This window comes from Doryrhamphus excisus, chromosome 1, assembly GCF_030265055.1.
Source record: "Doryrhamphus excisus isolate RoL2022-K1 chromosome 1, RoL_Dexc_1.0, whole genome shotgun sequence".
In the NCBI taxonomy this organism is placed as follows: domain Eukaryota; kingdom Metazoa; phylum Chordata; class Actinopteri; order Syngnathiformes; family Syngnathidae; genus Doryrhamphus; species Doryrhamphus excisus.
Window position 1 is genome coordinate 31398774 of NC_080466.1, and position 235955 is coordinate 31634728.

General features: G+C 41.8%; 17 protein-coding genes and 2 long non-coding RNA genes across 40 annotated transcripts; 9 read left to right on the forward strand and 10 right to left on the reverse strand.

The window, feature by feature from the left end:
• Positions 1 to 3938: 3938 nt before the first annotated feature.
• On the forward strand, positions 3939 to 14320 carry map3k7 (mitogen-activated protein kinase kinase kinase 7). 7 transcript variants are annotated; one of them, XM_058076360.1, is made up of 18 exons: positions 3939 to 4182; positions 4582 to 4700; positions 4776 to 4886; positions 5311 to 5376; positions 5543 to 5588; positions 6268 to 6406; positions 7044 to 7172; positions 7330 to 7454; positions 7548 to 7678; positions 7894 to 7975; positions 8248 to 8363; positions 8450 to 8597; positions 8999 to 9079; positions 10466 to 10533; positions 11434 to 11482; positions 11572 to 11633; positions 11707 to 11822; positions 12787 to 14320. In XM_058076360.1, exons 2-18 carry the CDS (start codon positions 4608 to 4610, stop codon positions 12965 to 12967), a joined length of 1743 nt encoding a protein of 580 aa, XP_057932343.1. In that variant the 5' UTR covers positions 3939 to 4182; positions 4582 to 4607; the 3' UTR covers positions 12968 to 14320. The 7 variants fall into 7 exon arrangements, with proteins under 7 accessions (XP_057932343.1, XP_057932334.1, XP_057932352.1 ...); XM_058076351.1 differs by having other exon boundaries at positions 4585 to 4700; XM_058076369.1 differs by having other exon boundaries at positions 3940 to 4200; positions 11437 to 11482.
• A 20-nt stretch (positions 14321 to 14340) lies between these two features.
• Positions 14341 to 22408, reverse strand: dse (dermatan sulfate epimerase). Of its 5 annotated transcripts, XM_058076297.1 has the most exons (7): positions 22169 to 22408; positions 19849 to 20305; positions 19122 to 19170; positions 18917 to 19049; positions 17713 to 17952; positions 17417 to 17624; positions 14341 to 16897 (listed from the first exon to the last, which is right to left on the reverse strand). In XM_058076297.1, exons 2-7 carry the CDS (start codon positions 20259 to 20261, stop codon positions 15157 to 15159), a joined length of 2784 nt encoding a protein of 927 aa, XP_057932280.1. In that variant the 5' UTR covers positions 20262 to 20305; positions 22169 to 22408; the 3' UTR covers positions 14341 to 15156. The 5 variants fall into 5 exon arrangements, with proteins under 5 accessions (XP_057932280.1, XP_057932272.1, XP_057932292.1 ...); XM_058076289.1 differs by having other exon boundaries at positions 14342 to 16897; positions 18917 to 19170; XM_058076309.1 differs by lacking the exon at positions 22169 to 22408 and having other exon boundaries at positions 14342 to 16897; positions 19853 to 19969.
• Positions 22409 to 23640: 1232 nt separating this feature from the next.
• nt5dc1 (5'-nucleotidase domain containing 1) lies at positions 23641 to 31539 on the reverse strand. The gene is made up of 12 exons (XM_058068436.1): positions 31209 to 31539; positions 29847 to 29938; positions 29199 to 29270; positions 28982 to 29091; positions 28813 to 28892; positions 28646 to 28727; positions 28314 to 28488; positions 27931 to 28028; positions 27269 to 27390; positions 26760 to 26933; positions 26244 to 26409; positions 23641 to 24612 (listed from the first exon to the last, which is right to left on the reverse strand). Exons 1-12 carry the CDS (start codon positions 31299 to 31301, stop codon positions 24500 to 24502), a joined length of 1377 nt encoding a protein of 458 aa, XP_057924419.1. The 5' UTR covers positions 31302 to 31539; the 3' UTR covers positions 23641 to 24499.
• Positions 30985 to 60822, forward strand: LOC131126193 (gap junction Cx32.2 protein-like). Of its 4 annotated transcripts, none has more exons than XM_058068477.1 (7): positions 30985 to 33362; positions 36117 to 37732; positions 49355 to 49459; positions 51277 to 51404; positions 54049 to 54173; positions 59019 to 59103; positions 59951 to 60822. In XM_058068477.1, the coding sequence occupies exon 2, from the start codon at positions 36140 to 36142 to the stop codon at positions 36854 to 36856; it is 717 nt and encodes a 238-aa protein (XP_057924460.1). In that variant the 5' UTR covers positions 30985 to 33362; positions 36117 to 36139; the 3' UTR covers positions 36857 to 37732; positions 49355 to 49459; positions 51277 to 51404; positions 54049 to 54173; positions 59019 to 59103; positions 59951 to 60822. The 4 variants fall into 4 exon arrangements, with proteins under 4 accessions (XP_057924460.1, XP_057924451.1, XP_057924445.1 ...); XM_058068468.1 differs by lacking the exons at positions 59019 to 59103; positions 59951 to 60822 and adding an exon at positions 54907 to 55451 and having other exon boundaries at positions 30985 to 33114; positions 33263 to 33362; XM_058068462.1 differs by lacking the exons at positions 59019 to 59103; positions 59951 to 60822 and adding an exon at positions 54907 to 55451.
• LOC131126185 (gap junction Cx32.2 protein-like) lies at positions 31764 to 34553 on the reverse strand. Its single transcript, XM_058068450.1, has 2 exons — positions 34439 to 34553; positions 31764 to 33399 (listed from the first exon to the last, which is right to left on the reverse strand). The coding sequence occupies exon 2, from the start codon at positions 33378 to 33380 to the stop codon at positions 32526 to 32528; it is 855 nt and encodes a 284-aa protein (XP_057924433.1). The 5' UTR covers positions 33381 to 33399; positions 34439 to 34553; the 3' UTR covers positions 31764 to 32525.
• On the reverse strand, positions 38081 to 62096 carry lama4 (laminin, alpha 4). Its single transcript, XM_058068424.1, has 40 exons — positions 61729 to 62096; positions 57846 to 57947; positions 57101 to 57228; positions 56932 to 57012; positions 56656 to 56870; positions 56163 to 56263; positions 54989 to 55169; positions 54232 to 54315; positions 53999 to 54150; positions 51809 to 51919; positions 51579 to 51690; positions 51275 to 51439; positions 50498 to 50691; positions 49662 to 49778; positions 49326 to 49474; positions 49107 to 49248; positions 48950 to 49043; positions 48751 to 48867; positions 48261 to 48446; positions 47999 to 48138; positions 47682 to 47846; positions 46831 to 46976; positions 46581 to 46743; positions 46114 to 46247; positions 45358 to 45529; positions 44692 to 44823; positions 44474 to 44616; positions 43728 to 43857; positions 43507 to 43644; positions 43115 to 43248; positions 42415 to 42579; positions 42167 to 42320; positions 41943 to 42100; positions 41673 to 41862; positions 40732 to 40887; positions 40433 to 40592; positions 40130 to 40254; positions 39306 to 39399; positions 38909 to 39028; positions 38081 to 38821 (listed from the first exon to the last, which is right to left on the reverse strand). Exons 1-40 carry the CDS (start codon positions 61831 to 61833, stop codon positions 38676 to 38678), a joined length of 5601 nt encoding a protein of 1866 aa, XP_057924407.1. The 5' UTR covers positions 61834 to 62096; the 3' UTR covers positions 38081 to 38675.
• A 2017-nt stretch (positions 62097 to 64113) lies between these two features.
• frk (fyn-related Src family tyrosine kinase) lies at positions 64114 to 73769 on the forward strand. The gene is made up of 8 exons (XM_058050825.1): positions 64114 to 64661; positions 68361 to 68482; positions 69288 to 69451; positions 69557 to 69725; positions 70327 to 70485; positions 71420 to 71601; positions 72387 to 72546; positions 72632 to 73769. Exons 1-8 carry the CDS (start codon positions 64270 to 64272, stop codon positions 72838 to 72840), a joined length of 1557 nt encoding a protein of 518 aa, XP_057906808.1. The 5' UTR covers positions 64114 to 64269; the 3' UTR covers positions 72841 to 73769.
• Positions 73770 to 74714: 945 nt separating this feature from the next.
• On the forward strand, positions 74715 to 87534 carry cep85l (centrosomal protein 85, like). 3 transcript variants are annotated; one of them, XM_058081339.1, is made up of 15 exons: positions 74715 to 74992; positions 76064 to 76210; positions 76742 to 77616; positions 78664 to 78749; positions 79166 to 79280; positions 79376 to 79531; positions 79673 to 79825; positions 80095 to 80249; positions 80788 to 80905; positions 80992 to 81042; positions 81306 to 81413; positions 81573 to 81753; positions 82273 to 83347; positions 85000 to 85311; positions 86364 to 87534. In XM_058081339.1, the coding sequence occupies exons 1-13, from the start codon at positions 74944 to 74946 to the stop codon at positions 82437 to 82439; spliced, it is 2361 nt and encodes a 786-aa protein (XP_057937322.1). In that variant the 5' UTR covers positions 74715 to 74943; the 3' UTR covers positions 82440 to 83347; positions 85000 to 85311; positions 86364 to 87534. The 3 variants fall into 3 exon arrangements, with proteins under 3 accessions (XP_057937322.1, XP_057930393.1, XP_057945552.1); XM_058074410.1 differs by having other exon boundaries at positions 82273 to 85311; XM_058089569.1 differs by having other exon boundaries at positions 81576 to 81753; positions 82273 to 85311.
• Positions 84172 to 93230, reverse strand: gopc (golgi-associated PDZ and coiled-coil motif containing). 3 transcript variants are annotated; one of them, XM_058064793.1, is made up of 10 exons: positions 93044 to 93230; positions 90335 to 90597; positions 88757 to 88921; positions 88515 to 88538; positions 87557 to 87732; positions 87319 to 87484; positions 87151 to 87246; positions 86316 to 86480; positions 86073 to 86238; positions 84172 to 85274 (listed from the first exon to the last, which is right to left on the reverse strand). In XM_058064793.1, exons 1-10 carry the CDS (start codon positions 93084 to 93086, stop codon positions 85159 to 85161), a joined length of 1380 nt encoding a protein of 459 aa, XP_057920776.1. In that variant the 5' UTR covers positions 93087 to 93230; the 3' UTR covers positions 84172 to 85158. The 3 variants fall into 3 exon arrangements, with proteins under 3 accessions (XP_057920776.1, XP_057919249.1, XP_057921224.1); XM_058063266.1 differs by having other exon boundaries at positions 84172 to 85277; XM_058065241.1 differs by lacking the exon at positions 88515 to 88538 and having other exon boundaries at positions 84172 to 85277.
• Positions 93231 to 95418: 2188 nt separating this feature from the next.
• Positions 95419 to 96935, forward strand: slirp (SRA stem-loop interacting RNA binding protein). The gene is made up of 4 exons (XM_058065364.1): positions 95419 to 95568; positions 95840 to 95898; positions 95970 to 96077; positions 96374 to 96935. Exons 1-4 carry the CDS (start codon positions 95502 to 95504, stop codon positions 96431 to 96433), a joined length of 294 nt encoding a protein of 97 aa, XP_057921347.1. The 5' UTR covers positions 95419 to 95501; the 3' UTR covers positions 96434 to 96935.
• On the reverse strand, positions 96289 to 98079 carry lyrm2 (LYR motif containing 2). The gene is made up of 3 exons (XM_058065488.1): positions 97963 to 98079; positions 97576 to 97716; positions 96289 to 97435 (listed from the first exon to the last, which is right to left on the reverse strand). The coding sequence occupies exons 1-3, from the start codon at positions 98005 to 98007 to the stop codon at positions 97355 to 97357; spliced, it is 267 nt and encodes an 88-aa protein (XP_057921471.1). The 5' UTR covers positions 98008 to 98079; the 3' UTR covers positions 96289 to 97354.
• Positions 98080 to 98273: 194 nt separating this feature from the next.
• mdn1 (midasin AAA ATPase 1) lies at positions 98274 to 146494 on the reverse strand. Its single transcript, XM_058065282.1, has 102 exons — positions 146258 to 146494; positions 145907 to 146133; positions 145531 to 145755; positions 144750 to 144857; positions 144483 to 144675; positions 143915 to 144124; positions 143713 to 143844; positions 143509 to 143612; positions 143165 to 143279; positions 142798 to 142970; positions 142043 to 142124; positions 141862 to 141957; positions 141299 to 141411; positions 140942 to 141090; positions 140623 to 140683; positions 139685 to 139887; positions 139500 to 139603; positions 139179 to 139323; positions 138690 to 138786; positions 138507 to 138620; positions 137304 to 137451; positions 137125 to 137232; positions 136891 to 137042; positions 136370 to 136548; positions 135871 to 136079; positions 135548 to 135694; positions 134996 to 135137; positions 134783 to 134917; positions 134571 to 134706; positions 133487 to 133619; positions 132922 to 133052; positions 132612 to 132750; positions 132064 to 132178; positions 131353 to 131586; positions 131057 to 131254; positions 130767 to 130975; positions 130578 to 130700; positions 129834 to 130031; positions 129189 to 129296; positions 128593 to 128781; positions 127550 to 127639; positions 127203 to 127466; positions 126853 to 127105; positions 126318 to 126477; positions 126041 to 126157; positions 125762 to 125970; positions 125542 to 125690; positions 125260 to 125456; positions 124845 to 125065; positions 124518 to 124631; positions 124004 to 124130; positions 123384 to 123490; positions 123139 to 123272; positions 122212 to 122378; positions 121999 to 122119; positions 121385 to 121598; positions 120724 to 120967; positions 120526 to 120649; positions 119705 to 119869; positions 119410 to 119624; positions 118949 to 119336; positions 118630 to 118742; positions 117068 to 117728; positions 116823 to 116984; positions 115481 to 115748; positions 115156 to 115394; positions 114655 to 114750; positions 114454 to 114548; positions 114193 to 114317; positions 113970 to 114122; positions 113701 to 113810; positions 113541 to 113614; positions 113287 to 113476; positions 113069 to 113204; positions 112482 to 112628; positions 112280 to 112406; positions 111315 to 111420; positions 111105 to 111220; positions 110583 to 110981; positions 110279 to 110505; positions 110085 to 110210; positions 108683 to 108882; positions 108430 to 108591; positions 107943 to 108077; positions 107338 to 107473; positions 107083 to 107255; positions 106834 to 106962; positions 106561 to 106702; positions 105654 to 105934; positions 105382 to 105543; positions 104746 to 104847; positions 104466 to 104664; positions 104216 to 104389; positions 103190 to 103341; positions 102414 to 102503; positions 101379 to 101494; positions 100582 to 100756; positions 100426 to 100499; positions 100124 to 100238; positions 99494 to 99560; positions 98899 to 99041; positions 98274 to 98741 (listed from the first exon to the last, which is right to left on the reverse strand). The coding sequence occupies exons 1-102, from the start codon at positions 146345 to 146347 to the stop codon at positions 98556 to 98558; spliced, it is 16437 nt and encodes a 5478-aa protein (XP_057921265.1). The 5' UTR covers positions 146348 to 146494; the 3' UTR covers positions 98274 to 98555.
• A 165-nt stretch (positions 146495 to 146659) lies between these two features.
• casp8ap2 (caspase 8 associated protein 2) lies at positions 146660 to 156391 on the forward strand. The gene is made up of 10 exons (XM_058079990.1): positions 146660 to 147057; positions 148013 to 148075; positions 148500 to 148571; positions 148883 to 148983; positions 149365 to 149439; positions 149523 to 149638; positions 149777 to 151887; positions 152491 to 154795; positions 155102 to 155201; positions 156094 to 156391. The coding sequence occupies exons 2-10, from the start codon at positions 148042 to 148044 to the stop codon at positions 156154 to 156156; spliced, it is 4977 nt and encodes a 1658-aa protein (XP_057935973.1). The 5' UTR covers positions 146660 to 147057; positions 148013 to 148041; the 3' UTR covers positions 156157 to 156391.
• A 206-nt stretch (positions 156392 to 156597) lies between these two features.
• Positions 156598 to 162507, forward strand: gja10b (gap junction protein alpha 10 b). The gene is made up of 4 exons (XM_058080235.1): positions 156598 to 156787; positions 156874 to 158235; positions 159057 to 159103; positions 160992 to 162507. The coding sequence occupies exons 2-3, from the start codon at positions 156886 to 156888 to the stop codon at positions 159093 to 159095; spliced, it is 1389 nt and encodes a 462-aa protein (XP_057936218.1). The 5' UTR covers positions 156598 to 156787; positions 156874 to 156885; the 3' UTR covers positions 159096 to 159103; positions 160992 to 162507.
• A 4018-nt stretch (positions 162508 to 166525) lies between these two features.
• On the reverse strand, positions 166526 to 197410 carry bach2b (BTB and CNC homology 1, basic leucine zipper transcription factor 2b). Its single transcript, XM_058080118.1, has 5 exons — positions 197120 to 197410; positions 176172 to 176426; positions 170945 to 172453; positions 168928 to 169134; positions 166526 to 168029 (listed from the first exon to the last, which is right to left on the reverse strand). Exons 2-5 carry the CDS (start codon positions 176412 to 176414, stop codon positions 167559 to 167561), a joined length of 2430 nt encoding a protein of 809 aa, XP_057936101.1. The 5' UTR covers positions 176415 to 176426; positions 197120 to 197410; the 3' UTR covers positions 166526 to 167558.
• A 14285-nt stretch (positions 197411 to 211695) lies between these two features.
• Positions 211696 to 215203, reverse strand: LOC131130183 (gap junction delta-2 protein-like). 2 transcript variants are annotated; one of them, XM_058074450.1, is made up of 3 exons: positions 214946 to 215203; positions 214182 to 214265; positions 211696 to 214106 (listed from the first exon to the last, which is right to left on the reverse strand). In XM_058074450.1, exons 1-3 carry the CDS (start codon positions 215014 to 215016, stop codon positions 213422 to 213424), a joined length of 840 nt encoding a protein of 279 aa, XP_057930433.1. In that variant the 5' UTR covers positions 215017 to 215203; the 3' UTR covers positions 211696 to 213421. The 2 variants fall into 2 exon arrangements, with proteins under 2 accessions (XP_057930433.1, XP_057930426.1); XM_058074443.1 differs by having other exon boundaries at positions 211696 to 214265.
• Positions 215204 to 215886: 683 nt separating this feature from the next.
• LOC131137999 (uncharacterized) lies at positions 215887 to 217321 on the forward strand. Its single transcript, XR_009132019.1, has 4 exons — positions 215887 to 215925; positions 215998 to 216068; positions 216277 to 216404; positions 217183 to 217321. It is a non-coding gene; the product is annotated as an uncharacterized LOC131137999 (long non-coding RNA).
• Positions 217322 to 221875: 4554 nt separating this feature from the next.
• Positions 221876 to 229474, reverse strand: vgll2a (vestigial-like family member 2a). Of its 4 annotated transcripts, none has more exons than XM_058089916.1 (4): positions 227930 to 229474; positions 226209 to 226461; positions 225100 to 225588; positions 221876 to 224058 (listed from the first exon to the last, which is right to left on the reverse strand). In XM_058089916.1, the coding sequence occupies exons 1-4, from the start codon at positions 228017 to 228019 to the stop codon at positions 224015 to 224017; spliced, it is 876 nt and encodes a 291-aa protein (XP_057945899.1). In that variant the 5' UTR covers positions 228020 to 229474; the 3' UTR covers positions 221876 to 224014. The 4 variants fall into 4 exon arrangements, with proteins under 4 accessions (XP_057945899.1, XP_057945909.1, XP_057945918.1 ...); XM_058089926.1 differs by having other exon boundaries at positions 221876 to 223943; positions 225100 to 225591; XM_058089935.1 differs by having other exon boundaries at positions 221876 to 223972; positions 225100 to 225591.
• On the forward strand, positions 228058 to 232122 carry LOC131139970 (uncharacterized). Its single transcript, XR_009132331.1, has 3 exons — positions 228058 to 228913; positions 229943 to 230790; positions 230873 to 232122. It is a non-coding gene; the product is annotated as an uncharacterized LOC131139970 (long non-coding RNA).
• The last annotated feature ends 3833 nt before the right edge of the window (positions 232123 to 235955 follow it).

Consider the following 235955-nt stretch of genomic DNA (forward strand, 5'->3'; position numbering starts at 1 on the left):
GCATGTTTCCTATGAATTTGGAGGTGGACAGGGAATACTGAACCACAGCTCACCGCTGGTGGGTTTTTTTTTTTTTCCCAAATAAATCATCCAGAGAACGGTGCTGGCAAAAATCAACTGGCTTATTGAGAATGCAGCTGCAGGAGTGTGACAAGTACGGGACGAGTGGGAGATGTTCTTGATTTGAAGCATTTTTGGAAGCAGCTGGGTAATGACTGCCGAGCTAGGCACCAGGGGTGGGGTTCAAATCCGAGTCAATTTGAATGACAACATATGTCAATATTTCAATATTGAACAAAGCAAAATTTGTTCTCAATCAGAAATCACTCCACACTTTTTATTGCTCTCTGGTTCTACCATATCTTACTTATTGTGTGGAAATATGGGCTAAAAAAAAAGTAAACTCCCCCAAAGCGGACATGCAAAGCACGCCGCCACTGGACTATAGAGCAGTGGAGACGCCTTCTCTGGACTGATGAGTAACTGGGAAGTGACGTACGTGTGTTAGCTGTCTGCTAGCAGCAGGTTGAGCAGCGTAGAGAGTGGCCTACAGCAGCTCCTGTGTGAATGTTCACTGGATGTGTCTCCTTAACCACAAACAGTGGCAGTGGCTCTAGGTGTCAGTAATGTTACACAGCTACCAGGAAATAGGTGGTCAATGCTAACGTGTGCTAATGCTAATCTTATCTCAGTTATGTCTAAGATGCCTTGTTATGGTTTCATTCATTTTGAACATTCATTCATTCATTTTCTACCGCTTATCCTGATAAGGGTCATGGGGGGTGGGGTACACCCTGGACTGGTGGCCAGCCAATCACAGGGCACATACAGACAAACAACCATTCACACTCACATTCATACCTATGGACAATTTGGAGTTGCATGTATATACGTAAGTTACGCCTGAGTACATCACACACAATACAAGTGTAAAGGTGACTATAGGGATGTTATTTGATGTGTACAGAGCTCTAATAATGGTAAAAAAATCATATTGAAAAGTCATTTATATCAACATTGAATCCTACATCACAGAAATGTACTTTTCAGGTCTGAATCCAAGATAAACGAGAATCGACTGTCTATCTTTTGTGAATCCATATGTCTGCTGGATCATACTGATTAAAATCCAAATCAATAATTCTATTAATTCACGCTTACCCTATTATGATACCATAAGTAGTTTATTCCAGAAATTGGCAAGCATGGATTTGTATCAGTGCCACCATTGATTAGCAATAATAAATAGAGGAAGTATTCCCTGTGCTCAATGACAGGGCAGGAATCTATAAATAAGGCATGGTGGCCCAAGAGAGTGCTGTCCTTCTGCTGCTCCCTGCAAATGTACCCATGGGACCAAATAATTGGACCCAGCTTGCCGTGAGGAAGTACTGCATGGGGAAATATGCTGAATATAGAGTAGGTGGTGATTGATACATATATCATGTACCTTGGGCTTTTGCATAAATTCTGTAGTGATGGCAGTGGCGGTTTTTCATACGCACATGGGCATTTGCCCAGGGCGGCATTCTCTATGAGGAATAAATGATGTACATGATATGTGATATAAGCCACTTCCATTAGTTATGATTGACATCACATTGTGACCACCAAATTCTTCTCTTTACCAGTTCACACTCACTCGGTGTTCTTGTTGTTTTTTCTGTGTGGCAATATAGTTTGACTTGTGAATTTGTCAAATTTAAGAGTTTGAATAAGTAAGTTAATTTGATCTTTGTGTGTTTTATTTATTTTTTTGTGTGATTTTACACGTCAACTTATGATGGGGGTATATAGTATTATTGATCTAAATGCCCTTACATGCTAAACCGATTTGCTTTGGAGTTTTATTTGGCTTTATTTGATGTTTTTTCTTATGCAAATTTGGAGCGGCCGGACCGGAGCAGGAGGGGATAGAAAAGAAGAAGAAAAAAAAACAGAGGGGGGCAGTGCGGGGGGACAATACAAAGGGAGACAAAAATAATAGCAACAATAACAATAACAGAACAACAGAAACAAACAGGACAACATTTTTGTTTCTTTCGGCTTTTTCCTGATTACGGAGTCGAACTCGAGGCATCTGCTCCAAAGTCCAGAATGCTACGTAACCACTACACCCATATGCATATTAGCATATTAGTGGTCATAGTAATAATGAAGATATGAACCTTGATCGTATTGTCAAGTACTGTCAAGTACTGTCAAGATTCCATGTGACTGAATGAAGCCCATTGTATTGGGCCGAGCGGAGGACTTGGAGTGCTGCTAATTAAATGGGATTACAGACAGATGTGAGCGAGCACAAGACAAGAAGAGAAAAGCTGGGAACGCAAGGGGAACAGGGCAGGGCAGAGGATCTGAGGAAAAATTTGGCGTTGTCAGCAGGATACCAGCTACTCTATTTGGAAGGGATACAACCCTGGGTAATACCAGTCCACCAGTAACTGCACAACTTGTAATGCCATGGTTTACGGGGAATGATTGGATTTCAAAATGTGATGGCAAACCCTAACTTTAGAAGAAGAAGAAGAACAAGGGCTGAATCAGCAACAGCGAGAAGCTTACGGCCTACCAAGAGGTAAAAGTACTTGATATTTTGCAAAGCTTGTTTATTGTTTATTAAACCACTCACTAAAGCACAGCTGCACACTATTTTTTTAAATTGTAAACCAAAGCCAGATGAATGTGTAATAATAAAAAGTGTCTCTCAGAAATAGGTCTGCTGATTGGGGTTATTGTGCCAAAGCCTATAGAACCAGAAGAGGTTATTAGGAGTGTGGATGATGGACCTTATGCAATCAGAACTACACTCGGGTGAGCAGTTAATGGAGCAATGAGAGAAAGCAACTGTGAAACAAGTGAAGATGTAACATATGCTCCTTCAAACAGATTAAACCATGGTTGGATGAGCTGTGGAACCAACGGTTCAAATGGGATTTCCCTGAAGGTAGCCAAGAGGAGCAGATGGAAAAGTCTCAAGAAGTCCTCCAATTGGAAAGTGCGTCAGTCTAGACAGTCCCTCAGCATCCAGAGCCTTGAGGAATTCAGGGCGAAACTGAAGCTTTGCCACTGAGGAGCGTTTTGACCACCCCGGATTGCCTCGGATCAGTCCTCTGACTCCGCTTCCTCTTTGGAATGTATGTCAGTGGGACGGAGAAGGGCCTGAAAGTATCGGTCGAGGTCAGCAGGACTGTAAACGGTGTGGACCAGGCACTGCTTCTCGTATTTGAGGTGTCGGACGGTTGCTTCAGGAGTCCCACAAGCCATCTTTAATAAGTTCGGAAGAATCACTTATTTATGTCGGTTATTAGGTTCCAGGCCCAACTGTGATGAGTGAATTTCCGATTTAAAAATTAAATGTTTTCATAGTTGGAGCATGGAAAACCTGTTTACATCCCCCCTAAACGTGTTTTTTTTTTGTTTACATTATTTGAACCATCTGAAATAAGACACCTATTCTCACCTTTATTTTATAGTTTTATAGTAGACTTACTGAGACATAGACCTAATATAGCTTCCAATAGACTCTTGACACATGTTGGTTACTGGGATGAGCGAGTCAGTCCTGATGGTTGGAGGCCTCAGAAGGATTTTTTTCTCTGTAGTAGTGATGAATAAGCCTGAAAAAAAATCAATTTTTGTCATTGTGTCGTCACGTCATGTCATTTGTAAGCGATGTCAAAGCAAAAGTAAACAGGCACTAATCAGTCAAAGCATGAACAGCCAACAGTGCCATCCAGTGGCCAAATGATGGCATTGACAGGACATGCAGGCCTACCTTTTTCCTTTGGATGATTCACAACCACATATGTTTGCAGAAAAAGTTAATTTGTTGTCAACTGGAAAACTAAAGATATTTTTGTTATTATTAATTTGATTATTATATTTTAGATACATTTTAAGAAATAATAATTGATTTATTTGGAATATGTAGCCCTGCTTCCCTTTAAGGTTGGAGTGAAATCGTTGTTGTTCCGTGCGCTGGGGACGAAATAGAAGTGCGCACTCACTTCCTGATGGAGTTCTTGTGAAGAATAAAAATATACATTTACCAATCCTGCTCGACCAGTTATGCCTGATTGTCGACGAGAGAGTGAAATACTATTTTTGTTCCAAGGACGTTATTGATGGAGTTTTTGTTGATGAATTATAGACATCTCCGCGTCCCGAGAGCCGGTGCTGGTGAGCTAAAAAGCCCCGGTATGTGGAGTTAGCATCCAGGCCAGCCAGCTAAAGCTCACTTAATAGCCCGCTAAAGAACCGTGGGCCCCAATTTATTTGTGTTTACTCGCTGTAATCGTATAATGTTTGTAAATGATCGTCATACAAAGTGGGTCGTATGTTGTGAAAGGTACTTTTGTACTGAAATGGCTGTCAGTAGTGTAGCAGCTACAGCTAGCCCTCCTAGTCCTGGTTGATGTTGTCGACCACTAGCATTTTGCTTATTGCCATTTAACACATTATATGTCTCTTTTATGTACTTTCTGAAGATAACGTCGACGTGGTCCCTCGCCGTACAAAAGTTATTATGTGTAGTATCTACTACGAACTTGGCACCTGTTCCATGTATGTTTTCTTTAGCAGTTGGTGGCTGACGTGAGCCAGTAATGTCACTGTCATTACCATCCACCGAGATGCTGGAGACGCCCCCGGGATATCCATTTGAGGAAATTAATTATGAGGACATCAAAGTGGAGGAGGTAGGCTGTGTACCGTATATCTGGACTTTACTGCTCTCACAAGCTAACGCCCTGTTGTTGACACTTTATTTTCAGGTGGTGGGAAGAGGAGCTTTTGGGGTGGTTTGCAAAGCCAAGTGGAAAGGCAAAGATGTTGCAATCAAGACCATTGAAAGCGAATCAGAGAGAAAAGCCTTTATTGTTGAGGTACTCAAACAACAAAACTGTTGTGTCTCTACTTCAATAGGCGCAGACTGACAGCAAATCAATTCAATGGGATTCAATACAGGAGTTATTTAAATCAATATGTTTGATTGACACTGTGAGGAGGAAACCGGAGTACCCGGAGAAAACCCACGCATGCACGAGGAGAACATGCAAACTCCACATAGAGATGGCCGACGGTGGAATCGAACTCTTTGCTGAAACTTTATTATTATTTACCTACTATTTACAAAATGGTGTAACACACAATTTAGAAATACCGACTGTCCGATCTGTACTACCAGTACATGGTACGATATATGTATGATACACAAACTTGAGTTAAAAACTCCACTTAAAACCCAACACATTTACATGACTGTCAGTCTGACTGAATAATAACCCCTCTATCCCTTTTTTTCTCCAGCTCCGCCAGCTTTCACGGGTTAATCACCCTAATATTGTGAAGCTGTACGGCTCGTGCAATAATCCAGTAAGTCAACAAATGTTTTCTATGTAACATAGTTTAAAGTACTATCATTGTGATAAAAAAAATATTGAAAAAGTAGTAAATGATCATTTGTGATGCTGTAACTACCATACAACTCCCATAATAATATGTGGCAGTGTAGTAATGGATTATTTTGACTCCTTTTTAGGTCTGCCTTGTGATGGAATATGCAGAGGGTGGATCACTCTACAATGGTGAGTTTACACTTAATACTGGTTTGGTTTATTTTATTTTAGACAATGGAGCCCTTTTGCATTTATTTCTCAGTCACATGTACAGTTGCACAAGTGAGTAAACTTTGAATTAATTTTTTTTGCCAAGATTATAAACTGGTAGTAGTAGCTATAAAAACAAAAAGAAACGTGAAAAGTGAAATGCCTCAGCACACACATAATGTAATAGTAAATTGGCTATCAGTTGTACATTTGGAAAATAAAATAAATAGGACTGCAAAGGTGACTATAGGGCTGTTATTTGATGTCTAGAAGGCTCTAATAATGTTTAAAAAGTGTATTTTGAAGCTTGTCTATGCTCTACTACGATTAACACATTTTAAGGGGTTAAGTCAAGGGTATCCAAAGTGCAGCACAAGGGCTATTTAATGGGCAGCTAATTTTTGTTTTAATTGTCCCCCTTAATTCATTATTATTATGAAATATTATATATTATTAATTATGTATTATTATAATATTTATAATAAACACGAATCCCATCCTCATGGGGTAGCTTTCATTGTGTATACTCGCGTTGTCCTCCTTGAATGGACCAAAGAACTACTGTAAATTAGATGTTTATTGACAGACCTCTATGCATGTCAATTATTCCTTCACATTTTCGAATGTTGTCATTGTGATTACGTTGTCTTGTCTGTAGTGCTGCATGGTGCTGAACCCCTCCCCTGCTACACTGCTTCCCATGCCATGAGCTGGTGTTTACAGTGTTCCCAGGGTGTGGCCTACCTCCATGGCATGAAACCAAAGGCTCTCATCCACAGGGACCTCAAGCCACCAAAGTATGCCCTTTGTCACATTACCTGTGTAGTACATGTGTACTCTTCCGTTGTTATAGACAAAAAGTAAAGAATCTGAGTGTATATTTACTCTCCCCTATGCAACACAGAGCCATTAAGGTCTAAACCACAGGCAATGAAGGGGAGTACCGTCCTATGTGAAGATGTGCAAATTGGGCCCAATTAGCCTTTTTCTCCTCCACGGTGTCAGTTGGGGAGCAAGTGTGTGCTCATACTGGTATCTAGTGATAAGCTGCTGCTCGCCCCAAAATAGATAAGACGAGACAGGTGCTTTGAAAATAATCACATACAATTTGAAACAACTTCCATGCAAGGAGACAAAACCTGAAAAGATGGCCTGTAAAGTATTCTGACTACTTAGACCTAAAACTTAATTCTTATATTTAAAACTTAGACTACCGGCTAAGTTATGGCTAAATACCTGAGAAATATACAAACATGTACCAATACAAGTTAAAATGTGTGTGGGGGGGACCAACATGTTTTTCCATAATGCATTGCGTCTGAGCAATGTATTCATTCATTCAATGCCCCAAGTTGATTTCACATTTGAACCCAATATTAAGTGTACTAATCTATATTTTTTGTAATTTTCAACATAATTATGCTTCAATTGTAGTTTGCTACTTGTGGCTGGCGGCACTGTGCTTAAGATATGCGACTTTGGAACGGCATGTGACATTCAGACTCATATGACGAACAACAAAGGAAGTGCAGCATGGATGGCCCCAGAGGTATTCGAAGGCAAGTATTTTATATGGGTTTCCCCATACTTTTATGGAGATGGACTAAAACATATACCACCCATCCGCTTGTTCGGGTTGTTGGAGTCCTTTGCTTTTATTTATTTTTATTTTTTAAAATGATATTTCCATGACACTGTATTCCTTTGTACTTCCAGGTAGCAATTACAGTGAGAAGTGTGATGTATTCAGCTGGGGGATCATTCTCTGGGAGGTGATCACACGCAGGAAGCCCTTTGATGAGATTGGAGGGCCGGCTTTTCGTATTATGTGGGCAGTGCACAATGGTGGGTCAGCGGTGGAGGCCCAAGCTTGACCAGTCAACATGTATAGTGCGTGAATATGATAAAGGGAAATGCTGTTGTTTTGTTTTTTTTCAGGCACCAGACCACCTTTAATCACAAATTTACCCAAGCCAATTGAAAGTCTGATGACCCGCTGCTGGTCGAAAGACCCCTCTCAGAGGCCTTCCATGGAGGAGATTGTGAAGATCATGACTCACTTGATGAGGGTAATCAGGACTATTCAATATACATGAATTTACAACTATTTACTGCCATTACTGGTACAGTTTGATTCATATCCATAGCTCAATAATGAAGTATACTGGTAAAGCCACTGCTTTGACCTTTGATGATGAAAAGATGCATATGTCGGACGAAAAGTCAATCAAACATCTATCCATTAGCTCCAGCATGGCTTACCCTTTCCTTATGTCTGTTGCAGTACTTTCCAGGATCTGAAGAGCCCCTGCAATGTCCGTACCAGTATTCAGACGACGGACAGAGCAGCTCTGCAACTAGTACAGGTACTTGAGTCACCTTCATAATGAATTACGCAATTACAGTTTGCTTGTACAGTAGGCCTACCTTTATCAGACCTGACCGTGAAGTGATTTTCTGCACAGCAGGGTTCCTTATTTATTTATAAATGGAATATTTAGTAGTTGGATCATACCAAAAACCTGTGAGGATAAGCGGTAGAAATTGAATGAATGATTTTCAGTGTGTTAGCAAACAAACTGCACAGTTTTGAAAAAAATGTTGAATGTAATGTTAATAATGTCTTTTCATTGGACAGCTTCCTATGTGGACACCAGCAACAAAAGTGATGCAAACATTGAGCACAGTGACTCCCAAGGGAGCAGCGACACTATTAAGATCACACCGCAGTTTGCACATCACTTCAAGCCAAAGGCAAAGCATATTTGGCTTTATCAATAAATATATAATATTTGTGTATTCTAGGTATAGTTGAAGTGACTCTGTATGTGATATTTCAGGTAGACCCGTTGAGAACTCTGCCTCTTTCAAGAGGAGGCAGTTTTGAGAGTCTGTCTGCTCGAACACAAGGGCTGACATCGTCGGACACTAAACGAATGAGTGCTGACCTTTCAGAGCTGGAGCCCAACATGGGATTTACACCAGCAGGTAATGGCAGACATAATGTACCTGTAAAGTATTTATTTAACTGAGGTTAGGCTTGAGTTATTATTATGTTTGGTGTTCACGTACAATGTTTTTTTTAATCTTGTTATGCTTTGGTTTGATCCTCAATGCCAGACCTCATTGAACTGTTATTGTCTGTATTCTGCATGGCTGCTGTAGTACTTCGGGATGTAGTGTAGTGTAGTGCTGGCCAGTCATCTACACGTTACCACTGCATGATCCTGAACGAATGGAACGCATGCTGCCCTGGCACTAAATAACCTCTGCATACTGTACGTGTGTACGGCCCGGCCTGCCTTTCCAGTCCAGCCGTTGGCTTGAAGTCTCATAGTCTGCACGCTCTTTGTGTATGCAGCTGTATGCATGTGTATGTGTTTTTGCAGCACGTCCCCAGTATAAACGAGGCCATCGTAAAACAGCGTCATTTGGCACCATTCTGGATGTTCCCAAGATCGTCTTCACAGGTATCACTGGGCTAACGGGGCAGCCTGCTGACAAGGATGAGTTTGTTTTTGGTCAAGATCTTGGCTTGCCTTGTTCTTCCACGGCCCTCTTCTGCGTATCACTCCATGAGATAGCTCTTTTATGCCAAAGAAGATCTTGGTGAGCTTATCCTGGAGTTACACACGGAAGAGGAGCCTCGTCTTTTTGAAGAAGAACTCTAGTTAGAATCAGAACAATGGAACCTTGCTTCAAAACGCTCACATAGAAACAGTTAAACCACACACAAACATTAACTTAGCTTTCTTTGGGCCTACAAAAAGCGAGGTTCTACTGTTTTCTGGGTAAAGAAGACCTCTCCTTGTTGTAGCATCTAACTCATTCCCTGTCCTTCCCGTCATCTGATCGGCTTGGCTTGAGATGATCATGGGTAGCTGGTGTGCTTTGCATTTGTCCTTTGTTCTTGCTTTTATATGGACTGCCCAAAAATATTGTCCGATAAACCCTCATACCCTTTCCCTTTTTTACGTTCATGATGCTGAATGGAAGTTGTTAGCTCTTAGAAGACAGCGAACGTCCAAGATGACTGCACATGGACTAAAAAGGACCTGGAAGCTATTTAAGTCACCTAGACTGAAGATGGTTTCATCTTAAATATACATTTTTCTACCTCGAAGGTTTCAGTTACAGTTGTCTTACCACTCTATCACGGTTTTTCAAAAATGTATTCATAAATCATTGCTGTTTTATGTTTGAATGTAGCCTATTATTAGTCAAAAAATATATTTTAATAGATTTTATGTATTTTTCAAACATAAAAATGAAATGCAATTCGGTGATGCTATGTAGTATTGTCCTATTGTCACTAGGTGTCAGTATTGTTACATTGATTAACCCAATGCTGACTATGAGGTGTTAATTTCGGAGGTCATACATGGACAACTATTTATTATTTATTAACTATTATTTAACGGCCACAAACACACATTAAGCCACTTTTCACTCTTGGGCTTCAATTTGAATCATACAAAAGTGTTTCCCCACTCTCCATACATGGTGGTGAATGTTTTGTCAACTTTCTTCTGTGACGGGGTGGGGTGTCTCCGTCTGATGGGACTGATGAGCCTCAGGAGCCGCAGACATTTCCTGTCACTGTGAGCTGTTGTAGCTCTGTTTATAAAGCAGGTAAGGCTTGAGCATATTTGGTCGGGGTCTTCTTCCAGACCTCTGCAAAGTGGTGCACGTCCAAATCAATTGTAGTATGATATTTATGTCTGAGATGAGCCCATGACAGGTCAACATTGGTGGGTTAAATAAGCTGCACGGTGACCCACAAACACCACTCCCATATTTTCCGAACTGTTCATTAATTTGTCTCTCCTTCCCTGTTTTTCCACCCTCCTCCATAGCAACCTGCGAGCCTCAGAGACGTCGCTCCGTGCAGGATTTGCCAGGCATTGGCACAGAGTCCACCCAGGTAAGCCAACAGTCGGGAGTCTGTGAAGCTTTGTATGTGGTGAAATTATTTTTTATGTATTTGTATTTCCCCTCCTAAGGAAAAGTAGGGATCTTGTCTGCTTCAGTTGGTAGATTTGGATTGGTTTTCTACTGTTGAACACCAGATGGTTCTATGTACAGGAATTAGTAGCGTGGAACCTTGGTTAGCAAACATTCATTCATTTTCTATCGCTTATCCTCACGAGGGTCGCGGGGCTGCTGGAGCCTAACCCAGCTGTCTTCAGGGGGATAGGCGGGGTACATCCTGGACTGGTGGCCAGCCAAACACATATAGACAAACAACCATTCACACTCACATTCATACCTATGGACAATTTGGAGTGGCTAATTAACCTAGCATGTTTTTGGAATGTGGGAGGAAACCGGAGTACCTGGAGAAAACCCACGCATGCACGGGGAGAACATGGGTCGAGGGTGGGATTGAACTCAGGTCTCCTGCCTGCTTGCTAACCACTCTTCCGCTATGCAGCCGGTTAGCAAACATGCTAGGCTAATTGACGACTCCAAATTGTCCATAGGTATGAATGTGAGTGTGAATGGTTGTTTGTCTATATGTGCCCTGTGATTGGCTGGCCACCAGTCCAGGGTGTACCCTGCCTCTCGCCCGAAGACAGCTGGGATAGGCTCCAGCATGCCCGCGACTCTTATAAGAATAAACAGTACAGAAAATGGATGGACGCATGGAACCTTTGTTAGCATCATTCTCTTTTTAACATTATTAGAGTCATGTAGACATGAAATAACACCCCTATAGTCGCCTCTATGCACTCTATTACCCAATATACGACACTCTTAGCATCTGCCTATATTGCCTAATGGGCCAGGCGGCTCTGACTGTCACTGATATTTTGTGTTCTAGCAGGGATGCAGAAACAGCCGAGGTTACTTCTCTCCTGATGAGCCCAAAGGTATTTCTTTTGCTTTTAAAATGTTTTACACAACACAAGCAATGAGTCATTTCATAATGGTGGAACGGCTCACACGTTCTCTTTCCTAGACACCAACGGCTCAGACAATTCCATTCCCATGGCTTACCTCACTCTCGATCACCAGCTGCAGGTAAACACGCTAACACATACTCCTGCTCATGTCACGTGGTTTTTACATGTCAACACCAGCCTCGTCTTCCCAGCCCCTCGCTCCTTTCCCCAACTCCAAAGAGTCCATGGCCGTGTTTGAGCAGCACTGCAAGATGGCTCAAGAATATCTGAAAGTGCAGACGGAGATCGCCCTGCTGATCCAGAGAAAGTAAGTCAAGTCAGACTTTTAGCACCATACCCGATAAAAGGGTATTTGTTACAGGTGGACCCGTTCACTTTACCATATTTACATGTACATTCATCCTATTACTTCCAAATTTGCAATAGTTGACACTTATCCCTCGCCATTTATGCATCAAGTATTGCAACTTCACTCGATCACAGATTTTTAAAAATAGTATATTACTATAACTCACTTTTTTGCACGCAGGCAGGAAACCTGAGTTCAATTCCACTCTCAGCCATCTCTGTGTGGAGTTTGCATGTTCAAGTATTGTCCATGTTCTATGGACAATTTGGAGTGGCCAATTAACCTAGCATGTTTTTGAAATGGGGCTGCGAGTGGTTAGCGCGCAGACCTCACAGCTAGGACACCTGGGTTCAATTCCATCCTCGGCCATCTCTGTGTGGAGTTTGCATGTTCTCAGTCAGTCAGTCAGTCAGTCAAACCTGGGTTTTTGTACATGGGCCAATAAAACCTAATCATGGGCTACAAATCACCCCCAGACTGCACTTTGGACACACTGGTATTCATTCATTCATTTTCTACCGCTTTTCCTCACAAGGGTCGTGGGTGCTGGAGCCTATCCTAGCTATCTTCGGGCGAGAGGCGGGGTACACCATGGACTGGTGGCCAGCCAATCACAGGGCACATATAGACAAACAACCATTCACACTCACATTCATACCTATGGACAATTTGGAGTCGCTAATTAACCTAGCATGTTTTTGGAATGGGGGAGGAAACCGAAGTATCCGGAGAAAGAACATGCAAACTCCACACAGAGATGGCCGAGGGTGGAATTGAATCCTGGTCTCCTAGCTATGAGGTCTGCACGCTAACCACTTTTCCGCCGTGCAGCCCACACACTGATATTAAAGCTAATATTGAGAATGTGGTAACCAGGTTGGGGGGGGGACTGACTATTCCATCTGATCCCTTGTCTGTCCAGAAAGGAACTGATCGCTGAACTGGACCAAGATGAGAAGGACCAGCAGAACACGTCCCGTTTGGTGCAAGAGCACAAAAAGCTACTGGAAGAAAACAAGAGTCTATCCACATACTACCAAAAGTGCAAAAAACAGCTGGAGCTCATCCGCGTCCAGCAGCAGAAGAGACAGGGGACGTTGTGATGCCACGTGACCCCCCCCCCCCCCCACCCGCCATCCGACATCAACAAGTATACACACAAACTCATCACCCTTTCCGGTCCAACACCCTAAGGTCCCTCCGCCCCTGCCCAGCAGCAAGGCATCTAGTGTACATACAGTATATTGCACATCCTCACAGTGTATTCTGTGATTGTAGACCAAACAATCACTGCATCCTTTCAGAGCGGAGCTTCGCTTCTATGGTGGCCGCGTGAGACGGCAGGCTGGTGTGTATTTCTACATGTTGCTCTCAGGGCCTCTTGGATGACCAGTTGATGTTTTTTGTTTGTTTTCCATTCCTCAGCATCTTCTGGGGGACACGGTAACATTTTAGTTTGTGGCCATCGGCCACAAATATGTGAAAAAAAAGCAAGCGGTTCAGCAACGAATGTGGGGGATGCCCCCCCCGTAATCATAGTATTTCATCTTTCATATTCCCTACCCTTAATTTGACAGACGCCACGTGTAACATCCTCGGTTTGGATGCGTCTTCCTTCTAGAACAGGGGTGTTCTAGATTGCACCTTTTTTTCCTTCTTAATATTTTGACTTTAAGTAAAATTACATTACATTATTGTTTTTTCAACATCATATTGTTGCAAAAAAGACCACTTTTTATTGTTAGGTTCCAACTTTTTTCTCATAGTAAGTTGACTTTATTCTGGTACATTTACTCCTGTTGAAGTATCCTTTAGAATGGCCCCCGGGTCGCACTTTGGATTCCCCTGTTCTGGAAAGACAGACCTAGGATTTCTTCACGGCAAAAAGGTAAAGATCATCACATTTGGACTCCAGTGTTTTGATTTGTAAATGTTTTTTGTCTTTTCTATTCAGTAGTTTTTTTCTGTCTTTAGGACATTTTATGGGGTGTGGAAAATAATTGTCAAGGAAAAGTAATAGCAAGCCTGTACCTGATATACGGTAGTTTTTAGTTCACATGTTGCCTTAGAAGTCGCCTGCATTTTAAGTGCTTGACTTGTTTTATGTGACATATTGAATTCATATTCATGTAAGGAACGTTGATGTCACAGGTTTCATGTCCCGTGCAAAGTAAGAATAATGTACGCTTCCCTCTTGCTCTGCACCCAAAGGGGGCTCGGATGTCACGGCTTTCAGATCCCAGTATTTTTTTACACATTCTTTTACCCGGTGAAGTCATTTTTACTGGAGACTTGCTTCGTTTTCCGTTGCGTAGTTGATGCACGGGTATGAATGATCACAAATCTTTGTCTCCTCCGTTTTCCAATTTCCATGCACAAAGAAAGTAAACAACTCCCGCGTGTGGCTTCAGTTGATAGTGAAGAAGACGTTGTGAATAAACTCGGTTGTCTAAATACTTTTATTGATTTCCTTGTCTGCGACCCCTTAGAATCTCTTTATTCCATCATAAATGACACGTCATGGTCAAGGAAATCTGCACTTTTACAATCTTCATGCGAAACATGACCCCTTGGTTCACTTTTGTTTTTGTTTTTTTTAAACAGTTAGCATGCTAACTGCTAACAACGCACATCATGGGACTCGCCTGTTTCAGTCTTAAGTCCTAAAAGAAGAAAATAAAAATAGAATATATAACAGAAAATAAGATGTTTTCCAGGGGGCGCCATCATGATCCTTCAAAGGAACAATGGAGTTTAAGGTTGTGCAGGGGCGTCAAAACAGCATGCGTCTTTCAAATCTCCGCTACCAATGGACATGTTCGATACCTGCAGTCTGTGGGGTACGTCTGACATGAATTATATTGCGTTCTTGTGCTTGAAAAGATCATTAACAATAATAATAATATGCTTGTTGATTTATTTTGCTGAAGCCAAATCCAAACAAGCAAATGACAAAAACTAATTAATTACGGGTCCAAAAGCATCTCTAGCCACAATAAACCTTGTACATAAGTAGACACGGGCAGATTATATTGAGCGTATTTTTATGACATTTATTCGAAAGTACAGTACAGTGATCCCTCGTTTATCACGGGGATAGGTTCCCAAAAGGTCAGCGATAAGTGAAACCCGAAGTAGTCAACTTCATTTTTTGATGATAGTATATATTTCAAGGCTGTAAATATTCCTATATTTGTTTGTATTCATGTTTTATGCCAATTTTTACACTTTTGAGGCCAAATATGGGTTAAGTGCTAATAATCGCTATCGGTCCGGAATAACTGCGATGACGTCAACACTGTACGTGAGAGCAGGACGAGTAGAGGTACAGTAGGATCAAGCAGTCGATGGTTAGGATGCTGTAGAAACACCTCTGGGTGTGCACGGTTCGACCCCGGTGAAAGCGGGTCAGTAAGACAGCCAGGAGCAAGAAGAAGGTGGCGGTGTTCAAGAGGAGGAATAGTCTGATGGAAGACGCCATGTTGGAAAGCCGCTGGCTTTCGGTCGTCAGCAACACGTTCACCTCTTTAAAGTTCCGCCCTCTGGCCAAGCCGGCCTTCCTGTTTTTGCGGCTGTCTGCGTACTCGATGAAGGCTTGCGGGTCTGCGTCTCCCTCCTCGGGGCTGTCTTCGTAAACCCGCTTAGATGTCCTCAGTCGAGCCTTCTGTTCGCTGACCTCAATCTGGGAAAAGATGTCCGGCAGACTCCCGGAGAGCTTCTCCCCGAGGTTGATTGTCTTCTTCTCCTTCCGCTGCTTCTTGGACATGGCAAAGAGCTTCTCGATGACCCCCTGCGTCTTCTTTTTGTCTGAGAACTGCAGGAGGCGTTCTGCAGTTTTGCGGAATCGACCCGTGTTTAGAACCTTCCCGAGAATGTGTCTCTCCATTTGCTGGAAGACCGGCTTGACGTGCTGGAGGTTGTCCTCCATCACGTTGACGTATTCCTCCACTTCCGAAAGCGAGCCGTCCGCTGCGTCCGGCGTCTTCTCGAATACAATCTTCTTGCCGTCCATGAGCACCATGGCGAAGAGAGGCTTGCTGGTGAGCACTCCGGTCAGCAGGTAGACGGTGTAGGTGTGCTCCGCGGTGGCCAGGTTGATGTCCACTCTTTGGTCGTCGCCGCGAAGGCTGAAGCTGTTGAGCGTGACGCCAGGTCCCAAGAAGACGTACGCCACTCGGGTGTGAGGGTATCTTAGCGGCATTGTGACGTTGACGTAGTTGGATCCATTGTACGGGTACCCTCGGGGGTAATTCCAGTACCCTACCACCCCTCTGGTACCGTGACCCGTGTCATCCATCCAGAACATTTTATACTTGTCGTCATCGTGGGATACAAACGCTCCATGGACGCCGTCCGCTTTCATATCCTGGAACGGAAGCTCCGTGTTGTGGAAGAAGGCACTCATGGCCCTGCAGGGGCTGTCTGGATCCAGATGGATGTGGTCTACCAGCAGTAGGAGCTGTGGGTGAAGAAGGAGCAGGTTTCTCTGAAAGTTCCGGATCTTCAGGTCTGGACTGTAAGCAGAATGCGCTTCCCCGCGAATGAAGACCATCCCTCGTCTCTCCATGGCGGCTTCTACTTTCCCCTGAGCGTCGGCCGCCGGCCCCGCCTTGTACTTCAACCACTTGGAGTCGCAGGATTCCGTCACCTGGCCGGCCCACGGCTTAAAGCAGCTCCCCGAGTGGGCCGGTCCGAACAAGACGGCGTTATTCAACAAGGTGTATTTCGGTCCATACAGTCCCTCGGTGATGAAAGGAACGCCGTTGGGTGCGAAGGTGAAGGTGTTCTGGTCGGGGTGTTCGTGGCCTGCGTTGAAGTTCCTCCACCCTTTGATCCACTCTTTGTACTTGCTCTTGTGAACAATCTCGAAAATGGCACGACCCCCAAGCTTCCCCGACTTGAAGGAAAGAAAGGAGCGATTGGTATCTGCCGGTAAAGCACTGCCGTACGTCACCACGCCCCAATCCTCGAAGTAATGCAGCTGGGATGTTCCAAAGTCGAATGGGGGTTTTGGAACGAGGGTCGGGTCATACCTAAAAAAAAAAATTTTTTATATTTTCATGTTTTGAGCATAAAAGCCTGCATACAACCTTCTAAATACGCTTTTTAACATTATTTAGAGTCCTGCAGACATGAAATAACACCCCTATAGTCACCTTGGTAATCTGATGCATGTTCAAATGAAAAAAAAAAACTTAAACTGTACTATGTGAAGCAGGAAGTGAACAAATGTAACAGTTACTGATTGTGAAAGTACCAGATGGAGGGGTAGGATTTAATAAGCTTTGCTTCTTCCTACTCCTTTTGGACATGTGGAACTGGGAACTGATTATGGGATGCGCTCAATTGTAATCTGATGCATGTTGAAATGAAATAAAACCATTACCATTACCATTACATAAAGGGATGGGTAGCGCTCCCATTTGAACCAAGATGGTATGGTCCTAGCAAATGTCACATTCTTGGCCTAAGTAAGGCATTTTCAAGCATAAAAACTCCAATCATGGAGGCATTCCAGCAGAAACAACTGGCTAGCATTAGCATGAACTCACCAGAGGAATTCTGTGTGGAGAGTACACCATCGCTGGCCCTTCCCGGCCTGTCCCACTCCGTCCGTGACCCTGTTTTGATGAATCAATTCAGCCAGCCAGTTTCCGCTGCCATTCCGCATCACAAAACGGTCCAGGAAGACAAGCTGACTCTCCGGGCCGTAAAACCAGTTGTAGTTGGAATCAGCAATGGCTACCGTTCGTTGAAATCCTGATCATTCAGATTAGAAAAGTTAGTCCAAAAATACGAGTGCTTCTGCTTGGCAAAGGTCAACATGGGGATGACGGTGTCAAATTACCAGGAAGGATGGTCCTGTACAGGAAGTTGAAGTGTTTTAGGAGCCAGGGGTGATCAAAATGGCTGATGGCAAAGTGGCGCTGTACCAAAAACATGTACTGGAACAGAGAGCGAGTTGTGTAGGTCCCGTAGGCCACTCCCTCATACAAAGAACCATCTGTGACATCTTGAAGTAGCACCATGGATTTCTCCATGATGGACAACACTTGCTTGGTCCACAGGTAGGCCTCCTGGAGATAACCTACAACACACCGTGACAAACACGCACAAACGGTTAAATACAATCCCTTGATTATTTCAATTACACTCCACGCTCTCTGAACAGTTGACCCCAAGTAGTCAAACCCTGCTGGTATCCTCCCACTTGTACCCGATACCCTTTCATTGACACCCATGTATGGCCTCCATTCCTCTCCAGTAGTACAGCGTTGTTTCCCTCTGTGCTTGTTGCAAGTCTCCTTGATCCTGTCCATCTGCTTTCACTTACTCCTCATGATGGAGCTTCTCATCTCTGATGTCATTTATGGTAATGGTAATGGTTTTATTTCATTTCAACATGCATCAGATTACAATTGAGTGCATCCCATAATCAGTTCCCAGTTCAACATGTCCAAAAGGAGTAGGAAGAAGCAAAGCTTATTAAATCCTACCCCTCCATCTGGTACTTTTACAATCACTAACTGTTACATTTGTTCACTTCCTGCTTTCCATAATATAATTTAAGTATATATATATATATATCTTTTTTATGGTTATTTTATTTTATATTATATTTTTGTAAACTCCTTGCCTTCCTAATATAGTTTTTAAAAAAATTATTTAAAAAAAATAATTTCCATCTGGTCTCTCGGATACATATACAGTATATATATCCATGTTTCTTCTCTCCGTGATGTCAGCCATCTTCGGTCTTTGCTGTTGACTAACGGTAGCATAGTTTCCACTGGCACCCTGTTGGTTAACAATGCCAGTGGTGGGTGGTGGTTGGTGGTTGTAAACCTGGATCGCAACCGATCTGGTTTGGAAAGCTTTTATGCCAAATTCCCTTCCTATCATAACCTATTCCCATTTATCCAGGCTTGTGATGCCTGGTTTGTGTGATGTAATAACAATAAGGTCAAATTCATTTAAATATTATCCCTGTGAAATGCCATATCATGTGGCTAGGGTAAAATAGACACATATTATAAGACGTTCTTACTGACCTTGTGTCATATAAACCAGGCTTCCTGTGAGCAAAGCTACACAATTAGTGGGCTGATGGTTGTGCAGGTACTGAAATCCCCAGCCTCGGGTATAGGACTTCTCATACATAAGATGAGATGCATTGCCGATCACCTGAAGAAAACGCTCCTGTTGGTCCTTGTTCAAGTACTCAAACAGGAAGTCATAAGCGGTGGCAAACCCAACCAAAGAGTGTGCCAAAGGAACTTCATCCCAAGGTGCATCTTTCACCAACCTGCAGGACAAAACAGGGCGTTTTCATTAGCATAGCTACAATTGTTAAACCTTTTTTGTTGCTTTATCATCAGGTCAAATGTTTTTGCAAATGGCCTGGTTGGGGTTTATAAACCGCTAGTGCATTAAATCAAATCAACTTGATTTGTAGAGCACTTTTCCTGCAAGGACATGCAACACAAAGTGCTTTACAGAATTAAAAACAATTACCACATATAAAAAGAAAACAAGGGCTGCACGGCGGTCAAGTGGTTAGACCTCACAGCAAGGAGACCGGGGTTCAATTCCACCCTCGGCCATCTCTGTGTGGGGTTTGCATGTTCTCCCCGTGCATGCGTGGGTTTTCTCCCACATTCCAAAAACATGCTAGGTTAATTAGCCACTCCAAATTGTCCATAGGTATGAATGTGAGTGTGAATGGTTGTTTGTCTATATGTGCCCTGTGATTGGCTGGCCACCAGTCCAGGGTGGACCCCGCCTCTTGCCTGAAGACCCTCGCGACCCTCGTGAGGATAAGCATTAGAAAATGAATGAATGAATTTAGTCAGTTATTCTTAAAAATGCTTAATTTGGGCAAAAATACATAAAAACTTTGGTTCCACTATTGAGTTTGAAATAGTTCCAGTGAGTTTGCTGTGATGGAAATCAGGAAAGAGATAAATAAAGATAGAAAATGTACCAACTAGGCTGAGCTGCCATTCTTTCCATGTAGTCCTTGGCCAGGTCCACGGCCCCCGCTCTGTGTGGGTACAACAGGCAGAACATGGACAGGACACCCAGGTTGTTGCCGTAGACCTCATTCCATCTGGCACTGAACTCCACGGGGCTCCAGGGGGGCAGGTACTCCTCCGGGTGTTCCAGCATGGTTTCACCCGCCTCGCGGATCCGCCTCGCCATCTCCCTGTGGGTGCTTCCGGCTGCCAGCTGAAGCTCCACGACGTCGGCGCGGTCGAAGTACAACATGGGGTGGCCATTGTAGTTCCCTCCCATGAAGGGGATTCCCCCACTCGGGTCTGCTGCAGCGAGAGGCGGCGGGAGCAGCAACAGACTTATGAGGAACACCGTAGGGGCCCCACGGGTGTGGGTCCTCATGGTCTGATCAGAGGGGGGGCTGCGCCATTGCCAAAGGAGTTCAGCTGAGAAGGCGAACAGGAATGGAAGAAGTCAGCTCCGCATTTTTACAATAATCACCCACAGCTGCTGATTGAAGAGACGTTCCAACTGAGTGGAGCCCAGAACCGAAAAGGTCTGCCCTTTGTATTGGCGCTCAAAAGCCGAGTGTTGATTGTGCTAGCGTATGCCTTTCAAGACAAGCACGTCTGCAGGTCGGAAATGCAACAGCAAACTTTGCAGTGCTTGACACAATTATTAGAGCTGGCCTTCTGTTTCCAGGAAGTAAATTCCACCAGCTTAGCAGAGCTCTTAGCAAAGGCCAGCTGAAAAACTACTTTTTCCAGTGTTTCAGGAAAAAGTAAAAAAAAGTGAACTCCCCCAAAGCGGACAAATTCTGATTCTTTCTTCAAACAATATATTCTTTTTTTCCTGGGACGGATTGTTGATGATGAGCTTCTGAGGCCTCATCCATATAGAAAGGAAAATATGTGACTGGATTTTTTTAAATGTTTGAAAACCTTGGTATCTTGGAACCTTGGTTAGCATACGCCCCATTACATTACCCCTGCCTTACTTTACATACGTTTTTCCAGTTAGCATCTAACATTGTCCACGTCTTTCATGTTATTAATGTAAATAAGGTGGCCAGAAATATTTCAATATTGAACAAAGCAAAATTTGGTAGCACAAAGATGAAACATTAAAGAAAAAGAAAGTCATTTTTTATAGTCAGAAACAAATGCAATGAAGTTGTGGTTTTTAGAAAATTCTGTTGGTTACTTAAAATATTATTTGAATAAACTTGTAATATTATGACAAAAAATAATTCCATTTTGGTAGCACAAAGATGAAACATTAAAGAAAAAGCTATTTTTTATCATCAGAATTTCTGAGAAACAAACTAAATGAAGTTGTGATTTTTACAAAATTGGGTTGGTTACTTAAAATATTATTTGAATAAACTTGTAATATTATGACAAAAAATAATTCCATTTTGGTAGCACAAAGATGTAACATTAAAGAAAAAGCTATTTTTTAATAGTCAGAATTTCTGAGAAACAAACTAAACAAAGTTGTGATTTTTACAAAATTGGGCTGGTTACTTAAAATATTGTGTGAATAAACTTGTAATATTCTGACAAAAAATAATTCCATTTTGGTAGCACAAAGATGAAATATTAAAGAGATATTTTTATAGTCAGAATTTCTCAGAAACAAACTCAATGAAGTTGTGATTTTTAGAAAATTGGGTTGGTTACCTAAAATATTTTGTGAATAAACTATATTATGATAAAAAATAATTCAATTTTGGTGGCACAAAGATGTAACATTAAAGAAAAAGCTATTTTTTATAGTCAGAATTTCTGAGAAACAAACTAAATGAAGTTGTGATTTTTAGAAATTTGGGTTGGTTACTTAAAATATTATGGGAAAGTAGTCATAATATTCTGAAAAAAATGTATGAAGATGAAATATTTGGATTTTTTTTATGTAAATATATCTAACAATAACTTATTAGCGTCATGTATCTCCATGTGTTGCTTTCCAAAAGTGTCATCCTGTCATGTTTGACTAGGTGGACCTGGCTGGAAAAAGATGAATTTGGTAGAAAAAGATGTGACGGTTGGTTGGATGAAAAAGTTCACCTCTCCTCTCCTAAAACGTCATGGCGGAAAAAAGCCAGCCTTTTCTCAGTGTTGAAAGCGTGTACGATGCTAGACACTTCACTTCCATTTCCACGGCCACAGCGAGGAAAGCCCCCCGTCCTCCCCCCCAAGAAAAGTGTACACTTTCAATGAAGCTAGTAATCCCAAAGAGAAAAGCAGCCCTGTTGTTTCCATCGACTATGAAGTGAAAGCGTTTAGGTGGAGGAAGGGAAGTTTTACCTGCCAATGGAAGGTTCTCGAAGCTTCCTATGACATTGCAGATCTTTTCATCCGACGGCAGCGAGGATGTTGCCTTGGAAAAGTGATTTGACGGAGAGGAAGTAGGAGAAGTGCAAAGGAATGTAGGAGCGAGGAGGGAACAACATGCTACTAAATGTGTGGATGTGTTTAAGGGGGCGGGGGGAGACGGATTTTAAAGGGGACCTTCAGCTCCTCCGACGCCCCCCCACCTACCCCGGCCCCCACCTCCACCCCCGAACCCGTCCATCGACCACAGGCTCGTGCTGATTCAAAATGTCTGACGCGTGTCACGTGTGTAAGGGCCGTGTTTAATGCTGCATGACGTCAGTCATATTAGGAACTAATCGTCAATGATTGGTAGTATTCCCTGGAAGCTAAATTATATATATATATATATATATATATATATATATATATATATATATATATATATATATATATATATATATATATATATATATATATATATATATATATATATATATATATATATTATATATATATATATATATATATATATATATATATATATATATATATATATATATATATATATATATATATATATATATATATATATATATATATATATATATATATATATATATATATAATTTAGCTTCCAGGGAATACTACCAATCATTGACGATTAGTTCCTAATATGACTGACGTCATGCAGCATTAAACACGGCCCTTACACATATATATATATATATATATATATATATATATATATATATATATATATATATATATATCAGGACTCGAACAGAACACATACTTTGGTATGTGACAAAAATAAAATTAAAATTAAAAAATTTAAAAACTTGAAACTATATTAGGAAAGCAGGAAGTGAACAAATGTAACAGTTACTGATTGTAACGGTTGTAAGTACTCAAAAGTACCAGATGGAGGGGTAGGATTTAATAAGCTTTGCTTCTTCCTACTCCTTTCGGACATGTGGAACTGGGAACTGATTATGGGATGCACTCCAGAAGACTCCGCCTTGAAAATTAATTTTAAAGATGACCATGTCAATTTCGCCTTCTCCTCTGCTTTGTTTTGCTCGGATCAACCAATCAGAAGACACAAAACTGCGATATGGGCCAGCTAGCTGGCTCTAAAAGGGACAGAACTCCCAATTCTGAAGGCCTTGGGCAGATTAGATTAATATGACACATAAATGTACTAGAGGCAGTGCATGCAAGATATATGCTCATTGTATTTTACTGTAGGTAATAAAATAATACTTTCATGGAACAAATACTACAATTAAGTTGTAAATGTAGGTCAGTGTTTCTGACCACCCACTTACCAAAAAGCAGTGCAATGCAAATGAGCTATTTATGTATAATTTATGTATGTAATAGTACATAAAATTATTTCTTGTCATGCAAGAGGAAAACCTTGTTCATGTTGCAAAAAAATAAGCATCTGGCATGGCTTCTTTTTCAACATTCATCGTCTTTTATTGAAATAGCATTGTGCAAGCTCTTGAACACTTTATGACCTTAAGACAGGGCTCTCCAAGTTCAAAAACAAAAGGTGTTGGCACCATTGAAATTGTACTTTATTTTCACTCACACAGTGTACTCATCGTCTCCGTGCTATTTTATTATCATTTGGCATTAAACGGAGGCATCGTGTCCCAATTGAACACTCGGAAAAATACTAAAGGAGTTGAAGGAAATATTCTTTCACAGGCGTCGAGCTACCTGTCGGAGACCCCTGCCTTAACATGAACATTTTCCACATAACTGCCACAGGCAAAAGACCCTACAAGGTACTAAAATTCAGTGAGAAAACCACGTTTTCTAAGAACACTTCAACATTAACAGAGATGGCACAGATGTTTGTGAAAGAAAAACAGCTGCAATATAACCTGGCTTGTTTGTGGAAGGGAACATCATTGAGGTAAACACATCTGGAGGGGGTTACTTCTTGTTTTTTTTTTAAGTATATGACATCTGAACCTGTCAAATAGTGTGACAAATGAAATAAAAAAGGAGCATAATATAGTATATAATACATGAGAGCACGACATTTTCCACAAGTAATTACTCTGCAGATAGACGAACATACACAGACACGCCCACGCTTGTTTATTCTCATATGTACTGTGTACTAAAACTACAAAACAAAGGCTCAAATACACACAGACTCTTTAGCTGAGGTTACATTCAACACTTTTTTTCAGAATGATTTAGGAACGGGGGGGGGGGGGGGGGGGGGGGTTGGTGCGATTCCTCTAATGAGGCTGTGGAGGAGTGGAGGGAATGAGTCTTTTTTTTAATGATACACTTTCTTTTTTAGGACAAACTTTTGCATATCGTTAGCAAAGAATCCGGGGGCCTGGGGAAGTATCCGGTGGTGCACGGCTTATCAGGCCAAAACCTACGAAACTTGTAATCCAGAGGGAGATCTGGAAAACAGCAGAGGTTGAAAAAGACGTTATTCTTTCTTTCCTTCTTAATTGATTTCAGACATGCATACTGTGTTACATTAATGTTTCTCACATATACACTTACAATATCTATTTATATACTTACATATATGTACACACACACACACACACACACATATATATATATATATATATATATATATACATACATGCAGCATACATACATATATACATACAAATATACTATATATACGTACACGTCTGAAAAGGAGCAGGAAGAAGCAGATAATTATTAAATCCAATTACCAATTCAATAAGTGATTTTTTCCACACGTATAATCACAGAAGGCACGGCGGTCGAGTGGTTAGCACGCAGCTAGGAGACCAGGGTTCAATCCCACCTTCGGCCATCTCTGTATGGAGTTTGCACGTTCTCCCCGTGCATGCGTGGGTTTACTCCGGTTTCCTCCCACATTCCAAAAACATGCTAGGTTAATTGGCCACTCCAAATTGTCCATAGGTATGAATGTGAGTGTGAATGGTTGTTTGTCACACCACCAACCCCGCCAGCCAACCCACCTGTCCCCGCCCCCCCAGGCCCTGAGTGCACCCACCGAGTGCCCAGCACCCCAGCAGTCCCCGCTGCCCTCCAATAAAAAGCCATTTTATTCATGCTATATGAAGGCTACCAATCCAGTAAAACCAACAATAGCGGCCGCCAGAAGCCGCTATTAAAATTCCAAAAGGGGGCAACCGATTGCATATTTTCTACCGCCATGGTGTCCCAATATTTCTGAGCAGGCTCTGGTCGTGCCTACATAAGAACTCCGACTGTGAACCTTTCCTGACAGCAGGACGCACGAGTCTGTTTGTTAACCGTTAGACAGGTATGCGGCACTAACAGGGTACGCCATGTTGCACCTGTGTGACAAGCGGCTACGCAGAACCCAGCCGGAGCGTTGACTGAGATGTTTGGATTGGGATTGACTGAATCTTGGTCAGCTTGGTCATCCAGGAGGATCTCAGAGTTAACACGTTGCTTGAGTCTGGATCCCTTCTGGGGGGGTGAGGCCCTGTGGCAGACTTGGAGGAATTATGTCTCGCAGCAGACCTCAGGTCCCCCACGGGAAGTCTCGAATTCTTTACCGAGGCTGCTACTCTCCGAACCCAGACCATGAGCTCCTCCAGGTGGACCATGGAAGGGTAAGTTCGAGGAAACCAATTTTAGCCCAAATCTCATCAGCGTAGACGAGGGTAGGAACAGTAAATCTAGAGCTCGACGGTCCGTTACGTGACAAACGATCCGCCTGTCAATCTCACACGCCATCGTACCCCGAGATACTTGAACTCCTCCCCCTGGGGCAAGACCTCTGTTCCAACTGGAAGGGTGCAATCCACCCTTTGTGGAGGTGCTAAGTCTCATCCCAGAAGCTTCACACTCAACTGCGAACTGCCCCAGTAAACGCTGAAGGTCACGGCCCGATGATGCCATCAGGACCGCATCGTCTGCAAATAGCAGAGATTAGCCCCAAACATCCAGCCAGTATTTGGGAGGCCATGATTTCTGAAACACGAATATACGGGGATCCATCGTGTATTTCTACCCCACGGCTTGCGGATTTGTTCGGTGTGTGTGAACGCTGACGTACTTGCTATGTGCTCCACACTGGGGATGGCCATGGTGCTGTACTTGTGGATGCAGTGGCAGCACCAGGTCAGTTTGGGACTTTCTTCATCCTCTCCACCGCCTCTGGTTCTGTCGACAAAGTAGGAACCCCACTGGTTGGACACGGCAGAGGGGGACTTCATGCTTTCCTGTTGAGACGGTCAACACACAAAGCATGTTTAACTCGCAAACTAGAGAGCTAGCGACCTAAACGGTAGCCTTCAAGTTATTTCCTCTAAACTTATATAGCCAAAAACTTACCACTTCCACACGGATAGGGAGGATAACTATTAACAGTTATTTAACCTTTAACATGAACATTAATCAAACGTAATTATTTTTTCTGGGTACATGATACCATACAGCATCCATATCAAACTTGCACGGGCCGCACTAACATTAAACTTTCATATCAAGGCGGGGGCCTCAAACTAGTGTCCTGCGGGCCACATTTGGCCCGCGGGCCGCGTGCTTGAGACAGGTAAACAGTTGACCTTACCTCATACTTTCCTTTTTTCTCCAGCGGTTCCACCTGGGCCTCGTTGAATTTTGCTGCGTCACTCTTGGGAACACCCTCCCCCTCCATTTCCTCCACAATCATCACCGTTTCCCATTTGGCAAAACTGCTGGCAGGGAACATGTCCGACCTCATGCTATCTCCAAAGTACACAACCTGCAGGACGAGCGGTGAGAGCTCACGTGAGAGGATGTCATGCTAAGTTCACGGAGCGGTGACGTGGCGCCAACAAGGGGAGTACGGGAGCCACGCTTTGCTTCGCATTCTGCCTGGAAAGAGCGCATGCGAGTTGAAACAAGCCCAGGTACATTCCGTAAAGTGAGCTGCAGGCCTGCAAGCCGTGTTTTATTACTTTCAAGTCGATAAAAAGGATGGTAGATTTTTCAAACTTTAGCTTTGGGGAACAAAAAAGAAAGCACCTTCTTTCAAGTTGCTCTTTTATAACTCTCCCAACTGTAGGGTTCTGAACATAGGTCAGCTTTTCCTCATACCTTGGGTTCGGTTTTTCCTGTCATGGTCTTCAGCAGTTCATGGAGGTGAAGCCAGTTGCCTTGTGAGTACCAGCCGGGTTTTTCCAATGATGGTAGATCCTCCGTTTCCTCCACATTGTTCACTGGGGTAAACAAAACAAGGAACTCATTCAAAGCAATATGAAATAATACAATCCAGTAGTCCAACCTTGGTTAGTGTACGCCCCAGTTAGTGTGAACATAAAAAATGTACACCAAAATTTGCGTAAATTTTCCCGTTAACATCTAATATGGTGTACATTTTTGTTTTATAGTGTTTGTGAGGGAGCTGCCAATATATTAATATATTATAATAATATAAAATAAATATTATTTAAGAATAAAGTTGAAATGTGTGGGAAAAGTTGATATTAAGCTCACAAAGTTTTTTTCTTGAAATACTGTATATATAACTGCTTTATAAAAAATCATTTTCATTTTATATACTATGTGGTCCTCGCTGGTACAGACACAACATTATGACCAATTCTAAGATTGTTTACAGTATTTACCAACGTGCTTATCATTAGACCACAGTTTTATAAAATTGTATTAAATTGAGAAGAGTTAAATTTGATTTAAAAAAAAGTGAAATAATACACATTTGAATATCTCCTAGCATTAAAAGTCATAAAAGTTTGCACCTAGGTTCTTGAAAGATCTCTGGTGTGGTTTTAAGGAGAAGAAACCAGGCTTGAGGGAATTTGTGATGATGATGTTGAAAAGCTCCTCAAAGTCCTTCCTGCAAAAAGAGAAGAGCAGTTCATGCCACCAGGAGATCCTTTACTTCCAGGAAGAATCAGGTTTTCTTCCTGTGATGACTCCACTTCATGTATGGGTATACAGAGGTGTCAAGTTTTAAATACGTAGCATTCATGTCAATGATGAAGATGTTACTGTTGAGGAATGTTTACGAGAGAAAAACACAAACGCTGAGCGGGGAGCTGATCAAAGATGTTGGATGAATGAATTGCAATTGAAACGCGACGTAAAAGAGGTCAGTGAACGTTTCAATCGGAAACCTTACCCCAGGATGTGTTCACAGATGAGCCTGCAGTAGTCGCTGTGGGAGCTGGTTATGAGGAGGAGGACTTTTCCCGCGTTCTTCATGCTCCGCAGCCAAGTCTTGACCGAATCAGAACAGGTCTGCAAGTACCGGCCAGGGTCCCTCTTTACACTGGGAAAATAAGTCCCTGCATCCTCTGAAAAGACAAAAAAAATCCATCAAGTGGTCAACAAGTGTTACTGATTGGAAAAGTACCAGATGGAGGGGTAGGATTTAATAAGCTTTGCTTCTTCCTTCTCCTTTTGGACATGTGGAACTGGGAACTGGGACAGAAGAAAGGCTAAAATGCGTACCTCTGAATGCAGATGTGTTGTAATTGTGGTCGATGGCAGCAACCATGTCTTTCCAAAAGTCTGAATTGACTTCATTTCCCCGCTGTGAACATAACATAAACCACAAAAAGAATGTATTACTGTATTTCAGTACTTACATGCAACTAGGTTTTAATCCTAAATATTACCTTGTGCAACATGTCCACAACTCTTCCGCAGAGGAGCGCACCGGGTAGATCAAAGTAGTTGTCATACATGTAGTATTTGGCTGCATGGGGGAAAAACAAGAAATATATTACATATGTGATAGAGCAAAAATACAACATGAAGTGCAATCGGCGGAGTCATGAAAGATACCAGATTTAGCGAAAGAGGTATTGAGGCTGTTAAAATGCTTCCACTCCCTTGCCGGACCATAATGCTTGATGATCTCCTCCGTGCTAAGCTCAGTAGTTCCATGTGTGGCTCTAAATCAAGGAGAACGTGTATGTTTCCATAGGACTTCCATAGGACCCGACGGTTAAATGACGAGATGTTTCTAGAAGTTAATCAAATGTTGTACCAAAAAGCATACCTCAGTACGGTTCCATCTTCAGCCAGCTTCACTAAGTTTCCATCCTCGAGGTCCACCACCAGGCCCTTAAAACTGGAAACAAAATCATTTAATAAATGGCCTGTTTATTAATTGGTTCCAGATCCGACCGTGAAAAGTGACGTTCCTTTTTTTAAAAACATAATTTGGTAGTTAGAGCATAGAAAACCTGTTTGTGACCTATTAGAGCCCTCTAAACATGAAATAACACCCCTATAGTCACCTTTACACTGTTATTACCCAATATAGTAGACATATTAAGATAAAAATTATCCATCCATCTTCTATGCGGCTTATCCTGATTAGAGGACAAAGGTGTCCAAAGTGTGGCCCAGACGTGATTGATGCCAAAGACAGGATGTAGCAGCAAGATCAACAGACGCCACCTTCCTGTTTTGAGTTACGAGTTATTTCTTGTATTCAATAGTGTTTCTCATCTCACGTCTTTGCTTTACTGTTGATCGCGGCTCCAAAATAAGAAGCAAAGAAAGTTGCAAGTGGCAGCATTTTGATAAAGGAAGGTGAGAGTGAGAAACACGACTGAATTCAAGAAATAACTCCTAGCAAAACACGTCACACACCAAACTAAGTCGTGGTACTTTTATTCCCTTGCGCTTCCGCTTGACTTACCAAAAATCCCACGTCGCAGGTGTTAGGTTCAGCAGGTCCTTATCATAACCTTTATGTTCCACCAGATACCTGGCAAAGCTCTCATAGATGAGCTGTCAAACAGAAAGAATGATCACATGACCCGTGGAGATAAACCACAATGCTAAACCTCTCATTCAGGGTGCACATGTCCCTTGAGATCGAGGATGGTTGTCAGTAAAGTTCATGTTGAAACGCAAATGGTATCAATAAGCGTAAGAAACTACTGTGAAAATAAAAACAGAATCAGTTGAGCCTTGGTTAGCAAACGTTTGTTCGGTTAACACAAAAGAAATGTATGCCAACATTTTGCCTTTCATTTAATCCTTTCGGTCGTCATTTCTATTATTTCATTATTCATCTATTATTGTGTTATGCATGACAAAAAATGTGTTTTGTGAGACTTGTGGCGTGACTGGTAATGGTAATGGTTTTATTTCATTTTAACATGCATCATGTAGAGAAGTATTGGATGACATTTTTAGCTAATTGCCTTATGCATTATTTTAGCTGTTTGAAGATGAACTATATCAGCAAGTTGAAGTATTTGTGATTTTAGAAATAAGAAGTTAGTATGTTCTCTGTTGGCGGCATTATGCATTATCCTTACTGACCTTTTTTTAGTTAGCAAAGAACTACTAGCTTCCTGTTTCCATCTATTAGCAAGTGTCCAAACTTTTTCCACTTTGATATTTTGTCAAGCAACACATGCAAATAAGTTATATACATATTTCAGGTACAAAATACATCTCATGTTTGTGATATAGGTGAAAAAACATATTGGTATGAACGCTCTTTGCTCTTTTTAACCATTTTGTATATTATGACTCTATTCCTATAATATTACAAGATTTTCCCCAAATTAATTTTCCAAAAATTACAATTTTATTCTGCTTGATTCTCACAATATTAACAATATTTTGCCTCTCTCGTAAAAAAATAAAAAAGAAGTAAAAGACATACAAATACATATTTGGAAATGGAGTTCAGGTTTAACTTATAACTTAAAACTTATATAAAATCTTGGGTATTGAAAGAATTAACTTACAACTTATTTCTCTTAATAAATCTTTTTAATTTAATTTAATGCAACAGGCACATAGAAAGGTGATTTTCACAATAGAAAAAAAATGCGATCAATAATAAATCCATGTTTCTATCGATGACTATCAATGTTTAAACGGGCACGTGCGCACACGTTTCCCTCTTCTGTGATATAAAAAGCACCTGTTTATTTCAACATAACATCCATCCAACCTATATACATATACATAAACATACAGCTGAATATGAAGGATTGGAACTAGCATCCTTTATCATCACCAACATCATCATCCCACTCACCTTGGAGGTCTCCTTCAGATGATACCGGCAGAGCGTATGGTCTAAATCGAAGCCGATAACGTCGCAGTCAGACAAGCGGAAATATTCAGACATTGTCGCTGAAGCTCGGGAAGGAGAGGGAAGGGAAGTGTCGCTAAAAACACCTTATCGTGTCAACGGGGCGCTCGGGCGTTACTGGCAGACGGCGACGATGACAATGCGGTGGTTCAACTACTCTTCCCTGCTGTGGTCGTCAGCGCCGACCGATGCCGTGTTATTTCTCTTCCACCACCATTGCAGTCATTTGGACATAGGTAAGGCGCCTGCGTCTTCTTCGTCTTCGGGCTGCATGGTCGCTTGTGTCTATTCCGCCGCATTACCGCCACCCTATGGATTTGCTGGTGAACTGCAGCCATTATCCACAACTGCAAAAGCACCCATTGTCGAGGTGGGCGATACCTGACACTTTTATTCGTATTTGTAAACAAATTTTTGTAAACAACTTTTCTGACTTAAAATACAATATCCAAACATTCAAAAAAAGCCCCGCTTTTAATATGTTCATTCAAATATTATTTGATATTGATGTATATATTTGTGTAAATATCATTTGTGAATATGTTCATTCAAATATGTTCATTCATAATATTTTGGTTTCAATAAGATACATTTTTGGATCGATCCACCCATCAGTAGCACCTAAACCATCAGCAATAATAATAATAATAATAATACATTTTATTTGTATAGCGCTTTTCAGAGTACCCAAAGACACTTTACAGTAAAGAAAAAGAAATAAAAATAGAGTAGAGTAAAAACAGAGTAAAAGATGCATTAAAATACAATATCAAAACATTCATTCAGAGCTAAAACATGGCTAAAAGTGGGGCCCCGCTTTTAATATGTTCATTCAAATATCATTTGATATTGATTTGTGAATATGTTCATTCACAATATTTAGATTTCAATAAGATCAACTTTTGGATCAATCCACCTATCAGTAGCACCTAAACCATCAGCAAAACGCAAAAATTAAATATAAGTATCATTCACATGGTCCTAATGGCTTTATATTACACATCAGAATATAACTCAATCCATCCCATAGTTTGATTCCACATACTGAAATGCTATGGCTTTTTAACGTAGTCCTAACATAGAAGTGTTTCAAATGTACTTCTTCCCAGAGATATATTATTAGATATATATTATATAATATAATAATATATAATATAAACTCATGATTAGAGGTTCTACTGCATGACAATATCTTTCACACAATCAATAGAGAGCACGTTCATATTAGAAACATCCTCCATTGCATGGTCCGTGTGGTCTTCATTCGGCGTGGATATGACTGTCATCGCCGCTGATGTCTGTTTTACCGTGAGCAGGTAGAGGCAACAACGGGTATCCGCCGTACGGGTTGTCCACGACTCTCCATGTGGACTCAGTGGCGCACGCCGTTGCAGTTAGCACTTGAGGCAAAGCCGCCAGTTGTTTCTTCCTGTTCTGCCTTTTGTTGCACAGCAGGTACATAATCTCGACAACGTTGAGGAGTACAGAAATACCAGTAACTACGAGCATGAAGAAAATGAAAACAGTCTTCTCGGTGGGACGAGAAATGAAACACCTGGAACCGATGTCGTGAGCACAGGGTGGCCATTTTTTGCAATGGAAACTGGAGACAATGACAAGAGGGCCGAAGACGTAGAATTGACCAACGGTGAAGGCCACCTCCAGGATGATCTTGAACACCAGCTGGGTCACGTATGTGTAAAACAGGATGCCTTGAATCTTCACCTTCCCTCGGTCATCTGTGTATTTAGCTTTGATCGCTACATTTCCATTGGCTTTGCTCCGCTCCTGCTCCATCCTTTTCTTCTCTCTGTGGATGACGAGGACGGCATGGCCAAGGTAGACCAAGGTGGGCGTCGACACAATGGTGATTTGCAGAACCCAGTAATGCACGTAGGACATAGGGAACATGGAGTTATAGCAGGAGTTCTGACATCCTGGCTCTTTGGAGTCACAGTAAAACTGAGATACTTCATCTGCCCAAACGTTGTCTGCAGCTGCTCCCAGTACGAAGATCCTGAACAGGAAGAGGACGCTCATCCAGATCTTCCCCACCACAGTGGAATGAGCCTGGACCTTGTTCAGCAGTTTGGACAGGTACGACCAGTCACTCATGATGGTGGATGATTGACATCTGAAGTAGAAAGGGAACACACAATATTCATTCATTTTCTACAGCTTGTCCTCAAGAGGGTCGCGAGGGGTGCTGGAGCCTATCCCAGCTGTCCTGGGGCGAGAGGCGGGGTACACCCTCGGGGTACACACAACAACAACAACAAAAATGGAAAAAAGTCAAAATATTTGGCCTGTCGATCGATTAAAATATATGATCATGATTAATCACATTTTGTCCACAGTTAACTCAGAATTAATCACATTTAATCATATATAGAATTAATTTTTATCTCTAATAAGTAGGGGAAATCGGGCTGCATGGTGGAGAGTGGTTAGCACACAGGCCACACAGCTAGAAGAACCGGGTTTGATTCCTTGATCGTCCATCTCTGTGTGGATGAATGAAGTAGAGGAAATCTCTTTGTGGTAAACGATATGATGTGTAACAATAATTACAATTTTATTTAAAAGGATATCAATTTCGGAACTCATTCATTCATTTATTAATTTATTCATTCATTCATTGTGCATTGTTTGATTTCCTGACTCAATCCATTCCATAGTTTGATTCCACATACTGAAACGCTATGGCTTTTTAACGTAGTCCTAAAATCAAATTGTCATTTTTGGAAAATTAGGTTGGAGAAAAAGTTGTAATATTATGAGAATAAAGGAAAACTATAAAGTCATTATATTACAGGAATATTATTTCAGAAGAAAGTTGAAATACTGTTAAAATGTAAAAATAAAAAACATCAAAAATAGTTTAAAAAATGCAAATGGAAAAGTTGCTACTAATAATATGTTTGTTCACGTGACATGACAAAGCTGAGATGCAGTTTTTTTCTTGAAATATATAGAAATCTTTTTATTTTTCACTATGTGGCCCTCGCTTGAAAAAGTTTGGACACCCCGGCTGTAGGCATGTTTTTGATCCTGTAAGTTATACGACAATTATAGGCTGGTAGATATGAACAGTTAAATGAACGTATTCCCGATGTTAGAAGCTCATTCTCTACAAAACATCGGATGGAAATAAAGATGAAAAAAGTACTTGCCTGCCAGACTTCAAGTTATTGGAAAGTCTTTGTCCAAAAGAAAGTCAAAAGCAGACGAGTTTGCCAACTTAAGTAGCATCGTCCAATGCTTTTTGTTGTGATTGAGTCACAAAATGACGACGCCCACAGCTTCTTTATTTCAGTCCGTCAAACTCGTGATGACAATGAAGATGTCAGCAATCTCATTTCCTGGTAGAATCTGACAGACAGCATTAGTATCCTTCATTCCCGCAGTACAACACAACGCAGTACAAGTATCAACTGCAGAGAGCGACACCCACCCCACACGCTGATTAAAGCTACTCCCTTTGATTGGTCAGTTGGAATAACTTGCTCAACACGCTACACACAACAACACACCAGTACAACCAGGATCCACCAGCAATCCACAGGAGGTATGACTACAACCTGTAGGGTTCCCCAGGCGTCAATCCCGGGGCCACTATTGTTCAATCATGCTGTCTGTAGATGCAAAACAACTTTCTCCAGCTAAAACGAATCATCAGGTTTGAAATGTACGGGCAATAATCGACTCAGATCTCAACTTTGACACCACATGAAATCAATAATATCATCAGTTTTTTACCACTTCAAAAAACATTACCAGTATCAAGGGAATAATGTCTAAACCAGGTTTGGAGAGACTTATCCATGCCTTTGTCTGCAGCAGGCTAGACTACTGTAACGACCTTCTCACTGGACTCTCTAAAAGAGCCGTGAAACTGCTGCAGTACATCCGGAATGCTGCTGCTCGAGTCCTGACTAGAAGCAGGAAATAAATCATACGAAAGCTTTAAGTCTCATTAAAATTAAAATTAAAATTAAAATTAAAATTAAAATTAAAATTAAAATTAAAATTAAAATTAAAATTAAAATTAAAATTAAAATTAAAATTAAAATTAAAATTAAAATTAAAATTAAAATTAAAATTAAAATTAAAATTAAAATTAAAATTAAAATTAAAATTAAAATTAAAATTAAAATTAAAATTAAAATTAAAATTAATTAAAAAATTAAAAAAATGTAAAAACTTCAGTAGCGGTCACTTGTTTGTCCACTCAGGATGGCATATGCATATTCATTTCATACCAAATAGAAGGGGAAAGTTAAACAATCATGATAAAGTAGTATTTGTCCATAGATTCTCTTTAACATTGAGCGCTGACAGCGTCTTGTTAAGTATGAGGTGTTCATTATCTGAATGGAATCTTTCCATGGTGTCCCAAATGGAAAAGGACCATAGCTTTTGCTGTTTCTTGTTGCATGAGTGGACGCCTGAAAAGAAACCAATAATATTGCGATTTTGTTCTGAAGGAGTTGAAAGTTCACGGTGTCTTTGAGGTGACCTGGTGTAGTAATCCAAAAGGAGTAGAAGTTATTCAGCTAATACTGGAAGTGGAAGGTGTTGGTTTTTGTGCTATTGAGCAAGAGCGACAGTCACACTGCATGAGGGGAGGGTGTTGGTGTGCAACAAATCTGATGATTCTGCAAAGTGTAGCGAAGTTATAAGAGAGAAGGCAGACACTTTGAGACCGAGGGCAAGAAGAAGAAGAAAAGAGGAATCGTTGCTTAGGTAGGAATGATTTTTAAACATCTGTGCTCTGAACACGACGATACGCTCTGAAATAAAACCTAGAATGAAGATGATTGGTTTCTTTGTGTTTCCTTCCCCATGTAGACCCGTGACAGCCGGCTGCCATCATGGGGGAGTGGTCCCTCCTATCAGAGATGTTGGACAAGGTCCAGTTACATTCCACCCTTCTAGGCAAGGTGTGGATGAGTGTTCTGTTCATCTTCAGAATCTTCATCCTGGCAGCTGGCGTGGACCAGATATGGGGGGATGAACAAGCAAACATGGACTGCAACACCAACAGCCCAGGCTGCAGGAACGACGCCTATGACGCCTCCTTCCCCATCTCTCACACACGCTTCTGGGTTCTCCAGATTCTCATTGTCTCAACACCCACTCTGATCTACTTGGGGCACGTCCTGCTGGTCATTCGCAAGGAGAACAAGCTCAGGAGACGTTTGGAGCAAAAGTGCGAGCTAAATGGAGTGATGAAATCGCCCAAATACTCTGATGAACGTGGAAAGGTGCACCTGAAAGGTGTCCTGCTGGTCAGCTACATGCTGCAGATCTTCTTCAAGATCCTGCTGGAGGTGGCCTTCATTGTGGGCCAGTACTGGATCTACAACTTCATACTCATGCCGGATAAAATCACCTTCCAAGGTGGTAGCTGTCAAACACACACTAACTGTTTCATCAGTCGTCCCACGGAAAAAAGCGTATTTATTGTCTTTATGTTGGCGATGGCCGTCCTCTCTGTCATCCTCAACATCGCTGAGATCTTCCAGCTGATGATATCCAAGATACGAGAGAAGAGGAGAAGGAGGTCTGCTCTAATTCTTACCAAGTAGATTATAAATATGTATGATGAAAACAATCATAAAAAAGTTTGGAAGGTTGGAAATGGAATGGAGTGAGATACCGCAAATTTGTGTATATTTGGTCCAAATATAATTTTGCTATTTTTCAGTTTCTTACTTAATGCCACTCTGCTGCTAGATCACCTACATGATCAATCACCAATCACAGGGCACATATAGACAAACAACCATTCACACCCACATTCATAACTATGGACAATTTGGGTTTCAAATATACAAACATGTGCCAATATGAGTTCAAACCCACAAACGCACGGGAGAACATGCAAACTCCACGCAGAGATGAGTGGAGAATCATACCCAGGTCTTCCCAATCTCCTGACTGTGTTGCCTACATGCTAACCACTGCGGTCCTTTGCTTTTATTATATAAAATATTTAAAAATATTAAAAAAAAAACATGTTTTTCATGCAACATGCGCATGCGGCTCTTTAGCATCGCCCAGTGGAGTTTTTTGAAATATGTTTGAAAATAGAAAAAGATGGGGGAGAGAATTTTTTTTTAATATGGTTTCTGAACAAACATGACACAAATATTCTTAACGTTTTCCAATGCTGTAAAAATGTGTAGAGTAAATATTAAATTTTAACATTTCTGTCAAGGAAGATTTACGTCATAGCCTGCGACACACGTTTCTATCAGCAGGGCGGGATGCCAGGCAGGTGGCTGTTGTAAACAAACCGGCGGCTGTGTGATGGGCCATGGATCCCAAAGGGAAAAAGAGAAAAATAACTGAGGAGAACAGAAGATTAAACGTTTCTTGGACTGAATCATTGCATTCATCTTACATGCCCGATGTTGAGAAGCTGACCAGTCATGTCCGAAAACAGAAGTCACATGAAACGGGTAAGAACACAATCCTGTCATAGGCACATATTTTGTAACAAAGTGGTTGTTTTTATAAAGTGATTTCTGATTTTTGTCACTATATATTTGGAATGACACTTAGGGATATTATTGTGTTTTGTTTCTCGGGTCCGAGTGTTACAGGCATTTGCCTTGGACAGCTATGTAGGGTGGACTTTCATGACCTTTGAACCAGGAAGTTCGTCCGGCGTGAAATGCCTCGGGGCTGGAATGTTTAAATAAAGTTGGTTGGAAGCAACAAGTAGCATTTTCCTTCTCTGCTGAAGTCAAGTCGCTGAATAACACTGACAAGTTAACATGTTGGTTAGGTAGATACTTTATTCATCTATCGATCTACCTACCTACCTGACAAGTTAACACCAGGATAGCTACGTTGGTTAGGTAGATACTTAGATACTTGGGGATATTATCAGGGTGGACAATAGATGAAAATATGAGCTGGAAACCTCATATTACAAATATACAACATAAGGTGGCCAGAAATATTTCAATATTGAACAAAGCAAAATTTGTTCTCAATCAGAAATCACTCCACACTCTTTATTGCTCTCTGTTTCTACCATATCTTACTTATTGCGTGGAAATGTAACAGTTATGCAACAGAACAAATGTAACAGTTACTGATTGAGAAACCAGTAATGAAAGGATGAATCGCCACGCAGGGTAGGTGTGAAATGTTCTGTATTTGTATGACAGACATTTATGTAAAGTTGATGAGTACATTATAACATTATTAACAGTTTTTATTCCCTACAGAGACCTTTTTCCCCATTAGTTGGATTTATTAGTTTTTGGTTGTTTTTTTTCAAATTTGACCTTAGTTATACATTGAGCATGAAACATATACCATACAAAGAGTAAATATATAAGGCTAATGGTAATGGTTGCTGTAGTGGGAATAGTAGTGGGCGTGAGCTGATGATTACACAGCTGGACAGGCCCCTACACCGACTGCCCCGCTGATCAAAGCTGCTTCGCTGAAGCCGACCCTGCTCTTGTTGATCATCATGTTCCTGATGCAGCCGACGTACGGCTCCTTGGTTCCACGTTGGTCTGACAGACGGAGGCCTGAGAGGCGGACAGAGATATAGAAATGCTTAGAAGAATTCCAAACATGTACTTTTACCACGTCAAGAAGCAAAAGTGATGGCCAACCCGGAGCTCCACCGATGAAGATCGGCTTTCCGGCGATTGCGGAGTGAAGATTCAAAAATCTATCCACACGGCTGACCTCATCGTCCACTTTCAACTCCAGAATGTTGGCATCTCTCATCACTGTACACACACAAGACAGAGGTGACCAATGAGGAAAGAGCAGCAAATAATGAGGGTCATGGCTAGCAATACTGCCAAGAACACGCAAGAGTTAAAGCTGTCAGAGCCAGCAAAGCCTTCTCTGCTGGCCTAAACGCTATCAGAAGCACTGGCCAGTCCAGTGTTTGTTCTCTCTTCTTTAATTCTTCTTTAAATGCCCCAAATGTGTACAGCTAATATTCAAGACTACTTCAGTAAAAAGAATGTGCGGTAAAACTGTAAAAAAAAGGATATTCACCAGTGATTCTGTGCCAATTGCCGGCACACAGACCACCTTTTGGAGCAACTCTGGTGAATAACTCACGTGTCCCATCACTTGAAATCACCACCACCTGGAAAACACAACAGTATTCAGTAACATGTTTCCCATCCATATACTAGCAAGTACATGTATTCAGAAATTTACATTTTTTTACATTTTTAACCCAAAAAACAATGATTCAAATACCAAAACAGTTGTGAATGCATAGTTGCAGAGATAATGTACTGTATTGTCAGGTTTAAACCCCAACACTGCCTGCACAAAGGAAGACACAGAGAGGTGAGATTCTTTTTACTTGCAAGGAGAGTGATGGAGACTGCACAGTTACAATACTCCTACCAACTCTGACAGTCCCCATTTCTCCATGCTATTTATTTAGTCAGGAACGCCCTAATTACATGAGATTTCAACTGATAAGGGGATGGGGGGATTTAACTATTCCAGTGGAAACCGGTTCTTTCGTAAAACATGTTATCCATAGTGTGTGGGTATCTCCTCCTTGGCATGTGATCTTCTGGAGACACTCACACACACACACATATACATTCCGGGTCACATGCAGCTATTTCCTCTCCACGAGGGTATGATAGAACTATCTGCTGAGAGAATGTTCTGTCACGTTCTGTTTTCTCTAATCATGATATACACCAAATGTGCAAGCGTCACAGCATTAATCTTACTTTTGCCACGTGAGTGATATGAAATGCTTGTAGGTCATAAGAAAATAGGTCATAAGAATATAGTAAAAATAGAATAACTTTATGTACAATTCTTCCAACATGTATATACTGTAAACTTACTGCTCCTTCATGGATGTACATGGTGAAATAGCCGTCTGCAATGGGCACGTGGAGAAGCACACCGTTTGCGACACGGGGTCGCACCTCCATCGCCAGCTCAAATCGAGGTCCCAGGTCGAATGTATCTGAGGGAGGGAAGGAAAGAATTTGTTTTGAGTAAGCTCGATATTTTGGTGGACTCCTAGCATTATCGACACCGAAAGGCTATGACGCATCACTTGGGCGTTCAGACCTTGTGTTTTTATGAGAAGCAAACATCCTGAAAATTAAGTTAGCCATTTTAAACATCTCAAAGAATGTTACCCAAAAGTATGTAGCCTCCTTCCTCTGCGAAGAATGTTCCCGGTTCAGTGAGTCCTTCAAAACACGGAGTGACCCCAAATGTCTCATCCACTGACGACAACCAGCGTCCGTTAAGCTGGATATTCTTCAGACAACCAGAAAAGCTGTTGAGTGAATTTCTCTAAAAGGGAATAGAAAGAATACCACACGTCAGCCTCAGGAAATCTACGCTCCGGTCCACTTCTCCAGTTTCATGATGGCCGTTTCAATCAGCTTCCCATTTCCGGCTCCTGTTAATTCAACTTTTCTGGACTCCATACCTGAATATTTTTCTGCGCTCGCTCTGGAGGCACCCCTCCAAAATAGAGGGGACTGCTGACATGCAAGGGGACAACGTCGCCTTCCACGCTGTCTTCCAGCGCTGTTTGCCCATGGATGATCAATTTTCCCATATTCCCATCACGGATGAAAATGACCTTCAGGGAGAGAGCAGGAGAACTAGGAGTGACTGCACAGCTGGTTGACATTTCATAACACATAAGTCCAGCATCCATCATCGGGTTCCCGAAAAGATGCCTTTATTACGGGGGGTCCAAACTTTATCCAGCAAATAAAATGAAAGAATTCAACTTTCCCAGTCTGCTATTTTGTTTTTGCTGTTTTTGTTAAAATTTTCAAAATATTTTTTCCCTTATGCCCCCCCCCCCCAATATTTCAAGTTTCTTCCTATATAATCTTTGTAGACTTTGTTTTTTTAAATATATATTATGACTTTATTCTCAGCTGCATGGCGGTTGAGTGTATAGCACACAGGCCTCACAGCTTTAAAAAAACATAATATCATAATATAATAACATAATGTCATAATATTTCAAGTTTATTCTTGTAAAATTGCAATTTTTTTGTCGTTAGAATACGACTTTTTTCACTTTCATGTGTTGACTTTATTCTCATAAAATTAGAGCAAAAGGAGTAGGAAAGCTTATTAAATCCTACCCCTCCATCTGGTACTTTTACAATCAGTAACTGTTACATTTGTTCACTTCCTGCTTTCCATAATACAGTTTAAGGTTTTTTTTTTGTTATTTTTTTTTTTGTACCTCGTACCGAAATACGAGGTGATATGAGCATCCAATGACATTATGCATACCACAGTAAGTGTCAATATAGTGATGTATATAGCACATCATGACTGGTTCAAGACTAAATGATACATGAAAATGGAAAATGACCATTTAAGGTGATTGACAGATGAACTTACATCATGCCAGGCTCCGTTGTTGCAACTGTCCTCGCTCCAGATTTCGACTCGCTCATCTCCTACACTGAAGGTGTACACAAGCTTACCGTCGGCCAGGAACAGAGCCATGAAGTTTTTTTCTTGGTCGTCAGATACATAAAAAATGAGGCCAAATGACGTCCTGGTCTTTAGGGACAAAGAAAAGTTGGCCCTTGGAGGAAAAGATAGCGATGTATCGTGATGATGTAGTGTCATCGTGGCAAGGACTACCTCTAAAGAATAATGACTTACCTCTCAGAAAACAATGGAGGGAGTTGTGTGTAGTGCTGCCGACTGTTGGCGAAGTTGCCGTATTGATAGGCGCGCTGTGCTGCTTTGGGATTTGAGGGAAGTTGGCAGGGAGCGGTGTTCAGGTTCAGGGATTTCTGGCTGGACTCGTCTCTGCTAACCTAAGGCAGCAAGTATTTACCGTCAATATCGGTCACCAATGAAACGAAGACAGCTCATGGCGGTACCTTTTGCGATTGCCTCTGTTTGACTTTGGGTTTGTCATCCCTCAGTCTTGATGACAGAGCGGCGGGAGGCTTTTCCACAGGGCAGTCTTGCAGGAAAGTCTGGACATTGGTCGTGTAGCGCTGAAAGTCCTCCGGCTCGATGTCCCGGTCTTGTCTGCATGAAAAGCCGGGATAAAGCCAAAGTCATGCCGTGAAAATAGACAAAATATTAAGACAAAAAGACGATGACCAAGGTCAAGATGACCTACCTGTTTATGTAGGCATAGCTGATGCAGCCCGTGAAGTTCTTGAAGCTGCTGCTTGGTGACCCCCCATAGTAGAAGCTCTTTGGAGTAGAAGCTGAGGAGGACGTCGTGCTTGATGAAGGGCGTTTCTTCTCCTGCTTGTCTTTATCGTCCACCAACAATAAATACCTTGAGCAAAGAGTCCAGAAATAGATTAGCATCTGTCCAACAACCGGCTTCTATTTATTTTTGTCCTTAGACCAGGACCCTATCTTGGGACTGAGCTACTGTTGCACTAATCAATCCAACAAAACAGCTGAGGTACCAGTGCACTCACCTACTGGATATTATTATATATAAAAGTATAACAGTATAACAATCTCATGGTGTCTTATTGCAAAGAACACTCAACTCATCACACAGCAGCTTAACAGTCAAAAGGTATACCTGAGAAATATAACCACGTAACAGTATGAGTTTAAAATGAAATAAACAACTCTTTTCAAGTTTTCCGGTAATGCATTCATTGGGGCGCTGCAATGACGTCGGCTTCCCTCTGGCAGCATTGCAGCGCCATCCATCCATCCATTTTCTATGCTGCATACACGTGGTGTGTAGTTTGATTGTAACCAAATATCTTTTCTTTTGACTTGGTAACATAGCCGAGTAGCAGAATATTGATTAAAAACCAAGGCATTACGTGGAAGTAACATGAAACGCTCACGTCGTGGGGTTGACCGAGGCCAGTAAGAAGTGAGTCCTTCCGTCATTGTACTGTTTCTTGTGGGATTTAACTCTTGTTCCACGCGTGTTCATCACCACTGCTCCATTTTCAAGGGAAATGCTGAATTCATCCGGCTAAAGTGAGGGGGAAATGTGAGGTTATTTAACAGAAAGCATGATGATAAATGCAGTAATGCAGAAAAGAAGGGTTTTTACTGGGTTGCTATGGTAACACTACAAACGCCTCAGCTAAAAGATGACTTAAACATGACCAAAGTGGCGTTTGCATCTTTTCATCTTTTACTATGTGGCCCAGCAGCATATTTTTATGCACCGGCAGAGTTGATTCAAAAGACAACCGTGTTGATTGAGGACCTTTTTCGGTGTTCCTACCCCTTCCTCGTGGTACAACAGGAGTCCATTGGGTTGTAAAGTTTTAAAGTTGAGCCCTCCTTCAAAATTGTCAAACGGGGAAATCTTTGCAGAAGATCCGAGGTAGCTCTCACCCGTGAAATAGGCTTTGTGTGATGCCTGCAAGACAGTCATGAGGTATGACTACTATGTTATGTCATATCGCTTGTTAATATGGAAAGAGGTTGAAATGTTATACTTACGAAAGACTCCTCAGGGCAGCCGCTGCTGATGCCGATGGTGCCAGGCTCCTCTAACAGGTTGAAGTCTTTCTTTTGGAACAGGAAACCTTTGACGCAACCTTTGAGGTTGACCACCGCGGACAACTCAGGCCTGGAATGACAGATGCATTGTACTTTGAAAATGGATGGATGGACTATAGCCATCCCTCATTTTTCCAGGTTAACTGCTTCCGGACCGGACTGTGATCTGCGAACTTCTGTGATGTAGGATTCCTTCTTGATAAATGGAATATTTTGGTAGTTAGGGGAGCTGCACGGCGGTCGTGTGGTTAACGCGCAGACCTCACAGCTAGGAGACCAGAGTTCGATTCCACCCTCAGCCATCTCTGTGTGGAGTTTGCATGTTCTCCCCGTGCAAGCGTGGGTTTTCTCCGGGTACTCCGGTTTCCTCCCCCATTCCAAAAACATGCTAGGTTAATTGGCCACTCCAAATTGTCCATAGGTATGAATGTGAGTGTGAATGGTTGTTTGTTTATATGTGCCTGGTGACAGCTGGGATAGGCTCCATCACCCCCCGCGATCCTCGTGAGGATAAGTGGTAGAAAATGAATGAATGAATGAATGGTAGTTAGCGCATAGAAAACCTGTTACAATCTTCTAAATACAGTTGTTAACATTATTAGAGCCCTCTAGACATGACATAACACCCCTATAGTCACCTTAGTAGACATAATAAGAGAAAATAAGCCATATGTTCTTGCACTCACCTGGACTGGAGAATGTGTGAGGGAGCGCCACCTATGTAGATATCGGAGAATGGCAAAGTGGTTTTTGGATTTTCCATAGATTTAACATGGCTCTTATCCACCAGAAGGATAACTTTCTTTGATTGATGATAGATGACTGATACCTGTGTCAGGGGCCAATCACAATCAGGGAATTATTAATCAAAGGTTGTTTTACCAATAAAAAGACAAAAGTATACCTCATGATATCTGGCATCGTTTATTTTTAGTTTGGGTATGTTATTCTCCAAGAGCTTTGGCCCATCGCTGAAGCCAAAGTCATACATGAGGCGCAGGAATCCATCTTTTATTTCTAATAGAAAGAATTTATCCTGGAAAGAAAGAAAGGAAAGGGTTGTGACTCACTCATTCATGTTTGTGTGCAGGATTACATCAGAATCAATTTTTTACATGATAATGGACACCAACAAATGCACAGGCCAACTCCACAGCTGTTATTATTACAGTCAAAGCTAGCTTTTCAAATGCACCACTTTTCACATTATTTGGTTTTCCAGATTTTTTTTTTTACTCATATTGGTACTGGTATTATATATTTCTTAGTGACCTTTTGGGTGTTAAGTTGCTGTGTGAGGATTTCTGCCTTCTACCTAAGATGACATGAGTATACAGTTATAGTGAGTACTGACCACCTGCCGTTTCCAATGGGTTGACCACCTCGTCAGCCGGTGTCTTGTTACACTAATGCCGTGACGCCAGTACATAATTGTTTTATATATTTCAGCATGCCATTTGCCGCTTCCAAAATTATGCCAGCAAAAGCTAACACTCTTACATGCTAATATATTTTTGAAATATATTTACGACATATTTTTAAATAACAAATGGTGCTTGCATCAACTTACGCCATTGACCATGATGAAAAGAACACCATTGTTGGCTACCGTTCGCACTGAAATATCAAATCTTGTCACATAACCAAATTTCCCTCTGCGCTCAATATTGTTGATCAGTGCATAGCCTTTTCCATCAAACATGTAACTGGCAATACGACTCTGGGAGAAGGCCAGCTTGTATCTGCAAAAACAAAGAAAATGCACACCATTAGATTATAACAGATGTCCCCAAATTGTCAGTGGCAATGTTTAAAAAAAAAAACATTTAAACAATTACATTTGTTTTTTAGGGATGTTCGATAATTATCGGTACCGATATCAGCAATAAAAATGTGATATCAGTCAACATTGGTATCAGATTTTTTTTCCCAATAATGAAAACAGATATTTTAATTTAAAAAAAAAAATGCTCTATACAACACATACTGTATGTGTTCATTCCACCACAGGAGATACGGTATGTCATGCTACACATATCTGTATCGGCTGATATCGGTTAGCTAATAATGGACATCCCTACAAAAAATATAATTTCACTAGAAAACTAAAAAAAAAAAAAAAAAGCAAGCAACAGCAGCATTAATTTTACAAGACTAAGGTCGAAAAGAGAATAAAGTTATACAATGAAGTTAAGAAGGGACTAAAATTTGCGAGGATAACTATAATATTGTGATAAAAAATAACAGTATATTAACAATATTACGATAACCAACAAAAAGTTATAAACATCACAGTGATGAAGAACACAAAAAGAAATAAAGGTACCTGGAACATGGCGTGGATGCGACCACATCCATTTGGTGAGTTTTTTTGAAATTATACAGACTGATGACATCGTTGTTCAGTGAAGCCAACTCAATGCAACCCACAAAGGGAGCAAGACTCAGTGGGGGAGGGAGCTGGATTGATAGAAAATATCATTACCATTTGGTAGAAATTGAGATACAGTAATAACCTCTTCTTAAAGTTGTACAAATTAGCATTACTTATTAATAAATGTAATATTTTTGCAGTTAGAGCATAGAAAACCTATTTACAACCTTCTTAATATGTTTTTTAACATTAGAGCCCTCTATACGTGAAGTAACAGCCCTATATTTGCCTTTTCACTCCTATTACCCAATCGTAGACATAATATGAAAGAATAAGACTGAAGACTGAAATCTGAAGTGCAAAGGGATTAATAAATACATGTAAATACATATAAATTGACATATTAGAATGAGTCATACCTTAGCATCTGGTGGGACACCCCCAACAAAGAAGACCATATCTTTTGAGTCTATGTCAAACAGTGACTCGGTGCCTGGGGCTTCACCCTTCTGAATGAATTTCTGTTCATCGGTGGTGCTTTGGCTGGGGAGGATGAGGTATATTTTCCCATGTCGACCCAACCTGCCATTGGGGGGGAAAATGTGAAAAAAAGTGAAATCAAATGAATTTGACTTGGCTTTGAATGTAATGTGTGAGTCGCGACAGTACCTCTCCACTTTAACGTAGTTGAAGACGGCAGGCCATTGGCTGACCGGTTTTGAACTGAGAGGGATTTCAACGTATTCGCCACCAAGGTTGTACATGTACACTAAGTTGTCATTCTTGATGGCCAGCCCCATGTAGTCTTTCTGACCCTAAGGCAGCAGCGGTAAACACAATACTGAATGAATGGTAATGGTAATGGTTTTATTTCATTTGAACATGCATCAGATTACAATTGAGTGCATCCCATAGTCAGTTCCCAGTTCCACATGTCCAAAAGGAGTAGGAAGAAGCAAAGCTTATTAAATCCTACCCCTTCATCTGGTACTTTTACAATCAGTAACTGTTACATTTGTTCACTTCCTGCTTTCCGTAATACAGTTTAGGTTTTTTTTGTTTTTTTTTAAATAATGTACCTCGTACCGAAGTAATTAATTAGTAATTGAATTAATTACTAATTAATTAATTAGTAATTAAAGTAGTTAATTTTTAATTTTAAAATCAACATACTCTAATGTTTATAAGTATTCATTCATTCATTTTCTACCGCTTATCCTCACGAGGGTCGCGGGGGTGCTGGAGCCTATCCCAGCTGTCTTTGGGGGCACATATAGACAAACAACCATTCACACTCACATTCATACATATGGACAATTTGGAGTGGCCAATTAACCTAGCATGTTTTTGGAATGTGGGAGGAAACCGGAGTGTTTGTAAGTATTATACTATATATATATATATATATATATATATATATATATATATATATATATATATATATAGTATATACTGTATCAACTATTACATTATTATTGTAGCCATTATTAAGACAGCACAATAATGCATAATGTCCATACCTTCCTGTCTCCCAGATAGAAAATGAAACGGTCCTCTATTGGATCCTTGTCCGGGTCCACTCTTATAAATAAACTGATGGACGTCATTGTCTTCAGGTCTTCCAGGTTGGTGTCAGGATGAACCTCCACTGAAGACTGACCATTGAACTTCATTGACACTTGAACCTAAGTAGGAGAAGACGTCAAATAAAAATAAACTAGCGCTGACTGTGCAGCGGCTTAGGTGCGCTTCTTTTTTGTTAACTGAAAAAGGAGTTGCTGGAAAATGTTCACGGGGACATTTGTGCTGGTTTCCAAATGGGAAACGATGCACTCACCTTCTTTGCCACACTCTTGGCCTGCGCTATCAGCTCCCGGACTCTCATGACGTTTGCTGTTATGTTGTTTACCGGCTTCTTGTCCTCAACCGCCTTCAGCTTTTCCAACAGCTCAGGAAGAAGAACGTTTAGGTTCTCCACTGACAGGAAAAAGATGGGTATTTTCAGGAAATGATGTACACAGTACATTATACCAGGGGTGCCCAAAATCTGTCCCGGGGGCCTTTGGGTCACAAAAATACACTTATATGAGTAAATATACCTGATTCCTTTGCAGAGACAATGGCTTGCTCATATGCAGTGGTAGAGTATTTGTTGTTGTTCAGGTTGTTGGCCCATTCCTCCACTTTGGTACTGATAGGGGTAATGGTCTTCAGAACTTCTGCTGAGTGGTTATACGTTTCCTCTGCCACCTTCAGCGTATACTCCAGTCGCTGTGGTGTTCTGTCTGGAAAGGGTGGAGAAGATGCGTCATTTGTTTCTGTAGGCGGCATTATGAATTATCCTTACTGGCCTTTTTTGCAGTACATTTAGCGAGTGAAGATGACTTTTATAGTTATTAGCCCATATTTCCACACAACAAAGAGTGTGGAGTGAATTCTGATTGAAAAGAAATTTTGCTTTGTTCAATATTGAAATTTTTGACTAAAGCTTTAACCGCACAAACGGAATAAATGACTTAGCGCTGTCATTGCCTTATGATTGACAGCCCTAATAAATACTCAAGCAAACCAACAACGCTCTCTCCTTACCTGTCTGGAATTCATTAATATCCAACACGGTTTCTTGTAGTTTTTTGGTGTTCTTCTCCAAGGTGGCTTTTGTCCCCTCAATGTATTTCAGCTTGTCAATCACCTCGGCTTTTACGTCTGGAATCGGGATGCAGAGAGAACATGAGGGAATCATCTTACAGAATACTTTGGTCGCGAGCAACGTTTGAATGCGGCCAACCTGTTTGCTCAGAATGCAGTGAAACGGATTCCTTGAAAACATTGTCGCTTTTTACCACCAGATCCCGAAGCTGCACGTTGATCCCAGAGATCGACTGAAGTATGAAACACAAGACGGTCAATGCAAGAATAAACTTCTGCGTATTCCGTGTTCTTACGTCATCTGCTATGTGGGATAGATTCAAGGTGGTGAGTGACGTGATGTTGGCGTCGCTGATGTATTTCATGATGTTGGTGTAGACGTTGGCAGCACTTATGGCCCTCTGCACGAAACCATTGGCGTCACTCTCCCTCAGATCGCTGCAGTGGAAAAGATACATTTGCAGATATTTCAGTGTAATTACAATTTTAGGCATCATTACTCAAACGTTTCTTACTCTTCCAGTTTGGTGGCTTGTCGTTCCAGATCCTGAGCATGCTCATCTGCCCTCTGAACCAAGTCTACATCAGCCAATGAGAGTTGCTCCATCTTCTCTATCAGCTTTTGCCCAGCGCCGTCAATTGCAGCATGGTAATGTGAACTATTCTGTCCAAAAAAGAAAAGCCAAGACTGGGTTATATATACACATATGAGCACTCATTGATTTAACAAACCAAAGAAGAAGCTAAGAAGTCACAGTACAGTATTTAAATATACTTGAACCTAAGTAAAAAGTCATTTTATTTGAACATCACATAATATTATTTTGTCCTTTTTGCCTGAGCAGTCATACCTGCACCAACATATCCACTTCAGCCACAGTCTCTTCCGATTTAGAAATCAGCTCTTTGGCGTTTTCTGTCGTGTTACCGATTGCTGTGAGCTCTGTTGTCATTCTCTGCTGCTTGGCCTGAAGGACAATCAACAAAAAAGGCATGGAAAATTGTAAACATTCCAAGAAATAGAACATTTGATGCATTTGAAAATATGGAATATTTTCCTTCAGCTTTGAACAGCCTTCAACATCTTGTTAAGAATGGAATATTTTCCTTCTGCTTTGAACAAGACATGTTGAAGGCTTGTTAATAGCAGAATAAAAATATTCCATCCCTAGCATTCGCGGTAAGAATACAATATGCAATATTTTCCCCAACATTTGTGTTAAGAATGGAATATTTTCCTTGTTAATAGCATTGGCATATAGGCTTGTTAATAGCAGATGAAAAATATTCCATTCCTAAGACATGTTGAAGGCTTGTTAATAGCAGAAAAGAAAAATATTCCATTCCTAACAACAATTTTCTTTTATATGAAACTATGATAGCATAACAAAGTAAGCACTGTTTTTCTTGGAATTAAATATATTTTCTCTGATTTGAGCTAGATATTCCGTATTCCATTCCTATGTTGGGAATGTAAATGAGTAATTGAGTAATTTCGAATATGATGTGTGGAAAGACACTCCGGATACACAAATATGTGTCTGCAAGCCAAGTGTATACGAGAAAAGACCCACTGTGTGCAACATTGGCTGGACAGATCAGTGAATGAAATACGCAGGAGGAAAAGGCCGGGAGAGACGAGAGAATAGAAAGATTCAGTAGTACACTGAAGGTCATGGGAAAGCACCTCATTCCTCTGGAATTTAAGGATGCTGGCTCCGTTCCTTTCCTGTGTCTCCTCAATTGTTCTGGCAGCTTTCTGCAGGAAGGCCTGCGCGTCAGACAGCTTTGTAGTGAAGTTGGACAAAGCTGACTTGAGTGGAGGAAGATGGCCGTGTGTGATCAATGACTTCTTCTCCAGCTGACGAATACGCCTTAGCACTGTAAATAGAACAGGGGTCAGGTACAGTACAGTACAAACGTTGGGTTGGCACAATGTGTGTCAAAGCATTATTTGTTGCAGCCATCTGGTGGGAGATACAACATAGCGAGAGATGGCGAGTGAGGAGGACTCTAGTGAGAAGACGTACAGACACGGTAAAAATGTACATGTCCAATGTACATTATGGGAGAAGTAACTATAACTCATTACTTTTTTAAAGTACAGTAAGATGCTTGTATCTTTATTGATATGATCTGTTTTGATGTTTGTGTTAGGAATGGAATAATTTCCCTCTGCTTTGAACAAGATATGTTGAAGAAAATGTTAATAGGGGAAAGAAAAATATTCCACTCCTAACAAGACATGTTGAATGCTTGTTAATAGCACAAGAAAATATTCCATTCCTAACAAGACATGTTGAATGCTTGTTAATAGCAGAAGAAAATATTCCATTCCTAACAAGACATGTTGAATGCTTGTTAATAGCACAAGAAAATATTCCATTCCTAACAAGACATGTTGAATGCTAGCTGTGTGTGATTTCATTGTGATTACAAAGGTTGGCCATTTTTGTCTCCTTACAGTCGTGGGCTTCTGTTGACTCTTCAATGGTGATGGGTCCTTGTGCAGACAAGTCGAGTTTCCTCATGTCGCTCACAATACTCAAGGCTTCATCTGTGTTTCTTCTGACCACCTCCGGATCCACTTCCTGGTAAACACTATACAGCTCCCATTCATGGATCATGTCTGTAGACCATAACATAAACAAGCAAGGTTTATCCGGTGTCGGCTAGCACAGTAGACTATAATGGGAGGTGATAATGGAGGGAAGGCGTTTGTGTATTATGTGTGGAAAGCCAACCATGGGAGCTGGGTGATATGGTACCTTCAATGCGGGTGTTGAGGTCGGTGAGGTTTTTGCTGAAGTTTTCAGCCAGTGTTAAGGTCTGCATTGTGTTCTTGTCCAGATCGCTTCCCAAATCCTTCACCGTGCCTTCCTACCAAACACAATGAGGGTGAACATTTATTTATATATCATATATATCGTATAATATAGGTGATGCATCAGGTCAGGCACCCTGAATTATGTCAGGGAGTATGAAATCATTCACTAACCGCTTCGCTAAGCTGTTCGATGTATGATACCACGTCCTGGGTGGAATCTTCCACTGCCTCAGCCTCAGCCTTTATTCCAGACAACTTGTTCCTCCAGCTTTGAAACTGGTTCTGGAATACACACAGACATTCAGCACTCTTACAATTCGACATGATGTAATCTAGAATATTCTAATATACAGTGGAACCTTGGTTAGTGTCATGAATCCATTCTAGAAGGTCCGACTCTAACTGAAACATACTCTAAACTGATCGAAATGAAACCAAATCCAATGAATCTGTTACATTTTGATAAAAGAAATCTTAAACGTTCATTTATCCCTTTCTTTTGTCGTTTATATGCTTTTAGAATTAATTTATGCATGTAAAACTGTGAGAATGTGTTATGTGGTAACATACGGCAACAGTTTTAGCATGCTAATAGGCTGCTAACCAGGACGTTTTGTAATAAAAATACATTAAAAACAAAGTTGCCCTCACATGTTGTATTAATAACATGAAAATATACCATACGCTAACCAAAAAGCATACTACCCAGGGAATATAATAATGTTTCTTACTGTAAATATTGTTATACAGTGAAGAAAATAAGTATTTGAACACCCTGCTATTTTGCTATTTCTCCCACTTAGAAATCATGGAGGGGTCTGAAATTTTCATCGTAGGTGCATGTCCACTGTGAGAGAGATAAACTAAAAAGAAAAATCCAGAAATCACAATGCATGATTTTTTAACAATTTATTTGTGTGATACAGCTGCTAATAAGTATTTGAACACCTGTGTATCATCTAGAATTCTGACCCTGAAAGACCTGTTAGTCTGCCCATTAGAAGTCCACCTGCACTCCATGTATCATCCTGAATCAGATGCACCTGTTTGAGGTCGTTAGCTGCATAAAGACACCTGTCCACCCCATACAATCAGTAAGACTTTAACTTGTAACATGGCGAAGACCAAAGAGCTGTCCAAAGACACCAGAGACAAAATTGTACACCTCCACAAGGCTGGAAAGGGCTACGGAGCAATTACCAAGCAGCTTGGTGAAAAAAGGTCCACTGTTGGAGCTATCATTAGAAAATGGAAGAAGCTAAACATGACGGTCAATCTCAATCGGAGTGGAGCCCCATGCAAGATATCACCTCGTGGGGTCTCAATGATTCTAAGAAAGGTGAGGAATCAGCCCAGAACTACACGACAGGACTTGGTCAATGACCTGAAAAGAGCTGGGACCACCGTTTCCAAGGTTACTGTAGGTAATACCCTAAGACGTCATGATGTGAAATCATGCATGGCACGAAAGGTTCCCCTGCTTAAACCAGCACATGTCAAGGCCCGTCTTAAGTTTGCATATGACCATTTGGATGATACAGAGGAGTCATGGGAGAAAGTTTTATGGTCAGATGAGACCAAAATAGAACTTTTTGGTCATAATTCCAATAAGCGTGTTTGGAGGAAGAAGAATGAAGAGTACAATCCGAAGAACACCATCCCTACTGTGAAGCATGGGGGTGGTAGCATCATGCTTTGGGGGTGTTTTTCTGCACATGGGACAGGACGAGTGCACTGCATTAAAGAGAGGATGACTGGGGCCGTGTATTGTGAGATTTTGGGGAACAACCTCCTTCCCTCTGTCAGAGCATTGAAGATGGGTCGTGGCTGGGTCTTCCAACACGACAACGACCCGAAGCACACAGCCAGGAAAACCAAGGAGTGGCTCCGTAAGAAGCATATCAAGGTTCTAGCATGGCCCAGCCAGTCTCCAGACCTGAACCCAATCGAAAATCTTTGGAGGGAGCTCAAACTCCGTGTTTCTCAGCGACAGCCCAGAAACCTGACTGATCTAGAGAAGATCTGTGTGGAGGAGTGGGCCAAGATCCCTCCTGCAGTGTGTGCAAACCTGGTGAAAAACTACAGGAAACGTTTGACCTCTGTAATAGCAAACAAAGGCTACTGTACCAAATATTAACATTCATTTTCTCAGGTGTTCAAATACTTATTAGCAGCTGTATCACACAAATAAATTGTTAAAAAAATCATGCATTGTGATTTCTGGATTTTTCTTTTTAGTTTATCTCTCTCACAGTGGACATGCACCTACGATGAAAATTTCAGACCCCTCCATGATTTCTAAGTGGGAGAAATAGCAAAATAGCAGGGTGTTCAAATACTTATTTTCTTCACTGTATCTACCTGTAGGTGATGAGCAGTATAATTATAGTATTTGACTCTGTCGTTAACAGCAGCCCCGGTTGAGATGTTCAACACTCCAACCCTCAAATGGTCCAGTGTTTTGTTGGACAGCCGCAGGTCTCCGATGACATGCCAGATGCATTCATCACAACCTGAAGACATTTACACCACTTCAGTAAGGATGATTCATTTGCATGATGAGATTTGCTGGTGTGGTCGTGTAATCATCTTACTGATGTTGCACAGGTTAACTGTCGCAGGCTCTGGTAGGCACTCTCCGGTGTGCATATCACAGTGATTGCTCTCACAGTCACACCCTGGAGAAATAATCAACACACATTATAAACATTAGCATGATAAACATTAGCAATAAGTCAGTAAAGTTTTTTGTGTAGGAGAGTGTTTAATCAGAGGTCCACAGCTGCTGTGGATGAGGGAAAAAAATAAAATATTAAAAATATAATATTTAATACTATTATATTTAATATAATATAAAACATATAATATAAACATAATATTAAAAATTTTTGACATTAAACATACTAAAATATATAGTATACAAGTATATATAAATAAATTATATTACCAATTTCACTTGGGTTACAAAATGCTAGCACACTAGTAATATTAGTAATGCTAACATGCTAACGTTAACATGCTAACACCTAGCATGATAGTGGTAAATGTTTTTAAATGTGTCTACCCATGAAAATAGCCAGAAAATGCAAATATATGAGTAATGCTAACATGCTAACGTTAGCACGCTAACGCCTAGCATGATAGTGGTACCTTCCCATGGCAACACAGACCTGATTAGTATAAGATTTTTGAAGATGAGATACTTATTGAATGAATCCATACCATTTTATGGAACAGTACCAGAATTGAAGTTACTGCATTATTCACAGGAAATACATTTTGTATGTGTAATGGACTGGGAGCAAATCCATGAGAACAGTCGGCATTCTGTATGATGACTGGATGACTTACGCCTGCAGCCAGAGGGGTTATAATCCCAAAAGCCCGGGAGACACCTCTCACAGTAACGACCCCCGGCACCCGGGCGGCACAGACAGCTGTGAGTGAGTGGATGGCAGGTGGGACGAAGGGAAGCTGGCCCGCATTCACATCTCTGACAGCCCTGACAGCTGGAGAAACCTGAGTATCCTTCCTATAGCAGACAATGTTAGGGCCCAGTAAGTCACTCGTTTATGTCGTCACGGCAACCGAACAAAAACAGGAAAAGGATATTTGCATTTCGTTCCCACGGACATCACCACGGGAAAAACTGTAAGAAGTAACATTAAGAAACATCACGGAAATACACTTAGATCATCTATCTATCTAGTATCTATCTAGTATCTATCTATCTATCTATCTATCTATCTATCTATCTATCTATCTATCTATCTATCTATCTATCTATCTATCTATCTATCTATCTATCTATCTATCTATCTATCTATCTCTCTATCTAGTATCTATCTATCTATCTATCTAGTTAGTATCTATCTATCTAGTATTTATCTAGTATCTATCTATCAATCTATCTAGTATCTATCTATCAATCTATCTAGTATCTATCTATCTATCTAGTATCTATCTATCTATCTAGTATCTATCTATCTATCTAGTATCTCTCTATCTATCTATCTAGTATATATCTATCTAGTATCTATCTATCTAGTGTTTATCTAGTATCTATCTATCAATCTATCTAGTATCTATCTATCAATCTATCTAGTATCTATCGATCTATCTATCTATCTATCTATCTATCTATCTATCTATCTATCTATCTATCTATCTATCTATCTATCTATCTATCTATCTAGTATCTCTCTATCTATCTATCTAGTATCTAGTATCTATCTATCTAGTATCTATCTATCTAGTATCTATCTATCTGGTATCTATCTATCTAGTATCTATCTAGTATCTATCAATCTATCTAGTATCTATCTAGTATCTAGTATGTATCTATCTAGTATCTATCTATCTAGTATCTATCTATCTAGTATCTATCTAGTATCTATCTATCTAGTATCTATCTATCTGGTATCTATCTAGTATGTATCTATCTGGTATCTATCTGGTATCTATCTATCTAGTATCTATCTAGTATCTATCTAGTATCTATCTAGCTGGTGGAGTATTTCCTTACCTCACAACGGTCACAGAGTGACCCGGTGACGCCCGGTTTGCAGTGACACACTCCCGTCCTGTCATCGCACGAGGATGTACCACATCGATTGCACTCGCACGCTAGGATGGACACAAGACGCATACGGCATTGTGTCAGAGGTCACATGATGTCACAGGCATGTGGTGAAAGAGTTATTTTTAGCGCTGGAAAACCTCACAGATAGTTTCAGTTACATGATAACCTTGGCTTTTTAATTAGAACAATTCATTGATTACACAGGCTTCAAAATCGAATTCACTTAAAGCTATTTCCACTTGTTGTCACCTAATCGTATGTCGGATGTGGCATGGGTGGCATGGGTGGCATGGGTGGGCTAACAAAAGGATATTTCCTTCAAAAGGTGCAAACCCTCTTCATAGGCCTGTAACAACGTAACATAATACCGCCGCTTGTCTTGCGCTAAAATAAAACCAAGTCGCTTTCACATTCATGCACCCCCCAGCCCCCCCACCTCTGCAGTTCTTGGCGCCGATGGCATCACCGTAGAAACCTTGAGCGCATCTCTCACAATTGGGCCCGCCGGTGTTGCCCCAGCAGTGCTGGCAGTGGCCCGTCACATTGTGGCACCAATTGAAGATCAGGTTTGGGTCGGAGTTGTCGTTACAGTTGCATCGCTTGCAGGAACCACCGATTGTCATTGGCATCCCATAATAACCTGGTGCACACCTGGAAGACAAAAATAGTCACTGTCATCACTACGGAATGTTCTGGCCACCTTAGAGCTCACCTCTCACAGGAATGTCCAGCATAGCCCTCCTTGCATTTGCAGCGTTGAATGTCACCTTGTCTGTCGCAATATACTGCAAAACTGGTGAAACGCAGTAGAGTATATTAGATATTGCTTTTCCAAGATGTAACGTTCTTGTCACAGAAAAAGAGCAACAACTTCTCCTTACTTATTGGAGGGCACAGGAAGGGGGCAGGCGCAGGGTTGGCAGCTGTGGCGTCCACCCTGACTAGGTGCCAGCATGTAGCCATCTTCACACATTTCACAGAAATCACCAGTGCTATGATCCTTGCAATTCTGAAGGAGAGAAAGGTCAACAAATTAGAAATATGCTAATTAAAGTACATTTTCAAGCATTGAAATGGCTAAATGAAGTAAAATACAAATACTATGTTGGGTAATAGGAGTTTAAAGGTGACCATAGGGGTGTTATTTCATGGCTGGAGAGCTCTAATAATGTTAAAAAGCGTATTTAGAAGGTACTAAGCGGGTTTTCTGTGCTCTAACTAGAAAATATTATATGTAAAATAGCTAAATGAAGTAAAATACAAATACTATGTTGGGTAATAGGAGTTTAAAGGTGACTATAGGGGTGTTATTTCATGTCTAGAGAGCTCTAATAATGTTAAAAAGCGTATTTAGAAGGTACTAAGCAGGTTTTCTGTGCTCTAACCACAAAATATTATATTTAAAATAGCTAAATGAAGTAAAATACAAATACTATGTCGGGTAATAGGAGTTTAAAGGTGACTATAGGGGTGTTATTTCATGTCTAGTTTTCTATGCTCCAACTAGAAAATATTATACTTATAAATAAGGAAACATACTTTCACTTAGCGCGTCAGAACCAATTAACCCTTAATTAATTAAGGGATTACTGTGCAATATTCAAAGTGATTTTAAGACAAACTTACGCTACAAATGCCCGTGATGTCCTCACAGTGATCTGCATGTCCTTTGCAGTTACATGGCAAGCATTTATTTTGCTCGCTGAGGAAAAATCCCTTAGCGCAAACCTGATGAGAGACCAATCAAATTCAGTCAGATATAAGAATGCATCATGTCAAAATGGCAATGATGTCATAGAGTTTGCAATGGAAATGCATGCATTCTGTTGACAAAGACGGCAACTGAGGGCAACTGAATGATTTTGTGTGCTAATGCTACGTAGTCTGTATACTGTATAGTTCATTGTGAAACAAGACACCAGGTTTATTTATGTTTAATGCATCCTGCATTACAATAATGTTACAGTAATGTTCTGCATCACAAGTGTCCAAATCCACATGGAGAAATAATTCATTATGTGGCAACCAATACAATGTCAACAACTGCCAACTTTGTAAAAAAAAAACAATAAATAATGTTAATGTCAGATGATGTTCTGTTTACCATCCAAGCCTGCTAAAAAGTGTTTTAGGCTGGTCAAGACTTTGGCTGTTTGACAGTTTGACGTGTAGAACAGCTGCAGAGCGTAGACTGTGTAGTATGCATGAAGGGGGTTGAAGCGTTTATGAGAAATGCAGCAGATGGCCAAGACGTAAGGGATGGATATCATCCAACATGATACAACGGCCAAGTATGCTAATCTACTTTGATGGGAAAACTCTGTTAATAGGGTGTGGACATTTTTCATTTGTTTTTTGGACATTTTTTCGTGAGGGATCCATGTTTATGGTTTGGCAGGATACTGTATATTCATGGTAGCATGCTTTACTTTTGTGTACATTTGCATATATATATCATATATATATATCATATATGTATCATAGAGGTCCAAATTGGGGATAAGCATGCCTTTCCATACACACTAAGAACACATACCCTCCATACATATTTCATTATTTTTGCAATGCAAGCGCAAACTTTGGGGCATTTAACCTCCATTCATCCGTTTACTATACCGCTTAGCTATATAGGTTGCGGGTATGCTGGAGCCTATCCCACTTGTCTTGGCCAAGAGGCGGGTTACACCCTAGACTGGTCCTTGGGGGATTTACAATTATTATTATTATTATTATTATTATTATTATACTTATTTTACTATTACTACTACTCATTCATTTTCTACTGCTTATCCTCACGAGGGTCGCGAGGGTGCTGGAGCCTATCCCAGCTGTCTTGGGATGAGAGGTGGGGTCCACACTGGACTGGTGGCCAGCCAATCACAGGGTACATATTATAACTTTGCCCCAACCTAATTGTTGTGTATTGTGTAGTGTATTGTGTAGTGTGTTGATTAGTGTATTGTGTAGTGTATTGTGTAGTGTGTTGTGTAATGTGTAGTGTATTGCGTAGTGTGTTGAGTAGTGTAGTGTGTAGTGTATTGTGCAGTGTGTATTGTATTGTGTAGTGTGTTGTGTAGTATGTTGTGTAGTGTATTGCATAGTGTAGTGCGTTGTGTAGTGTATTGCGTAGTGTGTTGGGTATTGTATTGTGTAGTATGCTGTGTAGTGTATTGTGTAGTGTGTTGTGTTTGTGTATTGTATTGTGCAGTGTATTGCATAGTGTATTGTGTAGTGTATTGTGCAGTGTATTGCATAGTGTGTTGTGTAGTGTATCGTGTAGTGCATTGTTTCGTGTATTGTTTGATCTACGTGTTCCGTATGAAGGTGATTGTTCTGCTGTTTATGTTTATTGTATGTTTTCATTCACTTTTGTGGAGAACGTTATGAGCGTCTATGCTTGCTTGATCCCTTTCCTTTGTGTGTTTCCTCATAACATCCCTAACAAGCCCCCTAAGCTGCTTGCAAGACAATTGAATCCCTAAAAAATTGAAAACTAAGTCTGTGTGTAGTTGTAGACTTTGGTGGACCATGACCCACAGGGAGCACGCCCGTCGTTGCAAGTATTTCTACGTTCCTCCCACCGTAGTGGCCAACAAAGATGGCGTTCAGCAAGTCATATAGTCTTTCAATTGTTCAAGTTCCTTTTGCAGTCTGCATGGTAATTGGGTATTTCCCGACGCTCTCTGTGTGCGATATTTTCAAACACAAAAGCATGACTTGTCTCCTCCAAGGAGTGCTCTTCCAAGTCAACACCCTTGCTGGGCTTTGGCGGCCATGCCCTCTCGCTGCCCCGTCTGATGAAATGTGACGCCTCCGCAACCGACAGCTTCCTCTTGTGTAGAAACAAACCTGAAGACCCCATCTTTCCTCAATTTGTACTGTTCTTTAACTGGAAATCCACAGTTCTAGACTCTCACGGATGAAACCATACCATCTTGATGATTAAATCTCACAACCGAATGGAGAGAACTGACCCCCGTCATCCTTTAAAGCTGGGGTTAGACTCTGAGCTGATTCAGGCTAACTTCCGCTCCGAGTCTTCAAAAGGGAAATATTTGGGGTCACGAGAAGGTCATCTTAACACAGCACATCTGTGGGAGTGAGTCGGAGTAAATAAATCCTCATGGGACACTCTGTGAGGAAGAAATGTTTTCTTATGTCCATCTTTGGAAACAAACTACCTCCGCAAATCTAATGGAGCAACACATGAGCCATCCTTGGATGACCTTTCCACGCTGAAGAATGTATGTTGCCAAAAATGGCGTCTTTCTAGCGGTGCTGAGCACTCTATCAACTACAGCTTCATGTAAATCACAAGATGAACTCTCAACTCTGAAAACCCCGAAGCAACTTCCTGTCTGTCTGTCACGCAGATGTCCCTAGGTGTCCCAAATGTGGCCCGCAGGACACTAGTTTGAGGCCCCCGCCTTGATATGAAAGTTTAATGTTAGTGCGGCCCGCGCAAGTTTGATATGGATGCTGTATGGTATCATGTACCCAGAAAAAATTATTATGTTTGATTAATGTTCATGTTAAAGGTTAAATAACTGTTAATAGTTATCCTCCCTATCTGTGTGGAAGTGGTAAGTTTTTGGCTATTTAAGTTTAAAGGAAATAACTCGAAGGCTACCGTTTAGGTCGCTAGCTCTCTAGTTTGCGAGTTAGCATGTGTCTCAAGACCCTACAGTTGCGCAATATGTTGTAAATAAAAAGAGTATAAATGTGACTATAGTCGTGTTTTGTCATGTCTACAGGGCTCTAATAATGCTTTGTTCATTTTAATCTGAAAAAAATAATTTGTCTACCCGCCAACTATATGTGGTTTCTTAAGTTTTTATTATTTGCCGTATTATTATTATTATTATTATATTTATTTATTACTGGCCCAGCCTTGCCCAGACCCTAGCTCCAGTGGCCCCCAGGTAAATTGAGTGTGAGACCCCTGGTTTAAGGGTTTTTTGGTTTTGTTTTTAATAATGTACCGAGGGTGGCTGAGGGTGGAATTGAACCCTGGTCTCCTAGCTGTGAGGTCTGCGTGCTAACCACTCGACCACCGTGTCGCCCTAGCAATAAACAATAATATGAAATAGTTTCAACCTGACAAGTAATTGGTGTTGAATCCAGGCTTTTGCATGAAAATCATATGTCATATTAATGATATGTCATTAAATAAATCAAATGACATGTTTGGTAAGTGTTTTCCTTCCATCGGGGTGTGGCAAATAGGGCATGGCAATAGTCAATACTAGTTATGGTGCTGATAACGACATACTCATGATCTCAAAATGCAGCCATTAGGAAATTTGACAGCAAGGACAAAAATAAGGTGGGGTTCCACTACTAAACTATGCAACTTCCAAAGCAACAAAACTTGGTTCCATCCCACACGTGTTTATCCTCATCCATCCGGTATCCACTAAATACACAGCATATGCTATTCCATTGATGTTAGAAGTCAAAGAAGTACCGGCAAGGACAGTGTACCGGCCAAAATACTCAAAGCTCTTACCTTCAACAAGGTCTGTTGCTGTTCTCCAAGTCTGGCGGCAGAAGATGAATAGGCAATCCCACAGAGAATGCCAAAAAGGCAGAGGTAACGTGCCGACTTAGCCATGTTCTCTGTTTGCCCAGTTGCGTCCTCCCTATTCGTGTCTGTCCCTGCAGACGGTCCACAGTCTCTGGGCTGTGCTCTGCTGGGCCACTGCTCAGACGTACAGATCTGTCACTGTGCCTCGTCCTGGCCTAGGCCGTCTCGAATAAACATAGTTGTGTGAACTTCCTCCCTTTCTCTCCCGTATTCCCTGCTCTGATTCTTCTCACTTGGTGGAACTGCCCTCCCCCACTCTCCGGGGAGCCAGCGTCTAAATCACATACAGATGGAAAGGCTGGGAAAAGACAGGGCAGGGCAAGAGAAGATAGACGGAAAGGCGTATGAGCGACTCTGAGTCTTTCCAACAACAATCAGCTTTATGGCAACAATGGCAACCATTTTCTTTGTGCTTTTAGCATCTTTTTGGACCATTCACTATTGATATGAAGGTTGAGGATTTGGTCAGTATTAGCGGTAGACATATTTTATATTGGATTCATCCATTGGGTATATGCCAATTTCCCACTTGGTACACAGTAGCCACGTTTACATGAGGAGTTTTTCTTTTTCCGAATGACCTTTCCGAAAGCAATGGTATACATGGAAAGGAATATTCCAATCGCGTGTCTACATGCGCCGCTATAATCAACCAGAATAGTCAATGGGGCATGCCCAGTAAAGCGTAAACACCAACATCACGTGATACCGACTTCCTCCAATTTTTCTTTCACTGTGTGGAGTTTGCATGTTCTCCCCGTGCATGCGTGGGTTTTCTCCGGGTACTCCGGTTTCCGCCCACATTCCAAAAACATGCTAGGTTAATTGGCCACTCCAAATTGTCCATAGGTATGAATGTGAGTGTGAATGGTTGTTTGTCTATATGTGCCCTGTGATTGGCTGGCCACCAGTCAGGGTGTACCCCGCCTCTCCCCCAAAGACAGCTGGGATAGGCTCCAGCACCTCCCACGACCCTCATGAGGATAAGCGGTAGAAAATGAATGAATGAATGAATGTTTCTTTAACTAATCAGATTGACTCATCAGCAGTCACATTGTCCCATCCTCTGATTGGTTGATCTGAGCAAAACAAAGCAGAACTCGACAAGCAGAGCTATTGCTTGGAAGCTACCGCTGTTGCTATTCGATGTTAGTGGCGCATGAAATCATACACAGTGAGGTCTGAGGATCCTGCAGGCCAAACCAAGACAAAAGACCGTCTGACCAACGTTGCTAGAGGAACAGCGTGACTACAGCACCCTGTGGCGGCCATTCAAACTCCTCTTTCAATTGGTCACTGACTCATTCCGTGACCATGTTAGAAAACTGAAGCAATGAGTCATGAAATGATTTCATTCTTTTTGAATAACCCTGTATTATGAGGAAAAAATGAATAATTTGAATGAATAAATGAATCAAATAATAATAAATAAAAACAAATAATTTTTCAAATATTTTTACAGTGATAATATTACTACAAACTTAGAATGAAGGAAAACTTGTAATGTTACTCATGTTCTCATGTTCTCAAAGTCAGCTGGGATAGCTCCCCCTTGACCTCGAGCATGATAAGGCAGAAAGTGAATGACCAAAGGCAATTCCGCCCTCTAGAGGTGACACTGTGTCCTGCACCAAGTTGAGTTAGTTGAGTGCAACTTTATGCTACTAAAATTATTATATTATATTATATTATAATACTTTTTTGTTATATTTTCCCTTAATATTTTAAATTTGTTCTTTTTAAATTAGGATACTTTTTCATTTATGTGTTTTTGTAAAGTTTTTTTTGTTAAATTATGCCACAGGACAATTAAAATAATAATAATAATAATAAATGGGTTAGGCAGGAACAGATTAGGACCAGAAAATAATTATAAAATACAACATATTGTGTATTATTTGTTGCCACTGAGCGCAACAAGCTCCTGAGATGCGCGGCTGCACTGAGGTCGAGTGGTTAGCGAGCAGGGCTCACAGCTAAGAGACCCAAATGCTAACCCTAGACCAAAGAAGAAATCTTCCCACGTTTTAATCTTGTGAGATTTTTTGACAAAAGATCTTGTGACACTCCTAGTAAGTACTGTTTTCATGGACAGTTGCGGATACATAATCTAGTAATCTAGTGAAATCTAGACCCTCGTGAGGGTAGAAAATGAATGAATGAATGAATGAATGAATGAATGAATGAATGAATGAATGAATGTACCTTGCGCCGGTCAACCTAGTTTCCGATTCCCCAACAACACCTGAACGCAGCGCGGCTTCACCTTTGAGCGAGAGCCACGCCCCAGGGCTCATCATCAGCAGGTGTTTGTCATGCTAGCGACATTCACCCGGGGTGTGCTCACCGAGGTAGGGTGCCGATCTTCCGGAAACATTCGGTATTGGTTTATTTAGTCCAATTGTTGTGTTCATGATCACCTGAAGATCGCACCATGACTTGCTGTGATTGACTGAGAAGACCATGGATATCCGAGCGAGGTTTTCGGCGTGCTGGGAGAGATGTCTGGCTTGTTTTAAAAAACCCAATCAAACCGAAAGTGGGAAAAAAGAGCAGAAAAAAGAAAACCCTCACAACCCTGACATCGTCTTGAAAACCCCCAACCCCGCCGAGCGAAAACCCAAAGTGGTGAAACAGCCGGTTAGCGTAGCACATAATCGTTTTGTGGCAGTTTATGACTACTCCGCTCGTACCGGCGAGGACTTGAGCTTCAAAGCCGGCGACATCTTGGACGTTGCGGATACAAGTGCAGAAGACTGGTGGTTCGCCAAAGCCATCACTGGGATTTCTGCATCAAAAGAAGGATACATCCCCGCTAACTACGTGGCCCCAGTTGCGAGTATCGACGCAGAACCGTGAGTACAGTATATGCTCTATTTCCTGGAATGTTTTGCTCTCTGATTCTTCTTCAAAAATACACAAAAACACTTTTTATATTGTCGTTTTGTCACTATGTTTTGAATAAAGATTGTAGATGTGCGTCAATATTGGTATCGATCCCAAGTACCAAGTACTATACAGGGTCAGTATCGCTGATACCGACACATTTTAAATGGGACATTTTTGAATGGTGTTGTGAGTATTGCCTTTAAAGATGGCCGAGGGTGGAATTGATCCCTGGTCTCCTAGCTGTTGAGGTCTGAGCCCTAACCAACTCTGCCCACCGTGCAGCCCTTGGAAATAACAGTTTAAAGTTATGTTGTTTATCGGCTGCACGCTGGTGAGTGGTCAGTGCGCAGGCCACACAGCTAGGAGACTGGAGTTTGATTCCGCTATCGATTCCATCTCTGTGTGGAGTTTGCATGTTCTCCCTGTGCATGCGTGGTGTTTTCTCCGGGTACTCCGGTTTCCTCCCACATTCCAAAAACATGCTAGGTTAATTGGCCACTCCAAATTGTCCATAGGTATGAATGTGAGTGTGAATGGTTGTTTGTCTATATGTGCCCTGTGATTGGCTGGCCACCAGTCCAGGTTGCCCGAAGACAGCTGGGATAGGCTCCAGCACGCCCGTGGTAGAAAATGAATGAATGTTGTTAATTACCCACATAGTAGTAGTTGATTTACGTGATGTGTTAACTTGCTGTGGATGTATTCTAATTTTGTTTCGTTGCACCGTGACAACATTGTCGAAGTATGTTGTCGTTGGGTAGTCGTGGTCGCCGGCATGGTAGCAAGCTCTCAATTCATATTATTCACTTAGCTTTTCACAGCAGAAGGCATAGCGGATGTTAAGCGTACATGCTAAATGTATTAAGTGTCGTTCTCAGGTTGATTTATCGCTGCAGATTTTACAGATTTTGGAACACATATAATGCTAAGAGTCCACTCGGCCGGTGCCAGTTCGCGCCAGTGCCATTTGCTGTGTCGCCAATAAGATGCCTAGTGGCGCGCAGTGTCTCAAACTGCCTCCCAACTGGCTCGTGGTGGCCCGTAATGGCGGCAAATATTGAGTTTGGTGGCAAGAATATTTCAAAATGTTTGAAATTGATTGCATCAACCAAGTGGAAACAAATGTCGCAAACAATCCTCCTATTGGAATCCACTGGAACGTAATGGCGCAAGCCAAGTTGCGCCAATGATGCTAGGAGTCCACTGGGTTGGGGCCAGTTCGCGCCAAAGATTATGTGATTGTCACATAGTGGCTCGCTGTGGTGCGAATCACATAATCTTTGGCACCAACTGGCGCCGGCCCAGGGGCCTCCTAGCATAAGGCGCACCGCATTAAAAGGCGCATTTTTGTTATAGTGTGGCAAATACGGTACTTGTATAGCTTGTCTTCAAAACACTAGTTGTGTGTCTAACTTGTTCAACATTAATATTATTTTGTTGATTTTCATACATTATTATTACATTACATTATACATTATTATATTTACTCAAGGGTGTCCTAAGTGTGGCCCAGGGGCAATTTATGGCCCGCAGCCTGCGGCACATTGTAAAAATATCGAACTGGTTAATAATTGCCGCAGGCCCTGCAATGGTTGGTGGTTAATAATTGTTTTTTAGGACATGTAGCTTGACTATCTGCTGCGATGACTTCTGAGGTAAAGAATTAATAAACACGGCTGATTAATTTTCCCGCTCTTGTTTTGCAAGTTTCTTATTTAAAGGGTGTCTATTTTTTTTGCTGTTTATTGAAAAAGTAGACAATGGTACCGCAGACTGTCTGACCAGTAGTCAATGGAGAATGGAGAATGTTGAATGTTGAATGTTGTGCTTCTTGGATTTGACAGGGTTTTCCTGTCTTATTTAAAAAATGTTGGTCGATATAAAATGTGATTTAATTGCTAATCGTTTCCTCCAAACATGAGGTGAAGTTAGATTAAAAACAAAGCAAAACAAATATTTTTTACTCACTCTTCCCCCTCTAAAACATTGTGCTTGCTTGACGTTGACACAGATTTTGGATCAACCTTTGCAATAAAAGTGACTAATTATTAGATTAGGTTCAGGACTCTCCCTGCCTCTCTTCGATGTGCTTGAGTTCAAATTTCTGTCATCACCTCTTTTTTTTCCCTCTAAATACGTGTTTGGGAGCCAGCGTTCGGGTTAAAAAAAAAAAAAAAAGTATAAATCCATCTTTAGTATTAAGTTAATATTTTTTTCACTGACACAAAAACACACAATCTATGGCAGTGGTTCTCAATTGTTTTCTGTCATACCACCCCCACCCCATCTGTACTTTACACTCCGGAAGTCTGGGTTATCTTTGTCTTATTTTCTCCTTTGTTTCCTGTATTGGGTTCCACGGATTTTCTCTGCTCTATGAATATATTCCATTTATAAATAAGGAATTTTACTTCATGGAAATTCACGCAGGCGTGCTGTAAATGACCCAAAGTTTGTGATGTCATCCAATGTGCATATTACCATGTCACCAGGCTCAAAATTTGTCACTTTTCATTTCATGCATTGTAGAAATGTTATGAATATAAGAAAGAAATATGAGTATATTATTTCCAATACTGAAGGGGAATGTCTCAATTTCCATTATCTGTTTCAAGGGCGTTGTCCATTAGTTTATATTAGGTGCTAAGGTCTTTTTCCAGGTCCTTTTTATTGCAGTCATTCTTATTATGTAAATAGACATGTATGTGCTGAATCACTTTGTGTTATCATTGGCCAGTATATTTTCTACTTGTATAATCACATTTATCTTCAATAATACATTTTATAACATTTTTCACCTCTGGTAAATTGCACAAAAATGACTTTTTTGTTTTTCCTCATTACTTTATTGGGAAATTAGTTCTTTCCTCATTGGATAATATTTTTCTGATTTTTTTTCTAATACAGTAGAAAACTTTATTCTTGTAAAATAACAAATTGTTCCTTTTTGTGTTTTTTTTATCTTTAATTTTTAGTTTTCCTGTGAAATTAAATTTTCAGAATGAGTAACAGGCCAAAAAAAAATGTAATTTAAAATTAAAAAAAAATTAAATGTGGGCTGCCAGTGGCCCCCAGACCACACTTTGGATACTGCCTACCCGAATTAAAGTATTTCTTGTTTTCCTTTGTTTTCCCTAAGCCAGTGCTACTCAATTATTTTCTGTCATGCCAAAATTCTAGAGAATATTTAGTGTATATATATATATATATTTTAGTATATTTATTATTTATATTATATATATTTAGTCATGTTTCTTTACTGTACAGACTGAACTTGAAAGTGAAACCAGGACAATGCGACAAAATGGAGAGCATGCAAGCATATTCAAGAGTCAAATTGCATGTTGCATCCCTCCATCCATTTTCTATACTGCTCATCCTCACGGTCGTGGAAATTGCATGTTCAACAGATATAATGATGGAAAGAAACAGAGGAAGAGGGAATATTCTCTCTCTCTCGCTCTGTCATGAAAGACCGTGATTTCGGTAACCTGCTACCGGCTTGATCATGTCGGGATAAGGTTTGTTGATTGACATTGTCGTCGTTCTGCCAAGCATTTTTATAAGGATGCCAAAAATCCCACACATAGCTGACAGCTGAGTCTGAATGGATAGATTTGACTTTGCGTTGGTTACGAGGTTAAACTTGTTCTTGTTCCCTACAGATGGTATTTCCCGGACACCAAAAGGCTGGATGCAGAGAAGATGCTGTTAAGTGGAAAGAACCGCAACGGGGCCTTCTTAATCCGGAACTGTGAAAGCCAGAAAGGGGAACTCTCCCTCTCACGTAAGAAACAAGACATTCATTTCCATTTTTTTTCGTAAACATCAGCCCTTGCCACATCAGTTCCAATTTTGCGGCTAATAATTAATTATTAGTATTAGTTATTATATTTATGGTCGCTAAGCCAATCACAGGGCACATATAGACAAACAACCATTCACACTCACAATTTGGACAATTTGGAGTGGCCAATTAACTTGGCATGTTTTTGGAATGTGGGAGGAAAACCGGAGTACCCGGAGAAAACCCACGCATGCACGGGGAGAACACGCAAACTCCACACAGAGAGATGGCCGAGTGCCGCCGAGTTAATGTTTAATTATATTTAATAGTCTCATCCCTGTGCAGAGGGGGAGGGGCTTACATGACTTCAGGTCAAAGTGTGTGAGCCACTGGCCTAATTACGGCAAATGATGTGATTGACACATTTCGTAATGGCTGTCAGACTTTGGAGTTTTATTTCAAACATTCCATTGCCGCATTCTTTAGTAATACGATGACGTTGCAGAGCCGCTACACGGGGACTCGACCACATAAACACAGCCGCCTGTTGTTGCTTGTCATTGTCTTGTGTTGCTGAAGAATGTGAGACAGCATGCTTGTTTTTGCTGTGTGGTAGCCATTAAGGGTTATGGCCTACAAAAGATTGGTTGGAGTTTTAACATGTGAGGTAAATAAGGTATTGAAAGAAGCGCGCGTGATCACACTTGCGCCAGTCCTCGTATCCAAAAAGAAGAATGTCTGACGCAATAAACTCATAGTAGTATTGTGTTTTTCTAATGCAGTTCTATGCGGTCTTGTCTTTCAGTGCTGGATGATGGGAGGGTGAAGCATTATAAATTAAGAAGAAATGAAATGGGTGACTACTTTGTCACAAGGGCCAAAGTCTTCGAAACGCTGAAGATGTTAGTGCAACACTACTCCACAAAAGCAGATGGACTCTGTGTATGTCTAGGAGAACCATGCAAAAAGGTACCCATTATACGTTCCTTTATATCCTTTATATGTTCAACAAGCAAATTGCTCTGAATGAAGGCAAATGAGTGACACCTGAAATGACCGCTTCCCTGTGTGTAGATTGAGACTCCACAGACTTATGGCCTGTCCTACAACACCGTGGACCAATGGGAGATTGACCGCCGCTCCATCAAGCTGCTGCATAAGCTGGGAGCAGGTCAGTTTGGAGAAGTTTATGAGGGCCTCTGGAACGAAACCACACCAGTCGCTGTGAAGACACTCAAACCCGGTAAGCTGCATCCAATTGAAAATCTCTTCCAAATATAAGACAAATCTGCCTTTTTGCTGAATATTATTCAAAATTTGGTATACACCGTGTGAGTCCAGCTGTGTTTGTATTTTGTATCACAAAATGTTGGATGTTCATTGTGGTTGCCTGGCAACAGGCCCACACAAAAAGCTAAATGATACAGAATAGTTTTCTGGATATAAATTTATAAAAATGGGTCTTGTTTACATTTTTGGCTTTTGGATTTACATGGTTTGAAATCGATTTGGTTAGAGTACATTTTGGTTAAAGTCGGATGTATTAATGGCTCTAACGATGGTTCCACGATATATAAAAAAACAAATTGATTGTGCCAATCATAGCAAGGGTGTCCTCCTGCATTCCTCATGAAAATATTTTTTCCAGCAGATGCTTGTACTCTGCATCTACTGTATTTGTTTGTATTTGCTGAACTTTATCTGTACATATTAAAATGATTCAAAGACCATGTGTTCACTCCTGTTCATGTTTGTATTGTATGGGTTATTCTAATTTGATCACATGATGCGATATATATGTGTGTGTATATATGTGAATCCAGCCTAATATTTGTCTACCCAAGGTACCATGGCTACGGCAGACTTCCTCAGAGAGGCTCAGATCATGAAGAGACTAAGGCATGCCAAGTTAATCCAACTTTACGCCGTGTGCACCATGGAGGAGCCCATCTATATCATCACAGAGCTGATGAAGAACGGCAGCTTGCTTGAATACCTGCAAAGTAAGATCAACAAGCATTTTTAATGTTTTTAGTTTGTTTCTTTGGGCTTTTTCTTCATTACGGATTCGCCACAGCGCATCTTTTTGATCCGCATATGTACAGCGTATATCTATTGTATGGTGAATCTAAAATGGCATTGGAGTTCTTTACCGCAGCTTCTCAAATTAGGAAAAAGTGTTAGTAATGTATGTCACTTGAGAATCAAGAAATTGAGCAATTGTATGATTTATATAACGTCTTTGTTGTATTCATAAATAACACAGAAATGTAAAAAAAAAGTTGTTAAATTGTTAATAAAAACTAAAGAAAAAAGTAATCTACCAATTTTTTTATTATTTCATAATATTTAATCAAAGTTGCAATTTTTGAAAAATTTGTTTGGAAAAACATGATGGCAAAAACGGCCAGAATTTTCATCGTAATGTGATGAGGAAAATTTTCATTTCAATAGCAAAATAAATAAATAAATAAATATATATATATATATATATATATATATATATATATATATATATATATATATATATATATATATATATATATATTCAAATAAATACAAATATTCTGAAGTACATTAGTCTTTTTAAAGTTGTAATATGAGAAACAAAACAATTTGTCATTTTTGGGAAATTATGTTGGGGTGGGTATATTCTGGGAATAAAGGCATAATATTACAAGAAGAAAATTTGCTATGATTATTTAAGATTTATTTAAGAAAGTTGAAATAATTGGAACATTTACGAAAAAAAAGAGAAAAGTTTACACAAATTTTTTTCACCTTTATCACAAATTGTATTTTTGCCATCTTTTTGCATTTTTTACTATCAATTTTACCATTCTGTACAGATATTAAATACAATTTTTATATGTACAAATATATAAGTTTATTTACATTAGCTGAAAACCAAGAGTGACTGAGTTCCATATTTTTCAGAGGACAAGGGTTCCACACTACAGCTCCCTGACCAGATTGAGATGGCTGCCCAGGTGGCATCAGGCATGGCTTTCCTGGAGTTGCAGAACTACATTCACAGAGACCTTGCAGCCAGGAATGTGCTAGTAGGGGAGAACAACATCTGCAAAGTGGCAGATTTTGGCCTTGCCAGGGTGTTTAAGGTTTGTCATGCACACGTACTCCATACCCTGATTCACACGTCCTTTGTTGCTCAAAGATGTAGCGGGGCCCAGAGGTTTGACTTTGGCACTGGAGGATAGCAAACCAACGCACCATCCGGTTGCAATGGTCACAGGCTCAAGCAAGCATATTCGTAGCTCGAAGGCATGCAACGTCAGACTGGTGACTGGTGGCCAGCCAATCACAGGGCACATATAGACAAACAACCATTCACACTCACATTTATACCTATGGACAATTTGGAGTGGCCAATTAACCTAGCATATTTTTGGAATGTGGGAGGAAACCGGAGTACCCGGAGAAAACCCACGCATGCACAGGGAGAACATGCAAACTCCACACGGAGATGGCCGAGGGTGGAATTGAACCCGGGTCTCCTAGCTGTGACTGTGTCACTCGAGCGCCGTGCCGCCTCCATCGTATTATTATGTCGATTGCAACTTTTTTTCCTCAACATTTTAACTTTTATTTTTGTTAAATTACTACTGTTTTTTGTAAAATTTTGAAAATGTGCTAGTTGCCAATGGGTCATCATCTCACCAGAAACTGGGTCAAGTGGTTCCAACCCAGCAATCCAGACCAGCGACTGCCCAAACACACACACACAAACACAATAAAAGACAAAGAATATGGTAGGTTTGAGATGAGGGAAATAATCAGAAGTATCGGCTAAAAGATATGGAGCATTTCATTTTTTCCTTGAGTTTTTCTTGGTCTTCCACGCATCCACTCTGTCCACATAACGTTTGTCTTGCTTTCAATCCAGAGTGAGAGTGTATATGAGGCAAGAGAAGGTACCAAATTCCCGGTGAAATGGACCTCCCCCGAGTCCATCCACAGCAGCACATTCACCATCAAATCCGACGTCTGGTCGTTTGGTATTTTGCTTTACGAGATTATGACATTTGGCAAAATGCCATACCCGGGTAAGACACTCAAGTTTGCAGAATGGTCATACTGGGTAGCATGTTTGCTCATCTCTGATTATATGTACTTGTTTTTCCCCTCAAGACATGACAAACTACCAAGTCGTCCAAAGAGTTCCCCTGGGCTACAGAATGTCCTGTCCGGCCAACTGCCCCAGAGTCATGTATGATATCATGATGGAATGCTGGAAGGAGAGCGAACACGATCGGCCGACATTTGAGACCTTGCAATGGAAGCTGGAGGAGTTCTTTGAGCTGAACGCGACCTCTTATGACGATGCTTCCCGCGATTAGTACCCACAGAGAACGAGAGACCCAATCTGTATTGGAATGAAGTCAAAATCACTTGAATCCGTAAGTGTACTCGGTATGTATTTCGAAATTCTCCCATCAAATTCAGTGGCACCCTGTGAGCTTCTGCTCCAGTCTACCGTAAAGGACTCCAGTGCTGCCGAAAGACTATCTCGCCATCTCGATAAACCGGTTCTTCTTGCTATTCTTCCTCGTGCACATTCTTTCCACTGTCGACAAAAGACATGAGTGAGTGATTCATGCTAACAACACCTTACCTCAACTAACAGATTGCTTCAGTAGTGAGTAATGTGAGACTATTCCGGGCGTGTAATGTTTTACAGCCTGCGTGCACTTTTAGTATGGAAAGCATGGTCCTTGTTCATGGCAGCTTCGATGGCTTCTATGGCGTTGGTCTGTGTATCAGCACAAGCCTTCTTTCTGTACTTCTCAGCTTCATTATCCAGCATGGCTCTTCCGTCATTGCACTCGCTTGCTTGTTTTGCTGATTTGCAGATACAAGTAAGCTACATCACTTTGACTAATTGTGTATAATTAACCATATAACCGCAAGATGTGGTGATTTTGTACATTTTAATATATTCAAGTCAAATCAGTGTTTAGATAACCTTACTAAATTGTATTTTTTATTGTGTTAAATTAAACAATGAAGTGAACGCATAAAGAATGATGTAGTTTTTTGATGTTTTGGTTCAGGTTCATGGCTGGTGAGGCACTGCCGACTTTGGAGTTTTTCATACAGTACAGGTTGCTTGTTTAGATATTCCATTTATAATACAGTTCAATGGACAAATATTTTTTGTTTCATTTTTTCATCATGACCAGCCTCCCCCGACTGCTGACGATCAAGAAATCTGGTAAAATATTTCACTTTGTATGCACTGAATCTACACAATATAAGAACTTACCATTTTAAACTGCACTATTGAAATAAATGAACATTTAAATATAATTTTACTTCATTTGATGTACATTGGGGTGCCGTGTTGTATTATTGTGCTTTTATTCAGAATGCTTGACCCTTCACGGGGTAATAGGCGGAAGTGGTTTCTGAATTATGCGGCAGTGACGTCACTACACGGCGTCTTGAGTCCACTGCCCTCTCGCGCCTTAGACAGAACTAACGTAACGACCTGTTGACGTTGTAACATCGATGTTATGAAGTCAACCGAGCACTACTGTTGGTAATAAAACATAAAGAGCATCAAACTCGGTGTGACTATTATATAGGTGCTCTTATTTGCAAACTTTTTTGCTCAGACGTGCCTCAATTTGTTGGGGATTTTTTATTATGGCGGACTTTTGGCGCTTCGCCGAGAGGGAAAACCCGGAAATGTAATAAGAAAAGCCGACCAATCACAGCTAGGCAGTAGCCTACGTTGGCACCGTGCATAATCACCGAGCATAATTTAAGTGGTGTAGGAAAAAACCCCATTGATTTGAGGAATACACATTACAGTCTATTTTAAACATTTCTGATCAACCAGTAGTGCAATGTCCCGTCAAAATAACAGCACCGCATGAAAACACATGTTTCGTCTGTACTGATGTCACATGTACTGATGGATCCGCAGGGTTAGACCTGTGAGCTTGGTGATTTACGAGCATTGAAAGCATCACACAAGTGATTGTCAAGGTTACAAGAGGTTTGCAACCTCTTAATTTCTTGTGTTAATTTTGTAATAAGAATTTATAAATAAGTTTGATACCATTTTATTAATTAATTTTTTTATTAGATTAACCCACAACAAAGCCATAATCTTCCTTCAAGAGTATCGGTATCGGATCGATATCATATTTGCCCAGTATCGCTGCCAAGACTGCTGAAGACAGCGTACTGGCAGAGGGAGGAGCTTAATGACGTTCTTGCACGTATCCTCTGACGTCATCCAACGTAATTTATAGGAAGGAGACCGTTACCAGAAAATGTCTTCAGACCAGATACTTGAAGAATGCCTTAAAGAGCTAGTCTACTTTGCTAAAATGCCTCGGCTAGCATTGTAACCGTATATAAATCCCACACTGGCCTCATTCCGACCTTAGAGCTGTTTTTCCACTGTTACATAAAACCTCTGAACACTGCCAATGTGGAACAGAGCTGATCCTGACGATGGATGCCAGTCTTCTAAAACAGGTGAGAGTTATGACGTTTCCGTTCATATTGAGACATGTTGTCCGACATATGTTGAAGGACCGAGAAACATTTGTTCACGAGGCCGAACTGCAGATGCTAAAACGGGCGACTATAGAATGTGACGCCGCTGCATTGGAAACTATTCGAGAGGACGTCGACGTCCATTATATCTATCGAGCTATCATCTCTGTAGCTATAGCTACACCATCACACCTGCAATGGGTGGAGTTTAATTACACACGTGATTCTAATTAGCCTCGTGTTATGGTGTTCTAATACCCCTGTGTGTATATGGATGTGTATATGTATATGTATATGTGTACTCCAGGGGTATCCAAAGTGTGGCCCAAGGGCCATTGTAGGCCGATGGCTGTTTTTCACTCTACAGCTACAATTTAACATGAAAGCAACAGCAAACAGGAAGACATTGTAATTTTATGCCTAATAATGTCGCGACATGATGAAAAATACCTAATCGGTTAATTTTACGAGAATAAAGCAAAATGCCAAGAGGAAAAATGCAATTTTTTGTATAGAATTTAAATATTGAGGAAAAAGTAAGAGTAGAGAAACAAACCAAACAAAATAAAGTTGTAATTTTTAGAAAAATGTGATATTTTTTTGTGAAAAAAACAGCCTACCTTTTGGAGGAAAAAAATATGTACACGTTTTACGGGGTCAGGGATATATATTATAAAATATTCTCTCATTCATTGTGGTTGATTAGTTCCAGATCCGACTGATAAGTGAATTTCCCCAAAGTAGGATTCCTTATTTATAATTTTTTTTCATAGTTTGTGTTAGAGCATAGAGAACCTGTTCACAGTCTTCTAAGTGCACTTTAACATTATTAGAGCAGTCATGACATGAACTAACACCCCTATAGTCACCTATTACCCAATATAGTAGTCATAATAAGACAGATGCTTAATTTAGAATGCATATTTTTGAGTTGTGTTTCTTGTGTGGTCCACATAGATGGGGAAAACATATTTACGATATGTTCCAATATTTTTCCAATGAAAAAAATATATTTGCATTAAACCTCATAGCCAATTTTGTTTGTTTCAGGTTCAAATAGCGGAATCTCTCCAGGATGGGTCGCCAGCCATGAATCAACATGGCACAGCAGGCAGCCCAGCGTCTATCGACGTCGACACAGCAGTGTATCAGACAGTGGCGATACCGGCATTGGTACCTGCTCTGATGGCGTGGAAGGTAGGACTCTACCAATTATCGCAGCAATGTAGGGTTTTAATGCTTTTGGGTGGGGTGGGGGGCTAAATCAATAACATTCATTCATTCATTCATTTTTTTCATTAATAGGATTCCTTATTTATAAGTGGATTTTTTTCATAGTTGGTGCTAGAGCATAGAAAACCTGTTTTCTTCTAAGTACACTTTAACATTATTAGAGCCTTCCAGACATGAAATAACACCCCCTATAGTCACTTTTACACTCCTACCACTCACAATATTAAACATAATAAGACATATATGACTCATGTGCATGTGTGTAGCTATTAATGTGTTCTGGTGGTCGTGGCACTGAATGGGGGGGTTCGGAGTTGAGGTTAAGCTTCAACAATAGCTCTTGTTGGGGATTATTGTGCCTGTTATGAGATCATTCAAACCCACAATCAAAGGCTGTTGTTCCAGTGATCAAGTCTGGTGCTTGTGTGTCTCACCCAAGTCGACATGAACCATACGCTTATTAAAGATTTCTTTCCTTTGTCCACCCTCCATCAGATGATTCCAGCTCGAGCACCACACCGTCATCTCTGCACCCTCTGTCCCGCCGTCACTCCGGTCAAGAGGACTCGTTTGGCAGCAGCATCCCCATCGGCCACGTCAAGCCATCTCCCTGCACGTCGTCCTACAGCGGTCTGAAAAGGATACCCTCACCCAGCAGCTCAGGTCGCTGGAGCAAGTCTTGCCACTTGCTCCCTCCAGCTGGTTCTCCGCTCAGTGCACCAGGTAGTGTGGACTCGAGGGACCAACAGCCCATCCGGAGGTGGTCTTCTCTGACTAAGTTGTCATCTGGGGCTGAAAGGGGCTCCAGCAGGACATCGGTTCACCAACACAACACCGATTCACACGGCTCTCTAGACCGAGGACTGCTGTACGGCTACAGGAAGGAAGCGCGTGGTTTAAACGGAGACCTTTATTTACCTCTATCTTCCTCCTTACTCTGTCACGGCTTGTTACAGCGCTCACCCGGGTCCGGGCCCTGCTACTGGAGCCAACATGGTAGTAAATCCACTGGCTTTGAAACAGACCTGTCCCTGTCCTCAACCCTGTCCTCACCCGTTAAACGGAGCAGTCTGGACGTGAACTATAGTAGTCTAGCAGAGGCTAAGCTGGCTCTGGGAGGCGGTCTGGGTCATTGCTTTAGTTTAGCACAACAAGCGGAGTCACCCCTTAGTCACCGCATGGACCGAGACTCTCCCATTCAGCCGGCTGTCCGTACACAAATGTGGCTGACGGAGCAGATGGAGTACAGCTCCAAAGCTGAGCATGGTGGAGAACTTGGTCAGATCCTTGGTACTGGGGTAAAGGTCTGTGGTGGAAATGGACTCTCACCTTGGCAAGGACCAACACTTGAACCAGGAATGCAGGACCAGGTAAGATCAATTGCGCTCTCGTATGTTGTGATGTTTTTGTGTGCAGGACCGTGTTCGCTTTTTTTTCACCAATTTTTACTGCATTTTTGCTGGTGGTTTTTCATTCATTCATTCATTCATTCATTTTCTACCACTTTTTCCTCACGAGGGTCGCAGGGGATGCTGGAGCCTATCCCAGCTGTCTATGGGCGAGAGGCGGGGTCGCCAGCCAATCACAGGGCACATATAGACAAACAACCCTGGTGGTTTTTCAGTTTTCCAAATATTTTAAAAAAAAATGTGTTACTTTTCTTCTTCTTGTAATATTTGTTTTCACCTTTTTACCCAACCAAATTACCCTAAAATTACAACTTTATTTTGTTTGTTCCTCAATGAGTAAAAAAAATATATATACGTATATTATTATATATGTATCATATATTAAATATTTTAAAACCTATGCTACTAAAATGACAATTTTACATCAGAATATTACAAGTCTGCGACCCCCCTGAGGAAAAAGCGGTAGAAAATGAATGAATGAATATTACAAGTCAAGTTTATTTATATATCCCTTAATCACAAAAGAGAGCTTTACAAGCTGGCGACGACATCCCCTTATCTGACCCCCAAGTTCAGTTTATTCCTGTAAAAATTTTTTTTTTTTGGTAAAAAATTACTTTTCATGTATGGCACTTTTTTTGTCGAAAATTACTTAATAACTTATTCTGGTAATAATGGCACTTTACAAAGTGATTTGTAAAAAGTAACAGGTGACATTGGGAAATTTCAAAAAGAAAAAAAAGGTTTATATATATATATATATATATATATATATATATATATATATATATATATATATATATATATATATATATATATATATATATATATATATATATATATATACTGTATTACTGTACAATATCAATCTTCACAAATTCTGAATAAATTCAAACTGTTTTTTCCACCCTAGCAAAAGAGCAGTTGAAATGAATCATCAAGGTCCCAAAATGGCTACAACATTGATTTCCATGTTGAATCTAACTGTGCTTGTTTACTTTGCAGATGCTGCAGGGGACCTCCCAGATTATGAACACCCTGGTGAAGGTCAAAGAAGGGATGCTGAGACAAAGAGAGTTGGAGATAGACAGGTAAACACCCATCACATACATGCATGTTTAAAAGTACTACTGGCTTATTTTGGGGGTCACCAAGGTTTCTTCTTGTGAGAGCTACTTTTACAAAATGAGAATGGCCAAGAGGTTGTTTGGCTTGTTTTACCAGAACATGAACAATACTCACTTTGTACTCGCTTTGTATTTCACAATGCAATCATTTTCCCCCACATTATTAACTGATAACCTGAATGAAAAGCAGCTTTAAAAAAAGTTTAAAAAAATGTATACCTGAATGTGACCCTCACTGGAAAACATTCCAACACCCCCGGTTTAGGTATCAATGTCAATCAAGCAATCCATCCATGAAGCTTTTATCTTTGCTCCTTGTAAATCACATCTTCTCCTGTAGATGGTCAGTACCTCTGACGGATGCAAGATCTTTCTTTCAGGCAAAATCAGCAGATCCTGCAGCTCCATGCCCGCATTCGAGAGAATGAGCTGAGAGCCCAGCAGGTCCTGCACAGTCAGAGGTGGTTTGAAGACCCTCAGATTTTGCAGCTGAAGGTAACTTTTAACCATCTGCCATCAATCGGAATCCCCAAACCTCAAATAGCCCTTATTGCAACACACATGGTGATGTCATTTGGGTTAACCAATAGGAATCAGTGAAGGAAGTGACATCCGATCGACTGAGCTGCCATGAAGAACTCGGCAGGAAGCTGGCGGTGGCTGAGCTGGAAGTTCTCCATCTTAATGAGCTTTACAAGCAAGCCACTCAGAAATACACAGAAGACCTCAGGAAGCTGGAAGAAAAGGTACAGCTTACCAAACGCCGGGCTTTGTAACATCTGACAGATTATATCATCACATTCTTAACCTTGCGAGATCTCGTGACACCCCGCTGGGTGTCCCATCTGACTTGGGTTCATCAATGTGTTTGTTTTTTCTGTCCACAGATCAAGACAAGGGATCGCTACATCAACAGTTTGAAAAAGAAATGTCAGAGGGAAAGCGAGCAGAACCAGGAAAAACAGCAACGCATAGAAACTCTGGAGAAGTACCTCGCAGACCTGCCAACGCTGGGGGAGGTCCAGGTCCAAAGCCTGCAGGTACGCACTCGCACAGCAGCCACACCAAGTGTACAGGTAGTCGGGGTTATTATTATAATTTTCAATATGGTAATAAATACACATAATTCATCAATAGTTGTGTATATAACCTGAGTATCACTAATATGTCAGTCAAATTAGTTATGTGGCGTTCATTAGGACTGTAGATGGAAGAAATTGTCACATAAAGCAAAAGATGTCACGTTCCCGCTGTTGAAAGATGGGTATATGTTCAATTTTCCTTCCTGTTGTGTTGTTTTTGTGCTCAGCTGGAGGAGGTGCAGAAGAAGGCTGAGGATCTGGAGAAGAAAATGAGTGGCATACAGAAGGACCTGGATGATTGCTGTGGTCTGCTCAAAGACAAAGACGGCAAGATTAAGACCCAAGACAGGAGAGAGAAGGAGCTGATTGCATCTGTACATAGGTATCCTTCTACTGTACCGCACATTCTGGCACAGGGCACCTTCATTCAGGGGCCGCTCGGCCTCCTGTTTTCCCAGGACATGTCCTGTTTTCCCAGGACATGATGAAATTGTCCTAGTTTTCATTGTGTTTCAGTTTCAGCACGCTCCCACATTCCAAAAACATGCTAGGTTAATTGGCCACTCCAAATTGTCCATAGGTATGAATGTGAGTGTGAATGGTTGTTTGTCTATATGTGCCCTGTGATTGGCTGGCCACCAGTCCAGGGTGTAAACCGCCTCTCGCCCCAAGACAGCTGAAAATAGCTCAAATTCATTCATTTTCTACCGCTTATCATGAGGGTCGCAGGGGTGCTGGAGCCTATCCCAGCTGTCTTCGGGCTACTTTAATCATTGTTTTGCTCTAGAGGTGTGCGTTAGCTACAAGGTGCTTGTCACTGCCGTCCTTCCACAAAGAGGAAATGCTGACAATTAATGTGATTTGCGTGACAATGCGAACCCCTGTGCTCATTCCCTCTGTCGCCTTCTTGTCGTCTGTAGCCTGCAGCAGAAGGTGCAGCAGTGCTTGGAGGACGGCGTGAGGTTGCCGATGCAGGATCTGAAGCAGCTGGAGGAAGAAAACGCTGAGCTCCTGGAGAAGCGAGACCACAGCAGCAGGGTACCGTTTGTTTGGAGCGCATCATGGTCAAATGGCGTACACACAGACTACATGCACACTGAGCACTTTCCTTTGTTCCCCACCAGCTCATTGAACATCAGAAAGGACAGATTCATCGACTCAGCTCGCACGTCAAGGTAAGCTCATGAACCGGTGAGGTAAATGTCCTTGGAACTGGTCTAGAGCTGCGGTTTTAACTTTGGATCAGCTGATGCCCTCGCAATACGTTCCTTACTCAATGTTCATGTTCTCCACTGTTTGCTTTTTTGGACTTGACTGCTGAAGATGAATTCATGTTGCATTTCCAGCCAAGCCTCAGATTGTTTTGGTAGCGTTTGCAGCATTTTAAGTCTTTTCCTCCTTTATAAGAACGCAAGCAAACATATCTGTGCTTGGACAGGCAATCAGTGCAAGACTACACAAGGGAAGAAGTCTTCCACACGTTCACCACTTTTGCCCGACTGACAACCAAGAAAGCCCATCCATGGACTCTTCGGCCTCACCACAGGTATCGGTTCACTTCCTGATATGGAACACATGGACCACTGGTTCGTCTCTGTTTGGATCACAGTTTCAGATTCACATCCATGCTTTTTTTTATAAGCTATTCAGATCTCAGCTGATAAATGACTACTTTTAATGTTGTGTCATGTTTGTGTCTACCAAGCAGCCACAGGCGGGTGACGGGCTGTCCGATCATTCTCTGTCCCACGCGGAGATGCCACAAGTGGGACGGCTTCTGAAGGAGATGTCCCTTTGCCTGCTGGACCTCCAGGCTCTCTGCAACATCTTGGCTCAGAGAGCTCAAGGAAAGGAGCTCAACTTGTCTCTGTTGCTGCAAATGACATGTAAGTACATCACAAACATCCATGCACAGTACGCCGCGTGGTCGCCAGTCGGCATTCACATCCCCCGCAAGTTCGGGGGTTCTTGGTCAGAAAAAGAAAAAATTGTGGGGAAATGCTCTTTTTCCCTGTGATTGGCTGGCCACCAGTCCAGGGTGTACCTCGCCTCTCGCCAAAAGACAGCTGGGATAGGCTCCAGCACCCCCCCCCCCCCCCGCGACCCTCGTGCGGAAAAGCGGTAGAAATTGAATGAATGAATATTGCTCTTTTTTCCATTTTCACAGTTTTTTTAAACGCATTGTGCTGAGGGCCCATAAAAAACATCTCCAGTGATGTTTAAAACATAAATTTAGAAACTAGCTATGACCTTTTCTATGCTCTAACTCCAACAATATTCCATAGGTGCAAGCAGAAAACCAGCGTTCAAGTCAAAGCCAATTTTTACTACATGTAGTAGATATTGTACTCACACCAAGTCCATGACGTGTCCTCCATGGTAACACCGACTATGTTTGTGTGCAGCGTTAAACATCCCTGCGGAGGAAAGCAAATGCGGGGATGTGCAGGAAGAAGAAGCCAAGGTGAAACTGATGGAGGTGGGCCAACTGAGGAAAGGCGTGGAGGAGCTGAGGAAGAACATTGCGGACTGCTACGCACACTACGTGGTGGACAGCAGGGCCAAGAAGTGACAGGAAGTTGGTGGTGGAGTTCAACTCTATGCAAAATTCACACGTAATTTTCCTTCGTCCAGGTAAACTCACTCAGACTGTGAATGCATAAACGATGCTGATGAGTCGCACTCGGGATTATGGGGGACAAACCACCTCCGGAATATAGTACACCTAATTTCACATGGAAGCATTTGGTTCATAATGTAACTCCGTAACTCCTCTAGCATTCGTTAGCATGCAATCAGTCAAACCGCCAATATTAGTGGGTGTGTCTACTCCGGTGATGGCTTTTCTTTTCTTACTGGCCTACTGACTAAGTTTTTAGTAACTTTATGGGTGCGCATTTGTATCCATGAAACATGGTAACACAGAGCACCGTAATCCAAGGACCACCTGGATATGACAGCTTTAGAGAATGTGTGTGTGAATGTTGACATTATGAAAAAGTTGTAATATTACAAAAAAATTGTAATGTACTATTTTCGATATTGTGGGGTACATGCTGTTTTGCAAAAGGCAGTTTGGGTTCCCTGTACGTTTTGTAAGCCATAGGCAAGCACTAGGACCAAGCGGAAAACTGTTTTCCTTTAGACCGCCCACAAACGCTCATTAATTGGCTCGAGTGATTTTTTTTGCTGGCGTGTCATTGGCTGTCCCCGCTGTCACATGTGCACGTGGGCTTGCCCGCCGGTGTCTTTGCTTGCTAGCCATTAACACGTTGTTTTGTTCTGCCGAGGTCACGTCAGCTAGACTGTTTTAAATATCATTTAAGCTAAGGTCCGTGTGTTTGGTCGCACCTCGGTCACTATTCATCTACGTAGCGAAATAACGGTGGCTGAGAACGTAGCTACGGCTAAGGAGACGCACCTAGCCTTGGAAATGAGGGAACTGGTGGAGGAGGAGCTGGTAAACGTTACTTATTCTTGGTAAGTGTAGAACTGTGCTTTTCTGTCAACATTAGCGCTCTCGAGAAGTGAGTAGTGAGTACACAATGTACACACTAATACTGGGCAAGCTTTCTTTAGTCACAACTCGCTGTAAAAATCCAGAACATATAGTCTCTTCGGCGAAACACTTCCTGTGGTCTGGTAAAGTCCGGTTTTCAAAATAAAAGCACGTCATCGAACTGTTACGCCATAACGTACTGGAGTACAGCAAAGGGCCATGATCTTCCCAGTACACACTGGTAGTGGGTGTAATTAATACCTTTTGAGTATTTTGTCACCTTTTTTATATATTTTCACCGGTTTTATGAACGGGTGACGTCTTCCAACCTGATAGCATTTGCTATCATTCCCTTAAAGCAATTTAGCATCGAAGTCACAGTTAAGCTTCATTTGACGAATGTAACCATGACATTTTAGTTGCTTCCAACTGGTCTATGTGCTTTACATTGTTTATCTTCTAACGTCATTCATTTAGCAGCATGAACTGTTCAGATGTTGACTCATATTTGAAGGAATTATTTATTCAGCTGTTGCAGCTTTTGACATACTTGTACATTTAGTGGGCATCATGCTAACGTCTTTCAATTCAATGCTTTCTATTAAAGCCATTGAAAACAAAAGGACTGTTAGGTAGTTTATGGTTTTGAAAGCGTATAACTGATATTATTTAGGATCAGTTATTCCAAGTGTATGTTTTGGTTATGATCCGCATGTTGAACAGTTTGGTTTTCCATCCACTCTTACTGTAACAATGTACAGCCCAGGTGAGACTATTTTGTATTGATGGACTTGAAATATGGAACCAGTATTCAGGCTTTTATTTACATTTGCCATAACGGTGAGTGTGAATGGAAAGAAACAAAGGTAACATTTGTTTTAAGATTGATGTTTTGTCTGAAGGATGAAGTCATGGAAACAATACACGTTTCTGTAGTGGGTGGGGTGGGGGGGTTAACCTTACATCAGAATAAAGAAAAATAATTTTGAACAACATGATTGTAATATATTGAAGTGCATGACATCAAATGTAACAATCACTCCCAGTATGACATCAGCTTCTATTCTAAAGTGTCTGCCATATAAATATGAAGGGTAGTGTCGTGACACTGAGGGCGTTAGCAATCTAAGGCATTTGTAGCGGGGGCATGCTTTTGTTTATGGAGGGAATAAAGGAACTCGGGGTGTACTCAAACTTGACCACGATACGCAACTGGCAGCCACTTAACCACTTAAGTCCTGCATGTTTGCATCAAGTAAGCGTTCCCATCCGATGATGGTTTCCCCTCCTTTGGCACTGGGGGTGGGGCAGGGCATGGAATGATGACAGCCGCCACCTTCCACAATAGAAATAATCACAACTCCAAATGTGAGTGGACTACTTTGAGTCTTTGGGCCCATTTCACACCTAAAGCACGCTACGTTTGGCTCCACCCAAGGTACAATTCCATGCATGTGCATTGGCTGGGTGAGGGAGGGGTCCATCACGGTACGTACACATGGTTTAGTGTGAGTACACCCACTTAGCTTCTCTTTGGATCCTTTGTGTCACATGGCTTTTTGCAGTTGTACAAAGCCAACTAAAACCCCTAAACATGCCAGACAACCGGGTCGAACTTGTATTCTGTCGTCAGTTCTCCCTGCTAGGATTGCCACGTGCCATCAAGCCTCCGAACGTCAACACTAAAAACATCCACAGAGGAAAAAAAGGGGACAACAAACCGCTTCTGCGTGCTGAAGATGGGATTCAGTACTTGGAGGGAGGTAAAAACCCTGCGTGTCTTCCTCGTCTTCTAAGAGGAGCTGCGAGCGTCGAGAGGCTTGGAAGGGGTTTCCTCCGATGGCGTCTCACTGGAGAGTCCCACGTCTCCGTTCTCTGCGCTGTTGCTCACTGACATCTTCTCCAGAGCTGCTGAGGGAGGAAACGCATGCAGACGATGCATTAGGTACACACATTTGTACATTTTTTTCCTTTTTTGTGTCTTTGGCAGGAATGAAGGTAAAAGTAGCCTTATACAGTATAGTCATTTATCATTTATGTGCATCTGAAACTATAACAACACTAACACTTTTGGCTTCCTGGCTTATCAGAATAAAGTCAAGTTTTAAGATAAAAAAAATAGTAAGTAATCTAACAAGAAAAAGAATACAAAATATGAGACAAAATGTCATTAGTAACAAATATTAAGAAGTAAGAAAAATACATTTTTTAAGTTGTAATTTGAGAAACAGTCAAAACAGTAGCAATTTTTAGAAAATTCAGTTATTGGAAAAGTTATGAGAATAAAATGAAAATATAGGAATGAAGTTAGAATTATGAGAAGGACATGTAGGGAGGAAGAAAGTTCAACTAGTAGCAGCAAAAATGGAAAAAACAGCAGTAATCTTATGAGAATAAAGTCAAGAGAACAAAGTTATGTGGAAAAAACTAAAAAAAAAAAAAAAACCCGTCATAATATTACCAAATAAGTTTGGTATTTTTCCAAATTGGGAAAAAAGTCATATTAGGAATCAATTTTTAAGGAAGAGTATTTAAAAAAAATGATATGTGACCTATATCACAAGGCTGAGATGCAGTTTTTCCTTCTTGGCATATGTACATGTGGTGCTTTACAAAGCACATTCTAAGTTGCATGGGTTGACTTTTCAGCAGTTGGGTTCGAGTATGTTTGGGTTAGGATGAATGAGGCCGTCCGTCTGTCCATACCTTGTAAAGACGCCGAGCTGCCACCAGGTGGGGCAGTACTGTTCTCCTCCAGCTCATCCAGGTAGAGTCTGTAGCGATGACCGTTGTCGTCTTCATACTCCACGTTCTCGTCATCGCTGTCCACTTCTGGAGCCACGTAAACCACTTCAAACTCTATCTGCCCCGACTGGTACCAAGACATGATGCCAAGAGTTAGGGGAAGCGTGTCACGTGCACACGTGCGCACCAGTGAAGTGGTTTTACCTGTTGGGAGAGGATGGTGACAGCCTCTTTGTGCTTGGCATCCCTCAGATTGATGCTGTTGACGGCCAAGATGGCGTCTCCGACATGCAAACCTCCACATCTGTCCGCAGGCTGGCCTGGATGGATCTCTGAGATGAGGATGGGAACACCATGCTCCTTTCCCCCCTGGGCCCACACACACACACACACACACACACACACACACACACGTAAATAAGGTATGTTCTGCCTTATGGTTTTATGCATATTGCCAAACATACTCACTCATATGCCTTTAAACCTTAAATCTCAACCCATTACCAGTTTGGGGATAATGGTAATGCTTTTATTTCATTTGAATATGCATCAGATTACAATTGAGTGCATCCCATAATCAGTTCCCAGTTCCACATGTCCAAAAGGAGTAGGAAGAAGCAAAGCTTATTAAATCCTACCCCTCCATCTGGTACTTTTACAATCACTAACTGTTACATGTGTTCACTTCCTGCCTTCCATAATACAGTTTAAGGTCTTTTTAATAATGTATTGACTACTAACTAACCCCAACAAAATATGATAGATAAACAAATAAATAACTAAAATATTATCAAGTAATCCAAACAAAACAACAAAGAATAAATCAACAGATATTAGAAACCTAGGAACACGCTACTAAATAGCTCCTACAGGCTCAATGCTTTGCAATCAGCAGTCATTTAACAAGAATTAAGTCAGGCTAAGAAGTAAAAATACCACAGAGAAAAAAAAACACTTCCTGTGTAGTTCCATTAGGACTATGTAAGAAAGATCCTGACCCCGCACGCTAAAGCGTTCCCAGAGCTACGGATTGACTCACCGTGATGGAGATGCCCAGACCCTCGTGGTCCTCTTTGACGAGAGACACCTTCCTGATTGGACCCACTCCCTGGCTTTTCTTCAGCATGTCTGGGTCCTACAGTAGCAAGATCTCAGCTTCAGAATGAGGATTCGGTGCCAGACCAGAATGTGGCACGTTGATACCCACATGCCCAACGGGTGAGGGGAGGGGCTTCTTGGGATCGTTGCGCCCCCTGCACGCTCGGATGACGGTTTTGTGGCGGTGAAGATGGATCTCAGCCTCCAGTTGGTTCCACAGCTTGTCGTGTGCCGGCCCTTTCATGTCACGGCCCAGTAACTGGATCTGCTGCACCCTGGGAAAAGAATGTTGGATAAGCTGTGTGAAATAAAATATGCAAATATAGCACAACTTATTCATTCACTACCTGCCAGCCAGTTCCTTGTCCAAGTACTTGGCGGCAAGTCGAGCGCCGTACACTTCGGCCTGAAGTACAGCCATGTGACGGCGAAGAGCCTCGTTTTCTTTCCTGTACAGTCTAATGTCAGCCTCCATCCTCGCTTCGGCCAATTTCTCCTTCTTGTTGGCCTCCAGCTCCTGTTCCTAGAATATGACAGCAGCAAGCATCAGCAAGCGTTTGCAGCATGGAGGATGAGAACTCACGATGGATGGACTACCCATCCTTTATGGACTTAGATTTGTCCCTTGTGGTCGTTAGCGTTGACATATTCACACCAGGAGGTCATCGTCATCGCACATAGACTATATTAGTGGTTAGCATGTTAGCATGTGTGCGTGGATTCCTCACACATTCCAACAACATGCATGCTAGGTTAATTGGTGACTCCAAATTGTCCATAGGTATGAATGTGAGTGTGAATGGTTGTTTGTCTATATGTGCCCTGTGATTGGCTGGCCACCAGTCCAAAAAGTCAGCGACTTGATGCGACCTTAATGAGATTAAGTGGCATGGACGGATAGAGTGTGTTACCAATGCCATCTTCTGGTGGAAAGTATGAACTGCACACACCGTTTACAACAAATTCGTAGCCTAGCCGACATTCAACCCGTTTGTTTTTTACTCCTGTCATAAAAACATGAAAACATTTTGTAAACCTGTCATCAGAAGACAGAATAAATTGTCATACTATTCATTGCAATGTGATTTTAGAACAGAATAAATTCTCTGGGTTTCAGAGCTTCATTAGACAGCACCTTGGAGCACAACAGGCAGACAGGTTGTATGTTCTCCTCTGGCCCGAGCACAACTTATTCATTCACTACCTGCCACTACCAAGTCTCTATTACACTTCTGAAAAAGTCAACAAAAGCAATCCAAGAACAGAGAAAGACATATTTGATATTTCAGACACACACAGACTTACCATCTGTTCCATTGTACAGGCAGGCTTTAGTGGGAAAGACGCAGCAGAAGAAGAGAGAGAAGGCACAGATTAGAGGAATGACCAAAACCAGCTTCAGTAGTAGTGGGTAGTATTTCAACATAATGCCTTGCCAGTGGGGAGGAGAGCTTTTACAAACCATCATGCCAACACAGCCAAGGGAGGAAGAGAAAGACAAGTCAGAAAAGAAAAAGGCAAACGTAACAACAACACGGTCGTCTTACCAGTCGGTGTTTGATGGAGTCCGAGTCGGGAGCTTGGCCTTGCTTGGCGTGGAGCTGCAGCTGGAGAGAGTGAAGCTGCAGCAGCTGGTCGTGGACCTCTCTCTCCACCACCACCCGCTCCGCCTTGGCCTCCGTCAGCTCAGAGCGGAGGTCTACGAGCTGGGCCTGCAAGGGGGAAGGTGGTCTGATTTTACTCGGATCGGTACTCATCCTTACATGTGACTTGAACACTGCTCTCTCGTGGTTTGGTAGAGAATTGTAAGTCCAGCTCAGCCCTCCTTAGGCTTAATTCCAATTCCACACCCTTACCTTCTTACCCATAGGTTTTGCACGTAAACCAGAATGTGTCCCAATTCTGCTAAAATCATGGCGTACGGGTCACGTGCTAAGGGGTGTACATCCCGAGAATAGAATCTTTGTCATTGTTATGATACAACAAAACCAGTCAGTGCATCATTGTAAGACTATACATAAAAGCTATAAGAGCCTAAAAACATAAATTGGTGTTCGACAAATAGACACTGACCTCCATTCAATATGGCACACATACAAGCCAACCTCATATTACAAATATACAACATAAGGTGGCCAGAAATATTTCAATATTGAACAAAGCTAAATTTGTTCTCAATCAGAAATCACTCCACACTCTTTATTGCTCTCTGGTTCTACCATATCTTACTTATTGTGTGGAAATATGGGCTAATAACTATAAAAGCAATCTTCACTCGCTAAATGTACTGCAAAAAAGGTCAGTAAGGATAATTCAGTAAGGAGCTCCCTTGCTCCCCCAGATGGGACAGAGCAGTATGGAGGGCTGTAGCTATGCCGTCCTCCGTGGATCCATTTTCTCAAAGCATTTCATCACCACTGGGGGGGGGGGGGGGGGGGGGGTGAGTGTGATGGGCCGGTAGCCATCGAGGCAGGAGATATGAGTAACTGTTACGTTTGTTCACTTCCTGCTTTCTATAATACAGTTTAAGGTTTTTTTTTAATGTACCTTGTACCGAAGTACTCGGTGATATGAGCATCCAATGCCATAATGTGTACCATAGTAAGTGTCAATATAGTGATATATATAGCACATCATGACTGGTTCAAGCAAACACCAACTGCTTGTGTTGTTTATTCTTTATACAGATGACTGAACGCAAAAATCCAGCGTGGCAACATTCATGGAAGGCTTGGTGTGTAATGTGCAATGCATTGGTGAGCATGGGGGCCGAAAAAGGAAAAGCCAAAAATACGTCAAATATGTGGAGCGACCTGAAACGTCACCACCTTGAGGCCTACCATGAAGCTGTACATGGAGCTAACCAGAATTTGCAATGTTTTGGCAAAAAAAGGGCAGAAAAAGGACAATGATGTCCCTCAAAATATGACAAATGTAAGCTTGTTGTGTTATACTATGTAAAAAGGCTGCTCATGTTCACGTTTGACAGGATAATTGAGATGAATGATGAGTGATTTGTACCGCTTTCACGTCGCCATTGAGCATCAGTGATAGTTCCAATATATACATATGGTTTCATACAGGGAGAGTGTAAGTCGTCCATAATAAAAAGAAGAGCTACTGACCTCCAGTTTGTGGTTGAGTTGGAAAACAGTCTGGGCTTTGTGACACAGCTGAGCAAAGCAGGAGCTCAGGCTGGTCATCTTCTGCCTCCCTTCGTACGTAATGTCCACTTGGTCTGGGTCGATTTCCCCCAGCAGAAGGTCGACGTCCACAAAGGCCTTGTCAAACTCTTTCTCCAGCACTTCCAACCAGCGGAATACCGACATGCCGGGGCTGAGGGCCGAGTTGTGGCCCGCCGGAGAGCATCCAGCAGAGGCGGACATAGCTAAAACCCAGCAAACGTTGATGTTAGCTCATCCACTAAGCAACGTTTGCGGTCTCGAAGGCGACGGCTGTGTGGCTCTTTGGTTTCTAATGCTAAATAATAGCAAAACCCGATGGCGTTACAGTATGCTACACATATACTGGATTTTACAATAAGTAGCTGCCGACCAGGAAGTCTCGCAGCAGATCGTGTGATGCGGCTATTTAGGTCTGACTCCCAAGGAAAAGCAATAGATAATCGACCGCCGCTGTCATCGCGTGAAAATAAATGCGCGCGTGTGCATGACTTCTTGTTGGTTGTGACGCTCTACGAAAAAGGTGCAATACCGCCACCTGCTGCATTGGCGTGTGAACCAAACCTTCCTAATAAACCCCATAGCTTGACCGGGTGAACGAAAATACTTTTCTAGGTGTTATAATAGACGACAAAATACTATATAACTATATTATATTATTGTGTGGAGACACGGGGAAACCTTCAAACAGCTAAGACTTTCATTGAACATATGATTGTTGACAAATTCACCGTGTGGCGGCGAGATCAACCACCACCACTTTCCTGTTTTGCTATGACTTATTTCTTGAATTCAATTCAATAGCTTCTCGCCTCAAGTTTGCTTTTCTTTTGATTACGCCTGCAAAATAAGGCAAAATCTTGTAAGAACTTGTAAGAAGACGTTTTATTCTCTGGTGAGAAAAAATGTAACCTTGGCGGTCCTGATGGCTTCCAACGTTATTGGCATGACAAGGAGATCCCACCTTAGATGTTTCATACACGGCACAGTGGAGCGGGCGCCATCATGATCATTCAATGGAACAATGGAGCTTCAGGTTGTGCAGGGGCGTCAAACGGCAAATGTCTTTGTGTACTATGTGTGCGTTTTGATGTTCTACCTAGAAGATCCAACAGCCCAAAATGTAAATTCTTACAACTACTCAACTGGTGAGATTTTGGTGAGGACAACATGAGTTGAAATATTTGTACGTATCACGTGTGTTCAGGCGAGTAACCACAACGTCTCCTTTTCCCTTCCGTTTGCTGCCCGTCTGGCAGAGGTGTCCCTGGGAAGCTCTGACCCGGGCCCAAAACCTGTCTGACAGTCACGTTGATCCTGGAGCTGTGGATGTACTTGGAGCACACAGCCCAGTCCTCCGACGACACCTGCTGCTCCACGCCAGCGCCGCCCTGTTGGTCGGAAACCCAGCTGCACGCCACTTCCTGGGGTGCCGGGACGATGCGAGGTACGGCGTGGTAGAGGAGGCGGCTCTGCCCCGACATGACCATCAGGTCCCCGCTGTGCATGTACATGGCGGTGGGGGGGTCGTGTCTTTGTGTGCCGCCCAGGAGGAAGATGGCGGACTGGCCAAAACTAAAATACAAAACACGCAAAGTCCGTGTGATGGCTGGGAAACATCACAAAAACCCACATGAGTGATTTTCCCTGGTCGTCGTGGAACCGCTTGGGAAGACTTTTCTTGTTCAAATACAACTTCCTTCACTTTATTCCCATACAGCTGGTGCTGTTTTTTATTTAATCAATTTCAACTTTTTATGTGTAACTTTTCTTCTGACCAACATTTTAAGACCAGCTAAGCTCCTAAGCTTAAGGAGGTTCCAAGTTGAGCTTCAAAATGTTTGACGCCCCTGCACAACATGAAGCTCCACTGTTCCATTGGAAGGGTCATGATGATGGTGCCCCCTTCACTGTGCCGTGGGATCTCCTTGTCATGCCAGTAACGTTGGAAGCCATCAAGACCACTTAGGTTACATTATTTGTCATCAGAGAATCTGTACCTCTGTTCCTCTGTACTCAGGAACCAACATATTTTGTGTGTGTGTGTGTGTGTGTGTGCATGCGTGTGTGCCTTGTTGTTGTTTTTCTTCTTTAACATGGAAAGTACTTTGTGCTACATTTTATGTATGAAAAGTGCTGTACAAATAAAGTTTGATTTGACAGTGTGAATACCTGACAGAAATTGACACCGAATCCACATTTTTGCCAAGATTTGGGCTTTTAAAGGCCGAGCTCTTAAACGTTTGATGGTTTCACTTCCTTGCAGTAAATTGCTTACTCAAAATGTTTTGTCACACTCCCGTTTCTTCTTTTTGCATTTTGATTCCAGTAGAACCTTCTTACCATCTGACAGTAGAAAATGTAAATTCTAGCCATTTTTCAAGATTTTGATCAGGAGTGTATATTGACGTTATTATCATAATATATGCACTTAAAGTACAATTTCTTTGGTCTTTGCTGCTGGTTTTGTTGTGATGATGATGACAATTTACTGTGGATTTTAAAAAGGCTGCGGTCTCACATAATACGTAAACCATGGCAATCTTGGAGGTATTGTACACATTAGGGTTGAGAAGAATAAAAACATGTGACCAGATATCTGATCGATACGATTCATCAAATCATTCCGTTTAAAAAAACTGAAACACATACCTGAAGGACAGGAGTGGCCGACTGTGATCCAATTCAGATTCATCCACGTGGATCCCTAAAGACGAGTCGGATCTGTAGTAATTGAGGATTCCCGCCTCTGCGCTGAAGCCTGGAAAGCCGCAGGCAGCTGCTATTTGGTAGGACAGGAGGCGGAGCTCAGTCGGGAACGGAGTGTAATGATTGGCAGAGTACGTCTGGGAAAATAAGAAAGCGTTTAGTCATATAGCCTGTGTGCGTCTATTAAAAGCACTTTTTTACACTTCTATATACCATCTTCATACTTATTGAGTCATCTAAGTACAACATGTGCATTGACAAACGTTATTTCTAGTACAATCATCAATCACACTTCCAATGATGGCTATGGAACCAAGTACTGCGATAAGCAAGGTTTACTATTGTACTATTAGATTACCATATGAATGCAAATCATCTGAGGTTACCTTGCTATTCCAGTTGTAATGGTAGCCCAAAGTCACCCAGCGCAGCCTCTCCAGGAGTGTTTTGGGTTCTCTCTTCCCAACAGGACGACTGGAGGAATTCAAACACAGACAACACTTAGGATGCAAAGACGCAGTGCACTTATTCCTTCATTTAAACCAGTAACATGCCATTAACCGTGCAACTCTTACTCTACCTGCTTATGTATTTTTATTAAAAATATGAACATATACTACGTTTACATGAACATGGAAAAATCACAACATCTGCTGCTTGCCTCAGACCGACCCTCCTTTCCCCTTCCTGCCCGAGCTGCACCACGGGTCCTCCATGACGACTCCACTTTCACTCTCTCAGTAGTACTCGACAAAGACTCAACTCAAGTTTCACTGATTCTCAGGGCTTTACAATGACTGCTATTTCACTGACTCATCAGTGCTTGACAAAGATCTTTCACAGACTTTTTGGTGTTCAATAAAGGCTTGAGTTTCACTGACTCACGGGTGCTCGGTTAGAGTTTCACTGACTCAGGGGTGCTCGATGAAGGTTAGAGTTTCACTGACTCACGGGTGCTCCATGAAGGTTAGAGTTTCACTGACTCACGGGTACTCAATGAGTTTCATTTAACCTGAGTTTCACAGATTCACGGGTGTTCGACGAGACTTGAGTTTCGCCGACTCATGATTACTCCACAAAGACTCCAGTTTCACAGACTAATGGATTCTTGACAAATACGCTAGTTTCAGAGATTCAGTCTTCATCTTGATGAAGACTCAAGTTGCACTGACACAGTGGTGCTCAACAAAGACTCAGCTTTCACAGACTTATGGGTAGCAGTGATCACATTGGTGAGGCAGCTAAACTGTGCGTATGCATGTGGAAGCACCTGAGATTGTGTACACTCTTGGCCCAGATATCCTGAGTGTCAGTGGGAGACATGTGCATGTCCAGGTTGCAGACATTTGGCTTTTGGGGGTAAGTCTTCAAACACTGACGAACCCAGAAGGCCTGAGAGCCTCGGAGGAACGGGTTACTGATGAAGATGAAGCCTGAAAGTCACACAATGACGAAAGTGTACTGATGTTTGAGTTGGTTATTATTGCCATGTCAGCGTTACAGTAATACCTGGGTAACCCTGCAGATTAAAGGCTCGCCAGTCTCTGGTGGGCTGTAATCCAACTTTGGCAGCATCACAGTCACTCACTGCATCGGGGGCCATTTTGACTGGGATTACCTGGCACATACATAAGACAAAATTAGTGGAATTCGCTCATTTGTCTTCACCACCAAACGTGTAAAGTCTGGACAAAATAGCCTCTAACTTCTACCTTAAAGTGACACAGAATCTTGCCAAGCGGAACAAGCTATTAGCCATGTGTCATGTACAAATGCTCAGTTTTTCCTGATATTTTGACATTTTCGTCACCTTGTCACTTGTCGTACTTTTGGAAAAATCAACAACATCGCTGAAATCCGGCGGGGGTGTTCTCCGCTTGTAAAACTTGAATATTTTTCTGAAGGCATCCTCGCGACACTCCACTATGGACGCCGCCATCTTGGCCATCTTTTTTGTTTTTCTTGTACGTCACATACCAGTGCAGCACCGCCACCAACTGGTCGGAAGGTAATATGGTTCGAGACCTACCGAGGTCTCTGCCAACCAGTGTCCCGTTTCACCGGTAAACTACCATATTTTGCCCTTTTCCCCGACGCCCTACCGTTTTCAGTCTACAGTATTTTAACTTTAAAATATCATTTCCGGTTCTGCCGGAAGCAGCATTCGGACAACATCGGCGGAACACATCAACACATCCGGTTTACCGGTAAGGTCAGACCTTCTAATAAAATAAATAAAATAACACAGTTGCGCCTGTGAGCTGTACCACATTGGGGTCTTTACACTTTATGAAGAACATAATGTATAATATAATGATTACATTGTACTGTATATTATGATTTGGGAAAAAATATTGGCGGAACTTACGTCATTTGTCAAAGTGTCTTCTGGGAAAGAAAAATGGCAGCACCATCGAGGAAAGTGTTTGAGGTGTTTGTATCAAAAGTACCATGGACTGTTGCTGTCAGTGAGTAGATTTTTAACAAATTTGTTACTTATAGTATATGTCAGTAGCAAGTACATGTGAGTACAAGCTGCTCAATGCGGTTGGCGGGTTTATCAGGCAGCCATGTCTAAGATAGTTAGCTAACATGCTAAGCGTGCTCTGTGTTGTGTTTAAGGTCGTCTGTAAAATTAAATATGGTCACACACAAGTATACATATTTTTTCACCAGCATCATCCTTTTATAAAGAAATGTTCCTTATTTAAACTCCATCTCAATTGACTTGTCTTTCAGAGGAGATGAAGGAATACTTTGGGCAATTTGGACAGGTGAAGAAGTGTCTGCTGCCATTTGTAAGTGTCCTTAGCTATTGATGATGTTTACAATGAATGTCATGTTTCACATGTACATGTTTGTGTGACAGGATAAAGAAACCGGCTTCCACCGAGGCTTCTGCTGGGTGAGCTTCAGCACGGAGGAGGGATTGAACAACACGCTGCAGAAAGAGCTACACGTCCTGGAGGGGTCAAAGGTAAACACTGTGCACTTCATCCAGGATTATTGTGAGTTTGGATCAGTATTGTTTTGTTTTCATTGGGAAGTTAAAGCATTTTTTGAGTAAAATAAGCAAAGAAAAGTAAATTTATTAATTCAAATCCTTTGACTTTTTACCCCCGATGCTCTCGTGTCCAACAACTTCTTTCCTGAGTTTGTAAACAATATAACCAAATGTAAATATGAGCACAACAAAAACACCGAATAACAATGTGAAAATAAACATAAATACAGGTCAGTGATGTGATAACACTGTATTGTTTGTATTTCAAGCTTCAAGTGCAGAAGAACAGACGGCCTTTTGGACGCAAATCCAACAACGGATTTGACTGAAACTGTGTTTGGGAAAGTCTGTGTCTTAGTGTGTTCAGCCATGATTATTTATTGTAACCATTGACATTGGAATGCAATAAAAAATGTTTCATGTCTGTTCTGGTTGTTTTCTTCTCAGGATAATAGGCTTTGATGAAAGGTTGGTTTGTGGTTGTAAATGATGTTAACTGCTGGAGGTGACATTATTTTAAATGGAATATAGCAAAGAAATAGCATAGTTTATGACCTTATTATGGGTTTAAACATTATTAGAGCCCTCTTGACATGAAATAACACCCCTACAGTCACCTTTTCCCACATTATTTGTAAATGGAATATCTTCATAGTTAAGGTAATAGAAAAGCTGTTTACCGTCTTTTTATGGGTTTTAACATTAGAGCCCTCTTGACATGAAATAACACCCCTATAGTCACTTTTTCCACATTATTTATAAATGGAATATCCTCATTAAGAACATAGAAAACCTGTTTATGACCAACCGAGCAATAACTAACTATAATTCCATACAGATCAATGGATAAATTATATTTGAGTTTTCAAATTGGCATGGATGCTTTTGCTGTTGAAATAAATGGATGGATTTGTCACTGCTGTGTGTCGAGGGTGTATTTATTCTTATGTATGACACATTTCTCCCACAAAAAACAGTAGAACGTATGGATGCTTGGCCACATGTTTAACATTTTTAAAAACCATGTCATAAAATGTATTTAGTGCAACAATATGACAAACACCATGTACTACGTCTGGGTCTGAATTTGTGCATACTTAACAGACTGGTCTTACCAACTGTTTAGACGCTGGTGGCTTTGTGTAGAGGCAGTCCAACATGGCGAGCAGCTTCATAAACACCACTGGAATCAACATCATCATCCTCATGAATGAAACGGGGAACAAACATTCTTCGGAATTGTTCTGCCTTCAGTTCCCTGCCAGTGCTAGTGAGCTCTGAAGCTCTTCCAAGTGGTTTCTTGCTTGTGTGATCATCATACGGATGGCGTCCTGGTGGAATCATGAGCAGAGGAGCAATAAAGTCCAACTAGCAAGGCGTGTAACGGTGTATGTGTTTATTATTGTGATTTAGCTGTTGGTCTGGCTAGCAACGTGATCTTTGAGAAGCTCTAAACGCCGGACCGTCTCACCTGGTCTGTGGCATGCACATTCCTCTTGAATTCATCCCTTGCCCAGTCTCTCAGGTACTTCCTGTCGCGCTCATCTGGTACTTGCCGTATGGTCCTCAACATATTCCTGTATATCCCCAACACTTGCTTCCTCTGTAAAAACTGGAGGTTTTGGTTTGGACAAGGAGGTGTTTAATGGTTGTATCTTGACTGACATTTTGTGTTATTTTATATCGTAAAGAGTTTGACTGTCAAAATGAATTCTAGTTCTGGTAAGACCGTCTAACAACAACACGTCGTAAACTTTTACTTTAGGGACTATTGTTATTTACTGTAAACGTTTATCACTCTTTCTTTGCGCAATAAACATATTAAATGACAATCATAAAGGTGTAGGCAACATTTTACCTGTTTTAAAGAAAGAGCAGTCGGTGGTAACCTTGATGCCGCCATCACATGACCGGAACATGAGAGGAATACAAAATGGCTGCCTTGTCTCCCTCTAGTGGCGGGGAGGACAAATATGTAACATTTGCTTAAATATGCGTATTTCAGGACTAATAGGTTTATTTAACCATGAAGCAGCATGATTTAGCAATATACTTCTGAAAAACCATGATAGATGACAACTATCGCTGGTTCATGGGTGAAGAAGGTTATAAAAAAGGGAAAAAAAGTTTAAAAAAAGGAAAACAAAAGGTTGTACTGGATAGTTCTCCTCCAGGTCTGCAGTAAAAAACTGTTGAATAAAAGTCAAGAACTATCTGTGATCATTTATTAAGTCATGATTTCAAGGCCGAGGGATGCAGTCCCGTCATATTTAGTTTTCACATGATAAACGTCAATCGGTCTTTCTTACAGGATGACTGCTACTACTTCCCTGATGAAGATTTTAAAAAATGTACGAGTCATGTGAGCATAACGAGATAATACATGAAGGCACATGTGAGCAGCATGGTCATGTCTTATTGTCTGATTTCCTTCCACGACGAAGGAAGCGGTCACTGATGGTCAGCAGTGACCAGTTCAAACCACTGCCTCAGCGCGTCACTCAGGGTTTCTGGCAAGGCGTTAACGTCTCGCAAGATGACGTAGAAAGGGAAGGGGAACTCGTCCATGTAGGAGCGGATCTCAGGCAGTTCTCCTGGCCCTTTGAATATCGGAACTCTGATGTCCAGGATGGAATCCTACGTTAGAACAAAGGGATTTCTACAATTCGGTATTTTATGTGATACATTAAACATTGCATGCAACAGCCTGCTAATTGTATGCTATTTTATTGTATTGTATATTGTATTGGTTCGGGTCATAGAGTGGTTCGAAAAGCTAAATCCTGTTTCTTACCCGTGAGCTGAGACTGTCAAGAACCACAAAGATGAGGAAGACATTGGCACCGCGTGACGCTCGGATTTGCGCCATCACTCGCTCCTTCCCTTCCAGGAACAAGCCTCGACCATCCGACACGATGAGCAACAGCTGGGCTGTCTCTGCCGAGACAAAATATGCAAACTTCATACAAGAACAGCTTTTTTTTTCCCCTCTGCCATCTTATAACGTCTAAACACCAAAGACCTTCTTCTAAATGTGCTTTTTAACATTATTAGAGCCCTCTTGACATGAAATAGCACCCCTATAGTCATGTTTACACTCCTGTTGCACAATAAGTATTATGGCTACAACAGTAGCCCATGTGAGGGATTATTGTGCCTGTTGCTGCAATACAGACAGCCTGTTGCTCCGCCGATCAAGTCTGGTGCTTGTGTATCTCACCCAACATTACAGTAACATCACCAAGTGACCAGTGTAGAATACTACACATCATTATGGCATTGGATGCTTATATCACCTCTTACTTTGGTACGTGACAAAAATAAAATAAAATAAAATTTTGAATAAAAAATTTTCACGTCAGAAAAAAATATAAATGTGAAGTACTTACCTGCATTTGTAGATCCTGGAAACTGCTGCCGTGCTGCAAGAAACATCTTGGTGGAACTCTCTAGGAACTGCATCACACACATACACAAACTAGAATCATTAGCTAATGAACATGTTATAAATACATAAAAAAACATAAACATGTGTCTTCTTGAAGTATTCTAATCTCTCAGTACCATCCTGATCAGACCCCAGCAGGCTTTTGGGGCAAAAGTTAATAAATAAATATAATGTTACCAAAAAAATTAGAAGCATTAGTCAAGATGAAAGCCTCATTTTTTTTTGAGAAAATATAAAATATGCGTTACAAAATTTTCTTATTTACAGTAATTTCTGTATTTATTCATATTTCTGTAAACAGATTTGCAGACTTCCTATATAAGCCGCACATGTCATCATAAAAAATATTGTGCAGACCGTTTGACAGGAGCCAATCATGAGCTGTGAGAAAACTCTCAACGAGCTCATCAACGGATCATAAAATCACAGAAGGTCAATAGTCAATATAAGTCCGAGTCACGGCGTCATATTAGATAGAATGCTAAGATCATCCCACAACAACTTAACACTAAGAAATATACAAGTACCAGTACGATTCTTTCTAAATCTTTCACACGTCATCGCTTCCCACCTGAGCAATCCTGGTCTTCTTCTGCTGGAATTGACAAAGTCGGAGGATGCGAGCTCCAGACTCATCGCTGAATTGCAGCTGGAAAGGATGGAGAAGCTGCACCTGCTCGCCAAAACTACACAACACCACAAACAAGTTTTACCTTCATATGCAAAACATTCCTTCCTGGTTAGTAAACCATGAAGGGCCCAAAATGAATGAGACTGTCCAGAATATGTAAACTTGTAGCACTACTGCAAGTCACGCAGTTAGCATCCTGCTCCAGCACTGGATGACGAATAAATAAACAACATTTTGTGTACCTGCATACTGACACTTGTCCAACTTCCAACAGCGTGAGCGCATTGACGATCACTGACAGGGATTCAAACGCCAGCTGAAAGACACATGATGACCAATGATCCCCTAGGTATATACAGTATGTGGGTAATTGTCACCCGTGGAGAAGCAGGCCTCACCTGTTTGGAGTGGTTGTCCACCATGCTGGATGAGTCGTCTATTGCCAGGCAGATCTGGTACTGCCTTTTGCTGGGCTTGGTCCTCCTCAACCAGATCTTATCCTTCCGGAACTGACTGGCAATGTAAGGGATGACTTTTCTCATGTTGAGACGCTTTCCTGTGCGGTAATCACCTCTGTGGAGTTGGGTGACACATTTCCAATGATCACAAGAGAGCATAATAATAATGAAAATTAAAAAAAGAAAAATACACGGTGGTCACTGGTTTGCATTTACCAACCCAAGGTATTTGTTTTTAATCGTAATATTGTGAAAAACAAAACAACTAATAAAGTTGTCATTTTTGGAATAAAGTCAAAACATTATGGGAATAAAGTCATAAATACAAGAAGAAATTTGAAATAGTGGCAAAATAAAAATTAAACTGCAAAAATTATTTGAATATAGCCGTGCAGTAATCCCTCCTTTATGGCTGTTAATCGGTTCCAGACCTGACTGGGATAAGTGAATTTCCACTTATTGGCTCATCGTTGTGCATTGTTTGATTTCCTTACTGAGGGACGAATAAAGGCATATCTTATCTTATCTTATCTTATCTTATCAATCCATTCCATAGTTTGATTGTTGATTTTCATCTACATGAGCAAACTTTCCTTGCATTATGGACTTTTTTTCTTTTTTTAAGTGTTTTCTATGAAAATATATGTTAGGCAGAATTCCCGTAGCTAAAATGGAAGGGGGCGTCATGTTAAAGATGTGTGAAAGTAAAGCATGCTGCACGTTGCGGCGGTACTGACTTGAGCTTGGCAGCTTGTGTGGGTTCCAAAATGAGGCGAAGCTGCTCACACAGTTGCTGTGACAGAGACGAGGTCAAAGTCTGGTACTGGCGCCACATGTTCTCCGCTGCCCTCTCCTGGATCAAACATCCAACATTCAAACTTGTTACTTTTTACACCGTTTATGTCGGAGATCCATCTACGTAACTTCCTCATCAAGTCCTGGTCCAAAGTGCCCGCTTAAGTCGCGTTTGTCAACATAAAATACGAGAGCCGGTAGGGGTCATTTCAATAAAAATGTATTGGTAATTTCATTATCATTACGAACCTCATCATCAACATCAACTGAACTACTACTAAAATCAGTAATAATAAAGTCAAAATATGAAATACTTTAATTTCTAATTAATTTCATTTAATTTGAAAATCGTCATTTTATGAGAATAATGTAATATTATTAGAAATATTAAAGAAACACATTATAAAAACAAAAATCGGAATATTATGAAAAACAAACACAACAACAAAGTGGTAAGTTGTGGAAAATTACATTGAGGAAAAAGTGTTTCGAGAATAAAGTCAAAACATTATTGAAAGAAAATTTACAAGCAGAAAGTTGAAATATTTGAAAAAATAACCCAACAAAAAATGGAAAAATCTACAGTAATTTTACTAGAATAAAGTCACAATATTGAGAAAAAAGTATTCTGAGAACCAAAAAGAGCCGTTTTACAAGAACAAATGCATATTATGAGGAAAAATAATGTCATTTTACTCATAGTAGCACATAAACATATGTTACTTTTGTCAATATTATGAGAAACAAAACAAAGTTGTCATTTCTGGAAAATGAATGTGAATAAAGTCATAATACTACAAGAAGTACATTTATGAAGATTACTTAAGAAGAAAGTTGAAATATATAATATGTTGTCCCCACTGGAAAAAGTTTGGACATCCCTGATCTTGTTACACGGCATTGAAACCTGCACATCACTTTCTGTTCAGTGCAAAGTAAGCTTCAAAATGTAGTAAGTGATACAAATATTTGTGTACCTCCTCCTCAGTTCCTGGAGTCAGTTTGTGCCACAGCGCTAACTGCAACTCCATCTCCTTCCTGATCACCTCGGGGTCCTTCTCAACTGTCTGAGCAGATGAACACACACACACACACACACACACACACACACACACACACACACACAGTTCATTGTGTCATTACCATGAGAGTTTTGCACACAGACAGAAATACATACACATACAGTAATGCCTCATTTATGGCGGTTAATTGGTTCTAGACCCGCTTAGAGCAGAGAAAATCTGTTTACAAACATTATTAAAGCCCTTTAGGTATGAAATAACACCCCTATAGTCACCTTTACACTCATATTACCCAATACAGTAGCTATTATACAAGAGAATGAGACATTTTGGACATAAATAAGACAAAAGATCACACATCACACATGTTAGCATTGGTTCAAGTTCCTTCTTGCTCTGTATAGTACTTCCTGTGGTGGCTATTGTCTCATCAATGTAACATTACTGACACCTAGTGACCAATGTAGAGTACTACATACCGTCACGTCTTTGAATGAGCCTTCTGAATGCCTTATATTATTTTATATTTATTAATGTAGACATTTTCTTCTTGAATTGCTATTCAATTAACCATGAACTGTATGAATTAATATATTTAAAAAAGAACATGACACAAAGCAGCAAAATTTGAAGCGACCCTTGTGAGGATAAGCGGTTGAAAATGAATAAATCAATAAATGCATGATCCAATTGTTATTGGTAAAAAAGTGTACATAAGAGGTGGTGTGGACCTGCATGGTGTCCATGAGCAGCTCCGGAATCGTATGAAAGGTGGATTGTGTGTTTTTCTCAGCTTTCTCTCTCGCTGGGGGCTGCCGGGTGTCCGTATGTTCACCCTCTTCATTTTCTGTCGTCTGCACATCCATGTCCCCACTCTCTATACCTGTACATAAACACTTATTTACACTTAAGCCAATGTCACATCATAAACGTAATGCAATTATATAAAGTGAGGATAGCAATAATGTATATGGTGAAGCTTTCATTTGCAGCTGATTTGACCACATTCACCCTTCAAACTTGTAAATCAGCTCATCGCTGATCAGTTTTCTCCTTTGTTTTGTTGAAGTAGAATTCCTAATTCATAAATCCAATATTTTTGTAGCTAGGGCAAAGAAAACCTGTTTACAACCTTCTAAAACACATATTTTTAAAAAATATGATTAGAGTCCTCCAGACACGAAATAACACCCCTACAGTCAGCTTTACACTCCTATTACCCAACATAGTAAAGATAATAAGAGAAAATAAGGCATAAATAAAACCCATGCCTGTGTGTGTTGCTGTAAATGTGTTCCAGTGCAAGGAGAGTTGAATGGAGGGGCGGACAGGAAGTGACGTTGGAGGGTTCAGAGTTGAGTTGTAGCTTGGCATGGGTTACGAATACAACCGTAGTCTGTGTTAGGGATTATTGTGTCTGCAAACCTGCAATAAAAGCCTGTTGTTCCAGCTATCATGTCTGGTGCGTGGTACTACATATAATCACAACGTCTTTGAATGCATCTTCTGAATTGTAAATTGTAAGAATGTCTTCTATGTGTTTCGGCTTTTCCCTTCAGGGGTCGCCAGAGCAAATCTGGCCTCTGTGACTTTATCGCCAAGGCCTCCAACGTGTACTATCCCTCTGATGTACCCCTTCCTGATCCTATCCATCCTGGTCACTCCCAATGAGAACCTCAGCATCCTCATCTCTGCTATCTCCGATTCTGCTTCAACTTCTACATTTTATATACGTATTTTACTATATTTAGCCTCACCTTTCTGCGAGGACTTTGTTGAGTCCAGTCGCTCATGTTTCAGTTCCTGGACCTCAGCAGCTTCAACGTCTTCGTCTTGGTGCTCTGTTTCCATGGCGACATCATCCGCATCCTGATCTTCAGCCTGGTCCTGTTGAGGTCTTCCTGCTTTCTGCTGATCAGCATTAGCAACATCTGGGAGCAGCAGAAGTATCGACTTTCATTTCCTGCCACCTCAGACTAAAAGGTTGATGATGGAGTTGTTCCACACCATATGTTTGCGTATCGTAAGCCTCGTCTCCGTCTTTCACGTGCTCGTACAGGTCAGACTCTTGCCGGCTGTCGGGCTGCCGGCGGTCTTGTGTTTGATTTTTAGCGCTCTCGATGGTACGCAGACGCTTATTGATACGCTCGTTGTAGTCGCCCATTGATCGCTCATTGTCCGCTTGGCCGGGTTTTCGTTTGAAGCTCTGCAACATTTCATTCATAGCCGCTTTGCTCCACAGGAAGGAAGGTTTACGAGTCTTTTAGCTGCGTGGCGGAGACATTACCTGAGTCTTGTTATGCGTTTGTGTCTGCAAAGCCATCCTTGCCGCCAACTTTGACTGGTGACCTGCTGATTCGTTGGCATCGGAAGCGCCGCTCCCGTGCTCCTGAAAATACACGATATTTTGGGGATTAACTACCTAATATACCAGGGGTGTCCAAAGTGCTGCCCGGGAGCCATTTGTTGCCTGTGGCTGTTTTTCTATTGGCCTATTGGACATTCCAATAATATACCTTAACAAGAAATGGCAAAAATTAGAAAATCTGCAGCAATTTAGTCAAAATAATAAAGTCAAAATATTAAGAGAAAAAAAAATAATTTTTGAAAATTGAAAGTGCTGAAGACATAAAAGGCAACAAAACTAACTTGCCTACAGGACCGAGTTTTCACATCGGGGGAAAAAAAAAATACTATGCATGAAGATCGCAGACATCCATCGATTTTCTATGCCGCTTATCCTCACTAGGGTCGCGGATATGCTGGAGCCTATCCCAGCTGACTTCAGGCGAGAGGCACGGTACACGCTGGACTTGTCGCCAGCCAATCGCAGGTATTATTAATTATACATTATTATACGTATATTACCATAATGCATTTGTTGTAGTATGGTTTGGCGCCATTTTGTATTTAAAAAGCACACCTCTTTGGCTTCATCCGTCTGTGACGCTTCTCCCGCCAGCTCCACAGCAGCGTCACTCTGCACGTTCTGCTCCCCCGTTTGCCCGTCAGCGCTGTGCTCCTTCCTCTCTACTGCTTCTGGCTGTTCCTCATCATCATCATCCTTACCTTCAGCGTCAGCATCCTTTGCAAACAAAAGTTCAACAGTTTTGTCAGCATGTGCTTGCTTTGCTTCCGCCTACCCAGCATGTCTTGCAGCGGTGTAATAGTGGTGTAATCATTTAATAACACCACCTTAGTATCGGCTGCTTCCTCTTTGGGAACGCGCTCATCTTTTGCCGCCTCGTGTTCCTCGTTTTCCGCCTCCCCATCTTTCCCTGCTTTTTCTTTATCTTCTTCGTCCTCTTCCGTCTCCATCTTGGGCTCCGCCTCCAGACTGCCATCATCTTCCTGTTGCTCTGACTGGTCCTGTTCCATCTGTTCCAGTCCTTCTTCTTCATCATCTCCATCCTTCTGTCCATCGTCCTCACCTTCTGTGGCCATGGCTTTGTCATCAATATCGAATGGGTTGTCTTCTGAATAGTTGAAATGCAAGCGCTGATCAGTTCAAATTGCACAAATTGCACATTTCCTGACCAAAACAGATTTGAGGCTGCCGCCAGCATCTGATCTCTTCTTAGTGTGCAAGCACTGCCAGCCGTCCGAGTGCACTGACTTGGATCATTTTGGATCATTTTTTGTTAAGTCAAATGCATACTGTAGGCTCTGCTGAATGAATGAATGAAAGAATGCATGAATGAATAAAGGAATGAATGTGACTGCCAAGATGGAGGCTTTACAGTGGTGTGTATGTTCTTCAAGTACGAATACGTTTTTTCCGTCTATAAAAAAAAATGAATAAATGGGACTAAGACAGGGGTCCTTTTTCACAGACATTATGGAACATTTTCACCATACGTCACACGTCCATTTATGCTGCAATTTTTCTTTTTTTATTGGACAACTATTTCAACTTTGTGTTCATAATTTTACCTCTTTTTTTCTCTATTTATTCCCCTATTTCAAAAAGTTTTTTCTTGTCATATTTTAACCTTTTTCCCAAGCAAATTTTTCAAAAACAGTAAAGCCATGATAGAGAGTGACAGTCAGTGAAATTTCACATATGAAAATGCAACGTTGTTTCAACAACAACAGCACTCACCGTCACCTTCATCATCTCCCTTGTCTCCTGTCTCGTCATCTTGGTCCAGGTTCAGACCCTCGGGCAGATCCAAAGCCTCAGGTTCAGGTCTCTTATCCTGCTGGCCATGGTAGGGGTCCACTTCGTTCTCGTCAAACTCCCTCTAAGAGACGTAGTAAACATCACACTCAGTTCAAAATGGCTGCTATTGACATCTTGTGTCATAGATCTATCCAAATCGCTACAGGAGTTTATTCTGCCAAAGAAGAAGAACATCAAGGGTGAAATGATGACCTCATCTCCTTGTTCGTTGATTTTGGCTTTCTCTTCTGCGTCCACACGGTCCTCCTCTTTGCCATCTTTGTCTTTGTCGTGCTCCGCAGCATCCAGGTTGTCATCCTTTGCCACTAATTCAGATTCACCCTGAAAGCATCATTGTTGGATACCATAAGACCAAATCACCTCTCAATACATGAGAATAACACGCTTCATTGTTTTTGTTTTTAAGTTCCCGTATGTTGTGACAGTTGTGGTGTCAAGTACCTGATCCACGCCTTGGCCAGATTCTTCCTCTGTGTCACTCCCTCCGTCTTCATCATCATCCTCGTCATCCCCCCACATTCTCTCATCCAGGGTATCCGTCTGTCCATCACCCAGATCCCCCATCTTTTGGTCCAACTCTTCCTTCTCCTTCTCCTCATCAGATTCATCTCCACCTGCACATCAAACATGGAGGAATCAGTGTTTCTGGGACATAAATAAAGATATTAATAAAGATATTCTCCAGGAGACATTTACCAGCGTCATTCTCATCACCGTCATGCATTTGGCCATCAAAGTCTTCCGACATCTCCACTGCATTGTCTTCAGCTTTTATTTTCTTCTCATCTTGTTGTTCTTCTTTGTCCTTGCCATCGGTAAAGGTGTCCTCCACCTGAATGCGAAGACATTCAACGGCTGATTCAACAACCACAGCAATTTTGCCAATACCCTTCATGGTGTCAATCCCAATCCCAATCCCGATCCCTGAGTGGGAATCTACAATGTACAATGTCAGAATTTTCCCATTAAAAATGAATGGGAAATTTATTGGCAGCCCCTACTGGTGGGTTTTTTATATTTTATATTTTTCATGACACAGGGTGATATGGCTCAGAAAGCAGAGTGGTTGCTGGTTCAATTCCAAATCCCAAGGTTCTGAATGGATTTGGATGGATTTTTCAGGAATTGTTGACGTCCCTTATTGGTGTAAACCCATGTTGTGCTCTGCTTATTCTCTGCATGGAGGAACGGCTCAGGTCATAGAGTGTTCATCTCCCAACTTTGTGGTCGCTTCATCTTCAAAGTTTGAGAACTATATCTATGGAGGAGCGATTGCAAGTTCAAATCTTGTGCTTCATCACCTGGTCTTCGTTCTCAATTTTGTCACTGACATCCTTGGCGCCCTCGCCTTCTCCTATGCCACCACCCTCATAGTCATGGAACTCTGTGGCACCTTCACCATCTCCAGCGGCCATCTCCTGAGGCAAGCAGAAACCCTAAGGAGAACCGTCACATGACGAGAATTAGTCAAATGAAGTAAAATACAAATAAGACATTCAGAAGATGCATTCAAAGACATGATGATATGCAGTAGTCAACTCTGGTCACTGGGTGAAATTCCAAAGTTGCAATTTCGCACAAGCCTGACACACCAACCAACACAGGAAGTTGGTTTTGTCTTTTATCATTGAGATCACCAAGTCTTAGTTTTGTCATATCAAATACAGTTAGTCCTTTCCAGCGCATATTCTCTACAAACCCATGCAGAGCCCCTTTAGGAAGGGCACATTTGAAGAGAAAAAAAGGAAAGGAAAGGAAAGGCACATGGAATTCCATCCATTTGCTGACCTTCTGAGCAAGCTGGGTGAAGATGTTGGCCAGTACGGACAGCAGTTTCCCAGTGGATCTGTGGACTCCCACCAACACAGCCAGGTAGTAGCGAACCAGGTCAGAGTAAATCCCCAGAAGAGGCTCAACACGAACCAGCATCCGACATGACCTTTTGACCTCCTGAGCGAACAGACGCACTCAGTCAAAGCTGCATCCAATATAGTAGAGCCGGAATCTTAGATTTGGGAATTTTAGATGCTGGTCCGTGTACCTGAAGCCTCAGTGTGGGAGAGGCGTTTGTGTGCTTCCTTAAGCAGTCCAGGAGCCTCTCCAGCCTGCTGTTGACACCCCCCACGCTGAGATCCTCCACATCAGATGCCAGATCCTCCTCCAGGTGATGGCTGAGGTGTCCAGGCTTCAGGAGGTCATCTTCACATTCTTCACCGACCTCCTCGTCCGTCATCTCTGGAGCTGATTTGAAAGGACGAGAAAGCGTCATCCCTCCTCATCTCACATGACAGATTTAGCGGATTTACAGTTTTTCAAAAGTTAATGAATGAATAAACCGTGACCTTTGTGGTTGAATACAGCATAGTCTTAAATAATGCATATTTAAGCTCAATTTATGGATTTCTTTTTTTGCAAAATGAAGTACATTCAAGCACAAAAAATGGTTAAATGGAATATGAATAGGCTGCATGGTGTATTAGTGGTTAGCGCGCATGCCTCACAGCTAGGGGACCCGAGTTCAATTCCACCCTCGGCCATCTCTGTGTGGAGTTTGCGTGTTCTCCCCGTGCTTGCGTGGGTTTTGTCTGGGTACTCCGGTTTCCTCCCACATTCCAAAAACATGCTAGGTTAATTGGCCACTCCAAATTGTCCATAGGTATGAATGTGAGTGTGAATGGTTGTTTGTCTATATGTGCCCTGTGATTGGCTGGCCACCAGTCCAGGGTGTACCCCGCCTCTCGCCCAAAGACAGCTGGGATCGGCTCCAGCACCCCCCGTGACCCTTGTGAAGAAAATGCGGTAGAAAATGATTAAATCAAATTAAATTAAATAACAAAAAAATTAATCTATATTAGGAAAGCAGGAAGTGAACAAATGTAAAATTTCTAAAATCACAAATACTTCAACTTGCTGATATAGTTCATCTTCAAACAGCTAAAATAATGCATAAGGCTAAAAATAAGCAATTAGCTAAAAATGTCATCCAATACTTCTCTACAAGAGAGAATATGATCTCAGGGAAGAACTACATTTGAAACACTTCTATGCTAGGTCATATCACCTCCTACTTCGGTACAGGACACAAAATAAAAAAATACAAAAAATAAAAAAAATATATATTTTTTTAAACCTTAAACTATATTAGGAAAGCAGGAAGTGAACAAATGTAACAGTTACTGATTGTAAAAGCACCAGATGGAGGGGTAGGATTTAATAAGCTTTGCTTCTTCCTACTCCTTTTGGACATGTGGAACTGGGAACTGATTATGGGATGCACTCAATTGTTATGTGATGCATGTTGAAATGAAATAAAACCATTACCATTACCATATGATACCATACAACATCCATATCAAACTTGCACGGGCCGCACTAACATTCAACTTTCATATCAAGGCCCGCAGGCCGCGAGTTTGAGACCCTGGTATAAATGTATGACTCACCTGTGTTGTCATCTCCTGGCTCATCACTCTCCCTTCTCTTCACGAGCGTCTGGACAGCACAGAGCACGCTGCTGATGTTTCTTTCCAGCTCAACAGCAAACTCATCAGAGAATGCGGACGTCTCCTCTGGAAACAATCAGGCATCCCATCACGTGACGTGAACGTCTGCATTGTCAAACATTTTGTGCACTCACCAGAGGGAGGGTGTCCAACCGAGAGAAGCTGGCTCTTCCAGGTGGTGAACTCTGTGACATTGGTCAGTAACTCTTCCATGACAAAACGCAGGCTCTGGATGATGGCTGGTTGAAGCATGTTGCTGCAGACGCGTGCGTCCGGCATGAAGAATTGCTGAATATCACGCAGCTGACACATCACAGTGGTCAGGTGATCGAAAGCAGAGCAGCACGATTGGAAATGCTTCCTGTGCACAGAAGTAAGAATAAGGTGGAATTATCTCGATATTGGTTTTTATTACAAGCACACGTGCCTACGCTTTACCGTGTAAGTAGTACTCCGTCTGAGCTCCGCTGTGTCATGTGATGAAGCTCGGTCTTCAAGATTAATGTCTGCTTCAGCGTTGTAGCAATACGCTGGTTGAGCTGACCCCAGGCGGCATCTCCTCTCCGCATCCGGCAGCCAGGGGGCTGGCGATGATCTGCCAGCGGAGATGCAAACCTTAGCGAGCTTCTATTCTCTCCTTCCGGCTGCTGGGGATCTCCAGGGCAGCACTGCAGAAGCCAGGAGAGCTGCTGAAGCAGGATGGAACACCGAGCGGCCAGATCCTGCCCTTTGGTCACCCAAGCATGCAGATGTTCCTGCGGCAGGAGTGGGCAATCTGCGTCCTCACTGCGGCTTTGGAGTTGGACCCTGATGTCCTGCACGGTGCTGATTAAACTCCTGTTGATCGTCACAGAACTCATATCTACATTTGTTGGATGATTTCTTTGAAGCACCGCTGACTATCGTCCTCGGAAATATTCTCTGCATAAATATCCGTAGCGGTCTTGGCCAGTCACTCACCTGAGATGGACCCACTGTTGAGTCAGCATGGCTAAACGCTGCCTCTGACGGAGGAGCAGCTGAAAAAGGTGAGATGAGAAACCTCGACAGCGCTCGATGTTCCCCAGACCCAACTCCTACAACACACACACACATGACAGGTCCTAAAACAGCTCTTGGCCTTCAACCTCTTTCCTTTGGTCATCAGACAACTCCAATAAATTCTCTTACTCTCCCAGCGTGATGGAGGGCAGTCTGCAGAGCATTTCTCCTCGCCCATGAAGAGTAGAAGTAACGTTGACAGCCATCCCACGCACTTAGCAACTCTGACATCAACCTGCAGCACACGCGACAAGAAAGTTAGTACGAGAAGAAAGTACATGAACTAACCTTTACGACTGTGTATAAAAATGAATGAATACATAAATAAACAAGAAAAAAAAGGAAGCAAAAATGGAAAAAAAACAAGAATAAAGTCAAAATATTCGGAGAATAATTTATAATATTAAGACGAAAAAAGTTTTAATCGTACCAGAAAATTAAGTGGTAATTTACAAGAATACAAGAATAAAGGCAAAATATTAGGACAGTAAAGTCATAATATTAAAGTCATAACACTGCATTAAAAGAAATAATCTTACCAAAAAAATTAGGAGAATAACTTAATAATAAGAAAAAAAGTGTGTAATCACACAAGAAAGAAAAACAGCATTTTTTAAATAATAATTGTGAAATATTACAAGACTTAATTCGTAATATTAAAAAAGTTTGAAGAATAAAGTTGACATAATGGAAAAATAATTAAGAGAAAAAAATGCAATCTTACAAGTAAAAAAGTCATAATCTAAGAGAATAAAGTCAAAATATTAAAGGTAAAAAATATATAATATTAAAAGATTCACCATAATGAGACAAAAGTGTTGTAATAAAGTCATAATATCAGGGTAGTAGTAATATGCCAAACACACAAACCAAGTAGCAATTTAGATGATATTGAGCTATACATCTCCACCACCTCCATCAACTCCATCAACATCTACTCCACCCTCACCGACTGCTTAACTGACATCAAATCTTGGATGGAACACAATTTCCTCAAACTTAACATAACAGTGACAAAACAGATATTATCATCATTGGTCCCAAAAACATCACAACACCCATTCTTATTTCCGAGAGGAATATGTGAGGTTTACCGGGTCTCAGTCGGGTCCTGGGGTCCGACAGTGGAAAAAGCGGCGCTCATTTCCAGTGGCGGTATACACAGGGTGTCCACAGGGTCAGCGGTCCTGCTCCATATCAAACCTTTACGGTATGATAGACCTTGGAAAGACATATGGCGGGGTTGTGGACCACTTGAATCTTCTGACATAAGACATGACGCACGGTCAAAGGTACCTATCTCTGCCAGCATCTTAAAGAGGTCGGACAGCGCTCTCTGCTTTTGCTGGAGGATGTGTTTGACCTGAACCTTCTGCTTGTCTTTTTCTGCTGACGGATCCAAGGTGAGGCCTTGCAACTCCTGCAAGGTTCTGATGACCTGACCTGACGGGGGTGACAAAAACCACAAGTGTACAGTCAGTCCTTGTTTATGGTAGTTAACTGGTTCCAGAAGTGAACTTATTTATGATGTTTGTTTGTTTCTTTCTTTCGGCTTTTTCCCTGATTACGGGGTCTGATTTTTGGCCTGCGGATGCCCTTCCTGACGAATCCCGATGATGCTTACTAGTGGAGATTCGAACCCAAAGCGTCCGCTCCAAAGTCCAGAACGTCAACCAATACACCACAGCGTGCTCAAACTTATTTATGAACATAATGTTTTCAAACTTAGACCAAAGAAAGAACAAAAAAGTTGGGTGCTGGTGCATCACGGTAGTGCTTTTATGGTACGCCATTTCCATTTTTACAGGTTATAGACCACCGAATCGTTACCATTAAGTGTAAAGTACTCCCATACAATGCTGATTTGGGATCAAGTAGATTACCTGTGAAACAGTCCAGATCTTCAGTCAGTTCAGGTGCTGAGTGTTTCTTGAGGAGCTGGACACACACTTTCTTCATCTTTCGGGTCAGAAGAGGCAGACGTCCTTGCAGAGATCCCGACTCTACTCCGTCCTCCATCTTTAAAACCACATTCATCTTAGTGGAATCCTGATATTTGTCAATAAGTGATGACATCTTAAAAAGGACACTGGTTAAGAACCTGGACTTGCAGGTCCAGATTCTTTCCTGGCAGGGCTGGCTTGAGTGCCTTGTGCAGCCGGTGAAGGGGTGTGTCCTCTGGGTTTCTATCCACGTTATCTGGAGAAGCGCTGCTTTCCTCTTCAACCAGAGCAGGGAGACTGGGGCTATTCAGAGCCTCCTCAAACTTCTTGACGAACTTGAAGAGCGTGCTGAAGGGAAACCCGAGCGAGTCATGAAGATGCCCGTGGAGAAATGAGCCACTGATAATCTTACCGATGCGTCTTCTCCACAGACTGCTTGAGGGACCAGAAACTGACATCATTCCACTTGGAGATCTTGACAAAATCCTGCAGCGACAAAACGACATGCCAATGAGAAATACACGCGGCAAAACTGCAGTATTTGTATAAGATTAAAGAAGACTGATGCGTACCTTCAGCTCCTTCTCAATGGGCTGTCTGAGCTGGAGGATTTTGGTGTTAATACAGTCGGAAAACTGACTGTAGTATTTGTGCAGGTTCCACAGAAGATGACATAACTGACCTGTGGATTACAAATATGCATTCACTTCATGTCACAGCTTCAGAAATTGAGAGAAAGCATATCTTGTACTGTATATTCATGAATACAAATACATTTTTAGCATGAAAGGTACAAAACAAAGTGAAAAGTATGAGCTTGCAAAGAAAGACGCCAGCTGACCTCGTCCAGGCTCAGTTGGGAGCAGAAGGATGTGGCAGTGGAAAGTGAGCAGCATGGTCAAGCGGGTGTGGAACTCGCCCAGGTTGGCCCCTTCCATGAAAGCTTGGAGAGTGGACGACAACGAGGACAGGGAAAGGTCTCCCATATCTTGGCCTAGATAGAAAATCATGTCTAGTTTTCCACGTGCAAACAGAGCTACAATTGCATACTTTATGTTGTGTACCTGAACGGGCAGGCATTGTCTGGTCGGCCAGATATTTGGCTAATAGCTGGTAAATAGAGAACCAATGCTTGGTCGACTTCTCGGTGTGGCGCTTCACTGCATTGTCCAGACTGCTTGACCAACAACTGCCGCAAAAGATGCATTTACTTTCACAATTGCCACACAAAAATCATCAATAAAATTCCCAGTGAAGTGTACCAACACATACGTACATATGCAGGGTATGGAAGTGTGTGTGTGGCTAAAAACATTTGGTCTTACTTCAGCTCCAGCTTCCGCCATTGGATAATGAGCTGAGTCACCGCTTCCAGTTCTTTCTGCAGTGACACCGCACGGCTGGCGTTATTCTCCCAGTCCTACGAGCAAGAAAACATCAACACGGGACATGGATTCTTTGCCTCAAGTATTTCGGAATTTTCATTCAGTGTGAGGGACGTGGAAGATGTTGCATGGAGAGCTTACTTGTGCTTTGCTCAGCAGTATCTCCAGACCATTGAGGAATGCTGCTAGTGGACTGGACAAACCAAAACCCATGATCCTCTCGATCACCACAGTTAGCTGCAACACACAAATGTCGCTTTAAAAGTGATCCCTCGTTTATGGCGGTTAATTGGCTCCAGGTTAGACCATGAAAAGTCCTACAAAGTAGGATTTCCTATTTAAAAATTGAAGATTTTTGTAGCCAGAGCATAGAAAACCTGCTCAAAATACACATTGTAACATTATTAGAGTCCTCTAGGCAAGACATAGCACCCCTATAGTATCACATCAAAATCAAATCAACTTTATTTGTAGAGCACTTTTCCTGCAAGGACATGCAACGCAAAGTGCTTTACAGAATTAAAAACAATTACCACAATTAAAAGGAAAATATAATTACAAAGAAACCAATTGGAAGTGGACCAACTTTATGGAATGGTGTGTGATCCTGGGATACCTGAAATCCCATTCATGACTACTCACCTGTACAAGGGCTGGGTGTTCTGGCCAGTCCGCGAGTCTCTGCTTGACAGCGATATTCATCTGCTCCAAGACGGCGAGACACAGGCGGGCCTCGCTCAGATTGGGATGTTGATAGAAGTCGTAAGGTCCTTCTGACGTGAGAACCAGAACATCTGACCCTGTCGCCCCGTTCACTGTGTTCTGAAGGAGAGTGGAGAGCAGCAGCTCACTGCCTGAAAGCAGCTGGTTCACGTCTGCATCTGTGGGGTATTAATAATACAATCAATACATGATACAAAATCATAAATTAACAATTTTGCAGCGGAGGTGCAAGAAAGGCACTCACCAATCAGATGATAGAAGTGTGTCATCACGGGGGCGGCGACTTGGTAAGAGGACACCAGGGTGTTAACGTAGTCGCTGACGTGAGCGGCCGGCGCCGTGCTCTGGTACCACAACGCCCGAGCGTACCCCAGACACAGGCGCTGGTGAATCTGCATCACTGTGGTCATTGCGATCGGGGAGAGAACACTACTGTCGTCTTCTCTGGCTTCTTCCTCCTGGCTTGCATCTGCTGGAGCCTCCAAGCTGGGCTCACTCATGTCTGCAAAGTCCTGGATGGGGAATCAAAATGGGAATATTTTCACTAGAGAACTTGTACTTCTGTTGGTCCTCTTCAGCTATTGCTGTAGTCTGTGGGAATGTGAGTGGTAATGCTTGACCTGTGTCATTGACTGGAACCTCAGGAACCTCACACTGCAGTACTTCAACTCTAATGTTTAGGCTATTTAATCTGCAATATCTTGGCTTTCTTGTGGTTTTTCTCCCTGTAGGATTGTATTTTTCTGTTTCTGTTTCTATTAACATTCTGACATTATTTTAATAAAATTACGACTTTTTCCTCGTAAAATTATATTTTTATTTCAATATTATTGTTTATTCTTCTCATATTTTTACTTTATTCTGATTTTTTCCCCCCACATAATAATATGACAACTCTTATTATGTTTTTACTCTACTAATATTTCAACTTGGCTGCATGGCGGTCGTGTGGTTAGCGCGCAGACCTCACAGCTAGGAGACCCGGGTTCAATTCCGCTCTCGGCCATCCCTGTGTGGAGTTTGCATGTTCTCCCCGTGTATGCGTGGGTTTTCTCCGGGTATTCTTTTGGAAAAATAATCAGACTGTGTATAAATATTTCTACTGTATATTTTTGTACTTTGACTTTTAATAGATATGTCTGCACCGACTTCACCAAAACTAATTCCTAGTATGTGTATGACCATACTTGGCAATAAACAATTTCTGATTTTCTTCCTCTGCTTGTCCTCATTAGGGTCGCGGGTATGCTGGAGCCTATCCCAGCTGACTTCAGGTACACACTGGACTGGTTTTCTCTTAATATTATGACTTTATTCTCTAATATTTACAACTATTCTTGTCAAATTACAACTTTTCTTTCTCATAAGATTACATATTATTACTATTTTCTACTTTATTCTTGTAAGATTTGGTCAGCCCTGCTCTAGAACAATAATCATTTTAATAATAACTTCACGGTAGGTGAAGACTGCCTATTGTGTTGTGTATCCAGTGTATGTAGGCCACACAGCAATCGTTATTGGGCTCACAGTGCCAACGCTTGAGGTTGAACAGCTTATAGGAAACAGGAGGTCCGGTTAAATACCTTCTCAAACTGAGGGAACTGCCGTCTGAAGTCCCTCTCTTCCTGCTGGTCCTCGGTCAGTCCTGTGCCATGCAAGCGGCTGCCACTGCGGTACAGAGAAGCCTCCTGCTGTTCACGATCTCGCCGCTTCCTCTCCATCTCGTCCCACTCATTTACAAGGGCCTGAAGGGGAATCATTGCCCAGGTACAGTAAGAAAATAATGATGATTTTCATGAGGATATAAGCATGATCGAGCGTGTCTGACCTGACAGATATGCGTGAAGGTGTTCCACGCTGCAGGACTAAACCGTTCCGCGCTCAGTGTGTGGCACTGTACAAACAGCAGAGCATTGAGGAGCAATGTGGACGGCTGCGCCAGCACATGACTTGTTCCTTGTGGCAGCAGCTTCCCGAGATTATGCAAAACTTCCAGACTTTCATTGGAGCAGAGGAAGTCAGCCTGGGTCAGGTAGGATTGCTGACTGGAGGACAGGGAGGGAAAGGACAAAAGGCAGGACACCAGGTTGGGAAGTCCAGGCACATGACGTAGCGAGGCAGCCACTTGGGAGGCCACCAGCTTCATGCCATAACGGAGTTGGAGTATTCCAGCCGTTATGGGCTCCACCACATCCGGGTACAGAGGGTAGTCCTCTTGGAGCCTCTCAAAGAAGCACTGCTGGGAGTTCTGCCAGACGGCCTCCTCCTTCAGCAGGCCCTGGACAGCTGGCACTGAGGAGGAACCAGACAGGGCGCTTTGCAAGCGAGAGAGCAGATCTTGCACTGCCGATGCCTGGCCAATGCTGCAGAGGTAGTGCTGGAGGTCCTGGAATAACTTTCCGTACTGCTGTTCCTGGGGACGACATGCCTGCTTCCGAGAGAGCTCAGCTATTTGCCCCTTCAGCTGCTGCATGCGGAGCCGCAGATATCTACAGGCACAAACTCAAAGCGATTAGCATGAGGGTCATGTGATTGACGTGGCATCTCCACATCTCTGTGAGTAATATGTCTACCACCCAGCGCTAGTGCGTATGTGCAAGTAAACCTGTTGTAAAAAGGAGTAAATCTTCTAAATGTGCATCCCTTTGAAGGAATCTTTACCACAATGTTTTCACTTAATACTTCTATATTAGGGTATTGTGTATATATGTCATTTACTATGTTTTACGTCTGGTGTAACTTTTTGACTCACAGCCACACAAGGTCAACAATTTTGCTGGGGGGGGGGGGGGGGGGGGGCATCAAAGAGAACGACATACTTAATCATGGTGCAACAAAACCTTGGGCAAATACAATTATCATTGTAATATTATTGTTATTATAATTATTATTATAATCTTTCTCATTATTACCATCATTATAATCATATAATCATATTACCATTTTCATCATTATAGTTGTAACAATTTTTGGATTATTATTATATATATTTTTCCATTATTTTATTTTACAGACTTCATTGCTTCTTGTAGAGTGCTGCATCATTTGTTTTCTGAAATCCGCAGTATTTGTGCTTTTATTGTCAATTTATTAGCCCACTTTCCCCCCCTAAGTGTAACATTTACATATCATTTTCTGGATTGCACATGTCTAATCTTGTGCATTAAAAAACAAGAACTTTCAGTGCTTATTATAGTGTGTACCTGCTCTATAGGAGTCCACCTCAATGGGCTGAAAAATTAGCATAATGGCTCCCCATTATTAGCATAATGCTTGGTGGGCCTGATGTGGCCCACGTGCTGCAGTTTTCCCACCCCTGTGTTAATGTATAATTTATATTGCATGTAGTAAATGTCATTCTCATCTTTCTCATTCATTCCTGGCTCAAACCTGATTCGGGGATGCTGGATGCCATCAGTAGTGCTGCTCTCCTCCAATTCTGCCCCGGTCACCAGCTCAGATGATAAGCTCCGTGTTTTCCACTCCTTATGCAATATTTCCAACTATAAGGATGGAGAAAGACAAACGTCAGTGGACCATCAGTGGATACCCGTTTCTTCCCTGGAGTCTGTACATGTAATGAACCCATATAATACATGCATGATACAAAAATGGGCCAAATAAAATCATAAAAAAAGACATGCATTTTTACCTATGTGTTGTTTTGTTCATTGTTATGAAATAAGTGGATGCTAACAGTTACTTGTACCTCTTGCTGGGCATAGCCCAGTTTGTAGGCCCGCTTCACAGCTGGGTCAAAGATGGTTTGGGGTGTCCACACTTTGATCTGGAGCAAGCCCATGTTGACCCAAAACACACCAGCGCACGCTAAAGAGTTGCTGCCTTCAACTTTGCTTTGAGTGTATTCCTGCAGGCAGGTGATGCAGCCATGTACTATTCCATCCGGGATCCCTTTGGTGGCAAGGAGGTCTCTGAGGATCCCCTGGATCTCCTGAGCGGCCATCAGCTGGTGAGGTTGCTCAAGCAGGCTCTGGCAGGACTCCATGTAAGACTCCTGCAGGCCAGGAGGCAACAGGTCTGTCATGCTGAGTAGCTGTCGACACAGAACCGCACCCCGCAGCCTCCAATCTGTGCATCTGAAGGTGAAAAAGACGTTGAAAAATGCAACGCGGACGGAAGTCATGTTGACAAGCTGTCATTTCTACCAACTTTAAGTCCGCCAGTGCTGGAAAGGTCATATTGTCCCACAAGACTGCTGACAAATCCTGGAGCTGCTGAAGCTTGTCCTGCCACTCTCCCAGCGTCACGTTGGAGATGGAAAGGAGGGCGGTGCCAGATGGTTCCCACTGTCTTCCAGTCTCACTGCTGCCGAGCACTTCCAGTGTGCAATGGGACCACACGGCTTTACTTAGCAAGGCTGGGCCCTGAACCACAATGACATTTCATCATCACGCCAGCAGCCAACGTGTATTGATTAAGCCGCTAAATATAGTGAGAGCAATACCATGTTCTTCACTCCGCCACGTGTCTTTGGTTGCAGCTCTCGGTCAGCGTTGAGGGGGTCCCATTTCTGCCAGCGGTCAGGCTCTGAAGCGGCACCGTTTGTCCACAAGGCAGCCAAAGCCGCTGACAGCAGCTCACACCACACAAACTGCAGCTCCTCCACTGGCTGATGGCAAAATAATCACTTTTACATCACTCGACCCTCTCCATACTCAACTGTACTGTAAACAACTACAGTACCAACTCTAAAACTCAAGTTAATTTAAGTAAGCATTCGTTTTATTAATCTTCACTCGCTAAATGTACTGCAAAAGGTCAGTAAGGATAATTCATAATGCCGCCTATAGAGAACATACTAACTCCTTATTTCTAAAATCACAAATACTTCAATACTGAAATTTAATAAATTAAAATTAAATTTAAAAAATTAAAATTTAAAAAAATTAAATAAAAAAAAATAAATTAAAAACATAAAAATTAAAATTAAAGTAACGTAAACTATATTAGGAAAGCAGGAAGTGAACAAATGTAACAGTTACTGATTGTAAAAGCACCAGATGGAGGGGTAGGATTTAAGATAAGATATGCCTTTATTCGTCCCTCAGTGGGGAAATTTGTAGGATTGTTGAATTTAATAAGCTTTGCTTCTTCCTACTCCTTTTGGACATGTGGAACTGGGAACTGATTATGGGATGCACTCAATTGTAATCTGATGCATGTTCAAATGAAATAAAAACATTACCATTAATTACTTAAGTCAGTTAAATGTACAATCAAATAAAATGAGTAAAATAATAATAAATATATATATTTTTAAATAACCTTTTCACTCTTGAGAAGAAACCAGAGTGGCAGCAGCTGACTGACATTCATCGGTGTGGACTGAAGGCAGTAGTGAAGATGTCTGGAAAGTTCTAGACGGAATTTCTCCTCTGCTTCTCCGTCTCTATGAATCAAATGAAAACAGGTTCATTAAAATGCCAGCGGTGGTTTCTCTTTTGTGGTGGATTTATGCTTTACCCGTGTGTGAAAGACAACTGGATTAAATCTGTGCTGAGTCGCAGCTGATTGAGCGCAGCCACTTCCTCCGTCAGCGGCCATAGTTGAGCCCTGCGGCTCAGGTCCCGCAGGTCTCGCTGAGACAGAGGAACTCCTGTGTCTGTTGATTCGTCCTCTCCGGACATCGCCTGGGTCTCCATGACACCCCTGGAAGTCATTAGGTGCAGCTGCTGATCCACACTTGACACCAACCTCTCCAATATTCCTGATGGAAAACAACAAATGCTTATTATTGGATGGCTGGGTGCTGGGATACAATTTATGATGTACCGTACCGTTTATTTTTGTTTTGTTTCCCATATTACAGTTTTTTCTTATTTTCACTCATTATATCTTCTATATTGGGTAAGAGGAGTGTAAAGGTCATGTGGGGTTGTTATTTCAAGTTGAGAGGGCTCTAATAATGTTTAAGAGTGTGTTTATAATGTGGTAAACAATGCTCTACAAAAACATTCATAAATAAGGAATCCTACTTTGCAGGAATTAACTTAATTAACACATAAATCAGAGATTGCTGTGCATATACTTTTTATATGGACTTTCATAAATCACCAGAACGATTATTTTGCTCGCCTTTACAACTTCAGAGAATAGAACTAATCGTGCTGATGGCAAAGCCTACCAGATTTCTGTGGATCCAGTTGGTTGTTTGCGAGCAGAACCAGACCCCAGGCTTCGAGCAGACTCTCCTTAACGTCCACACAGAGTCCTGCAATCTGAAGACAGACTAACTCCCGCTTCCAGGAGCTGAAGGCGTGATCAAATGTGAGCTGACGCACATCCAGGGTTTTACTGAGGACCCTCAGCTGCGATGCGCAGTCCGCAACACTCTGCAACTAAACAACACAAGGGGATCTTATTAAGATTGTGTCACTGACGTTCAATGTATGAGATGGAAATCCTAAAATATGGCTGGTCAGGTGAGGAGCAAGCAGCATAAAAAAAGGATGGATGGATGGATGGAGGTTCAAAACCAGTTTTTAATGGCCCTGGGAACATTCTAAAAATAATTATTATGAGAAGGAAACAAAAAAAGTTTCATTTTTTAGGTGTTAGGAATAAGGTGACAATATGAGGGGGGAAAACGACAAGAAGAAAAAAACAACAGCAAAAAGGACGGAATTTAACTTTGTCAAAGAACATAAAAAAATAAAGATCACACGATTAATCACAAGTTATCAGAAAATGTGATCAATCCCAAGTTGTAATATTAAATCGATAAAAAAAACATCTAACCTTGAATGGCAGTGATTTCCCCAGTGTTTTCTGGATGCCTTTTAGAAAGGCAGCCACACACGCTGGAGTGGAGAGAAGCTTCTGGATGGCTCCTGAAACTGCTTTCAGCTCCTGGTGGCCGCTGAGGAAAACACATTACGGTGGTTACAAATACAGAATTAGAAAAAAAACAGAAGCAAAATAGCACAAATGCAAATGAATAATCAAGCTTACTGAAATGTGGCGTGAGCGTCTCCAAGCAAGAGCAGCGGCAGACGGAGATGGAGGTGCTTCTGTACCCATTGCCAGTGCAGCGACAGCACGGCAATCCCTTTTGCGTCCGCTGGCATCGTGCTGCAAACATCCCAGAAACGATCACGCCACGACAGGATCTCCAGGACCTGAACACAAAATGGAAAGTAGAACCAGAAAGAACATTTCAACAGGATAAGCCGGCATATTTGCTATTGTTCTGTAATCAGTAATCAGCAGTAGAAGTTTCAGATAAATATCAGTTCTCAGTAACAAAATTGAGAAAAAGACGCATTTCTTATTCTTGTACATTACTATATGGTTCTACCATATCTTACTTATTGTGTGGAAATATGGGCTAATAGCTATAAAATCAATCTTCACTCCCTAAATGTACTGCAAAAAAGGTCAGTAAGGATAATTCATAATGCCGCCTACAGTGAACATACTAACTCCTTATTTCTAAAATCACAAATACTTCAACTTGCTGATATAGTTCATCTTCAAACAGCTAAAATAATGCATAAGGCTAAAAATAACCAATTAGCTAAAAATGTCATCCAATACTTCTCTACAAGTGAGGAGAAATATGATCTCAGGGAAGAAGTACATTTGAAACACTTCTATGCTAGGTCATATCACCGCCTACTTCGGTACAGGACACAAAATAAAAAAATATAAAAAATAAAAAAAATTGAAAACTATATTAGGAAAGCAGGACGTGAACAAATGTAACAGTTAGTGATTGTAAAAGTACCAGATGGAGGGGTAGGATTTAATAAGCTTTGCTTCTTCCTACTCCTTTTGGACATGTGAGACTGGGAACTGATTATGGGATGCACTCAATTGTAATCTGATGCATGTTCAAATGAAATAAAAGCATTACCATATACAATATATATTACTAACCTCAAACATAATGTGGTCTGAGATATAAGCCTGGCCGCTCTGAATAGCATCAAGCGTGAAGGAATCAAACAGGTGAAAGAAAGCGCATAGGTGCATCAGCACTGGATGAGGCAGGTGACCAATATCCACCGTCTCTGTTATGAAAAGGAAATACGATTACTGTCAAGCTTCCACCAGTCAGCTAAGAAGATAGCATGTATGAAAAAACAAAACAAAAGATTCTACTCCATGTTTCCTGTGCATACTTTTGGAGAAGGCTGCGGCAATCCTCAGGGCACAGTTCTGAGCAGACGAGTTCATAGCCGAGGTGCAAATTACAACCCTCTCCTCTCTGTCCATCATGAGAGTCATCCTGCAAAAAAATACACAGGACCGACACCCCAATTATTCCCCAATTGCAGCAGTAGTATACCCATATCACATTAGAAGCGTTACTTTCACTGTCAAATATCGTATTTGTTTGCACGGTAGAAGGTGGTGGAGCAAAAGGATGACTACCACTCCAAAACATAACATAATGTGAACTAGGGGTGCGTATTGGCAAGAATCTGGCCATACGATACGTATCACGATACTAGGATCACCATACGATATATCATGATACTGTTAACAAGGCCATATTTTTTTTGTTTTTCTTGTAATTAAAGATTATTTCCTGGAAAAACTGAATTACACCAGCAATATGCACTAACTAAACACATTCCATTAGAACCTTATGTTATGCTGTATCACAAACTTTCCTCTGTAAAAACTTAAAGTGTAGCATTTGGATAAATAAAGCTTTAACATCCAGCTTTAAATAAAAAAAACAACATAAAAAACAAATTAATTGTGCATGAGTGAGTGAACAGGGTTACTGCCCTACCTGTTGGTAACTGCATCCAGTGACTGGAGATAATCCACGTAGCTTTCCTGGTCTTCAAAACGCTTGGTGGCTAAAATATCCATGTACTGCTTGTTCCAGCGCATGTCTGCCAACATCCTGCACTCGTCTGATAACACACAAAATTGGTTCTGCTTTTACTTCCTGTTTGTACACAGTACTTCCTAACATTACTGACACCTAGTGACCCGTGTAGAATAGTACATATGATCACAAATATGATTACAAATTTCCCCACTGAGGGACGAATAAAGGCATATCTTAATGCCTTATGTTTGTATTTTACGTCATTCATTAGATCATGTATTTTTTGAAAAAGCACAAGATTGAAACCGTGAAATCTGATCTTTTCCTCACCCAGACATTGTTTTCGTTACATTCTCTTATAGCTACATTCATTAACCTACAAAAAATGACTATATAATACTTGAATACAATTAAATACATACAAAAACCCTACACAGGAAATTATTTCAAACGAAAACGAAAATGTTACCTTTGTTGTGTGGCTGGAGAAGAGCAGAAAGTGATTTTCCCTGAGCAGCAAGATTACTGGTGAATGCGGCCTTTAGCGCTCTGCTTCCTGCTTCCACTTGAACCAAAACCACATCTGCAAAACATCATGTTTTCATCTGATCTTCCATGTGGATTTCTATGTCAAATATTCCATGCCAAATAAGTCCTATAACAAGCCATTTGTGCTTGAAGTAAGCATGTGGGTTCAATATTTACATGTATTGTCGTCATGAGTTACTAGGACGGTGTATGGTCATGGTGGCCCCAGTGAGCATCCTACGGTTAGTACTTAGGTGTAGTCACTAACCAGGTAAGTATCGGTAGCTCTTCCTCAAATGGGACAGCCAGCGGCTGCGCATGATCCAGTCTCCATGAGAGGCTCTCTCCGTGATAAGTTTCACCGCCGTGGGCATCAGCTGCAGAACATCTTGGTCTGGATTTTGCCTTCCGTCTGAGAACACCAGACCTTCGTGGACACCACCGCTCTCCAATGCTCTCTGCAGGTCACTCAGACATAGTGGGCGATTCCTGGGAAGACAATATCAACTGTTGCCTTCTTTCTTCCGTTTCATTGTTAAGGTGCTTAGACCTGACATTAACACTTTATTTATGCTTTAACTACAAAAATATTCCATTTATAAATAAGGATTCGCGGAAATGTATATGTTCAAGGTTCGGGTTTTACTGTTTGTCACAAACCAATAATAAAATGTACTTCTCACCGTTGACCCTGCAAACTGAGGGCGTTGAGGCAAAAAGACAAGACCTGTCCATCACGGAGGATAGTAGAGAAACAGGAATCCTCTGTGGCGAGCAATGCCGATGGAAGGCTGTCAGGCCAAACACCAGCACACAGTAAGCCACTTCCCCAGTCCTCGTCCAGGACTGTCAGGTTCTGCTCTATTATCTTCATGGCCAGCTGGAAAAATGGGAGCAAACGCACTTCATGATGGTCCTCCAAGGCTGCTGCGTGCACTTGTGAAATGACGAATGATGGTTGCTACCTTTAGGTTGGCAGGGGTGCGTTGGCAGTGTGCGTACGCCTCTCCGCAGGCGTGCTTCAGTGCGCTGGCTAAATCCACACCTCTCTGCAGCTGGCAGGACAGCAGGGTGGCAGCATGCAGCATGGAAGCCACCGACGAGGCAGGGGAATCTAAAGAAAGCAAGATGTACTCATTGTGCAGAGTAAGCGTACGTTACGGACCTCGTTTTGCAGACGCTCACCCCAGATGGCGCCTTTGATGCTTTTATGTATGTCAATCAGCAAATTGCACACGCAGTCTCCAGTCACTCCTGCACAGCCAAGCAATGTTTTCAAATCCAATGTGTCCCAGGAGATGCCCTCGTTCTCCCCAGGGATGTAGACCTCCACCCCTCTGTTCCTCATGGCTCTCGAGAGCTCCCCGTGCACAGGGTCCATTGTCAGGAACAACCTGCTCAGCACAAAAAGCATCTTTAAGGATTTGGAGCAAATTCATAATCCTAATAATGAAATAATACTACCTGAAATTAGGATGTGGTGTGATTTTAGGGGTGCTCCCATCAATGATCCCGCGTTCATTAATGGTGAGAGATCCACCAGGTTCCAGCAGGGCATTGAGACGATCCAGTACAGAGGCACTAAGCATAACAAACACTTTCAGTTCATCCATTTGATACAATTACTAAGAACATTATTTTTAAATCAGTAATGACAAGCTAAAAGGCATCAGTAGCTCAGTCCACTTGGCTTAGGACCATGGAGTTGAAGGTGTGAATCCCGGTGCAGAGTACTGCCTACCTGCAGAAGTTCACATTGTCCATGAGCAACCAGTCGCCGGCCTGTAGGGCTTGGATCAGCATCCCGTCCAACCACTCGAAGCCTCCAGTGTTGTTGCCATCCTCCTGCTGGGTCAGACGCACTTTCAGCAGCTTCAAGTCCTCTTGCAGCTGGGACACATCTAAGGGTTTAGCACAATCAGTAACTGTTCCTGCTTTCCGTAATACAGTTTACGTTTTTTTTTTGTTTTGTTTTAATTTTTAAATTTTGTAATTTTTGTCCCATACCGAAGTACTGAAATGACTGCAGATTTTTTTTTAATTTTGGCTTTAAAAAGTTTTCTTGTTAAATTCTATTTTTTAATTAATGTATTTTTATTTTTTAAATCAAAAATCAAATTTAAGACTTTTGAAGGCCATGGAAAACCTTTTAAATGTCTCAGTGTCCCCACGGTGGAGCAGGAGAAAAGGAAGTCCGGCCATTCCCTCAACCAGGACCCATATGGAAATGCATGGCGGTGCATATGGTATCACTATTGACAGCATCTGAGTCTTGCCTGTGAACGCTCTGAGCTTGGCGTTGAGCTTTTCCAGGAGGACGACGATGACTTCCAGTTTGTTTACGGCTTCAGAGGTGACGCTTATCAACTCCTCCTCCTTCAGCCAGCGGCAAAACAGGCCCCATTTTTTCAGCAGAAGCTCTGTCTCTTTCAGGCGGTCATCCAGTGACAACAAGCCATGCCTTGTTACCATAGCAACTAAATAGTCCACGCTTTCAAGAACATGTTGCCATGGCCGCATGATATCCACCTGAAAGAAGAGGTACGGCATTGTCATGGGGGTGTGTGACTGAGAATGAAAACCAAAAAGGGGTAAAGGTCTAACATGTTTAGATGATGATGAATACCTGTTCAAAGCCTCCTAGCAACTCCGTCGTGTCCATGGCACTATTCATTGCCATGACTCTGAGGCGCTTTCCTGCCAAGGCGGCCAGTAGTCTCACCAGGCTGGTCTTCCCGCTGCCCGTTGGCCCAACCAGGATGCTCATCCAGCCCATTTCAACACATTTCATCAAAGACTCAAGGGGTCCCAGTGCTTGGTGTGTGATGGACAACGGAGGCTCCGAGGACACATGGGCTCCGCCATGGTGCTGCAGGACAGAAAACCCCACCTAACGGGAGTTTTTCAACAAAGAAATAATGACTATTTTGAAAGTTGCTCCAGCAAAAAAGGTGCTTGGACATTTGGACTTACCTGCACGGTGAGTGGCGTCATATAGAATTGTCTGGAACACATGTAGGGATGAAAGTCCTGCCCGAACACCTTCTTGAACACAGCCAATACCTGTGTTGGACAGCATACAGTATATCGCACCATCAGCATGACAAATATTAAACAGATTCCATATACGTGTACAGTAATGCCTTATAGCACCGACGGTGATAGGTGAATACTCCCACCATGTAGGATTCCTGATTCATAGAGCATAGAAAATCTGTTTGCAACCTTCTAAATATGTTTTTTTAACAGGATTAGAGCCCTCTTGACATGAACTAACACCCCAACAGTGATCTATACACTCCTATTACCGTATATAGTAGACATAATGACAAAATAAGACAAAAACTAAACATAATAAAAACTGACACGTTGTCACTGGGAGAGTTCCTTGTTTTTGTTTTTTTTTTACTTCCTGTTCTGTACAGTACCGATGCAACTTCCTGTACAGTGCTGTAGGGGTTCAACGTTGAGTTTTAGCTTGTAACGCATCTTGTTGTGAGATCATTCAAACCTGCAATAAACGCCTGTTGTTCTGGTGATTAAGTCTGGTGCTTGTTTGGATGCTGGAAAATGCTTCATTTAAGCCAAAAACAACGTGAAAATTTCTGAAATATTTTTTTTTTCTCTTACTAATAATAGACCATATTCAACCACACAAAGTGGTGAACTAGACAAGTACTATAAACAGTTCAGGTTTTTCTTTTTATATTACGCCTTTTAGTTGTCTATTTTGTGCCCATTTAAAAAATGACTCATGATCTGCAAACGGCCCCCCAACACACACTTGTTATTCTTGTTATTATACTTGTTATTCAAGTCATTATTGCTACTCAAAGGCTCGCATCCTTGGTAGGTGTCAACAGAATCGTATCCTAGCTGTACTGTTTTGCACAGGTCCAAATTTGAAAAATCCAGACCTGGCCTTCCCATCAGTAGTCAGGGAGGATGGTGAGGAAGGATGTACTGCATCAATGTTGTGTTGTTTCATCGTGAAAGCGTTAAAAAAAAGGGATTACCTGCGCCTTATCAGCCTCTGTTCTCATCCTCTCTGCATACAGCAAAGCCACATGTTGGCCGGGATGGATGGATCCCGGTGACTGGTCGGCTTGTATTAGCTGACACCAGCGGAATATGTCACGCAGGTTGAACTCCCAGGGGCTTCCTTTCTGACCCCAGCGTCGCTCCACACTCACCTCTTGGACAAGCTACAAGATCATATGGAAAAATAGCACCATTTTGCAAGTCTGCATCAAGCCTTCTTTCAAATGAACATTTGAAACCAACAAGATGTGTTGATGGGCTGCATGGCGGTCGAGTGGTTAGCGCGCAAGATGTGTTGATGCAAAGCTCTTCGGAGGTGCCAACAAGTCACATATGATGTTCTCTAACTCTTTAATGTGAGCTAGGTCAGCTTAGCGTGGGTTCCGGCCCATGTCAGGGATTATTGTGAGATCATTCAAACCTGCAATAGAAACCTGTTGTTCCAGCCATCAGGTCTGGTGCTTGTGTGTCCTAACATTACCGATACCCAGTGACCAATGTACCATACTACGTATCATCACAACATTTTTGAGCCTGCGGTAAAGCTAAAGTAGCCACATGAAAAACTTACCCTGTCGCTGAACTCCACCATTCGAGAAAGGATTTGTTGATCAATGCTGGGAAATATCGAGTTCCCTATGAACTCCATGTCTTTGTTGGTGAGCTGGTCCACAAACACCTGGAAAGAAAGCAGCCATCGGTAACAAACACAAAATGATCAAAACATTAAAAAAGACTACATGGATAATCTTTACACTAGCAAGTGGTAGCATTTTCAACACTATTGAATTCAAGAAATAACTCATAGCAAAACAGGAAGGTGGTGTCCGTGTTGTTGTCACTGCCATTGTAGATAGACAGACTTTCTTTATTGTCATTGAACAATAACACAGCAGTGAAATTGCCAATGAAATGTCGTTGCCTGGCTCCTGTATAATAATAAATAATAATGTGGAGAATAAATAGATGACATCAAATATGAACAATGTACAGCGTAAACTGTAATTTGTACAAATAGTTTAAATAATTTAGAATAAATAATAATAATTAAAAGTTTTGCGTGTGCATGTGGGCAGGTAGAAATTGAGTCTTTGGCAACAAAATTGTTAATTATCCCTTCAATCAGTTTTATGCACGTAAAACTATAACTATAAAACTATCTGCAGCAGATCAGGCGTACAGTATAAGCAATGATTGTACATATGTTTATTGTTACCTGTGTGAATCGGTTCAGGAATGATTTGGGAAGGCCCTTACGGCCCCCACCTTGAGTGTACGGATTCTGACAGCCGAAGATTTTTGTCTTCTCGTGCTGAACTTGGAAGGTGACGCCCAGCTCGGGAATGAAGACCTCCGCTCTGTGGTCAAAACACGCGTTCAGTCCTTCCAACACCGGCTGGGACGCCAGGTTCAGCTGTCAGCACAAAACCAAACAGAAAAAAGTTACATCGAAGAACACCCCTTTCTCAGTCCACAAGGAGTAGGAAGAAATTGTTTTTTATTTTTATATTAAATTTTTTGTTTTTAATTTTTATCTTTAATTTTTTGTTTTAAATTTGTATCTTTAATTTCTAGTTTTAAATTTTTAGTTTTTCATTTTAATGGAATATTTTAGTAGACGACCTTCTACCTTCGACCTTTTTTTTAACATTATTAGAGACCTCTAGACATAAAATAACACCCCTATAGTGGCCGTTACACTCCTATTACCCAATATAGTGGACATAATATGCAATGAAAATGAAATGGCAATATTGAAGCTCATATGTGTTGCTGTAAATGTTGCTGTAAACGCAGACAGGAAGTGACGTCGTGAGTTTGAGCTTTGCATAGGTTGCAGCCGCAACATTAATAAGGCAAGGCAAGTTGATTTACAGAAGCACCATTGGTACACAAGGAAATTCATAGCGCTCTACAGAAAACGAAGGATTACTTAATTATCTTAATGTTTGGTTTGTACCTCGTCTAGGAGAACCCAGTGGCCTGCCTTCAGAGCGGCCAGAAGCGGACCATCACGCCATGCAAACTGTCCTCCCTTCCCTCCCTCTACGGGGAGATCCGTGCCAAACAAGTCAGTGACGTCCTGTCAAGGAACGGTACTTCATTAATGACGCTTATTTGTCTCATTTGTCTTATTTGTCCGACTTACCGTCTGCTCTGACAGGTTGATTCTGACCAGGTGGTTCCCTGAAGCTTTTGCCAGTGCAGACACCAGACTTGTTTTACCTACGCCAGGTGATCCTTCTAACAGAACTGGCCTCTGCAGCTTCAATGCCCGCAAAAGCCTCTGGGCGTTCATTGCAGTGGTGCCTGCTGCAATGGTGTAGTCGGACAGGGCATGGCTCTCGGTGAGAGGACCTACATGGACACACGGGTATTTGTAAGGGGCTGAAGTACTCTTATGTAAGACTTCCTTATGTGGATCGGTCCAAACTATACCTAAGGAGATGTAGAAGGGCTTGATGCCAAAGACGTCTTCACCCCACTGAGGTTCTCGTGGTAGGCTGGTGTCGTACATCCTCAAAACCTCCAGTATCTCCTCATCCACTTTATTCATTCTACTCAATCGCTCCTGCAGGAAGGCCAGGCACATCCTGCGTGCTGTGATGGCGTCGTGGGAACAGGACACGGTGGTTCCTTGAAGAAATACGCAATAGACAATGCAGGACTTCCACCTTTTTTCTGACATTTGCAATTTGGCAGAAGTCCCGGCAGGAGTTGACCAGTGCGCTCACCTGAACCGATGCCATCGATGTAAACCAGACACGCAGCGTGGATGAGAGCTTTAACAGCGTCAAAGTCTGCACGTTCTTCAACATTCAGGGCTCCATCCTGGTCCTGCTCGCACACAGCGTTCATGAAGTTCACCCATGAAAGAATATCTCGGACACTGAGGATGCAGCGTCGACCAAAATCCTGAAGCGTCAACCACTCGATGAAATCCAGAATGAGGTCGGCAATATCGCCACCTGCGTGTGAGAGCAAAAACATCTTGAACAACTCGCGTCTCGATATTTCTTACCTGGGTATAATAATGTGTTCATAGAACTGTATTATATGTATTTTTTCTGTAAAAGTACCGTATTTTCTGGACTATAAGTCACACTTTTTTTTCATAGGTTGGCTGTTTCTGTGACTTATACTCCTTAGCGACTTATAAATAAAAAAATATATATATATATAATTTGACAGACAGCCACAAGAGGGCACTCTAGACTTTTGCACTGATATCTGCTGTTCCTTAACAATTGAATATTTAAACAGTAGACGTTAGCTTACAAAGACAACTGAGAATGACAGAAAAACTGATGGTGACTATATATAAATATGTGACTTATACTCCAGTGTGACTTATGTATGTTTTTTCTAGTTGATCATGCATTTTGGCATTGTGCGACTTATACTCCGGAGCGACCAGAAAATACGGTATAGATATATATATATACCATCGAGTGCTAGACCGGGGCAGAGATTGTGTTGGATGATCTGGCGTAGGTCAGTCCTCCCGTTGCTCTGAGGACACCAGATCTCGGTGAACCGGTTCCTGAGGGCAGGAGAAAGCTGTCCAGAGTAGAAAGTACACATAAACATTGGCGTGACCATAAAAACAAAGCAGCCATCCATCCACATCAAAGTCAGTCACTTTCATATGGTATCTGTACATCACAGTGGGCAGGTAGGAGATACTGTATATAGACATACATGGTAGGGATGGTGTACAAACTAATTTATAACCCTTATTTAACGTTGCTTTCTCTATTCTGGCTCTCCGTTACAAATACTTGCATACCATTGTTGTACTGTTCATGCTATTTGGAGCTGCCACACTTAGACAATCAATGATTAATGGATTAATCAATAATTACAGTGGTATGAAAAAGTATCTGAACCTTTTGGAATTTCTCACATTTCTGCATAAAATCACCATCAAATGTGATCTGGTCTTTGTCAAAATCACACAGATGAAAAAACAGTGTCTGCTTAACATCTTTACCTCCTTCTTGCCAAAATCTCCTCCAGGGTTCATGGTGGCAACCAAACGGAAATCTTCATCTGCTGTGATGAGCTCCACGTGATTATCATCACCGCTGCCTTTCTCTGCCAGCACTAGCGACTTCTCCGTCTCCACAACACTGACCAAGACATTCACCAGGAGATTAGATTTTTTTAAATATTCAGTCAGTTTATATTACATATTTTTTAAATAAAGTTTTCAATATCTTTACCCTTTCTACTTTGCATTCCCAAATGTATTACCCGTGTATAGCTTAAAAAGAAAGCATGTGAGTGTAAAGTTTGCTCACCTGTTCAGTCTTTCCAGCACGGAATCGTCTGCCAAGGAGATCTCGTCCAGAAGGAGCACTCCACCTTCCTTCATGGCTAAAACCAAGGGACCGTCATGCCACTCAAACAACCTGCATTCATCGCCCTCAGCCTGCAACCACACACAGCACAGAAATTCACCTGGAAGAATATGGAGTTAAATCATGCCAATATCTCAGAAACACACACAAAATGACGTAAAACGCTCAATGCATCACAAACAAACTCAGTGTAGTTTACAAACACTAAAAACGATTGATGCTGCGGTTCTCATTGGGAGTGACCAGGATGGATAGGATCAGGGAGGAGTACATCAGAGGGACATTACATGTTAGATAGAGTCAGAGAGGCCAGACTGAGATGGTCCGGACATGTCCAGAGGAAAGACTGGGGGAAGGGAATGAGGATCTAACTGCTGACCATCTGGTTTCTGGACGACCTCCTGAGCCACTGCATCCCTCAACTTCCTTCAGGTAAAATTACTGCTGTTCCATTTTTGCAGTATTTCTTATTTTTATTATTGATTGTTTTTTAACCCCACAGTACCTGGCTGGACTGTCTGACAGGACGCAAGCCTCCCAGGAAGTCGGATGTTTCCATGTGTAAGTGACAGTTGACAGAGAAAAACCTCTGGCCAGCTAATGCTGCAAACATCTGGCAGATTGTAGTTTTTCCACACCTGGCAGGGTAAGGTAAAAAAAAAAAAAGACAAGAGTGAGGATTCTGCACCAGGGATAAAGCAAATTAGTATATAGTAGTCTCTCACCACACACACTTTGAATTTGAATTTTCACGTCTCATTCATTCATTCATTCATTCATTCATTCATTTTCTACCGCTTTTTCCTCACGAGGGTTGCGGGGGTGCTGGAGCCTATCCCAGCTGTCTTCGGGCGAGAGGCGGGGTACACCCTGGACTGGTCGCCAGCGAATCACATGGCACATATAGACAAACAACCATTCACACTCACATTCATACCTATGGACAATTTGGAGTCAACAAATTAACCTAGCATGTTTTTGGAATGTGGGAGGAAACCGGAGAAAACCCACGCATGCACGGGGAGAACATGCAAACTCCACACAGAGATGCCCGAGGGTGGAATTGAACCCTGGTCTCCTAGCTGTGAGGTCTGACGTCTTCAGTTGTCTTCAAAATATATTTAATTCGTTAATAAGCCATTCTGTTTTGTGGCTGACTATGCCATAGTAGTAAAAACGTACGTACATATGTTTAGAATAACAGTGGCTAAATGAAGTAAAATACAATCATAAGGCATTTGGAAGACGCATTCAGAGACGTTGTGACTTGGTGTCAGTAATTGATGGGACAATTGGATGAAAATGGAAAATGGATGGCTGGCTACTCGTAATATTAATTTTTATCATTTTAGTAGCATTGTAATAAGAAAACAGTAGCACAAAAACAACAACCTTTGTTTAAAAAAGTTTTTAAAAAGGTTTTTTTCACCTTTATCACAAAGCTGAATTATTTTGAGATGTTTATTGTTCTCAAAATATACACCTCATTCAGTCTCAGCATATCAACATGTGTTGGTTCACACAGTAAGAAATGAACCAGAATTGCAAAAAGCCCAAAAGATGTCCAAGAAGGACCTTCAGCACCTTACCCGGTGTCGCCCACCAGCAGCACTGACTCCCCAAATCGAAGCGCTCGGCCGACGAGCACGGCGAGCCTCCTCATGCTTTGCGTCCACACCACATGGCCAAACTCCTCCGGCACTCCAACATCGCTATCAACTGGACCTGCCAATCACGTCACGTGTTCAAGGAGCAGGAAGCAGCAGGAAAGACGAATGAAGTCAATTTGGAGTCAACTTACTAAACTGCTTGGCGACCTGTTTCAGAGAGAAGAGCATTTCTGGGTTCACGGTCCTCTTCAGGTTCTTCTCTAGGATGGACAGGATGGTAGCCTCCTCCTCTGGCTTTCTAACACGGCCTGCCAGCAGCATGTAGCCTGACCGAGCGGATGACAGCAGGATTAAAGTTCTGCATGAGCATCAGATCAAGATGAAACATTTGTGGCAATCCTTACCATCATCTGCCAAATGCTGCAACCAGTCCTGAGAGGCTTCCGTCTGTTCTTCCAGCCTGTAGCGATCTGCCCAGCGGAAGAGATCCCTGAGGGTGATGAAGCCATGCTTGCCCGCAAAGACAGAAGACCCTCTGCGCAAGGACTGCCAACATAATGAGCACCAGACTTGGTAGTGGTAATGGTTTTATTTAATTTCAATTGAGTGCATCCCATAATCAGTTCCCAGTTCCACATGTCCAAAAGGAGTAGGAAGAAGCAAAGCTTATTAAATCCTACCCCTCCATCTGGTACTTTTACAGTCAGTAACTGTTACATTTGTTCATTTCCTGCTTTCCATAATACAGTTTAAGTTTGTTTTTTAATAACATACCTCGTACCAAAGTACGAGGTGACGAAGTAGTTCCTTAAAAAGATAATTTCAGCAGAATTCTAGGCTTTAAAGCATGTTGTGCTGCTATGCTTTTAGCTTGTTAGCGTCCTCCATCGTGAGTGAACAATGGCAAATGAAGAAATACATCATTCTTGGATATCATAACAACGACGACGACGTACCTGTAGATCAGTCATGACTTTGACCAGTTTGGTGCAATATGACGGAGGCATTCTGCACCTCTGATGGAGGATAGTCTCCAGCTCCCGGCTCGGTAGCTCATCAAAATGTAGCTCCACAAAGCGGTTCCTGAATGCCCTGGAAAGCACCTTTCGGTAAAGCAGCCCAAAGTTACAATGTTTCATGTGAGTGCTGTGTATCTTTCTATTCCCACACAGATACAATCAACTTTTAGTTTTGCTTCAAATCACACTTTTTCCATTAAAAAAATGTTCGGACTAATAACAACACTGATGAATATTTAGAATATGGTTTGATAGAATACCTTCCTACCCCCGTAGAGACCAGGGGGGTTCTGTGTTGCAAACAACATGAATCTTGGGTGAGCCTTGATCACTTCCTGTGTCTCTGGCACAAAAAGCTCCCTGTTGTCATCCAGCAGCCTGTTGAGGGCCTCCAGAACATCGGTGGGGGCCAAGTTCAACTCATCTAGGATGATCCAGTAACCCTTCCTCATGGCACTGATCAGTATGCCTAAAAGCAAATCAAGAACAGAACACATTTGCAGCAACACAAACAAAAATCTGATTAAATCTTATTTTTTCCTATTATGTCTATTATATTATTATAATAATTAATAAACTTAATTACGAGAAGAAAATTGATAAAGTCGAAATAAGGAAAATTAAGGGAGGAAAAAAAACTGCAAAAAACCAGCTGTAAAAGATGTCATTTTAGTTGAAACACTAAAGACATTTTTTAAAGTTGTAATATGATAAGAAACAAAAGAAAATAAGGTTTTGCAGATCTCAGACGGTTCTTACCCTCTGTGAACACCAGTTTGCCCCGATCATCTGATGAGTAGCATCCTATGTACTCCTGGATGTCGGTGTGCTCATGGTTGTTGATTCTAACGCATTGGTTACCAGTGGCCGTAGCCAACCAGCGGATAAGACTGGTCTTCCCCACGGATGTTTCCCCCTGGATGAGTACTGGGTGAGTTCTGTAAAGACAAAACATGGGTGAGAGAGTAAGAAATGACTCAAATGGAACTATAGGGGTGTTATTTCATGCCTGGAGGTCTCTAATAATGTTAAAAACTGTATTTAGAAGGTGGTAAACATAAGGTTCCAACACTTTGTATTCACTCATATCTGAATAACATTTATGTTTATTCTTAGGTCTTCTTCAGGGGTGTCCTAACTGTGCTTTCTAACTACAAAAATATTCCATGTATGAATGAGGAATCCTACTTCACCATGAACCACAAACGAGGCCTTACTGGACAATAAAGTAGATGATTCCTGATAAATGTACAAAGATGAGACTTTACTGGCTGACCTACCCGGCAGATGCCACTCGAGCCAGGTCCCGTAGGTTGAGTTTGACTGAGGCTGTAAGGATGTAGCTGGGATCCACCACTGGCTCCATCTCTCCCTGAGACACCCAGTAGCCTTCTACCTCAACACATGCTCGACCAACAGGAGCCAAAATGGGCTAAAAGACAATTTTATTAAATACATAGAAATTCTTCAACAGTGAGCGAACAGGTAGACGCCAACTTTTTAGAAGGTCTTACTTGTTTGAGACACATGGTGTTTCCTTTCAGGATGTGCTGACACACCAGTTTCTGGACCAGAGGATGGGACCTCCTGTCCAGCTGAGTCAGAAAGCTCAGGCAGAAGCCCTGCAGATACGATGGACTTTCACTGGTAAAAGCACACAGAAGCCCACAGCCACTGCACATCTCAAGCTTACCTCATAAAGTGAGCGCTGCACAGCATGGCATGGGTTTGCTGCCACATACTTCAGTGCCCGACAGAGTGTACGCAGACTGTAGTGGGGTCTGTGGCCTGTCCCGTCGACGAGGTGCGAGGAGGCCTCCTTTCTTATCACCAAGTAAAAACTATAAGCGCAAAACGGCACAATCAGCATATGTTTCGGGTTTAATATCATTTTCATGACACACTATTTTTCTTTTCACTCATCATTGCACAAAGCTGTGAAAAATATACACAGTATGTCACAAACGTGAGCGCACGCCTCACATTTCAGCAAATATTTCATGATATCCTTTCATGGGACAACACTAAAGCTTCAATAACTCAACACACAACCATTTATGGCTAAAACACCCCTCATGAAAATGCCAAAATTGGGCCCAAAATGTGACTGTTTTGCGTGGCTAGCTTTATTTTCCCATGTTATGTACTCACTTATAAACATTTATAGTTGGGTTTGCACAAATTTACAGCAATTTAATATAAAAATATAAACAATATTTGCAGAAATATGAATTTAATGTGTTACTTTTACATTTTTATACCATTTTGGCCTTGTGAATATGAACAATAACTGTTCCATTGTGACATTCGGTGCAATACTACTTATCGTTATTATGTATCACAAGTACCACATGTACCATACAAAACCAGGGGTGTCCAAAGTGCAGCCCGGAGGCCATTTGCAGCCCACGGCAATTTAATGAGAAAAGTATGAAAAATGAAATACAGTACAGTTGTTTTACAAGAATTAAGTTAAAATATTAAGAAAGAAAAAAATTGTATATTATGAGTAAATCTAATGTAATTTTTGTACCACAGAGTTGAAATATTATGTTGTAATTTTGGAAAATTAGTTTGGGAGAAAAGGTGGAATATTGTGGGAATAAAGTCATAACAGTATGAAAAAAGATTGAAATATTTGGGGGAAAAAAGAGCAAGGTTGATAGAAATACTATTTTTGTTCCACCTGTATCACAAAGCTGAGATGCCGTTTTTCTGAAAATATATCAACCTCTTGTCATATCTACATGTGCTGCTTTACAAAACATCAAATTGGCCCTTGTATCCTTTCATTTTCACTATGTGGCCCTCACTGGAGAACGTTTGGACACCCCTGAACAAGACCTAAGAATAAACATAAACGTTATTCAGATGAGTTAATACAAAGTGTTGGAACCTTATGATGCCATCAATGACATTCCTGTGAGGATTCAGGTTTTTGAGGTAGTCTGAAACCAGGATCCGAAGGTCTGCCTCATTTTCCAGCTCCTCCATGTATAGCTCCGTAAACCTGCATTGGCAACATATGCAAATGTTAGAGTAGTAGTACTGCTATGGTGTAGTGTCTGCACCACAATACCTGTTCCTGAGGCCGAGAGGCAGGTTTCTCTTCCCCACATCGGTTGCTGGGTTCATGCAAGCAAATAGTCTGAAGTCTGGGTGTCGAACCAAAGGATCTAAATAAGAACAAAAGCAACAATTCCACATGATTAAATACAGATGACCGTGTTAATTAATATTCACACCATCGCTCTGCCTGGAGTAGATACAGCCCAGAATACCTCATTAATAACCTGATTTAATGAGCCGCTACTTTTTCCTCACGCTTTCAAACCTGCGGCTTACATGTTCATTCATTCATTCATTTTCTACCGCTTATCCTCACGAGGGTCGCAGGGGTGCTGGAGCCTATCCCAGCTGTCTTGGGGCCAGAGGCGGGGTCCACCCTGGACTGGTGGCCAGCCAATCACAGGGCACATATAGACAAACAACCATTCACACTCACATTCGTGATCGCATGTACCAATACCAATAGCAGCTGAGATATCAGCTCAGTGTACCACCTTACCAAAATCTCCACGGTCCAGCAGCACCAGCGATCCAGCACGGCCCTCCAGGAGTCCACTCAAACACTCCAGCGTCTCTGCTGCTGCCAGATTGATCTCATCTAGCAAGATCCAGTGGCCCCTCTTCACTGCCTTGGCTAAAGTTCCCTATTCAAATAAAATCATTTTAATGTTGATATTCATTTCAAATCCAGTAGATGCAAAGGTTGGGGGCAGCGATGGAGAAGGCCTATGATTTGTTGCGCCGTCATGGCAACAAGATCGGTCAGGACTGAGTGGGAAAGTACTGGTACTGGTGGAAAACTGGATGGGTGAATTTTTACCTCCACAAAGGCGAAGACCATGGCCGTCTCACAGGCTTGTATCTGCTTCTGAGTCTGACACAGTTTGCTTGCCAAAAAGCCCCACTTCTCCTGCAGCAAAGCAGCTGAAATAAACATGAAAAACAATGGATGACGTACATACTAGCATAGCATGAATGAGCAACGGTGACGTGACCTTTCTTTACCATTGGGGTTGTCTTTAGTGAGGGCGTCCTTGCAGACGTGGTCCATGAGTTTGAGAAGGTCGTGCCAACGCTTCTCCCGGAAACATGTCTGCACGTGACCTAGAAATGTCAGGTTCTGCGTCCTGGAGTAAGTCTGGGAGAACAAGTCTTCGAAGGCCTCCCGCAGCGGGAGTAAGATCTGCTTGTGGTCGACCGGCTTATACCTGAGTTGGCCAGAAAACACAACGATGGACGACGCTGCACAATATTATTGTTAGCCCATTATTATGGACTTCTTATTATACACTTCTTTGCCCATTTTTGTGGTGGTTCACATTTATTTTCATTTTCCAAATATTTCAACTTCCTTCTTAAATAATCTTCCTAAATTTATGACATGGTTCCTATATTGAATTTATTCTCATATTGTGACTTTTTTCTAAAAATTACAACTTTATTTTGTTTTGTTTGTCATATTAACTCTTTGTATAAAAATACATTTATATAATGTATTGTAATGTAATAGATTTTTTCTTCAATATTTCAACTCCATGCTATGAAAATGTTTAAATATTCTTCTTGGAATATTATGACATCATTCCCCACCTTAATTTAATAAACTGATGACTTTATTTTGTTTTGTTTCCCATATTACAACTTCTATTTTTATTTTATTTTAATATAATCACTTTTGTGCTACTAAAATAAAAACATTTTTAATGTTTTTGACATTATTTCCAACATATGAGAACACAATTTTCCACAAAATACAATTTCATTTATTTAAAATAAATAAATTATAATAATTTTTCCTTTAAATGTGCCGCAGGCTGCAAACAGCCCACAGGCAGCACTTTGGACACCCCTGCTCTACAACCTTTAGCAGTGAAAATGGATATTGTATTCTGTGCCACAGCCAACTGTGCTAAAAAAAAAAACAAACAAGAAAAACCACTCACCCCCCAAGTAGGTCAGCAGTGTCACTTTGTTGATTCATGTTAACAACCATCAACTTATGTCCTAGAAAACACAGACAGTAAAGAATAGAGATGAATGATTGTGGGCGTGCTACTGACATCTCCAATCTCCAGCAGTATTTCTGATGAGCTCTCCAAAGAGTGATTGATGACTTATACACCCTGGACTGGTGGCCAGCCAATCACAGGGCAAATATAGACAAACAACCATTCACACTCACATTCATACCTATGGACAATTTGGAGTTGGGTTCATCATCATTTCAAAGTTGGTGTATTTTAGCAAAGGCAGGGTCCTCACCTGTCAGCGTGGCCAGGTGCTGTACAGTGGTGGTCTTTCCGGTCCCCGTCTCGCCCACTAAGAGAACAGGCTCCTGTTTAGCCACGCAAAGGGCCAGTCGCTCCAGTAGTACAGCAGCTGGTCGAGTGGCAGCAAACGTCTGTTTATCACTGAGGAGGACAAAATATAGCATTCATTTCTCATTTACATTTACAAAACTGCTTCTGTTTGGATTTAGTGGTGTCTGAGTGTCCATCACGCAGGCCTCACAGCTAGGAGACCCGAGTTCAATTCCACCCCGGCCTTTTGGCCGGTGCTTCCCGAGAAGCATCCAGATTGTAGTGGGTACCAGTAGGAACTGACTGAAAGGAAACTTACACACTCAGCTGTACTGTTTCACTCTGCTTTCGAACCAGAGTCACTCGACCCACCAAGACCTCCTCTTCAGTCAGCGAGACAGCAGGCTGATAAATCCGGCAGAAGTGCTGGGCCTACAAAGGGAACAGTGTTGAATATGTCGTACCTGTTGTGTATAAAACTTAATTCAATTTCAGCCTGTTTGTCCGTCGTCATTAATGTCATAATGAAATATATAATACGTTTACGTTTCAGATGTGGTGATTCCTGAAGTATAACATCTCATTCTATCAAATGTATTTTTGCTGCATCCAAAACGTGTACTTTGACCAAAGTCCGACTAAATATGACACCTCATGAAACATAACCAGCGTATTCCACACACACAACGTTGCAAAAATGAATGAAGAAAATGTGTATGCAAATGAGCTGACGTCTGCAATGACACACAATGACAACTTCGGAGTGTTTCCGGGTTAGGGTAAACCTCCAAAAGCAGCATGGGATCAAATACATTAAAATACAAATCAAATACAATATTATTTTCTCCCATTTACATACAAGATGATGACGCGTGGAAATACCTTTTCCTTGGAGATATTAAGCTTGCTTCCAATGACCTCAGCCATCCGGAGTTGGCTTTCGGGATGAGACAACATTGCTGTGAAGCAGTCAAGGGCCTGACAGAAAGAAACATTACAAAATATGAAGCTTTCACTCAATAAATTCAGAGTAATCCCACACATCAAACACAAAATAGCCCACCTCTTGAAACACATGCTGTCCTGTGCTGGATGAGGTGCTGTCAAAGTTGACGCTGATCCTCTCACACCATTTCAGTAAATCCCTAGAGAATTCAACACAAACACACAGATGACGACGGCAATCACTCCTCCACGGTTGTCATCTGACATGCTTTTTATTGCACTTAAAAAAATGCTGCGTCTTCATACAAATTATATACTGGCAAGTTGACATTTTTCCATTATTACTGATTTTACTAATAGTTCTTATAGTTCTGAATTAACATGTACAGTATGTTAGTGTATAGTGTGTAATCCCTCCTTTATGGTGGTTAATGGGTTCAGGACGAGACCATAATTCCAAGTTAGAGTTCCTAAATATCCTTTGTAACATATTCGAGCCATCCAGACATGATGTAACATCCCTATAGCCAGCTTTACACTCTTTTTACTCAACATGGTAGACAGAATAAGAGAAAATAAGACACATAAGATATAATAAATAAGATGAGTGTGGGGGGACAGGAAGTTAATGGTAATGGTTTAATTTCATTTGAACATGCATCGGATTACAATTGAGTGCATCCCATAATCAGTTCCCAGTTCCACATGTCCAAAAGGAGTAGGAAGAAGCAAAGCTTATTAAATCCTACCCCTCCATCTGGTACTTTTACAATCACTAACTGTTACATTTGTTCACTTCTTGCTTTCCTAATGTAGTATAAGTTGTTTTTTTTGGGGGGGGGATTATTGTGCCTGTTGTGGGCTGACCCTCACCTTAAAGACAGCGCTCTGCCCTCCAGCTTTGTGGGTCTCTCCTCAGGCTGCTGGTGTTCCTGGGAGTTTTGGAGGCATAATGGCTCCGAATGTCTCTCACCAGTCAAGTGGCAGTAAATATCCAAGAGTCGATCTGCCACCATTGTCAGCGTCGGGTACTTGCTGGTAACCACCTACACACACGCATATAATCAAGTCAGAGAGCATTTATGCAGTTTTGTTGTCGACAGGAGACATCCTATAGGAGTTTATTACGCAAGTGTGCCCAATGCTTTGTGGGTAATGCAATGTGATTATTTCTTTACAAATATGTTGCATTTAGTTTGACATTCTTAGAGGGAAAAACTCGCTCATGCACTTGACCTACCATCTTCAGCTCTTCTCGTGTCATGTTTCCAATCTGTAGCTTGGTCCAGTACTTATCCAGTAAGGCTGCATTGGAGTTTGCTGGTTTGTGCCAACTGCCATCACTGTAGTTCAACCTTCCATGCAGAAACAAGCATTGCATTACTCTTCCTTCTAATTTGTTTTTTCCCCTTTACCCAATACCTGAACACAATATTTCTTAAGGGAACAATGGTTAGAGTTGGACCTTCTAGAAGAGATTCATGACACCAACCAAGGTTCCATTGTATAGTCAATTCAAGGGATAGCTATCAGCAGACAAAGTAGATATTAAAGTAGATTTCTTGATAATATTAATATTCATACCTTCTTGTTGCAAAGAATTGGAATCCAGGACTTATGTCAATGCTATCCTCTCGTCCTGGAATCATTAACTTTTTATTCTCCATCAATGGAAGGAGTACAGATATCTTGGGGAAAAAACATCACATTTGTCACAGTATATTCATTTCTTGAGGGGTACACAACATTCTGCGTACTCAAACGGTACACATTCAGTTTTTAACTTACCACATCTAGAGGCGCGTGATCAATGTCTTCCAACAAAATCCATGTCCCTTTAGACACAGCCTGGGTCAGGGTTCCTGGCTGCCATATGAACTTCCCTGGAATGTCCGTGCATCGATACATCCCGAGCAGGAGCTGGAAAGCAAAGGTAGACGTTCACAGACAGCATGGTCGGTTTTAGCCTTTCAAGTCCACTTTGACTTACCTTGCTGTCCGTCTGATCCCCAAGCTGGACCTTCAAAAAGCTCTGACTCTTTGCATGACCTGTAACGGCAGCCATCATCTCCACCAGGGCGGTTTTACCACATCCGATGGGCCCCTCCAGAAGCACAGGCTTCTGTGAAGCCACGGCCAATGCCAACCTTCTCAGATTGAGACGGGTTGAGTCCACCAGAACCATATCTTTTTCATTCACCTGCAAACAACAAGCAGCATTAAGCCAGACGTAAAAACTAATTATTATTGTTATGAAATCAATTAACTGTGATAAACGGGGCATTTTTGTCATTATTACATAAAACATTTAATAATTACATTAAATTATAAATAAATTAAAGTTAAAAAAAAGTGTAGTTAATATACTAATAATATGCTTTTTCACCAATATTGCAATAAAAAATATATATAATAAAATTGTATTTTCATTTAAATGAATATATAAAATGAAAATGATCAAAGTGGCCCTTGCTTCTTTGTATTTTCAGGATGATACATGAAAATAATGAATAATAATGATTGGTATCATTAGTATATGCGAGAAAGGAAAGGTTTACCTGCGCAGCCTCTTCTGGAGCGATTCTGGGTAGCAAAACACCACAGATTGCCACCACACTTTGACACAAGTCCTCCGATACCACTTGACCCTGCGTATACTTCTTGTTTTTGTCCTTGCACCACATTGCAGACCCCTGATTGGCCAACACCAGGGCTCTTTCGACCTCCAACTGCTGAGTTTCTTCAAAGGCACTGGAGAGTACAAAAAGTCCAAGTGCATCTTGTTGTATTTACAACATGTGATAATAGCATGAAATATGACATACCTGATTTTCATTTGAAGAACCTCCTCACTGCTAAGAACATTTCTCAGAAAGATCGTTTTCTGATGATCCGTCATACGAGACACCAGCGCTAAACAATGAGCAGTGTACCTGTTAAAGACAATAGAGAAAATAAACTCTATTATTGGCTTAAAAAAACACAATCATCTGATATGGGCGACGACTGAAGATATAAATGCACCTGTTCATTTTTAATGGTGTCAGTTTAATGTCAATTTAAGGGCATAGTGTGTCCAAATGTTTTCCAGCTTTGTTATATAAGTGAAAAAGCCTATTATTAGTATGAATTGTGCTCTTTGCTTTTTTTCCCTTGAATATTTAAATTTCTTCTTAAATAATCTTCATATTTTTGACTTTTTTAAATTATATATTCCATTGAATTTACCCAACCTAAAATTGTATTATTTTTCCTCATAATAGTACAAGTTTTTTTTGCTTCAACTGGAGGTTTTTCCATTTCTGCTGTTTTTGTTCCCCAACGATTTCAACTTTCCTCTTGTAAATTGTCTTCTCATAATCACGGCTTTATCCCCAATCTATTTTGACTTTATTATCATAACATGGAACTTTTTCTGCAAGTAGATTTTCCAGAAATTACAACTTTATTTTGATTTGTTATTACGACTTTTAAATAATAACTCTATGCTACTATAATGTTATATAAGACAAAAACAAACAGAAAATGAAATGATGGCGTACCATGACACCCTAATGTATCAACACGTTCTACTGTGAATGACTTCTGTTGGAAGGAAACGCTCACCTTCGAACCATAACATCTCTGGTGAGCAGCTGGGAAACACACGGACTCCAGTCCCAGAGTGTTACAAACTTGGCACAATCACTCTTGAGGAAGCGAAGAGTTGCAGCCATGAGGTCACGGAGCTTCATGCGCCTCGGACCATACTGGACACCCGATGCTTCTTCGCTGGTGAAGAAGAGCCTCTGGAACACTGGAGGGGCATCACGGAAGTATCTTGCAGCAAACCTGATAAGCATAACACATTTCAATGTAGATGTAAACATAGTCATTTTCATTTTATGCAAGGACTGCTGTGACATTTATGCTTGCAAACACTGACTTGAATAATTAAATAATGGATGTAATGTCACCATAGTTGGTGAAAATGGACACTCACGACTTGGCGTCAGGGCTGAAGTAAACAAGTTTACTGAGAGCCACACAGAGGCGTTCGTGTAGATCATGGCTGATCCTTCCATTCGTCTTAACTCGCTTTGCGTTCCGCTCCAGCAAGTCCAGAACCAGCGGGCGCAAGTGTCTGGCAACTAATAAGGTACCATCCTTCTCCACCAGAAGCTGGGCCAGACACTCCAGAATACACTGCCTATCCTGCTGATTCCATATCTGGGAAAAAAAAGTCCTTAGAGGTGGAGCACTGGGTGACAACAACATGGAACATAATGATAATGATAATGACATAGTCATAGTCAAAGATGACATGTGGGGGGTGACTACAAAGAAACCTTACCTGTTTTGAGAGATATTGGTGTAGTTGGTTGTTTTTGATGTGTTTACTTATAATACCCAGCGACGACAGGCTCAGTTCTAAATGTTCCATATCGTAGCATTGGTCGTCCACGGTCTAACAAATGTATTTTTGCTCAAGAGGGACGCTGTCGCAAGTTTGTCTTAAGATGCGTCGCATCACACGGGCACGCTCCGGATGCTCTCCACATGGGAGAGAAAACTCCTTCTTCCGGGTTGAGTTGACTCCGCCCATTGAGCTACAACGCAGAGTGATGACGTTTTCGAAACCTTACCGAGAATAGTCATTTTAAAGGTGAGAGAACACTTCACTTATTTTTTTACATAATATAATTAACCCTATGTTTAATTTAGAAAACCACGTTCAAAGTATATTATATATATTTTTGTTTCCGTTGTTGTTTCTCCTGTCCAGCGAACTTATCACACTCCAGTCCAGTAGATGGAGTCAATCAAGTCAGACATTGACTGACAATGAGTCCACAAGAAGAGGAAGAAAACGAAGAAGAACTTCATTAGAACAAACAAGGGGAATGAAACCCTCCGGTGTCTGTACAAACGTCTTACAATTTTGTGGCGCTGGAAACCTCGGATAAGGTTAACGAGAAGGATTGTATTTCTGAAGGTTTCTTCGCATTGACAATAATTGTGGACAACCGAGAATCTAACCATGGCTACTAAATAGTCTCTCTGTCCGCGGGAAAATGTCGTTACTTCCTGTGCAGATGTCTGTTGGCGCGACATTCTACTTCAGCTGGAGATTCTAGGGCATTATCCAAACACGTAAGTCCATCCATGTTTACTATGTGATGTTAACGGGTTACTAAGGACAATTTGTAGCTCCCTGTGTACCTTAAGGTCAAGCAGTTTGCGACAGTAAACAACAACAACAACAAGCTTGTTGGTCGAAAAACTGATGACCTCGGCTTGTGCTATTGTCGAGGCCGGGTCAGCTAACCAATCCTAAACACGCTAAGAACAAATTAACCTTAAATAAAGTGAGGTTCCAAGACACCGAATGCGGTTTTACAGTGTGACCTAATTGGCCTGTGTTTTAGTGATTGTGTTTATTGTGATTGCGCCCAAAACAAAGTTAACAGTGACTGACAAAGCAGTATTTTTTTGCATTTTGCTCAAGGATACTTCACCAGGGTATGTGAACCCACAACTTCACACATGCCTGTTTAACAGTCGCAGCCTGCCAGACTTCCTTATCCATTTTCAGACTCTATTCAGACTCTGTTCAGTCTGTCATATGATACAGTAAACTATCCCGTCTTTGAGTGAGGATTAACACCTTCAAATGGTAAAAAAAGTAAAAAAAACATCCCCTTAAAAATGACTCATTAGCACTCATTGTAGGACACACTTTGTCAGAGCTCACAAGCCAGACATGAGGGCACAGCATTTACTAACTAGACAATCTTGGCCCAATATGGGTGGTGGAAATAACACGTTTTTGTGGGACTGCCGTGTTCCAGACAGTGAGCACTGTGGTTGTCTCCACCTCCATGGACGCACAGCGTGTCCGACATTAATGCACCTTTCTCGGCGAGACCGTTTCTTCTGGCTTCAGCAACAATTTGACGGATATATCACATCCATGTTCACAAAAAGAGTCGCATGTGAAATGTCGTTGACAGATGAAAATATTGTTCTCTTGCTGGAATCACCAACTACAATAACTTCTGCATAATACATAATGAACTGAAGCAAGTGAGGACTGTATTCTTTCCAGGTACAAAAGTGACAGAGGCATGCAGTAAAATGGAGTGCATCAGCAAGGACGTGGATTTTGGTGGTATGTATAAGAATCTCATTGAATTTGAGTTTGGGATAATTTATCACTCTCTATGTTTACACGGGCTGAAAAATAACAAAGATATTATTGCATGAAATGGGTTGAAACCAGCTTTTTAAAACTAATTTAAAACCTTAATGTGATTGTGTTGAAGCTCCAAGCCATGCTTGTTACAAGTGAGCTCAGGTGAAATAAGGACATGCAATTTGTAGCACGCCACAGAAAAGGAGCGCTTGATTTGCTAACCTACCTACAGCGTAGTACGGATAATCGTGCATCATTTGAGTATTTTTTATTGGTAATAAGCTATTTTTTTATGTCAGTTTACGTGAACCCGTACTTATTATTTAACTAAGAGTTAAAAACTTTAGTATTACCACACAGTATTTTTATGTTGTGTTTGATGGTATTTTAATATGTACAGATGCTGAACATGTCAGTGAAGATTCCGTGGACATTTACGATGATTTGGATCTCCAGGCTGTCAGCAGTTCAGGTGAAAATGAATTTGATTTGACTTGAAATGTTTTTTATGTTTTGACGAGCTGCAGTGGGTGAGTCTCACAAACAGTTTTCTGTGACTTTACTGCCATTTTATCTATCAAGTCAACATTCCATTTCACAATAGCCACGTATACATGTACCCAAATATTCCAATTCCATTCGGGTTATTTGCTCAAACGGAATAGTAATTCTCACTGAAATAGGTTTGGCTTGATGTGACCCAAATGTTTGTAATGATGATGCTGGGCAGTTTGATAGAACTCAGGACTGACTATTGCTGGTGTTTTTCTTCTTACAACACAGAGAGGTCCCCACCAGCTCTTTCTCGGCTGCAAGCATCAATGGATCTATATGAAGACATTGTACGAGAAGAACAACAGGGAAGGGAATCCGCTTTCATTGACGTAAGTGACTCGGGCAGGTAAAACACAGCTTTTTGCTTTCTGTCATAAGAAATGTGCAACATTATCTTTGTAAATACCATTAGAGTTCACGTCTTAGTGGTTGTTTTGTAGTAGTACTAGTTTATGTGTTAACCCACTGGGGTCCTTTTTCATTAACTATCCTTAAGAGGTCAATTAAAGTCCCCTCTTCTGACCTCAAAGGGTACTATATTTGCCCCAAGTGTCTGAATGATCTATGAGCAAATGAGAATTTGATAGTTGTTCATGAAAAAACAGTTGCATATGTAGTAACACAACCATTTCCACATTTGAAAGGGGACAGGATGGCTGTGAGTTGACAAATCATCTCAAAGTGTTTCTCTTGTTGTTTGGCTGTTGCAGCTGAAGTCGCGATTCCAAGCAGCCCAAAACCAAATCAAAGAGTTACGGAGGAGACTGGAGCAGATGGAGTTACAGGTTTGTCGTCTAATTTTCTTCTTCATTCTTCATGCGCAGCCTAACGTCTTTACACGTCTTTAACTTATTTTTGTTTGTTATAGAACACAGGGCTGAACACTGAGAACCATCTTCTCAAAAAGAACATCTCAGCACTTTTACGGACAGCGAGACAAGAGGTTATGCGAAAGGACGCAGAGATTCAAAGGCTGAACCAGCCGTAAGTTGAAAAACAGCATATCGTCTTGTGAAAATAGCTGTTGTTGCGGTGCTGACAAGTGTTCATGTTTGTCTTTTAACTTGGGGTGTCCTAATGCAATTCAATTCACCTTAAAGTGCAATTATTTTCCCCCCACAGGTCCGCCAAAGGTCAACATCATCATCAAAATCCCTCCTGCCAGTCCTTCACTAGCTCCTTGAGTAAGCTGCCGAAGTCCACTCTGCCATCGCCCATTCCCACCTCATCCTCCTCTCCTCAGACATCATCTTTAAGGGACGATTGTCTTCCAAAGCTTCATCTTGAAGCACCCAAGAAGGAAAGTGGAAAGACCAGCCTCGCTCAGCCTACCTCTCACAATCGTTCCAAAGGTTCCTCAGTGCATGAAGTCGACAAGGAGCTCTCCATCAGCAATTCTGTCAGTTCGTCAACCTGGCATCATGGCTCAGAGAAGCACAAATCTAAGCACAGAGAGGACAAATGTCAGAAATTGTTGGACTCTAAAGACAGAAGCTACAGAACTGGTTTGGATTCCAGTTATACCATTGAGAAAGTCAGGTCTCATAAATTAGACAGAGAAAGAAGACATGACTCTCGGACATGTGAAAGCAGGGACTACCAAAACGTAGACGGGCATCGCAGATCAGAGGGTGCTAAAAGTCCTCCAGTAAAGAATTTAAATCCTGTCGGTTCTTCAGACGACTCAAACGGGAGAACCCATGAAAAGAAACATCAATCTGGTCACAGCTGTTCAGAGGACCGCAGTCGCCACAGCAGAAAAATCAAGACGAGTGTTGAAAAGAGCAGTTTAGAGCTGGAACTCAAACGATCAGACTCAAAAGAGCGGAAGAGATCTTCTGTAAATCCGCATACAGACGAGAAGCAAAGGAATCGGCACAAACACCGTGGAGATGAAAAGGCCAAAGGTCATACAAGGAACACTGCATCAGAGAGCAAGAGAGAAGGTGACAAGCATCCACCAGGAGAACCCCACAATAATAAACCCGGTGCCAATAACAAGGAAAGACAAGGAAAGAAGCAAATGCAAACACCAACCAAGGAACTACTGGAAGACAAAAGTGAAAACAGGAAGTTGTGCTTCATGGAAACACTAAATTTAACCCTTTCACCAAATAAACAGCTGCCAGCCAACAGCAGCCGGAGCGATGGACTCGCTGCATTGCATCCGGTACTTGAAAGCGGGCCTTGTGGGGATATGTACGTCATCGACGAAATCGGCGGCAGTGAATTACAAGCTTGTCTGGAAGAGTTGCCTGCAGTTTCCGTGCAAACCCCCATTTCAGAAACGCTTGTGAAGAGAGATGTTCAAGAAAGACACACAAGCGTGGAAGACGCTGCTGTTCAAGCTACTTCTCTGTTATCCCAAGCTCCAACAGCGGAGGAGATGGCTCCATGTTTGACTCCCAAAGCACAAGAGAATAGCTCTCCGGTAGGAAAAGACAACCCACACGGCCAATTAGACATATCGAAACAACTACCTGTAGATGCTACTGACCATGTCCCTCACACATGTGGAAGTGGTAATGGTAAGAGTGGAAATAGCGCTGAGCAATGTGATGCCGTCACACAGCAAGCTGATTCAAGACCAGCTCAGGATACAGTCATGGAATATGCAGTCACATCTAAAGATGTATCCACCCATGAAGATGTTATTCACCCTCATCCACAAAGTAGACAAACGTCTCCCATCACCCGACCTCAGGACGCTCAACTAGATGTACACCCCCCTGCTTCTTCCAACCCCACCAATGATAAAGACACATGCTCTGTTCAAGATGATCTCCAAGATATAAATGCTGTATCTAGTACAATAAGTCTAGAATCTGTCCCACAAGAGGGCCTGAGTCTGCCTGAGGCTATTTATGTTCTAACAAACAAGGACGACGGTGACGGTGGAAGCTCTTGCCTCACGACAGACCACGTCTCATCCATCGGCTGTATTGGCGTGTCAAACGTCAGCAGCACAACAGAGGAAATGTCCCCCCCAGGCCGATACCGCGAGGCCACCGTCACACCAAAGAAAAACACGTATGAAAAGAGCTGTGAGAAAAAAGTCAAGCCTTCCTGTTCAATGCCTTTACTTCATGACGAGGACTCCATGATGCGTACACTCAGCAACCTCAAGAGAATCCCTGATGCAATCAGCCCTTTAAGGAGTCCGATCCACGTGAAGAAGAGAAGTCACCTCCTGGTTCATGGGAAGCCTGGGCATGTCAAAAGCCTACAAAAAGGTAACATTGAAACTGAAATTTCCTTTTATTATGCTCTCAAGAAGTTATCAAGGACATCCAAACCTTTCCGCACATTCTGAAAAAAAGGTTTTGTTTGTAATATTATGACTTTATAGTCGCATTTTTGCCTTTTCTGGAGTAAAAGTCGCTCCGGAGTATAAGTCGCACAAGGCGAGAAATGCATAATTAAGTAGAAAAAAAACATACGTAAGTCGCACTGCAGTATAAGTCGCATTTTTTGTGGGTAATTTATTTTACAAAACAGACATTACGTCCTCTTGGAAGGCAAGTTCAATTCAAAGATTCATTCTAAAATATCATTTTTAGGGGGGGTCCCAAAACCTCCAAAACAAATGTCCCTTGTTTATACCCCTGTGTCAGTTTTTGCCATTTTGGATTGAGGTGGTGGGGGGGGGCTCCTTCTCTAATAGATGTTTTTATGTATTGTTTTATGTATTTTATGTATTGTTCCAGCTGGAGGTGTTTTCATTTTTTAGTTTTGGTAAGGAAATATTAAGCCATGGCAGCTTTCTAGTGTTTTATGTTTTTCACCATGTAACTGAAGTCATGTTTTAGCTAATCTGTTTTCTTTTGTGTGTGCAGAGTTCTCAAGCACAGCCTGTGATGCCAACTCAAAGAAACAGGATTTAAATAAAGAAAATAAATATCCAGGTTGTACTTTAAAACATGCCAAGGACTTGGCAGAAAAATTACCGGAAATGCCTTCAAATCTCTCTGACACTGAACTAGAGGAAGGGGAAATCTTAAGTGAAAGCGATGAAGCGTCTTCAGGTTCGCCTCTTCATGCAACCATGCGGACTAAATCAGGTGCAGTCAGAAACAAAGCCAATCCCAAGTCACTTTTAGAGAAGAAGAAATGTGAAGAAAGGACTGCAGCAGAAAGTGCATCAATGCAGCAAAGTCCAGGAAGTAAAAGTCGTTTTAAAACGGTCTGCCCGGTATCAACCAAGACTTCTTTCGCCACCGTCGAAGAAGTCATGGAAACATTCACATTGGTTCGCATGGAAATCCGGAAAAAGTACATGAAGCTCCACAGAACCTTTCCAAAGAGGAGCTTTTGCGGCGTCATGGACAACTTCAGGGAGTCGTTCGTTCAGTTTGTGGAAGGTGCACATTTTGGTCAAATATGCTGTCATGCAGCGGAGCTCAAATCAAAGCTGAAGGTTTTAATCATATCGATGTTTAAGAAAGTGGCAGACAACGGTATCGTCAAACGCATCTTTGATCAGCAAGCTGTTGATCTGAAGCAGAAGTTGTGGGACTTTGTTGACGACCAGCTGGACTACCTGCTCAAGGACATTTACACCACACTGAAGAACCTGTGTCGAGCAGCAAGGACTTTTCCAGAAAAAAAGAGGTCTTGTGGAAGTGAGGCTGCCCCTGGACAAAAGGACCAAAAAGGGTTTTTGAGTGCTTTGGAACCAAAGAAGCCTTTGGGTGCACCTTATAAAACAGGTCTTGGAAGTCGAGGCAAAGACATAAGAATTACTCACACAGGAAAACAAAAAAATGTTGATGCGTCTGCAGATCCAGGAGTTGACAGTCTTTCTCCTAAAAAGCCTTCAGTTTCAGAGAAAACTCCAAGGGCGTTGGTGGTCAAGTCTCAAAGTACATCTTCGCTTGACAAGACTGACTTTGAACTACTCACAGAGCAGCAGGCTTCCAGTTTAACGTTCAACCTGGTCCGAGATTCTCAAATGGGAGAAATATTCAAGTGCCTCCTGCAAGGATCTGACTTACTGGAGCCCAGTGGAGATAGCACATCGTGGTCTCTCGCTACGCCGAAGAAGAACGTAGAAACCCTCATTAGCATCGCCACTCCAAACAAGTTTGACTCCCCGTCCAAATTTCTTTCCCCAACCAAATTTGACACCCCGTCCAAATTGATCGCGACCTGGTCTGGCATCTCACCGCGGAACACGTCTCTACAGACTAAAGACCACATCACGACACATCCAGTTTTATTTGACGAAAGTTGCATGCTAGAGGTTCCGTTCGAGAATCAGGTGACTCTGCAGTCCAGCTTTTTGTCGCAGAGGAATTATTCAATTCTCGCCGAGGATCTGGAAGTTTCCCTAACTATTCCATCACCTCTCAAGTCCGACAGTCACCTCAGCTTTCTGCAACCATCTGGCATGCACACCGTATCCACTCCGGACAGCGTCATCAGTGCTCACATTAGTGAGGACGCTTTGCTGGACGGGGAAGATGCGACAGAACAGGACATTCACCTGGCCCTCGACACGGACAACTCCAGCAGTGGGTCCAGCAGCGGGGTGCCTTCACGAGCGGCTGCCAATGCTTTTGTGTTGAAGCCCGACTTGCCGATGCAGGCCCTCGTGATGGAGAAGTCCAATGATCATTTCATTGTTAAGATTCGTCAAGGGACCACACCGACGTTAAGTCCAACACGAAGGGGCGAAGATTCTGCAGACAAGTCGCCGAAACAAGCCAGCCCAGGCCATGAAACATCTAAAGACCTTCTAACGGGCTTACATACGAGTAGTCTTGGTATTGATCCAACCCAAGATGATTCTGCACAAAATAAAGACCCTACTCGTACACCACCTGCGTCCGATCGTGCGACAGATGAGCCACAAAAGGTTGCACCTTCTGAACATACTCATTCAAAGGACAAAGGTCTCACCACGGCAGAAGAAGATGCCCGCAGAGACCCGCGACAGGATAACAAGGAGTGTGAGAAAAGCAAAAAACGAAAGAAACACCAAGAGCATTCGAAAGCAAAGCGTCCAAGAGAAGATCAACAGGACCAAATGGGAGATGCGGCCTTCAGCTCTAAAAAGGAATCCTCGGCGGCGTCCCGTAACAGTTTCTCTGCCATGAACGTTGTCAAGAGAAAAGGAGAAGTGGTGATGGCATGGACAAGGTCAGTACCTGATATCCAAATTCACTCAGGGGCGTATACAGTGGAACCTTGGTTAGCATCATTTTTTCCTTTTCCTTCTAGAAGGTCCCACTCACAAGTAAAACTAAAATCATGCTGTTTGCTAACAGCAGAAAGGACACATACCAGCAAATACAAATAGAAAATGGTAAAGGAAAATACGTTTCTGGGGATCACAATAGATGAAAATATGCTAAGTCCTCATTTCTAAAATCACAAATGGTTTGAATCTTGCCTGAGAGCAAACTGGAGTACGTCCAATCATAATTGTCTCATATCATTTTCCAGAGATGAAGATCGAGCAATTCTTATTGACCTGAAAACCAAAGGTGCTTCACGTGAAACGTTTGCCGACTTGTCCGATAAACTGAAGAAGCCTTCAGAGCAGGTAGGTTGACTTCGGCTTTTCCATAATGATTTTGTGTATATGGCTAATGTTGGCTAGCAAGTGCTAACAGGGTGTAATACATGAAGTGTTGTCTTAATGAACGTCACGTAGCCGACATGTTATCTAAACAACTATTGAGGAATTTTACTGGTTGCGGCGAACAGGCTCTTGTGTGCTAGCTAACGCCCCGCAGTACCGACAACAACCCTACTTTGCTGGAGTATGTCGGCGACGTCTGCCCCCCACCAAAGGGCCGGTGGACGGCAACGCTGGGGGGGCCAACTGGAGCCCAGTTCCTGGAACTTTGGGCTGTTTTTCTGGCACTGCAACATTTTCTGCTGAATCTCAGGGGCCGGCATGTCCTGGTGAAAACACACCACACCACTGTGGTGGCATATATTGATCGCCATGGGGGCGGAGGGGCACCCGTTTGCTTCGCTTACACAGGCTGGAACAGCAGGTCCTCCCTTGGAGCAGTGCAAGGCTCCTGTCCCTCAATGCTACACATGTTTCAGGGGTGCTGGATAGGGCTCGGTCAAACCATTATTTCTGTAATCGATTAATCTAGAGTTGGGGAGCAGGGAGTGTCACTGATTTTGGTGGCGCCTATGTGGCCCTCCACGCATTGGCTCGCAGAGATTGGTCGAACCCTGGCCTCTCCCTGCTATCTCAGGCGAGAGGGCAGATGCTTCATTTAAGCATACAATATTTCAATGTTCTTCAATGTGCACGTTTTAAAAGGAATAGGCCATATTGACCCAGGAAACAGAATGATTTATTCATTAATATGTGTTTGAAAAACGCGACCAAGTGAAGCGGTGGAATCGGAAGCATGAAGTGGCGAGGGATGAGTGGACCGGAGTAACTTGTGTACTTTTGTGTACTTTTTCAGATTGCACAGAGATTTTACCAGCTCATGAAGCTCTTTAAGAAGCAGGGGAAGATGGACGTCTGATCACTGGATTGCCATTCAGTGATTCCCATCTAGCGTTGTCACGGTACAAACTGAAAGATCCCAAACAAATGAAGGCCATTTTCAATGGAGAAGCGTTTGTCTTATCCTGTCATACGACCGCAAAAAAAAAAACCTTGACTGAACTTGAACTGATCCTGCAGTTGTGCTAATTATGTTAAAAATATGTTGCATTTTTTCTAATATTTTATTTGTAGACACTAATGGTATTTTTGTATCCATCTCATTGCTTGTGAGTATTGTGTATATTTGATACAGTATATCACCAATAGGTAAAATAAAGTTTTATTTGATGGTTTTACTGACATTTGTAGGAACGATAACGTGTTCCTCCTCCAAAAACAAAATGTCCCGGACGCAGACCAAGAGAGATGTGTACATGTTTACGAGAACACGCTAAATAGTGCCACGTGAGCGTGTGCTATTTTTCCAGCCGGGTGTCCTGTTAAGAGTGGCAGGATGAAACAAACCTCAGGGCATTATAGGGCCATGATGGATCAATTATTGCAAACTGGAGACCTAGTTCCCAACAGCCATAAAATGATCAGCGCTGGCGAGTAGAGTCTTTTCTCTCCCAAAGAGAACAATGACAGAAGATGGACCGTCCATCCGTGTGAGTAATTCCTCGATATTCCGTCTGACGGAAGGGCAACGGCACATTAAAAGTGAGCGATTGCTCGTTTGTTTCTCCGACTGCAGATGTGAGCGAGGATGGGGGATTGGAATTTGTTAGGGAGCATTTTAGAGGAGGTCCATATCCACTCCACCATCGTGGGGAAGATCTGGCTCACCATCCTCTTCATTTTCCGCATGCTCGTGCTCGGCGTCGCGGCCGAGGACGTCTGGGACGATGAACAGAGCGAGTTTGTTTGCAACACAGACCAACCCGGCTGCAAGAACGTCTGCTATGACCAGGCGTTCCCCATCTCTCTGATTCGCTACTGGGTGCTTCAGATCATATTCGTGTCGTCTCCGTCGCTGGTCTACATGGGACACGCGCTGTACCGTCTGAGAACCCTTGATAAGGCGCGACACCGAAGAAAAGCCTGTCTGAAAGCCGAGCTAGAGGGAACCGACCCCGTCCAAGACCAGAAGCGAATCGAGCGAGAGCTCAGGAAACTGGAGGAACAGAAGAAAGTCCGGAAAGCTCCCCTTCAAGGCTCTCTGCTGCGAACGTATGTTTTCCATATCTTGACGCGATCCGTGGTGGAAGTGGGTTTCATTGTCGGTCAGTGTGCTCTGTACGGCATCGGACTGTCTCCTCTGTACCGTTGTGAGAGGCTGCCTTGCCCTAACAGCGTGGATTGTTTTGTCTCTCGACCAACAGAGAAGAACTTCTTCATCGTTTTTATGCTCGTGATCTCTGGTGTCTCTTTGTTCCTCAATCTACTTGAGATCTTCCATCTGGGCGTGAGAAAGATCAAGCAAAGTTTGTATGGCTACAAATACGGAGACAACGACAGCGTGGGCAGGTTGAAGAAAAACTCCATGCCGCAGCAGGCTTCCTCCCCACGCAGGTCGATGCCGCACACGCAGATAACCTGCTCGTTTGTGTCCGGCCGTGATGGAGACGCTCAGGAATCGACCGCCGTGGAACCTCGTACTCAGGAGCCCAGCAGCACCAACCACCTACCGGCACAGGCTTACCAGCCAAGCCGAGCCGACATCCAGAGTCTGGACGTGGAGAGGCGGTCGTCTTACAGCGATGACTCGGATGTACCGCCGAACTCGGTCATGCTGCAGCACACGGGACCTCCATCTGCTTTAATGAGCAGCCACATGAATATCCCAGCGACCCTGAACTTCTCACAGAGAAAGCAGAGCAGAGTGAGCGTGTACAAAGAACTCAGCGACGCAAGTGTTTCTCTGGGAAGTGACCGCTTCCCAACGGCCAGGAAGAGCAGCTTCATGTCCCGAGGAATGTCCGATGGAAGGCAGGGCACTCCTTCAGCCAGCCTCAGTTCCATCGCAGGAACCAATAGCGATGCCCCGCACTTCCATCAGGAAGAGAGTCCGGGGGTGACGCCACCGCCTCCGGGCGCCGGGAGGAGGATGTCCATGGTGAGAATACGCCACAGGGGGGTGTTACCTTTAAGGTGGGGGTGTCCAGGCTTTGTCCAGTGGGGGCCACATAGTGAAACATGAAAGGACGCAAGGGCCACTTTCATATTTTGTAAACACATATAGTTTGGCTAGTATTTCAACTTCCTTGTATTTATTTCCCTTCGTAATTAGGACTTTTCCCATATGTTTTATTATACCATTCCCATATGCTGACTTTATTGGCGTTTTTTCCCACAAACTCATTTTCAAAAAACTACAACTTTATTTGTTGTTTTGATTTGTTTTTCATAATATTACCACAATATTACCACATGCATTTTTTAAGTTGTCTTTTTAAATTTTACTTTTAGTAAATGCTTCCCAGGGTGCACTTTAAAAGACATCTGAATACAGTATGTGATGATAGTGTTGTATCTACAGTATATAGTTATCTTTCACCTCTTTGTTGGCTAACATAGTAAGGAAAATAAATATTTTATTACATAGATGTGATCATGTATGATGATATCAGCCGATATAGCTCATTTACAAACATCAGCCCATAATAGTATCAGAACGATGATAATAGGAAGGCATGTAGTCTAACGGGAGAAGTGCTCGCAGTACTTCCTCTGTTCAGCAGATGGCGACAGTGAGGCGTCACTATGAAGACGCACACAAACTGCGTGCGCATACAGTGTGTTTACTGCATACACTAGATTTACTAGATTTATTTTCCATGCTAGAACTACGATTTTATTTTCCATATTTTGACTTTCTGTTTTAGCATATCTATTAATTAGTGGTTGATGAATGTAACACTTGCTTTTTCATTTCAGAACATGATTCTGGAGCTCTCTTCAATCATGAAAAAGTGAATTTGGAGGTGAGGTGTGTTGCGTGGACACGGCCTCGGCGTGTCTTGTTTGTTTGTTTGTGTGTTGTTCACTTTCATATGACATTTCACTAACAAATGATCGTGTAAAGCACATTTTATGCATAATATGAATCCATTTGTATTTGGCCCAACAAAGTGAAAGGCTATGGATTAGCTAGTCCGTTTCAACGTGTTTTTGGCGCCTTCTAGTGGTGGGTTAAAATGCTAACCAATAACAGGAAGTGTAAAACAGGAAGTTCTCTTTTCTGCATTAAATCCTGCCAAATACAACAACCTGTTTGTTCCTTGGAGGATGCAATGGTGGAAAATGTCCATGTTAATTAGCTGAATAGCTGGAGATCACCGTGCCTGTAACAAAATTTAGCAAGGACAACAATGGTGCTGACTTCCACTTCCTGTTTCCATGTATTAGCAAGCTAATGGATGCTAACAAAGAAAGCGGAATGGAAGACTCACTAGACATTTTTTATCATGCCTACAATATTGAGTAATAGGAGTGTATTAATTAGAAATGAGCTGCACAGTGGACAAGCGCGCAGGCCACACAGCTAGGAGACCCGGGCCCTGCTGTGATTGGCTGGCCAGTCCAGGGTGTAGCCCGCCCAAAGGCAGCTGGGATAGGCTCCAGCATACCCACGACCCTCGTGAGGGTAAGTGTTATAGAAAATGAATGGATGGATAACTATAAATGTGACTATAGGGGTGTTACTTCATGTCTACAGGGCTCTAATAATGTGAACTGTATTTAGGTTTTCTACATCAATTTACAGCAAAAACATGCTAGGTTAATTGGCCACTCCAAATTGTCCATAGGTATGAATGTGAGTGTGAATGGTTGTTTGTCTACTATATGTGCCCTGTGATTGGCTGGCCTTTATGTTGTATGTTGGATACACATGGACGGAACCAACATTGATATGTTATTCTTTATTTCATCAAATGAAATGGTGTCCAGACAAAAACATCATTTATATAATACTATCAATGAAAATGAATGAAAGAGAGATTTTCACGATATCATATTTACAATTTATCAAGTCCAATTTATTGCCACGGCATTTACCATGATGAAAATGATAAAAGTACTTGTACGGATTAAGCACAAAAACAGCTATTTTAAATGCTCAGTATTGACACCAAACTAGAAAAAACAACAAGTTGAACTACAAAGCTTAAAAGTGATTACGTTATGCAACGACACTTGCTAACAAACAAGAGTCCATATCATTTGATTAAAAAAAACATGTAGAAAAAACACCTGATGCTGTTTGCTGATACAGTCATTGAGCAGTTTTGAGAGGTATGAATGATTTCACAGGTAGATAAGTGTGAGGAAGTCCGTACGAGTGACTTGGGGGTGGGGACCGGGCCCCTGCATACGCTCACTGCACGCTTTCAATGCAAACGATGGCCTCTGCGACTTCTAAGGCATGTACAGTATATGGGTGGGTGGGATAGTGGGGGCGGGGGGGGCACTTGCCTCATCAGTCACACCAACAGAGACAAGGAAATTCATCCTTTCACCATCTGAAACCTGCTAATTTCAATCCATCCCTATCCCGAACCCCTAAAGGTAACCCGTATCCCTACCCCGATCCCACATGGTGTTGTCATGTGACAGCTGTAAACATTTTCATATTTTAGAGACATTTTCACAGCCTGCATTCTCATTCCAACAAGACACCAGCGTTTGTTGCTTTCTTCTTAATACTACTACGACTATCACTACTACTACTAGTACTACTACTTCTAATAATAATAATAATAATAATAATGACAAATAAAGTTGAGCCATCTGTGAACAAGGCATGTTTTGTTGATGTTCTTTAGAACCTTTGGAGTTGGAAAAAAAACTGTGTTTTTGTTTCTTTTACAGATGAGAAAACAAAGACGACACAAACAGAACAAGCAACGTTCAACATGCAAAATGAGCAAATTGTTGACTATGCGGGGGTAACCAGGCGGACAAAATTGCACTTTGGGCCTCAAACATCATTTTTTGTGACTTTTTTTTCCTACTCAGGAAGGCTGGAGAAACACGTCAAGTCTTTGACTCTTCATGTTTCGTCATGTTTAAAGATGTTTTTTTTGGAATGGAACGCATTACTTGTTGTGTACATACTTAGTATATACATTCTGAAGGTAAATACAGCGGAAACTTGGTTAGCATGGTTAATTGTTTCCAGAAGGTCCGACTCTAACCAAAATGTACTTGAACCAAATCAATGATTCCAATAAGAAATGTTGACACAAAACATCCAGACAACAAATCTAAATGCATGGTACTTTAACCTTCACTGAAGACGTGATTGTTGTCAAAGACACGGACACCACCTGACTGTTTTGCAGTGACTTATTCCTCAAATTCAATCATGTTTTCTTTTGATAGGGGCTGCAAAACGAGCAAAATTGAGCCAAAGAAAGTTGAAAGTGTCAGTATTTTGATAAACAAGGTGAGAAACACAATTGAAATCAAATTCAAATAACTCATAGCAAAACAAGAAGGTGGCTTCCGTGTTGACCAAGCCGCCACATGGTGTTTTTGGCAAAATCACATCTTCTATCACGTTCAATCATCATTTCTGTTGATGTAGAATAGTTTTATGCATGCAGTAAAACTATAAGAAGGTGACGCTTCCTGTGTTAGCTCATGGATAAGAATGCTAACAAGGATGTTTTATGATAAAAATATGTTAATAAGATGATATATTGTATACTAACCAGAAATGTACTCAAATCAAGGCAACATTTTGACGGAAATTTTCCATGTTTACCAAAAAACATGCTAAGCGAGGTTCCACTGTAAATGTATTTTGCTAGGTTAAACTGTCGTTTGATACGTTCAAGAGACATGTTAGACATTTTCACAGTAAAAAAAAAAGTTTTTTTCCCCTACTAGTGATTTTAGTCCCAATGTGTTCATAAACAAAATGAAAAAAAGAACTTTACAATCAAACAAGCTCATACTGGAAAAACAAATAACCAAACCAAGTTTTTACGGTGAAATATAAATGTAAACACAAAAATAAGCCAAAACTGAGGGGGTGAGTAACATTTTTCTGGACAAGGGGGGAAGGTATCAATAACTCCCAAAAACCAATAAAAGCCCAAATCAATGCCGGCATAAGTAAGACATGCGACATGCAAGCAGGGTCAAAGCGTGAAGTCTCACTAAGCACTGAACAACGGCCAAAATAACTCCACTGACATTCATGACAGTCGGTGGTAACTCGAAAATCATCCAATTTGTGGCTGAAAAAAGCCAACATCAATTTTAGAGTATTTTGAGAAAAAAATGCAGAGCTCAGCATTTCTATTTTCACCTTGGTTGAAAGTCCAAATGAGAAGTTTTACATGTAAAACAACAGGAGAGAATATTCAGCCAACAATACAACAACTCACGTATCACATGACCAAGGTTCCTCTACACACCTTAGATCAGAAATAAGTATTTGATCCCCTGCTGATCCCCCACCCATACAAAGATATGAAATATGGGTTATGAATTGAACAAGTGCTAATTAACAGAGAGGTAAATAAGTATTAGCAATCTCGTTGGCTCCCAACTCCCTTGACATCGCCAACCAGCTCCTCCCTCGTCATTGCGGGCTGCCCTCAATCATCCATTCCAGGTGAAATCTGGCATGGAGCTCCAGAGTGAGGGTGAGTGATTATTATTTTGGGTTTTTATCTTGTGCCTGAGGTCAGCTCTTTGGTCTTGCCCATGGTGTTGGCGAGGTTTGATGAGATTAGGGGGTACTTTCTTAGCGCTTGCATGTTTCTTGGATGCATAAGCGCACCGTGGGCGTCACAACGCTTGCTGCTTGGGAGGGGATCAAATACTTATTTACCTTCATCTGATACAAATGACTCTTTTTCATGCTATTTGTTCACATTCCGTCTCTGTTACAGGAAAGCTATCACATCATGATGGAGTGTTTCTAAGGGGGTAAACATACAAAATCAGCTGGGGATCTATCCTATATCCTTGCCGTATATACTAGACTGAAAGCAGGGGTGTCCAAAGTGTGGCCTGGGGGCCATTTGTGGCCAACAGCACATTATAAAAAATACAGTTCAACGAAAATAAATTAAATCAAAATAGTAAGAGAACAAAGTTGTATCATAATGAGAAAAAAGTCTAAATTTTATGAGGAAAAAAAATGTCATTTTAGGAGTAGCTTGGAGTTGAAATATTAAAGAAAAAATATTTTTTGTAAAAATATTATGACAAATGAATGAAACCAAATAAAGTGGTCATTTTTATATAATATGGAAATAACGTGATAGTATTGAAAAAGTTCATTTCTAAAGATTGGTATTGGTATGGGACGATTTGACTCATGGATTATCAGGATCGTTATCGGCCGCATAAAACCCTGATGGGAACGTCCCTAAGATAAATATACTGTACATAAGTTGTTAGCATATGTACATGTGCTGCTTTACAAAATACAAAAGTGTCACAAAGTCACAAAGTGCCCCCCAACTGGACAAGGTTTGGACACCCCTGCCTGAGAGGATGCATGCGTATGAAAATAGGATGCTGAAACAAATGCAGGTTGTTTTTTATTCCTCTGAATCATAACAACATACTGTACACACCAAAGGTCATGTGACGTACTGAACTCCTGTAGTGAGTGATACGTGCAGCGTGTCAGCATCGTTTTTCTCTACAGGCGGATTCCAACTTAAAAGCTGCAGTCTTTAAGACTGAAGTGCTACTTTACTTTTAGTTCTTTGGGGGATAAGTGCCTCGATTCAATCTTTTTTTTTTGTCGCTGGGTGTATATTTCATTCATCAGAGTATGAGAAAAGAGGAAAAAATACAAGTATGAGTTCCAAGAGAACATGTGGGAATTCAAACCCGCAGCCTCTTTGCTGTGAGGCAGACTTGCTAACCACGTCAACACAAACAATGACTTTAGTTTCATCCTTTGGCTTTGTTAGATTATTCCAAGTTAACCCACAAGAAGCCACGGTGACACTTTAAATGCGTTCCCGAGTGTCCAATACATCGAGTCAATGTGTCAGGTAAGCTAGCTCAATTCCAAATACTTCTTTTTCTTGTTTTTTTTACCATGAAGTCTCTTTTTAAATCGCTATGCTATGCTATGCTATGCTATCGCTAAGCTTTCAAAGGCTGGCAACTCTACTCTTCTTACTCTATGTCTTCAGTGAATTCATAGAAAACAAGCTAGGAATTTGGACTACTCAAAAAAAAAGCTGTTAAGAATAGATTTAACATGAAGAATGTAACATACAGTGGAACCTTGGTACGCCTCAGTTAGCATCACAAATGTTGCCTCAGGTTCCAGTTAGTGTACATTATGCTGAGTGAATGAAACTGTGTTCATAATGTATTTTTTTTTAAGCACAAAACATCCTTGTTAGCATCCTATAGCTTTCTAATACATGGAAACAGGAAGTGGAAGTCAGCTCTGTCGCCTATCTATGATGTCATCAGCGGTTGACTATTTCTTTGCTAACCAAAACGGCAACACTTCCTGTTTCCATATATTAGCAAGCTCATAGGATGCTGACAAAGAAGTTTTGTGATAAAAAAATACAATAAGAACACATGCAGTGTATTAAAAACATGACAAGATGTGCAACATATTGTACGCTAACAGGAATATTTGCGCAAAACGAGGCAAAATGCTTACATTTTTGTCGTTAACCAAAAAACATGCCAACAGGGGTGTACGCTAACTAAGTTTCCATCAAGTTAGGAATACATTCATCATACATCTTTCACATTACTTGGTAGCATTTTACAAAACAACATCCTTGTATGTGTCACATCCACCATCTTTTGACATGGAATGTTTCTGGCTTCTTATGGGTTAAGATTAAAATATGTGTAACTTACATAATGTTTCAACCGTATTCTTGGAGTATTTGTAACCATTTCAAAACGTCCTGAATACTCACGTACAGTGGAACCTTGGTTAGCCTCATTCATTCGAGCCAAAAGACTCTATCCAAAACGTGTGTTTACCAATTTTTTACCGGAAGAAATGTAAATACATTTAATCCGGTCCAGAAAGTCAAAAATGTAACACAAAACATGTTTTTATAGTTTTACACGCACAAAGCAAATGAAACTGAAAACAGGAAGGTGATGGTGGTCGATCTCGCTGCCACTTTGTGTCTTTGGGAACCGTCACGTAATCAGTGTAAATCCTTGCAAAACCATCAAAACGTGTCTTGTGTTACATTTTGAGAGTCAACCACTGATGACATCATAGATGGATGACTGAACTTCCAAGTCCGGTTGCTATTTTTGTTTAGCTAGCTAATAACATGCTAACAAGGAAGGACATTTTGCGATAAAAATACATTAAGACTCATGCAGTGTATTAACAACACAACAAGACGAGTGCCATATTTTATGCTAACCAGAGAATGCAGGCAAATTGTGACTTACATTTTCGATGCTAACCAATTAACACGCTAACCGTAGCGGACACTAACCAAGGTTGCACTGTGTTTCCTATATTCAGGGTGAATGTGAAGTAATAAAAATAAATGAAACCACTAACTGTATATACAAATAGTTTCTACAAATACTGAGAAGTATAACATCCATCGAAAAACAAAACGCTTCTGCATTAAAGTCTGAGCCAAGAGATGACTTTTGATCTGAATGAGTGACGGATGTCGATGGAAAGCTTACAACCAACACAAACGAGACCCCGCCTCCACATTTCAATTAGTAACGCCCATTTTTTGCATTGTCAGTTTGGGGTGGCTAGCGTTAGCTTCAAGCTAGGTGACATTTGTGTTGGACGTGTCTTGATTTCATGGAGTTACAGTCATCCCTCGTTGGTTCCACACCCGACCATGATAACCGAATTTCCGCAAATTGGGATTCAATATTAATAAATGTAATATTTTGGTAGTTAAGAGCATAGAAAACGGTTTAGGATTTTCAAAATAAATTCTTTATACATTATTAGAGCATGAAATATCATCCCAAAAGTCACCTATTATTTATTGTTTACATCAAATTGCACAGGATCACCGCAGGGACATAACGGCCGCCACAAGCATAGCAAGCTAACTAATTAGCTAATTGACAAATTCTCACTAATTTACTAATTCTAAATTTAAGAAAGTTGTGGAGTGGGTAAGAAAAACAAAGAAACTTAGCACTTCCACACAGAATTTGAGGATAACCTTTTTTTAAGCTAACGTCATGTGACCAGAATAGGATATATAGTTTGTCTTTCAATATTTTTCACTTACTATCATTTATGAATGAGTCTTTATGAATGAAAGGTAATATTGAAATGGTGATATATATCGAGGGATGACTGTATTCATGACTTATGCTGGCCTGGGAGCGTTTGCTTTTTGCTAGTGGTTTGAATTTTCCGATAGTTAGTTTGGCTGACATTCGTTGGGTTATGTAAATATGTAAATGAGGATAACAATCAAATATTATGAATATTACAATACAGCCGGAGCCCCGTTACGCCCAGCGAGTGTGTATTTGGGGGGTGGGGGAGGGTTTAAAAAACATTTGTACAGGTTGAGCTTGGGTTGTAACGTTTGTGCCAACATGTCTATCAAGCTGATTTTTCCTGAGAATTAAGAACATGCTCCATGTTGGGGGGGCAGGGGGGGTAGGGGGTTCAGTACATGAGATGGTGAGATCTTGCGTATGCTTGGTGAAAAAAATGTAAGGCTGCACCTGCCAGTCATCGGTCCATGAAGCTGCACAGTACTATATACATACATTGTGTACAACAATCAAATACAATGTATTGCTGGTTAGAGGGACTAAATATGTCGCTGCCACCAATCCTCTGCTTTTTTTTTACCTTCTGTACGGTGCTCAGGTAGGCAAAAGGGAATGTCATGTTTACAGCCTGTACAGAAATACAAACACCAGACACATTTTTTTTGCATATAAACATGTTTTACTAATGTCTAACCTCCTTGCGTACAAAAGCCGTGTTGTCATTCTTCATGAAGTACGTTGAACATTCAGAGGATTCTTTTTCCTGAGTTTGGAGTAGCTGTGGATGAAAAGCCTCTCTATAAGAGCAGAAAGCGAGAGAAGAAGCATCAGGTAGAGGTAGAGAAGACCGATGGAGAAGGAATGGGAGCGTTGCGGAAGAGAAAGGCTGCGATGCTGCTGAAAGAAAAAGGATGAGGTTCTGTGTGTTTTGTGGCCATAGAAGATGCTGCCGGGGCGGGGCGTGTAGCACCATTGTTAAGGATTTGGTGAGAAGCGCCCCACGTGTGGTGAGAGAACACCTTGAGAACAGTATTGCTGCTGTTAAGACAAGAAGAAAAACATAAATACTTACAAATATTGTTTTTCAGTGAAAACTGGCAGAAGCTGGCCGTCGCAGCCACCCTGAGAAACAGGGTTTGTCGCAGGAGAATCGTTCAATAAGTTAAAAAAAAAAAAAACACAAAAAAACACAAACTACTTTGTGGAGTCCTTCCGTGGTTGCTCATCGGTTGTACATTTTTCCGTCATTTCCTGGCAAAAATCAACCGTCACCGTCTGGTTGGATTTTTCCGTGTACAAGCCGGTGGGGTCTTGGCCGTTCGTATCTTTGTCTGCCCCGTTTCTGACAGCCGAGCCGGACTCCCCATCCAAAGGCCCGGGAGAACCATGGAAGTTGGGCTCAGGGGAGTCGGATTGCGCAGTGAGGTCAATGCTGGCGGTGTTGGTTCTGGTAGAAGGCTTGGGGTCAAAGGCGGCATTGTTGCTGGCAGTGGAGTTGGTGGCTCGTAGAACCGGACAGTAGTGGTGCAACGCCTGGACCTGTTCTGGGCTCACCTGGACGTCCTTGGACACCTCCTGGGACAGACAGGAGAAATTCTCCCATAGCTCTCCCATGCAAGCCTTCAGCTGGTTCCTCTCCGTGAGAAGCTTTTCCTTTTCACACACCTGTACACGCACACACACACACACACACTTAGTGGGGAGCTTAAACTTTTACTTACATGTGTTATTATTTATTTATTATTTGGAGTGGCCAATTAACCTAGCATGTTTTTGGAATGTGGGAGGAAACCGGAGTACCCGGAGAAAACCCACGCATGCACAAGAAGAACATGCAAACTCCACACAGAGATGGCCGAGTGTGGGATTGAACCCGGGTCTCCTAGCTGTGAGGTCTGCGCGTTAACCACTCGACTGCCGTGCAGCCAAAATAAAAACAAACAACATCAAAAATGGGAAAATCAGCAGTGATTTTACAAGAAGGCAAAATAATAATAATGTCATTTTAGTAACATAAACTTGAAATATTAAAGAAAAAAATATTTTTTTAAATTAACTTTGTAATATGAAAAACAAACAAAACAACAAATAAGTGTTGAAATTTTGTGAAAACTAGATTATGCAAAAAGTTATAATATTACAAAAAAAATAAAGTCAAAATATTATGGGAACAAAGTCAGAAAAAATGTTATTATACAAGAAAAAACTGAATGCCATTGGAGTAGCATAGAGATTAAATATTATAAAAATACACAGAATGAAATTAGAGGGGAAAAGATGACACATTTACGTGAATGAAGTCAAAATATTACAGGAATAAAGCCATAATATAATGAGAATAAAAAGAGCAAAAAGTGACGTTACTAATAGTATGAATAATAATATAAATAATATATGAGCGGTTTGACAACGTTAGCACATTTAGCATCAGGGTTAAGTGCCTTGCCGCTGGATACTCAGACATGATCACAGGCCGACAGAGGATCGAACTTGCAACCTCCTTCTCTACCACCTGAACCGTGTCGCCCCCATAAGATGATGACGAGTTCTGGCAGGGACTCACCAGTTTCCGGATCTCACACTCCAGGTTCAAGATGCAGTCCAGCTTTCTCTTGCGGCAGCGTTGTGCAGCGATACGGTTCTTGCTTCTTCGCCTGACATCGTGGACGAACTCCAGCTGCTCTGAGGTCAATTTGTGCATTTTCACCAACATTTGGAAGTCGTTCCGTGGTAGATTTGTGATTTGATCAACGGGAAATGGGAGTTTCACCTGGACAATCCAAAAATAAACACACAGACAGATTCAATGTTAAAGTAGGTGACAAAGTCTTGTTATTATTGTTATTGTTATTATTGTTATTATTAGATTTATTTAACACATTGCTAAGTTATACAGTACATGTATATACAGTATTTGTATAGCTCAGCTATGGGATATACTGTAGGTGAAAAAGCTTTTTAAACATTTACCATGTAGTACACAAGTTGATGGTGTCTTTTATCGAACATAACGTACAATAGCAGTGATTCTTAACCATAAAATCTTTCGCCCCATTTGCCAAAATAAGCTAGAGCTAGGCTAGCCGCTATGCTACTGTATGCTATCCATGGAGACGCTCAGTTACAGTGCAGCATCCGACCAGATGGTGGCGCTAATGTGTCAGTCGCTTGTTTAACAAGCTCACAGAAGATCAGAAGAAGACATCCAACTACAACTAGCAATGGATGCGTTTTTCAAACGGACAAATGAAGACAAAAGGCTACATTTTGACATAAGTACGATCCTGACTTCATCATGTGTTTTAGCTTGTTAGCTTGTTAGCTTGTTATACTTGTGAGTGGATTTGATTTATTATTGAAAACAAATGAATGAGATCAATGAAATCTATACAGTGTTAATATTTAATGAGCCCCGAGCCAATCTGCACTGGAAAAATCGGACATCAACATCAAAAAGGTTAAGAACCCATGTACTATAGTGTTCCACTGGGATCTAATATCATTTTAAAAGCCCCTAGAATTTATGAAAATGCATTCTGCCGTCCATAAGCACCCAACTTTGGAATCAGAGTACTTGCTTGTGTAATACAGCGTTTGACCACAAGATGGCAAAATAGATGACAGGAAACAATCCCACAATAAGCCTTCATGAGCGCCAAGAAGATGAGCATTCTGCACAAGGAGGATCCAAGAAGACTTATGGAAAGGTGCCAGAAGAGCAGATGGAGGAGGGGCAACGACTTGTCAACATGACGCAAATCAATAGCAGGTGATTCCTGCAGACGGTCGGGATAAGCCAGTGTGCGCTTTCTCCTGGTCTTGTGGCGCTACAAGAAGCTGATCTCTTTCCCTCAGGTGATGGCAAGTCTTGTGATGATACATCACAGGCGCCGTGCGCCCCAGTGGTATCAGCATATCAGCATGCACCAGGGAAGTGCAGCTTTAGGTGGCGAGGCCAGCAGCGGAGGAAGACACCCAGAAGGTTTGGCAGAGATGAGAGGAGCAGCGGCGCCCTCTCATCTCTGCCGATAGCAGCCTCGGCAACTCAGGAAGAACAAAATCAAACACAGAAGGAAGAGGAAAGTAAGAAATGCAACTCCAGTCTCTCACTTTAGTGTAGCTTCACACCGGGGATGCTGCCATTTGAAAATAAAGGAACTTGAAGGAAAATAAGGCAAATTCTGGTGTTCCATGGACCAGATTGCCTCCTGTGCTATTATTTTACTACTATTACTATTTATATTGAAGGCCTGACTTTAGCCGCTTTTTTAACCAGTATATCCTTATCCTTATCCTCACCAGGGTCGCGGGGGTGCTGGAGCCTATCCCAGCTGTCTTCGGGCGAGAGTTGGGGTACACCCTGTACTGGTGGTCAGCCAATCACAGGGCACAGTGCGCATGTTTTTGGAATGGGGGAGGAAACCAGAGTATGCTTCTTTATGCTTCTATTGTAGGATATTTCCACCACACTTAAGTCAACATCATCAGCGACGGGCTCAACGGATCTCTCAAAGTTCATCCAAATTGATCAGCAGTCCCGAGAAATGTTTGATTACATAACGATGACAATGTCCACTCACCTCCTGACCATGTTCTTGTACCGCACAGGACTCGCTGTCTCCCTCTGAAAAAGAACCCGACTCGTCGCTGGAGTTGGTGCCGTAGGACTGCTCGCATTTGATCTTGGGCTGGCCCTGGTTAAAAAGAGCATCCCCTCCGCTTTGCTCCTGTTGATCCACGTTGAGACAGCGGGCCATGTTGGAGCAAGGGGAGGAAGAAAACTCAAACTGAGGCAGGCTGCAGGGAGAACCGCCGCTTCCATCCTCCGCATACGAGTAAGAGGAACAGGAGCTGGACGTCCTGGTGCGTGTCTCGCACGGTGGTGAGCGTGGGCACACTTTTATTGGAACCGGGCAGCTGGTGTTGGGCCGGGGGCGGCACGGTAGTTGGGGATCGGCGGAGGTGGTGCTGGGGCAAAAGGCCTGGCAGGTGGGGAGGGATTGGCTGGCACCGGGCCACATTCCCTTTGGCATGTGCTCAGAGAGCTCCATCTCCAAAGAATTCCCACCAGGGTAGGAATGGGCTGGGGTTCCGATACGATTGCAGGCTCCTGAGGAAAATATGACACTTCGGCGATCCAGCTCCACTTCCTGTTTGCAGATTTCATCACAGGAAGATGACTTCAGGGACATACTAGCTGGGAAACCGTCCTTCTGGTTTGGGGATATTAAGGACAGACCCAGCTTCCCAGTCAAAGCTCTAAAGTCTTGTTTGTGTTCTCCCTGAGAGTTAACTTTGTCCTGGGGGCAGCCGAGGATGTTGGCAAAAAGCTGCTGTGATGTGTTGGGAAGGTTGGGGAGGTCCGCTCCTTTTTTGAAGAAGGCTTTGAGGCAGGAAGGGGACTTGGTTCTCTTGATTCTTTCCACAGACCTGGGACTATCCATCTCCATGGCCGTCACACCATCCTCATCCCTGAAGTCCTGCTCATCCCCTGACAGGCACAACGAGACGGCCTCCTCCTCTGCCTGCGGTTCAACTTTGATCTGCGCCAAAGTCAGCCTGTCCTGACCGCTGGCTCCCCCGCGGATGCTGCTCTCTTTTATTGTGCTTGGAAAACCTGAGGTACCGCTGTGTGAGGAGAAGTCATTGTTGTGCTTGTTGCTAGCCCACTGGTACTTCCTGTACTTGGGGCATCGTGGCAGGTCCGATCCTCGGTGTCGATCAAAGTCCAAGCGGCCATCTGCCAAGCTGCTAGGTATCGTCACCGCTGGACAATTATCGGCCGGGTGCTGAAACGAAGAGAGACCGTCGCCACGTCCTTGCATCCTGGGGGAGGAGGGCCTTTCCGCCTCTGACTGCATGCTCTCATCCTCTGAGTTGATGGCATCAGCGGCTCCCTTGCGGCCGCGCAGCAAGGTGTCCTCCTCGCTACGCAGTTGAGCTTCGAGGAAACGAAAGCACGAGTCCTCTAGGTTGTGCATGCGCAGGAATTCGGCACAGCGGATGACCTCCTGAATGTTTTCTCTGCTGAGTAACAGTTTAGCAGTGTAGGCAAACTGCAACAATGGGGCGAATCCTTCAGCGGTGACCTGAAAAAAAACAGGGAAATTGCCAGGATTACCATCACGCAGCCACTGCTTTGAGACAGCCTGACCGCCGACACAAGGTTAGATGTTGGAAATATTAGATTGCAAAAGTCAAGCTGTTTAACCGGCAACATATTCTCATACCGATTCATCAGAAAATTGGACAAAAATATTTCAGTGTCCCGCGCCACTTCCCTTCAAAATAAATTCATTCATAAGCTATCACTGTTACAGCATATTTACAAATACTGTATGTACAGTATATTTAGGCAAATCTTATGCCTATAAGACGCATTTTCAAGCAGAAAAAATGTAATATTAAGGTAAAAGGGTTGCAATCTAATGGAACTTACATTGGGGAAAAATAACAAATACAGTCATAATATTACAAGAAGAACATTTTGAATAAACACATAATGTTATGAGAAAAAAAAATCACTAATATCAAATTGCAAAAACTGATCATGTCTTTTCAAAATACAAAATAAATAAAATAAATTAATTAATAAAATTAGGAATAAATAAAAACTGTTTCATTGTTGACTACAGCCTATGATGAGAAAAAAATAGATATTTAAGCATATTTTACATTTTACTTGGCCTAAATGAAGCATTTTCAAACATAGAAATTACTAAATGAAGACACATAAGCACCAGACCTGATTGCGGAAACAACAATTGCAGGTTTGAATGATCTCACAAAAAGTAATCCCCAACACGAGCTACTGTCGCAGCCATAAACCTTGCCAAGCTAAAACTCAACTCTGAACCCCGACATCACTTCCTGTTTGTGCCACTGGAACACATTTACAGCAAAACACTGAAGCACGAGTCTTATTTATGTCATATTTATTATCTCTTCAATGTCCTACTTTTCTACTATATTGCATAATAAAAGAAAAGGTGACTATAGGGTTGTTATTTCATGTCTAGAGGGCTTTAATAGTGTCACAAACTGTATTTAGACGGTGGTAATAATTAAAGAATAATAGACTAATAATGAAATGAATAGGGCGGCACGGCGGTCGAGCATGGCGCAGACCTCACAGCTAGGAGACCAGGGTTCAATTACACCCTTGGCCATCTCTGTGTGGAGTTTGCATGTTCTCCCCGTGCATGCGTGGGTTTTCTCCGGGTACTCCGGTTTCCTCCCACATCCAAATTATCCATAGGTATGAATGTGAGTGTGAATGGTTGTTTGTCTATATGTGCCCTGTGATTGGCTGGCCACCAGTCCAGGGTGTACCGCGCCTCTCGCCCGAAGACAGCTGGGATAGGCTCCAGCACCACCCGCGACTCTCGTGAGGAAAAGCGGTAGAAGATGAATTAATTAAATTATTTATTATAATTGATATTATAATTGTTTATTGCTTTTGTGGTGAACAAATTCAATTTTTCTTCTTTAGGTGTGTGTTGCACTGCACATTGGGCACTATATGTCCTGATGTACTGTACTGTACTGTACTGTCAGCGAGTAGACCGGTAGCCGTTGACCGGCGTGACCCGCCTTCTGTGTCATTATCCAGTGTCCTCAGGTGAAGTATCTGCAAAGCCTGAAGGTTTGTAAGACTCCCGGCTTATTCCTGTTGTGGCCATGTGGTGCGGGATGATAGAGCAAAGCCTTCCATTTAGACTTAATACCTGTTAATAAGGTACACTCCTGAGTCGTCACAGTTCCAGGCAGCCCACTGTTGTTTTTCAGTATTGTGCAGTACGCTTTCATAGATATTATAGTCCTGGGCTGCAATATTATATATATATATATATATATAATATAATTGAGTTTCAATAAAGTACATGATTGTAGTATGTACAGTACAGACTGTATAATGTGTTCTGCTTTACAGCACATTGCAGTTAACGAACAGACCAACAGCACGTTTCGGTTATTGTCAAGAGGAAGCTGCTGACTCAATATCATTGAGGGGGGGGATGGTGTGTCTGTATGTGTGTGTGTGTGTGTGTGTGTGAGAGAGAGTCAGGGGGAGGCGGGGGTTTGTGTCTGGCAGACTGGGGGAGGGTAAAAGCTTTGACTGCTCTATCTGCTCTACTGATGAGCACAGCACATACACAATGTGTATACACAAATACTTACCACTATCCCTCATACGCTATATGATTCATGTAATGATACACACTTCTTATATATGTGTATAGTTGGGTCCATCTATTACAGGAATTGTATTTTTGATCAAGGAAAGCATTTCCAAGCTGGGAGGATCATAAACCTGACTAATCACGCTACTAGCTGTTAATACATAAGAATGTATTAAGAATGTGTTGTAAGCGTTTTAAATCATTAAACAAGGATGACTACTACAAGATTGCAGTTCTGGTACTAAATCATAGCTTGGCCAAAATCCGATGACTTTCCACAGCAGAAGCTGTGTGGAAGGTGTGCATGAAGTGTGCTGGAATGAGAAGGATGGACCAACTCCCTGCTGCTAAACAGCAGCATAGCATCAGGATGGAAGTGCTGTGCGTACCAAAGGCTTTATTTTCAGCTCCTGTCAATCGCTGCTGCTTGCAGGGGTGCACCTTCTATATGCACGTACGTGCCCTGCACCATATGCAATCACTGCGCTCTTACCAGCAACCTCATGAAGGAAAAATCCACGGATAATGCAGGTGATACTCTACTCTAGTACAGGGGTGTCAACGTACTACAAGACGCCGACTTCACTATTTTATTTATTACTTTACTTAAGCGAGTCACCAAACAATGCAGGTTTGAAATGTTTTCTAATTCCGCATGTAAATTTATTATTAACAATAATTCCCATGATGCTTTGTGAACCAAGCCAAAAAGTAGTGAAATAGATGCAGCAATCACAATGTTTCGATAGAAGTCATATGCAGTGATCATGTTTTGATCTGACAAATCTTAAGCAAGTTTGATCAAATGTAGAATTACTACAGTTTCTGCTTGGACATTAACACGGCCACAGCTGTCCAACTCTGATGGACAAAACAACCATATCTCACCAGCGAGTGAGTGAGGCTGGGAACACCATTGTAGGTGGAATTGCAAGGTTTATAGTGTGCATAAAGCACTTCATGTGCACTTCCAATCCTGTCTCGTTCACCGCTCTGTAATGTCCCTCTGATGTACTCCTCCTGATCCTATCCATCCTGGTCACTCCCAACATAATATTTTGCCAACATAATATCTGAATATTTCCACAGTCAGGACTCATCTCAGTCGACTTTCTCCTGATATTTTGTTGTCTGAAGCTCCAAAATGACTCGCAGAAGTAATTCCACTTTGTATTAAGTCTAGACAAGCCTAGGAAAGCGGAAGATGACTGACTTATGTGCATGTGTTTTTTCTTCTTCTATGGTTTGGTGTGTCACATGGTTCCGTCGGCGTGTCTGTTCATAGTGCCACACAAAGGTGCGCCTTGTGTGTTACATATCATATTACATATCATTTTCACCCAAGGATTTGTTCCTGTATGGATGCAACACAGTGTGGACTTACAGGCCTTTTAAAAAAAAACAAACAAAAAAAAAGCGCATTCCCGTGTGGACAGGGCCTAAGCAAGTTTCCATGGTATCTGCCTAATAACCAAAGCTTCAATGAAAAACAGCATCACGCCAAAAAAAACAATGAATGCTAATAATATCCATAACATCACCCTCTGTGCTAATGCATGTTAACAGAATTTGAACGATTGTTTTCTATTCTGAATTGCATCGCGTTGAACGTGTACGGACGTACCTCTTCAGGAAGGCTGAGCACCAAGCCATTCTCCGTCTGGCCTCCCAACACCTGCAGGAAATACTCGCTGCAGGCGGCCAGCACAGCCCGGTGCCCGCGAAACTCCTTGCCCTGCACCAGGACAGTCACATCGCACAGGATATCCTGCTTCCGCTGGTCGTTGAGGCAGAGGAGGATATTGGTACAATGAACCGTCGACTCATACACATACATGGGGGCTTCAGGCTTCTCATCCGCGGACATTCCGCTCACGCCCTGGAAACAGAAGCAAAACAAGAGTTAGTCAGCTTCCTGTCAAGCTAACCGGGCGCTACAGTCGGATCCGTGATCCAAACATCTCTGTCCTTCTCTGCTCTTTGTTCAATTCCAATAGTGCAGTGCGGTCAGGGGAGCTGTCATGATGATGTTAAAAATATTATAAATGTATATTCTGTATGTTTCTAACATAATAATAACATATATAAGTAAAAATGGCTGAATTTTCACATTTCCTGATCAAATACAGGGCAGAAATTTTCTTGAATATTTCAACTCTATGCTACTAAAAGACATTATTTTGACATGAGTCAACGTTATTGATTTTTTTCTCTTCATATTTTGACCACATTTGTATAAAAGGACTGCTGTTTGTTTTCATTTCTGTTCTGTTGTAAATGTTCCAACTATTTCAACTTTCTTCTTGTAAAATTCCCAAATATAACAACTTTAATTGTTGTTTTCTTGGTGTGGTGTTCCATAATATTATGACTTTAAACTTCAACTTTTTTTGTTTAATATGTGAACTTCATGCAACTACAACAATGTTATTTTTCCCAATAATATTATGTAATCATTTTCATTATGTTATGTTATTCTTCCAAATACTCGTTTAATCAAAACAACATAATCATTAATTGCAGCCATGATAAGCCTTAAAGATATTTTTAATGTTCCGCTGAATGAATGCATGAATCTGACTGTCAAGATGGAAGATTATCCAAGTATATCCAAGCCCAACATCTTCTCTAAATCAGACTAGAGCACAATTAGGCACCACCACCGGACCAGGCAAGGCTGTGCAGTTAAATTACTGATATCATTTCTCTACTGTGAAGAAAACAAAGTACTGTGTTTGTCTGTTGTTTCAGATTGTAAATGAATATTGACGCTTTGATCATCTGCAAGTGCACTTTTGTGGGGATTTCCACTGTGACCGCTGAAAGTTTCAGAGCAGAGGCTTCTAATTCCCTGCGCTACAGATAAACAACCTTTCTAGCAGTAAAAAGGTCATGGTTGGTGGTATTGATACTGAGATAATATATGCAAGACACCCACGTCCAACACATGCTTGCAAGACTGTGGAGAGCGTGCATGTCATGTCATCCATTTGATAAGAACAACACACCTACTGTACAAATGTTTTTTGACAGGAATCGAAAAATAAAAGATCCATCATGCATCCCAGTTTTATGATATGCAGGAGGTGAAAAAGACCATTATTCTTATAAAGGTCTCTTCTTTCCAAGGTTTTTGCTGTTGTTTTGATTGTTTACATTTTCAAAATATGTAACACTCTCTTCATGAATCATTTTTGTCCATATTATTATGTTCCTTTACATAAAATGCAACATGCAAAATCCACACCGGAGATTTGAATCCAGATCTTCCAGTACGGTGCGGACAATACCATTTTTGGAAACCATAATTTTCCAAAAATGACAACATTGTTTTGTTTTGTTAAATAAACAAAAATTAAATATTATTAAATAAAATATTTAAATTATATATACACACACACACACACACACATATATATATTTAAATAAAAAAAATCTTTAATATTTCTATGCGTGTCAGGCTAGGGCGCGTGCGCGGCGGTTTGATCCCCAGATGCAGGACACAGCAGTCTCAGGTAAGGTCTTTAAAGTCTTTAATTGTCCAGTGAGTGAGGTACGAGTAACGAAAAACGACGGAGCACAAAAGAGGGGGCTCCGTGACTAAGTGCCGGCAGGCACAACACAAATTACCTCAAAAGACAATACGCAGTCCTATAGGCATGCGGGCTACCGGACGGGTAGGAGGGTGCGTGGCAGAGGCGTAAGCAGTGCTGAATCGGTACAGGAGCACGGCAACAGCTCAGAGCTGGTCTGTCACGTCCACAAAGGAATAATCCAGCACCCTCCTGCCGCAGCTCAGTGCCTAATGAGGGAGACCGGAAATTGGGATGAATTGGCAGCAGCTGCGCCCGTCTGGTAGCTCCGCCCAACTCAGGGAAGGTCCGCGTCTGCAAAAGCATAAGGAGAGCAGTAAGGGTTCAAATAGCACGAAGCCCAGACGTACCCCCAAGCAGCAACACAAGGTAGAAGCACATGTCACAGCGCAGCGTGACAATGCGACTAAAATGGCATTAGTTTTCCTACAACATAACCTCTATAACATTGAATTTATTCTTGTAAAACTGTGACCTTTTTCCTCGTTCGAATACATATTTTTGTTTCATGAGTCTCATAATATTTTGATGTTAAAATTGACTCTTTTGGGGCTGCATGGTAGTCAAGTGGTTAGCCCGCACACCTCACAGCTAGGAGACCAGGGTTCAATTCCACCCATATTCCCCTCATCTGGGACAAATTGAGAACATTTGGGGACGTGTGGAGGAGATGTTTAGAAACATGGATCGGATCCACACAGTGGATGTCCTCCGCGAAGCCATCTTCACCACCTGCAGCAACATTCCCACCATCCTCCTGGTTTTTTCATCAGATTCACAAGAATGACTAGACCTTTCTTGAAAATGGTATTTCTATTTTCAGGGGCTTTTTGGTTTTATTTGAGTTATGGTCAACTTTTGAGAACTTTAACTTGTTTGCAAAAAGCATTTTGAAGCTCTGCTTAGAACCTCATTACGACCCAACAGTGCAAAATGTGAATTCTTGCAAGATCAGGTGTGTGTTGTGTGCAAAGAAACACCAGACAAGGCATGACTAAAATGGAATCAATTTCAAGCCCCTGACAACATCTAAGACACATCACCTTGTGACATTTCTACAGTCGATACAAATACGGTCAGTCAAGTCAAGTGTTCAAAAAGTTGTGTGCATACATTTGCGTTACCTCAGAAAGGTGTCAGTACCGATCCCGTCATCTTGTTATTCCACAACTCTCTAATGTCTCCCACCATTTGTTACCAACAGCGTCTGATCCTATTGCTGCCTGAGGGTGGCTGAGTATGACAGAGCAAGCCAGATATGTGTGTGTGTGTGTGTGATGACATGCCAGAGTATTTTCGGCCGCTGCCTGCTTAAATGCAGCATGCATGAATCATGACTTCCCACATAGTAGGTCAGTGAGCAGGGTGAGTCATATTGCTGTCTTATATGGTAAGACGCTGCCCATGTGATAGAAACACTGGGTTATCTATAGACTCCATTCGCTGCTCCAAATGTCTGAGGCTGTGCTGCTCTGCCTGCCTCGGGTGTTTTTGTCAAGAAAGAAGGTGAATTTTTCATTCTGGCAACTTTGTGAGTTGGTGATTTTATTTGGGATATTTTCCCCCCCGCATGCTGCGATGAGTCAGCATGGTATATTTGGCTTTCACATGGCACCACACGGGACAAACCAACTCAATAGAATAGTCCTTTCTTGTGGTTACTAAAATACCGGATGGCATGACATGGTTTTACATACAGATAGAGTTATTAAATAAAGGTTATGCTTTCATTTGTATTAGGTGAATAAGTCCTTGATCCCCCACTAAGCAGCAAGAATTGTGATGCACACACATTCCCACCTCTCCACCAACATGGGCAAGACCAAAGAGCGGTGCACACAAGACTGGGATGGAGTATAAAAGCATGAAGACGAAGTTTGTGAGAAGTGGTGCAATCATTGATGCATGGAAGAAATCCAAGACAACAGCTAATCACTGTCGCTCTGGAGCTCCATTCAGTTATATCCATTATATTCACCTTGCCAAATGAGGATGGACACAAGGGAGGAGCTGGTTGATGATGTCAAGGGAGTTGGGAGCACAGTCAGCCAGAAAAGCATTAAGAAGACAGCAGCACCATTCTCAACTCTACTTATACGTATACAGTACTCATCTTTGTCTGTTTAAGGAGGTAAAGTGTTCAAAAACAGGCGCACTGCACCTTTATGTCAAGGCCAGGAGGGGGGGGGGCACATAGTCTGAAAAATTGAATTTTGCATGCATCAAGAGGACTAACTAATATGAGTCCAATAACAGCGTTCCCTAATTGATTAAGCTGATTAATTGAGCTTTCGTGGTAAAATATACATTTTTGGAAATGAGCTAACTTACCTGACATGCCGCCGTTTTAGGGACAAGCATGTCACCATGGCTTCTTATGGGTTAAGGCTAAAAGCTAGCTAGCTTCCACAGCTTGTTTTCTATTAATTCATTGACGAAATATAGCAAATTGAGTTTAATTGTAATATTTGACATTTTTGACTATTAGAGCAGTGAAATTGTTAAATGGATTTAAACTTAAACTGCCATTAAAGCTGTTGTTACAACAATAAAGTCATAAAGTTACAAGAACAATGTTGAAATAGTTGGTGGAAAAAAACGCAACAACAGCAGAAATGCAAAAAGTTGCTGAGGTTAAAGTCATTTGTTTTTCCATATATTCAATGATATTTCAACTATGACTGATATGATCTCTGCACATGTGATCTCTTACCTAAACTCTATTTTATTTCTTTATATTTGTAAAAAATACATTGTGCTAAATGTCAACATGCTATTAGCATAAACGGCACGTGGCTATATTTCATGTATATGTTAATTCCATACTAAAAACTCGGCCCTGTTACTTTCAGTCATCTTATTTGGTTTAGGAATTTGTGCCAAAATAAAAGCAAGTTGCGTGAGATGGGCCAGTACACATTTTGAGTAGTTCAATATGCGTATTATCAGATGAATTTAGATTAATTGTGATCCTGAACACAAGTCAGTTCAGTTCAGTTCACTTTGTGGTATGCTGTGCCACCAGAACAATAAGAATACATAATACAGTATTTTATTGTCATGCGTCGGTCTTTGACATTTCAAACATCAGTTAAAAAGTGCAGTGCAAAGGTATGTAGTGAAAGATGATGCTTTCACATTTCCACAAATGTGACAGGACACAGAATGTGGTTTAGCGGCTTTTGGTAACAGTATTGATGAGTCAATACGAGAGGAGAAAGTGCTGCTCGTAGTGCAGATGGAAATAATTGGCGTCAGACAAACAGTGACTTGCCACTTGCGACAGTTGCCATAGTTATGGTGGCAAATACTACTCTAATTACTTATGGCGCACCCAAAAGGAACCTGAATTGATTGGCCACATCGTGATAAATGTAGATTTGCTAAGAAGTTTATTTCAAGAAAAAACTCAGCCGTTTTTGCTGTTATTATTTCTTGAATATTTCCCATCTTTGTAAATTTTCTTCTCATAATATGATGACTTTATTCCCCCTATTATATCTTTATTCCCATAATCTTTTATCTTTTATTTTATAACTTTAATCACTTTGTTTTGTTTGTTCCTCAGAATATTACAACTTAAAAAAAATTCTTTAATATTTGAATTCTATGCTACTAAAAACAATGTTTTAAAAGCAATATTTTTCAAACTATTTCCACTTTCTTTTTGTAAATTTTCTTCTTGTAGTTTCTTGTAGTATTTCCATAATATATGGATTTTATTCCCATAACATTCTAACTTTTTCCGTAACCTAATTTTCTAAAAATGACAACTTAACAATAATATTGCCACTAAAAAAACTTAAGTTCTACATTCAAAATATGAAAACAAAAATGAAAGTGCCACTCCGAAAAGTGCCGTCCTCCGTGCATGTAATTAGAGTAAATATTGTCCTCTCATATGAAAATTCCAAGATACCATTTGATATCCGGAGGAATGGCTGTATTATAAATCCCAGTCTTAGCGGAGGTGCTTCACATAAAAGGTGTTAGTACTTCATTAAGATGACAAGCGCTGTCAATTTCACTCAAGTCTGAGGACACCGTGACTCCCGCTTCCACTCGGCGTCACTCATGACAACACCCTCATTGTCCTGCATCAACCACCAACACCAACTGGACCGCTGTACAATGTACAATAGCTATTCTTCAGCGCTAAATATAGACAATTGTTTGGATTCTTTGCAAAGCTCTATGCCGTCAAGGTGTATTCAAAAGTCTTTCAGCCTTCACATCGCGATGGAAAGCCTGATATGACATATTTGGTACAAAATGGCAATAAGACACTCAATAAAATAAATAAACAAAGTCACTCTTGGCTTCGTTTGCATTAAGAAAGTATTTGTCTGCTTCCAGGTTATTTTGCTGTAGTTGTTGAATGTGTGAAGGATAATGGAGACTAGTTGTTGGAAAAATGCTAAATAATAAAAGCAGATATCAGCATGTGCTGTTTATTTTGCACAATAGAAGCGGGTAGCAGGACAATGATGTTTCTGGGCCTTTGTGCCTCATGTTGATGTCATACTACTCAACTGCTCATTATCCCGGCTATTGATTAGTCTGATGTCACTTGAAAGTAATGCAGATCGTCAACAAACAAACCCTTTTTTCTCTCTCATGCGTACTCTGAGGAAAGTGGTGAGACTGTGAAGTCTTCACCCCTTTTCCACCAAATGGCCGACAATTTTTACTTCCTGGTAACTGAAGTTCGCAGAAGTGAAATGTTCCTGTTCCTGGTTCTGGAGGACTGGCAAACTGATGTAACCCACTTGGTCCATCCAGCCCCACATTCCTCCCGGGCTCAAACCAGGGTCTGCAGAATGAGATCCTGATGGATGCTAATTTGCAGTTCTTTCTGTATTTGCACTTAGGTAAAGTTGGTGGCTATGATAGTGACTTCATACATTCATTCATTTTCTACCGCTTATCCTTACGAGGGTCGCGGGGGTTAGTCCCATACTGCATGGACGTCATGACACAACAGCAGCTGTAGCCATAGAAACGGCCATGACAGTATAAGCAGATTGAGATATAGAGGTAAGAACAAAGGATTCCCCCAAGCAGTTTAGGCTTATGGCGGCACAACTAAGAGATGACCAGGACATGCTGAGTCAGCCTTCAGGATAATACGTTTACTCTGAGAAGGAGACGAATGGATGACAGAATGCTCTTACAAATGATCTGGAGGAATAAAACTGGGAAAATTGTGGGGAAATTCTCCTGGCGCCCATTTTACTGCTGTATCCCTCGTGAGGAAAAAGCGGTAGAAAATGAATGAATGAATGAATAGAATGCTGTTAACTATACCTGGGGTGTCCAAAGTGCGACCTGAGGGCTGTTTGTATTGCGGCTGTTTTTTGGGGGGTTTTTTTGGCTTGTGGCACATTCAAAAAAACAATTCTAAAAATGGAAAAGTTGTAATTTTACAAGAATAAAGTCAAAATATTAAGAGCAAAAGTTGTAATATAATGAGAAAAAGTCATAATTTTACAAGAATAGCGGTGTAATAGAATTACGAAAAATGACGTGATTTTAGTAGCATAAAGTTGGAATTTTTGGAAAATGTAAAAATAAAGTCAAAATTACCAGAAGAAAACTGAAATTTAGCCGAACAATCTCAATTTCTGATATCAACCGATACCAATACCAGCACGTGTAGCGATAATTATTGGTACCGATAATGATCGGACATCTTTACTTAACGTGGAGTTTGCATGTTCTCCCCGTGCATGCGTGGGTTTTTTCCGGGTACTCCGGTTTCTTCCCACATTCCAAAAACATGCTAGGTTAATTGGCCACTCCAAATTGTCCATAGGTATGAATGTGAGTGTGAATGGTTGTTTGTCTATATGAGCATCTACTATGAGGCCTGCAGTTGGACACTTTTTTTTCTTTCTGGATTCATTCAGAGATCAACAATCCCTTTCACCTGATGAGACAGACGGACTAGAGGAAGAGGAGGAGCGTGTGAAGGTTCAGTGAGTTCATCTAGTAAATAAGTGACTGACTCCTCTGAGTGCATTCCAAGGCTCCACCTCACCCTCCCGCCCAACCTCTTTCCGGGGGATTCCTGGGGTTTCTGGGGCTGCTCTAAGCTGGATGTGTCAACATTTCCAGACCGCACTAGCAGCAGTGAAAGGGGGAGGGATGTTCATTCACGCTCCGATGTTTGGTGCAGCTGAAGAAGTGAAGGCCAGCAGATTGTCCTGCTGCCCTCCCACCCCCCTGCCGGCTTCTAACAAAAACATACTCAGTGTCTGAGTCAGTGTAGTTTCTTGCCAAAATGCACCAATGCAACCAGCAAACTGGTCCATCCCCCAAGAGAGCCATCACTGTGATCCTGTCAGACATAAACCTCCATATGTGAACCTCCAGCCTCCGTGGTGCTCACTCGTCACCTACATGGAGATAAGGGCACTCTAGAGCACGGGTCTCCAACGGGACTCCTAGAGAGCAGCTACACACAATAACCAGCACAGAAAACTTTCTAGTTCTTCCAGAATCTGCACCTAAAACCACCTGATTTAAAGGGGACCTATTATGCTCATTTTTCGGACCTTTGTATGGAGTTGTGGACTCCTAGAGAGCAGCTACACACAATAACCAGCACAGAAAACGTTCTAGTTTTTCCAGAAGCTGCACCTATTCAGCTGTATTTCTTTGGATTTGCGATCCCTGCAAAATGGTCTGTTTTAATGTATTCCACCCACGGCTTCCCTCCGGGCAGGCCCACTCCGTTGTGGGCGGACACCCCTGCAATTCAATTCAACATTCAGATTCATAATCACCTGACTTCATTCTCGACTTGATGGGGGAAAAAAGGTGAGATTGACTTAAACAGCAAGAGACCAGCGCGGAAGCACACAAGGAAGCAAAGCCTTGTGTTTCTCCGCCACGGCGGCTTTCAAGTTGAACATTCCAGGGCTGCAGTTAAGCTGCATTGAGACAGCAGTGCGAGTTTGAAGGTGAGGCCAATGGGGCCTTTGCAGCTACTTAATATATTCCAAGAAGATTTCCACCTCCAGTTGCCCCACATAATGGTTTCCATGGTGACAGATTCTTGGATCCGGGCTGCAGAAATCATCACATGGAAAAACGACCCCGACTTCCACCCACCGATGACACTTTTCAAAGGTGTCCTTATTCTATCCTGCTTTTGTCCTCTGCATGTCTGCTTTCCCATGGTCCATTGCAGCAGCGCCACATGTCCTCTACCTTTTTTCCCACAGACGCCATTCATCCTATAGCCATGACAACATTCGCATTTCTTATGCTTCAACAGTTTGGGTGAAAACAACATTCTTAATTGAGACCTACACGCATTTGTTGGGTGCACAAACACATGCACGCATGCAGCATTGCTGGGCAATTGCTCCTCCACATGAACATGCACATCATCATTTTGGGCTTTCTGGAACAAATTCATTGGATTGACATTATTTCTTACAGGGATTTGGTTAGAGTACGTTTTGGTTAGTCGGACTAAAAATGTATTTTTGAGAACGCCCCGCTCCTCAACCCCCTGAACCGCCACCTCAAAAGCCTCCTTCTAGCTTGACATTGACGTTCTGCTCTGATTTTTGATCAATATTTGCAATAAAATGTAATTATTATCCTGTTAGATTCACCCTTTTGAGAACGCCCCGCTCCTCCACCCCCTGAACCGCCACCTCAAAAGCCTCCTTCTAGCTTGACATTGACGTTCTGCTCTGATTTTGGATCAATATTTGCAATAAAATGTAATTATTATCCTGTTAGATTCACCCGTAGGACCCTCCCCTTTTCTCTTGAGCGCGTTGTTGCGTACTCACTCAGGAAAACACGGACCCTGCCTGGCATGAGGGAATATTATAATAATTTACCACGTGCATGAGTGCAGACACGCGTGAACGAGGGTGCTGTGGGTATGAAATTTGGAGTCAGTGATCACTGAATCATTTTGAGTGTTGATTCTGTTATGAATTGTCTGGTTAACCATTAAGAACAGTCATTCCATGACTCAGCTATGTTGTGTTGCCTCTTACATCAACTTTCTCCACCCTGGTGACCTTCAAGGGCAACCCCCCCACGCCCTCCCACGTCTCTTGGCTTTGTTTGATCACATGTGACTCCGCAAAAATCCCATTTCACAGCTCACCGTCTATCACATCCACAGCTTTTTTTTCTCCAAGATGGGGGAGACTTGCTGACCTGGCAGGCTGAACCTGACTTGGCTCGTTTTGCATGACTGCTGGACATTGGCTGGAAATGAAGGCAAAAAGACACCCTTGGCAGCCAATTCAATAAAGAAACCCAGCAGAGCCTCCTCCGCCAGAGTCCCTTGGTTCCAAATGTACCACCAAGAGTACACTTAAAAAACTGCAATCCAAGCACAATTTAAAAACGTGCAATCAAGGTCAACCAGGGAATTGAAAGGTTTACAAAGATGATTGCAAATAGAAGCATCAGTGCAAAATGAAATGTGTTATGTCAAACTAAACACATATTCTCTAATCCCTTGTTTCTGGCGATTCATTGGTTGATAAGTGAATTTCCACAAAGTAGGATTCCTTATTGATTCATGGAATATTAGGTAGAAGGTAGAGCATAGAAAACCTGCTTATGGCCTTCAAAATGTTTTTTAACTCATGTAATCCGATGCATGTTCAAATGAAATAAAACCATTACCATTACCATAACATTATTAGAGCCCTCCATACATGAGTAACACCCCTATAGTTACATTTACACTACAATTACCATGATACGCCAAACTATCTCAATTTCCGATTCCGATATCAACAATACCAGCATGTGTACCAATAATTATTGGTACTGATAATGATCGGACATCTTTACTTAATGTTAAAGTTTTTTATAGTAATACTCAGACTTTATTCTAATAGGTCTACATTATTCTTGTAAAATGACCATTTTTCTTGTCGTTTTGGGTAGATTTACTTGTTTAATTGTTTTTTTTAAACATTCAAACTACATTTATAGGGCAGAAAAGTGGAAAAAGCAGAATAGGTTGATGAGGTACTGAAACACTCTCACAATTGCAACCACGCTGATGGGAGCATCAAGCTCCTGTGCGCCATCTTTTAAATACACACAGAATCTGTATGGGTGTTCCGGGTAACTGAATGATTCCGAAAAGAGATGCAATAAATAGGACAATAAACACAAAGAATATGATCTCCTGCAACAGCTTAGCAGCAGCCATGTACTTCACTTCTACGGACTACCGTGAGAGACACATCATATCAGTTCTCTTCTTCGCTTCCTAAAAAAACCCTTCTAGCTGAACGAATGCACAAAATGGCAAGGTGTGACACGTGATACAGTAGAGCAAGGTTAAAAATAGCCTCCCGGTCGACTGATAGGGCACCGCTAGACACAGTCATTGGATCGGGAAGCCTCTGAGCTATTAGGATTTTATGTGGTCTGGAACCTGAGAACACAAAGAATCAAACATTCTCACGCACGTTGAAGCCAAGAGTGTCCTGTATTGGGCGAGCGTGGATACTAATAATAGCGATGACGCTACGACTGGAGTACCATTTCTGTTCTTTCAGCTGTAGTATCCTCACTGTGGTTTGATGTCACTGACAAACTGTGATGTCACGTTTCCAGATCGCTTTCTCATCTGTTATGATCCCTACATATGTGCTTTCACGCACCCGGTCATTGTGTATGCCAGGGGAGTCCAAAGTGTTGCCTAGGGGCCGTTTGCCATTACATTCATACATTTAGAACATTCTAAAAATAGAATTTTACAAGAAAACTAATAAAAAACAACAGTATTACAAGAATAAAGTCAAAATGTTAAGAGAAAATTGAGGAAAATAATCTCCTGGAAAAAGTATGAGAATATTATAAATAGAATAAATAGTAGAAAAAAGTTGGAATATTATGAGAAATGTTTGGAAAATTACATTGTGGAAAAGGTTATAATGTTACGAGCATGAAGTCAAAATATTATGGAAATAACATCAACATTTTAAGAAGAAAATTTACAAGAAGAACATTGAAACAGTTGGAAGTAGCAATTGAATATTTAATAATATTTTGAGGAAATAATGTGATTTTGGTATAAATAATGATATTCGGCTGCACGGCGGTCTAGTGGTTAGCGCGCAGGCATCCGTGAGGCTCTTTTGTTAATCGGCGCTAACTTTAGCAATCAAGCTAACCACCAACTACAGTCTTAAAAAGCATCATATTTACTTCCTTTCCTTGTTGATTTCTGTGTTTAATGAACCTTTGGCTCATCATTATGTTTGTGTAATATGAGTTACGCTACTTAATGATGTTGTTACATGTGCTGCTACCCTGTTGAAAGTGAGCATGTAAAGGCTAGCATAGCACGTCTGGCAGAAAACCTGATAGCCAACACTTGACTCAATGGATCGGATCTTTCAATCAGTTTGTCATTGTTTCCTTCCAATAAAAAGAAGCCTAAAATCAAGATACTATCTAGTTCAATTCCGAGTTGAGGATTGAGTTTTGTGTTCAATGTGAAGAATTTGTGGCGAGGGAAAAGCAACACACATCCATCCATCAAAGACATTCCAGGGTTATAATGGGAATAGTTTCTCCCACTCTGTGTCAGAAGTGCAAGCATCTTGCCTTAGGGTGAGATGAACAAAGGCCTCTTTCATTGCCTCCACCAGCCTGGAGATGCAGAGAGGTGCATCATGGGAAGCCAACTGGCAGACATACAAGTGGAGTTCAACATGCAGGACAGCTTTCATACAAATTCACTCGGCTCCCTGAAAAAGATCCGGTTCTTTCGGCTCCCAAGCGGCTCCTCTGATTTTTTGTTGTTGTTGGTGGTGCTCCAAATACTGTACATATAACGCATTTGGAATGTAAAAATACAATTATACCAATGTGTACTATTCATACGATTCTTATTTATAGGGACAGATCGTTCATGAACTACCCATCACTAGATTACAAGATATGTGGAATAACCACAATGCTGCCAACTAGTGTCTCATATCCATTCATTCATCATTTAATGAGTACTAGTGTTTGATATCATGTTTTCATGAATTGATACCACAGCTTCAGATATCATTTATTACAAAAATGTGTTTTGGAATGTATTATTGTTTAATGAGTACCAGCGTGTCTGACATCATTAATTCTTCAATTGATTTATATATTATTTAATGAATTGCACATGGGCTGATATCATTTATTCCTGAATTAATTCATTTCACATTTAATGAATACCATAGTGTCTGATATCATTTATTCCTAAATTCATGTACGTATTTTTAAAAAATAAATACCAGAGTGTGATTTATCCTTTAACTTCCTGGTGTAAAATATGTATGTGAATTCCATATGATACATTCTACACGTATTTGGTCACATGGGAGGGAGGGGCTTTCTTTGTAATTGTTTTTATTTTTAATTATGGTAATTGTTTTTAATTCTGTAAAGCACTTTGTGTTGTATGTCTTTGCAGGAAAAGTGCTCTACAAATAAAGTTGATTTGATTTGATTACATAGTGTCTAGATGTCTATGATTTGGAGTACCGTGTGTACCAATGTGTTCATCACCGACCCTCTCCTAGACCCCCTGCAGTTTGCCTACAGAGCCAACAGGTCTGTAGACGATGCAGTCAACTTGGCCCTCCACTACATCCTCCAGCACCTGGACTCCGCAGGAACCTACGCTAGGATCCTGTTCGTGGACTTCAGCTCTGCATTCAACACCATCCTCCCATCTCTGCTCCAGGAGAAGCTCTCCCAGCTGAGCGTGCCTGATTCCACCTGCAGGTGGATTACAGACTTCCTGTCTGACAGGAAACAGTGTGTGAAGCTGGGAAAACACTTCTCCGATACAAGAACCATCAGCACCGGATCCCCCCAGGGCTGCGTTCTTTCTCCTCTGCTCTTCTCCCTGTACACGAACAGTTGTACCTCCAGTCACCAGTCTGTCAAGCTCCTGAAGTTTGCGGACGACACCACCCTCATCGGACTCATCTCTGACGGTGACGAGTCCGCCTACAGGTGGGAGGTTGACCATCTGGCGACTTGGTGCAACCTGAACAACCTGGAACTCAACGCCCTAAAAACAGTGGAGATGGTTGTGGACAACAGAAAGAAATCAGCCTCTCCTGTCCCCATCACCCTCTGTGACTCCACAATTGACATTGTGGAGTCCTCCCGCTTCCTGGGTACCATCATCTCCCAGGACCTCAAGTGGGAGCCGAACATCAGCTCCCTCATCAAGAAGGCTCAGCAGAGGATGTACTTCCTACGGCAGCTGAAGAAATTCAGCCTGCCAAAGACAATGATGGTGCACTTCTACACCTCCATCATTGAGTCCATCCTCACCTCCTCCATCACCATCTGGTACGCTGCTGCCACTGCTAAGGACAAAGGCAGGCTGCAGCGTGTCATTCGGTCTGCAGAGAAGGTGATTGGCTGCAATCTCCCGTCCCTCCAGGATCTGTACGCTTCCAGGACCCTGAGGCGTGCAGAAAGGATTGTGGCCGATCCCTCTCACCCCGGACATAGACTCTTCGAGACGCTCCCCTCTGGCAGGAGGCTGCGGTCCATCAGGACCAAAACCTCACGCCACAAGAACAGTTTCTTCCCGTCTGCTGTCAGCCTCATCAACAAGGCCCGGAACCCCACATGACACTCTGCACACCCCACCTCTGCCTCATCCTGCCACTTTGACACTTTGACACTTTCATTGTATACGTTACATTAACGCTCAGTTTGGACTCTTAGGAACAATCAGACTGCACTTCCGGAATAACAAACAAAAACAGACTGTGTACATATATTTATACTGTTATTCTGTATATTTTGTATTTTCATATTTTGTATTTCATATTTTGTATTCTCATTCTTTTTTAATAGATGTGTATGCACCTACTATACCAAAACAAATTCCTAGTATGTGTTTGATCATACATGGCAATAAACCTTTTCTGATTTCTGATTCTGATTCTGATCTGATTCTGATTGTGTACGTTTGTTCCCCAGTGACAAGAAGCCTTTGCCACAGTCAAATCCAAGTCCACAAAACCAACAGAAGATGCCTGCTATTTTCCAGGTACGATGATCACAAATCAGTTTTTCAAGAATCCAGGTGTCGTGTGCAAATTTGCTGAATAATTCGGACTTCTTTGCAGCACCGAGTGTGAGAGACAAGCAATGACATCCTGTTGAAAGGATCCTCCCAGCCAACACCCCTCCCTCCCAACAATGACCTCACCCCGGGCCGCTGACTGTTTCAAATGTAGACACAACATGGCTTTAGCTACGGTAGAGCCATCCTTGTCCATCTTAGCTCTTTTATACATTTCCGCATCATAATCAAAACTGCTGAATAGAAGTGTTAGAAATGTGGGATACAAAAACATAGCACACACAAAACACCATGATTCAGCATGTTTCTATCCGCCAACTAACCAGTACTACTTTCCTGCCCACAAAATGAAGTTTGAGGTAAGTCACCATTGATGCACTACACGCTGATGGGACACGTGTCTATCGGCTATGACTGTAGTAGCAGGATAAGTCACACATGCACATTGAGCAGCTCCGTGGATGCAAGTTGAAACAGAGCGTAGCAATTCCTCAGTGTCTTGCCAACATTGGAATAGTAGCGCTGCGCTAATCCAACACAAACATCTTGTTCTACTTGACAATGTTTTCATTTACAGGACAACATAACACTTTACACATGCCTCATTCTTCCTTGTTGTGCCTCCTCAACCTCCCTACATGCCCTCACCATCATTTTCTACTATTACAAAGCACATGCACATTATCCCGTTAGCGCATCGTGTTTTGTCTAATTCATGGAAGGAGACAGGATAAGCTACTAAAGAGTTTAGCCCTCAGTTCAAGAGGTGAATGTGCTTGAGGTGGGAGGAGCCGCTTGGGACTTCAGACGCGACAGTGATGATTTATGTGTCTTGATGATTGGACACTTAAAGACGTACGCTAACAATGTAATTTATTGGATAGCTTACTGGCAATTTGCCTCAGATAAGCAGAAAATAACAAAGGAGCAGTGGACTCTCATGGAAAATGTTTCTGGTGGAGTCGTGCGATCACACTACGAGTGGGTGCACAGAAGAAAAAGCAAGTGCAGTAGTAATAACAGGAGAAACATTAGAACTGAGGAGTGCTTCCCCTTGGTTTACAGCTTTGGGAGGACAGGCAGCTTAGCCGACTGAGACGTCATCACTCCTTTACACGTAAGCCTGAACTACGCTACAGCGGGGGTGTCCCGACCTTTTCCAGCCAAGGTCCCATAGCGAAACGTGGAAGGATGCAACTTTGCCACTTTGATGTTTTTTTAAAAGCAATACATGTAGGTATGCTAAGAGGTTATATATACGTATTTCAAGAAAGAAAGACTCTCATTTGTATCAACTTCCTTTGAGGTTTTTATTTTACGTTTATGAAATATGTAATAATAATTGGGGTACTTTTTTATTTTATTCCCAAAATATTTAGAATATTATAACTTTTTCCCAAATTAATTTTATGAAAATTATATATATATATATATATTTATTTTTTTTTTACTTTTTTCACTTTATATTTTTTCTTTATTCTTGTCAAACAGTTATTTTTGTTTTATTTTCCAACTCTTTCAGCTTTTTTCTTGTAATTTTTGGTCTCATAACTAGACTTTATTCCCATAATAATAACCTAATTTTCACAAAATGAACCCTTTTTGGTTTTTTGTTTCCCATAATATTACAACTTTTAAAAATCATTTTATTTTCTAAAATTACATTATTTTTCCTCATAATATTACGACATTTTTTCACAAAATGATGACTTTCTCATATTTTAATTTTAATATTTTTACTTTATTCTTGCATAATCATGTTCATTTTTTAGTTACATTTTTTTTCACATTGATGCGGGTTGTAAATAGTCCCAGAGCCACACTTTGGTCACCCCTGATGTTAAGACCCTTAGCTATATTGTGCTTGTGTTTGTTTTACACACAACCCGTTATGAATAGATAGCATTATATTACATACATTACTGCCGTGGTTTCAAACATACAGTAGTGTGAAAAAGTGTTTGCCCCCTTTCTCATGTCTTGTTGTTGTGCACAAACATGGCTGAAGAAAAAACAAATGAAGACTTTGGAGCGGCCTAGTCCAAGTCCTGACCTGAATCCTATTGAGATGCTGTGGCATGACCTTCAAAAGTCTTCATGCAGCAAAAGCCTCCATTGTGGCTGAATGACAACAATTCTGCAAAGATGAGTGGGACAAAATTCCTCCACAGCTGGAAGAGACTCATTGCAAGTTATTACAAACGCTTGATTGCAGTTGTTGCTGCTAAGGTTGGCCCAACCGGTTGTTATAATGCAAGGTTTCATTTAAAAGCTGTATTTTGTGTTCATTTGTTTGATGATTACAAACATTGAAGTGTGACGCATGCACACCGTCCATACTGCAAGTATACGTAGCATGATAGCGTGACGTACGTATAGACAGGAAACAGTGAGAAGAAGAGCGATCAGGGTGAAGAACAGAATCTTCTTCTAGCAGTGCTGTTTGTTGAGCAGCTCACGCTGGCAGCAGTCCAGCCTCACATAGCTTTGTGCTGACATAACCCACGCATGACAACATGCTTTTTTCATACTTCCTCATGCTTCCCATTTGTAAATGCAGACACCAAAGTCATTCACGTAACTAATTATTAGCACATAAATATTCAACTAGTTCCTGACTCATGTCGGGAATACCAGCGCTCCGTGTTCAATATGCTGACGCAGGGTGTTGAGAAAAAAAGGAGGAATCCTCTTACAGTCTGCAGGGTTTCAAAGCCTGGCAACTCTGACGGACTTGTTTTAGTGGACACCCCCCACACCACGCCCTCGCAGCTTTGTTCCTAAACCCCAACTTCAAAACGGAACACTATAAATCAGGGGTGTCCAAAGTGCAGCACGGGGGTCATTTGCAGCCTTTTATTCACCTGCAGAACGGTCGCGGGGTGCTGGAGCCTATCCCAGCTGTCTTCGGGCGAGAGGCGGGGTACACCCAGCCAATGACAGGGCACATATAGACAAACAACCATTCACACTCACATTCATACCTATGGACAATTTGGAGTGGCCAATTAACCTAGCATGTTTTTGGAATGTGGGAGAAAACCGGAGTACCCGGAGAAAACCCACGCATGCACGGGGAGAACATGCACACTCCACACAGAGATGGCCGAGGGTGGAATTGAAACCTGGTCTCCTAGCTGTGAGGTCTGTGCGCTAACCACTCATCCGCCGTGCCGCCTGATAGCTGGAACAACAGGCTTTTATATTGAAGGTTGGAATGAGCTCTCAACAGACACAACTCCTCACCCTTCAACCCCCCCAGCACCGGAACACATTTACAGCAACACACAGGAGTTTTATTTATGTCTTATTTTATATTATTTTTTTATATTATATAATATATAATTATATAATATATATAATATATGTCAGCTATATTGAGTAATTGGAGTGTAACGGTGACTATAGGAGTGTTATATCATGTCTAGAGGGCTCTAATAATGTAGAAAAACATATTTAGAAGGTCGTTAAGAGGTTTTTATGATCTTCTTTCTGGGCGTCGGGGTGGGAGTGAGATTAGTTATTAATCACAAAGCCTGTAATTAATTTGATCAGTCCAAAAAAAGAAAAATGCATGCAATAAAAGGTCTGCAAGGTAGGATGCCTCCAGGAATGAATGTGTTTACAATGACTCAATGTGTTTGAGTTCTACTACTACAACTACTACTACTACTACTACTACTACTACTACAGAATTTGGGTGCATTTATGGCATGGCATCAGAAAGAGAGAAAAGAAGTGAAAAATACACATACCCTCTATTTGTGTCATGGAAATATATTATTTATCAATAACTTCTTTCAATGGTTTATTATCAACTTCACTCTTCCACACTGTGGTGCATTCAATGACCGTCAAAAGTAGGACAAGTTCACGGTAGCAGTGAAAGAAAAACAACCACTTTGTGTGCTTTCTAGCAAGACAAGGCATCGTGTAAAGGATATAGTAGTACAATGTAAACACATGTACTACATTGTATAATACATTATAGTAGTAGTGGGAAGTCACGTGGACGGAGGGCATAGTGAGACCAGCATAAGTGTGATGCAATAAGTGTGCAATCATTGCGGTCATTTTATGCTATTGAAAAAAGTGGCATTCGAGCTCCGATTACCCCCCCCCCCCCTCAAACGCAACCCCAACACACGCACGCGCGTAAACACACAATAAAATGGAGGGTATCGTGCACGAGAAAAACAGCGTGGGCTACTGTAAGGAACAAAGAACTCCTTCCGCCATGTAAAGTGATGACGAACGACAACGTCTGCCAAAGCACACAGGACACTTCTAGGAGCACACCACACCTCCACGCTGGGGTCCATCGTGGGGGAAAAGGCGCTGGAAGATGGAGGCTGATGCAGCATCCGGCGCGGACACACAAAAGACACACAAAGAGCGTGGAAATGCTGTATCACTGCACCAACGGACGCAGGCGCATCCAAGCATGCGACGTCCGAGGAAGCCAAGCGGCGGAACAGCACAAGCAAAACAGCCAACGCAAATACAACCCCTGCAGAGCCGTTCTTTCTTCAAGGCAAATACAGCACAATAAATACTGCTAAACTACAGTAGCAGTAGTACTTATAGTTGATCGCTATTTTAACAATACAACTGCAAGTGTACACGGTGTCCCTAGATATCTAATACACTGTACACACATATATTCACATAAAAGTTACATTTCATTCATGAAATTCACACATTAAAATGTCATATTTTAAGAAAATAATTCTAAAAATGAGAAACTGTAACAAATAAATACAAAACATTTTTTATGATTTAATATTGAATAATATACACATATTTTACACAGTTACATTTAATTCATTCATACATAAACACAATAATGACAATTAAATGTTTAATATTAAATAGAATTATTATATAAAAATATTACAATTACTAGAGTAAATAAACAAGAATTTATTACATTATATTATACATATATTATATGATTTAATATTTCAGAATATACACATATTTTATATAGTTGCATTTAATTAATTCATACATAAACACAATAATAATAATAATATTAAATATAATAATTATACAAAAATAATACAATTACTAGAGTCAATAAACAACAATTTATTATAGTATACATATATTAAATAGTAATTCTATTTATTTGTATTTATAATAGTATATATTATGATTTAATATTTAATAATATACACATATTTGATATAGTTTCATTTAATTAATTCATACATAAACACAATAATGACAATTAAATGTTTAATATTAAATAGAATTATTATATAAAAATATTACAATTACTAGAGTAAATAAAGAAGAATTTTTATATATATATTAAATAGTAATCATATTTATTTGTATTTATAATAGCATATATATATTATATTTTACTGCTATTTATTTTAAAAAGCAAACAAAAACTGCACTATAATGAACATAATTTATTTAAAATATATAATTTTTAGATAATTAATATATTTTTTTAATAACTGTACATTTTTGCAACATTCCCTGTTTAGGGTCAGCGTGTATTTTGAGATTGAAGATGAGTCATCGCAGTAGTACACGGAGTTGACACGAATTGTAATATCGTAGCTCGGTGAATGAAACGCTATGGAGTCGTTGATGCCGTGACTGTGGAATAAACAACGCGTGTTTGCATGAACGCGGGGACAGCAGCTCAGTCAAAACCCCAACAGGATGTGGTTGAGTTTTGTTTCACCGTTCAACCAGCGTTCACACCCCGACACGTTCGAGCCTTCCACGTTAGCTGCCAACATCCACACACAGCGTATCGACACGTCTTCGACAGATCCCACTCGTAGTTTGCAGTCCCAAGACATGCTAGCAACCAGCAGCCCGAGTGCAAGAAAGGAAAAGTGCACGCCTGCTCACCTTTTGCTGCTTTCGTGCTCGATCCGGCGCGTAAGTTCTTTCACATGGTGATCGCTTTACCCTCCCGTCGCCCGGCTGACTCGTTCTCCTCCGGGTTGGAACAACACGTCCGTGATTGTGCGGTGTGTTGCTGCTACGATTCCGTGTGAGGCGACCGTGCACGGCGTGCTGCTGTTTGTTACACTTGACTGGAACGCCTACATTGTTGACAGTAGTCCGCTGACGTCACCCCGTCCGCTCATTCACAACATGGCCAGCCCGCCGCACCTTGGCGTCGCTGCCGTTCGCCAGCACGGGAGTACCCCCCTTCCGTGTGCGCAGCTCAACGTGGAGAATCGCTCTACTACGTGACTACGTTACTACGTTACGTACGGACAGACCCCGCCCCTATAGCGCGCACACGGCAGCAGTGGCACACTATACACGCTATACACACTATGCACACTATGCACACTATGCACACTATGCACACTATGCACACTATGCACACTATGCACACTATGCACACTATGCACACTATGCACACTATGCACACTATGCACACTATGCACACTATACACTAGTAAAGCAATCTGACATGTTTGATTGGATAGCAACCTTACACATTTTATATCAATCTTTCATATTTTATTCTTAAACACATCTTAGACATTTCATTGTATACAGTGTTTGATATTTTACTACACAGTTTATACAATATTATATATCAAGCTTAGATCAATAGTATATATTATGTCATCAATCTGTGATATTTTTAATAATATGGTATTAAATAATTGATTATATTTGACCTAAATAGTGTATATTATTGTACATCAAGCATGGCTATCTGCTCAGGGCCACCCTGAGCAGCAACAACTGCAATCAAGCGTTTGTGATAACTTGCAATGAGTTGCTTACAGCGCTGTGGAGGAATTTTGTCCCACTCATCTTTGCAGAATTGTTGTCATTCAGCCACAAGAAGCGCCTTTTAAAGGTCCTAACACAGCATCTCAATGGGATTCAGGTCAGGACTTGGACTAGGCCACTCCAAAGTGCACTTGCTGGTGTGTTATGGATCGTTGTCCTGCTGCAGTTTCAGCTTGAGGTCACCAACAGATGGACGGATATTCTCCTTCAGGATTCTTTTGGTAGACGGTAGAATTCATGGTTCCATTTATCCATTTATCCTGGTCCTGAAGCAGTAAAACAGCCCCAGACCATCACACTACCACCACCATATTTTACTGGAATGCAGATGTAATGCAAGAAGATGCAAGAAGTTCAACTTTTGACTTTTTTCAAAATTGACATGAGACTTAATGTTTTTTTTTTGTTCAGCAGTGGTTTCGGTCTTGGAACTCTTCCATGCAGGCTGATGCATGTTCAAATGAAATAAAACCATTACCATTACCATTACCATTACCATTACCATTACCATTACCATTACCATTACAACTGGAAGCACACCATATTGTACGCTACCTGACAAATGTATGCAAGATTCATAAAGTCATCCATTTTGACGCTACCCCAACTTCCACTATATCATTTTGCTCAGGTACACAGTATGGAAGTAGAGAAGCGTCAAGTAGTGATCTTTTGAGTTCAGCCAATGACATCATCCAGCATCTTCATGAAGGCATTCACATTGATTCTCGGAGAAAGCCTCAGGGAAGATCATGGTGGTGTTTCAAAATCAGGCCTGGATTGCCTTGAAGTTGTGACCTCTTTGTCTCAGTGCTTTGCTTTCACAGTCAGCAGCTTGATGGCCATGCGCTCAATGCATGAGGAGAATTCAATTAGAGGAGTGTAGACTGTCTGCACACACACACACACACACACACACACAGATGGATACAGAGTGTGCACTGGCATTCTTGCACTCAATGACCTCTTCCTGAGGCTTTGACAGAGCACTGACTGAGGGGTGGATGAGAAAAAAGAAGGGGCGGTGTGGGGTGGGGGGGGGGGGGGTGCATGGATTGATGATGAGGAGTGTGGGGGTCGTGGCAGTGAATGAATCGACATAGTGATGACTTTGGCCTAACCACACAGCGAGTTCTTACTTCAGGAAGTTCAAGTGAGTCTAATAAAAGCAGCGTGTGAAATGAAACCCGCAGACAAAGAGAAAGTTTGATTCTCATCTCTTTATCTTCAGGACAAGGCAAGGCAGATAACTGGACAACAACCACCAAGGATAAAGGTTTGACTGTAGGGATGCTGGTGCTGGACTCCTATTTCTCTGACATCTGCTGAGTCAACTTGCAAAGAGCTCCATTATGGTGTCATGTGACCATGTCACATTCTCCCAAGCCTTGTGTGAGTCATTCAGGTGTTGATTGTCAAGGTTCTAACGGGTCTGTACATGTGTCTGGTGGAACTGCAGGATCTCAGTCCATTACAGCAGAGTGTCTTACTCGTGCTTTTTTGCTGACTGTGCTCCCAACATCATCCTTACCCACCAGGTGAAGGAAATGGTAATGGTAATGGTTTTATTTCATTTGAACATGCATCAGATTACAAAATTGAGTGCATCCCATAATCAGTTCCCAGTTCCACATGTCCAAAAGGAGTAGGAAGAAGCAAAGCTTATTAAATCCTACCCCTCCATCTGGTACTTTTAAAATCGGTAACTGTTACATTTGTTCACCTCCTGCTTTCCATAATAAAGTTTAAGGTTTTTTTTGTTTTGTTTTTTTAACAATGTACCTCGTAACGAAGTAGGAGGTGATATGAGCATCCAATGACATAATGGGTACCATAGTAAGTGTCAATATAGTTCGACAGAACAAAATCCACAACTAACATCATAACATTTTGCACTATTTCAATCTATTTAGCGTCAATTTGTGGGACAATAAGCTTTTCAAAACACACCTACATTTTTGGTAAGTTAGTCTTAAAAGTAATGTTCAAATCCCGCCTCATCTCGTTCTCGTGGAACCAATCCCAAATCTGATGCCATGCTGCCTGCACACTGTGAAGACGAGAAGGAACACAGTACGAGCTGGGATGTTGGTACACAATGTTCAGTTTCTATCAAATGTCAGAGTAACAGCAATGTTCGCTTCAGTTTGGTGTGAAGAGAATTGGCTCACACGATCCTACATCTGCTCCATGCTCAATGACTCATAGGAAAAATGTTCCAAGCTAATCCACGGCCTGAAAGACGCAGAGATCAGTATGAGGGACACATTGCTGAAAGAGTCGGGATGACTCATTTCCTAGTCATTCATCTGAAGTTGTGGTCTTTGACATGGCAGCATCAGCTAAAAAAGACTTTCTATGAATGTGCAGACCAAGGCCAACAGCAAGTCCAGGCGAGGACACAAAGATGTAAATGTTGCCTTGGCGGTCGTCATGACCCTAAGCCAAATGCCTTTGATTACACCAATTACCGCCAGCCTGACGGTGCCCCCGGGATCAGTTTAACCGCCATTCATAACTATGGCTGTCAAAAGCTGCCTGTCAGGCTCAGGTTACCCTCATTATGGCCATCATTCCTTCAGAGATATGAACGCAAAGTCAATGCGAACATGCAAACTCCACACAGAGTGTGGGATTGAACTCGGGTCTCCTAGCTGTGAGGTCTGCGCGCTAACCACTCGACCACCGTGCAGCCCGTTTTCTATGCTCTAACTACAAAAATATTCAATTTCTGAAAACGATAGTACACTTTTACACCTCCGTCCTTGAGTCCATCCTCACCTCCTCCATCACCATCTGGTTCACTGCAGCTTCTGCCAAAGACAAGGCCAGATTGCAGTGTGTCATCCGTGCCACAGAGAAGGTGACGGGCTGCAATCTGCCTTCCATCCAGGACCTGTACGCCTCCAGGACTCTCAAAGTGTCCAAGCACTCCCTCTCAGGACCGGGACCTCAAGCCACAAGAACAGTTGCCACCACCCTCGTGAACAAGGCCCAGGATGCCCACCAACCAATGAACCGTGACAAATGAGGGGTTACTGTATTGAGTTGAGTGAGGTGTCAGTCAAAGAGTTGTTTTGCACATTTACAAATCCAAGGACAAAACCAGCAGGGCTGCTGCAACAGCAAGGGAGTAAAGTAAAAGCCAACTCCTGCTGTCTCACTTTGGGCTGACTGCTGTCCCTCCTCTGCCGGCAGTGAGTAAATTTAGATCTGTGTCAGACTCTCGCTGCAGTAAACAGGCTTACAGTCTGGCTCTTTAGCCTGTTTACATGGCAAACAGAGTTGGGCCCGGCTACTCCCAACTAAGCTGCTTGTTCCGGAATCTACAGGTGAAATCCTTTTAGAGTCGCCGAATCATCGTGTGACAGCTCCTGTCTGTCGAGCTGAAGGCGAGCGGAGTAAACAAACAGGAGGGAATACTGCGGGATGAGTCATCGGTGCTGAGAGCCGTGCATGCCTGAGTCTGCTGCACATCCGCTCCCCTGAAGCTGCTCGTCACCACAGGCAGACTTCAGCAATTACCCTCTCGCCTACACCCTCGGTCACATGGGCCGTAATAACAGTCTTAGTCTGGTGCTCAGAGCCCAGCGAAGGCTGGATGGAGAAGCTGTAGATACTCTAGAGGTGCCTGGATAGAAGAAGTCATCAAAATGTATTAATAATATACAATTATTATTTGTATCATACTGTCCTTGCAACACGGGGCCGTGCATTACTGCGCTGTAACCTGACGTGATGGTCATGGATGAACGGCAAAACAGAATCATTCAAAATTGCTCTCTGGTTCTACCATATCTTACTTATTGTGTTTGGAAATATGGGCTAATAACTATAAAAGCAATCTTCACTCACTAAATGTTGATAAACTGATAATATTCATTTGTTTATCTGTACTGTACAGACTGAACTTAACAATGAAACAAGGAAAAGCAACAAAATGGAGAGCTTACAAGCATATTCAAGAGTCAAATTGCATGTTGAGTACTCTAAATTTGTACATGTTGGCAGGGCTGCATTGAAATGAAAGCCTCTTGTGCCTCCCCGACAGTTCCCTGCCCCCCCCCCTTCCCCCCACCCACACTGATTTAGACCAAACTGAGGAAAAGCCAGGAAGCAGAACTGGAGGTAGCAGAGATGAGGGTGCTGAGGTTCTCATTGGGAGTGACCAGGATGGATAGGATCAGGAAGGAGTACATCAGAGGGACATTACATGTTAGAGGCCTTGGAGATAAAGTCATTTATGGGCCAGACTGAGATGGTTGGGACATGTCCAAAGGAGAGATAGTCAATATATTGGTAGAAGGATGCCGCCAGGTAGGAGGCGCAGAGGAAGACCAAAGAGGAGGTTTATGGATGTGGTGAAGGGAGACAGATGCAGAAGACAGGGTTGGATGGAGGAGATTGGTTTGCTGCGGCGACCCCTGAAGGGAAAAGCCCAAAGAGAAAGAAGAAGATTCAACCACGCGATGATTTATTAATTAATACATTTTTGAAATGATAGAGTCCATGATCCATGATGGAGTGAAGCGGCAAAATTCTGTGACTGTGTCCATCAATCCATGAAAACCTTCCTATTTCTCTTTGGTACAATCCGTACAAACAGTAAAAAAATCTTATTTCATGTGGATTTGATGTTGATAAAAAGCCTCCTCCTTCTTGAGGCTAATTAGCATGTGTGTAGCTCCAACACAATGCATGTTTCATAAAGCACACAATGCAGTCAATAATAAAGTTGTGTGGAAATGTGAGCATCTTACTTCCTTTAACCTATTTGAATGTGGAGAGGATCCCTTCCGTAATTGCCCACAGCCGCTTTGAAGACCAAGATTAATGTAGATCATTGGAATCCTAACGGGCACACAGTGCAATTTATAGAGTAGCAGGCAAGATATTATGACCTAAATACTGTCCATTATTGAGAACTACCACATATCTCTGTGCCACAGTTAGCCTAGTTATGGCATGCAGTTACCATGGCAACAGCACAATCAGATCCCAGATCCAGCACAAGTGCTAAATCAACTTCCACTTGTAAAAAGATAAAATACAAAAACATATCCCTGCTTGGATTCACTCCTAATTAGGTTTTTTTTTTTTTTTTTTGCGTTTTTGCATTTTATTTTTTTGCACCTAAAAAAGTGTTAGCTACTCAATGACACAATGGGGCCACAGCTTGAGTCCTGACCTAATCCCATTTCAAATATGAGAATATTACTAGACTACTATTACATAGTCTTGGTGGGTTTTTCCAAAGTTAGGATCAGGTGTTCCATGGCTTCCTGATATCGGATCTTGTGTTTCATCCCCATTGTTTGGAAAATAAAGACAGAAGAAAATCGTAGAAACATGGCCCACATTTTCTGTTACTTCGCCAGTCGCCGTCGAAGCATCAAGCAGCGAGGACTGAGGAGGAGCGCAAATAAGAACCATAGGATTTAAACATCCATCCGCCTCATCAAATCCTAACCAGGAAATAAGGGGCCACTATTGCCGATACCAATACTGATAAATTGTCAAAGATTCTTGAATGATTTTGTCTTTCAATTTGTTAATGATGATATTTTTATTAATCAACAAACATATATGTGAGCAACTTAACCAGTTAGCGTGTTTTTCAGTTAACGTCCATAATTTAGTGTTTGCATACTGCATACATTTTCTAGTTAGTGTACACGTCGTGTTGCCTTTTCAATACACTGCGTGAGTCCAATAAGTCATTCGTTACAAATACATATTTATACGCTTTTATCAACTTGGATGCTGTGAACTGATTATGGGATGTACTCAATTGTAATCTGATGCATGTTCAAATGAAATAAAACCATTAACATGACCATAAATTATATTAGGAAAGCAGGAAGTGAACAAATGTAACAGTTACTGATTGTAAAAGTACCAGATGGAGGGGTAGGATTTAATAAGCTTTGCTTCTTCCTACTCCTTTTGGACATGTGGAACTGGGAACTGATTATGATTTCTGGAACAGTCAAATTCTCATTTGGTTAAAGGACGTATTGGTTAGAGTTGGACCTTCTGGAATGGATTAATAATGTTAACCAAAGTTCCACTCTACCACGTTATAAGACAATGTCACAACATCAACAACACAATAAAGTGCATCCCTGCTGTTTGTGGGTCACTTTAGAAGACCACCACAGAATGATGTTGATCATTTTTGAATCAACATTTGCAATAAAAGCTTCAGACTCCTCCCCTCTCTCTTTAATTACCATTGTTGACTTGTGACACAATCCAGATGAATCCCTAAATATGCCTCGTACAGATATTCAACAGTATAAAATGTATAGCTGCTCACCCTCCATCAAGGATTTTTAGGCTTAAGCTTCTGTAGCCAAAAAAAACAACAACACAGTGCTCTCTCTCGCTCTCTCTCTCTCTCTCTCTCACACACACACACATACACACACACACACACACACACACACACACAATGCCTATTGGGGAGGAAGATGATCGTTTTCCTACAATGAAATGAGTCATTGTTCCCAATTCAGAGGTCAAACACAAGTGGAAGGAAAAGAGAGTGGTCTTTGTCAGCAGAATGCTTCCTTCATTTCAAAGCAGCTAGGAGTCCTTATGGGTCTTATTCAGGGATTATGTCTATACAGATAAATATAGAGCCAGCTTGATCAATGAATTGGGCCTGACACCCTTGGACTTTTTATTGTTTCTTTGTCTAAAAAAAGCTCACGTCTCGCCAGCAAAAGATGGAGATTTGTCGCCACCTGCAGTCTGAATGAAGACACTACACTCATCTGAGTGTTGGTTGACTATCAACTACGGTGGCCGACATCCGCGGCAACGTCAACACATTCCATACACAAGAAATGATCCGTGGTTTTGGATCCGCCGTGAGTCAGAAAATCTCACGGACTGAACGAGTTAGTGGTGTGTTTTGTGGAGTCAGTGATGGATACAGTTCGAGCAGGAAGGAGAAAAGAGGGTGAAATTATGATTTGTTACATGTGTACAAGTAACAGTACACATCAATGACATATTAACCCGTTTCCATTTTTAAATGTAGCTAGTGTTAGTAGGAGTGCGTTACGGAGCAAGTGAACGAGTTAGCGGAGTACCCGTGAGGGAACACTCGTGAGTGCCGATTCAGTAAAAGAGTTTTAAAGACCGTTCTGATAGCTATAGCTATGTTTCTGTTTTGTTCCTTTGTGTTACTTTAACATTTGATAAGTTACTCTACAGTGCTTTATTAGTTATTTTGCCCTTGCACCTTAGTTTGTTGTCACTTTGTGTTTTTTGTGGTTGTTTTGTTTTGCTGCATTAATTAAAGCAGCCATGCTAGCATTCTAGTTGAATACTTAACCAATACATAGCTAAACATGACAAAAGCATGGTAGATATAGCACACACAGTGAATAACATACGAGACGTTAGTGATGTTTTTTACATATACATTTTTCATGCTAAATGTATTGTTAAATTGACACTTTGTACTTTAAATTGAAAAACATACCCAGTCCAAGTTTCTTCATTGGAGAATAACAATAAACTGTAGCACTCAACGTATACTGCAGATGGCGCCATTTAGCAGCAGTAGTGGTGATATTTGAGATGATAAACAGCCACCAGAGGGCGTCTTTTCCCAGACATCCAATCGTTGTTATTCATGCAGTCATTACATGAAGTCCACCCTTCTAACTGCACCATCATGTCTACCCACAATCTAATTACTTTGTTTCATTTATAATTAACCTTTGTTCAACGGAGATTACACATTGAAAAATGAAAGGCTGTAGACTCTAGTAAAAAAGCTAGGCTAGGTACTAGGCATGTATTTTGATGCAAATCACCACAGGTGTGTGTTTCTTTGGTTGTTTCGTGTATGTGTGCTTCGTGCATGCCAGTCATTTGTTTGCTCTATTGTGGATCCTGCCGCTGCATACCAGCCATACCATTAAACATACATTTTTACTTGCATTTGGCTCCTGCTCTCTGCATTCTAGGGGTCGAGTCACTGTGCGGAAGCCCGAACGTGACAGTTATAATATTATGGCAATAAAGTCAAAACACAATGGAAATAAAATCAGAACATTAGGAGAAGTAAATTTATGAAGATGATTTAAAGGGGACCTGTTATGCTTTTTCCACTTTTCTGACCTATAAACGTAGTTATAAAAGTAAACTATGCCAAAGTTTCAGATAATGAGGTTTGCACATTTTCAGAGGGCGTGACTAACACTGTTCCTTTGTGATGTCACAGAATGTAGTTTTGTTCATTGAGTGCACACTCGGGGTTCCTACAACACTAAAAGAGCGCAGTTACATCAAGTGGTACTTCCTGACCACACAGAAACACTCACGGTCATAGCAGTGCGTTGTATTGACAAAAACATTTGTCAATGGTTAAAGTAAAACCACTAACAGGAAGTTGTGGTTGTGGCGTGATTGCTTTATGTCTCTCTGTGGAAGTCCACGTCTTCTTGTCACTTATTGCCCTTTCCTCTTCAGTGCCTTGTTGCTCCGGATCTGCATTTTACGTTTTGGTCATCCAAAAGACTTACCTTTGTTTAGGTCTACTTTCTTGTGGACGTCTTGGGGAGACATGTTATTACTCCATAAGAATACTTCACAGATATACAAACATGTATCAATACGAGTTTTAAAATGGAACCCACCTCTCCAACATTTTGAAGTTTTCCCACAAGGCATTGCGTCTAAACGATGCATTCATTCATTCTACTTCTATACTTCTTTTCTACCTCCATCTGGTGGACAGAAGCAGCACTGCAGCACCATCCATCATTCACGTATCCTCCAATGAACTGCTCTTCTGGCAGTAATGCCTTATAGGTATTATGTTGTTTGTTATTTTAAACTCATATTGCTACATGTAATGTATATTTCCTAACTCGAATGTTAAGTTGCTGTGTGATGAGTTTAGTGTTGTTTGTAAGATGACACGGTAAGTCAGATAGTTATATTGAGAAATGCCCTCCTGCAATTTCAAGTGGGTTGATGGACTGTTGTGAGTTTTTTTTTCATACACCAGTGTCGTTCATACACCAACATGTATTTAATGCAGTGTATATTCATATAGCTATATAGAGCAAGCTGACATGAAACCACAGCAATGCGTATTTGCATTGCAATAACCTCATGGTTGCATGAGAGCCACATCTGTCAGTGAACATCTGGAGTCCTCCATGCATTAACAGAATAAACGCATGCATCGGGATGGAGAACAATAACAAGACCTTGTCAGGTTGAAGCAAACATGGCTGACAGTGGAGGATTAAGGACATGTACACGCTAAAGGATATAAAGGATATCAGCATCACTTTTCTTTGTTGGTGAAAAGTGGAGCAGGGAAGACAAATCTGAATTGAAAACGTCTGAATTGCGTGACTGACTGCTTCATGCGTGCATCTCCGATGCATCTCACAGGGCACATATAGACAAACAACCATTCACACTCACATTCATATCTATGGACAATTTGGAGTGGCCAATTAACCTAGCATGTTTTTGGAATGTGGGAGGAAACCGGAGTACCCGGAGAAAACCCACGCATGCACGGGGAGAACATGCAAACTCCACACAGAGATGGCCGAGGGTGGAATTGAACCCTGGTCTCCTAGCTGTGAGGTCTACGCGACCCAAGACAGTTGGGATAGGCTCCAGCACCCCCGCGACCCTTGTGAGGATAAGCGGTAGAAAATGAATGAATGAATGATTGAATGGAAGCCCATTTCAACCGCCAAAAGAAAAAAAATAAGTATAATTATGAGATTAAAAAAGTCATAATTATTCCATTAAAATATCAGAATTACAAGATAAAGTCAGAGTTATGAGACAAAATGTGTAAATTATGAGATACAAACGTATCTTTCTTCTTAATTCCTCAATTTGACTCATAATTATGACTTTCTTATGTCATCATTTTGAGTATGTATTATTATTGACCTACCATCCTGGTATGTTGTTTTGTCTTTCAGTGGTGGAAACAGGCTTCCAGTCCAGGGTATACCAGTATACCAGTATACCAGGTTGTACGCCGTTGTAAGCGAATCAGCAGAGTTCAAAAACAAATATAGAAAGTTGAACAGATTTGTTAAACTTTGTTTGGTACAAGAAATGTTGTATTGTAGATACGCGTATGTCCTGATCCAAGATTGATATCAGCAACAAAAGAAATATTGGATAGAGGTGCCATTATTGTTCCACTTTCCCCTGAGCCACTCTTTGTACACCCATGTGTACTACGCAGGGAAAGCGAGGTGTTGCCAGACGATGGAGGAGTGTGTCCTTCGCTGCTGATCGGTGTTGGGTTGCATAGTGTGGGGGTTCATGCAGCTTTTAGATGCCATTGCCCGGTGATACTACAGTATCTACTACATCTACTAATCAGAGGTGCCGTTCCACTCCTCACCTTTTTCCAGGAAATCTGGAAACCCTTACTGAGACTGCTGCCCCGGTGACCTGGGCCTGGATGACAGGAAGGAAATGGAAGGAAATTCTTCTCACTATGCTGGAGCCTATCTCAGCTGTCTTGGGGCGAGAGGCGGGGTCCAGCCTGGATTGGTGGCCAGCCAATCACAGGGCACATATAGACAAACAACCATTCACACTCACATTCATACCTATGGACAATTTGGAGTCAGCAATTAAAATTGTGATGGAGTGAAACTGCTAAATTGAAATACAAAGTGGCAATGGACGAGAAAGTGAAAGTTAAGCTTATGTGAGCGACAACAATGCATCTATTATGTGTCTACCAGTACTTTTGTGCACTCTGATTGTGCTATGTGAGTGTGCGTAATAATATCAGTATCAATACCATTAATATTTGCAGCAATCCACCATGAGCATCTATGCCGGCGTGCTTAAAACCAGGATGTCCAGATACGTGAGCAAGGATGAAAAGCGGTAAACACAGCGTGTAGCGGTGCCGGGATCAGCTTTAGCCCGGGTGTCCCAACCACTGGCCTACTTCACCTGACAAACAATGAGACTGAGAGGCAGCTGTAAATCCTATAATCCACACATGCTGCCGCACCATTAAAGAGGCCAGAAACAATCATACTCTCTGATTTGAATAACACAATCCCAAATACGCCTAATGGTCTCTCTCCACTCCATCCAGGGACTGAGCCACATGGAACACGGCCAAAGTCTGTCCCGGTCATATTCCACTTCATCTAGCTTATGGCACGTAATGTCATGTTCGTTTTGTCAAATCACGTTAGGCTTTGAAACAAAAGATGACATGTTTTTAAACAGACCGCTCTATTAGCCGTCAATTAGTCAAAGTCCACAAGCTAACAGAACACACTAACTTTTTTATAGTTTTACACACATAAAACCATACTAAATGCCCATACGGAAGTGATGAATGAAAGGGATTCATTTATTTATTTCTATTTTTATTTTGATAAGATAAGATAAGATATGCCTTGCACAGCAGCAATAGTACAGAATCAGTTAAGCAGTACAAAATACACAATATAAAAAAATAAACAATATAAACAACCCAAGTATTAACAAATCAACAATTTTACCCAGAGTTATATACAAATATAGTTTGCAGAAAATATAGTAATGGTTTTATTTACATATAGTAATAGTCCAAAGAATATGAAAGTCATGTTTTGTACAAAACAGACAACACTGCAGTGATGCATCGGCTTCCAGCTGGAAGTGAAATCGGGATAAAAATGACTGATGTTTCATGCTTGTCATTGAGGCCATTGGAGACCTCAGTAAGCACAGACAAATAAAACGCTCTGCCCCCTGAAGTCCAATCGCAGCTGATCATTTGTGGACCCTGACTCCTTAAGGGCCGTCAGTCAGGGCCACTCACAGGGCCGCATCGGTGAGGACTGTATTACCGGAGCGCCCGCCCATTTAACCTGGAACGGATCGTGGACAGGCCACAACATCAATCTTGTCCTCATCTATCAGCGCGGCAAACAATCTCATCAGATCACTTTGAACACTGGACGCTTCAGAAGCAAAAGATGGCTGCTGAACATGCACTTTTGCAATGTGATCATATTTTACTGTACGACCCTGCACCCTCCCGGGTCACTTAGAAATTCCATTTGGAGATGGGGCGTGAAACGACAGCTGAGCAAGACTTCATGGACGATGTTGCTACCTTGGCAAGATGGAGCTCACTGGAGGATGAGGAACTCCAGGCTCAGTCCACATGGATAATATGTCACAATTATTGTTGCAGGCTACGAATGAAATGCTGCAGCATTGCACCATCACAGGAAAAATATATTGGAAGGTTTTATACTTCAACACCGCTGTAAATAGTGAAATAATGAAATACCTTGCGGATTGTTGTCACTAAAAATCAGGAATAGGACTGACTAACAACGGACAGCAAAGCTTGCAATCAAAGTTTAAAGCCTAAGACCCTAAGACGGGCTAATGGATAAGGGCCTAATTCACATCTTAATGAAGACTTTCAGTCTACTCGTGGTAAAGTAATTAAAGGGGACCTATTATGAGCTATATTATGACTTTTCTGACCTATAAATGTAGTTAAAATGTTGTATTCTCGTGTTCAATGATGCCAAAGTTTCAGATAATGAGGTGTGGGTATTTGGAAGTGAGCCCTGAAAGAAGTATGGGATGGCTCAAAACGCTCGCTTTCAAAAGGCGTGGTAAAAATGGCCCTTTGTGATGTCACAGAGAGATGGACTTCCTTATAAAAACATAAAATGCCAGTCTGTTCATGGCAAAATGACCAAAAATCTTGTGTCTACTTTTACAAAAATTTCAGTCTCCACTTAATAGAAAATTAATAATCATTTATATAAATAATTCATAATTAATAGAAAATTTTAGTCTGATATTTAGTCTGAACTGATATTTTTATCAGTTGCATTTGTTTTTCCGCATCTCAAACATCAGTTGTCTCCACCCTGAGACAACTGATGTTGAGTAGATGAGTAGCTTCCTTTGAAGCCACGCAAGAGCAGAAAGCAGCAGCTCCTCTTGTTGTCACGCTGACAAGACAAGCCAAGCTCAGGCCGCTGCAGCAGGAAGGATCTTTGTGTTGTGTTTCATGTCACATCAGGCAGTGGATAGAGAGCACATAGAGCACATAAACATACTGGTACATGACCACGTGCACTGAAAAATCACCTTCATCATCATTCTTAGATGGCTACTCAATGTGGATTGATTCTCTAGTTCTTTCAATAAATTTCACTCATCTCTGTGTTCTATTTTTAGGAACTTCTTGCCTTATTATTCAATTGTAGAGGATGATGATTTTTTATTTTTATTTTTAGCATGTGTCACATATTCCTCGATTGTGCAAACAAAGTCAAGACAAGCATCTGAGTATCATCACATCTCTGTTGTGTATATATGCAGATATATACAATATTTATATTTGATTCCTGTTGCAATGCATATGCTAATGGTAATGGTTTTATTTCATTTGAACATGCATCAGATTACAATTGAGTGCATCCCATAATCAGTTCCCAGTTCCACATGTCCAAAAGGTGTAGGAAGAAGCAAAGCTTATTAAATCCTACCCCTCCATCTGGTACTTTTACAATCACTAACTGTTACATTTGTTCACTTCCTGCTTTCCATAATACAGTTTAATCCCTGACTGCGGTGGCTCATCTTAAGTGTAAGTCGCTGTCAGGTATGAATATTCATGATGAAAACCGGAAGAAAGTCTAAATGGCTGTGGCTGGTTAGTAAGTCTCCAGAGGAACCACACCACAGCAGCAACAACACAACTCTCACACAACATGTTTATTTCATGCTGAGCCAAATGTGGACACAGCCTTTGAAGACGGAGAATCCAAACCCCAAAAGCAAAGGCAGCAGTACCGGGCATCCAAATATCTATAATATTGATACCAAGACCAGGGTCAATAAATAATAATAAATATGGTCTGTTAATGTGAAAATCAAACAGCCAACATTTGTTGATATGGCTTCTTTTTATTGCAGATAATTGTTTAAAGTGACATTGTGTTGACCCAAACCAAAGACGTCATCTTATCTGTTCCCAAATAAAACCAAAGACAATGTGACATATCCCATACATTTGGTATGATAGAGGTTGGATGGGTTATAGTATAGTATATAGTAAGTATATATATAGTACATATATATGGCACTTATAATAATGTTAAATAAATCAGTCAATCAAAAGGGCGCTTAGGTGTGATGTATTATCAGTTTAAGGTCAGTGGTGCACGCACAGGCATCCCAAATATATTCATTATTTTATACTTTATTAATCTTACTCCTAAATTGGATTACACTGAACAATTTGAGGATTAGAATATTCGAGCGGTCACATTATGTTCCTTTGGCTTCTGAATCCAAAGGGGTGTCTAAACTTTCCTCATGCAAGAACATTATGGGATGCGGAGGCTAATTTCATACATTTTGTACATTAAATATGATAAAAGCGATCCACAGTAGGTCAATATATGAACTAAACTATCTGAACAAAATATCCACATCTTAATAAGTATGAATTAGGCTGTCCCTAAGTCACATGTACTATACACATTGTTGCTGTACATTATCCAAAAATGTCATTTCATTAATAATGAATACATAAATATATAATAAATAAATAACCTGATATTCATTCATTCATTCATTTTCCACCGCTTATCCTCACGAGGGTCGCGGGGGGTGCTGGAGCCTATCCCAGCTGTTTTGGGGCGAGAGGTGGGGTACACCCTGGACTGGTGGTCCAGCCAATCACAGGGCACATATAGACAAACAACCATTCACACTCACACGGACAATTTGGAGTGGCCAATTAACCTAGCATGTTTTTGGAATGTGGGAGGAAACCGGAGTACCCGGAGAAAAGCCACGCATGCACAGGGAGAACATGCAAACTCCACACAGAGAGTGGAATTGAACCTTGGTCTCCGAGCTGTGAGGTCTGCGCGCTAACCACTCGACCGCCGTGCAGCCTATAGCAAACATAATAGGAGAAAATAAGACACACACCATAAGACATAAATAAGGCTCATTCTTGTGTGTGTTTTCCGGTGTGAGGGGACAAAAAGTGGTTGAGAGTTCAGTTTTAGTTTCCTAATTAATAATGATATTCTGTTATTTTTTAGAATAAGCCGAGGTCCAAAAGAAAACGATCTGTGGTCCAAAATTGTCCCTTTTCCATCCGTGCCGCGGTGCATTCATGAACACTTTAAGATGCACTTAATGAGGACTGAAACAAGCCATTCATTTTCTTGTGTCAGAAGAGAACCACAACGTATTTCCAACAAAGGTTGTTAAGATAAAATGTCCAACAAAGGTGAACCATGGTCCCAAGGGACGGTGGGTCGATGAAGACTTTGTAGTCCTTTCTTCAGCATAAGGTATCTCCACATGTGTTCCAAATATTCACACGTACGCAGAGTCACTGGACTGAGTGCGTCCGAAATTGGGCATACTCATCCTGGGCAAGTCTCTGTTCCGGATCTCCTGAATGGACTTCCTCCTCGCTCGCACGCCGCGAACAGCAGCCTTGATCTTCCTCCAGCCCAGATGGTTGAGCTCCGCTAAGTTGAGCACCACGCAAATCCCGCTGACTGCAAACATGAAAACCAAGAACACGGTCTTCTCCGTGGGCCTGGAGACATAGCACTCCACATCTTTGATGCACGGGTACCGATCGCACTCGTACACGGCAGGAACATTGAATCCGTACAGGAAATACTGACCCACCAGGAAGCCGATTTCCAGTGCGTTTCTGAACACCACCTGGATGACGTAGAACCTAGATATGCCCTCCTGTCTCCTCATTTTGGACTTTGTAGTTCGCAGGACTGAGTTGGGAATGTCCTTGGTCTCCAGGCAATCAGGCTCCGCCTCCTTGTTGCAGTTCTCGGTGTTCTGCAGTACTCCGTTAACAATGGTGTTCTTGATCTTCTTGCTGTCCTCCCTCTTCATTGAGTCCTGTTCCTTGTCCAGGGAGAGGTAGACCGTGGAATAGCGTCGTTCCTTCTGCTTGGCAGACTGGTGGACAGAGTAGGTGATGAAGCAGAGGCTGGGGCAGCAGACCATAATGATCTGGAACACCCAGTACCTGATGTGGGAGATTGGGAAAGCTTTGTCGTAACACGCCTGGTTACAGCCGGGCTGGAGAGTGTTACATACGAACATGGACTGCTCGTCATTGTACACCGTTTCTCCCACTATCGCCACGATCAGAATCCGGAAAATCACCACCACTGTCAGCAGGATCCTGAGGAGAAACAATCGGAAAAGCCAATCACAAATACTTTTCAAGAAAGTGCCAACATTGTCGACGAAGAAGGTGGAAAACGCTATTGAATTCAAGAAATAACTCAGCAAAACACCAAGGTGCTGATCTCGCAGCCACATTGTGTCTTTGACAAAAGTCATGTCTTCAATCAAGGCTAAAAATAACCTTCAATGTTCATTTATCCCTGTCATTCATAATTTATAGGCATTTACAATTGTTTTCATTCATTCATTTTCTAGCGCTTATCTCAGCTGTCTCAGAGATGGCCGAGGGTGGAATCGAACTCGGGTCTCCTAGCTGTGTTGGCCTGGCCGCTAACCACTTTTTGCGCCGTGCAGCCCCACAATTGTTTTGTGCATGTAAAATCAAAATTGTCAAATTGTTTTGTGACTTGTGGCATGAGTGTGTTAGTTAGCTAAGAGCTACAAAGTCAACCACTGATGACATCATAGCTGACTTCTGCTTTATTAACAAGCTAATAGAATGCTAATAAAGACGTTTTGTAATAAAAAATACATTATTACACTTTAGACAGTGCATTATTAACATGACCAGAGAATGACAATATCAATGAGTGAATTTATGACGGGTGTCTTCTAATGTGTTTTATCATGTTTACTAGGAATAACTAAGAATGACTAAGAATAAGAAGTTCTTACCGCCCTATCATGGTGGAGTGCTGCTGGACAGCCGCCTCCAAGAGCCGCTCCAAGATCGTCCATTCTCCCATGACTGTTCATTCGGACCAAACCTCAACCAGACGCAAAGTGTGCAGGTAAAAAGGCTGTAAAGAAAATAAATATGACTAATAAAAAAGTCTAAGAATCAGACATTTTCCCACCCGATAGGGCGTGAAGGTGACGTCTTCTTTCCCCACGGCGCTTTGTGCCAGATGCGTTTGTCCACAGTGGGAGCCGTCAGCCTGCAGGAGTGGGGCGCACTCGCCGCTAAATCTACTTTAAGTACAATCATTTGCGTCACAAGCGTGACAGTCAGTGTGCGGGAGGGGCGACATGTGGAACATTACAAATGTTGCACTTTCACAGCAGCACGCCTTTCAAATATGTAGTATTAACAAATCATATGTTTTTATGAAAAAAAAGAGATGATGCCACGGTTTTTCCAAAATATATTCATCATGCTATTTTGTGGTTGAATATTGCCAACATTAGCTAATAATGCATATTTAATAACATTTGACATGCTGTATTTATACATAATTATATCAGAAATTGTTTTATTGCCAGGTATAATCATACACATACTAGGAATTAGTTTTGATGAAGTAGGTGCAGACATTCTATTAAAAATGAACATACAAAATACACAGTATAAATATTTATACACAGTGTGTTTTTTTATTTGTTTTTCCCAGAAGCACAGTCTGATTGTTGTATTTATTATTTTTATAGTATTTTTATTATTTTATTATTAATTCGCTGTACGAGATTGGACACCGTCAGACAGATTGGTAATTAATTGCTGCTGTATTCACTCCACATAAACAATGGCACATGGCTAATTAATATGTTAATTTATTCACGTGTAGCAACTTCCGCTGATAATACTTGTGTCAACTCCAAGTCGAGAGAGAGAGAGAGAGAGCGAGGCAGGCGATGAGAATCACTGAGTGAGGGAGGTAATGTTAGTCGACAACAACTTGTTAAATATACTGTTTTGATTTTGATTTGACTCTAATTGTAACTCCTAGATGGATATCAGAATCAGATATCACAAGGTTATTCGCCTGCAGCAGGGACAAAGCAGCAAGGAATGAGAGAAGTAAGTGAAGTCCTAGCTAGGCAGGCAACAGAAGTCTGTCTTAACTTAATTACCTTAAGTTAATTAACTTAAGTTACCTACAGTTGCCTAGTATTATTTTAATATTATTATTATATATAATATCATTTTAATATTTTATTATTTAGTATTGATGCTCCAATCAGGGTTTTATGCAGTAGTGATATTGTCTGTGATTTGTGCACCGCAGGTTAACAAATGATCCTGATTGTCACCTTTGCACTCGAGGCTTCCTCATCGACCGGCACCACTCTAACCCAGATGGATCATAGTACTCACACCGCAATTCAAAGGCAATGCAGTACCTTATTTGTTGACGTGAGTATACAGGGGTATTAGATGTAGGAGAGAGAGACAGGCTAGCTATATTTAGCCATTTGTTCCCGGCTGTGCACAACAGGCTGTGCAAGCCTATACTTGGTTCCGGAGACAGTAATCTTTTTAACTGTCTCTCTATAGATCCAAATATAGAACATAAGAGGACAACATCTTGCATCAAGACCATTTTTACTATCGTACACAGAGCAAAGATTTGAAGTAACATGCACTGTATGCATGTTCGACTCCATTGCAGAAATTAGGAACGCTCTCAGCCTTGGTTGATGTTAAGCTGTTGCCTTTTTTGTACTTCATTTCATACTTCAATTTCACGGCTTTATTCTATCATGTTTTTTCCAAAATATATTAATGAATAAACCATGCTGTTTTGTGGGTGAATACGAACTATTATTAGTCAAAAACTATACCTTTTTAACATTAAACGTCACCTATTTGTTTTACCAAAATGAAGCATTTTCCAGCATAAAAATGGCTAAATGAAGTAAAATACAAATATAAGTCATTCAGAAGAATGTAGTATTCTGCACTAGTCAGTAGGTGTCAGTATTGTTACTGAAATTTGTTGTGAGACACACAAGCACCAGACTTGATCGCCAGAACAACATAATTGTGTTGCAGGTTTGAATGACCTCACAACAGGAAAAATAATTACTTTGGTGCGCTTGCGTTAATTACACTAAAATGTTTCATGTAATTAATCAAAGAAACTAGTTACTGCCGTTAATTAATTATTTTTGACCCATTTTGACTCATGCAGAGTTTACATCACTGCAGACGCCGCCAGTCGATCTCCAAGATGGCACTCCAGCGTTTTCTGCGTATTCGTTAAACAATAAAGACGCGCAAGGAAACGATGGATGGGAATGCAAGCCAGGTCCGCATGGACAATGGACAGGATGAAAGACTTCCTTAGACTCCGGTGTTTCAATTCCCCCTTCCTCCATATCAGTCAGCGCCAAGTCAGACCTACAGATGTGTAACCCAATCAAAGAAAGAGCCCCACAGGTCAGGGAGGTTCTGGTGGGATTATGCCTTATGTCTACATGCAAGCAGGGCGATGTGACAGATTAAATTACCCTGTAATCACCAGCTGACCTATAAAATATGCCTTAGTAGTGAGTAGGGGAGCGAGGCCGACCCAGACCAACGTTATACCGTCGCTACATCCCGTGCAAAGTTCAGAAATAGGATTATTAAGAACAAACTCACACAATGACAAATAGCTATCTTTTAGGATGGTATTTTACGAGCCGCTGTCTCATCCGTGGGATGAATGTTGGAATTAAGCCATGTTCACACCAAGACGTTCTACCCATCCATCCAGACTGGAATCTCACAAACATGAAACATTAACTGCTCTGTTCATTATAGATTCAATCAGGGTCAATGTCCTAACTTTTTACAGCGAGAGCCACGTACATAGTTTCACTCTATAGTACTCAATAGTACTCAATAGTAATCTTGACGATACGAGGACCTGAGCAAGGACTGGATGGGACTTAGGATAATTACCTGGGGCATAATAGGTTAGGGTTAGGGGGATGCATATAGTATGTATGCATGTATGTATGTATGCATGTATGTATGCATGTATGCATGCATGTATGTATGTATGTATGCATGTATGCATGTATGCATGTATGTATGTATGCATGTATGTATGCATGCATGTATGTATGCATGCATGTATGTATGCATGTATGTATATACATATATACAAATATATATGCACATAGGTATGTATGTATGGATGTATGGATGCATGCATGTATGTATGTATGTATATATATTTATGCATGTATGTATGTATGTATGTATGGATGCATGCATGTATGTATGTATGTCTGTATGTATGTCTGTATGCATGTCTGTATGCATGTATGTATGTATGTATGCATGTATGCATATACACATATATATACATATATATATATATATATACATATATATATATATATATATATATATATATATATATATATATATATATATATATATATATATATATATATATATATATATATATATATATTTATATGCACGTATGTATGTATGGATGGATGGATGCATGCATGCATGTATGTATATATATTTATGCATGTATGTATGTATGTACGTATATACGCTTTTAATATTTCTGGGAGAATATTTCCAGTAATTATTATTATTATTATTATTATTATTTACCATTGACCACAATCTTGTCTTTTGTCTAGTGAGTTTTTTTCCCCGCAGGCTGCCAGCAAACGCACAAAAGCTCCCAACAAGTCCACAGCCTTGACTCGCGACACAAAGCATCAGAATTCACACGTCAACATTTTCCTTTGACGAGATTGTTGGTAAAATTGAACACATTTTTCCTTTTCCTATTCCTTTGTATTTGTATGGTCGGATGAAAAGGGAATCTGCAATTTTCCCTTGTGAGACTAATAAAGGCATCTCTCTCGCTCTCGCTCTCGCTCTCGCTCTCTCCCTCGTTTAAAGTCCTTCTAACAGACGTGGCCTTGACCGCTCCACCGTGCTGCCGCTTAGGCACTCCACTGCTAAACCAAAACACTCCCTTTACCACCAAGACCACTTCTTCTTGTCACTTTGAGAGTGTGACCAACCACAGTGGAGTGGGTGTGTCTGGAGACCGGCCGTGGAATAAATGCGGGAAGCACAAAATCCAAGTAACACAGCTGGAATAGGTGCAGATTCTGGAAGAACCAGAAAGCTGCACTACAGGAGTCCACAACCACAATACAAAAGGCTGGAAATGAGCATAGTACAAACTTTTGGTACACAGTAGTACACATCTGTCCGTCTTGGTGTATTACTGTAAGAGAATACGCTGGGATCCGCTCCATCAATCTGGCTGACTTTGACACAAACTATGTCCACCTGTTCTTCCACTCGAGAGGCTCGCCTGGAGTGCAACACTTGCTGCTTCCATGGAAGACTGAAAATGCTGTTTTTGCAACGTGTGTGAGAGCGAGGCCTGCTTCATCTCGTACGGGTTGAAGGTTTCATCCGAACTCCTGCTGCAGCTGAGCTATCCGGTTACTTCGTTGTGTCACGCTTGACCGATGGTTGGAACACCGAGGCTGGTGGACGCCGGCTGACGAAAAGTGGCCACGGCCACCCCTTCCAGACGCCTCCCTCGGTAGGAGTCCTCGGGTGAAGCTACGCAGCTCTGAACGGTTTTGTGGGATGGAGGCAACCATAAACTTCTGACCAACCAAACAGAGTTGGCGTGGTTGGGGAGGAGGCGGCAAAATCCGAGAGGAGAAGAATGCAGATTCATCCTGTCCACAACTAAATATTTATGGAGTATTTTTAACAGTACATGTATCCAATACCATTGAACTGGATAAACTAAAGAATTCTCCCAACAGACATGATGATAAATGTAAAATGTCTAAAATAACTAGCCACCATGTTGGATACGTGTTGTTTACTCCCAAGCGCGTTTCTCTTTGTGTACATTCCCAGCAGCTTGAAGGACTTTTTTAGGATTTGAAGTGTTGACCCAGTAATCTCTGGCCTTCAGGCTACGCTTGCTTTGAAAAAGACTCCAACAAAAGAGAAATCTCTTTCTGGTCAACTCTTCCGTCTGCTCCAGCTGCTCGTACATCATCTGTCCGAGCTGGTTTGTTCATCTTCACACCTCAGCAATCGCTTCAAGCACCCCCCGCCCCGCCCCCAGCGCCCCCCACCCACATTAAGAACACACACAAACAGCCCAAGGCCCGGCTGTACCTGTTAACACTTGTGGGACTCGGGCAGGAAATGGGCTGGGGGGGCTATTAGGGCAGTCAAGGTGGGATTACTCTCAGGTTACCTGTCCAGGTAAGTCTGTCTTTGGTTTTTGACATTAGACATGAAATAATACCCACATAGCCACCTTAAACTCCTATTAACCAATATAGTAGACATCTAGGAGAAAATAACACTGGTCTAGGCATCAATGTAACATTAGTGACACCTAGTGACCAGTGTAGAATATTACACATCATCACTGCGCAGGTGAGCACATCAAGCGCTCCTAGTATTACAAAAACTAACATTGATTCTTTAATATTTCAACTTCATTATTATGATTAGTTATTTTTCCTCAAAATATTGCGGAATTATTTAATATTATAATATCATAATATTATTTTCATTTTTTGTACAATTACAATTTTTAGAACGTGTGAGGGCCAATAAAATGGGCTGCGGGTCTTTTCAGGGCCGGCTAGTAATGTGTGTGTGTGTGGGGGGGGGGGGGGGGTGTTGGAGTGGAGCACAAAGATCTTCTTCTGTCTCCTGCATTGTGGAAGCCCTGTCACGCTCCGCCTGCCATGTAAACATTGCAGACCAGAAACTGGAGCACATGGGTCACACCTCTGATCTTCTGCTTTCATGGTGGAGATCACAGAAGGAAGGAAGGTGAACTCCGAGAAGAAGGAAGAAAAGCTTTTACCTTCAAGAGACACTTAATGTTGGGGGGGTGCAACTATTTCAACTTTCTTGTAAATGTTCTTATGACTTTGTTCCCATTATATTTTATTTTATTATTTACTTTACTCCCGTAATGTAACTTTTCCCAAAAATGTTTGTCTTTTTCTTGAATATTTCACCTGTATGCTACTAAAATTTTTATTCATAATATTCCAATGTTTGTTAAATGACACCTATTTGGACTTTTATCTTGTAAGAATGTGCCGTGGACCACAACAAAAAAACATCCATGGTCGGCAAAGATGGCCCCCGAGCCACAGTTTGGAGAGCCCTGTTAAAGAGCAACCCATGTACGTAGCTAATGTTAGTGCGGGTCTATCTCCCCCGGTGGTAACGTTGGCAGGTCAGATCACTCCCTGGACGTCAAATTGGGTTAGGAGCTCGACAGCGAAGACAAGCTTCATTTTTATTTGGTGGCATTTTCCCATTGGATGTGAGTTCTGGTGTTTGTGTATCATTTCTGTTTGGACTGCTGTTGCTGCACGCTTGCTGCAGGACCAACACACACACACACATACACACACACCAACACACACACGCAGTCAAGTGCATTTCTTTGCATGAAAGGACCTTCAGTGAATGAACTAATGCGTGTCTTTGTTTGTGCGGCAGTAAGATGTCGTGTGGGTGTCGTGTTAGGTGTCATCCATGAGTGGCTTTTTTTTCAGATCAGCCATGAACAAAAGCGTGTTGCTGCCACTTCATCAAAACAAAGACAAACTCATTAGTGCGTCCATCACTGTGCACCCTTTGGTCTGACTGGCAAATTAATCCACCAAATAAGATCCCAAACCAGGAAGTTGTCCAAACTGCTGCAAGGTGCTTGTCACTGCCAACCTCCCTTAAGACCAAAAGCAGTGTTTTTTTTCTTTAACTTTATTGAAATACACAAACAGCAGTGCCAGCTAAAGCTAGACTTACAAACAAGTCAAATGCAAGATATTTTTATTTTTCTGCTGAATGAAAGTAAGAATTTGACTGCCAAGATGGAGGACTATATATATACCCAAGCTCACCAGGAGGTGATCACACTTTTACAACAAAGTATTACAACTTTTCTTGGAGAAAGATAGTGTGCATGTACGTCACCTAAAAAAGCTTGCTGGAACACATTTTTTCACCGAGTTGCTCGCACGTTCTCTTCTCTTCTACGACGGAATATTAGAGCCAAATTGGGGGGAAAAAAATGCTATTTTGAGAATTGTACATTTACAAGAAGAAAATCACATTTACGAGAAAGAAAGTAATACATTTACAAGAATAAAGTCGGACATTTATGAGAAACAAAAGTCAAAAATTCATCAGAATAATATTGTAAATTTACAAGAAAAGAGTATTTCATTAAGAGAATAAAGTTTTGAATTTACGAGCAAAATAGTCACACATTCACGAGAATAACGTTGACATTTACAAGAAAAAAGTCATAATATTTACAAGAATAAAGTCGTACTTTTGTAAAAAAAAATAAATACCTGTAACATAAAGTTACTGTTTTTTCTCCTAAATTCCCGACTTTATTCTCGTTAATTTACCCCTTTAGTTTCAAAGTGTTTGATTGTATGAATACTAACAGACATACAGTATACGTACATTACTAACATTTGGTAACGTACAGCTATGAAAAGAGGGGACCTGTGTGACTTGGATAAAAGTCATACCAGACTTTTTTTTACTTCTAAATGTACTACTTTATTCCCCTAAATGTACTACTTTATTTGCTAAATGTTTTTCACTGTGGCCCTAATACGCCGTCATACCAAACGACTAATTCTACTGTCGCCGACATTCTTCCGGCGTGAATTCTTGCAGCCACCGCCGACCAATTGGAGAGAGAGAGAGTCACATGGTTTTCTGCGATGCTTAGGTACGCTCAGAAAGATACAGACGTAACTCTGACGTCTTGGACCAGACAGAGACAATCGTTAAAGAGAATTGTTCTGATGATGAGAACGTAGCCAACATTAAACTGCTGAAAATTCTGGAATGTTGAGTCTTTAGAGGTTGCATCCACATGGGGATGGATGATGTCATGCGGCGAAGTCAGTAGGGACTTGACTGGTCACCATAGTCGTGTATCCACGCCAAACATTTGTGTATCAATATTCTACCAGACATGTTTTATGGTTTATTGATGGTAGTTTAGTATTGTATCTTTAAAGAATGAACAATGAACCAATTTGGGCCTTCGGGTCAACAATTTTGGGAAACCTTGCCCTAACATGAGGGTGAAGGATCCCAGCGAGGTCCTTTCTAGTTTAGGCATGCACACGTGCTCACACACACACACACACACACAGTAGTGACTTTTTGACAGTTGCCTCACATAGTTGTGCTAGTGTGTCCTTTCACACAGCAGTTGTCCCAGCTCGCTCTAAATGCTCCCTTTATTGACTTCTACCACTGTGTGTGTGTGTGTGTGTGTGTGTGTGTGCGTGTGTGTGCGTGCGCTCACTAAGTTGAAGAGCAGTTGTCGTTGACAGCTGCATGGGAGTCGAGCGGCTCCAAATAGCCGAGGTAGCTCTCCCGGTCCTCCATCAGCCAGAGACCCCCCTCCGTCCGGCCCCCCCTTAACTTCTGGCAGGCGTGGGTGTTCACATTGCATGCTGACGCTTTTTTTTCTCTTTTGTTTTTAAACTGAGTGGGGCGCCCCTCCTGGAACACATGCTAGTCCGAGCAGGAATGGGACCACGTCAGTAAGTCCATCAGGTTGAAGTCCATGTTGGGATGGGGGTGAGGGCAGCAGGAGCAGGTCATCAAAAGTGCGAACGAGGCCGCTGTTCCATCCTCTACGCTCATCAGACGGCGTAGTACCGGTCCGTATCGTGCAGCACATGGTGGAAAACAGCGTTCCTGGATCGTAACAGCGTGCTGACGTCGGAACCCTACCAGCAGCCACAACGGTCTAAAGATCAGTTGTCCCAGTGAGGCCAGTCCCGCAGCGTGGCGGCACCCGCACGCCCCCGTCCGTCTCGCCGTCAAAGAGTTTGTCTTCCGGTCTCTGTGGGCGTCAGCACAGGCCGCCGTAGCACAGAGCTGCAAGCAGAGCGCTGGTCAGTTTGTCTCTGCAGCAGAAGCACATAAGAAGACAGGAAAGTAGGAGCGGTCTAGAACCAGTACAAGTCCTTGGTCTTGTCCTGCGTCTGCAGACCTGAGAGGTGACACAGCGGTGACACAGAGAGAGGAGAGAGAGAAGCGGAAACAAGGCCGGCAGTCAAGATGGAAGCAGGAAACCACACAGAGGGAAACGGACAGCTGCTGTCGATGGCGGTAAGACGACACCGAGAGGCGGAACTCCTTGCTCGATTAATTGGGATTTGCACCACCACCGCCGTGCTGTCTTAGCTTCTTGTTTTCATTCCGGGCTGGCGGGGGCGGGAGGGAAGTTTACTCACACTAATCTTAGCAGCCAGTCTACTTCAGCGGGATGCTCTTTAGCGTCGGCAACCAATAATGAACAACAACTAAAAAACAGAATTAATATAAAGTTGGTTAAAGTTTTTTACTGTTATTTTTTTCTCAAGGAGGATGAGGATGAGGAGGAGATAGCGTCAATATGCCACCAAAGGTTCTCCTATTTGGCCATATGGACCAGGAATGCTGCTGGGAAAGAAGCAGGATGCTCGGATTAGCCTGCTGCTGTGTTTAATGTGACTGTCAGGAACAGATGAGGTGTCCCACGAGGTAGCGTATGTGGCGAATGACACGCAGTCCAATTCGAGAGAGGCGGCCATTTGATTGTTTAAGATTACACTCGGCAGAGATGGAGGTGTGGGTATGTGGCGCTGCGCCAGACTGCGCTGCTCAAGAAATTTGCGCGGTGTCGGCATGCCTGGGTTATGAAATTAAAGCCCAAAACCTGGACTTAAATGCATCACCACATGACGTTTCAGCAAATCTCTTTCAAAGCATTGCTTTTTTTCTAGTGGGCTGCCATGAATGGCACAAGAGCAAAAGTGTGATGCTAACCAGAGAACAGGAAGTTGACTTTTACGACACTTAAGAACGTAACGATGTGACTTGCCAAAACCACAACAGTCCAAATAGTTTCTACGGAGTGACATACCAAAAAGGGCCCCCGGGCCACAGCTTGGGCCTATACAATAAATAAAACATTTCTGCTGGCCGCAGTTTGACCTTGGAACTGACTACTGCTATGAGGAAATGATTTGAAGTTGAGGTTGTTTATTACCTGCTTCCATGTTGAGTCCGATCTCCTGTCCAGATCCGGACAGACTTCCGCTCCACGCCGACCCCGTCCAGGACTCCCCCTTGCCCCCCAGGTCACAGGGTGAGCTACCAGACCCGGCTACCGAGCTGCCGCCGGCCGCCAGGCGATGATGAGACCTCACCGACGGCACCAGCAGCGAGCTGTAGCGGGGGTCAAACGGCGTGCCGTACATCTCGTGCACGGCCGGGCGCGGGTAGGCTGAGCCCTGCGCGCCGATGGCGCCCCCTAACGAGTACGGGTGGTGGTGGTGGGACGGGTACCAGGCGTCGGGGCTGGGCTGGTGGTGCAGGTGGCCGTGGAGGGGCGACGGAGAGTACGAGTCCCCGGGGAAGGGGAGCTCGGAGTGGGGGGCCGACAGAGCGCTGGCCAGCGAGGACGACACGGACGACTGGTAGGAACTGTGCCAGAAAGACGCGGGGAAACCTCGTTGGCTCATTGGGAAAGATCCATCTGCTGAACACACAAAGAAGACGCGTCAACTGTGGCTGCGTGTCGTCTGGCACACGTCTCACATGAACACTTGGCGTGTGGAACGAGTCAACACGCTTAAACACGCACAGTCTCTGTAAATTGTCCATTGATCCATTTCAGCGTCGTTGTTTTATTCTGACACGATGGCACCTGGGAAATTAATGTTTGGGGTTTTTTTTGGTCAGGACAAATTCCCCTTAGACACCCAGGCCTTGGGGGAGGTCAGCATGGCAGCAGGGCTCAGGTTACGCTGAAAATAAGACAATTGGTAACGTGATAGCGCAGCTAACTAATTAGTGCTGAGATGGTTCATTTGCCAGGTTAGAGTAAATTAGCCAAGTCACTTAAGCATGTGATTTTTTTTATTTACACACATATATATATTTACCGCAATCAAATTTTAATCCTGAACACCCAAAGCTCACCTAACCAAGCCCTCTGCTCTGACGGCGTCCATCATGTTCTTCTGACTTACGAGAAGAACATGGTTTCATGGTATCGGTCATGCAAAGCAAAGCGTGAAAGCTTTGGGCTTCCAGCTGCAGCTTGATGCTATTTTGAAAAGTATTTCTATTTTTTGCACACACACGCACACGCACCTTTAGGGGCCTTGTGTCCGCCGCTTGGGGGGTACGGGGAGGAGGAGGAGGAGGAGGCGGGGGTCTGGCTGAGGGCGCGGCTGAAGTGCTCGTCCACCACGGCGCTGATGTCCCCTTGGAAGTACGTGAAGAGGACGCAGCGCGCACTCAGGTACTCGGCCCCCGGGGGCAGCTCCTTTTCCTCCTCTTTGATGGTGGGGGGTCCGGGGAGGCCGCCCTGCGGGTCTTGCATTTTGGAATACAAGGCCACTTTCTGCACAACACGGACACACACACAGAGTTCTAGGATGAAGGGGAGGCGTTGGAGAAGAAAGTTTGACCATTTTTTTCATCGATAGATTAAAAAAAAAGCATCAATCAATTTTATATACATTTTGTATATTTTGGATATGGGCATATTTATATACATTTCATTTCTATTCATAGCAATTAGTTGTTATATATTTACACTGACTGTATAGGTCAGTATTATATATATTTATATTGAGTAAAATGGCTTAAAAAAACACACACACAGCTAGATGTGACACATTGGTGTACAGCATGAAAATAAAATAATTAAGTATTGTCTTATTTGTTGTCTTTTCTTCAAAAAACATTTTTTGTATTATTAGTGTGTATTATTTATACTAATAATACCATGTACTGTATATGACTTTAAGAGAATAGTCCACTTTGTTTAAGAAAATGTCCTGGTTATGACTTTATTTTTCTGAACTGAAAAACATTTGCCTTCTTAACTTTGATGTGTATACTATGAAGTACACACGAACCTATCCTTCTATCCTTCCCTAAGACAACTTCTGGTACTTCTGGTACCAGCTCCTGGTAAGCTTGGATATATAATCCTCCATCTTGGCAGTCAAACATATTCATATAATATATTCATCCAAATATCTGGCATTGGACTTGATGCTACGTCTAGCCGCAGCCAGCGCGGTCTAAGGAAGGTTGGCAGTGACAAGCACCTTCCAGGATGACCTCTCCAGGATGCAGCTGTACTGCAAGTACCTCCCGTGTGACGTTAATGTGTATTTTATTGTCCGATGAGCAAGAATACTGGATGTCACACTTCCATTAAAAACATTACACGTGCTGGAGAAAGTATGAGAAATTATAATCATATTATGTTTCATATTCCTAGACACACGCTGACAACCAGCTGACCAACGGCATCCAACTCAGCACTGAGACGGCGACGGACGCCTCTTCTTAGATTTCTATTTACTCAGGAAATGTGACCTTTTTTACTGAAGAAAATGTTAAAAACCCTAACCAAAAACTATGATTCTATAGAATACACAGAAAATATATTTGTAATGCAGTTCAATGTTTGCTTTGTAATTGGATTTTTCATCATCACTCTTCCTCACCTGCCTTCCCTGCCCACACGCCACTGCTTCTCATCCACGATATTTCCAACCCGTACTACATAAGTAATGTTTTTCAAGACAAAAAAACATTAAACTGAAAAGAAATCATGATAATTAATCATAATTATACATATACATAATTATACAAATGAACTTCACTAATAGTTTAGTTTTCAGGAGTGAATTACAGCAAGTATTTCATAATAACAGTGAATAATACCTTATGAATGATTTGGAGTCCAGTGAGTAATATATATAAAATGATAACTTAATATGGCGACTATATTTCCCAAAACAAACCAAGGTATTATTGAGTATGAATAAAGTTATGTGGATTGAAGTGGTTACCTGCTGCTGGTGCTGGTGATGGTAGTGGCCGTAGGGGGGGAAGTAAGGCTGAGCTCCAAACACCTGGTACATCACATCCAAGCAGCTCATGGCGGAGGTGTCACGGGGATCGAACCGGCGTCATTTAGTGCGCTGTGCGCCGCGCTGGATCGGCTGTTTCTCAAAGTCCGTCTGAAAGGAAGTCACTGCCGCTGCGCGTGGACGCAATGGAGGGGGGGGGGGACCAAGCCGAGACCACCACGCCCACCACCACCCGCGGCACCTCCCTCCAATCGCAGGCGGCACAGGGCGGCCGATACTGGAACTTCTGTGATCGATCCGAAACCAAGTGAATACGACTCGCACTGCCAATAACGATACTTTTCGGGTGGAATGTTTTCAAGATCGTTTTGTGATTTTGCCCATGGTTGGTTCATCATGGTAAGGATTTGTACTTATATGTGCAATCTCTCAGCAATTTAACAATATATAATTACAACTATAAATACAATGTAATAAGATTAAAATATAATTCAGTCAGTCCAATGAATTACATACAATTGTTTGAGCAAAAATAATGTCCATATTGGATAATAAAACTATCGACTCAACTTAGATCTATTAGTTCTCATTCAAATCATTAGGCTTTTCACACAAAGGCCGTCTGTTGTAGACAATATAATATAATATATATGAATATATATATCAATGTCACAATCGGAACAACACCACAAAAACTACAAACTAATATATCGATCCCTCACTCTTGTACGATACTGGTATCACACCGTTTGGATCGATCCCACAGGCATTACTCCACAGAGAGAAAGACAGATAAAGAGATAGATAGATAGATATTTGGATAGATATATAGATTTATGTTGAACATGAACGTGAAATGTTCAGTTGAAACTGCAGTGACGTCACCAGACCGCTAGCCAAGCTAAAGCTAGGTAGCTAGGGAGCTTCGGTAGTCTGGACGCCCCCAAATGCTGCCTCTCACAGGTCAGTACAAGTACTACGTCACTTTACGTTTGATTGCTTGTGAACAATAATGTCAAGTGTGAGGTCTGACACATTTAAAACTCTTAGAAGATTTAAATTGGAGTCACCTGAACGCCTCATGAAAGCCTCTGCTGCCCTCTAGTGGCCTTTCTTTGAGCAGGGACCCATATGATGTCACCAGTAAGCTGACAATGAAGAGCTCCAGTGATTGACAGCGGTCTCCTTAATGACTTTACAAAAATAAAACACACACACACAGGGGTTCACCCTGGACTGGTGGCCTGCCAGTCGATGGTCGATGAAGCTAACATGCTAACATGTTTTTGGAATGGTGGGGAGGAACCAACTCACGGGGAGAACATGCAAACTCCACACAAAGAGAAGAATCATGGAGAGCGGAGAATCAAACCCAGGTCTTCCTGATCCCCGGACTGTATGGCCTCCATGCTACATGCTAACCACTCGCTCGTTTAAAATGTCTTCATTTTGTAAGCAAACTACAGATGTCTACCACGGTAGGAAGATGGAAGAGGCTTCCTCCTCCTCTCCTCCATCCTTGACACACAATGAGTGACTAGCGTGTCTTAACAAGCATTGTGTGTGTGTGTGTGTGTGTAGTGTGCCGGACAAAAGGCCCGAGCAGGTGTGTGTGATTGTTCCAACGTGCCCTGCACACACTTCTTCATTCAGGTTTTCTGAAAGACGCGACCGTGACCCCCCATTTACCAGTGGCCCACCAGCACTCCCACCAAGGATGACCTGTGTGTGTGTGTGTGTGCTGTTAATGCACTCAGTCAGTGTGCACTCTCATGTGTTAAAAGATGATCAGTGAGATGTGCTTTAAAACCAACAGATGCCTGATATTGTAATATATTATATATTATATATATTATGGATACCTGACATAGTAGCTGATATACAATATTGACCGGCACTGATACACATCATTTTTCTTTGATTGGATGCATGTCTCATTACATGCTCTCATTAACTGCCTCTTCGTCTCTGTTTTATATCCTCCATGGACAGAAAGAAGAAGAAAGACATCATGATTGTGGATGATGGGCAACCCCCCCCCCCTCTTGAACTTACAGTAAGTAATACAAAAATGTGACATCAAGAAAGCTGTTAGAGCAGATTATTTGTGTTGACATGCCATCCTGTGGGAAACGGGAATCGCTTTGGGACACGGGAGATGGAAAACAATGTCCCGGCATCACCACAGTTTCAGAAGCCGTCCAGAGTGTTGAAATTGAAGAGCACAAAGCAGGAGAAGAAAGGGTCAACTGGTCTCTGATGAAAAGATTGTTTCAATGGCCTGTGCTGGCATTCACGGGGAATGAAAACAGATCATTCAGAGCGGAAAAGCTGGCAGAGCTCACAAAGAATCAACTTTTCACTTGGAAAAGGCAAAGTCAATTGAAAGACAACTTTTTATAAGCATTTAATTTAGCCCGGGCTCAAAGGCATTATGGCAGGCAGCTCAGCAAGGACAGTGCTTTCAAAGGCCGTCTGAATATCCACTTATTTTCTTATTCACACGTGAAAGACCACGGTATTCCAGCGGAAAGGTTCAGGGTCTGCCTGTTGGTGGGAATGGCGTTGTGGTCAGTCGCGGGCGGAAAATGCACCACTAGAAAGTAGAGTTTGTGCCTTCAAACAGCCAATAACAATGTACGGAAGCGTGCACCTGAACTAGTCACGCACTGCCAAGCCCCGCAACGCTTTCATTTCGTATTTTACGAATGACCGCTATGCTAACGTTTGTTGTGATGTTCCTTAATGTAACTTCATGTAACCGTGCGTGGGCGACCCTGGGGCCAAAGCCAGATTGGAACCTCTGCACCCTCATTTGCTGTCCTTATCCATCCAGGACGGTTAGCTCGCCGGCAAAGATCAATAAAATGCCCCCTCGTCACTGAAAGCACTGATTAACTCCCTTAATGAATATTTTCTCAGCACGCCTGCCTCATGATCTGCAGAATGCAAACAAACACGACGAGAGACACGCCAGGCATCCTCAATTAACCAGCAGTGACAAGCCGGGCCGCCAGGAATCTCCACAATGCCGCTGCTCGCAGCTGCCCACCTTCCTTCTTGATATTTTGACACGTAACACATGCAGATATGCTAACAAGTTATATACCATGCTGGGAAAAAGTGTTTGCATGAACAAGTTTAACAGTCGTCTTCCTTTTCTTGAATGATCGTAGTACAGCCCATCTTTTACCCCCCGACCTCATCCATGACATCATTTCATTCCACAAACTGAAATTATGTGTGTCTTTAACATTATGGAGTCCCACATATAAGTGTTAAGTCCTGCATACGTGTGTTCTGCTGTCATCTAAAGATACGCAATCATGTTGCACACGTCTTATGACACAAACCAAAAAGTTCGGCTCTACTCGTCTACACGTAAACACTGAAGCCCAAGTGCCATCCAATGTCATCATTGATTGCCCAATGTCATCCTGGCCAAAACGTTCCAACATTTTTTAAGGAGTGTGGACGTTTGAGTGTGGACAAAAGGCCATAAAAGGCCATTTTTATAAGATCTACGTCTGTGTAAACCTAGTCCGAGTCGCTGTCACACTTTACTAAGGTTCAGTCAAAAAGGGAGACAGGATCACCAACTACAAAAATAATTATGACATGTCAAAGTTGGGTGCAGACACGTTTTATGATGGACACAACGCCCCAAACTGAATCCAACAGGACACACACGCACACATACACACACACACAATCCCAGCATCTTTGGTGCCATTAAAAAGTGAACATTCTGCAAAGGAAGAATGACAAGAAGCCTCAAGCGTGTAAGAGAATTTGCGGCACAACGTGGAATCCTCTTAGCATATTTAGCTGCGGATGGGCTGGAGAGACATTCTTTACCGATGTGTCGTTTTATTAGACACCCTGGTCTCAGATGAGGTTCGCTATCCTGACGTGAAACTTCGGTGCTTGTTGACCTTTCTTCAAATATCGCTGCTGACAGTCGCAAGCGTCATGCTTTTTATTGCTGGTTTCTAACATTGCACAATAGACTAGGGGCACTGCCCTCTGCTTCTGTCTGCCATTATAACAGAGAGCTGTGGTTTTAACATGATGCAAGTGCGTTAATTACACTAAAGATTTTAACCTTCATTCATTTTCTACCGCTTATCCTCACGAGGGTCACAGAGGATGCTTGAGCCTATCCCAGCTGTCTTCAGGTGAGAGGCGGGGTAGATTTTAACCTGATGAAATGAATTCAAAAGTCTAATATATATTTAATTAGGAATGGAAAATGTCTATATTTTATTTCTTTTCGGGCCAGCTTGACACATCCTTTGCACATTTGCAGAGAATGCGCCCCCTTGTGCAAAAGGGGCTAGTGGCTAGTGCGGCCCACCACACAGGGCAGGTGGAGGGAACATATGAAGTGATGCTATCTTAGGGATGTAAACACAACATTATGTGCAAGACTTCTACTGACCATGTCCTCTTTTCTACAATGTGTTATATTAGTGTGTATGATGCTTATAGAAAACTAGCATAAATGATCAATATCAAGGACAGGTAAAAAATAAAGGTATCTGCATATGAGCGTCTGCTGAAATAAATGATCCGGTAATAAACATATGAAAGAAATACCTGACAAATGAGCGATATTGTTGGGGTAAAGGCAGACTATCTGACGCATTAAACGGCATAGCTCACGTTCAGGAGCAAGAATGTCTTTGTGTGACGTTGAATAGGCCAAAAGTGCTAATTAGGATGCTCTTTTGTGTCTCTGTCTGATGAGTGCATTTTCATTAATCTCCGGCGCGTCCGACTCGGTTGAATGGATGAAAGCGGTAGAGGCAGCCGTCACATTCTTCTTCCCGGGCGCTCGCCTCGGACGTGACTCGACACTTGCGGTGTAATGACGGCGAGCTAAAGCAAAGCGTTTGATGAACATTTCTGGCGTGGCAGCGTTGTTGCTAAACAGATTTAGTTCGGTGTGGGTGAGGCCCTTCATTAGCCGAATGCGTACACTCCGTCCTTTCTTAGCTTCTTTCTTCTCCAGCGAGCGCGTCTCGTCTTCTTTGACTCCACGCACACGGCAAAGGATGGCGACAGCGCCGTGAAAGGACTCGCCAAGGCCCCCGGCGACACCTCATAAATTGGCTCCTCGTTAAGAAGAGGCGCGTGACACAGGTGCAGCATCGGCCGGGTCACATCCAATCACGTGCAGCGTGATACGTAAACGACTTAGCGCGCTCGGCTTAATCGATACGAGGTTTTATTGTTGGTGAAGGCAAACGTGCGTACGCAGAGACTGATCGATAAAAACAAACACCTTAGCAGCACAAAGCTCCAAGATGGATCCATCCCAAGGCCAAAAACGTGTATGCAGGACAATGAAACGCTGTAAATAAAGGTGTGAGTGTGTGTGTGTGTGTGTGTGCGCATACACCCCCCCGTTACCCTGACACCACCAACATTGTACAGCAGGATGAATACTACAAAGGTACAACACGTGGTTGATATGCGAGGGGAATAAAGGAGGGCTTGATGTGAAGTAAGGCGAAGGGGTGCTGGCTTGGGGGTGCAGGCGGACGGTCGTGAGGGAGACGTTTAAAAGAAAAGTCTCCAAGCAACTCACAATAGAAGGTCAGAGGAGGGAGAAAGCAGGGAGACGACAAAACCTGACAACACAATACGCCATTATTCAACCATATGCTAGTTTCCTTTAATGCACACCTTGGCTTTCGCTATTCATTTGTTCTGGAAGAACAACTGAAAGATCAATTTCTCCCGTAGGAAATAATGTATATCTGATGAATACAGACACCAAAATATGAACGTAAAATACATTCAACACTGTGTTATCAGTGTAACCCAAAATCCTCATCAAAAACTATGCTCAGTCAGAGATGTTACTATTGTTAGAATATTTTGAGTATGGATTGTTTACCTTTCCAAGCTAGGACAGCACCCATGTACAAAGTTCTCTGGAAGGATGTGCCATTATTGAAGGGGCTTCACACTATTTTATCTAAAGTTGTGTTTTCCCCCTAAAGCTAATAAGAGGCAGCAACAACTGCAATCAAGCGTTTGCCATAACTTGCAATGAGTCTCTTCCAGCGGTGGAGGATGATGTGGAGGATTGTTAGGGTCCGAGTAAGAAGGACCAAAACTGAACGGTCTTTCCCAAACAAGAGAGTCCATTTTCCTCCAGTCAAGCTTTGTGGAAGACGAAGGAGCGAACAAGCCAACTTGAGACTCGCTAGATGTTCGGGGTCGTGCGCGAGTCAAAGCAAGGCGAATCCGTTTTTTGGCGCTGCAGCGAGCGTAAACAGCAACAAGGACAAGCAACAATGCGGCGATGGAGGAGGAAGAGGAGGGAATGTGACAGCAAAGCAAAGAGTTTAGAAATACATTCCTCATCGCCTTTTTATTCCACGCAAGACTACTTGTACGCGCCAGAGAAAAAAGTCCTCATTGAATAATCATCAGCACCATTTTAGCTGCTTTGTGACGGCAGAGAAAAGAATTTGTTTCAACGCTCAAGAGGCTCATTGAAAAATGAATTACAAGGCCGACAAGGAAGCGCTGGAATGAAATTCAACTTTGACGCGGCGAGGCCGCCGTGGAGGCGCGGCCAACGCTGCGCCTGCGCTGGTCTTGCCAAGGTGAGCCGAGTCAGTCGAGACACTCACAAGAGCGCCATCAGTCATCCGCCGCTTTTATGTGAGGTGGCGGCGGGGGAAGGGGGGGCTTCAATGGCGTCCTCCTTTCATGCGCCAGGAATGTTTTTGTGCCGAGTTGTACTTCGGTGTGCTGTCGTTTAAAAAGACCGGGAATGTCACATGAAGAAAACTTCACAAGTTCAAAATTTCATCCAAAGACAAAATCTACGAGAAAACGGCGGTGTTGGCGTCATCGGAGCGCTGCCGGCATGTGACGCCAGGAGAGCCGAGCTGGACAGCACTGCTCAACAGAACTCAATCAGTGGGAGCGGGTTTGAATCCCGGGCAGGGAGCAGAGCGGAACTGCGTTCCAATTGCATCTGAAGGAAGCACTTTAAGCTAGAGGTCACATGACCTGTCATCATCATTCCGAAAACGTTTATGAAGTTATTAGACTGCAATGATTCCTTTATGGATGTCAGCATGGCATCACTCTTTGTTACAGTAAAATAATAACAATAATAACAAATATTATGATTAAAGCAGGGCATCTTTGTTGTCCTTCATGGGCCTCAAAACTGTCCACTGCGCCACTAAGGCAGGGGTGGGCAAACCTTTTTGACTCACGGGTCACATAGAATGAACAAAATTTGGGGGGTCCAGAATATATATTTAACACACACACTATTTTACGCTTATAATTCTAACAGTCCGAATTTAATTACTCGTCTAATTTTATCTGTAAAAGTGTCATACTACCAGTTATATGTTCTCATGTCCATTTTTTCCGGAGCGCTTTAAACATCAGACGGCATCAAACGCCGAAATTAAATTTTACAGTTTTTTTATTCTGAATAAAACATCCGACTTGCAAGTCATGTTGCCAGCTTGTATGTTAAAAGTTGAAATACTTAGAAAGCAACTGGAGGGTTCAACTGGATTCATACACTGGGTGGGCCGCATGTGGCCCCCGGGCCGTAGTTTGCCCACCCCTGTACTAACGTGTGTGTGTTTTTAATTTGATGTAAAACCCTAAAAAAGCATCGTGATGGCAGAAGAGTCCAAAAATGGACAATTTGGTCGCAACTACAAGAAGTGTCAATTTGGCTCATTAACATGCAAGAACATCAATTAGTCTTAACAAGCTTATGGATGATCTCACACACACACACACACACGCACACACACACACTTGTCCTCGTTGGCGCCTACTGCCATGAAATAAGTGTAGCAGTGAATGGTTGAGCCAATGCTACGTTTCACTTCTTTTGATGATGTATTTTTTCATATTTTCTACTTTGCAACCTTGGCGGCGGCGCTGAAGCACGTTTCTCTCAGGGGCAAAAAGCAATTAACTTTTGTTTGAATGGGGCCTCTCCATCCTG

Bases quoted from the DNA above. Each gene is read 5' to 3' on its own strand.
- map3k7 (XM_058076360.1), top strand. From the start codon at position 4,608: ATGTCACTGTCATTACCATCCACCGAGATGCTGGAGACGCCCCCGGGA. The intron at 5,589-6,267 runs GTGAGTTTACAC...TCTTGTCTGTAG, and splicing joins GGGTGGATCACTCTACAATG to TGCTGCATGGTGCTGAACCC. The intron at 11,634-11,706 runs GTAAACACGCTA...TCGTCTTCCCAG, and splicing joins CTCTCGATCACCAGCTGCAG to CCCCTCGCTCCTTTCCCCAA.
- dse (XM_058076289.1), bottom strand. From the start codon at position 20,261: ATGAGGACCCACACCCGTGGGGCCCCTACGGTGTTCCTCATAAGTCTG. The intron at 17,625-17,712 runs GTAATTTGACAC...CTGAATGATCAG, and splicing joins GTACAGGACCATCCTTCCTG to GATTTCAACGAACGGTAGCC. The intron at 16,898-17,416 runs GTGAGTTCATGC...TTTTTTTTTTAG, and splicing joins CTCCACACAGAATTCCTCTG to GTATGACCCGACCCTCGTTC.
- nt5dc1 (XM_058068436.1), bottom strand. From the start codon at position 31,301: ATGTCTGAATATTTCCGCTTGTCTGACTGCGACGTTATCGGCTTCGAT. The intron at 27,391-27,930 runs GTGCAAACTTTT...TGTTTACCCCAG, and splicing joins GAGATCTTTCAAGAACCTAG to TGAACAATGTGGAGGAAACG. The intron at 24,613-26,243 runs GTACGTCAGCGT...GCTGTTTTCCAG, and splicing joins CAGTGTGGAGCACATAGCAA to ATCTCCCTCTGGATTACAAG.
- LOC131126185 (XM_058068450.1), bottom strand. From the start codon at position 33,380: ATGAGTGACTGGTCGTACCTGTCCAAACTGCTGAACAAGGTCCAGGCT.
- LOC131126193 (XM_058068477.1), top strand. From the start codon at position 36,140: ATGGGGGAGTGGTCCCTCCTATCAGAGATGTTGGACAAGGTCCAGTTA.
- lama4 (XM_058068424.1), bottom strand. From the start codon at position 61,833: ATGGCTAAGTCGGCACGTTACCTCTGCCTTTTTGGCATTCTCTGTGGG. The intron at 57,013-57,100 runs GTAAGGAGAAGT...GCGTTTCACCAG, and splicing joins CTTCCTGTGCCCTCCAATAA to TTTTGCAGTATATTGCGACA. The intron at 46,977-47,681 runs GTATGGACATTA...CTGCTGCCTTAG, and splicing joins TCTATCTGGGAGACAGGAAG to GGTCAGAAAGACTACATGGG.
- frk (XM_058050825.1), top strand. From the start codon at position 64,270: ATGGATATCCGAGCGAGGTTTTCGGCGTGCTGGGAGAGATGTCTGGCT. The intron at 68,483-69,287 runs GTAAGAAACAAG...CTTGTCTTTCAG, and splicing joins AGGGGAACTCTCCCTCTCAC to TGCTGGATGATGGGAGGGTG. The intron at 70,486-71,419 runs GTAAGATCAACA...CATATTTTTCAG, and splicing joins CTTGCTTGAATACCTGCAAA to AGGACAAGGGTTCCACACTA.
- cep85l (XM_058074410.1), top strand. From the start codon at position 74,944: ATGTGGAACAGAGCTGATCCTGACGATGGATGCCAGTCTTCTAAAACA. The intron at 76,211-76,741 runs GTAGGACTCTAC...ACCCTCCATCAG, and splicing joins CTGCTCTGATGGCGTGGAAG to ATGATTCCAGCTCGAGCACC. The intron at 79,532-79,672 runs GTACAGCTTACC...TTCTGTCCACAG, and splicing joins TCAGGAAGCTGGAAGAAAAG to ATCAAGACAAGGGATCGCTA.
- gopc (XM_058063266.1), bottom strand. From the start codon at position 93,086: ATGAATCTGAATTGGATCACAGTCGGCCACTCCTGTCCTTCAG. The intron at 90,598-93,043 runs GTATGTGTTTCA...GCTGGGTTTTAG, and splicing joins CGGCCACTCCTGTCCTTCAG to CTATGTCCGCCTCTGCTGGA. The intron at 87,733-88,514 runs GTAAGTCTGTGT...GTCATATTCTAG, and splicing joins CCTGTACAATGGAACAGATG to GAACAGGAGCTGGAGGCCAA.
- slirp (XM_058065364.1), top strand. From the start codon at position 95,502: ATGGCAGCACCATCGAGGAAAGTGTTTGAGGTGTTTGTATCAAAAGTA. The intron at 95,569-95,839 runs GTGAGTAGATTT...CTTGTCTTTCAG, and splicing joins ACCATGGACTGTTGCTGTCA to AGGAGATGAAGGAATACTTT. The intron at 96,078-96,373 runs GTAAACACTGTG...TTGTATTTCAAG, and splicing joins ACGTCCTGGAGGGGTCAAAG to CTTCAAGTGCAGAAGAACAG.
- lyrm2 (XM_058065488.1), bottom strand. From the start codon at position 98,007: ATGGCGGCATCAAGGTTACCACCGACTGCTCTTTCTTTAAAACAG. The intron at 97,717-97,962 runs GTAAAATGTTGC...CAAAACCTCCAG, and splicing joins CTGCTCTTTCTTTAAAACAG to TTTTTACAGAGGAAGCAAGT. The intron at 97,436-97,575 runs GTGAGACGGTCC...TGATTCCACCAG, and splicing joins ATGTGCATGCCACAGACCAG to GACGCCATCCGTATGATGAT.
- mdn1 (XM_058065282.1), bottom strand. From the start codon at position 146,347: ATGGAACATTTAGAACTGAGCCTGTCGTCGCTGGGTATTATAAGTAAA. The intron at 127,467-127,549 runs GTAAGTCCAAAT...AACTCCCGTTAG, and splicing joins TGACGCCACTCACCGTGCAG to GTGGGGTTTTCTGTCCTGCA. The intron at 119,337-119,409 runs GTTGGTAGAAAT...TTTCACCTTCAG, and splicing joins CCAGCACTGGCGGACTTAAA to ATGCACAGATTGGAGGCTGC.
- casp8ap2 (XM_058079990.1), top strand. From the start codon at position 148,042: ATGGAGTGCATCAGCAAGGACGTGGATTTTGGTG. The intron at 148,984-149,364 runs GTAAGTGACTCG...TGGCTGTTGCAG, and splicing joins GGGAATCCGCTTTCATTGAC to CTGAAGTCGCGATTCCAAGC. The intron at 155,202-156,093 runs GTAGGTTGACTT...GTACTTTTTCAG, and splicing joins TGAAGAAGCCTTCAGAGCAG to ATTGCACAGAGATTTTACCA.
- gja10b (XM_058080235.1), top strand. From the start codon at position 156,886: ATGGGGGATTGGAATTTGTTAGGGAGCATTTTAGAGGAGGTCCATATC. The intron at 158,236-159,056 runs GTGAGAATACGC...TTTTCATTTCAG, and splicing joins CCGGGAGGAGGATGTCCATG to AACATGATTCTGGAGCTCTC.
- bach2b (XM_058080118.1), bottom strand. From the start codon at position 176,414: ATGTCCGCGGATGAGAAGCCTGAAGCCCCCATGTATGTGTATGAGTCG. The intron at 169,135-170,944 runs GTGAGTGGACAT...TGGATTGTCCAG, and splicing joins TACAAGAACATGGTCAGGAG to GTGAAACTCCCATTTCCCGT. The intron at 168,030-168,927 runs GTGAGTCCCTGC...GTGCGTGTACAG, and splicing joins AGTGTGAGATCCGGAAACTG to GTGTGTGAAAAGGAAAAGCT.
- LOC131130183 (XM_058074443.1), bottom strand. From the start codon at position 215,016: ATGGGAGAATGGACGATCTTGGAGCGGCTCTTGGAGGCGGCTGTCCAG. The intron at 214,266-214,945 runs GTAAGAACTTCT...GTTTCTCCTCAG, and splicing joins CACTCCACCATGATAGGGCG to GATCCTGCTGACAGTGGTGG.
- vgll2a (XM_058089906.1), bottom strand. From the start codon at position 228,019: ATGAGCTGCTTGGATGTGATGTACCAGGTGTTTGGAGCTCAGCCTTAC. The intron at 226,462-227,929 runs GTAACCACTTCA...CGTGTTGTGCAG, and splicing joins ATCACCAGCACCAGCAGCAG to AAAGTGGCCTTGTATTCCAA. The intron at 224,059-225,099 runs GTAATAAACAAC...GTCACCTCTCAG, and splicing joins CGGACTCAACATGGAAGCAG to GTCTGCAGACGCAGGACAAG.